This window comes from Mus musculus, chromosome 6 (assembly GCF_000001635.26).
Source record: "Mus musculus strain C57BL/6J chromosome 6, GRCm38.p6 C57BL/6J".
NCBI lineage: Eukaryota > Metazoa > Chordata > Mammalia > Rodentia > Muridae > Mus > Mus musculus.
This window is the reverse complement of record NC_000072.6, coordinates 115,762,937-116,012,015: the sequence shown is the minus strand read 5'-3', so window position 1 is coordinate 116,012,015 and position 249,079 is coordinate 115,762,937. Positions and strand designations below refer to the sequence as shown.

Below are 249,079 nucleotides of genomic sequence, written 5' to 3'. Positions count from 1 at the left end.
TCTGCCAAGTAAGAGTTCTGCTCTGCCTGCCTGCCTCCCATGACATGGGAGGCCCGAGGGCGTGGTTGGCAGTTTGACGCTCAGACTCTTGCATTTCTGCTGTTCCATCAGGCCAGGTAAGGAACCAGGATTTGTTATCAGACTGGGGAGATGGTTCGGTGGACCCACTTAAAGCTGGACTCTGTATCTTTGCCCCCTGTAATTCCAGGGATGCTGAGGTAGACACGGGAGCTCCATGGCACTCCCTGGTCAGTCAGCCATGGTCAGTCAGCCCAGCCATGGAGCTCCAGGTTCAGGAAACTATGTCTTTAAAAAAAAAAAGTGGAGAGCGATTAAAAAGAGACTCAACTGTGAGAATGGTCACAAAGCCTCTTGGCCCAGCAGCCTGACTCCCTGGGCACGGACGGGTACAGAGAGGCTTTGGCTACAGCAAGCCAGAAGCCTGCACTGAGCTTCTATACACAGAGAGAGAGAGAGAGAGAGAGAGAGAGAGAGAGAGAGAGAGAGAGAGAGAGAGCCTTACACCCTGGGCTCTACACACATACCCCACTCATACATGCACACCCTGCATGCACACACACATGCACATATGCACACGTGCACAAACAGTTCTAGGGCTTCAAAACCCATATTGACTTACCTGTAAATTTTGAGGTATGGTTTCACTCTGCCACACTCATAGTGGTCCTCCTGCCTCGGCCTCCCAAGTTCTGGGATTGTAGGTATGCAGAGAATCCAATGTGAAGGGAGAACACCAGGTCTTTCTTTCATGGACAAAGGCTCCTTTCCAAAATCCCAAAATGAGAGTAGCTGTCTCCAGGGTCTTGGTTGATGCTAAGTCATTGCCCTACCCCTGAGCTAAATCCCCAGACCCACCCCTTAAAATTCATATGTGCAATACTAAAGTTTGAATCAGCCCAAGAAAATTTAATAAGTTGAATTAAACCTGGAAAAAAAAAAAGACAACAACAAAAAAGGTAACATCTAAATGACAGTCTCAGAACCTCCCAACTGGGGCAAAACCACTATGAGACACGCGATGGGGACTCCTGGTTTTAGAGTAGGATTTGGTAAGTCTGATAGAAGTGTTGTCAAGCCATCTGCTACAGATCACCCATGCTACTTGCCTGTGTCAACTGGGGGAGGCTTGCATGTTGTTGGTGAGTGGGAGTGGCAGAACGTTAGAATATGATGGGTCTGATGTAAGGAGATCCTGGAGTTATAGGAATCACTCTCGAAAATTATTAAAAACAAAAGGCAAACCTGGTCTCCGTCGCCACCTTGTGGCTATGTTTGGGATTGCACCCTCTGAGACACTCCCAAGGATCCACCATCCACACTATCTTTAGCATGTTCACGACAACCCACTCCTACAGGGTTCCTTGATCCTGTGGGCCCTGCTAGGCACACTCTCCCATTTCTGCAACTGAACGTTTAATGAACATACCTGTAATCCCAGCACTTGGGAGGTAGAGACGGGAAGATCAGGGTCACGGGTCACCTTTGGCTACATTGGAAGTTCAAGGCCAGCCTGGGCTGCCTGCGACCCCCATCTCAAAACATCTTTATGACCACTGACCTGTTTCTATCCACCTCTTCCCACCATAGTGGAAAAACTATCTCAGTGATTCACCTGTGTCCCAAATGCCTGACACAGAGCCAAACATAGACCACACACACACACACACACACACACACACACACACACACGAGGCTTCACGTGAGTAAAATCAGGAGAGCACAAGAGTCTTGGTGTCCTGCCTGCTGGCTGGGAGCAGCGGCTCCCTCAGTCACCCCAACTAGAGAAGAAGCACTGTGGCTACAAACACTGCTGCCCAGGACCAGGAGGCCCCCTCCCTCCCTCCCTCCCTCCCTCCCTCACACAGGGAAACTAGGGTTAGGCCCAGGACTCTAGCCCCAGTCAGCAGACCTCAAGGCTGTCTTTACCAGTTGGCTCAATGGTCTGGTTGGTCTGCACCTCTTAAGTCCACCCTAGGGGGCTGGTGAGATGGCTCAGTGGGTAAGAGCACCCGACTGCTCTTCCGAAGGTCAGGAGTTCAAATCCCAGCAACCACATGGTGGCTCACAACCATCCGTAACAAGATCTGACTCCCTCTTCTGGAGAGTCTGAAGACAGCTACAGTGTACTTACATATAATCAATAAATAAATCTTAAAAAAAAAAAAAATGTCCACCCTAGGGCCTAGCTCAGCAGGGACAGTGGGTTGGGACAGTCCTGGAATTCAAGAACAGTGGTTGCAGGCCTTCTGACCAGCCACTTGCCTCGTTGCCTGACTCCCTGGGCATGAGTCACCAAGAGGGCTGGAAAGGCGTGGCCACGGTGTGCCTGGCTTGAAAGGTGTCCCTGCCGCCCTGCCGATGAGCAGTCGCTTCCTTTTCCTCCCATTGTGTGGCTCGCTTCCTTTGTCTGTCTGCTCACCGGCTCATTTCTCAGTTACCCTGTGACATTCGGGCTGACCTGGATTTCCAGGCCATTCCCACACATAGCTTTAAGGTTGCCGAGTTGTCTAAATCTGAATGAGCACGTGTGTGAATGTGAGCCTCTATGTTTGTGGCGATCAGAGGAAAACCCTTCCCCAGGCGCCTTTTCTTTGAGACGGTCTTGCACTGGCTTGGAACTTTCACCATGTAACTAGGCTAGCTAGCCATGAACTCCCAGGACACACCACCTCTGCCTGTCCTTCCCCGTCACTGGCCTCACAGACCTGTGCTACCACTCCCAGATTAGGGCCTTTTCTATCAGCCCTGGGTTTTGAACTCCATGTCCACACTTGTGTAGCGAGACTTTACCTTCTGAGTCATCTCTCCTGCCTGGTCCACTGTTATAAAAAGAAACTGCTAAACTTTTTGAGACGGAAGCCTGCAGCTGCGGTCCAAACATTGAGAGCCCTTACTGCTCCTCCGAGGACCTGGGTTCAGATCAACTCCCAGTAACTCTAGTTCCCATTCAATACTCCCTTCTGGTCTCCTTGGGCACCGGGCATTCATGTGATGCATGTACATACATGAAGACAAAGCACATACATAAAAGTAAATCCAAGGGGCTGGTGAGATGGCTCAGTGGGTAAGAGCACTGACTGCTCTTCCGAAGGTCCGGAGTTCAAATCCCAGCAACCACATGGTGGCTCACAACCATCTGTAACAAGATCTGGCACCCTCTTCTGGAGTGTCTGAAGACAGCTACAGTGTACTTACATATAAATAAATAAATCTTAAAAAAAAAAAAGTAAATCCAAAAGAGAGAGAGAGAGAGAGAGAAAGAGAGACAGATCCACAATGGTAGACCACATCACTCACCTAGCAGCAAACAGAGGTCCCACCATGTTTGACACAGGTTTGCTAGAACCTAGAGGTGACTCCCCCACGAACTGCCCCCTTATGTGTCTCTGTGTGTACACCCTATGCTTTCAGGTGCCTGCAGAAGCCAGAAAAATGCCTTGGATTTCCCTGGAGCTGGAGTGATAGGTGATTGTGAGCCACCTGCTGTGGGTGCTGGGATCTGAACTCTGGTCCTGTTCAGCTGGAGTGTAGATGTTAACTGCTGAGCCACCGTACCAGCTCTGCCACACCACACTTTGATTTGGTTTGAGTCAGGCAACAGGTTGTCCTGTGGCTGTCCTGAACCTGCTGTGTATTCAAGGATGACCCTGGCCGCCCGATGCTTTCTCGCCCTCACCTAAGTGCTAGGATAACGGGTGTGTACCAGGCCAGGCTTGCCAGAGTCCCGACTTCTCACAAACCCAGAGGCTCTCCCTCCTAGAAGCCCACTGATTTCCTGCGTGCTCCTTGCCAGCCAGGAGGGAATTCTCAGGCCAGCTCATGATGCAAGGATATGAGTTTCCATCAGCCCAGGAGGCCTGGTCTGGCCTGCCCCTGCCTGCTTTGTTTCCAGCCTCCCTCCTAGACAGGGGGTCTTTTGAAGAATTCCTAGGAGAGAGGCAGGAGAATAGCAGCGAACCACTAGGTGTGTTGGACAAGCCTGGCCAGCAGGGGGCCTCCTGGCTAAACTAGAATTCTAGCCCAGTTCTACCGCTGACACCTGGGGATTCCGCCCTGTGGATGGGAGGCAAATCTTGGCTGCACCTACTGTGTGCCAGGCCTAGGGGCACCATCCAGTAGGAAAAAAACCCCAGCGACACTTTGGTCAAGGAGGGCCTCTTTAAAGGGGACGTTTGAGCAGAGTCCAGAGCCAGGCAGCAGCCTGGGGAGGTCTGGAGTAAGTAGAGCAGAGTGATAGGGTAATGGGTCCTGGGTGGGGGCTGGAGGAGGGGCAGGTGTGCTGCCAGAGCGGAGAGCAAAGGGATGGTGTCAGAGGAGCTTAAGGCAGAGATGCCAGGGGGATGTGCGGGGGCCGGGGGGTGGGGTGGGGGGGAGTGACCTGCGGATGTGTGTGTGTGTGTGTGTGTGTGTGTGTGTGTGTGTGTGTGTGTCTTGTCATGGCTGCCTGGGTGGCTCTCCAGCAGTAATGCGTTGTTTCTTCAGTTCTAGAGGCAGAACTGAATGAAGCCCAAGGTCAAGGTGCCCCAGTTTTCTTTCCAAGCCCTCTCCCAGGCATGCAGAAGGCCACCTTCTCACAGCCCTAACCACCTCTGTAATGGCTTGTCCCCAGATGCAGTCACTCTCCAAGACGCTGAATTGCAATGTCACAATTGAGCCAGTCACACACTGCTTTGTCTGAGAGAGGCAGGGGCTTTGGCTAGGAGAGGGAGAAAGGGAGAGGTAGGGGGAAGGGGATGGGGGTAGAGCCCAAGAAAGAGTACCCCACTCTAGGGCCGCAAATGGCTGCTTGCAGGAGCTGTGAGCTGCGTGCTCAGCTGGACATGAGGGAGTGGCGCTGCGGGTCTTAGGCTCAACCCCAAGCTCTGCCTGAGGGAGATGCCAGCTTGCTAACTTGCATTCTGCATTCAGCAAGCGCCTACTGTGTGCAGTCTGCCTCCACGGGTGAGGGAGGCAAGGATAGGTCTAGTGTGCTGACTCGGCCAGTTCCTCCGGCCCTCCTTCTTCCTCCCTTGTGGGGAACCTGACTCCCACTTGGACAAACATCTTGTGGCTATTTCCACCTCGCCTGCCCGGAGCCCTGCCCGGCCTGAACAAACACTCAGGGCCTGTGTTTCCTGCCTCGGCTCTGGGAAAAGCCCAGCTGGGGCTGCTGAGGTCAGCCTTGGAGGGAAGGGAAAGGAGGGGGCAACTTCCAGGGCTGCCAGCACAGAACCCTGGGCGGCAGGGTCTTCTCTGAGCATGGATCTCTGTGGGAAGATACAGAACCCCTCTGCCACCAAGCAGGGCTGCTGGGTGTGGCAGGAAGAAGGCTCACAGCACCTTGGGACTCCGTGGCCAGTCCACTGGCTTCCCACCTGTACACTTGGCACTTGTTTTGGCTCTCCTAGTGCAATCCCTCGTGCCTGCTGGATAGTGGCAGGCCTCTGTCTCCCTGGAGTGACCTCAGATGGCTAGGCAGGTCCAGAACTGGTCCAGATGAACCAGCACCTGCTGAGGATTGAACAGAGGAGCTCACAGTGTGTGTGTGTGTGCGTGTGTGTTCACATGTGTGTGTACTGGTGCCATGGAACATGGTACCAAGCCCAAACAAGAGCTGGAGGCCACTTGAGGTGCCTAGAGCTGGTGGGGGGAGGGGGGTGTCAAATGTCCCTTGGGTTGTGCCTCCTGTTCTGTCCCCTGTCACTGTAGCACCTTCTGGTCTCCTTTGTCTTCCATTAGGAATGGCTGGAGTAGGAGATTTGAACATGCCTCACACTGGGAAATAAGGGAAAAGGGCTAGAAGACAGGCGTGGCAGCCCCCAAGTGAGCACTGTGCTAGACAGGGTGACCCTGCTTGAACCCCTTCTCTAGAGACCCAGGGATGTAGTTAGAGTCAGGCTACCTGGCAGGCCTGGAATGAGGGTACGGACTGGCCAGGATCTAGGGGCAACACTTGGTGCCCACTCGCCTCACCCAGGGTAAGCTGGCATGGCCACAGAGCCACCTCCTAGGCAAGCCTCGTCCTTTGCCAGAGAAAACCATCCCAGCTGCAGTTTGAGTTTGTTTTTGTTTTTCAAGCAGGATCTGGGAGCGGAGACAATGGGATTAATGTTATTTTTTTTTTTCCTTGCAAGCAGTTTCTCCTCATTTGGGAACTGTGGGGCTAGATTCCCACCTCAGCTTCCTTCCGGCCTGCGGAGGAGGTTAGGACAGACAAGGCAGGAGGGCGGTCCAGGCAGTGTGGGGCTGAAGGGTGAGGGGACTTGTGCTCTTCTCCCTCCCCTCGGCGTGGCACTTGCTAACTGCTTCCCTGAACAAATCCCTGAAGGAGCTCCTATGTGTTGAGACAGCCGGCCGCCTCTCCCAGGAAGCCCTCCCAAACTGCCCAACAGTTTACAGATAAATGGCAGCATCTTCCCACTGTCCAAAAGCTCTGCACTACCTTGCACCGTGGGCTGGCTTACTGACACCTAACTGTCCCCGTGTGAGACCAGATCCAGCACTGTGCTTAAAGATGGATCAGTGGGAAGCCCAGCATGGAGAGGGGCCCCAGTGGAGCGCCCCGGGCTTCGGAGTTCATGGTTGCCACAGCACACACATGACGTTCAGAGGACTAGTTGCGGCAGTTGGGTTTCTCCTTCCACTATATGGGTCCCAGGGATCAAGCTCAGGTCACCAGTTTTGGCGACAAGCACCGTATTATCCTCTGAGCCATCTTGCCAGCCCTGCCAGGTTTTTTTTTTTTTTTTAACACAAATAATGCATATTATTTGAAGGAAACAGAAAGCTCAGACACAACTGCTAAACTCCCCATTGAGAGGTCACAACATCCCAGTACCGTGTCGGGGCACTGGCCGAGATGCCTGACTGTCCAGGACTCCATGTCTAGGATGCCTGTCTTTGGGGACTAGGCCTCCTGACTGTCCAGGACTCCATGTCTAGGATGCCTGTCTTTGGGGACTAGGCCTCTGGGGGACAGCTGAATTTGCGTGACATCCAGCCTGGGACCACGGTTTCCTTTGGAACAAGGGTGGCAGCTCACAGCCAGGGGGAACTGAGACTCTAGGAGTAGGGGTGGGTGACATGGACCCAGTGGGGAAGTGAAAGTGTCCCAAGTCATTCCTAGGCTGCCACAGCTGATGCACACTGCCCACCATCTGAGCTGGGCTGCGGACAGTTAGCAACTCCCTTTACACCCAGCCGGAGCTACCCAGGGTGCCCCAGGCTGGTACAGGAAGAAAAGGTGGTCTTGGCCTCCGAAGTCCACTATAGGGGGGGGGGCGGGTTGCAGCTTCAGCTCTCTGACCTTGGCCCCAGACAAGCCAGTTAAGGCTCATGAGGGGGAAGGGGAAACTGAGGCCTGGCAGGGGAGCCTTTGACTGGCTGTTTCCAGACAGGCACTGAGTTAAAGCTAAAACAGCTCTTGCCTGGCCCCACACTCTGCTGTAGCCCCTGGAGCCTGGAGGATGCAATGCTTATCCATGTCGCTTGCTTGCAGGGACCAGTCTCCTCTTAGGTCTCTAAACCAGGGCCAGCAACACACGCTGCAATAAACCCAGCCTGCAGCAATTCCAGGCCAGAGTAAATTGGGTTGGAGGAAGGGGCTGGTAACCACCCTTGTCGTCCCCATGGGCCCCAGGTGTGGGCAGATGATAGAGCCAGTGGCACTTCTGGGAACTGCGGGGCCTCCTGTTTTGCCGGGGAGAGGGCCTCCTTCCTGCCTTCTGGATGGCCGGCTGACCTCCCGTCAAAGCACTTCCATTGCACCTGGGTGCCGGGCTACTGGCCTGCTCTGACCATGACTTATTTCCTGCTTCTGGGGGCTAAAAATAGCTCTCCTGGATGGCCAGGCCCTGTTGGGAGTTCCACATGAGACAGACCCGCTATACTGTGTTCTAATATAGCCACTGCCCACTTACAGACACAGGAATCCTCACAGTATCCCAGGTCTTGGGGTCTCTGCCCTCTGATGTCTCCAGACAATGGGATAATCCCCTAACCACGTGCAGAAGTTCGTGTTCAGCAGCTAGCAGGCGTGTGGCAGCACCCATGCAACACCATCCTATAGACCGGGCACCAGGGAGGCACGGGAAGGTGAGGGTCCACAGCCAAGCCCAGAGTCAAACCCATGACCAAGTGGTGCGGGAGCCACCACACAGAGCTGGGCCCAGCTTCACCCTAAATGCTTTCGAGGCCTGAAGGCCTCAAAGTTGGAGAAAAATAACAGGAACCGATCTGCAGATTGATCCTTCCGGAAGGGGGGTGGGGGTGGGGGTTGGGTGTGGGGGAATGACAGTGATGGGTGGAGCCAGGGAGGGTTTGCACAGATAGAGTTGTTCTAGGGCAGGAGGTGGCAGGCTGGTGGGACTGCCCAGCAGCAGACATTTGGGGAACATTGCAGGAGAAGTTTCAGGGGGACCTGGTGCCTTCCAGTTCTGCTACGGGCAGCAGGATAGGTGGTGAGGGAGGAAGTTGGGGATGGACCCTGATGTGGGAGATTTGAGCCTCAGGTTAGGACACCAGAGTTTAAGCTTCTGACCTGGCAATGCTCACATCTCCCCAGGGGGACACAGAACACTATTCATAAGCAGGAAATGGTCAGGGGATTAGGTATGTAACACATGCCTATAATCCCAGCACCCTGCCTCAGAAAGAAAGAAAGAGAGAGAGAGAGAGAGGGAGGGAGGGAGGGAGGGAGGGAGGGAGGAAGGAAGGAAGGAAGGAAGGAAGGAAGGAAGGAAGGAAGGAAGGAAGAAAGAAAGAAAGAAAGAAAGAAAGAAAGAAAGAAAGAAAGAAAGAAAGAAAGAGGGAGGGAGGAAGGAAGTTAGGAAGGAATGAAGGAAGGAAGGAAGAAAGAAAGAAAAAAGAAAAAAAAAACTGTTCAAGGAAGACAGATCCAGGAAGAACGGTGGCTCTAAACAGCCATTGCCACCAAGGCATGGAGACCAGGGGTTGCCCCTTAGACTCCTCTAGCCTACTGTTGCTGCCTCGGGGATCCCCTGCCTCCACTTCTCTGCTCAGTGCCTCCCACAGCTCCTGCCTCTGCTGCCCCTCAGGTCCCGCCACCTTCTTCTCCCCATGATGGATGCACCGGCAGATGCAGAGCGCCCTCCGGTCCAGTGCCTTGCAGATTCTGTACATGCCCTTCCCAGGCTGAGACCCTGTTCCCGTTCCCACAGGTCAAACTGGGTCCCTCCTGCTTTCTCCCTTCTCACCTACAGCCACGCCCTTCCCTCTCCCTCCCTCACACAGCCCCCACCCTCCAGCCTCCCAGAATATTTTATCTTCTGACTTCCAAATGTATCCAGTGAGCCCCTTGCGGGAGGAGATTTCTTTTGTTCACTGCTATATCTAGACCCCTGGCTCTCAGCAGGAACTCAGCAAGTGCATGTAGACTCTAGATACTAGAGGTTGAGGGAATACAGGGTGGGACCAGGCAGGGACTAGCCTGCTCTCTTGCCCATGCCCCGCAAACCCCTCATCTGTCCCAAGAGGTGGAAAGGGGTGAATGGCTTCCCTGAGTCCTAGAAGAGCAGCTCCCCCCCCCCCCCCCCGTGTGCAGTTGGGGAAGTAGAGCCTTGGAGAGACGCTCTGCCTTGATTCCCATGATGGGGACACACAGCTGGAGCTGAGCCCAGTGCCTCTGGCCTACACGACTGTACCTATCCCATGGCCTTCAGTGGGTTGAGGAGGGACTGCTACATCGCCAAGTCCTAGGCTGTATGGTACATGGTCCCTGCCTTGAGGATTGAACAGGAGGTGGGGGCAGTGCAGGAGGCTGAGGAGAGAGTCTAGGCTGCCTCCCCGTGTTAACCTTCCCCGGGGTCCCAGCAGCTGACCAGAGAACACACATCCATCTTTTATCCCCTGTGAGCCTGCTGAGAGTCTAGCTTAGTCCTGGTGTGAGGAACATGGGTATGCCTCGAAAGACCTTGTTCTTCAAATGCCTCAGGGTGGCATAGTAGCCCAAGGCAGGCAAGGCGCCTGTGATGAGCAGTGGAAGGAAAGGCCCACCCAGCTTAGGGGTCTAAGTGCAGGGGACCCAAAGGACAAGGGGAGGTGATGGGGACAGTTCAGAGCAAAGGGGACTAACAAGCCCTTGGGACTGACATTTTGGGAAGAGATGGAAAAGTTTTAGGGGGAAGTACAAGCAAAAAATAAAAATAAATAAACCTCTCCTCCTGAGACAGCTAGTTGCAGTCATACTTTTCTCAAATGAGAAGGGATGGTGTCACCCAAAAGTCCCTAAAGGCCTTCCGGAGTTCCTTTGCAGAGGTGACATTCAAGAAACATGCAGGGCCACTCAAAGCCCAAAGCTAGACCATTCAAGGCCAGTGGTTGGACTGTATAAGATCAGAGACTGTACCAATTAAGGTCAGAGCCTGGACCAACCAAGTTCAGAGGCTAGACTAGGTTTGTTGGTCATGACCTGTGTCTCATTGGGGACATGTCCTGACCTATTATGGAGCTGTATCCTGTTGTAAGGTTAGCAATCTTTGGGCAGATGTTTGAAGAGGGTGGAAGAGGTCCTAACCTTGCTTTAGGACACTAGAAAAATCTCAGAAGGGTCATTTAGAGAAGACCCTGAGGGATGTCTAGGAGTTCACAAGGACTTTTCAGAGGATGTAACATTTTGGCTGGTTCTTAAAGAATAAAGTTCACCAAGAAAGACAGAAAATATCTTCTGGGAACTGGGATCTCCTGAAGGACTCCCATAGGCCACTAGCGAGAGATCAAGGCATGGCCTGGGCCCAGGTCTTTCCTCTGCAGTGTGGGGTAAAGGGAATACATGGCTCAGCTGGTGTCCTGGCTAGGTGACTACTGCCCCAGCTGGTGTGTGAGCTCCCCGAGATCTTGGCATCTGGCTGTTAAGTCTGACTGTGTGCCTTGCTGGGGTCCCCTATGAAGAGTCCCTGGTAAGCACCCCCTTATTGGCAGCCCTTCTCTTGGCCGACTCAGCAGCTCCTGAAGATGTGCGGACCTGCAGGTTCCCAATGGTTGAGACAAAGTGGTTGAAGTTTGGAGCTGGTAGGGGAGGACCCAGTGACAAACAGCTGCTCACCTGCCTGACCTAAGTCACAGCCATGATATGGCAGTGTCCACCATATCCCATCCCCGTGGGAAGATTATGGGGTGCTAATGGGCTTCAAACCGAGTGTGTGACCTCAGGGTTTGGAGAAGCCTCTAGGGCCCTTGGCACGGGGGCCTTGGATATTCATGTTCATTAAGAACAAGGTTCCCCTAGCCAGGCAGTGGTGGTGTATATGTTTAATCCAAGCATTCAGGAGGCAGAGACAGGAGGATTTCTGTGAGTTCAAAGTCAGCCTAGTCTACAGAGTAAGTTCAAGGACAGCCAGGACTATACAAAGAAACCTTGTCAAGAAAGAAAGAAAGAAAGAAAGAAAGAAAGAAAGAAAGAAAGAAAGAAAGAAAGAAAGAAAGAAAGAAAGAAAGAAAAAAGAAAGAAAGAAAGAAAGAAAGGAGGTTCTCCATATACCAGCTGGATAACCACACACACACACACACACACACACACACACACACACACACACACACCCCAGCTTGTCCACCCACAAGTGGGCATGTCACCTTTTTTTTTTTAAGATTTATTTTATTTATATGAGTACACTGTAGCTGTCTTCAGACACTCCAGAGAGAGTATCAGACTCCATTACCGATGGTTGTGAGCCATCATGTGGTTGCTGGGACTTGAACTCAGGACCTTTGGAAGAGCAGTCAGTGCTCTTAACCGCTGAGCCATCTCTCCAGCCCATAATGTCACCCTCTTTGTGTGTTCTTGTAGGTTTAGTCAAGGTCAAGTCTTTAGCACCAGACCCACCCCAGAGAAGAGCTAGAGATGTGTCTGTACTTATTGTTTTGTTTAGAAACCAGTCTCATTCTATAGCCCAGGCCTGCCTCAAACTCAAAGCAATCATCGGCTCCCTCCAAAATACTGAGGTCCCAGTATGCACCACCATGTCTGACTTGACTTATCATTTAGGTTTCTGAGACAAGGTCTCACTATATAGCCCAGGCTGGCCAGGAACTTGAAGTGATCTGCTTGCCTCAGTATCCCTATGGCCAGCATGCCACACTATGGGGATCGAGGACACAGGACACTGAGGAGTTAGAGGAGTGGCTCTTTAGGCCCAGATTCCAAGGTCAGCTGGGCAGGCCGCCCATTGAGGATAATAATAATATTCTCCCCAGTTCAGAGGCTAACTGTGCACCCTGTAACTTACTCTGTTCCCACAGCCTGGGGATGGGGAGACTCTAAATGCCCATTTCACGATTGTGCCAACTGGGGCCAAGAGAAGTGGGGAATTCTGGGTTATACAGGCAGGAAGCGTGGGGTGACGGTTCCATGGCCTGGTGGGGATTCATCCCCACTCCCATGACCCTGGAGAAGGACTCACAGTATCCATGAGAGGTCCCAGCTCCACCTGGGATAGTCATGTGGCCCCATGCTGGCCACCTCCCCTCAGTGTCCCCTTCTGTAAACACACTTCCTACCCTTGCTTGGTGAGGATAAAGTTCCCACCATGGGAAGCCTACGTAAGGGCTCCCATTGGCCCAGCTGCCTGTCATCAACTGCTAAGCCTGCCCTTGGGGCGTGGTCACCACAGTGTCTCTGGTGTCCTTGTAGCAGTCCTAGAACAGGCACAGTCAGACAGACCAGCCCCTCACTTGAGCCTCAGTTTACATAGAGACTATGATTGCCTAGGATCCATTAGGCACACAGTGGGTGTTTAACCTGCAGGCTTGTGGCTTGTGTGGTGCCTGCCTGTCTACCAGCTGCCCAGCCCAGCCTAGGCAGCAGACACTTGGTAGTGGCCTGCAAATGTGGGTGGGGACCCCCGGGGCAGCCCTGCCCTCATGGCTGCCACTGGACAGAGGCCTCAGTGTAAGCAGACCGGGAACCTTTCACAAGCCTAGACCCATGACGGGGTGTCTGAGAATGCTGCCATTATCCGATTCATAGAACACAAAGGGGCCACGTGGGGGCTCATATAGGCAAGGCGCCTGCCATGAGCCCATAAGGGCTCAGGGTCTTCACCCTGCCCTGTAAGTCCCCTGACCACAGAGGTCAAGGACATGCCCAGAGTTAGCAGAGGGCACTGACACACAGGAATGAGAACTATTTCCTCCAGCCCCACTGGACAACAATGAAAGAGCAAGCCTCTACTGGATCCCTAGGGGTTGGGGCGCCTAGGTAGCAGGGGAGGGACCCTCCAGAGACCAAGGAAGCAGGGGCTGATACATGACAAGCCCCTGTAGGACATCAGCAGCAACAGTGAGGTATGCCTCCGAACAGCTTTATCCGTCGGTCCCTTCTGGGAACCCTAAGGGGTCACAGTGGCAGTGGCCTGAGGATAAGGAATTGTACTGCGTGACATCAGGAGGCCACGGGAGCCCTCTTGAGCCTTGGCATCCATGAATGGTAACTGACATCCAGGCCCCAGATGACATCTGGCACACATATCTGCTGGGGCCTAGAAGCTCTCCCGAGGGACCAGGAGGAGTAGGGAGATGAACCCCAGTTCCAGAGGTGGCAGGTGGGCAGACCCCAGGCTTACCGGAGGCCAGCGGCTCCAACATGTGGCCGGCTTCGTTCCTCACAGCAGTGCTGTGGTTTGGAGTCCATGCCTCTCTTCAGATTTGAAACTGAAGCTCCTATCCCTGTGGTCACCAGGAGGTTACAGGCAAGGCTGAGGTTGGAACTTAGGGGTGTGAACTCCAGGGTGAATGGCAGAGGACACAGTGGCTAAGAGCTGAGTTGGGACACTGAGCAGGCTGTGCAGCTTCAGGCTTATGTCCCCACCTCTCTGACCCTTCCCGTCCCCATGCAGGCTCATGGTGAGGAAGGACTGGAAGGGCAGAGCCCCAGGTGGCTACAGGGCCCCTCCCCTGTTTTTCCTCTACTCTGCCTCCTCCAGCACTTTCCTGCCCTCCACTTGTGTGTTAGGAGTACTTCCTGCAGGGGGAACCTTCTCCAGTCCCCAGGCTGAGCCCCTCTTCCCAGACAGCCTGAGCCCCCAGTGTTATTGTTTCCAATTGAAGAAGAAAAACATTTCCTCCCCTCTGCCTCTCACCCCCTCCCCTCCCCTCCTCCCTCCCTCCCTCTGCCCTGCATTGCCAGAGGAGATTTGCAGGAGGCTGTATGCAAGGAAGCCCTGACCTGAGGAACACACTCACCCTGAGTCCCCAGCAGCCAGGGAAAGCTTCCACCCCCCCCCAACCCCCCGTCCCGACCAATTCCAGATCTGCACACCTGGACAGTGGCCATGGCCAGAGCCTAGGGATCACTTTTCAAGGCCTTCCCACAGGAGTTGACCAGGGACAACACCACATGCCAAGCTGGAAACCAGCTCCCCTAGCTGGAAGCAGGCAGGAACTTAAACGACGACGGTTCTGAGTAAATTCTAGAAGGTGTAAGCTTGTGGTGCTGACCGAGCTTGAAACCCTCTTTCTATTCGGCAGGGACAGTGACAAATGCTAGATGCTAGAGAGTCATTAAAGACGCGTTAGCCCCAGACAGAGACTTCTTGATGGAATCAGGAACCAGGAGCAGGAGGGGAAGGGCCCAGTCATCAGTCGCTGGCAGCCGAATGGCTGGATGTGGGTATAACTACCTCCGTCAGTGTGCTGGGTGCCATCTACCTGTCTCCCAATGGATACCCAATTTTATTTATTTATCCTGGGAGGACCCCCAGAATCTCAGCAAGGACTTCCCTCCCCACTCCCTCCTCACATCTCTGCCCACCCAGGAGTAACCTTGGTCTTAGAGAGAAAACTGAGTTCCAGTCCTATTGCTGATGCCTCAGTTTCTCCGTCTGTGAAATGGGCTCAGTGACCCCTGTTTTGTCTTCTGGTGCAAAGAAGGTTGTGAGATAGTGGTGGCAGAACTGTGGGTGGTGTTTACCCCCAGATAACCCATTAACTACTATGGGATTCAAGACATAAAACAGGCAGGAGCCATGATCTATTGCCTCCTCCTGCCCTTCCTCCCGACTTTAGCAGGGGCTGTGGGGCCATGACTCAACCTAGCAGTAGTGTGCTATTATATGGTCCACAGGAAACAGGCTCAGAGAGGGCAAGCACCTTGCTGGAGGCCACACTATAATTCCTACTTCAGTTTATGTGAATATATTCAGACCCTAGAATTCAGGTCCCAAACGCTGAAGGTGGGGTGATGGCAGAAATCTACCAGCTTAGCAGGAAGTTTGTCCACAATACACAAAACAATCCATCTGGCCAGCTAAACCGAGATGTCATAAAGCATTATCCTCGAGGCTCAGTGGGGGGAGCTGCAGGATGCGGCAAGAAAGCAAGAGAGGGACAGGAAGGAAGCAAGGAGGGGGTGGGGAGAGGATGGAGAATGAGACCAGAGATACTGTGTGAAGACAGAGGGTAGAGAGAGGGAGAGAGACAGAGAGGGAGGGCAGAGGAAGACAAGCCTATAATCTGTGCTGGGGCTGTCCAGTGGAGTGGAGGGCCTGTGGCTCACAGGGAGAGCATGACTCGGGCCTTCCCCAAACAGAGGTAGAGGCAAGTCCCCTGGGTGCTCAGTTGGGGGTGGAGGCAGGACATAAGTCTCCAATTTCCTGCCAAGGAACACTCCTGACCATCAAAGCCAAGGCCATGAATGGGCTGGAACATGGCAGGCAAGCCGGCAGGCAGGCACAGGGACAGGAAGGTTGGGGTGGGGGCCAGGGAAATGGGGATGGCTGGGCTCTGAGCCCTTGCTGCTGACCCTTCAGGCACAGGGAAAGCCCCTCCCCATCCTTCCTTCCTATCTGGTGGGAGCAAGGTCACCCTCTGAGAGAGGGCCACTAGGCCTCAAGTGACAGCTGCAAGCTGCTAGGAGACCCTGACTGAGAACTTGTAGCTGGAACTGTGGCTTCAAACAATGGGTCTGTGTCCCACCTTCCCCCTTAGCGGTGTATTTTGGGCTTTACTTCTGGGGCCTCAGTTTCCATGCACGGAAAGTGGGTTGAGTCTTTGTAAGGAGGTTAGCATTTGGTGTGGTCCTATGTGGGCACTCCCATGCTATGGAGAGGATCACCTGGGTTTCTATGACCTTAGGAAAATGACTCCTTGCCTTTATCCCAGGGCCTACCTGTTCCTTTGAAGGTCAAAGGAGTCCGGTGCCCAGTGCCAGCTCATATGTGGAATGACTTTAGGTTTCTCAGAACCTTGGCCTAAGGGCAAGGTCCTGGGGGTCTGCGGGGTTTGGCTCTATCCAGAAAGTAAGGCCCTGTGTCTGGTGTTCTGCTCAGCCCAGCCTGCCCTTGCAAGAGGAATGAACTTCCTCTCAACACAGTTTCCTACTTTTGCTGTGGGATTGTCAAGTTTGTCCCCGGAGCCTGCTGCTTGCAAACTCCTTTTACAGAGCAGTTCGGGGAACAGACCATAGGTTAGCCAGGGGCCTGATGTCCCTGGTCTGGCTGGTCTTTAGAGTGAGGCTTGGAGAACATAGGGGGTGTGAGCGGGGGGGGGGGGGGGCGGGGGGGGCGGGGAGGGGGACTGTGGCCAGAAGGGGCAGGCGGTTGAGGGGAAATGGAGGGCTTTAGGGGCAAGGAGAGGAAAAGAGTAGAGAGGGAGAGCAGCGGGAACAGAAAGAAAAAAAAAAAAAAGGAAACGCAGATGAGGGAGAGGGAGTGACGCGGGAGAGACACGGGGCGGAGTTGACAGGATCGGAGTAGGGGAGTCCGAGAGATTGAAAGAGCGAAACTCTGAGAGGCGGTGGAAGGCAAACGGGAGCCCAGAAACAGAACAGAGAAGGTACTAGAGCGAGGAGAAAGAGAGGAAGGATAACAAACAAGCGAGAGGAAGACATTCCAGGAGCTGGCCAGGAACCAGGAAAGAGGCAGGCAACTTGCGACTGCCCGGGTATCGGCCACCAGTGACCTCGGACCGCGGGGCGTGGCCCAGAGGCGTGGCCGGGGGCGTGGCCCGGGGCGAAAGGGCGTGGGCCAAGCTGCTGGGGCGGGGAGATGGGCTGTGGGCGTGGTCTCCACGGAGCCGCCCCCGGGCTGAGCGCCTCGCCAGAGTCGGGCCGGGGCGCCGGGGCCGGGGGCGGCAGGCGCGGGCAGGAAGCGCCTCGCGGCCCGGGCCCCCCCCCCGCCTCTCGCCGCCTCCGAGCTCCCGGCTCCCGGCCGCGCCGCGCCCCATGCACTCGCCGCGCCGCGCAGCCCGCGCTCGCCTGGATGGCTCGTCGCGCCGCGGGCGGCGCACCCCCTAGCGCCCGGGCCGCCGCGGCCGTCCCCTTGCGTCCGCGCCCTCACTCGCGGGGCCCTGGTCTGCTGCCGCTGCCTCTGCTGCTGCTGCTCGGGGCGGCACGGGCCGGCGCCCTAGAGATCCAGCGCCGTTTCCCCTCGCCCACGCCCACCAACAACTTCGCCCTGGACGGCACGGCGGGCACCGTGTACTTGGCGGCAGTGAACCGCCTGTACCAACTGTCGAGTGCCAACTTGAGCCTGGAAGCCGAGGCGACCGTGGGTCCCGTGCCGGACAGCCCGCTGTGTCACGCCCCGCAGCTCCCGCAGGCCTCGTGCGAGCACCCGCGGCGCCTCACGGACAACTACAACAAAATCCTGCAGTTGGACCCGGGCCAGGGTCTGGTGGTCGCGTGCGGCTCCATCTACCAGGGTCTGTGCCAGCTGAGGCGCCGGGGCAACATCTCAGCCCTGGCCGTGAGCTTTCCGCCTGCCGCGCCGACCGCAGAACCGGTCACCGTGTTCCCCAGCATGCTCAACGTGGCCGCCAACCACCCCAACGCGTCCACTGTGGGACTGGTGCTGCCGCCTACCTCGGGCACCGGGGGCAGCCGTCTGCTCGTGGGCGCCACGTACACCGGCTTCGGCAGCGCTTTCTTCCCGCGCAACCGTAGCCTAGAAGACCACCGCTTCGAGAACACGCCCGAGATCGCTATCCGCTCCCTGGACGCGCGTGGAGACTTGGCCAAGCTCTTCACCTTCGACCTTAACCCGTCGGACGATAACATCCTGAAGATCAAGCAGGGCGCCAAGGAGCAGCACAAGCTGGGCTTCGTGCGTGCCTTCTTGCACCCGGCGGTGCCACCGCACAGCGCGCAGCCCTACGCGTACCTGGCGCTCAACAGCGAGGCGCGTGCGGGCGACAAGGACAGCCAGGCGCGCAGCCTGCTGGCGCGCATCTGCCTGCCCCGCGGCGCGGGTGGCGACGCCAAGAAGCTCACCGAGTCCTACATCCAACTGGGCTTGCAGTGCGCGGGCGGCGCGGGCCGCGGCGACCTCTACAGCCGCCTCGTGTCGGTTTTCCCCGCGCGCGAGCAGTTCTTCGCTGTCTTCGAGAGGCCCCAGGGCGCCCCAGGTGCCCGCAACGCCCCGGCCGCGCTTTGCGCCTTCCGCTTCGACGACGTGCAGGCTGCCATTCGTGCAGCGCGCACCGCCTGCTTCGTGGAGCCGGCGCCCGACGTGGTGGCGGTGTTGGACAGTGTGGTGCAGGGCACCGGGCCGGCCTGCGAGAGCAAGCGCAACATACAGGTAAGCCATAGACCTGAGGGGCGTGTGCGGGGATACAGTATGCACGCAGATATCCCAGAGGATTGGTTACTGCCAGCGGTGCTGGCCCGGGAGCGTACTGGGTCACAGGTGCGCACACCTAAGTGGGGAGGTCTAGGTTGTCAAGGTACCCAGGTGTTCCCCGAAGACAGCGCACCTACAAATCAGCTCTGCAGGTGGGGGCCACAGGTGTGTGCTGAACTGAGAGAGGGGAGTGACACCAGGAGAGTGTTTAGGGAGAGTGCAGGTGCCCTTAGGACATACCTCTGCACCCTGGCAGATGTGTGATGGGTGTGGCACCTGGCACTGAAGATAAAGGGCATGTGGGTCGGAAGGGCTGAGTATGTGACAGGGACACCCATCGGAGATCCCAAGAGTGTAGACCTGCAGGGATGTAAACTCCCAGTGGGAGCCCGTGCCAGGGGACACTGTTATTTGGGAAGTGATTGGTTCCCTAGTGAGGCCACCTGGTTGGCAAACAGGTGTGTGCTCAAGGCCACCTCAACAAATAGCAAATGAGCAGCTAGCAGGTGGTGTGGCAGACCTGTGATCACAAATGCTGTGGGTTTTTAACTTAAGCCAGCCATTCTCAACATGTGGGTTGTGTGTGACCCCTTTGGAGCCAGACAACCCTCTCACAGGGGCTGCATTATCCTGCATATCAGATATTTACTTTGTGATTCATAATGGTAGCAAAATTACAATTATGAAGTAGTAACAATGAATTCATTTTATGGTTGGGGGGTGGTGGTCTTACCCAGCCTTAGAAAGGTTGAGAACCACAGACCTAGTGTGTGGTGTGTCAAATGTCTTCAGCAAGTGTGTTCTCATCCCTTTGTACATACAGATGAAGAAATGGGTGTAAGTTTTAAGGGATGCACAAACAGCTGAAAAGGAGCAGAGGTGGGGCTTGCTTGAACACAAGTTGTTTGGCCCCCTCATGTGTTCATGGTGCTGGGGCTTTGCGGCCTTACAGATGTGGAATGGGGGCATCCAGGCAGTCTGGCCGGACAAATGGAAGATGGAAAAGGAGTGAATCTTTGGTGGAGAACTATAGGGCTGAGGGTGAGGCGGGGCCTCAGGGTGGGCAGTAGCAAGAGAGCCAGGCTAGGGGATCCCCAAGTGAATTGGCCTTGGGTACAGCCAGTCCCCTCTAAGAATTTCACAACAGAACTCATTTTCTTTCAACCCCAAAATGACACTGAGTTTACAAAGGGCTAAGCCCAGCCTTCTGGGCTCACTGAGGCTCCCTGCCTTGTCCCTCTCTCTCTGTGGTCCTCAGGGGTAGCAAGACTATACCGTGGGCGTGCCCAACACTGGGGCTTTGAGCAAGCACAGATTCCTTCTCTTGGCAAAGACTCCCTCAGCCGCCTACCACCCTGCCGACTGACCCCTCACAAGAAAGGTCATAGCGGGTGAGAGGCAGAAGGACTGTCTGAAGTTTGTGGCGCTGCTACCCAGCAGGGTCAGGCCCTGTGCAGTTCTGGGGTGAGGACAGCCACTGTTCTTCTCTCCGGAGCCTTGCCATGGCTGTGCCTTGGCTGCATCTGAAGGCTGAGAGAGTAGGAAGAGGGAAGCTCTGTGGGCAAGGGAGGCAGCCCTTCGTGGGCCCCTGGCTGATGAAGGGTTCTGTGGGATTCCTCAGGCCGCTTCTCCCCTCCCCCTCCAGTTAGATGTGTCCTGATTCCCACGGTCCTTGGTGCCCCCCTGGGCCGGCACAGTGACTCACCCAGCTGAAGGCAGCTGGATTGTCGTCCTCCCTATGGGGGCAGGGCCTCTACAGGGAAATTAGCCCCAGGGCAGTGTAGTTAAGGCCTGCCCCTCACTCCAAAGCCACACAGTCTCTCTGCTAGCGCTCTTCTAGGTTCGTCTGCTGTGTTCTCCCCAATGCCCAGCTGTGGACACAGGCTAGGGCCCCCTGGCAGGAGGACCTGCAGCAGGCCACGGTGCTTGCTGTCCTTTCCAAGCTGCTGCTGGCTCCCCTACACGGGCTTGAAGTCCCTCTCTTGGTGCCTGGCTAAGTGGCCTTGACGGGGCAACAGAATCTTCTGAAGTTCCCTAAAGCTAGGGTAATGCACAGTCGCCTTCCCACAGAGGCATTAGGACCACAAACACAGTCTTCCCACAGAGGACCAAATGAGCAAGGTAACCACAAAGGCAAATGCTCAGTGCCCAGCGCACAGCAGTCATTGGTTGGTTGAGCTGTTCTCACCCCTGGGGATGCAGTTAGCTCTTAGCTGGGCTCTAGGCTGTCCTGGAAACATGTCCTCATCAGGCCTGCTTTGCAGCTATAAGACCCCCACCACTTGCACTCGCAGCCTCCTGTGGGTCCCCTGAACATTTTACCAAACCCCTAATGTCATGAGACCTCTGCTTTCCGGGGACCCTCATGCGACTCCCTGGTTTCTGGCCTCCCGGACAATACAGAGACCTAAGGATGGACTGGGTCTCATGTAGCACGGGTCAGTTTTAGGCTCACTGAGTGGTGGGGTTAAGGACATGTGCCACCAAACTCAGTGTGTGTGTCCTTGAGTATTAAACCCAGGCTCTAGGTGAATGCTAGAGAAGTGTGGCACCAACTGAACTACATCCTGTCTCAAACAGAGTCCTCTTCGGAGCACCTAGGGTCAGGGTGGGCACTGCCACACACTGTCCACTGCCAAGCACAGGGGCTGGCAATTATGTGATCTAGAAAGCCCACGGTGGCTGGCAAGGAGGAGGGGCCCATAAGGAACAGCAGTCAAGATGCTCAGGGTAAGATATCCTCTGACGTCTGCCGTGCGTTGGCTCTGCACCCCTGTGCTGTCACCACAGGGCAATGGGCTGGACCTATGTGCCTCCACTGTGGCGTGTCCAGCAGCAGGTGGAAGGAAAAGAGGTGGGATTAGGTGGGGTTTCCTTCCTCACACCGCAGCGTGTTCAGAGGGAAAGTATGTTGGACCGTTATATGCTGTTGGTAGAGAAACTGAGGCAGGGAATGACAAGGTAGAGCTGGCTGGATGCGATTCCTTTCTCTGAATCTTTTGCCTGTAAATGACCATGATGTATGTGTGTGTGTGTGTGTGTGTGTGTGTGTGTGTGTGTGTACTTAAGTTGCAGGACAGCACAGCAAATGCCAGGTCTGCTTATTTTTTTTTCCCATGGTGTCTTTTTATAGTAATGGCAGGGGAAAAAAAAAAACCCAGGCAGTTTTTAAAGCAGGCGTACAGTGGGTGGCACACGGCTCAGGAAGGTATTTTCTACACCAATTTCAGGGCTGAGATGGCAGGTGGTGGCGGTGGAGGGAGAGAGCTTCCAAGACAGGCTTTAGGTTTGGGAAAGGATTTGAAGTCAGCACCCTGTGTCAAGGAGGCAAACAGAGACCCTTGTGGGATTGAGGAGAGAGGCTGGCTGGGATAGCCTCCCCTGGAAAGACAGCTGAGGGCCACGCTGACAATGTCTGGCTCCCGTGTACCCAGGGACAAAGTTGACAGAGCTCTGCCCTGCCCTGCCCATGTGCTGTGTAATCCAGGGCCAGTCAGTTACCCTCTCTGTGCCTCATGCGTTCTCATTCTAAGTCTGTGTTTCCTTTCAAAGATGTGGGTCAAAAAAAAAAAATCCCATATGCTGCACCCAGGAAATGGCAGGTGCAGGTACCAGGGAGAGAATCGGCATCTGAGCCCAGCGTGCTGGTGTGTGGAGCAGACAGCAGGTGCTCAGAAGAGGGTGGGCTGGGCCCTTACAGCTGATGAGCTCACACCAGGCTCTGAGGGAGGCAGGATGAAGCAGAGAACTATGGTGAGAGTGTGGGCAGGCCCTATCCCCACAGGAGCTCAGTGGGGCACGCAGACTGAAAGCTAGCCAGGCCAGTGCCTGCTGTGCACCAACTCTGGGAGGTTGGGGCAACCGAGGAAGCTGAGGCCTCTCAGTTGTTTGTTTGTTCGTTTGTTTTGTGGGGTGTGTTGGGCAGCCCCAGAACCTGCTGCCTACTGCTGGAGGGGTGCTTGCCACTGTCTTGTTCTGTCTACCCACACTCGGTCCTCACACAGTGAGGCTTACAGTGGGGGAAACTGAGAGAAACCCAGACAGGGCAAGGGACTTGCCCAGGGTCATACAGCTACCCTGTGGGTTCCAGGTCACCAGAGTGCGGGCTGATTGTGGCCTCCCTGTGACCAGCCTTCAATGAAGGATGGCTTGGCCAGCTGAGAGCTCTGGGCTCGGGGTGTCTAGGTTCTCCCATGACTGTAATGAGGTCATTTGGGCAATTCCCTGGTGGGGGCTGGGCACCACAGCTCCTGAGAGATAGATGGGTGGGGTGAAGCCACTGGGCATGTGCAGAAGGGCCGGGTGCTCAAGTCTCCTGGGCACAGAAGAGGCCTGAGAGCATCTGGCTGTACTTCCCTCTGAAAATGCAGCCTCTTAGCCAGGTGCGACCCCAGCACTTAGGAGGCCGAAACAGGAGGGCTGTCAGTTAGACGCCAGCCTGAACTGTGTAGGGAAACCTTGTCCCACACCAAAACCAAAAGTAAAGGAACAAGAACATCCCTTCTCTGGAAAGGGGTGAGGGCCCCAGCTCCTGGGAGTATGGAAATGCAGTTATCAGACAGTAGGAGCGCACACTAGGCAGGTTCCTTTTGTTTTTTCCAGTGGGGTCCTGAGTTACTTGTGTTGAGGTCGGAGTGGAGAGACTTCTCAGGGAAGTGCAGATGGATTTCATGGCCCAGGACACAGGCACAGTAGAGAACGTTTCTATTTGGCAGGCTGGGTAGCCTTGTTCATGAAGTTTAGGGGGCAAGTATGGGGTTCAAGTTCTGGTGGCTGCTGCGGGATCTGGGGATCTGATCTGAGCCAGACCATGTCTTGACAGAGTCCCTCATTCAGCCACCCAAACTGCAAATGTCCCTTTGTAATTAATGAGGTGCCTTGAGAGTTTGTCCTGTGCCAGACATTTGCAAAGCACCTTAGAGCCCAGCTCTCCTTGCCCAAAACAGTAAGATGGCGTTTATCTACATCTACATTGATGCACACGCTTGGAGAAGCCACAGCTCAGTGTCCCGAGTTGGCCTCTGTCACTCAAAGACAGGGTTTCTCATTGAACCAGGGGCTTATTTCCTAGACTGGCTGACAGTGAGCCCCAAGTATTCTCCTGCCTCAGCCTCCCAGTGCTGAGATTATAGGTTCAAGCAGCCAGACCCAGCTTTTCACGTGGCGCTGGGATCTGAACCCAGAGCCTTGTACTTGTGCACTGAGCACTTTAAAAAAAAATGAATCCATTTTAAAGGTGGGAAAACGGAGCCTAAGAATGGCCTAAGATGGCAGGCAGTGAGTGCTCCCAGAATTGTTCCAGTCTAGCGTGAGAACCTTTCAGCCACTCCCAGATGTGGGGCTTCTGCCCTTCCCCTGGGCTGCCATCTTCTGTGGTTTGTCATGTCCTGCATCTTAATTCCTAGGGGCATCCCTTAGGGAGGGGACTAGGCCTGTTGCATAGCCCAAAGAGAGAAGGTATAGACCCTGCCCCAGTATCCCAGAATCCCAGAAAACTCAGGACCTGTGCTGAGCCTCATCCAATAGGAGGGCTCCCTGGAGGTGGTGGCTCTGGACAGCACCTGGAGGATGGCTAGACAGGGAAGGAAGGAATCATGGCAGGGACAAGGTGGTGGCTGACTTAGCCAGCAGGGCTGAGACTGAGAACATAGAGTCCTGTCTGTGGACCAAGTTCTTAGATACCATCCTGCCGGTCCTGAGGAGCCAGTGTGGCCTGAGAGGCTGAGGACGCATGGCTCATTTGGCTCTGGAAAAGTCCGAGCTGCTACCAGTTGCTGGCTAGTTTCCCCTGTGATGGCTGCACCAGGTGATTCCCAAGGCCTTTCCAGCTCCTGACAATGGTGTGAGCATTGCCATGGAAACCAGCTGTCCCTGAGTGGGGACAGCCCCAAGAGTGTCTCGGAGTGCCAGAACAGGAACCAAGCTACCCCAGAACATAGCTTCCTCTTGTCAAAGTCCATGTTGGGGCCACCCAGGTGGGCATCTGGTGGCCCCACTGAAGTAGCTTCCTCTGGTGCTGACACGTGATGTCACCAAGCTCCCAGGCAGCCAGGCCTTTGCTCTCCCAATGCACTGTCCTCAGCTCCAAACCCCATAAATCACATAAGATGGAGGATGGATGGAGGAAGGAAGCCTGCGGCTCTAGTCCAAGGCCTGTGCAGCCCCAGAGGGCCGATCACAGCAGCACTTTAGGCTCAATCAGTAAATAACAGAACTGCAGGTAGTAACCTTGAGTGGAAGCCTCGGGCTGGAGCCATGCTGGGCGCTGGCTAGCTGCCCGAATGGGTCATCTCAGCCCTGTTTGCCTGCTGTGTTATGATGCAGCAGGCCTCAGTTTCTCCACCTGGCTTTTGAGGGCTTGCTAGCACCAAGTGGCTGTGATGGTGGCAGCCGTTGGGAGCCACAGACTGCAGAACCAGCTGACCTGCCTGGAGCCTCGGAAGCCCCAAGTGTGTCAGTACCCAAGGGACTGGGGACTACAGAAGGCCAGAGAGGAGGAAGGCTGCGCTGTAGAGGAGGTGTGAGACTCAGGCTGTTCCTAGCCCTCAAGGGACCGGTAGTGGCCAGCTCCGGAGACACAGCTGGTCCCCTGCAGTGAGGAAGAAGCAGAAAGCCATCTTGCTGGAGGAGGCCTGCCTACTGGAGCTAGCTGGGGGGCAGGGCCTTGGGCTGGGGAGAAACACAGTGCTGCTTATACTACACCACACTGTGTTCCTGGGGGACAAGTTGGGGGGGGGCGGGGAGGATGCTGGGGACTGGGCCAGGCCAGGGAATGAGAAACAGCCTGGAGAAGGGGGAGCTGGGTGCCTGGCTGGCTGTGGTCAGCTAGCCAAACAACCACCGTCTGAGTAAGCTCTGCGGGGTCCAGGCAGCAGCCGCTCAGGCCACCAAACCCGGACTGTGCAGGATGCTAAGAAACTCACGCAGACACCTGGCTGCTGTTGGTACCCAGCGGTCAGCTGGCAGGGCTTCTCCATTCTTGGGCACCCTGACTCTGCCGATGCCCCCAAAGCCACCTGGGAACATTTACTGAGCAGCTGTGAGCTTAGCACCTCTAGTAGTCCTGTGTGGCTGGTGCTGTTACCGTCCCAGCCTCACAGATAAGGAAGCCAGCCAAGGGCTGGGCTGTGTTGTGTGTCTTAAGGAAGGCCCTGCCTGCCTCTGTGCTAGGCAGCTCCTGGAGGTATCGTGATGGCCTTGGGAGGTGCATGGGCTCCTGGGCAGGAACAGTTTCCTCCGAGAGAACCTTCCAGAACTGAGGCTGTCATCTCGTCCCCTGGCCAGAGCTAATACATAGTAGGTTTTAAGGAATCTTTGTGCCTCGGTTTACCCTCAAGTGAGACATTGCGTCCGTGGAGCTGCCATGTCCCAAAGGGCAGCCTGTGCTGAAGCTGGGAGTGGGGCTTTAAGGCTGGATTTCTTAGAGGTGAAGTTCTGCTTCTGATCTCATATCTGTGCAGGCTCCAGACAATTTCTTTTATTCCTGAGACAAATATTAATGCCAAGGGCAGAGAGCCCCAAGCGGCTGGGCTCTGCAGGAAGCTGCTGCCTGCCGAGGTCGCCCTTTCTCCTGGGCCTGCCACCCCCACGTCCTCAGGAGAACCCTGCCCCATCCAGCCTGGATCCCTGTCCTTATCCTTCTGCAGAGATCAGGGCTTGGGAGTCTAGGAGGTGTGACTCCGCGTGGGGCAGAGATGAGGGAGGAGTTGCCCAGAACACAGATCTCAGACCAGCCACAGGTCAGGGTCGCTTTGAGCGAGCCCTTGATGGCTTATGTTCATACTGACGGAATGCTGTTGAACTGCAGAGAGGTCATGGTCTGCTCTGCAGCTGTGTGCGAATGTGTTTTAATAAGCATCATATTTGAATGACTTTCAACTTACAGGACTGTAAGTTATGAAGGCTGGAAGGGTAATCTTTCCCTGTGTCCCTCTCCCCAAGTCCTCTTTGCTAGCATTCCACACTACCACAATACCACACAGTATTGGGCCCCCTCCGACCCTCAGCTAAGCTGCAGAGGCTCCCAGTGGGATGGGGTGTGGCTCTCACAGAGCCCCTGTCTAACAGAGCAGTAGAGGAGAAACCCTCCCATTGGCTGCTGTCAGGGTCGTTAAGAGGGGAGTCTGGACATCTCAGTCGCCTCTGTCATCCCACAGTCAGCTATGTGACACTTCTGAGCAGTTGTGAGCCTTCCGTTCTGGGCCTCAGACAGGAAGGTGTCCCTAGGCCAGGGACAGCTGCACAGTAGTAGGCACCTGGGATGGAACCTGGAGACTACGGCTGCCGTGTCTCATCCTCCTCTGAGTGCCTGCTGCGGAGCTGTAGAGGTCTGGCAGGGTCTGTGGGAAGGCTATGGCGGGCATACTGTAAGCCCTCCTGGAGCTGGCTTCCTGGGAGAGAAGAGCTGTATTCAGCTGCAATTACTGAAGGAGTGAAATCAATAGGGCAGCCCTTTAATGGAGAGTGGGCAGCACTGAGCTTGGCCCCAGGAGGCAGCTGGCTCAACAGGGAGGGGCTGCATGCTCTCAAGGAAGAGCTGAAATCAGTGGCCATTACCTACTCCATTTCAGAGAGGGACAAACTGAGGCTCTTACAGGAAACAGAGCTAGCTGCTAGATTTCGTGCTGCCCCAAACACCTGCCTGCCCTGTGCTACCCACACAATAGGCAGGCCATGAACCTCCCTTGCTTTGCCGGCTCGCCATGGCTGAATTGCCTTTCATCACTGCTTAGAAAGGAAGCGGCTGGATGGGATGTTTACACCTTAGTCAAAATTAATTTCCCTTCTTTAGTAAGTATTCACTCATGAGCTCTCCAGAGGGACCTGTCATGCGCCTAATACACCCGAATAAAGAGAAGTGCTGGCCGTTACAGTATTGTCACACACACACACACACACACACACACACACACACACACACACACAGAATGAGAATGTGTCTGCACACACCTATGGGATGGATGTTCACATGCATGTGGAGGACAGAGAACCTTGGGTGTCGTCCTCACGGGCTTTCCAAAGTGGGCCAGGCTCGCTGGCCAGTGAGCTGCAAGGATCTGCCTGCCACCGCCCCCCCCCGCCCACCCCCCACCCCCCTACCTCCTGAGTTCTGGGAGTCCAAGCCTCTGCCACCAAACACAATTGTTTTTTGTTTGCTTTAATCATGGTTTCTGGGGATTAATCTCAGGTCCTTATGCCTTCAGAGCAAGCTCTTGTCCAACAGAGCCATCTTCTCCTCCCTGGGCTTGTCTTTTTAAGAGTCTCATATTGATTGACTAGAGCCTTGCAGGCTGGGTTACCTGGAGAGGAGGCATGGTGGAGCTGGGCCTAAGGGCCCAGACACTGGCTGCTAAGGGCAGGGCCAGTAGCGGGCTGTGGGACATGGGTGGGATGTTTCAAGAACTGCGGAGAAATGGAGTGGTTGGCCTTAAGTGTGGGTAATGGGCAGAATGGAGGGGAGCCCTGAGCATTCGGTGGGGTGAAATCCCTCTGCACACAGCGAGGACACTGCAGCTGTGTCATGGGGACGGTGTCATGGGGACGGTGGCCTGCTCTGTCCCATTGAGCTAGGAATAGGCTGGGGTTGTGTGGGCCACTTCAGTGAATGAGGTGCTAGGGGAGAAATTCCAGGCTGTGGGGCCCATGGCCCTGATCACCAAGTTCTGCAAGGCCACCCTCAGGGCCTCTGTGGGTGTCCCAGCCCTACTCCTGCAGGAGCCACTTGTAGTCTGAGGGTTTCTGGCCCAGGCAGGCAGCTTCCCTCCACATAGATCATTCCAGCCCCTGTTGCTCACTTCTCCTTTAAAAAAAAAAAAAAAAAGCTTTTTTTTTTTTTAGATTTTATTTTTAGGATAAGAGAAAGAGAGAAAAAAAAAGGTTGGGGGAAAGGCTTTTTCGAAAATTCCTTCGGCACAGAATTAATGGCTTGTGAACGTCAGGGCAGGCTGCGGGAGTCAGTTCCCAGCCTTTCCACAGCCTCCCCTCTCATGGCGGCCCACAAATCACTCCCAGCCCAGCAATGGCTCTGCCTTTCCCAGGACCCACACTCTGGCTGGACAGCCAGGCAGGGCTCAGCGAAGCACCCAGAGCCGACTCTGGGGGTCTCTCGGAGCTCATCTCCCACCACAGGGATTTACAATATTTTAATTTAAAAAGCAACTTATTTAATGACAAAAGTAAGTAATCTGTATTCAGCGAAAGTTATGTAAGTTGTGGGAGACCATGGTCTCAGTGGGACAGGACAGCTGTAGCCCTTGTGCTGCTCCGGGACAGCTGGGGAGGAGCCCCAGCCTGGGGGTCATCTCAGCTCACGTAAGTCCAGGACAAAGGCAAGTGGGTTGGGGCTGAAGCTCGCTCAGGTCAGGAGTCAGAGTGCACAGTGACTCTGTTTGCAGTCTCACTTACTCTCGGTCAGCCAAGGTCTAAGGGTATTAATGGAAAATTCCAGAAATAAACAATTCATGATCTTGAAATTGCTTGCTGTGCTGAGTACCACGGAGAAGTCTTGTGTTGTCCATCCCTACCCTGCCTCTGAGTCTGGGCTCTGTCCAGCGTTTCCACCCTGCCTAAGCTACCCACCTGGTAGCTGCTTAGTAGTCATGGTTCCTGATAGCCTGTCCCCAAATGCCAGAGCTTGGTTTGCATGGTCCTTACTTTTCTTAAAGTGCAAATGTACGGTGGTGGCAATTTGATACATCTCGGAAAGCCATGACGTGCCTGCCTTGGGAGAAGGGGTGGAAATTCTTGCTGCCGAGGTCTGTGGTGCAAGATTGTGAGCCAGAGCCCACACTTACTGTGCTCCATTGCAGTGTTCCTCGATTGTCCCACTATTGCCTCCCTTACAGAGACGACTGATAAACTCTCATTGGGAGAGACTATGGGACCAAACTGAGTATATAGGATTTGGTCCTTGTGTTTTCTGACATTCCCCAGAGGCCTTGGGATGTGTTCCTGTCAGGCGCTGCTGTGCAGGAACCTGATAGACAGGGACAGGAGCAGAGACAGTGGCCCTGAGGCAGGACCGGCGTGTGAGGCACAGATACAGGTTAGATGGTGGCATGAAGACCTGAGAGAGCTGAGCTGAGGGCTGGGGTCAGAGAAGCCCCCTTGAGGTGGCCACAAGCTTCAGAGTAGGCAGCTTCTGTGTGCAGGGCAAATATTCTGCCATCGAACTTATCCCAGCATCTCAGACTCCACCCATGTAGGAGCGTGTGTCTGGGGGTCAGAGGACAACTTTCAGGAGTCTGGTCTGGAGTTCTACTTTGAGGAAGTGGCTTTCTTGTTGCTCATGTGAAGTTGGGATGAGTCTCCTGTCTCTGTCTACCATCTCTCCATAAGAGTCCTGGGGTTAAGAGGTGACACACTCAGGTCATTAGGCCTGTGTGACAAGCACCCACCCGTACCCCTGCACCATCTCATTAGCCACCCCCCCATCCCATTCACCTTTCTTTTTTTTTTCTTTCAATTTTTGGTTTTTATTTTTAATTTTTTTATTTAAGTTAATTTCATACAAAATATTTTGATCCTATTCTTTCCCCTCCCACATTCCTCCCAGATCCTCCCAATCTCTCTACCCACCCGGGTCTTCTCTCTCACTAGCTTGGAACTCACCAAACATCCATGATGGTTGGCTAGTAGTTCCCAGGGAACCACCTGTCTGCCCCTGCAGCACTGGGATCCCACGAGTGCAACACTGTATCTGGCTTTCAAACTCTGTGTCATCACGCTTGTGTAGCAAATACTTTACAGACTGAGCCATTCCACAGCCTTCACATCCATTCCGTTATTGGATTAGCACCAGTCATAGCTGACAGCCAGTGGTACCTGCTTAAGTCTGACCCAGCACCAGCTGAAGACCTTGACCTCTGCAAACTCAGTCCACCACTGATCTTGTCTCAACTCCCAAAGGGGAAGTATGTGCACACGCCCATTTTATAGCTGAGTAAAGTGAGGCTCAGAAAAGCAAAGTAACATGCCAGGGTCAGCCATAGCAACCCTCAAGGACACAATTTACCCATGGGTTTTAGACCAGGGCACTTCAGCCCCAATCCATAGCTGTGTGTGTGTGGGGGGGGGGGGCGGGGCGGGCGGGCTGGCCTACTCCAAAATTGTCCCAAGAAACCTAGGGAATGGGAAGAGATGCTAGAACTGTGGGGGAAACACAGTGGAGATGGAAGGGACGCCTCTTGGGTGTCACTTCAGTAGTGAACTAAGGCAAGGATGACCTCAGTGACCAGATATGGGCTCTTCTGGCCTCTCTGCTGTGTGTGGCCAGGAGGAATGCTGTGGCCAGGTATGTGGCTGTGCCGTAATGCTCAGGCTGGGCTGAAATTCCCAGGGTCAGGGAAGTCTCCTGCCTCAGCTTCCCCAGTGTCTGGGACTGCAAGTAATGTACCCCTGTACCTTTGGTCACTTAAAAGGTCCAGTTTAAGACCAGTCTTGCCAGCTTGTCTTGCCTCCCTCCCTCCCTTCCCCACCCCCAGTCTATTCCCCACATATCTTAAACACCAGCCATCTCCTACGAGTAGCTGTGTCACCCAAGGTCAAGGCTAGACCTGGGTAGCATCTGGGGATCTATTTAACCGGGCCTCTGTTTGTGTCAAGCAGGGTCTGAGAGCTGGGGTCTGCCTGTGTGAACAAGCAGGGAGCCAGAGAAGGTTCCAGAGCTGAGTCTAACCTGCCTGTCTTCACAGCTGCAGCCGGAGCAACTGGATTGCGGAGCGGCCCACCTGCAGCACCCACTGACCATCCTGCAGCCGCTGAGGGCATCGCCCGTGTTCCGTGCTCCAGGGCTCACGGCCGTGGCTGTGGCCAGTGCCAACAACTACACGGCCGTCTTTCTGGGCACCGCCACAGGGAGGCTCCTCAAGGTAAGGGTGCTCCACGGGAGCTCCCTGGGAAGGGCCACAGAGGGCCAGAGTCCCCCTGCTTTCTTCAGTTTTCCCTCTGGGCCTCCACAGCGGCCTGTCAAGGAGGGAGGAACTGACCTGAGCGATGTCTGCACATTGTCTGCTTTCAGCATCTCCTAGCCTGGGGCCTGCTGCCTGCCCTGCCGCATCTTGACCTTTGCAGTGCACAGGCTCCCCCTGGGCCTCTGTTTCTCTACTGGCTGCAGTTGTTGGGAGACAACAGAGCTGCTGGCCACCCCTTCAGGGGTCCACTTTCTGGATTAACCATGAGGCCTTGCAAGTTCCAGAGCTAAGGGAGGGCAAGGAGCTGCTTTTCCTACCTGAGAGCCGACTGGACACCCCTGCTCGCCGCCTCTCCACCTCTCTGTCAGACTTGCAGCCAGGCCCAGCCTAATTGATTCAGAGTCCATAATCTAATTCCCTTTGGCAGCTGCCTGGGTGGGATGGGGTTGGGGCTTGGGCCTCACAGGCCTAGAACCACCTGTGGTGACCAGGGAGAAGGCAGGGCCCCGGTTACTCAGCCTTGACCCACCCGGGCTCAGCTTTGGTGGCCAGATGTGTAGCTTCTGCTTTTAACTGTTACTACTCGCTGTGTGACCTAAGGACATAGCTTATCTCCTCTGGACTCCGGGCTCTCCATCCATTGAGGAGGAATGAGACAGAGCAGGACTGTGGTCAGAGCCCTCTCCCGCTTCTACCCACAAAACTGCAGTCATTAGGCACCTGCTGTTTACCCTGTGCCTCAGGGTACTTCACAGGCACCGCGTCCTTTAGCTCTAACGTCGAGCCAAGGATTCTATTCCACAGAAGCAGGCCGCTGAGGTCCTTCAACAAAGTGACTAGAGATAGCTAGAGATGGGGTCGTTGCTTTTTCATTTTTAATTGATTTCTATGTGCCATGCTTGGGATGGGATACAGAGCCTCAGCTGGGCCCCCAGGACTCAGTGAACACTGAGGAAGTGGAAATGAGTTGGCTGTCTGTTTGGTGTCTAGGGTAGGCGGGCATGGTGTGAGCCACGGCCAAGGCCCTCCCAGCATCCCAAGAGGCTTCCTGGTAACATCTCAGAGGCCTAGCCCGAGCCTGGGGGGACCTGGGGAGGGCACAGTGTTGACCTGGCACACTCCAGAATAAAAAGGGTAGAGGGCTGTCGGGAAGGCGTGTGGCAAAGGTGAGGCAGGCCTGACTAGGCAAGGTGTATGATGTGTAACAGTGGAAGCAAAGTGGGAATGAGGAGGGGGTGTGGCTAGGGGTGTGGCTAGGAGGTGTGGCTAGGTGGATCCTCAAGCCATCAAATGCCACAGCCAGTTTCTTTCTGCAGGGAACCTCTGCAGGTTTTAGAAACCCAGAGAAAGGTGAGTGGGAGGCCCCATAGGTGTCCAGACTGCAGTAGCGTCTTGGAGCCTTGAGCACCCAGCCTGTGAGGATGAAAGGGGACACAGACAGCGGGGCTTTGCCAGTCCCTGGAGAACCATGCAGAGGGGCCTGGGACCTCGCCCAGGACTCTGCTTGTCTTATCTCCTGTATCCCCACAGCCCCGTGGAACGATGGCCATCCTGACTCTTATTCACTGGGGAAACTGAGGCTCAGGGAGGGAAACCAACTCATTTGGATTATAGTGCATGTCAGAAATAGAATTCAAGCCTTGCTATTAGCCATGACAACCAGCAGCCTCCCAGAGAATGGTTTGGGAACTACAGCCCACACATACCTGGGGGAGATGTTGGAGTCTAGCAGGACGGGAGTCCCTGATGGGGGCGCTGTTGAGTCAGTGAGAATGGCGCATGCGCACTCCACTTAGGAGCCCCCCCTTTCCCTTTCACCCTGGAACATCTGAGCAGGAGGGGAGAGGAGACTCCAACCCTGGGAAAGCCTGACCTCGTGGGTGGCAGTCCCCGGCACCAGTAGGTGATGGCCTTTCCTTCCACAGATCAGCCTGAACGAGAGCATGCAGGTAGTAAGCAGGCGAGTGCTGACTGTAGCCTATGGGGAGCCTGTGCATCACGTCATGCAGTTTGACCCCATGGATCCTGGTTACCTATACCTGATGACATCCCACCAGGTGAGGAACCATAGCCAGCCAGCTTTGGTGCCAGGCCTTTGCGCATGCTGACCCTCCTGTCGGGGACACCTCCTTCCCCACCTCCATCTTTGCCCACACGCTGCTTCAAAGAGGCTATATTTCCCCCACATACCCTCTACTAATACCTCCAGAGTTAGCTACCCTAGCCTCACGAGGGAGAGGTGGCTCCCTTGCTCAGCTGGGCCCCCTCTGCCTACAGATGGCCCGAGTGAAGGTGGCAGCGTGTGAGGTACACTCCACCTGCGGGGACTGCGTGGGTGCGGCCGATGCCTACTGTGGTTGGTGCACTCTGGAGACCCGGTGAGGCCCCTCAGCCGACGGCAGGGCAGGGAGGGCTGTAGGGGCGGTGGCCGTGGCCTAGGACCTGACCCCACGGTGCCTGCAGGTGCACACTCCAGCAGGATTGCACCAACTCCAGCCAGCCACATTTCTGGACCAGTGCCAGTGAGGGCCCCAGCCGCTGCCCTGCCATGACAGTACTGCCCTCGGAGATTGATGTGCACCGGGACTACACAGTGAGTGGAGCCACACCAGCCTAAAGCCCACGGGCACAACCAGCGGCAGCCAGGCTTTAGGAAGCTCACAGCAAGGGCCAGGCACCATCTCCGGCTGGGCCACCTCTTCAAGGTTCTGCCTTGGCCTCTTGCAAGACCTAGTCAACAGTTAGGACCATGCAACCTGAGTACATAGCAGTGCACAGGGCCACTGCTGGCGTTTAAATGGCAGTTTCTGAATATGCTGACTTGGGACACCCAGATAGAAAATTAACCCTTCTTGTCTTCTTCCGGGAGTGTTAGTGGCCATCACTTATCCCTGATATGGGACAGACAGGGCTGGTGGCTAGTTCATGCCTGCAGCAAGGTGGGTGGCCCAACAGCTAGGGCCCTCCCAGCCCCTCCTCACTGACTCCTCTAAGGACAGGGCCATCCTATGTCACCCCAAGGGGTTCCAGTGGTCCAACTGGTCTACTCCACCAGGTCACATGTCAGTCCTGCCCTGGCCTCATCCCTGGGCAGCCTGGGATAGGCACAGTCACTCATCCCCTTGTCCATTCACATTGTACTGAGCACTTACTGGGTGCCGTGTGAGTACATACTCTGGGGACCAACCCTTGGCCTGGGAGGAGCTGAAGTGCTCTTGAAGGGAGAGAATAGGACAGGTAAAATATAGAGGTGGGATTGCATGCAGAATAGAGTCAGGTGGGGCACAATGGTAGGCAAGAAAACGGTGCCCACCAGCCTTGCTCTGGGAGAGGGTGTGGAGTATGAGGAAGATAGCTTCATAGCAAACTACAGTCCAGGGGCCCTAAGGTGGGAGTGAGGTCCACGTGTCTGGGGTTGGAGAGTGGGGGCCTAGCAAGCGTGTGCTGCAGAGGCCTTCTGTTTTGAGATACCATAGCCCAGTCCAGCCTTGTACTTGTAGCAATCCTCCTGCCCCAGCTTCCCAAGTGCTGGGATTGCAAGCTGTGTCGCAACGCCTGGTTGACAGAGCCTGTGTGACCTCTGAGATGAGGAGCCTCAAGTGGAAACACTAAAGCCCCAGGGTGTCGTCCGAGTAGAGAGCCTTGGCTTCCCTCGAGACAAACCGTTGTGTTTTTTGTTTTGTTTTGTTTTTTTCGGAGAGACACTCAGGCAGGATCAGACAGATGCTCTGCGATAGGATCTGTAAGGGGCACAACCTGGGCCTCACCTGAGGGCATCTCTCCCCCAGGGTATGATCTTACAGATCTCAGGAAGCCTGCCCAGCCTCAGCGGCATGGAGATGGCTTGTGACTATGGAAATGGCGTTCGAACGGTGGCCCGGGTACCTGGCCCTGCCTATGATCATCAGATTGCCTACTGCAATCTCCTGCCCAGGGCCCAGTTTCCATCCTTTCCTGCTGGCCAGGGTGAGTGCCTGGCTGTGATGCCAGCCCAAGGGTGGGACCCTGCCAGCATCACCTGTGGATGACGACATTTGTATCTCTGATTACTTTCCAGACCACGTGACCGTTGAGATGTCTGTAAGGGTCAAAGGACACAACATTGTCTCAGCCAATTTCACCATCTACGACTGCAGCCGAATTGGACAAGTCTACCCCCATACAGCGTAAGTGGGCAGCGGGAGGGGGAACAGGCCCCACACAACTTGGAGAACAGCTTCAGACCCTGGAACACACAACAGACGGGATGCAGTACACACAACAGACAGGATCCCATACCTTTCCCTTGCATGTAGCAAGCTTTGACCAGCCAGGCCCTGCAAACTGACACCAGACTGGCAGAGGCAGACTAAAAGAGTCTACCTGTTTCTCCCTTGCATACCTCTCATTAGTGGAAAGCTCACTACCAAGCAAGATGGCCCATCTGCCCCCTTTCTCCAAGGCACTAGGGTCATCCTTTCTGAGGGACCCCTTGTCTTCCAGCTGTACCAGCTGCCTGTCCACACAGTGGCCTTGCTCCTGGTGCATCCAGCTGCATTCATGTGTCTCCAACCAGTCTCAGTGCCAGGACTCGCCAAACCCCACGGTAAGTCTTGTCTTGGGTCTACCCCACCCACGGCTTTAGTACCCACTTCTCTTGATTTTAAAGTTACCATAGTCCTGGCATTGCACTAACAGCCCGGGGTGGGGTGGGGCAGGGGACTGACTCATCACTGCGTGTTCAGCCAGTCCCTGTGGCTGGGCAAGCTGGTGGCCTTTTTTCCTCCCCTGCCCTTGAATCTCTCTGGGTAACTACTCCAGGAAAGCTGGTTCTTAGAGGCGACACTTCAGGGCTACAGTGTGACCTTCTGGAAAGTCCGAGCCAGGCTGAAGCTGTGCCCTTCATCCACAGCAGATACTAAGGGTGGAACATTGTCATCCCCTGTTTACGGTTTCTCAGACACTTCAATCTTTTGTCCCTATGGCTGTAAGAGGAGGTGGCTTATTCAAGACCACCTACCTGGGAGGCCTTGAACCCAAATCCCTCTGCCTTTCTTTGAAATATAGAGTTAGGTACTAAGACCCATGGCTCTGTTCCCATGGTATGTCACCTTCACCCTGGAAGGCTCCTCCCTCTTTCAGGGGTCACACGTGAAATTCCCAGACCTTAGCAGGGGAGTAGCGGTGCCTCGAGCTTAGACATACCTCCCCTTGCTTTATGTCAGGGCTGTGCACCCTGGGAGGGGCTGCCACAGCCTCAGCCGGACCCTCAGGCCAGCCTTCAGCAGCATGCAGAAACCACACCCAGCTCACAGAGTGCACACAGAACAGGGCTTCTCACTGACAGGCCCAGGAGTGGCCTATGGTCATACTGAGAGACGCTCTGGGTGTTGGGATATGGTTAGTCTAGGCCCATTATCCCTGTGGCTCTGGGGTTGGGGGGCATCCTAGTTATGACATGTCCTTACCTACAACCCTAAGCTGCATACACAGCAGGGACTTGGTGGCTGCTGAAGACCAGAAGTATCCATTGCATCTGCCTGGTACATGCCAACCCTGAAGGACCAGGGGCCCACCTTACAATCCACCAGCGCTCACTGAGTGCTGCTTGTATACTGAAGTCTGTGCTAAGCACTGGGGAAAAGCCAATTAGATGTAGTTCTGTCTTTCCTACCACAGGCTCAAAGCCTTAGCTCTGACCTGTGGCTGTGTGATCCCAGGCAAGCTGCTGACCCTTTCTGTGTCTTTCTCCCTCTGTAAAGTGAGGCCCACAGCAAGGGCTAAATTAGATATCTGGAATTACTCCAGGAGGCACCAGCCCTATACTTGGCACCTAGATGATTTTAGAATCTGTGGCTACTGTGCATGGGTGCCCAGCAGAGACATCTCCTAAAAGGATTTTGTGTGGGTCTTGACACCTGCATAGGAGCTCAGCAGCTGGGAGGTGTGTCTGATGCTGGCAGTCGGCTTGTTCTCCAGGTCTGCAGCTCTCCCTCAGGGCAGGAGTGGGCCAGCCCCAGAGGGGCTGTCGGAGAGCATTACTGTAATCTGGCAGGAGAAGAGGCAGCTTCACCAAGGCCTGTGCAAGGGTCTGAACCAGTGCTCGACTTGGCATTTAATTAAGTGCCAGTTAGCTGTGGAGGCGCCAGGCCTCCCAGGCAGACGGCAGGCAAGAGGGTCTGCATATCCTCCGGGACCCCTGGCTCCTGGAAAGGGGGCCCTGAAGGTTGTGCTTGCAGCCACGTGCACGTGGTCCCAGTGGCTCCCACGGGGAGGCTGCTAGGGTTGGCTCCGGGGTTGGGATGAGAAGAGGCAGGAAGGTGCCAGGTGTTCCGGGGCCAGTGTTGCCTCTCAGAGCCTAGTGCTCCCAGGGCAACATGATGTCAAGCTCTGGAAGCAGGATGGGAAGCGGTAGCTGGATCAGAGCCTGGTGTGTTCCAAACCACAGGGCGGCACAGTGCTGGAGCCAGTGGCTGAGTGGCTTGATGGGTATTGACAGCCATCACAGACTGCGGGCTGGACCACAGCAAGTGGCAGCAGGCCAGGAGGCCCTGGTCACTGGGTCTATTGATGCTTGTTGGCTGGCTTGGGATGCCAGCGCTTGCCCTCTTGAGCTTGGAGACACTGTAGGAGTCTGGGCACTCCTGCAGCTCCATCTTTCCAGGAGCACGTTTGGGATCCTAGCCACCTAGCATTGCGCCCTGGCAGTTCCAGCTAGGCGAGGAGAGATCTGTGCCAACCTGTGTGAACCAGAGCAGGCTCTGTGCACACCTGCACGATGGTAGCCGCTGACCTCTCCCCGTCTCCTGTGCACTCATCCCTGTCCTACGTGTAACCATACACAGCTTCCCGAGCCTGCAGGTCAGGTCGGCAAATGGGAAAAGCCGTCTGATGGCCTGGGTGGAAACAGGAAAGGGAACCCTGTAAGGGAAAAGCCCAGACTGGCTCTGGCCATGGAGTTAATCAGCTAATGCCTGTGAACAGTCACCTTCAGGCACCGCTGGATCCAGGAGCTCAACGGTGGTGTAAGGGGTTTCTCAATAGACTCTTCGCTGGTCTAGCTTGGTCAGTGTTCCCCTTAAGGGGAATGTCCCCTGTGTTATTAGGAAAGGAACTAGTAGTAACATGAAATATCCCATGACTACCTATCTGTAATGTCAGCACCAGGGAGGCTGAAGCAGGAAATGGCAAATTTGAGGTCAGCTTGGCCCCTGTGGCAAGCACATAGCGGGAGGAAGCTAGAGAGGCTGATGGGAGTGGCAGCCCGCATGTGGGACCCTAGTACTTGAGGCCAGCCTGTCTGAGCAACATACTGAGACGCTGTCTCCAAAGGGAGAGGGCAAAAGGGAGGACAGAGGAAAACCAGTACCCCAGGAGATGTGTCCTTGTCCCAGAGGGTGACCTCATATACACACAGGTGTCCTAGCACTAATTCTTGCCTTGACAGATGTGACCAAGAGACCCCTGGCTAGAGTAGCCTTGGGGTATGGGGTCCCTGTGACGTCTCGCCCCTGTAGGTCAGATATCGAGGTGGCAATAGGTAGAACTTCAAAGCCCCAGCACTGATATTTCCCCAGTATCCTGCTGAGGAATGTGGAGAGAACATAGCCACACCCTCACCTTCTCTGCCCCTCCCCTGTACAGTTTCCTCTGTACAGTGCGGTATGGTCTCTGAGAGCCTCAGAGGCAATTTTTAACCCAGGTCTGGCCTAGTGTTAGTGTCCTGCAAGGTTGAATCCCAAAGAACCCAGCCACGGAAGCGCTTACCTCTGCGCAGTTTCTAGGCACTCTGGGTCTAAGGAGCAGATCCAGGAGGAAGACTCTGCCTAGATGGAACATGTTATCTGTCTCCTTATCTAGAAAGTGGGGCTGCAGGCATTGCTATGGAGACTGTTGGCACCCTGGGGAGGCACGACTGTCTGGTGGGGGTGGAGGCTCTGAAACATCCTATTTGATCCCCATCCTGTGTTTGGTTTGCAGAGTCCTCAGGACTGTCCCCAGATCCTGCCCTCGCCCCTAGCGCCCGTGCCCACAGGTGGCTCCCAAGACATCCTGGTGCCCCTGACTAAAGCCACCTTCTTCCATGTAAGTAGAGGCTGAGCAGGGTCTTTGTGGGTTTCAGGCTATCCCAGCGCCCATAATGGTGGCCCAGCTTTTTTCTCTGAGCCCCATTCCAGCTGTGTAAGACTTGGAGCAGGCAAGCAAGGCTGATGGGGGACAGCAGGCAGCCAGCAGCTGCCAAGGGAACCCTGGCCCAGGCCCCAGTACTCCTACCCTGGAGGCTCCCTGACATAGTGGCTCAGCCCCCTGCCTAGTGCCACAGTCCACGGGTAGATGAGGTCCACATGGGCTCTGCCCGCCCTGCCCAGGCTGAGCAAGACCCTGGGTGCTCCAAGCTCTGTGGAACATACTGGCCCAGTTCAAGGCTCCCATGTCTTTCCCAGAGATGGCCAGAAGAGGCCATGCCCCTAATTCTCATGGTCTAGAGGGGACACTGATGGAGGAAGTGTTCTGGGTTAGGGGATGTGGCCATCTCTGCCGCACCCCCACCCCAGGAGGAGTGTGTACTGGGGGGGGGGGTTGATGAGTTTTGGAAGGATGCCAGCTCTCCTAATTCCTGGGACGTGCCATCTGTCACTGCCACTCGGGAGTTGAGGCCCGTAACGGTTGTCACACGTGGGGGCCACGTGCCAGGCATCTGGGATGTGTCAGGGAGCCTCTATAGGGTAGGGGCTCTTGAGAGCCAGGTTAGAGCTGCCTTCCAACAAAAAGCCTCCCCTGCCAAGGCCTGGTGGGCCACAGGAGCAGGGTGGGGAGGCCCTAGCCCCCAATTTGGCCCTGGCTGATTCTCTCCAGCTGTGTGGCACTCTTGGTGCATTCTCTGCTTTTGGCAGACACAGGAATCCCGCCCTCCTTGCTACCTGATCCCTGGTGCTATCCACCCACTTGCCTCACCCTGACCATGTTTCTAAATCACCGGGGGGTCAGGACTGGGGCCTGGACACTAGGCAGCCCTGCTACAGGCTGTTCTGCCATGTGCTAGGGAGGGGACCCACCTGCAGCTCCGCACACTGGGAACAGAACCAGCATTTGGCCTGTCAGCAGCCTCTTTCCTGTGTTAGCTTCCGGCTAGGACCCCAGGAAGGAGAGGTTGACCTGCTTTTTTTTCCTCAGGGTGTTACATCTGCCAACAGCAGGGGCATAAACAGGAAGTAATGGCGCACGGCTGCTAGGGCCTTGGTCTGTCTGACACATGAGACCCAAGTTTATCACTCAGTAAATATTTATGGATATGACTCTTGAGGGAGCAAGAGGAGACTGAGGAGTTAGGCCCAGCTTAACGTGTTAACATTTATTGAGCACTTCCTGCAAGCACACATTAGACACCTGTGCATGGAAGCCTCTAAAACCTAGGATGCTTTGCCCAGAAGACCTGTTTATATTCACATGCTTGCATGAGGCCACACAGTGGACGAGTAAAGGTGGGATTTAAAGCTAGGCCTATGTGAGGTTGAACCCAAGCTTCCCACCAACTTTTACTGCTCTTAGGGGTATAGAAAGGGATGGCAGGCAGCTAGGACCTTCACCAATGGGCGAAGAGAAAGGTGCAAACAGCCTAAGACAGCCAACAGGACATTTTGCTGGACAGGGCAGGCTTTGGGAGTAGAACAGGTCCCACAGCTCATCCCTTTGCTGCTGGGGCAGGATGGGGTATGAGGTATCCTGATCCAAGGGGGCCTTGGGGTCCCAGGGGCTCTGCAGCTGGGTTTGGACACTGTGGTGAGTCTCACTGGTGCTAAAAAGGAGACCGGCCCAGGCAGAGGCCTGGTACGTGCCATACAGGGATGCCTAGGGTTTACCTCTGCAGGGCAGAGGCCAGGAACTCAGCCCAAGGATCAGGCAAAGTCTCCTGGAGCTGGGGCATTAGGAAGTGGTTTAAGTCACTGGTGGGGTCTCAGATGCCTCTTAGATGACAGCCATCATTCCAAATACAGAGGGTCCTCACGGCCCAGGCACTGGGGAGAGTCAGGACTACCCATAGCACAGTTGTGGACACAGGATGGCGCGGTAAGCCTAAGGAGAGACAACTCTAGAGTCAGCATCCATAGGGTCATAGCCAGTTCCTACCTATGCTGCCAGTGTCCCCAGTATCTTTACAGTCCCTGGCATGATGGCCAGGAAGGAGATTCTGGCAGCAAAAGCCTGGTGGAGTCCCTAGCCCCCCTGTCAATGTAGAGGCTGCCTCTGTGTTCTGACACAGGTATGGGGGATGGGTTCTAAGAAGGCTCCTCTGTCCTGTGTCTGCAGGGTTCCTCCCTCGAGTGCAGCTTTGGGCTGGAAGAGAGCTTTGAGGCTGTATGGGCGAATAACTCACTGGTCCGCTGCAACCAAGTGGTGGTAAGTGGTAAGGCCCAGCAGGGCAGGAGAAACCCATTCGGCCTCCTTCCTCTCACCCTGCCTGCTTCTGCCTTTTGCTTCTACCCCCGTCCCCCCCCCCCCCGCACCCCTGCTCTCATCCATCTTGGTGACACCCTTGCCCCTGCAAGAGACAGGCCCCACCCACCCTTGCCCTTCCTCATTTTGCAGCTGCACACAACCCAGAAGAGCCAGGTATTTCCACTGAGTCTGAAGCTGAAGGGGCCGCCAGACCGATTCCTAGACAGCCCTAACCCCATGACAGGTGAGTGTCCCGTCTATCCCACAGGCCAGGAGGTAGGGCCCAGCCCTGGCAGCCACAAGCACCATATCCCATAGGTGGCCAGCACTCACTGAGACAGCCTTACACCAATGACCGTTGTAACCCCCCAGAACCTTACTTCCCTCTCTGAGCCCTCTTGTCCCCGAATTAAGTGAGGTCACAAGCCTTTACTGCAAGATTCGCCAGGACTCAGTGAGCCGATCCCTATAAATCGTGTCCATAAAATGGGGGAGTCAGTAATTCCTCCACATGGGGTCCCTCCCCATGAGAAGGACTGTTGATGAGGCTGGGGCCTGGACACAGGGCAGCATAGGTAGGAGCTGGCCATGAACCTTATGGCTGCCAACCCCAGAGTCGTCTCACCTCAGGCTCACCGTGCTGTCCTTTGTCCACAGTTGTGGTCTACAACTGTGCTATGGGCAGCCCTGACTGTTCCCAGTGCCTGGGCCGTGAGGACCTGGGTCACCTCTGTGTTTGGAATGATGGCTGTCGTCTAAGAGGGCCCCTGCAGCCACTCCCTGGCACCTGCCCAGCCCCTGAAATCCGAGCGGTAAGCACACAACACGCCAGGCACACACAACATTCCTGGCTCATAGGTTACCTCCCGTGGCTAATGTCTTAGTGGGGCACAGACACTGGGAGGTGGAAGTAGAGGAAGCTAGGCTTTGATCCATTGATATTTCACAGCCACCCAGGAAACCTCTGACCGGGTGACAGTTGAGGATTTCAGCAGCTCAGCAGCCTGATTTGGTTAGGGGGAAAAAAAATCTTAGGGGAGGATTTTGATTGGCTTAGCATGGGTCAAGTACCCACCCTTAGCCCAGTCAGCTTCTGGCTTAGATGCTGAATCAGGCATAGCCATCAGGAACCCCGTGGCATCATCAGCCTTGGGACCCATGCAGCCCAGCCATCTGTTGCCCCAGGCCTCTGCTAAGCAGAGGGTCTGTGTGGCCCCACCTCCTGTGGGCACACATGACAGTGAGAGAGACACCCAGGCCTCAGACCTTCCCTTGCCTTGCCCCCCATCGCCCCTGGCAGATTGAGCCTCTGAGTGGCCCCTTGGACGGTGGGACTTTGCTGACCATCCGTGGCAGGAACTTGGGCCGTCGGCTCAGTGATGTGGCACATGGTGTGTGGATTGGCAGTGTGGCCTGTGAACCCCTGGCTGACAGATACACCGTTTCAGAGGAGTGAGTGTCAGGCATTGCCAACCTAATCCTTCCCCCCAGCCCTGTCCCTCACCCAACAGGGCACACTGCTGTGCCTGGGCCTTTCTATTGTCTCTGCCTGGGCCACTCCTTTATCCTGCCAGCTCTCTGCTGCCTCCTCAGAGAAGCCCTCGGGGCTCTGCCTCCTGCCACATAAGCAGAGCTTTGATGAGAACCACTTTGCTACTAGTAAAGTTTGGAGGGGGGAGGGGCTGGCGGGGTATAAAGGTCAGGGTGCAACAGCTGCCCCAACAGGGGATGTCTGCAAGAAGGTAATTAGCTGGGCTTCCTGTTGGAAGGCTCTGGGCCAGGCTTGCAGATAAGGGCATCAGGTGGACAGCCAGGCTAGCTGGGCAAGCTGCCTGGTATCAGAGACCATCTGAGCCTTGTCTCAGAGCCACTGATCTGGAGGAAACAGCAGAAGTGGCGTGCCTCTCTTGGCCAAACCTACGGTGACCATCTACGGAGAACATTGTTGGTTCGGCATTATGGCCCCAGTGGGAATGGGAGGCAGAGGCCATGGGCAGATACTATTTGGCACTGGTTCACCTTCTGCCCATTTGCCTGCCCCACCTTCAGGATCGTGTGTGCCACAGGGCCTGCCGCAGGGGCCTTCTCAGACGTGGTAACGGTGAACGTCTCCAAAGAAGGCAGGTCTCGGGAACAGTTCTCCTATGTGGTAAGTAGGCCACCACCTCTCACCACCCAGCTCATTCCCCACAAGCCTGCAGCCAGAGCCCAATCCCTTTCCTTCTCCCCAGCTGCCCACAGTCCACTCACTGGAGCCTTCCATGGGCCCAAAGGCCGGGGGTACAAGGATCACCATTCACGGCAGTGACCTCAACGTGGGCTCTATGCTCCAGGTCCTGGTGAATGACACGGACCCCTGCACAGATCTTACGTAAGCTTTCCCCACAGCCTGTCAGCTAAGCATGCCTTGCTCTGTCCCTTCTTGGCTTGGGGTGGATCTGGGAAGGAAGGAGCTGGACGTAGCCCAAGCCAGCGCGTGGCAGTGGGAAGGAGAAACTGTTTAGAATGAGGAAACACAAGGCTGAGGGACCTGCAGTGGGTGAACAACAGGGAAGGGCCACACCCTGTCACCTGTTCATCACCCCCCCCAAACAGGCGCACAGCCACCAGCATCACCTGCACTGTGCCAGGGGGTACCCTGCCCTCTCCAGTGCCTGTGTGTGTGCGCTTCGAGAGCCGGGGCTGCGTGCACGGAAACCTCACCTTCTGGTACATGCAGAACCCAGTCATCACAGCCATCAGCCCAGGCCGCAGCCCTGTCAGGTGAGAGCCAGAGCCACCCCTGCCCACCCTGCCTCCCTGTCCAGGCTGCAGGGAGCCTGACAGGTCCTGATATTCCCTCAGTGGCGGCAGGACCATCACTGTGGCTGGCGAACGCTTCCACATGGTGCAGAATGTATCAATGGCTGTACACCACATTGGCCGGGAGCCCACGGTAAGGAGACAGGGTAGGTGTGGGTGTGGGTGTGTGTGGGGGGGCTTTGGAGGTGAGATGGTCCTATGCAGCCAGGGTCCTGAAGTCTCTGCCTGTCTACTCCACTTGCCTTCTCCATCTCTCTCTTCGTTACCCACTCCCTTCACTTCTCCACTCCCGTGGCCTCATCGTACCCTGCCTGTCCGTGCAGTTCTGCAAGGTTCTCAACTCCACACTCATCACCTGCCCATCTCCTGGAGCCCTGAGCAATGCTTCGGCGCCTGTAGACTTCTTCATCAATGGCCGGGCATATGCAGACGAGGCAGCCGAGGAGCTGCTGGACCCTGCAGAGGCACAGAGGGGCAGCCGGTTCCGCCTAGACTACCTCCCCAACCCACAGTTCTCCACAGCCAAGAGGGAGAAGTGGATCAAACATCACCCAGGAGAGCCGCTCACCCTCGTCATCCATGTGAGCACCCGACTGGGAGCACGGGTAGTGGGAGGAGGAGGCAGCTGACCTGGGAACCCCACCCGCATCCCACCATCCCATCTGCACGCACAGAAGGAGCAAGACAGCCTGGGGCTGGAGAGCCATGAGTACCACATCAAGATTGGCCAGGTGTCCTGCGACATCCAAATCATCTCAGACAGAGTCATCCACTGCTCAGTCAATGAGTCGCTGGGCACGGCTGAAGGACAGCTGCCCATCACAGTGAGTGGGCAGGGCTCTGGGGGTGGGCCCGGCTTCTGGGTACAGAAATCGCTGAGTCATCATTCAATAACGCTGGTCAGGAAAGTAGAGCTTCATATCCTTGACAGATGGAGAAACTGATGCCCAAGTCATTGGTTAGTGCCAGCTGCTATTACACAATTGGCTCCCATGTGTTTTGGTGTCCCACCTACAGTGAGGCCTGCTAGTCATTGTGTAGAATGATGGAGTAGAGCAGAGGCAGCCCAGAGGGCAGGGCCCCCACTGAGTTACCCCTCACCTGCTCTAGGACAGCATCTCTGAAGCCCCTCCAAGGCGGTCATTACCACATACAGGTCATTACCTGTACTGAGTTGGCCTCTGCACCAAACTCTGGATCACAGTCTGTCTGGCACTGCCTGGTTGACCAGGAGTCCCTGTGGTCGACTGTTGTCTGTGAGGCTCAGAGCACACAACAGTAAGAAGAGCTGAGACATTGCTCTAGCAAAGCATGATGTGCTGCCCCCTAACCCCCACTGTGCGCAGATCCAGGTGGGGAACTTCAACCAGACCATCGCCACACTGCAACTGGGGGGCAGCGAGACGGCCATTGTGGTGTCCATCGTCATCTGCAGTGTCCTGTTGCTGCTGTCTGTGGTTGGTAGGTAGCCTGCGCTAGGGAGAGTCGGGAGGCCATACCTGAATCCCTCTGAGAGTGGCAGTGGGTAAGGGGTGGACATGGTTAGGCACCCTGGGGTGGGACAGGTAGAAGGTGGCAGATATTGGTAGGATCCTCTGTGCTCGGGCCATTGGCTTTGGATGTGAGGCAGACGAATTTGGGAGCTACTAAAGAAGTTTGTCCAGGGGAAATGATCCTGTGTGTCTAATATACTCAATGTGGCATAAAGATCAGAGCCCCCCCTACAGTGCTGGGGGGGGGGGCAAAGGTACACTTGCCTCCGGAAATGGCCTGTCATTTCCTAAAAGCCCTTAGGTTAGGTATAGATGGCTCAGTAAATCTACACCTGGGTATCTACCCAAGAGAAAGAAAACACGTCCACATAAAATTTTTTTCACAGAGGTTTGTAGCAATATTACCTACATTAACCAAGAGGTCACAATAGCCCAATGGCCATCAAATGATAAGTGGGTAATTTGGGTATGGTATAGCCATACAATGATGTTTTCAGCCACAGAAAATAGTGAATTTCCAAAAGATCCCACAATCTAGATGGGCTTTGAAAACATGGAATATGAAAGAGATAGACACAAAAAAGATGCCCAACTGTTTTTATTTGAAGTTTACAGAATAGGCAAAGCCATAGAGACAAACCCATTAGTGGTCGTCTGGGTGAGGGAGGGAATGGGAACAACTGCCTACTGGGTAAGGCTCTCCCTTGGACCATAAGAACAGTCTAAAGTTCTGTGCTGCTGGTCACATGGTGTGTGAGTGAACTCAGACACCTGGCCTGTAAATGGATGGGCTCTACAGTGTGTGCATTTGGGGGCCAGAGGTGTCACTCCTCAGTGTCTGTCACCTGTTTTTTGAGACAGGATCTTGCACTGGGACCTGGAGCTCACCGATTTTATCTAGGCTTGCCGGCCAGCAAGCTCCAGGCAGCTACCTTTCTGTCTTGCCAGCACTCACATTACAGGCTCGTGCCACCATGCCCTGCTTCTTATGAGTCCTGGGGACCTCCAGGTCCTCACATGTGCAGGAGTGCTCCCTTGCTCCCATGTCTTGTTTTAACTTAAATTACTATGTTCAATATAAAAAAGCTATGAGAGAGAAAATAGGAGGAAGAGGAACACCCTGGATGTTTGTTCCTAAAAATACTACTACATAGATATCATATATATGTATGTATATATGTGTATATGTGTATATATATGGTGTATATTATAGAATACACACACACATATGTGTGTATATGTATATACATACATACATGTACACACACATATCAATGGATGCTACATCCCTGCCAAGAAAGGCAGGTACTATATACTGCCTTTGAAAAGTTTAACTCACAAACTACATCAGGGCAGAAGAAGCAAGTTACCCATAATTTGTCTACCCAGAGAAAGCCCCCAATGAGTGCTGCTTGACACATTTCTCTTTCTAAGAGACATCAGGGTTGTCCTGCTAGCTGGTGTTGTCAGGGAGGGACAGACGGCAGAAAGGCTAAGGACACCTGCTCCCCTCCTACCCAGAGGCACTGAGGCCAGTGAGTAGAGCCTGTCCCTCCAGGCCTGTAACCTGCACACAGCAGGTGTTCACTGATGCCTTCTCATGGGTCCTGGGGACCTGAGCCGCCCCTCTGCTGCCCACAGCTCTGTTCGTCTTCTGCACCAAGAGCCGCCGTGCCGAGCGCTACTGGCAGAAGACCCTGCTGCAGATGGAAGAGATGGAGTCTCAGATCCGAGAGGAGATCCGTAAAGGTAAGTGCCAGGGTCGGGTGGCGCTGCCCACAGCTGGGCAGGATCACTCACAGTCACTGGTCTGTCCCACAGGCTTTGCGGAGCTGCAGACAGACATGACGGATCTCACCAAGGAGCTGAACCGCAGCCAGGGCATCCCCTTCTTGGAGTACAAGCACTTCGTGACTCGAACCTTCTTCCCCAAGGTACACACCCTCCCTCCCGCATTTGCTGGTCACCACAGGGAGTTTGGGTCAAAGCACCTTTTGGGAGCCTGTCTGTCCACACCCATCCTGGTTCCCTCCCCCACTTTCCTTCTCTGCTGATTTGATGTTCAGCTTTCTGTATGGAGAACCGCTGTCCTGGCTCCATGTTGACCTGCCTCTCCCCTCACTGACGGAGCTGAGCAGAGGGGCAAGGACTCTCCCAGGTCCCTGCCAGACGTCCTGGTCTCCACATTGCTTTTTCCTCTTGGTGGCAGGATCAGTGGGATGACTGTCCCCCTTGTGCAGTAGCCCAAGGAAACACAGGCTCTACCATTTAAAGAGCCCCGCCCCTGCTTTTCTCAACCTCAGAACACAGCAGCTTGCCTGCCTCCATCTCCCCTGCCACACATTCAGTGGCCCTTGTTCACCCTTCAGGTCCCTTGCTAGGCTACACCATAGTCTATGCCCCTCTAGGGCCCTGCCACACTCCTCCACGTGTGGCGACTCTAGGTATCAAGCAATCTGTGGTGCTAAAGCAGTGGTTTCTCTCCGCAGTGCTCTTCCCTCTATGAAGAGCGGTATGTGCTGCCCTCGAAGACCCTCAACTCCCAGGGTGGCTCCCCGCCACAGGAAACCCACCCACTGCTGGGAGAGTGGAACGTGAGTATCCCGGCCCCAAGGGCCTCCACGCACCCTGTGATCTGAATCATTAGAAGGTAGTTACCTTCCCTTCTAGGAGGCATTCACTCAGCCGTTCAGGGTGCTGTTGTTCCCTCCCACCCCACCCCCCCGACCTGGCAGAGAGCACGGACACATGATCACATGATGTCATGCCACCGCTGGTTAGATAGAAACTGGCACAGAGTGGATATGGGGCTCCCTGCCACTGTCCTTGTGGCCTTTTGTCACCTTGCTGCTCCTCTGACTCTTCAGTAGGAGAGGTTAAGGGGGGACACTTTGTGGCAGGTAGTGAACGTCCTATTCCAGGAGGCAGCTACACAGCCAGCATGGGTACTGGGGCCTCCTGGGACACAAACCATAGGGCGTTTCCTTCCACTCCCACAGATCCCTGAACACTGTCGGCCCAGCATGGAGGAGGGGATCAGCCTGTTCTCCTCACTGCTCAACAACAAGCACTTCCTCATCGTCTTCGTCCATGCTCTGGAGCAGCAGAAGGACTTCGCAGTGCGTGACAGGTCAGGCTGAGACTCTGGACCCCACCCCCCTCCCCAGGCATTCCTCATTGGCCACACCGGCTCCCAGCGGAGGCAGAGTCCTCTGGCCGTCTGTAGGAGGCGCTGTGCACTCTGGTCCAGGGGGATGCTCAGCTTTGCTGACACTGTGCGTGCAGGTGCAGCCTGGCGTCCCTGCTGACCATCGCGCTGCACGGCAAGCTGGAGTACTATACGAGCATCATGAAGGAGCTGCTCGTGGACCTCATCGACGCCTCGGCGGCCAAGAACCCCAAGCTCATGTTGCGGCGCACGGAGTCTGTGGTGGAGAAGATGCTTACCAACTGGATGTCCATCTGCATGTACGGCTGCCTGAGGGTGAGTCCCCTCTCTGCCCAGAAGCCCCCACCTCCGCCGCCCCCCCCCCACCGCCAACTGGAAAACCTAGGGAGGGGGTCACATCTTGACAGTGGGGAAAACTGAAGCTTGGAGATCTGGCTAGCTGGCTCCAGAGGCACACAGCATCTCCAGGGCAAGTTGGAGGCTGAGTCTTGTCCTGTAGCCTTAGTCCTAAGCTTGGGGGGTCCGAGGCGGGGGAGATGCAAGCAGAGGGTCTTTGGACTTTGGAGGAGGGTCAGGTCCCTCAATCCTGAGCTTTCCTCTCCTTAGGGGAGGGGCACAGAAGCAAAACCTCAACAGAACAGAGGTTGGCCCAGCCTGGCTGATTGTTGGTTGGAAAAAGACAAGAGGTTTCCTGGAGCAGGTGACTCATCCTGCACCCCAGGGGAGCCGTGGAAAAAAGACAGGGCTTTGGGGCCAACAAGGCAGTCCAGATGTAGGCTACATTGTGGACAAAGATCAGGACTAGGAGACATCACAGAGTTTTCAGCAGCCAGGGCCTCTCTCTCTGAAGTTAGGCCAGTCAGGCCATCATGAAGCACAATTCAAGGGCCTGCTCAATGGTGGCAGAGGGCCCAGCACTCACCTCGGAATCCTGAGATAGGACCCAGAACCAGAGCCTTAACTGTTCTGGGTTTGTGTACTAGTCTTTGTGGCAACCTGGCTGTGTAGTTCTGGGCGAGTTATTACCCTCTCTGGTCCTTAGCTTCATTTTGTCAAATGAGGGTCAGTCAGAGAGTAGAAAAGAAATGGAGATCGTAGGAGAGAAGCCGCACTTTGAGCTCTCAGGGACCACCATAGACTCTGGACCTAGGTTTCTCAGCCACTGTGGGTGACCTCAGCCTGGCCTTTCCCCTGCCAGACATTGGGGTGCTGGGGACTCCAGGCCAGACCACTACAGCAGGAAGCTGGGCGGGCAGCTGCCCTGACGCTGCTGCCAAAGCAGCCTGATGTTATTACAAACTTAATTTTTCCTCCAGCCCAATTCACCACGGGTCGTTCCGTTCCCCCACCCACAGAACAGCTGGGCACTAGTCTAGGGGGACGAGGAGGGCTAGCTTGGGGCTGCAGTAATGGCAGTGGCCAGGGCAGGAGGTGGGGTGGGAAGCCTGATTGGGCCAACACTCGCCAGAGGCATCCATATGGGGTTCCCTGGGGGCTCCTCAGCCCCATTTCCACTCAGCTACACCCTGGAAGGCTCCAACATCTCAGGCATAGGAGTTCGTAGGTCAAGTCCCATGTTACCTGTTCTTGCTATGCATTGCTGTGCAGGGTGCCTGCCCTCTCTGAGCTTCAGCAACAAGGGCTGGTCTCTGGGTATGTGGCTGGGATGTAGTGGAGACACCCTGGAGTGGGTGTCAGCATCAGTAGAAGGGAGTGTGGGGGATACCAGCAGGCCAGAGCTTGGAAGCTGGAACACAGAGGGGGTCCTGACCCCTGACCCCTGACCCTCACAGGAGACAGTAGGTGAGCCGTTCTTCCTGCTGTTGTGTGCCATCAAGCAGCAGATCAACAAAGGCTCCATCGACGCCATCACAGGCAAAGCCCGCTACACACTCAACGAGGAGTGGCTGCTGAGGGAGAACATTGAGGCCAAGCCCCGGGTGAGCCGGGGGCAGGGCCCGGGGCCCGAAGCAGGAGGGCATTCTTAGCTGGGCTATCCTGAGCCTCCCCAGCCAGGTCACCAGGCCTTATCATGACAGTAGCCATCGGCTGACACCCCCCTCTCTTGCGCAGAACTTGAACGTGTCCTTCCAGGGCTGTGGGATGGACTCCCTCAGCGTGCGGGCCATGGACACCGACACGCTGACGCAGGTGAAGGAGAAGATCCTGGAAGCCTTCTGCAAGAACGTCCCCTACTCACAGTGGCCGCGGGCGGAGGACGTGGACCTTGGTGGGCAAGGGCGGGCACCATGCCTCGCAGCTGGCTGCTGCAGCCTCTTTCCTGTGTTAGTCAAGGCCCCAGGGCTCCCCTTGAGGAACAAACCCTTGTTCTGCAGCTGTGGGCAACAGCAAAAAGCAATCGAGAAACGCTTTCCAAAGAGGTCTTTCGGGTTGGGTTTTGAAGGATGCGTAGGAGTCGTGGTCAGACCGGTTACCAGAAACTGTTCCTAAAGTTCACCCTGAACTAGGCCCTGCCCTGTACTCTGGACAGTTAGGGTGAACAGCCGGGCTCCCAGGGGGCGTCGCTTGCTTCTGATTCTAGGAGAATGGGAAGTTTCTTTTACTGTGGTCCAGGCTAGTGGCTGCCCCTGGGGCCACCTCTTCTGTAGTCCTGATGCCCCTCTTCACCTCCAGAATGGTTTGCCTCGAGTACCCAGAGCTACGTCCTCCGGGACCTGGATGACACATCAGTGGTGGAGGACGGCCGTAAGAAACTGAACACACTGGCCCACTACAAGGTGCCTAAGCTGGCCCAGCCACCCTACCCCTCCCCTCTAACCTCATACGTCTAACCTCATCTCCTCTCCTCTGTCAGATACCTGAGGGCGCCTCCCTAGCCATGAGCCTCACAGACAAGAAGGACAGTACCCTGGGCAGAGGTATGGCTCATAGCTGGGGAGGTGACCCAAGCGTGATGTGAGGGCTCCCTTCTTGGGCCCTTTCAGAGCCGTGCTGGGTGGGGGGCAACTGAGTTTTGGAAAGGGGGTCCCCACCTCCATGCTGCTAGAGAAAAGCTGATTGCTTCCAGCAGCTACAGCAAGGCCCCAGGAGGGCACGTGCCCTTCCAAGAGGCCTGGGCCGTGGCCAGGTCTGAGCTGGTTACATGACCTGTGGGCTCTAGGCCACACCCCTGCCTCCAAATCTAGACCATGTCCTTACAGGCCCTAGGCCCAGATCCATGAGGGTCCCAGGGTCCATCCTGAAGTAGAACGCCAGATCTTGGCTCTCCCCCAGTCTTCCCCTCTCGCCATCCCCCTCGGGTTACCTTCCCAACCCCCCTCATTTGTTTATCCTGTGTTTCCCTTTTGCAGTGAAAGACTTGGACACAGAAAAGTATTTCCATTTGGTGAGTGCCCAGCCTCAGGCCCTGGGGAGCAGGCTTTGCTGGGCGGGGCTTTGGCTCTCTGACTCCCTGAGCCTCCAGGAAAGAGCTCCTAGGCCCTGGGAAAAGCCAGAGTGGGTGAGGGAGCAGGGATGGGCCGGGTGCTGGGTAACACAGGGCAGACTTCCGTGGGAGGATTGAGGAGGGTGCCGTTGGGGACCAACCCTGCCCACCTTGCAGGTGCTACCTACGGATGAGCTGGTAGAGCCTAAGAAATCTCACCGGCAGAGCCACCGCAAGAAAGTATTGCCAGAGATCTACCTGACCCGCCTGCTGTCCACCAAGGTGGGCCCAGCCTCCATGTCCACCCCGTAGGGGAATAAAGGGGTCCCCGTGCTCCAAGAAGAAGTCCGTGTTCTTCCTGCCACCCAGTAGGCAGCAGAGGACCCAGGGTTACTTCCGTGGCCTCAAGTCACAAGACTCAGACCTACACCCAGAGGCCACATTCTGAGCCCTACCTCCCTGCTACCCAGGTCCTCCTCTCCCCCGCTCCAAGAAAGCATCATTGACAACTCAGTCAGGAATCTTGAGGCTCAGAGATGTTCAGAGGCTGGGCTAATGATGTCCCACATCTTCCCTGCAGGGCACGCTGCAGAAGTTCCTAGATGACCTGTTCAAGGCTATCCTGAGCATCCGAGAGGACAAGCCCCCGCTGGCTGTCAAGTATTTCTTTGACTTCCTAGAGGAACAGGCGGAGAAGAGAGGCATCTCCGACCCTGACACCCTGCATATCTGGAAGACCAACAGGTGGTGGCCGAGGAATGGGGTTGCACGGGGGTGAGGGGGGGGGCGCCAATGGGGTTAGAGCACCAATGGTATCATGGCATCAGGGCAGCCAAAGCACCAGGGCAGATGAGGGCAGAGCCTGGCCTGAATGCTTCCTGTCTTGAATCAGCTTCTATTTGGCCATTTCCCCACTGTGTGGTCTCCGGTGAGAGACTTAGCTCTGGTGCTGCAGTGTCCCCTCTGTGAAACCAGAAAGCATCATATAAGCTTGCCTTTGCTCACCGCTAATGCCCCATCATACAGAGAGAAGCGAAGGCCCACAGAGCAGCAGTCACCCAGGCCCAAGGGCACACACTGGGAAGTGGCAGTGCACATTGGCTGTGACTCCCACACCTAATATGTAGCTTCCTTTGAGGCCCCTTCTTCGCTTTCTGGGGTCATATACTACCCCGCCAAGAAGGTCCCAGAACTCTTAGCCTGGCCCTCAGAGAAATGCCTGTGCAAATTCAGTTGCAGTTTCTCTCTGCTCGGGGTGGGGCTGGGCAGGCAGGCACCCCAGGCTCTGCAGGGCTGAGCAGGGGCTTGTCCCCAACCCTCTCTGGCCTCCCAAGGACAGTCAGCCCTGCCTTCTTCGTGCAAGGCCGGGTGGGGGAGGAGTGTGGATACAGGCAGCAGGGTGGGGGCTTCTAATGAGAACCAGGAGTCTCGTGTGCGTGCAAAGGAGAGGAAGGCTCTCTGGGGTGAGGGTTGGCCCCTAGCTGGCAGGGGAAGGACACCACATATCCAGAGGCTTCAGGGGCTGCGAGGACCAGCATTGTCTACCTCCCCAGCCCTCCACTGAGCTCCTGCATCCCCACTGTCCCTGCCCCCACAGCCTTCCCCTGCGCTTCTGGGTGAACATCTTAAAAAATCCCCAGTTTGTCTTCGACATAGAGAAGACGGACCACATCGACGCCTGCCTGTCTGTCATCGCACAGGCCTTCATCGATGCCTGCTCCATCTCTGACCTGCAGCTGGGCAAGGTTAACTAGTCTGGCTGCTCCTGAAGGGGGGGTGGGGGGCGGGTGCCTGAACTCTACCGGAGTCATTCAAGACAGGCAGAGAGCAGATGGCCAGCCAGAGCGAGCTCCACAGGCACGGCACCTGCCAAGGGCAGAGGATATGCCGGTTCAGTGGCTAGAAGCCATAAAGGCCTTCTGAGAAGAGAGGTGACCTAGGTAGCCCAGAACTCTGAGGCCATGAGTGCCCATGGGATCACAGAGCTAGGCTGGCTGGGGGGAGGGGGGTGAGGGCAGGGCTCAGGAGTCTCAGCCCACAAGGGAAATGAAATGTCACCACTTCACACATGCATTCCCGTGACAACAGAGAGCTGCCAGCATACGTCTTAGCACATGGTGCTTTTGAGGTGTTGGAAGTGCAGGGTGGGAACCATTCCCGCAGTCAGGAACCAGCTTCCAACCATCTCAGCCACCAAATACTATCACCCTAATAAGGGAGTAAACAAGACAGGCTGCGGGCTGCGTGCAGCGGAGTACTGCTGGCACACAGCCTAGGAGCTCTTCCCTTCAAATGAAAGTCCCCATGTGGTCACCACCCTGAAAGCCTGACAGCATCGTGGGGCAGGGCCTCCATGCAAGAGGGAAAGAGGGAGGGAGGGAGGGAGGGCCAGAAGAGACCAACTGACCCTGGTCCAAAGTCTGACTGAATGGGGGTTGTTTAGCCATGTCTGAGGAGCCACCAAGGCCCTCTAGGTGGCAGTGGGGACAAGTCCCATCTTTCAGCCACCCAAACTGCCCGGGTCTCCCTGCCCAGGACTCACCCACCAACAAGCTTCTGTACGCGAAGGAGATCCCTGAGTACCGGAAGACCGTACAGCGCTATTATAAACAGATCCAAGACATGACGCCGCTCAGCGAGCAGGAAATGAACGCACACCTGGCCGAGGAGTCTCGGGTAGGTGGCCTTTGGGATCTAGGCCAGGAGATAGTAACGATATCCTTGGCTTTGAGGAGTGGACAAAACCAGCACCATTAGGATGCAGCAGGGGGACAGTAGGAATTTGGGGGTAGTCTCTGTTTCCCATCTTTCCTGGCATCTTCATTGCAATGTATTTTCTAAAGTCCAAGGATGAGGTGGAGTGTTCTGAAGATATGAGAGGTTAGAATCCTGGTTCCAGAAAGCCAGTGTGTGCCCAGCTCGCAGGGGTCTAAATGTATTCTATCAGCAGGCTGTGGGAGTGAACAGGCTGGGTCCTCATCTGTAGGGTTAAACCTCTCCTTTTGCTAGTTGGTAGTGGCACACACCTTTAATCCCAGCACTTGGGAGGTAGAGGCGGGTGGATTTCTGAGTCCGGGGCCAGCCTAGTCTACAGAGCAAGTTTCAGGACAGCCAGGGGGCTATGCAGAGAAACCCTGCCTCAAGCAAACAAGTAAAAATACCTCCCCTTTCTTCTTGTGCCACCTTTATAGAAATACCAGAATGAGTTCAACACAAACGTGGCCATGGCTGAGATTTATAAATATGCTAAGAGGTATCGACCACAGGTGAGTTCCCCCTCCCAAGATTTGCCCATTTTAGCCCATAACAACGCTTTAGATTTGTCGGGGGTGTTGGCACTTTGATGAGGTCTCTGGCGGGTGGCCTCCCAGGCTCTCAGGCACGGCACATCTGACTCACTGCAACTCCCCTCAGATCATGGCTGCCCTGGAGGCCAACCCCACAGCCCGCAGGACCCAGCTACAGCACAAGTTTGAACAGGTGGTGGCTCTGATGGAAAACAATATCTATGAGTGTTACAGCGAGGCCTGATGCAGAAGAGTGACCAGGAGCTTCGGCCAGGGAGACGGCGTGCAGGCCACTTGGCCTCCACTTGGTTTCTTCCCCACATCTCTCACTTGGGCTGGGAACTGACAGAGGAGCCTGCTGGGCTAGGAGTGGGGGACACTGGCCTCTTAGTGCCCGGCTGCCGAGCTCTTGGCCTTGTCCCCTGGGGCATCTCTGTCCCCTCCACCTGCCCAAGACCCAACTCTAGGATGAAGGCCTTGAATATCGATCGCTGCCAGTCCCTAATAAGACTTTCCCTGCCAACCAGGACAGCCTGGACCATGCCTGCCTGTTCACTGTTTCAGGCTGCTCAGCACACATTGGGAGAGGTGGCCATATCCCAGAACACTACCTCATCCACCTGGCAGAGGGAATTTCTGCTTCAGCCACCAAGCAGTTGTCTGTGTCCCTCATCCAGAGGGGGCCTTGGCCACCAACAGTTCCAAACCAGGTCAGCTGTTAGCCGTCTCATTGGCCAGTGGCAGCATGGGCAGTGCCCATTGCCCACAGAACGGTGGAGAGAGGGGGACAGGCTGGGGGGTTCCTGGCCCCAGGAAAGGGAGGAAGGCGAGGATGCAGGGCTGTAGCTGGACTACTCAGTCTTCCTGGAAGTGTTTCTAAAGAGCACCACTTTTTTTTGATTTTTAAGAAAAAAAAACTTTTATATATTAAAACAAAAACTTATGCACCAACTGTGAATAGCTGCCGCTTGTGCAGATCCCCAGGGGCTCCCGGTGACACACTGGAAATGACTGTTCCAGGGGACAGAAAATACTCATCTGTCCCCAGCACAGCCCCCACCCCACCCCCCATAGCTGCTGAGACTGGCTCACAGCCCAAGGGGGCTGGGCTGGAGGGGAAGGCTGGGACTCTCTGGAACATTCTTTATAATAAAAGCCTGCCGGGAAAACCTACTATGGGCTTTAGCCTTTGTCCTGAGATGGCCGAGGAGGGGAGATGGGGCTGTTTCTTCGTCCTGTCTGTGCAGAGCCTGACCTGACACCCTGCCTCGGACACGGCCTAAGGGAAGACCTCTCCCTTAGGCCTGCCAGGAGTTTGCGGCTGCACCCTGTGGACACACATCTCCATGGACAGTCCTGACCCCTAGGAGGATATCGCCAGTGGGTGCCCCTCACATTTGTGCTGTGCAGAGCATGGAACCCAGAGCCCTGTGCTGTCTTAAGTGTACACTCTCCAGTGAGCCACATCCAGCCCCCACACCCTTGTCTTTATTCAAACCTAAGAGAAGCAGACATCTTGTTCCTCATTTTGCAGACAGTGTCAAGGGGCCTAAAGGGGCTCAAGAGGTCACAGCCAAGAAGGGCAAGATGGGGACCAGACATCTGGATCCCCTTCTCTCAGCCCAAGTTCCTCCAGGAGAGTCTCCACCTCCAAAGTGGAAGGGGTTCCAAACTGACCAGAGTCACACCCCCAAATCTTCCATCTACTCTTAGGACATACGCCTCATGTTTCAGACAAGGAAACTCAGTTTCTCTCCGAGGCCAGCCGTGGCCTGCACCTGACCACAGCACATCTGACCTGGGGTGACACCCACTGTCCCGACTGGGGCCCCAGTTTCTCAAGGCTGAGTCAGTGAGGTTCTCCCCAGAAGCAGGATGTGGCAGAGCCAGCCTGAATGATGGCCATTCACATGTGTCCCCTCAAGAAGGAAAGTCCCCATCGTACTGGCCAAAAGCAAGCCAGGACCAAAATTCCCAACAACAAAGTCCAAGACCCAGCCTAGAATTCACCAGCTAAAAAAAAAAAAGTGAACAACCTCTCTAAAAATAGCTTTCTCCTGTGCGGGCCGCGGGCGGAGAAACCATCTTTATCTCTCAGATCTCTGTTGCTGAGGCTTATTAAGGAGCAGATTTGCTAATTTCAATTATTGGCAGATTTGATGGTTTGAATTTTTTTCCTCGATGAGGTGTGACTCCAGAATGGATTCACAAAACCCTGAAAACTACAACTGCAGAAATAGCCCGAGAGAATAAAAGCCTCGCATGCTTGTGGGGACACTCGCACACGGCACCGGCCACACACAAGGCCAGGGCACCTTTGCTGTAGTGGATCCAGGAGTGAAGATGAATCAGTCCACACTCTGTTCTAAAACCTGACTTTTCCCTTGCACAACAATATGTCAGGAACATCTTTCTAAGTCATTAAGTATTCCACAGTCTGGCTACACGTCTCATTAACATACAGCGCCTGACATTCAGAAGGAGGTCTATGCGTAGATCTAGTTTCCAGGGTCACTAGCATTGCCAGGTAGGCAACCCCCATGAACTGCAGTCCTTGTGTGGGGCCCCAAAGACATGCCTGGCAGCCATGGGTACCCTGGCAAGGACCTGGCTGGAGCATCCTCAAGCTAAGATTGCAAAGTGGGAGAAACCAACGCAGCTGTTCTCCCAAGTCTCTAAGACGGTGCAAGGTCTATCCCCACCCTGTCACGGGGCAGGGCTGATGGGTCCCTAGCTCCTGGAGGCAAGAGGCTACAGGCTCTTCCCCAGCCTCACCATGCAGGAACAGAGGCAAAAATCGGAGCCTCTGCTTGAGAAATGCCAGCCTGCCATCTGTTGGGTGCCCCTCGGGGCCTGCTGACAAGCACATTATAGATACCCCAGGGAGCCAGAAGAACTAGACATGGCTTCCTATGGGACTCCAGAGAGAAGCCATGGACAGCATCGAAGCCTGAGCCCCATACTGGGCACTTGGTTTCCCTAGTGCTGTCTGTTCCCTTCCCAAGTGTCCCGTCTCCCCTATTGAGAATGCCCCTCAGATACACCCATTCCTTTGAACTACACTCTTGGCCTTGGCAGAGTACGCACCACACCAAGCAGACCCAGAACTATGGACATATCTTTGACCCCTTTCTCCGTTGGACTACCACCAAGCCTCACCTACCATATTGAAGGCCACCTCTTCCCTCATCTGTGCTCTGGAGATACGTCCATCTGCCATGCTCCTAGGGTCCCTCCTCCTATTCTTTGATCTTTCTTTACAACCGTGACAGTAAACCCACAGAGCCCATCCTTTGTGACACCCACCCTTCATGGTGCAGTGCCTGCCAGCAGCCCCATCCTGTGAGTCCGTTCACATCATTCCAATGTTCAGATGCCAAGAGCAGCACAAGCCATTTGCTTAGGCATTTGTCATGGGGACATTGTCCCTCTCTAGCCCGTGTCAGCAGAGAGAGTTGGAAGGTGGTGCATGACTATGGCAGTAGTGACCGGAAGCTCAGCAGGTGAACTGGGTGCCTTGGCTCTCCATGGGTAGTGTGAGCTTCCTTACAGCATGAGGGATGTCTATGAAAATACAAGAACCTCCAAAAGTGTGCATGTGTGCACGTATGTGCGCACACATGGGTGTGTGTATGTGTAGGTACACTTAACCTATTTGTGTATGTGTGGAGTCCAGAGGTTGACACAGGTGGCTTCCTTCCTTGATCACTTCTCTACCTTGTTTGCATCCCATTAGGCACACATGTGGGGGTTGCATGTGCAGGCCCAAGGTTGATGTTAAGAATCATCAATCGCTTTCTCCAAGGCAGTCTTTTTTGTTTGTTTTTGTTTTGTTTTGTTTTGTTTTTCGAGACAGGGTTTCTTTGTATAGCCCTGACTGTCCTGGAACTCACTTTGTAGACCAGGCTGGCCTCGAACTCAGAAATCTGCCTGCCTCTGCCTCCCGAGTGCTAGGATTAAAGGCGTGAACCACCATGCCCCGCTTCTCCAAGGTAGTCTTAATCAAATGCAGAGCTTCGGATAGTGGTCTTTTTAACCAGCCTGCTCTAAGGGTCCCATTGAAGTTAAGGTTTCTATTGTTGTGATGAAACACCATGACCAAAAGCAACTTGGGGAGAAAGGATGTATTTCAGCTCACAGCTTTACAGTTTATCACTGAAGGAAGTCAAGACAGGAACTCAAGGCAGGAACTGAAGCAGAAGCCATGGAGGGAACCTGCTTATCGCCTTGCTCAGGCTGCTTTCTTATACAACCTAGGAGCACTAGCCCAGGAGTGCTGTCCACAGAGACCTGGGCCCGCCCTCCCATATTAATCAGTCAAGAGAACTCCCCACAGGTAAATCTGGTAGGGATGTTCTCTCAACTGAGTTTTCTCCTCATGTGACTCCAGCTTGACCAAAGCTAAAAACAGTCCTACAAGCCAGGACACAATCTCCACCTACTGAGGCTGAAATTAATGGGGTGCACAACACTCACTTGGCACTCATGTGGTTCTGGGGGGACAAACTCTGGTCTCATACACAGCCAGTGCTTTGGCTATAACCATTGGACCACCTTTTTTTTTTGAGAGCTTTGACTCTTTCACCCGTAGTTTGCTGTTTTAGCCTAGGCTATCTGGGTAGTGAGCCCTGGGGGTTGATCCTCCTGCCTCCACCACCTGACACTGGGGTTATTTATACACATGCACTACCACACCCAGCTTTTTATGCGAGTGGTGGGGATTTGAACTCTAGCCCTCATGTTTATGTAGCCAACACTTTACCCACTGAGCCACCCTGCCTCCTCTGAAGTCTCAGATCTGTCCTGACATTGCCACTGCCCTCTGGTCAAGCAATGCAGAGCTCAGACTCAGGGTGAGGGAACTAACTCCACCTATCCATGGAAAAGTGTCTCTGATGATTTTAAAGCAGTGCAGAATTTGGCCCCATGACTTGTCTCACTCGTATCCCTGCCCTAGGGCCACTGGTGGATTACCAACTTGACCAGATTTGGAATTGCCTAGGGACACCCCACCAGTCATATCTATGAGGCCATTTCCTTCCAGAGATGTTTATGTGGGAAGACCAGAGTTTTGGTGGAACCATCTTGTGGGCTGGAGTCCCACATGGAGTCAAGAGGAGCAAGAGTTGAGCTTGCACTCCCGCTGCTGGGCCTTTTCTGCCGTGATGGACCACAAGCTAAAGTAAACCCTTCCCATGCTTAACTCTCTCCTGTCCGGGATTTTATCACAGCAACATGGACAGTAACCAATACAGGGCCTTTGTGCCCTTTCCTTCTCTTGCTGAATACGATTCCATCCAGACTTGGGGTCCCTGCTCAGCGGCCCTCCCCTATCAAAAATTGCACCAAGGGCTGGCAAGATGGTTCCCTGGACAAAGGTGCTTGATACCCCAAATTCCATCGGGATTCACAAAGTGGAAGGAGAGGACCCCTTCAAATTGTAGTCTGACCTCCATACACACACCATGACACAGGTACACGAATACATACTACAGTTGCAGCCAGCACTGTGTTCCTTGGCAGGCAATATCCTGCTCCCCCAAGCCGTAGTCTGTCTGCCTCTCTGGGCTGAGGCTTGATGGTTCGGCTCAGGAAGCTTACCCTCTCTGGCCCCTCACGTCCTCCATCCCTCCTGCAGGCAGGAGGCTCTTTGTAAAGACATCAACTAAACCACTGCTCCCTGGCTCCCAACTGCTCAAAACCCGCCTCTGCCTTCCTGTCTCACAGTCCAGTGTCCAATGTACCAGTGTGTGAATACAAAGTCTTTATTGATAAATTATGATTAAACATTGTGACAGCTTATTAGACAATAAAAGCTTCAGAATCGCCATCTCCCCAGCCCTGGCCCTAGCTACTAGCCTCAGCCTTCTTGCTGGGAGCCTTGGAGGAGGTCTTGGGAAGTAACTCAGGCCTGAGTGTTCTCAGGGGTCTTTGCCTTCCTGACCCTAGGTATGGGTTGTACTTTGTGTCCTATGTCCTGGGAAGGAGTGGGCACTTTGGTCTCCTGTACTGTCTCAGCCCCCTGAACAACTGTCACAGTGTGGGCCATGTCTGCCATCTTCCTTTTGGCGAGGGAAGCAACGCTATTCTGGACCTGTAAAAAAGCAAAAAGAGTGGTGGGGAGATAACTCAAGCCAGCAGAGCATTTACCTCACAAGCACAAAGGCACAGGCTTCCTTCCCAGAGCCCCCACACAAGCCTGGAAGGACTTGAGACACAGTGGGCAACAGACACCTACCTACCTTGCTGGCCAAGGGCTTCGATTTCTCACCTTTGGTTTTCCCATGGGCATTTGCTTCTGTAAGATGGAGGGAGTAGTAAGGGACAAAGGGTCTACAGGCTCTAGAGTTCTCAGTCTGCCTAGATCCCAAGTTGTCGCCTGAACAGGCACCTGAAGGCCATGTGACCTGGGTCAGCTGTTTTACCCCCAAATCTCAGGCCCCTGCAAATCAGACAAGATGTCTCTTTACACAACGTGGGAACATCAGCTTAGTTGCCTACCTGCCAATGGTAGTACTTTAATATGTGTACGTGTACGTGTATGTGTATATATACACACTTTTTTTTCAGGAGGGTAGAGTTGTTTGAGACTGAGTCTCACATGACCCAGACCAATTTCAAGCTCTATATAAATGTAAAGATGCTGCCTTGAACTTCTGGTCTTTCTGCCTCTCACCCCCAAGTGCTCAGGATTCTGGGTATGCACCAGCTTCCTTGATGGTCTTAAAACCATCACTCACTGCTCCCTGCCAGAGCCCTCTCATAGCTACTCACTGCTCTAGGATGAGCCCAGACTCCTTAGTGCAAAACCCCCTTGAATTTCTTCTGACCTCCCATACAGAGAGAGACACACCCCCTGGCAGCTCTTCAGCCTTTCTGCTCAGATGCAACGGAGATGCCTACTCCAAGAAGCCTTTCCTGATCCTGTCTCAAGGCTGCTACAGGCTCTCCATTCCTTTATCCAGGTCTAGCACTCAAGGCCCACTTCCTACGGAGGGAAACCCCTTCTATCCTGCATCCCTGGTGGCTGCTGGGGACCTCCTGTCCCTGCCACCCATGCACACACCTACCTTGCCTGCTCCCACTGCGTTTGACCTTCTGGCCTCCATTGGCAGTCAGAGGGGCCCCTGCTGCTTTGTCTTGTTTTAGGGGAGCCTTTCTGACCTCTTTCGGTTTCGCCTTGGCTTTCTTAGGTGCCATCTCCAGTGTGGCTGCCTTGCAAGGGTAAGCCCTCCTCTTCTGCCCTTTCTCCATCGTGGCCTTGCCAACTTGGTCTTTCTTCAGCAATCCAGATTTCTTGGAGCCTGTCTCCTTGGCACCTGCAGCTCCCCTGCCGGCTTTGGGGGCACAGGCTTTCTTTGTCTTGGGCTTTGGAACTAGCTAAAGACAGAGTATGGGGTTGGGGTGAGAACAGAAGCTCTGGATATCCCTATACCCCACACAGGACACCAAAGGGGCCATGCTCCCAACACCAGGGTTAAGAAGAGGAGAGGAGACACATCTACCCCTGTGGTCCTCATTGCATTTCACCTGGTGTTAGTCTCTTGTCTCCCTGAAGTGCCCTGCTGCTCACTTCTAAAGATCTGTATCTTCCTATCACCCACTTAGCCTCAAGCCTCACTCTGCCCCTGCTCCCTGAAGTCCCACCTCTTTCAATATCTCCAAGAATACAGACTGAGAGGAGAGAGGACTGATTTCCCAGCTTCCCTCAGGCTTGTAATTTGAGGCTCTATTGAGCCACTTGCCCCACACACACACACACACACACTCCAACTAGGTCCCAGTAGTGTCCCCTAGGCCCTAGCAGAGCTCCCCAGGATTGGGACTTCTTGAGATGGGCACCCCAGTAACCACAGGTACCACATGAGGCTAGTAGAGACTGCCCCAGTGCCCCTCCCCCAGAAGCTGTGGGTCTGTGGCTATGTGGTGGACACCGGCAAGAAGCCACATACACAGACCCTGATACTGTGCGGGCTCCCCACAGTGCACAGTAAGGGTCAGCAGAGGGCTGTGGAGGGAGATGTGGGCTGTGGCGAGAAGCAGCGTGTACTAAGGGTCTGAGGCCTCCCCCTCCTTCTCCGTAGCTCACTTTGAAGCTGCCAGTGGCACCCTTGGCCTTGGAGTGAGCAGGCCTGGTGAGGAGGCCTCGACGAACGCCAGTTTCCAGAGCTTGCTTCAACAGGTACTTGAAACGGGTGGTGTCCACTGTCGGGTACTTGTGTTGGATGTAGACCTTGATGGCTACAACTGATGTGCCCTGGCGTGCCTCCCGGGCCTTCAAAGCCTCTAGCACCATGTGCAGCATTGTTGGGTTCCTTTGGCCTGCTTGGATTCTGCGGCAACTTGGACCTGTGGGATAGACAGAGGGGCATCACCCAGACTGCCCTCTGCCCCGGTCAAGGCCTGCTTTGGTGGGGCAGAGCACACACACACTGAGAACCAGTGACATCACTAGCTGCTAGGCTGCAAGCCTTACACAGACCACTGTCCCTACAGGGCTCATCAGGGTCCCTCCTTTTGAAGAATATTCTCTCTCTCTCTCTTTTTTTTTTCTCGAGACAGGGTTTCTCTGTAGCCCTGGCTGTCCTGGAACTCACTCTGTAGACCAGGCTGGCCTCGAACTCAGAAATCCACCTGCCTCTGCCTCCCAAGTGCTGGGATTAAAGGCATGCGCCAATATTCTCTGGGAGAGGCAATCCCGGGTAGGTTAGCTGCCCAAGGGTATCTACAGCTGTAGCTGTATTGTACTCGAAGAAGTAAATCAGGAAGCATAGTGAGGCCCATGTTGGCTTCTCTTACATACACGTCACCTTGAAGAAGGCACCAAAGACCCTGGGGACAAAAACACTGAGAAAGCAACATCTCTGCCAAATGCCACAGGGCCCTGTTCAGACTCAGAAGGACTTGAAACCACCACCCTAGAAATCCAGGCATGGTGGAGACATACCTGTTACCCCAGGACTCCAGACACAGAGGTGGAAAGACTTATTTCCAGATGAGCCTGGGGCTACAGAACGAGGTGGTACCTCAAAAATAGGATATACACAAACTCAAAATCCAACTGGACAAAGAAATAACCAAATATTCACAGACACTGGGAGGAAGAGGTAACACTGAAGTCTTTGTTTGTTTGTTCTTTGTACTCCTCATGACCCAACCCAAGGCCTGGTGCATGCATTTCAGGCAAGTGTTCTAGCACTGAGCTGTACCCCGGCCTGACAGCCCTTTCTTAAAGGTTCAGCTCTTTGGAAATCAACCCTGGACTATTTCCAGCTGAGATGCTGGGCCTGGCACATGTCTGAGATAAGCCAGTGGGTAAGCAAAAGCAGCCACAGCTGAGGACGGCCGCGCCTGACGGGCACAGGGGAGGGACTCAGCTGCTCCCAGCCCGATTTCCTCTCAGTCTCAGAAGGTTTCCTAACAAGATATTAGCATCATCTGTGGGTCCTAGACTTTGTAAATATGAAGTCTGTGTCCACAGCTGGAAAGAAAGAAGAAGTGAAGCTCTCTGGGGAGCAAAGGAGTGAGGAGGGGGAGGGGAGGAGGATTGGGAGGGAGATGCTCACACTCACATTACATTATATGCTTGCTTGAAAAAGGCCTCATGTGCAGAGTTATAAAAGTGAAAATAAAGGGAGCCTTACTACGTAGCTCTCACTAGCCTGGAATTCACTCTGTAGACCAGGTTGACCCTGAACTCAAGCGATCCCCCTGTCTCTACCTCTCAAATGTGAGCTCAACATGTTTAAAAGAAAATTATTTGGGGAAAAGCAAAAGAAAGAACAGTCACATTCCTAGAGACACCCCCCGCCCCAAGTGAGAATGGAAGCAAAGACGTAAGGGGGTGAAGAAGCCTGGGCTCAGCGTGCCGACTGAGGCCCTGGGCTCCATCCCTAGCCCCACCAGCTGTGTGCCTGAGCCATTCTCCCCAACAGCCCAAATGCCTGTGACCACTCACACAATGGAATACTACTTGGCCATAAAGGACTGAGATTCGAGAGCTACCACACGAGTCTGAGATTTGAGAGCTACCACACGAGTGCTTCTAGGTATAAGCAGGCAAAAAAAAAAAAAAAAAAAGCCAGTCACAACGCCTTGTATGAAATGGCGAGGACCCACAGACACAGGTGGAGTGAAGTCGGGGAGTGACTGTTAATAGCACAAGTCAGCTTTTCTTCTCAGGAAATGACTCAATTCTGAAACAGATTGTGGCGCTGGGCACACATGATAACATACTAAAGGTCACTGCATGCTGAACTTGGGGGAGCGATGGGGTATTTTGAGATGGGCTGTTACTTTTGAAAAGCAGCAAGAAAAAGGAGGATTTGGGGGGGAGAAATGGGAGAACCTGTCGGCGTGACTTAAATTCAGGGTGATGCTGTCAGAATTATTTGCAAAATTCAGACTCAAAATTTAAGTTTAGAAGTAGAAAGAAAAAGCCATCGGCTGGAGAGATGGCTCAGTGGTTAAGAGCACTGGGTGCTTTTCCAGAGGACCAGGGTTCAATTCCCATGGCAGTTCACAGCTGTCTGAACTCCAGTTCTCTGAAATTCTAGTTCCATTGGGTCCAGTACCCCGACACAGACATATGTGCAGGCAAAACACCAATGCGTGTAAAAGAAAAAAGAAAGAAACATGAAACAACAGGCCACGGGCCTAAGGGAGTCCTGTAGCAGGGCCGAGGCAGCCTGCACCTGACTGAAGTCTTCACTGTGAGTCCCAGACCAGGAAATGGGACCATTCAGCTTCATTCCCCACCAGGACTAGGTCTCCTCTTCCAATCCGAGCGAGCGGTGGGAACCAGGCTTAAGCCGCATGCACCTTCTCAGCGGCTGTCTCCGGGCTGTCTCCCGGTTTCCAGGGACCTTGGCCTAAACTCAGAATTCCACTCCCTTGCTTACCTGGCTTGTCAGCTCCAGGGAGCCCACATGATCCAGAAGGGGATGTGTCCCTGGAGGGAAAAGAGGAGGAAGAAACACTGGAGACACTCCCAGGAGCCATGGCACAGGCAGCAGCAGGCCAGGCCAGTGCTCGCTCAGTTAGCTCAGTTAGCTCCAGACCTTCTGCCTTAAATACCTCCCAACAGAACTTAACCAATGACCAACATGCCTAGCACCTGAGCAGCCGAAAGCTGCCAATCAGGCCTCGAGGGTAAGACTCACTCTGAACACAGCATCCACCTTACCCTGTGGGACCTGAGGCCACGGGAAGAAGTAAGGAGGCAGTGTCACTGTGTCCTACCTACCTGACGAGCTGACATCTAACACTGTGAGTTGGGGGGTTGCTCACAAAGGCCCCCTAATCACACAAGGGTAGGAATCTGTCTACCCTGATCCAGACTACTGCTAGCCTCAGTTTTCCATAAAGCAGCAATTGTGCCCAAGGGAGGGAGTGTTTGGAAGCAGTGGCCTCTCCGGAGCGAGCCAGGCTGGCTCTCAGATCTCTTCCTTCTGTGTTATTTTGATGTTTTAGATTTTACTGCAGTTTGAGATGTAGGGGAAGGTGTGTCAGGGTCTTTATGTGACCTTGGCTGATGGTCACTGTCTTCAGTGTCCTTGGCATTCCAAGACACACTGGGACAGACCTAAGTCACTGTTTTCCATCATACTACCCAACACTGGAACTGGCTAGGGTGAGAGAACCAGCCAGCTGCCACCCCCCCACCCCCAACAGGGCTATGACTTGGGAAGGGATCTCCCGAGCCTGGTCATTCTGCCTGTTTCCTAGGAAGGGTTGAGTCATCAAGATGAAAGACAGAAGTGACTTCTCAGTGAAGCCACATGGGCATGAGTAAATGACTCCATCGCTGTAAAACATGCTACAGCATATATGACTGTGGCTTGTTCTTGTTCCCACACTGGGGAAACTGAGGCAGGAGGCTAGGGCGTTTGGGGCTAGCCTAGACTGCAAGCCCCTGACTCAAAAAAAGAGTCAAACCAAAAGGAAACAAAACCAGGATGGATTACAACAAGCTGAATCTCTCTCCTGGCTGAATGTCAATATTGCTTATGAAATATGAGATGAGCATTTCTCATAGTGACTGTACGGGAATCACACAGAAGCTGGGAGAGCTGACAGGCCAGCCACCTTAGAGGCAACTCAACATTTTATGGAGCAAAGATGAGCTTGCTTCACGGCTCAGCCATCCCTCCCTGGGGAAAAACAGGGGGACTAACAAATGGGAACTTTGCCCCAGTATCATCAGAAATTCAAGACAAACTAAAAACTTGTCAGGATAGGAACAGGCTCAGTCAATTGTTGCCTGTTGACAGGGAGATAGGACACAGCTGCGAGAATGGGGAGGCCAGCGCTGAAGAAGGCCTTCAGCTCCCTCCTGTAGATAAGGTCTGCTCATTACTGTAATGCACGGCCTTGCAGGGCCCTGACTCGAGCTCAGGTCTACCAGGACTCACACCAGTGTGGTAGCAGCAGCTGCTTTGGGAAAGGTGAAGGTTGAGGATGCCTTACTTGCAAGCTTCTCCCCTCTGTGTGTGTGATCCCTCTATTTTCTGGAATTTTCCCAGAGAACTCACCATCCATCATAAGTCTGGTTTGAGAAAGGCTGTGGCCCTCAAAGTTCTTTGCAGTGAAACAGACCTCACTCCATTTCTAGAATCTCCCATGGGTCCCTACTTCCTTTGAGGAAAAGTTTGAGATTTTCCATCAGGCTCATGGCGCTTTCCTCTCCCTTGAATTCCACAATTCAACCACACTGCAGGTAGGACTCGGGGTTGGGGCTCAGTGGTTGAATGAGGGCTTAGCATCTCTGAGATTCTGGGTTCAACCTTCAATAATAAACTAAAAAAAAAAACTCACACCATGTGACCTTTGAATGAACTATAGCTAAAACTAGGATGTCACACTTCTGTGCTTCTGTGTCAAATTAATGTGCAATGATCCAGAGTTCCTATCTCTGCCCATATCTATACACACATTCAATGAGGCTTCGTTGATCTCAGTCTTATATCTGTGGTAGCCCTGTGCTGTGAGCTACCACAGGAAGGGTGCTATCGTGATCCCATTGTCATGGGAGCAAGCCCTGGCTAGTGTGTTGGATGCTGAGACCCGTGGTCCAGTCACTCGTTACACAGCCAACATCCAGGCAACCAACTGGTCATCAGCTAGTCCTTCACTTGACCATGGATGCTTGAAGCAGCCTAGCAGAGATGGTCCAGGCTGGATCCCAGTCAGCAGCATCCCCTAGCTAGAAGACCATCCAACATCCCTGGAGCTGGGAGAAATGACATGTGGCTTGTTGTTTTAAACTGTAAATTCTAGGAATGTTTGTCACACAGCACAAGATTGCTACTACATCAGGCCTAGAAAGCCTTCTGTTCCTATCTCTCTCATGTAGGTAAGGTTTGCTCAGGAATGCCACAGCACTGCCTTACAGGTCCCTAACTCTTGCGCTGTGTGGTGGATCAAGGCTGTCTCTGGCACTCAGCCCAACACTAGCACACAGTAGGCCTTCCAGGCTTATTGCGGTGCTATGGCTCCAAGGAATGACCAGAGACCTGCAAATGCCCAGTGCTAGACGGAGAAGGCGCTCCGGGAGGCAAAGAGGCAAACGGGAGCTGGCACACACGGGGGGCCGCAATTTTGATCCATTTGTGGGGCATTTCCAAGAACTGAGAAACGCAGAGACTCTGTGGTGTAAACATTCCCACGAGCTTTGCTGAAACCCTGCTCCCAGGCTGTGCCAGGATGGAGTTTTGTGTTGGGAAGGGAGTTTGGGAAAAACTCAGAGATCTAAAAATTCTCCAAGGGGTTTGCCACTTGACAGGGAGATGATAGCAAGTTAGGGAGGTGCTGGCAGAAGCGTGCCCTCTGCCAGCCTCCTGACTTCTCTGTGGGACCAGGCGGGGGTGGGGGGATGCTGCCTTCCTTCTGGAACCTTCTCCTTCCACTCTAGGACATGCTCCATTTTCAGAGATAAATATGTCGAACTCTGAGATGGTCAGAGGATCCTGTGCCATCAGGACATTGGGACATCGATTTCCTAATCAGTGCATCAGGGTGGAGTGAAACTGCAGCCACTGGCATGTCTGTATAAACCGTATAATTGACATTATACAATTGTATAGATCAGCATCTTCGTCACTTTACACATGAAGAGGCTGAAGTCCAGAAGTTTGGCTCACCCCACACTCAGACCCTATCATCCTGGAAGTCCTCTGTACTAAGGATAAGTGTGGTAATCCCCAAACAGCCATTCTCTCTTGTCGCCAGCCTCCCCTTCAGAACTTCTTTAAGTCGCCCTGGCTGGTGAGGACCCAACTGTCGAGGTAGCCCTAGTGGAGCCAGACCCTGTCTCTTCTTTGACTTAGGGCCCATTTCATGATCCAACAAGACTGCTGCAGCGCCAGTCACTACGATCACATTCCAGCCAACAAGGAAAGCAGAGGAAAGTGCTGGGCCCTTCTGGTCTCTGAATTTCACAGCCCAGAGTTGTATGCTTCCAAGCCATCAGGAGGAGAAGGTGATAGTGGCATGGGGTCAGGCGCTCAGTTTAGAACTTCCTCCGCCCCGCCCCAGCCTCGCCTCCAACCCCCCCGCCCGCCCCCCCCCCCCTCGCTCGGGCCCCTCTTCCTCCTTTCCTGGGTCGTCATCAAGCTCATCTCTGCACCCGCCCCTCCCCCACCGGGGCTGCTGCTGAACCCTGGCCTCATCCCTGGGCAGGGAAGCCTCATGCATTGAACAGCTGCTGCCTGAAGTGCCATTCATACTGATGTCTTCTCGATCCTTCATATACTATTTCTTAGGTTCTAGGTCACAGGTCCACACAGGGCACTACCCCTGAATTGGGGGGAGGGGGGTAGAGGTGATAGAAACTTTGGGAACAGTAAGTTTCTGAACATACAAAGATCAAGAAGTAATTCAAGGGTAGGCAAGATGGCTCAGTGGGGAAAGGCATTTGCTGGCAACCGGATGACCCAAGTTCCATCCCCAGGACCCCTGTGGCAGAAGGGAGCTGACTTCCAAAAGCTGCCCTCTGATGTTCACATTCACACTGTGGCATGCCTGTGTTCCCTCTCCTCTGATAGTTGCAATAAACAAAATGTAATATACTTTTTTTTAACATCAACTCAAAATCAAACAATGGATCTGAGGTGTTTGGGGCAGTGCTCACCGGTGTTGAATCATGTGACTCCACAAAGCCTTGGCTCTGCTCATACTTGTGCACTTTGGACTGCCCATGCCTTCATAGCACACAGTGCCAACAAACTGTCTGAATGACAGCTCAGATTCCAGACTGTTGGATGTTGGAAACTACAGTATTTGGTTTGATTGGCTGATTTGGTTGTACATACAAAGTTTTCTGTGTTATTGGAACAATTAAGAGTTGAGTTGTAGAAAACAAAGACTTTCAACATTTTCTTACCATCACTCCTCGGCATGTAAGGATTAAATTAGTATATTTTGAGGTTGCATTGTGTTAGAATGTTTGATCTTTAAAACTGCTATTTGAATGGCTGACTTGAGTTTCAGATGGAAGTCATTTGCTTCGGAGCTGGGGTGATCTCTTAATTAGGGTCACTTGCTGTGAAGGATGAGGACCTGAGTCTGGGGCCCCAGCACTCATGGAAAAGCTGGGTGTGACCCCATCTGTAACCTCAACTTCTCCACTCTCATATACACAGGTGGTAGCACCTCTATATATACATGGACACACAGGCATATGCACACATGCATGCATACACACATACCACACACACACACTGTTCAGTGAATTTTGGATTAGGATAGTGAAACAATTTCCAGCAATTTCTGAAGTGGCCTAGACATACTTCTTAATGTTATACTATGTATTTATGCGAAGAGGCATTCTCAGCATCAATGATTATAAAATCAAAATATCAGCTCTAAAGAACGTCGTATATGCTGTGTCCTACATCATTAAATATTCAGCTAAGATCATTCCTTGTGAAAAAGCAAGCAGATCCATCTCATTAGAATGCAAATTTATTTTCATCTTTAATCAATTGTAAAATTGCATATATATATCAAAGACTTACTTCACATTAGGTTTCTTTATGATTATCAGTAGATATTTGACTTGTGTTCCTATTTAATTCCCTATATATCTGGGGTCACCCTCAATGTTTCTCAGAGGTAAAGTGACCGTGGGTGGAAACAAATACAGAAATAAAGCCTCCACCAGCTAAGGTGTCTCTCACTTTCAGCTCAGAGCTGTGGCCTGTGTAGTCTAGGGACTTACCCTGGGACTGGCACTGTGTTTCTCTGGGGCACCTCAGGTTACCTGGTAACCCAGGTGTCTCTTTATTGGGGTGACAGCCCTGTCTGACCTGTGATTGGCTGAGTGTGTTGTATGTTCCACAAAGGCTGCTTGCTTGGAGCCTGGCAGGTGACCCTGTGGGGACTCCAGGTCCCAGCTCATGGCAGGAGCTCTTCTGTCTACACTCACAGTGACTGTCGAGGGAGGCTGACAAGAGCATTCTGGTTCTAAAGGGTTATTTTTCCCGGGCAGGAGAAGGCAGGAGTAAAGATGACACCCCACAGGACAAGTGAACTGGGCATGGAGGAGTGAGGGAGGTCAAGGCCAGGCAGCTAAAGTAGCCTTCCAACAGGCACTCCTGGCCCATAAAGCATGAGAGACAACCAGAGGTGTGGCAGCCATGGAATCCCCTTCATCCATGACACCCCGGAGCCTTGTCTAGCACATCCCAGTCCCCACCCCTCAGGGCTGGTCCTGATCCTGTTCCCCTGTTTGCTTTTGGGGAACACATCCTACAGGCTCCTTAACTATGTGGAGTCAACTTTATCTTGTAGTGTGGGAACACATTACAAATGAGGGAGCCCTATATCAGACATAGTGGTTGGCTTAGAGGTGATCAGGTGACCCAGGTCTAGCTAATCAGAAGATGACTCTCCATCTCAGGCCTGTTGATTGACTTAGAGGTAAACAAGTGACTCAGCCCTGGCCAATCAAATGAATCTCTGTCTTAGACATGATGATTGGCTTAAGGATAATCAGGTAACTTAGGTCTGCCCAATAAGAATCTGACCTGTCACCACGATTATAAAGGGAAGGAAAGCCCCTTTCTGGAAGGGTGTCTGGCCCTGGGACTGCTACAGACACCTCTGAGGTTAGGCCTGTGAGTGAAGTCAACACAGAAGAGAGACACAAGGGGTCACAGGTCTGAGCTTTTAATCTAGCCAGCCTGAAGTGGAGGGGAGTGGGGTTTCATGCCTATAAGCCAATAGTCAGCCTCTGTTTCAGCAATTGGGGTGAATTTCTTGTGACCAAATGGAACCTCATCACTGATGGAGAGAGCAAGCAAATAACCCCTTGCTGGCACTCGCCCTTGCCCAACATAGCACCAAAGGGCTTTCATCCCAGACCCTGGCACCCTTTCCTTCTTGGAAGATGGTGTCACTCCACATCTGAGGCTCCATCCCATTCTTTTGCTAAGTGACAGTATCCTAGTAAAGGCAGCTCTGAGCCAAGGTCTAGAATACCAGAGTGTGCCAATGTCTTCAGCATGCCAGGAAGTAGGCTGGCCACATAAGTCCCTTAAATCTCATATAATCCCCTCAAGGGCAGGTCTAAGCTCCTCTTTGCAGATACAGAGGCTTATAGAGGTCACCATCTCTCTATACTGCCTCAAATTGGGTTTCTAAAAATGATGGAGCTGCTCTATCACATTCCCCGGGACTCTGGACTGTTTGTCCCCACACAGTCTAGTCTTTCATAACCAGGGGTCAGGGAAGCGTCCCAGTTTCCATCCATTTTGAAAGAGCTTGAGAGCAACAGACCACCACTGCCACCAAGTGTAGGAGCTGAGCTTTTAATGCCTCTGTCCCCATGCAGAGTTGGGCCTGCTGAGGGCCCAGCTGTGGTTCTATAGAGGAGGGATGCAGACTGAGGCTGCTCAATTCTGGTACCCCATAGTTCCTGTTGGCCTTAAAGCCAAAACCCTCTGGGATAAAGAAAAGACCAAAGGCCAAGGAAAACAGCATATCCAACAAGGGAGCTAAGAACTGGATCCATGAGCATCCTAAGGATGAGGCCTGGTCATGTCTTGCACTGTGTTTCTGAACTCTTCAGAACAAGGGTGGCATCAAGGACTCAGCTGCTCCCTGAAGGTGGGCATATTGGCATGGCTTCTAAAACTCCATACTGGCCTGGAACTGTTGCCACTTGGTTGCTGGTGTAGAAGAGCAAATGTATCCAGAAGCCAAGAGGAAGGGCTGGATCTCCACAGGCCAAGGAGGCTGAGAGACATGAGGCAAGGTTTCCATACTGAAGGGAGGACCTAGGCCTTGCCGGAGACCCCTGGTCTCGATGCTTTCTCAGTCCTAAGGGCTGCAGCTCACGTTGCTGTCACTGTCATTTATCTCTGTAATCCAGCTCTAGCCCTGCACAGGCCTGAAGGCCTGGGTCATTTGCAAAAGCCTACTGAGGCTGAGGGAAATACCTTATCTGAGTGCTTGGGCCCTGCCTAATTCCCAAGCAGTCACTAACAAGCAGAGACCATTAGGATGGTTAATTAATTATATTAGTCGGTGTTACTTGTAACATAACTACCAGCTGTACTCTTTATATACAAAGTGTTTACACACACACATACACACATACACACGCATCACACATATTCCCTCTCTGTGTCTCCCTCCCTCCCTCTCTCCCTCCCCCCTCCCTCCCCTCATCTCTCTGTCTTTGAAGCAGCCATATTCTATCAGGGCCCTGGATTTGGGAGATCCAACTGGGGTGGGGGTGGGGGCAGAGAAAACCAGGGCAGGTATGTAAAACTGCTTATAGATTCCAGCCAGACATGACTGGATCTGCCAGGTTGGGCACCTGAGGACATCCATGTTCCCTTCCATTAATCCCTTCACTCATATATCCACTCAGTCAGTCACTCATTCCTCCCTTCATCCAGCTAGCATTTATTAATCAGCTACTATGTGTTCCATTCTGTCCTAGACATTTAGCCCTAAGCCGGGACACTTGTCATGTTCCTGATAGACAAGCTGAGGGAGGGGTACAGATCCCGCTGGCCCCCCGGGAATTGGGGACTCCAGGTTGAGGATGGTCTTGGTGGATGGATGCCCTTTGTCAAGCTGTCCCCATTGAGTGGGGAGCCTCATTTTGCTTTCATGAATTCATTAAAAACAAAGAAAAGAACACTGAGGGAGCCTGCATGACCTCATCCCAACGGGTGCTGCTCCTGGTGGGGGCTGTGGCTGGGGTGTGTGGGGACAGGAGACTCCTACTTTCAGCCACAGTCTCTGGCCAGGCTTAGGCTGGAGCCACCTGGCTGGTCTCCGTCTTGGAAGCGGTGGCAGAGGCGTCGTCATCTCCCAGTGGATTCTTGCCGCAGCACAGCGTGGTGAGCATACAGTTCCGGAACTGGAAGGCAAGAGGCTCCAGTCAGGACAGGCCCTACCACCTGCCCAGCTTCAGCCTCACCTCCAGCATGTCCCCTCACTAAGCCTGGCTCCCTGGGGGAGCTTGCTAAATGTATGTTGCCCTTCAACCAGAGACGCCAGGTACACAGATAGCACAAGGGGTATTGTCAAGTGGCATTCCATGTGTCCTGTGGATGCGTAGGGCCTTCCGTGAGTGATCTCAATTGATTTGAGAGTTTATGATTTGGCCCTTCCTATAAATAGGAAAACCGAAGTCCACATGGGGAGATATCTGACTCACCCAAGGTCACACAGCTTAAATGGGACAGAACTAGAACTTGAACCCAGAGTCTAGGTTCCAGAGACCACATCCTTTTCTGCAGAGAGACTGTGGCGTTTGACAGTGGTGTAATCCCTGACTTCCTACAAGTAGCATTTCTAGCAATTTCTTCAGCTTTACAGTGAGACCATTCTATTCCCAGACTTGGAACTACTTGATATTTCTGGTTGCTTCTTGAGACAGATTCTCATTGTAGCCCAGGTTGGCTCCCAAATCACTGTATGGCCAAAGATAGCTTTGAATTTCTAATCGACCTACTTCAGTCTCCTGAATGCTGGGATATAGCAGTGTGCTTCACAGCCTGCTTTGGGGAGAGGGGGACACACATCCACTGTTTAGCCCAGGCTGACCTGGAGCTCAAGATCCTCCTGCCTCAGAATTAAGATTACAAATTTGCACTATTGCACCTGACTTCTAGCCTACTTCTAAAGCAGACTTCCAGAACCATTTGGTCGGCTGTATCTCACAGGAGTGGACGGCAGGTCACCCGGAAGACTTACTCCAAGAGCTTGGGGGTTCGCCAGCCTGAGAGCTCACGGGCTGCCAGCAGTCTGAGTGCAATGCCTCCCCTGTCCCATTCTCCCCCTCCCCTTCTCTCCCTCACTCTCCACACGCCCTGCCTCAGCCCAGGCACCTGCTTGTTCAACATGATGTAGATGACCGGGTTATAGATGGAAGAGCTCTTAGCAAAGAAAGCTGGCAGAGTCATGAAGATGGGGCCGAAGTTGGAGCCCTGGTGGGTGAAGATGTAGAAGGCCACACTGGCGTAGGGAAGCCAGCAGATCAGGAAGAAGATGACCATGATGATAACCATGCGGGTGACTTCCTTCTCTGCCTTCTGAGTGGTGGCTGACTCCTGCTGCTGGGCAGCCGCCTGCAGGGACACAGACCTGTGTCTAGCCCATGGCGTCTGTACGAACCCTGGCACCCAGCTCTGCCCACCTGGCTCTGCCCACCCACCCGGCACGAGGCTGGGGCGGCCCCCCTGCTCATACCTCCTTGACTGTGAAGACCAGCTGCCCATAGCAGAAGAAGATGACGATCATAGGAATGGTGAAGTGGACCACGAACATGTAGATGACAAAGGATTCGTTGTTGACCTCAGGCTTGAGTGTGTAGTAGTCAATCCCGCATGAACATTGCATGCCCTCAGGGATGTACCTGATGGTCAGCGCAAGGGATGATAAAACAGGAAGAGAACACACGCCCAGCTGGACATAAGCATGAATGGCTTTTACCTGCTGGCCCCATCACCTAATGAGACTTACTGGTCTCCGCCCTTGGACGATTCTTAAGCTCCCTGCCACTTGACCACGCAGCTCTGCTCCACTAGCCTGCTGCCCTGCCTTCGGTGGTTAAGGGAGTAGGCAGAGAATGCTGGAGAGAGGAGCATTCTCTGAGGCCTTCCCTGGGAATGCTGCACTTTGTGCATGGGATCTCCTAGTAACGGCAATGCTCTCTACAGTAAAGGTGGGCTCGCTGCTGGCATCAGGGCTGTGTGCAGCTTCTAGAAACAAGGATGTTGTGATGATATCTGAGGACGGTGACACTGGGCCACACTCAGAAACCCAAGTGTCCACTGAGTGTGTCTGTAGAGGCCTGCCAAGCCAGGTGGGTGAGGATGAGGAAAGAGGCCAGTGAGGAGTGAGGGGCTCTGACTCAGTGAGGGCCACTGGGTGGGCTCCCGGGGTGGGGAGGACATGAGGACAGAGAATGGAGAGTCTCTGAGGCTCTGTGTACCTCATAGCCTGTCTAGGTGTCCAAACCACTGTCCCAACCTTCTCTTGTCTCATTTAGATATGGTGGCCTGGAGGCTGGATGGGACCCAGTTCCTGGGGCTACAATGTCACCATGCATTTTGGGAAGGTTCAGCCTCTCCAGGGGCTAAGGTCCAAGGTGAGTGAGAGAGAGAGAGGAAGAGAGAGAGAGGCCCACGGCCAGAACTCAACCAAAGAGGATTGTGGTTTGGCCTTGGCTTAGCCGAGGATTAGGGACTCGGCCAAGGTGAAGGGTTGGAATGTCCAGGGTTCTCCTTGTTATGGGTCTCAGACATGGAATAAGACTGATTGGACCATTCAGTCCCTCTCTTCTCCCCTACCTTAGACCTTAGCCTGGGAAAGTCACCAGGATGGTTTTCGGGGGGCAATACCATGTTACATTATGCCTGGAACCAATCCGAGGGCTCTGTGTCCTCAAAGGGAATCCCACAAAGACCTTGCCAGACCCGATACTCAGTGCCATTACCTGGACCAGCCAACGAGTGGGGGAGCAGCACAGGCCAACGCCATGATCCAGGTGAAGACCACACCCATGATAGCGTGATTCTCCCCGAAGCGGAAGTTGCTCATCGGCTTGCAGACCACCACGTAGCGCTCAATGGCCAGGACCACCAGGGACCACAGGGCGATTTCACCTGTAAGGCAGTTAGTAGCCGTCAGTCCTCCAGCTCTAACCTCACCTCAGAGAGAGCAGGCTAGGATGCAAGCTTCTGGTTTGAGGCTTGATCCAAGCCTTAGCGACTGCAGTGAGTTTGGGCTGGCGAGGAGAAAGGGATGGGGTGAAGAACCCGTGTGCCAAAACAGAAGCTCTTCTGTTTGGTTAGAGCTTTAGGCTCATGAGAGACTGCCTCGGAGTGCCTGGAGCTGGGGCTTAGGGCCACACCCTGGCTAGTGTTTTAGCAGGGGAAGAAGATGGGTAAAGAGGGGGCTCCAGACATTAGTCCATATGTCAGCCTCAGAAGCCCAGTGTGGGGAAGGACCACGTAACAAACTTCTGAATAACAGGAGTGCTACCAACAAGAATCCTGGATGGTAGATGTGGCCTGGGTCTGACCCCACAGAGACAAGCTCACCGGCATGGTACCCCAGCTTCTATCCAGAACCTGGGTGTGTGTGTGTGTATGTGTGTGTGTGTGTGTGTGTGTGTGTGTGTGTGTGTGTGTGACCACAGAAGGTAACAGAGATGCCCAACAGTGCTACCAAGGCAGTACCCTGGACACGGGGAGATAAGCAAGCTCGACCCACCCATCACCCTGGCTTTGGGCTTTGCTACACCCACTTCTGTTTCCTCCTGTATCCACTGGAAACATCTCTAGGTCCCAGCCCGGAGACCCTGGCTCTGGTCCTGGCTCTCCCATATCTCTAGATGTGATTTTTGCCTGCTCCCTGCCTCAGTTTTCTCAGCTAAACAGGCTCTGTTGCTTCTCGAAAGAGCCTCATTGACCTTCCAGTTAAGGGAGAGAAAATGTTTGGAAACACCTGGCGTAGCATAGTGGTCCGTGCCTGTGATCACAGCACTTGAGAGGCTGGGGCAGGAGGATGACAAGTTTAAGTACATCCTCAGCTGCAGAATTTAAGGCCAGTCTGGACTGGACTACGTGAGACTGTGCCTCACTCCAAAGATAGGAAAGATAGGAATGAATCCTTTGAGATGCCGGGTGTGTAGTGCACGCACTCTGGTGGAAGCTGACAGGGCTGGCCAGGCAGTGAGATGTACAAGTTTACTGAACCAGTTCTTACCTGGACCAGGGACAGTCCTAAACCTATGTGTCTTTTAGAAAAGACACATAGAAAAAAAAAAGCTAGAGCTCACTCCTGGTGCTCAGTCTGTGTGTGCCCCAGCTCAGCTGCCTCAGAGGACACCCCCACACTCTGTGACTCCTCGGTGAGTCCTTGGCCTCTCTGAACCCATGTTTCTTGCATTGCTCAAGATGAGATAGATGAATGTTCCGTGCCTGCTCTCAACAGCAGCCTAGCTCAGGGTCACAGTGTTTGCCAATGAATAAGCTGGGCCTTTAGATGAGACCAATTAAAGAGACTCAAGTAAGCTGCAGACCCTCCCAGGCCCTTTCGTGGCCCCTTGGCTCCCATGCTACACCCCCCCGCCCCAGTCTCTCTGCTCATACCTCCAAGTGTGGCAAAGAAGCCCTCGAGATTACAGCCTGTGGGCCCAAAGACGAAGTAGCCATGGAGTGATGTGTAGAGGGTGGTGGTGAATCCTCCGAAGACCATGAAGAGGTCAGCCACGGCCAAGTTGAGCAGGATGTAGTTGAGGGGTGTGCGCAGCTTCTTGTGCTGTACGGTGACGTAGAGCGTGAGGAAGTTGATGGGGAAGCCCAGCACGATGAGCAGGAACATGTACGCTGCCAGCATGGAGAACTGCCATGGTTCCGCCAGGTAGTACTGCGGCTGCTCGAAGGGGCTCCGCACCACGCCTGTGACGTTGGAGAAGGGCACATAAAAATTGGGGCCCTCTGTGCCGTTCATGGCTGCGGCTCTCGAGGCTGCCCCACGGGCTCTTCGTAGACAGAGACCAAGGCTGCTTGGCGAGCTCAGCCACTGACGGCTCCCACAGCGCAACTCCAGGCACTGACCCCCCCCAGACCCTTATAAAGTGACCTTCTCTCCCTAAGCCAGAGGCTGATTCAGCATCCGCGAGATATCATACTAACGCTAATCCCACTGCTGCCACCGGGGCCTAATTGGCTTGCAGAGGGGCCAAGGTGACATCGGGTGGAGGCCCTTAGGTAAAGAAAGGAAAGGGTGTCTCATCTTGTCTGCCCCAGAGTCCTCTGGGAATTCCTCCCCATGTCAGTCTGGTGGCCTCAGGCTGCGACTGGAACCTTTGGGCCCTAAATTCACTTCTCCACATGGCTCCAGTTGACAATGTCTCCTCCTGAACTCACCTATCCCATCTCTTCCCAGGAGACCCCCTGACTTATCCAGTCCCCAAGCCCTGACAATGGCTCACTTGACAGATCTGAGCTGTGTGTGCCGTCAGCTCCGTCCATCGCCTCCAGTCTCACACCCCCCGCCCCCCGGCTCAGCGGCTCGATAACTATTTGTTGCGTTCAATTGGAATTTGTTCACTCACATGTACATTAAACATTCATAAGCCAGCCACTTGGGAGATGGAGGAGGCGCCCATAACCCTGTTCGGAGTGCTTCTAGCTTGAGCAAGACTCAGCCCGGGGAGGAGACACATTCCTGTCCAGGGAGGGATGACCATGGGCTATGGAGACGGGATGGCCTGCTGGGTGCAGCAGGACGTGGTCCCTGCATGAGGGAGCAGGCTGCCAGGTTATTCAGGTGAGCATGTGGGGCCTGGAGGCCACGAGGAGGGGCGTAAGAAGTTTTGCCTTACCTAGAAGGCATACAACTTGGAAAAATCTCAGGGGCAGAGAAGATGACCAGGGACCTGGGGCTCTGAGGCTTCAGAACTCTGTAGGCTAAAAGATGATCCTACTGGCCTGCTGGGGACGCCAGTCTGAGGAAGACCAGCACTAGGCCTGGTGTCTGAGGATGTGAGGCCAGCATTTCTGACATGCAGCTGTGATGGCCCCTGTGTAGGATGCTCCAGGATGACTGTCAGGCCGATACGTGTGTGAAACATCCACTGAGTCCCAGAGGAAGAATTTGATTCTGGGGGCCCGAGGGAGACAAAAAACTCTGGATGCAAGAAGCCAGTACCCTGTGAGAAAGATGCTTCTGAGTAGCAGTTACAGGGGTAGACAGGGGACAAAAGAAAAGTCTCTGCTGTGTTGTTACACTGCGCAGTCTTTCCGAGAAGATAAGGTTGAGCTAAGAGCTGATGGTGGGGGAAATGCTATGCCCCTTGCCACATAGGTATCCAGGCAGGACAAAGACCCTGGAGCCTAGGCACGAGGCTAACCAGGGAAGAAGTATTCCTCTCTGAGCCTTGAGGCCCTTAAAGTACTCCCTCGCCTAGTCTCCTCACACTGCACCCGGGATTCCTAGATGTTTGCTTAGAAAAGCAACCCCCTTCCTTCCATGCAGGTGTCTTGTTTGGGAACACAGGGCAGGTATGTGTGTCAGGGCCTGGGAGTTGGCCACTAGCAGTTTAAGGAGCTTGGCTTGGTGATTAAGACCAGCGTTAATGAGGTCAAGGTGGAGGTTCTGATTCTGACCCTGGTGGTCAGCCCCAGATCTACCCTGCCCCCATCCCCAGCTAGCAGTGCCTCAGCAGCCTCTGCAGCCAGCTTGTGCTTGAGACAGCTGGGAAGCTTCATCGTGGTCTCCGCGGGGACACTAGCCATCTCCTAGGCTCTGATGTGAGCCTGCAGGGTGGACTGGGTATACAACAGATAAACACTGGCTGACCCAGGGAGAGAATGGGCAAACAAGGTCACCTCTGGGAGCACTGGCCCTCTCTCACTTGGGTAACAGAGGCAGCCCCACAGGTTGAAAGCCGTCACTGAGCTGAGGGTACAGGGTGTTGGCTCAGTGAGACAAGCTCTGTGTGAGTTAAGAGTATTGTTAGAAGTCATCGGCTGATTGGCGCTGTGTATCTGCACTTACAGAGGCTGAGGCCTAGAGTCTGAAGTGGGTCACCAAGGTCACAGAACTAGCTAGTAACAGCCAGGGTTATAACCACACAGTCTACAGAATTTCATTGCCACCCCACCCCAACTCTGAGTCCCCCATCAAAACATAGTTCTTAGAAGAGGGCTGCCTGTCTCTACCTCATCAAAGCAACAGTCACTAGAGAACAGGGCCTGGGGACTGAGCCATGTGGACTCAGATAGGGCAGTGAGCACCCAAGGCAGATTCTACCCTGTGTCTCTGAGTCACCCCGATACCCTGGAAAGCTCCACTTCCCACTCTGGGCCTCTGTTTGCTGGGTCTGGGGACTCTGGGGCATCACAACCTGTCCCTGCCAGTGCAATCGAGGCTCCATGGCTCCTTGGCATGGCTTGATGTCCCACAGAGGTCCTGGGTCAGTACAGTGGCACTCCTTCCTGACCCCCTGCCTCTGCAGGCTGATAAACCTCATCATCTCGCTCCCTCTCCTTCTCCCTTCAGGTTTCCAAGGAGAGCCAACCCCACCTAGCTCCACATCAGGGCCCAGCCCCACTGCGTGCATTGTTTACTGACTGTGTTGACAACACCCAGACCATTTTGTTGCCCTCCTGCTCATCCACACTCATTTGTGGTTCCAGAATGCCGGCCAGCTGAGCCTGTTTGTCTGTGTGTTCAGCTCTTGGTCCATAGCAGCAGGTATTCAAGATACACTGTCCCCACAGGCTAGGAACCCCCAGCACAGGTGAAGTTTGCAGAGTCTAGTTGACCTGCAGTTTGAGTTCTCTTCAAGTCAGGGGCATTGAAAAGCCCAGTGCTGCACAGGAGTGTGGTCAGTGGAGAACTGTGAGATGCTTGGATGCTGGGGCCCTGAAAAGCTGTCTCTGGAGCTAGCTGTAGCCATGTTGGCCCTTCAGAAGCAGGGGCAGTCACAGGGCATTGAATGGAGGATTAGGGACTGAGTCACCTACGCTAATAGCTCTTAAGCCTCAGAAGGAAAGAGTGTTGCTGGGTCAGCAGACCCCCCCCCCCCTTTCTCCTCACCTGTGGCTTAGTCCTCTTGCTTGTGTCACCACAGCCTAGCTGAGGACGTCAAGGGACGTCACTCCTTTCCTTCCTTACAGGCCTAATGTTTGCTACACATAACATGCTCTTATTAGGTGCTGTGGCGTCTCAGGGCAGCAGACAAATGAACGAGAGAGAAGCAGCAGTTAGCTCCTCGCTGCGCCTGCCCTGCTCAGCCCTGCCTTCAATGTGGAAACGGAGCTAGCAAAGAGGCAGGGCTGAGGAAAGCTAACCCTGAGGCTTGGGGGCTCCTGCCCTCAGTAGTCTTTCAGGAAGAATCTATGGAAGTCTAAGTCTCACAGGAGCCTAGGTGGCCAGGAGGGCACCTGCAGGCCTCAGACAGATAGCCCCAAGGGCCTTGTGGGCAGGCCTATGAGTCTGGTTGGCCGGCATTGAGGAACCACTGTGGGTCCCAGACAGGGAGGGTACAAAATTGCACCTGTGCTCTAGGTAGGTGCTTGAAGTCTGGTGAAGGATGGGGGAGCAGATGGGTTACAGCCTTTCCTGGCGGTGCCTCAGTGCCCCATCACCTCAGCCATGGAAATCCCAGGCCAGGGAAGAGGCATAACAGAGCATGGGGTGTGTGTGTGTTTCAGCAGCTACAGAGGGGAAGGTTAGGAAACAAAGATGCACAAGGACATTCCACTCACTGGTTGTGGCCCAGCCAGTCATCTCCCATCTTCCACTTCCTTACTGTGGATATGACATGTAGCCTCAGGACGCAGGTCCTGACTAGTCTTACCAAGCTGTGTGCTCCAGCAGTCACCTGACCCTGGCCTCTTCCTGCCAAAACTCCAGAAAAAATCCCTGTCCTAACTTCCTCCAGTCAGGGTCACTGAGCTCCATTCATAGATGCTGGCTATAGCTGAGGACGCTGTATTCAAGCTGAAGAAGGGCCTTGTGTGCCGAGTGTGCTGGGCTGAGTCCAGGTAGGGAAGAGATCAGAACATGGCCCACGGCAGTCTGCAAATGAGTGTGGGTGGGTCCAACTTTGGCTCAGCAGTCACTGAGCCTCAGTTTTACTATCTGTAAAAGGGTACCTCTAGAGGCTGCTCAGCCCAGACATGATGATATCCAGCAGCTATTGGAGCTGTGGCCAGGCTCAGCCTCAGGGTCTTGGCTCCCAGCAGGAGTCACCTGAATTTCTGTGATATGCACTGAAAGGATGCATGCCGCCATCTCAGACAGCCCCCCTGCCTCCAGCCAGAAACCATCTGATCTGTCACTGTGATTGACGCCTGTTGGGGAGCTGGCACTGTTTCCTCCCTCACCCCACTTTTTCCCAGCCATATGCAAATGATTTCAGTTCAAGGCACGCGCTAATGGAAATCCTAACACATTAATAAATGTTTAGTGGGAGAGAGAGCATGCATGATCATAAGCAATTAGACACTCGACGGAGGAGTTGTGTTGGCACAACTGTCTGGCTCCCTTCTTCATTCCCCCTTCATCTCCATAGAGGCAGAGGGGGTGGGGAGGGCCTGGACCTTGCCTGGCTCCCTCTTTCATCTCCACAGTGGCAGAGGAAGCCTGGAAGGGCCTGGACCTGGCCTGGCCTCTGCCACTCACTTTGCCCCCATCTCTTCATCCCAGCAGTGGGCATGCTACCACCAGCCTCACATGGACATCTTCAGCATGCCTCCATCTCCCTGCTTCTGCCTGTTAAGAGAGTGGGGGAGGGGTGCTGTGTGCTGTCTGTCCCTGGGCAGTGGCATCAGGAGGACTCTAGGGATTACAAGTCTAGGTGCCCTCATGGCTGGAAGCCCCTGGGCCCTGGAACCTACTGCTCTCCCAGCCATAACCAACACAGGGGTATGCGAAATAGTTTCCCAATGCGTGTGAGTTCTCCTTCCAGATTCTGCCTGAGACCCACAGCGTTCTGTGGATCCCAACTGGAGCCCCCGCGCTTCGTGCCCTGGAGAAAAGGAAAGGGGCCACAAGGCCGAGCACCCGGTGGGAACGCTCCTGGGCTCCAAGCACAAGACTGTCAAGATGGATCCTCATTAAACCAAAATAAACAACAACAAAAACACCCCTGCCCTGCCCCTGCCCATGGTGCCATTTGATTAGATTACATTTTAAGAGCACGTAAAAGCAATGTTCCTTTCGGATCAAATTAGAAACAGGTGCACTTTTGCATAAGGAAATTAAGTTGCAGACAATATGAGGATTTGCTAAAACGCAGACACTGATGAAAACGAGTAGCCCTTTTATTTGTCGTTATTGAGGCAATCTGTTGGCAACGTGTGCACGGTAATGGTCTGACGGATCTACGGACTCCAGCAGGCTGCTATGAACACATGAGCCCTTCTAAAAGTAACAGATTTTTTTTTTTCTTAGAAAATATGTGTGTGTTCTCTTCCCCGTCTCCTGGTGCTATTTACAAGGAATGAAATGCCATAAATAGGAAATCTGTGGTTACACAAGGCAGCCCCCCCCCCCTTTGCAACATACAAACTTCATCTGGGCAGGAGACGTGTTCTGAGGGTTTAATTCCTTCTCCCAACAGTCTGGGGACAGCAAGGAGACCATGGGAGCCGTGGTCCCAGAGGCTGTCGCTGCTCACGGGCCAGTGTCGTCGATACGCCTTCGGCAGTAAGGGCAGCAGGCGTGCTGGAGCACAAGCAGTTCGTAGTCCTCTGAATGGAACATCTGAGGAGAGGCAGACAGCCCGTGATACAGGGAGGCAGGGCCAGCTCAAGCCCTGAGCCTGGCAGGGCTGGGACATGCTGCCCTGAGGCCTGGAGGGCTCTTTATCTGAATGAGGTTCACAGGTAGAGCATCCCTCACTCAGGGGAGTGCAGAGCAGGAACCAGCTAAGGTCCACTGCAGCCAGCTGGGCAGATGCAAGTGAGAGGGCAGGCTGTGGGCAGCTCACAATTCCCCCTATACGCCCAGCTTCCCAAAGGAGATAGGGAGAATGGAGGGGCAGAAGAGGCGACCTGAATGGAGGAGCTGTAGGCCGGGTACCTGAAAGCAGGAGGGGCACATGGTGATGGAGGCATCAGGCAACAGCGAGCGGAAATATTGCCATTGCAGCGGCGGGGGCCAGCGCTTGATGAGAACATCTCTTCGGCTCATGGAGCGTAGTACTGACCGGTTCACCACCACAGGCACAAACTCAGAGCTACCTTGCTGGGGGGTGGGGGGGATGGGGGAGGTGTACATGGGCGATATGCCCTTGGCCTGATCCCAGGGTCCTTGGTGGCCAAAGGGACACTACCACCTCTTACCTTCAGCCACCCCTAACAGTAACATGCTCCCTGCCAGCACTGGAGTGCTCTCAGAACCACAGTCATTAGAGAAAGCCATCTCGTTCTCTTTCTCACTGCCACACTAACTGAGGGTGGGTCCCTGTGTGCCTGGGGAAAGCACTGGCTGCACCATCTCACCTCAAAGCTCAGCTTGGCTGTAAATGGGTCATCTTCTCCTATGGAGTCCATGGTCTCGTCCAGCTTCAACGTCTGGGAATCTGGAGGGGTCTGGTCAAGGGTGGAGCCTGAAGCCCAGTAAGGTACAGGTACAACACCCTCCAGCCCACACAGCGACTCCCAGGAGCTCAGCTAGGTGCTGCCTCTCACAGACTTGGGGGGAGTGGTACAGTGGCTGGAAGAGACCTCCAGATGGAACAGGGGAAAGAGAGAGAAGGGGTCCTATCATCCAGTCACACCGTGGCTCACAGGAAGTGTCCATCCAGGAGTCCTGAGTGGGTGCAGCCATAGGCCTAGAGCTGCCACTTGAGGAACTCAGCAGTCACAGCCATGGAGGGAAGGGCAAGAACCATCACGGGACCCCATCCTATGAGCCTTCCCTCTGCCCAGTGGTGTTGGAGCTGGCTAAAGCACAAGTAGGAGGGCCTCACGTAGGAATGTGGTGGGTGTGGCCAACTGTCCTTCGAGGACCAGGGGTGTTGAAATACCTACCGCCTGTCCTAGAGCCTCAGCCATATTACTGGTGTTCCCCCTCTGTCACTGCTATGGAGGTGGGATGAAGTACCCAAGGAAAGCAGAACCAAGGGGTGCAGAGGCCTCCGGACAGTGGGATGGGCACCTGGGAGCCTCACACTCAATTCTCTCAGCTTGAGTACTGATTGCTACCACTGCATGAAAAAGCTACCTGAGGAGAAACCTAGGGATTCCCCCAAGTTTATATCCTACAGCTCCGCTTAGCTGTGGGCAGAAGCAGGAGCAGTGCCTTGAGGAACAGGGCAGGGCAGATGAAGATGAAGGGGACACTCTCCCTGTGCCTGCAGGCCCTGGCCGCTCTGCCCCCTCTGCTGTTGGTCCTCACTATGTGAGGACCTCCCCAGTCTTTCTTGATCTGATCCTTTTGTCCCTGCCTGCTGCCACAGTCCATGCTGCGTCCCCTCCCTGCCTCCCTACCCCTGCCTGGCCAGAGCCAAGAGCACAGGATACTGTTGCTTGAGGTCTCTCGCCACTTGCCCTCCCTCTTGTGTCTTGGTGCCTCCAGATCGATGAGGGCAACAGCTTCTTCGTCAGTGATCCCCTCTTCCAGGTAGAATTCCACCAGGTGCAGCACCTCTGGGGGGACAGGGAGGGGCTGGGGGATGGCTTCAGGAGAGCTTTGGGGCTGTCACTCACACCAGGTGAGCAGGTGGAACAGCCAGAGCATGTCCCCTTTCCCAAGCAGCCACTATGCAGGCAAGGGACACAGTGCATGTGGGGAGGGCCAGGTCTCCAGCAGCCCCTCCCCCACATAGCTGTTTTAAAAGAGGTGGACTGCTCCCTCAGCCTCTCAGACCCCAGCTGAGAGTGGGACTTCTGGCTGGGGACATGCTGGGCCTTGCCTCCGTGGATTCTGACAGCAATTCTGCATCTGAGGCATGGTGGCATCACCTTCTGCACAATGTCACGTGTCTGTAAAGCAGTGGGGAGCTCACCATAGGAAGAGGCGGAGAAGATGAAGGGCTGGCGGCAGTTGATGCAGACGTTGCCAAGGTTGTTCAGCAGCGGGTTGTTGGTAGAACAGCGGTAGCACAAGGGTACCAGCTCCTATAGAGCAAGGTCACGTCTGCCCAGGCTGAACCAGAAGTGTGCATACCTCCATCTCCTCCCAGGGTCAAAGATGGCATGCTGTGGAGAGGCTGGCCAACTAAGACTACACCTGAGGCTCACTAGCCCAGACACCTGCTCCAAGCCAGGCCTTAGCAGGACGCTATCTTCAAAGGAACAACTGTATCCACTGTCAACTCCTGCCACTTGCCAGGTCTAGGCACTGTGTCAGATACATCACTTATGCTGCACAAGTACCCCCTACCACCTGTGGGTAAGGGTTTATACATACCCACCTGACAGAGCAGGAAACTGAGGCACTGAAAGCCTAAGGCACAGCTAGGAAGAACCCAGTCTATCCCAGTGCACTGGCAGGGGAGCCAAGGCCACAGCAGCCATCTTCCAACAGAACCAGACTAGGTTCAAAGGCACGCAGGCCCTTACCTCACTGTCATGGAAGGGCTTGGAGCGGATGGTCAGGGTGCCCAGCTCAATGGACTTCTGGATCCTGGCGGGGATCTGCAGCCCCCGTAGCTTGTCATAGGCATGCCGGGCCAGCTTGTAAGCACCCAGAGCCTTGCTCTGCTTAGCCAGTGTGAAGAGTGTATTCCTGCCATTGGCAAGGTTAAGGACAAAAGAGGTGTGACCTGGAGCCAGCACTACCCACTACTGGGCTAGAAAGCATCTTGTGTCAGTAGTCACTTCTGTGTTTCTATTGGACAGCACCAGGGGAGGCTCAGAACCCAAGTTAACCATCCTGTAAATCAACCGAACTCCTGGGACAAGATAGTCTCGGGTACCCAGGGTAGCAGGGATAGCTATGATGGCTCCTTTGGTGAGCCTGGCCTGCCAGTGAAAGGCGTTATCACAGTGAAGGTCCTTGTCTGGGGTGTTTCCCCTGAAGAATAAATAATGGACCATCCAGGAAATGGGTTCTTAATGGTGAGCTGGGGGTGCTTTTCTGGGGCAGGCTCCTACAGGAGGCAGCCGGCCAGCTGGGTGAAGCAGGACATGAAGTTACTTTCAGGCCTGTGAAATGCTGGACTACAACCCCTCTGTGGCTCTCACTAGCAGAGAAGTAGACTCACAGGATTTGAAGTAACCCACATAGGAGCTGGGCTTGTCCACACCCATCTCATGGGGCCTTGCTATAGGCCCCACCCTATTTACAGTCTTCCCTGCTATAGCACCCGCCCTATCTACAGTCTTCCCTGCTATAGCCCCCGCCCTATCTACAGTCTTCCCTGCTATAGCCCCCACCCTATCTACAGTCTTCCCTGCTATAGCCCCCACCCTATCTACAGTCTTCCCTGCTATAGCCCCCGCCCTATCTACAGTCTTCCCTGATATAGCCCCCGCCCTATCTACAGTCTTCCCTGCTATAGCACCTGCCCTATCTACAGTCTTCCCTGCTATAGCACCTGCCCTATCTACAGTCTTCCCTGCTATAGCCCCCCGCCCTATCTACAGTCTTCCCTGCTATAGCCCCCCGCCCTATCTACAGTCTTCCCTGCTATAGCACCCGCCCTATCTACAGTCTTCCCTGCTATAGCCCTCACCCTATCTACAGTCTTCCCTGCTATAGAACCCACCCTATCTACAGTCTTCCCTGCTATAGCCCCACCCTATCTACAGTCTTTCCTGCTATAGCACCCGCCCTATCTACAGTCTTCCCTGCTATAGCCCCCACCCTATCTACAGTCTTCCCTGCTATAGCACCCGCCCTATCTACAGTCTTCCCTGCTATAGAACCTGCCCTATCTACAGTCTTCCCTGCTATAGCCCCCGCCCTATCTACAGTCTTCCCTGCTATAGCCCCCGCCCTATCTACAGTCTTCCCTGCTATAGCACCCGCCCTATCTACAGTCTTCCCTGCTATAGCCCCACCCTATCTACAGTCTTCCCTGCTATAGCACCAGCCTTATCTACAGTCTTCCCTGCTATAGCACCCGCCCTATCTACAGTCTTCCCTGCTATAGCCCCCACCCTATCTACAGTCTTCCCTGCTATAGCCCCCCGCCCTATCTACAGTCTTCCCTGCTATAGCCCCCCGCCCTATCTACAGTCTTCCCTGCTATAGCACCTGCCCTATCTACAGTCTTCCCTGCTATAGCCCTCACCCTATCTACAGTCTTCCCTGCTATAGCACCCGCCCTATCTACAGTCTTCCCTGCTATAGCCCCCGCCCTATCTACAGTCTTCCCTGCTATAGCCCCCACCCTATCTACAGTCTTCCCTGCTATAGCCCTCACCCTATCTACAGTCGTCCCTGCTATAGCCCCCGCCCTATCTACAGTCTTCCCTGCTATAGCACCCGCCCTATCTACAGTCTTCCCTGCTATAGCACCTGCCCTATCTACAGTCTTCCCTGCTATAGCACCTGCCCTATCTACAGTCTTCCCTGCTATAGCACCTGCCCTATCTACAGTCTTCCCTGCTATAGCCCCCACCCTATCTACAGTCTTCCCTGCTATAGCCCCCCGCCCTATCTACAGTCTTCCCTGCTATAGCCCCCCACCCTATCTACAGTCTTCCCTGCTATAGCACCTGCCCTATCTACAGTCTTCCCTGCTATAGCCCTCACCCTATCTACAGTCTTCCCTGCTATAGAACCCACCCTATCTACAGTCTTCCCTGCTATAGCCCCACCCTATCTACAGTCTTCCCTGCTATAGCACCCGCCCTATCTACAGTCTTCCCTGCTATAGCCCCCGCCCTATCTACAGTCTTCCCTGCTATAGCACCCGCCCTATCTACAGTCTTCCCTGCTATAGAACCTGCCCTATCTACAGTCTTCCCTGCTATAGCCCCCCGCCCTATCTACAGTCTTCCCTGCTATAGCACCTGCCCTATCTACAGTCTTCCCTGCTATAGCCCTCACCCTATCTACAGTCTTCCCTGCTATAGAACCCACCCTATCTACAGTCTTCCCTGCTATAGCCCCACCCTATCTACAGTCTTCCCTGCTATAGCCCCCGCCCTATCTACAGTCTTCCCTGCTATAGCCCCCGACCTATCTACAGTCTTTCTTGCTGCCCCTGACTAGACCCAGCCTTACCTCTGTCTTACTTTTGGGCACAGGGTACAAATCTCAGAAACAGTCTTGCCTCTTGTCACCCCTACTAGATGACAGCTTTGTCACCTTGACTGACATGGTCCAGATCCAGAAGGCTTCCAGTTCTCAGTCCCACCCTCCTTTGTGGGTTCTGGGAGGCCTGGGACAGGTGCTGATCAGGATTGCAGACTAGGCACAGCTAGACAACCCTGAAAGCCAAGCTCCCCTTGGCACTGGCTGCTCAGCTGCCCAGCCGAGCCTTTCCCCACTCCCCAGTGGCTGCTAAGAGAGGAGCTTCTGCCAGTAAAGTGCTCTGTGGAGCACTGGGGCCATTAGACAGCGGGCAGGGAGGGAGGTGGGGGAGGATACACTTTGGAGATACCCAAGGGGGTGGCCTTGGTCAGGCTGTGCAGCAAGAACTTGGAGATGTTGAAGAGGGTTTCAGGGAGGTCAAAGCTGAATGGCTCCTCCTGCAGCAAAAGAACAGGTATAACGATCCCCACTGGAATGAGTAGGGCACACTGACCACCTACCGCATGCCGGCCATCACCGCATGCCCGCCACCACAGCTGGCCCCACTAGCTTTCAACACAGGCTTGTGGGCCATTACTTTCAGTCACACTGTACCAGAGAGGAATGTGTCCTGATAAAGGACAGCCCATGTTACTCGAAGACTAGGGCAGAGTGGAGATTCGAACTCAGAGCTGACCCCTCAACCCTGAAGAATGTGCTTCTCTCAGCTCTGGTGTCCCTGGGGATGCTCTGCTTCCTGAGCTCAAGGCCTTTCTGGGAATGAGGACATGACCTAGTGGGGAGCTTAACTCCTTCCTGCAGGACACAGTAAGGCTCTTCTTTATTCTTCAACAGCTACCGAAGCAAAATGTGCCACCAAAGGCACACAGTGCCCAGGCTGGCCCAAGCTCTAACAGGTCTCCATGACCACTGGCCATGAACAGACCTGTACTCGGGGGCTGCCTGCAGTACAGCCCACCCCATCAGGGAAGGCCTGTGCATGAAGACCTGCTTTGAGGGAGCCTGACACTGCAATCTAGCTACAAGTGCAAACTTCAGATGTTCACAGGCTGGCCAGCTCCCGCCCACTGGAAGCTCTCCGTAAAGGTTTAGGACCTCTGTAACAGCCACCAGGACAGGCCCTCATGAGGCCCAAAGCTGAGAGAAGTGACTTTCTACTTTGGTTCAGAGCCCAGTGACTTCTCCTGAATTCCTAGTTACATTTCTTTCAGGGGTTGTTTGTTTGTTTTTTCCCCTTTCCTCCTTTTTGCTTTTGAGAAAAGGTCTTTATCTTAGGTTGGCCTGAATCTCCCTTAGGTAGCTAGGATGACCGTCCTGCCTCCATCTCCTGAGTGCTGGTTTGCCCATTTGCATTTCTACAGTTTCTGTTGGCTCCAGGAACTGAAAGAAACTCGTGCTCTCCTGGGTGTGAGCTGGAAGAGTCCAGGCCTAGGGAAGCAATAGTCTGGGTCACCAATGCTTCTCTAGGGAAGAAGCAATGAGCCGCAGGAAAAATCTGTGTCCCTCTCTGCCTTCTTTTTTCTTTAATTTTAATTTATTTATTTATTTTTTTTGTTGTTGTTTTTCTGAGACAGGGTTTCTCTGTGTAGCCCTGGCTGTCCTGGAACTCACTTTGTAGACCAGGCTGGCCTCGAACTCAGAAATCCGCCTGCCTCTGCCTCCCGAGTGCTGGGATTAAAGGCGTGCGCACCTCCTCTCTGCCTTCTTAGGAGCGGCTCCTGCTTGGCCCCAATGTCAACTCCTCCACTGTGCTGGCCACCAGGCCTTTGCCAGACCATAGTCTGCCTGCCACAAATCCTTTCCCCTCCCCTTCTTCACTTGTGCCCCTCTTTGGTGGAGGGATCACCTCCTCTCAAAGAAGCCACCTCAAAGCTTTTCCCATGAGGGGCTGTCCTGCTTACTATAGGGGGTGGGGGTGGGGTTTCTTGTGGCAGGGACTATGTCTTGCTTATCACTGTGTCCCAGGCCTCATCACAGGGACTGTCACACACAGGCACTGGTTGGGGGAATAGCCCAAAGCTTAGGCCTGGATGCCAGCCTGGGGCCCATGGGTGGCCCCTAGCTCAGTACCATGTGCATCAAGAACAGAGCTCAGCTGTTAGGTGAGAAGACCCCTGCACAGACACAGTGAGCAGGGAGAAGCCCGAGAGCTGGCAATCAGAAGACCAGGGCTAGGCACCCAAGGCAGCTCAGCACACCCAGCCTAGGCTGGACTGCCTCCAACACCAGCGCCCATCTTCATAGTTTCTCAGCTGTTTGAGACAAGGGGCCTAAATGAAAGACGGGTCTGCTTGAGCCCATAGATGCTGCTGGCAAAGAGATGGTCCCAGTGCAAAGAATAGGCCAAGTGGGACCCAATGTTTCCCTGAGACTTGGACAGTGCAGAGAGAACACAGACAAGGAGCGGGACTCTTGGGGAAAGCAGGGCCTCTGACACTGGACGGAGGTGAGCGGTCTCCTATAGAAGCTGCTCTGAAACCTGAGGTAGAAAGGGGACCAGAGTCACATTTCCAAAGTGAATGCACTGGGCCCTCTGAGCTACCCCAGCTACCATCTCCATTCCATAGAGATGGAGACTAAGCACAGATATGCAGGATTTCCCAAGTCACACATCAGAGTGGGACACCCAGGCATCCAGAGATAGCTTGTGAACCCACATCCTAGAAGCTGAGAGCACAGACTGCAATCAGCAGAGACTCAAGCCCAGGCTCTGCCACTTACTGATGGGCCCCATGGGTCAGGGGACACTATGGCTCTTCTCTGTGTGGCACCTGGCATTCCTCATCTGCAGAGGTACTTATCTCATAGTGTGGCTGAAGGATGATATCAGTCCATATGACAAAGCCTACAACACAGAGCAGGAACTTGCTAATGGGAGCCGGGGGACCCTGGTGGGGCCCAGCTTGTTGCCACAGGATAAGTTCAGAGTGGGTTAATCAAGACTGGAGGGCTGGGGCTGGTGAGATGGCTCAGTGGGTAAGAGCACCCGACTGCTCTTCCGAAGGTCAGGAGTTCAAATCCCAGCAACCACATGGTGGCTCACAACCATCCATAACAAGATCTGACTCCCTCTTCTGGAGTGTCTGAGGACAGCTACAGTGTACTTACATATAATAAATAAATATTTAAAAAAAATTAAGACTGGAGGGCTGTGGAGACACAGCATGAGGCAGATGGTACCAACAAGGCCTTATCAAAGGAATCATGGAATGGGGCTGGGTAGTAGTGGCACACACCTTCAATCTTAGCACTAGGGAGGCAGAGGCAGACAGATCTCTGTGAGTTTGAGGCTAGCCTGGTCTACAAAGCAAGTTCTAAAACAGCTAGGGTTGTTACACAGAAAAACCCTGTCTCAAAACAAATAACAACAACAACAACAACAAAAAAAAAAAACCAGAAACAAAACAAACATCAGGGAATGGTCTTAACTAATTGTGTGTCTTTGGGATCAGGCTAGCCCTCTTGTTTTACAGAGGAGACTGAGGGCCAAAGACAGAACTTGAGCCTTTGCTGATCTAGAGAGGCATCAAATAGTGAACTCGAAACTGGAAAGGCTCAGCCCTGTACTGTAATTCCGAGCCCCGTGGCAGGTGAGGGAGCAGCGCTTCCCTCCCGAGAAGGGCAGGGCTTCTGGGCAGCTCATCACATACCCCATCTCTCTGAGGCCCTTGCTGAGCATGTGACACCGAAGGTGCTACACCAGTCTCCTTGTCACCCTACCGTGTATCGGTGAATGGTTTGATAGCCATGGTACAGCTCAGCCAGGTGTTGGAAGTGGTGAAACTTGTCCAGCATCGCGTCCTTCTGGGCAGGATCTGCTGTGTGGGAGGAGCACGGGAGGGAAGGAGGGGAAATGTGTCAAGTGATATCTTTTCCTCCTATGCTGCTCCTTGGCTAGGGGCCAAGAGGGCAGCGATGGACAAGTGTCCTGCTTAAGAGTAGTCCATCCTGGATGACAGTAGGCCTTAGCTGGGCAGAGCTCCTGGCCAGGAAACACCTAAGCATAGATCCCTCCCAGCCCTGTCCACTGGGTCAGCACCTGTTATGCCCAGCAGTGGAAACACACCAAAGGATCCTGGTGGGATGGGCAGATGGCATCTTCCCTGGCTCTCTGTGCTCACGCTGCACCTGGGCTTGTCAGCCATTTATCTGAGATGCACATCAATGGCCAGGACAGAAAAACCCCACCTGGCACCTGGGCCTGGCAGCTGTGACTTCAGGGCACACTGTCGCCCTGCACACTCTGCATCCAGTGCCCTTCCACTACTGCACACAGCCTTGGGTACAGCTACCTCCTTCAGAACTTGCCAGGGGATCATGGGAAGCCACATGAATGAAAGCAAGTCTGAAACTGTCCTCCTGCCTGGGATGAGGGAGAGTCTGGAGTGAGTTATTGTAAAGTGATCTCTTCATCTTTTCATTTAATTAAAAAAAATTTTTTTTTTAAGCCAGGGCTCACTTGGGCCCAGCTCCAGGCTCCCAGGTAGCAAGAGAGGGAGATGCTCTGAATTAGCAATGCAGGGTGGGACCTCCTACCCAGAAGACAGACTGCCAGCAAGTCCTACTTACAGGCAAACTTGAAAGAGATGACAGGCCAGATTGTGCCATTGCAAGGCAGGCTCGGGGACAAAACACTCAATAAACAAGCCCAGTGCTTTAATGAAACAGCTCTGCTCTTCTGATTTTATCTGATGCTAAAGAGGGGCCAGGGAAGAGGCCAGCCGGCTGTTGCTCACTCACCTTGAGCCATGTCGAGGCACTGCATGGACAGCATCCAGTAATAATAGGCAGCGTCGTTAAACCTGCTCTCCACCACAGCATTGTGCGTGAGCTGCTCCAGCACCCGGACTGCTTCTCCCTGCCTCCCGGCCTTGTGGAAGGCTAAGGGCCATGAAAGCACACGCATGTCATAGGGAGTCAGCATGGAGCAGGGAGGCTGCAGGGCTTACACGAGACTGCTCAAGAGGGAGGCAGGCCACTCATCGGAGCATCTGGGATGCCTCGCTGCCGAGATGTGCCTCTCAGGCCGCAGGCTATAAATAACCAAGGCTACATCCTGAAATAAGCACGGGGAGATACACTCCTTTTGGCTGGGAAATGGCAACCTACTTTAGCAAGGCACAGCAGAGAGAAAACCTGAAGCACCGAAGCCTGGCACTGCACACAGGGAACTGGACGCCACTCCACTCCACTCCACTCCAGACTGAGACTTTTTCACTCCTGGGTAGCACTAGCAGGTCCCACTATGGAGCCTGGTGGTTCACAAAATCCCTTCACTATTAATTATACACCGAATCCTCAGGACAAAATTCTAAAGATGGAGAACAGCCCCACCCCCCTTACATGAGAATGATGGGCTTTTCCAGGTAGAGATAAAACATCATGCCCAAGGTCAAAGAACAGAAGCCAGCCCAGTACTGAACCCACCTTAAGCTGAGTGCTTTCAGATACCAACCTCGAAAGATCTGGCTCAGCTTGCAAAACCAGACATTTATAAAAACAAGCCTATGGCTAGCAGAAATTTCCTGCACCCCTCACCACCATGTGGCAAATTTCTGGGGACCCTGGGGCTGCCAGAAGACTAAGTCAGAGCTCTGACACCTGACCATGTGTGAGCATCCAAATGACCTACATCTTCAACCTGCAGAGAAGGAAAGGTCTGGCCTTGGTTCATTCTCATCTTCTATCTCTTGTCTGAGTACCAAGTTACTATGGCGATGGATTCTTGGAAGGGCGACAAAGACAGATGGATAGGTTGATGTGTTTTGCCCAAACATGCAGACACTTCAGCAACTGGGTGCTCTGTAAATGCTGAGGCGGTAGAGAACGCGCTGTCCTTCACAGGGGCTTTTAACCAAGGAGCTCCAACAGGGGACATTTGTTCTGCAGTGTGTCAGGAGGTGGTAACTGCTACCACACACAAGTGTAAATGAGATGCTATGGAATATGACCCACCCACTTCAATTAGGAGACTTTCTAAACAGGCGTAAGAATTAGGCTCCCAGTTGGACAGATCTGATTCAATTCCGGCTCTGCTGCTCGCTAGCTTCACACAGCACATGGAGCCTCTGCAACTCTGCAGGGCTGTTGGCAAGATTCAAGGTTATGCAGGTTAAGTGCCCAGCCAGCACCTGCCACAGCGAAGGCGGTCACATCGCTAACTGATGATGAACGCTGTCGGTTAATGTGCCATACTTGCCTTGGCTTCTATTTCAGATGCCGTCACACCCTGTGTACGGCTCATTTCACCAACAGAAGCACCAAGGGGCAGAGAGGCTGCTTGGCTTGCCTGAGTCAGAAACAAAGCCCATTTCATTCTCAGTAGAGGAAAATGAAGGTGAGACTCTGCTAGACAGCAAGGGCTGCCCTCTCACTTTGTCCTGACAATGTATACCTTGGCTCAATCAAGTAACATCGCTGCAGCTTCCCAGCCAGAGGACTACAGGCAAACTCCTTTATCTCCTTCAACATCAGTTTCCTCACTGGCAAATGTAAATAACCGAGGTGTCCATGCCAGAGAGCATCCCGAAGACCAAAGGGAAGGCACAGGTGCAGGTGCTTTGCAAGGTTAACAGGGACCTGCTAAAGAGCAAGGGCCTGTCTGGGGTCCTGGAAGAAGGTCATGCAATGGGCCCAGGGGGCGTGGCCTCAATGTTCCTGTCCTTATTCTAAAGTCTTTCACTAGCACACACATCATGAGCCAGGATGAAGGTACTTGTCCTGGGACCTGCTGAGGAAGGAAGGGGCCAGGCGGCCTCTATACCATGCCTCAGTAGCCTCCCCAGCCCTTTCACAGTGTGCTGTGTGGCCTACCTTTCTGGGCTTCCTCAAAGCGGTCGTTCTCCGCCAGCCACTGCGCGTAGGGCACGTAGACGTCATCCTTGAACTCCGGGTGCTTCTCACCTAACGCAAAGGCCTAGGAGGAGGAAGAGGCAGTCTTAATGAAGCGGGCCCCCTGCCACCCCTGACAATGTGGCACTTGGCTGAATCTGTTAGGGATGTCATATTTTGCCAGCCTGACAACTCAGAGGGGGAGAGCGTCTCCCCCTCCAACCACCCCCAGCAACACAAAAACAAACCAGCTCTTTGAAAACAAAAGGCAATTAACGGCAATATGCAACCGACTGGATTCAATAACAACACAGTCTGTTTCTGGACCACAGAAGCAGCACAAAATCGGAAACATTTTATTTTGAGGGTTTGCGTGGGCTCCTGTAGCGTGGCAAACAGATTTCTTTTAATTGTAGGCGACACCTAAGGAAACAGGATTGACAGCAGCGTCATCACTAGCTGTCAGAGAGGACTGAGGACAATGTTGCATGGGACTCAGTGACTGCTTCATTAAAGCCGCAGCCCACCTGCCTAGGCAGGAGAGCGGTAGACAGGGCATGGAGGGTCTAAGACATGCTAACTGCCACAGCTGGATAACCTGTGCCTTGAGGAGCTTCCAACCTGGCCTGTTTTTCTTGTCAGTGACCTGTCACCTCAGGAAGTTGAGCCACCAGGAGGGCAGACAGGAGCCAGGCTGCTTATACTTAGGTAGTGCCTTGCTATAGCTCTGTAAGAAGACTGTCATGGCGGGTGGATGGCACTAATTCTCTTCAGGTGACACTCTCTCCAAGGCACAGGCATGGACCCAGGCACAGAGGGGCTCTGCCCTAGCTGCCTAGCCAGCCTTGGCCCCAGGACAGCTGTCTCTCTGATTTGCCTGGCTGATTCTTCTCTCTGGTCCTCTCACACAGCAGTCAAGACTGGGAAGAGGACAGGGGCAGGGAGCAACTGCCCTAGAAATAGCTCTGGTAGCTTGTATCTGAAAAATACGGTTGGTATTTTCTGCCAAAATGCCACATAGGTTTTTAATGCCAGACTGGTTGCCCCTTCTTCAGAGGTGAGCCTGAGGCTGTGGTGCTGGCCAGAGGCAGCTCAGACCAGCAGCAGGTGCTGGGGCTGTCATGCTGACATATCCCTAGTGCCTGTCGTGGGGCTGGCCTAGAGCTGGCACCCTGTATCAGTTTTTCTGAATGAATGAATGAATGAATGAATGAGTGAAAAAAAATGGGAAGTTTAGTGGAAAAGGTCCTCTAGGATATTCTGGCTCAGAGACTTTGAGGCAATGACCTCCATCATGTGGACAGTTTCTCTCCATCTTAGCCCCTACCTGCCCAGCAAGTGTGCTCTCTCTCACCTCATCCCAGCGCTTGGTGTCCACATACAGCTGCACCAGAGACTTCAGGTCCCCGATCTTCAGGTAGGTCTCAGCAGCATAGCCAGGACTGTCCAGCTTCTTAAAGTAGCAAGCACACATGAGCAGGGGCTCCCGTTCAGCCTTGTCCAGCTTCCGAGCAATGTCTATCAACCTGGAGAGGTGGGGAGGACGGCTGTGAGGCCTCCGGTACCCTCAAGGGCAGGCTCTGTGCCAGTTCATTCTGCTCTGTCCAATGCTAATATGCTATGGCCCCTGGGAAGGGCTTCACAGGCAGATATGGAAAGAATGGATGCACCATCCAAAAGCAATGGCAGAGCCAAGAGTGACTGCAACTGGGGACACTGCCCATGCCGTACATCCCTGACCCCAGGAATAAAGCTATCAGGAAGCCCTGGGGTCCACTCCAGATACTGAGGTGGACTCATGAGACTCCGTATCATCTTTCTCACCCTCCCACCATCGCAAACAATGAGATGACTTGAGTTTGAATCTATGTAAGGGTGGCCCAAGACCCCACAGCAGGAAGGGCCGGGGTGCTTGTTCCAGCACTGTCAGGAATTCCCACAGGAAAGTAGAGGCTGGGGCATGAGGCTGCCTCAGCAACTGACACACTGGAGGAAGTGACAAATGTGAGCCCTGTCCTGACAAATGTGTCCTCACTCCAGGGGACGTCCCCAAGGCCCAGTCACTTCCCAATAGTGATCACCTTCCTACTGCTCGCCAGTACATGGCTGGATTCAATGTGGGTCTAGCCAGCCCAGGATTTGGGGTAAAGCAGCCCTCGCAAGGTGAGGAATCTACCCAGCCTGCTTTATGTGAGAACAGAAGAGGCTGTAACAGATCCGAATCTCAGACAGGCGGGCTCAGGAAGGCCTGTCAGTCTGCGCTTAGAATAATAATGGCACCTAAAAATAACACTGCTTAGCAGAAAAAGGACATGTTTTTAGGGGAAGGTAGCACAGGCAGCCCTCCAGAGCCTAAGAGCCCTACCCACCAAACTGACATTCCTAGGGGAGAGGTACCTGGAACTGCCAGGAGAGGGACAGAACAGACTTAATGTCTCTTCCTTCAACTTGTTAAGTGTCCCCAGGGGAACTTAATACATAGCACTTGCAAATGAAACTGAAATGAAAAACTAGTGGGAAAGGTAGAGACCATGCGCCTGCCTGGCTCCCTTAGCATCACCCCCTTTTTGAAGAGAATTCTTGGGGCACAATCTAAGATCTAAGCCTGTGTCTTTCTGATATGATTCCTAAACAAGGGAAGATTGGGGGTAGGGTAGCCACTCAGGTCCCTTGTTGTGGGGCCCACACTCCTGCCTCTCCTCTTCTCTAGGGCCTAACTATGTCATGGGCTAGTATCTGAGGACCACACTGTCACCTCCTAAACAACTAGTAGCCTTTATAAGCTCCCTCTCCTCAGGTGCCCCTTGCTCTGACTCACCTGCAGGATGGGTGCCAAGTCCTAAGATGGAACCATCACGTGGCCTGCCCCCTCCTCCATTCTTTTGTATCTAGCTCCCTCTCTGTTCCAGCTCCTCCATGCTCCCTTGGGACCGACCGCAAGTCATCACCATCCCTGCTGGCCTACTGTGTCTCCTGCCTATGCGCTTTCCCCTTCTACTTGTCTCTACCTGAAGGTTCAGCAAGGCCACTTCATGGAAGGACTCAAGAGAAGATGCCATGGTTCCTCCCAGAGAGCTGGCACCCCTGAGGGCTCTTCTTGTGCTACCTTGGTACCCTCACACTGTGTTAGGGGCTCTGAAACCACCCCTGCCAGCCTAAGGCTTAGCCCTACAGCTCTCCAGATGCTTGGTCCTTGAGGACACATTAATCCCTTGAGGCTTGATTTCCTCATTTGCCAGATGAATGTAGAGATACTGATCTGGAGGCACAAGGGATAATCTGAGGCCTGTAAGGTCAACACAGCTCCTGAGGGGCACCTATGTATGTTCCCTAGGTCCCTACGACCCCCTTCTGATACTCCTCAAAGGCAGTGCTATACCTTGTTCAAGTTCTTTATCTCCCAGAGAACCTAGTCATTTTCATGTTTGGTGCAGATATTGAGAGAAAGCATTCTTCTCTTGTTAGTTAAAAACTCAAGAGTTACCAGACTGCCGAGTGTTGCCAGGCAAGGGCTGGACCTACATGTCTGCCCAGCCATGGCTGCCACAGCTAGAGCTGAACCTACATGTCCACCCAGCCATGGCTGCCGCTGATCTCTATGGCCTTGGCGTGCTCCCCTGCTGAGATGTACATCTCCACTGCAGCTTTGGGCTCATTGATGTTTCTGGCCCAGTCGGCCTGCTTGGTGATGAGCATCTTCGTTTCTTTAGGGTCTCCAGATCCAAGGAAATCCTGAGGAAGCACAACAAACAAAACCGTTCCGGACTAGGACTTCCTGTGCCAGCATTACGTCAGCTCCAGCCAGTAGGGGAGGGAGGGCTTCACTTGGCTGTGCAAAGGAGCAGGATGCAGGAGAGCCCGGCTCTGTGTGATGACTGTGTGTGGGTTAGTCCCAGGTGTCCAGGAAGGGAGTGTGCTTCTGGGGCGCAGGGACATGTCAAGGACTGTGCCCTCCCTGTCTCCTTCCCTTCACACTTGTTCTAAACACCTCACTGACTCTGCGGGGAGGGGGCTGGGAGTGGTTAATTTGTGACCTCCACACAGTTGGGTAGAAACATGACTGTCTGGGAAATTACAAATACTAATCCTATAATCACTAGTCACACTGAGATGCCATCAGATGCCCCAGACTGGTGCTGCGCACATGGTTTAAACTTAAGCACACACAGTGATGCAGAGTTCTGCGCTTGGTCCCTTGTGCCTTCCTTTGCTGCCACACTGAAGTGCTTTTCTCATCTCTTTTCCTCAGATGTTCTGTGGCCTGAACTCGGCTTATTCTGTTGGCTTTGCCCCTAAGATATGTCTATGACAGAGCTGACAAAACACTCCTTGATTCATCCCCACCCCCTCTTTTTTTTTTGAAGCAGGGTCTTACTGTGTTGCTCTGGCTGGCCTGGAACTCAGAGAGATCTGCCTGCCTCTACCTCCCAGTGCTGCCCAGTGGTTCATTCTTAACTGAGTGACATCAGATCTTGCAGAAGGGATGACAGGAGCCACAGATGAAAGAAATAGTCCTTTCTGGGGATTCAGAGACTGGGCAGGGCCAGTCCTTTTACCCCAGTGACGGGGGTGTTGCTCAGGTCACGACCAGCTGTCTCTCTAAGTTCCCACCAAAGCGCACCAGACACAGCCTCAGAATGTTGCCTCCTTTCAGGACAGAGCTGCCACTGTTGAAGCTGCCTCAGTGCTGACACTTTTCAAGGTGGGGCTTTTCAAAATGGGGAACTGAGAGATAAAGAGCAGATCTGCATTGTGAGAAGTGGTTTGTCTTAGGAGAACATACCCTACAGAGAGTGCTCTGTGTCAACCTCACTAAGTATAAAAAAAGCATTCCTTTCCTTGAGATTAACACTCATTTGTCAGGAAAGTGCAGTCAATGCATGCAGAAACCCACTTGAACAATTAGCTCATTTCTTTTTCCGTTCGCTTTCAGGGTAATTATGTAGCCCCTAAAACCATATATTAGGTTGGTCTAAGACAACCAAATGATTCAGGAAGGGGAGGAAGGGCATCTTTTACCTGTTACAGAACAAATAAGGATAGGGTCACCTACAGCTGTCCTCTGCCTCCCCTTGGGGCAGAGAGAGAAGAGGCTGGAGCGGCCATGGAGGACACCTAGCTTGGGCTATTACAGACACACTTCCCTCTTGGCAGTTATGATGACATCAACTCTTCATGCACACAGAGCTTTCCCGCTCAGCTAGCTGCATAAGGTTAGCAACAGAGACGGGCATGATAAAAGCACAAAACTGTCCTTCAAAGGGACAAGTGAGTGCTCAGTGAGATAAAATAGGGAAAAGGTCAAAGGCCAGGGGCCACAATGGGAGGCACCTCCCCATGTGAACCATGTGGGCACACAGCTCACTGGGACAGGAGGCACACCTCCTCCACCCCAGCAGCCAACGGAGAGGCTGTGACTTAACTCAAGCTGAGTCTGAACAGTTCCTTCAAAGCTCAACCAAGTGGGGTTTCAAAGGCGTTTTGGTTCTATAAAGCCAATTTACACGTTATCTGGGGGCCACAGCAAAGACTCTGTCCTGGAGTGGACAGAAGGAGGCCGTGCAGAGTGATGAATGAGACTGAACAAGGTTCTCATACTCGGAGCTCCTGATAAGGACGCACTATGCAAGAGTTAAGAGCATTATAATCCCCTTATCACCACATAAACATGTCACTTGTCCGGAAAACATACAATTTATTTGTACGTGGGAATGTAATTTAAAATTTTTCCAAAAACCAGATTGAATCTTGGGAAGCAATTTCAAGTAAACAAAAACATGCCATGTTAATAAGCACTGTATCTCCCACCCCCAACATAATGTGTATGTGTGCACACATTTCCCAAATGCAGACTACCAAGCCAAGGTGGGATGTGTGTGTGTGTGTGTGTGTGTGTGTGTGTGTGTGTGTGTGTGTGTGTGTGTGCAGGCTTGAGTTGGAACCAACATGCTGGGAATTGTGGTCAAGAATTAAAATCAAAACAAGCCCAGAGTATTTAACTTCATGGAGACCCACACCAGATGGAGTGTATGAGCAGGCTGCACTGCTGGGTAGAAGGCCATGGGTTCAGGAAGTGCAGGTGAACGATGAAAGGAGCCAAGGGGCGGGGGTGGCCAGAGAGAGGTCTAAATGCATCCACCCTGGAGTCATGCCTGGCCCTCCACTTCCCTAGTATGTGCGTGTGTGCGTGTGTATGTGTATGTGCGCTGGAATTGAGCCCAGGGTACCTGTTCTACTACAAAGGAAGGCACATCCTTGGATGTGGATTTAATTCAGTCACACTCCTCATCTTTCTTTTTTCATATTTTATTTTATTTTATTTGACAGGGTCTCTCTATGTGCCCCTGACTGTCCTGGAACTCACTCTGTAGACAAGACTTTCCTTGAACTCACAGAGATCTGCCTGCCTCTGCCTTCTGCATACTGAGACTGAAGGCATGCACCATCATGCCTGGCTACTCCTCCCTACAGCATGGCATGTTGGGGTTTTATGCATTGTTCTGAACTATACCTCTGCTATGCTCTGTTAGTCTTCACACGCTGGTGAACTGTGGGTTCCACAATCATACTTCACTCTGGATGTCCGGCAGCATTTCGGCTGCACCACACCACAGTGGCCCACCAGCAGCTCTGAGGGCTTCGTCTCAAAGAGCAACCAGGGCTGGGGGCTGTGGTGCCTAAATTCTCCCCCTAGGATCTACACCTTTCAGTGGAAAGAGCATCTCATAGAGTGCTGGATGTGTTTGGGTGGGAGTGTGGAAGAGGCTACGGAAGAGGCTTCAGAAGCCTGGAGCCCAGATCTGAGGTATGAAGGGGAGGGACCAGGAGCAGCCCACGGGTTCATCCTTCTGTGAAGGAGTCACAGATCTAACAGATGGGTAGGAAAAAACCAACTGTGGTTAGGCACAAATAAGAATGGGGAAGCTGTTCTACTTGGGACTTGTGAGCTAGGTGATTAGCAGTAACAGCCACTGATTGGCTGTGGCTAGGACTTGAGGACTCCACAGAATTTTGAGGGCTTCCAAGCCCCTTTGTGGAAGGAAGAACCTCACTGTTTCACACCTAGGCTTTCAGCATTGTTGGAGGCTAAGCTGTTGACACCTGGAGAACTCTGGCTCTTTAGTGGGGCTCATGTGTCTAGGAAGCTCCTTCAAAAGTCTAGAGAACCCAGGGGCCACCTTCCAGATGCAAAAGGGGACCTTCCTGAATAACCCATCATAAGTGAGCCACTCCTCCCGCCAGGCTCAGTAAGCACTCTGCACTCAAGCAGCTTAGAGCAGGCTCTCTGGGGAGTGCTGGCTTCAGTGACTCAGCACTGCCTTGTAGGATCAGCTTGTCACTCAGGATACTAAACCTTGGTGGCTTCTGACCCAGGTCTGAGAGAATCTGTGGAGACTTCCCTCAGCTCTCAGTACCAGGTGACAGCATCATGCTGGCATGCTCAAAGCCCACACAGCTGTTGCTGACAGGTACTGCAAATGTGCTGTCACTCTAACATCCAGCTTAGGGCCTGTTTATTAATCTGCCCACCCTTTTCCTAGGTCACCCTCGTTTGATTTTATTTTATTAACTAATTTATTATTTACTTTTGGGTTTTAAAAACAGGGTTTCTTGCCGGGCGTGGTGGTGCACGCCTGTAATCCCAGCACTCGGGAGGCAGAGGCAGGCGGATTTCTGAGTTCGAGGCCAGCCTGGTCTACAAAGTGAGTTCCAGGACAGCCAGGGCTATACAGAGAAACCCTGTCTCAAAAACAAAAACAAAAATAAAAACAAAACAAAACAAAAACAAAAAACAGGGTTTCTTGTGTATTCCTAGCTATCCTGGAACTCACTCTGTAGACTGGTTGGGCCTCACACTCACAGAGATCCACCTGACTCTGCCTCCTGAGGCTGGGATTAGAGGTGTGCACCACCACCACCCAGACTCATCCCTATTTTCTGTCTGTGTCATTTTCTGCAGGTCAGAGTGTTGACGGCTAGTGGCAGGTTGGGCACATTACCTTGGCGTACTCAAACATGCAGAGGTCAGTATACATGTCGAGAGCGAGGTTCTCATGCCCGCTCCTCTTGTATAGTTTGGCGGCTTCATGAAACTTCCCCTGGTAGGAAAACACATCTGCCAGAAACAGGTCATTGTTGGTCTCTCCCCTCTTCTTCCTCTCCTGGAAAAATTAGAAGCACAGGAAATGGCCTCTACAGTCATGGCAGGAAGCAGCCTTTACAAAGGCTAGCTGCTGCTATTTCGAGTCTTCCTACTGGAGCCTACACTTGGCTCCTAGACTGCTATGTCTCTCACCTATGTCTCCATTGGGAATGCTCAACAACAAAAGCAGACATGTTCTTTTTTCAGACCACTGAAGATCAAACAAGAGGCAAACCTTTGTTTGCTCAGTGGAAATTCCACAGGAATTTTATCCTGTGTGCTTGCCCAAGGCAATCACTGGATTGTGCACTCTCAGAGTTGGGGACAGCCCCTGCATTCTCAAGAGCTCCAAAAGGCCCAGACACCTGGGTGGCAGAGCTGTGACCCACAGTGATAACAAGCAAGGACTAAGTCTGGGATTTTCAACCAAGATGGAAGCCATAAAACAGAATCACAAATCTGACTATGTTCCTGTTTCTAAGAGTTGTGGAGATATTCTGTGCACTGGCTGGTTTTATGTCAACTTGACACAGTTGAGAAAATGACCCCACTAGAATGGCCTGTGGGTAAGCCTGTGGCATGCTCTCTGACTGATGTGGGGAGGTCCAGCTCACTGTGGGTGGTGCTAACCCAGGCTGGTACTCCTGAGTGCTATAAGAAAGCAAGCTACGCAAGCCTAAGGAGCAAGCCATCGAGTAGCACTCCTTCACAGTCCTTGTTCCAGCTCCCAGCTCCAGATTCCTGCCCCCGACTTTCTTCATTGATGGGTTGTGATGTGGAAATTTAAGCTGAAGTAAACCCTTTCCTTTCCAAGTTGCTTTTGGTTAGGGTATTTTATCACAGCAATAAAAACTCTAAGACACTGTGTGCGCTAATGCCTACTTCATACAGGAGAATTCCACTGCTTTGTGACCCCAGCACCAGCAGTGTTGTAGAGAAGGAAGGTAAGATGCACAACAGGTAACGGTCAAGGTCACACAAAGCTCGCTCTTCATAACGTGTGACGCAGAGTTCCTAACACACACCTGGTGTGCACATACGTGTGTACATGCAAGCGCATGCACACTGGAGCCTCCCCACACCTTCCGCCTGTGTTAGTCTAAAGCTCCAGTATTTGTAAACACTTGCCAGCACTCAGCCCCTCAGCCCCAGCAGTTGCCGTTTGCTTGTTTCCTATCAAGTACATCACACTGGAGGGGGATGAGACATGGAATCAAACTTCTCGACAAGCTGGTACAAGTTTCCGCAGCTGGAGACAACATGCCTCAGCAGTGACAGGAATCATTTTTAAACCTTCACATAGTGCAGGCTAATCAACCAAATAAGCTGACATCTAAAACTTGTGAGTGAACTGAACTTTTGTAGTGAGATAGGTGTCAGTTGTGGGGAATGTGGGCCACAGAAGCGCATGTTTGTAAAGGACTGTCAATATGGAAGGATTATTCTGCCACCAGGATGCTATCATCCCAGGTATGCAACAGGAACCCACTGAGGCACACAGCTCCCTGGTTAATGCTGGCTCCCCAGAATCCAGAAGCTGAGGCCTCAGGACAGTCATAAGAGATCAATTGAGTGTTCTCTGCTTGTCCTCAGAGACAGTTCCTTAAGCACAATTCTCAGCTCACAGATCATAAGCAAAAGTGGACCTTTTGAACTAAGACATACAAATGGGAAGTCAGTGTCCTCTCTGGCCAGTTACTTCTGTGCAGGGAAAAGTGATGTTCTGTAAATCTGGATGAAGACCTCAATGGCTAACACCAAGCCCTGGTGAGCATCGTCCCTGAGAGCCAGCAGCATGAGGCAATGACAGCCAAGCAGCCCTTGCCCACCTGTGTGGGGAGAAGGGACAGGGAGGGCTCACAGGGCAAACGTGCCAAAGCTTAGGGAGAGCAAGGGAAGCGTCTGAGTTCCCCTGGGGTTTTGAACATGAAGATGCAGCCTATCCTCTCCTGCCTCTCCTCTCTCCCCCACTGGACAGGGCTGACACCACCACCTGGCTCACCACACTAAGGACCTTGTATGTGTCGCTCATACTTTGGTTGCACATGAACAGACTCAATGAACAATAGCTACCATATTGTAGTCTGCCCTAGCTCAGCTCCGCTTGCTACCCCCTCTCCTCCCCCACCCCACACAGGGCTGAGGCCCACGATAAGCGTTTACTCTGCTAAACTGAGTTAGAGGGGCAAGACATTTGCAATTTCTTCACTGCTTCCATCTGGGAGCTCCAATGTGTCTCACATTCCCTTAGCCTCACAATAAATCTGTTCAAGAGAAAGAAATATGTATGCCTTTTTTACAGACAGTCAGACAGCACCGAGATACACAGAAATTAAAAATAGTGTCTTCCATCACCCATAAATGGTGCAGTCAGACCAGATTCTTTAGCCTACCGCAGGCCTTCTGGGCAGGAGGATGCCTTAGTAGGCCATGCTGGGAACATTTGGGAAATGCTTTATTCACTGTCAGGAGGATGGCAACAGCTACTCATTCCAGAGGGGTATACCAGGTTCTAAGAGTCTGACTGTCTTACAGCAGTACCACAGGATAGACCCCCATCTTGGATTTTTGAGACAAGGTTTCTCTGTGTAGCCTGGCTGTCCTGGAACTCACTCTGTAGACCAGGCTGGCCTTGAACTCAGAGATCCACCTGCCTCTGCCTCCTGAGTGCTTGAATGAAAGGTGAGTATCACTGTTGCCTAGCGTATAGATCCCATCTTAGGACAAGGAACCAGAGCTTAGAGAGACCCAAACCTTCCGCCTTATTCAACTACCAAGTGGTTAATCGGGTGTTGCCTCTTGGGCCACTCTATCCCCAGAACAGACTACAGGGCCTTTGTCCTCGTGTCCTCAGTATTACAGGCCATTGCATCCTGTGACAGAAAATGCTTTCATCAGTTACCTCAATACTGCTGATCAGTTCTAGGTATCGAAGGTCCTGGACTCTGGTGAAGGCCTATGGGAAAGGAATAAGAATAGAGTCAGCTGCCTTCTTGTTCTCCACAGGCTGATGGGGGTGGGATACACCAAGCTCTAGAAAGAGAGCCAGCAAGCAGAGGAGGGAAGCTCGAGTCATCATTGTGTGCTTGGGAGGTGTGCCACCCAGAGAGGCTCATCCTGCCTTCATCTCAAGGATTAGTCCTTACAAAGAACTGTAAAGAAGTCCTGGGAGCATCAATCATTTTGGGATTAAGTAAAACAGAACTATGATCCTACAGTCTACAGTGGAACCCCTTGCCAGATACTGCTCATAAGGGAAAGGCAAGCCGTGCTGATTCCAGTCAATGGCATCTGCAGAGCAGGCAAGACACAGAGACAAGAGCCTGCACGCTTCTCCCTGTGATTTGGATGGGAAGCAGTAGACAGCTCTGCTCACTCACAGGGCACACAGGGAGAGGAGGAAAAGGCTCGGGAAAGAGCAGTTCTGAAAGAGGACGGTAGGGGATAATCTCCTGGTCTCTAGAAAGTAGACTTGCATGTTAATCCTGAATGCGCATCCCCTGCTTGCACTCCAGTAGGGGTACAAACTTCTGATGTATGGATTTCTAGAAGGTTGTGAGGGTCCGGCAGACTGGTGCCAGTGAAATGCTTTTTGCTGCTCTCGGGTACCATGAGAGACTTAAGGGAACTGAACCTCTGTGTGCTCTGATGGCAACATCTATACCCAGCTGTGCTTTCTGTGTTGTCCATGTGGAATGGACTGACACATGCCCAGAGCAGCAGCTTCTGAGCCATCATGGTTTAGGATGCACAACTGCCCTTGGCCACTGCTAGGCACCCTCTATGCTAGAAGAATGGGGGAAAATGATCATGTCATCCCGTTTCCGGCTGCCTCACAGATGGCCACAGGGTGATTTCATCTTTCTACTCTACAGGGCCAGGATCTATTCAAAGGCCGGGGACACAGGAATTTCACTTGGCCTCTGTCCCCTTCCCTAGTTCATGGGTTCACATTGGAAATGGGAAGTTTGGCCAATTAAACAGAGAGCTAAATCTCCCTGAGCCAACCGCACAAGTACGAGGCAGATTCCCTAGGGACGACTCTTCCTGTCTGAGCATGAGCAGTGGCAGACGGCAGGATTAGGCAAGCACTGCCCAGGAGAGGCCTGGCAAGTGGCTTTCTTTCTGAAACAGGGACTGACTATGTTACCTAGGCTGGCCTTGAATTTCTGCTGAAGAGCTGGGGTGACGAGCACATTGCACAGTACCCAGTATCCGCGAGGAACTGGTCAGTCAGGCAGTGTGGACAAAAGTAAAATCTGCCCTTCTGATTTGTGTTTTTTAAACCATGTATGGATGCAGGTCCCTGGTAATGGGCAGAGTAGGAAAAAAAGACTCTGGTCTCAGCCCAACAGGACCTTGAGCTATTTCCTTCCTATGGATGGGATCCAGCAGCCTTCTTTGTGGTCAGGCAAGCAAGTGACACCTCTTCAAGGGCCTGTCTGGTTCTGAGCACTGGATTTCTGAATTTGATAAGTCTGTCACTAGCATCCTTCAGCCTTGATATACCGCAGAGTCAGGGTGCTATTCGGAGTGGTCAGTCACAAGACTGTGAGTAACTTCCACAGAGGGAAGTGGGGAGCAGGGAACAGATGAGCTGGCAGCTAAGCAGCTCTCCTGTGCCATCTAGTGGGAGCACCCTTCTAGGCCAGGCCCCTCCTTCCACAAGTCTGAGTCCTGAAAAACCGACTGACACCCAGGGGAGAGAAAAGCCAAGGATTCAGGATTAAAACAAAACATCAGTCAAAGTCTATGCTCAAAGCTCTACGACTTTTCAAAATATCATGCTACCCACAAGAAATATACACACAATTTTCATTTGTCAAGTAAAATGACTAAAGAAATACCATTTTAACAAAGAACCCAGCGATCTGATATGCTCGTGTCTATTCTTGAGTGTTCTGGGATGCGAGGTGGGGTATGAAATGAAGAGAAGGATATATCCCAGCTCCAGTTCCCTTTATCTGGCCGCATGCTCTATAGCAGGGCAGTAATAATACGAGCTGGCTCTTAGGCTCTAGATGTGAAGGGTAACTGACTAGAGAATATAACTTTATTTCTAGCTATAGCCCGAAGACACCCTGAAAACCTATTGGTATTCTTTACAGGCTTGCATTTCTAGGTGGGGCAGGAGAAGGAACTTCCCCCCTCCTGAATTCCTAAAGCCCTAGTCTAATACTTCCCAATGCTTATCTGATCTAAAAATATGTAGGTAATTATTGGGTAGCTTGACTTTTCTTCATGCACTGTGTATTGAGACAGGGCCTTGTGCATGCTAGCCAGTGCTCTACCACTGAGCAGCGACACCTCCAACTCTGTGTGATATGGTTGGCATTTGCACAGCTATTCCAAACTCCTTTACCAGGCCTGGGGAGGCCTCAAGGTGAGTACAGAATAGAGGAAGAGTGCTATGCATTTTAGAAGCAGGGATAGAGAAGTCAGGCTGAGAGAACAGGCTGGGAAAAAGCCCAGCTCTGAAGTGTGCTCTGTTGTTAACAAGAGGCAGGTACCACATATGTCTGCAGGTACTTCAGTATCAGTAGCCTGGGCAAGAGGAGACTCTCCACTTGGCTATGGGAGAGAAAGCAGGGAAAGAGGACAGGAGAGGCTGGAAGCCATTCACTCTTCTCCCTTGATCTATCAGATGGGCACTCATAAGTCTAGGAAAGGTTAAATATTTTTGACCATTTCCTTAGCTTTTTTTGGCTAAACTAAAAGTAGCACTGTGAATCATGTCAAGAGGGTATGGGGACACTGCCACACTGCTGTGGGAATCAGAGAGCCTGACCATCTCCTCTGCACTAAGCCAGTGCTAAGAACAATGGTGGTGTGATAAATGGCTGGCGCTTAAGCCAGCCTGAGCTACCTCATTAATAAATGGCTGCCATGAGCAGGCTTTATCTAGGTTCTTTACATAAATGATTACTACCAAGACTGGCAGCCAGAATCAACCAGATGTTTTACTGGCATTATCTGCTTAGATCTTCCCAGCTTCCTGAGAACAGGTCCTTGTCTGCCAGAACCCTCCAGAAAAACAACCCCGGGAGGGTAGTTACCACCACTGTGAAAGGGGAGACTGAGGAGACTTCAGAGCCCATTAGAGTCACTTTCTGCCCCTTTGGTGTTACTGGCACCTTCTGCCTCAAGGGACCCTTTCAAGGACCAAATTCTGGCTCACACTACTAAGTGCATACCTTCCTTGCCGTCTCAAACTCTAGTCCTTCTAGAGCTTCCATGGCCAGTTCACGCCAATCAGCGTCTGTCACTCCCAAGCAAGCGATCTGATATGCTTCTTTGAACATCTTCCTATCGAGGTACTGGTACATTGGAGCGGACTGCAGGGTTTCAGGGAGAAAGAGAATAGTTCAGAGTAGTCAACGAGTCAGATTACAACCAGATGTTCACAGTGACATCACCAGAAACACCTACCTCAAGCTTCTGCCATCAATCAGCATCTTTGCAGCCTCGCCCTGGCCACCTGGGTACCTTCTTTTCTGCTACCCCTCCTGCTGAGCTCTCTGCACACACTTTTGGCTGTCATTTGCCTTCCTCTTTCCTAGGTCTACATAACCCTAATATATCATCTTCTCTGGGAAGGATTTACCCTGCCCACCCTCCCACCCCTCATGGAAAATGCCTACTTGGCTTTTTAAAGCTCTCTTAACAGGCCCCTCCTGGAAGCTCTCCTCATGCCCCAAGAGAAGGAGTCTCAGCTGTCCTTGGCCTCTGTGTAGATAAACCTTGTGCTGTACTCCATGTGGGTCTCTGGGGTGAAGCCCTGCTCAGCCTGTGGCAGCAGCGGGGCTCTAGTCACTCCCAGCAGTTCCTCCACCAGGCCAGAGGAACAAGTTCACTGACCAGAAGGGAGAGATCTGGGATGGCCTCTTCTCAAAGGCTATGTCTGAAAGGAGCACGGATATGGAGTTTGCTCCAGACAGCCCAGAAAACTCTGAGGACCAGTCTCTAGTGCTAAAGATCAAGATGCCTGGCTGAGAATATCTACAAGCATTCCCTAGTGACTTCTTTTTTAAGAGTATAAAGACTGTTGCAGTTGTCCAAAGAGTCCTGTGTAAGGAAGTGTGATTACCTTTGAGAACACCCCAGGAGAGGGAGACTCCTGGAGCAGACCTCACTTGTCGGAGGACACAGACCTATCAAACTAAGAACCTGAGGTTAAAGCAACAGGTGACCTGATGTTCTTGGTCCTGTGTTCCTTCTTGTCGTGTGTGTGTGTGTGTGTGTGTGTGTGTGTGTGTGTGTGAGAGAGAGAGAGAGAGAGAGAGAGAGAGAGAGAGAGAGAGAGAGAGAGAACACATGCATACACATCAGGCTAGAGCTGAGCTGGGCCTGGCATCTGTAGCAATAAAGGCCCTGTCTAGATTTGAGGCCAGTCAATACGCTTCAGGGACCCTTGTCTCCCTGCCGGATTCCTGGGCAGTAAAGATCAATCAGCCAGTACCCCTGTACTAATGGTTCTCAAATGTGAAACCGGAAGTGCTGTCTTCTCCATTTGGGGCCTTTATCTTTGACATTTCTGGTTCTTTTGCCCCCCTTCAGAATTAAAAGAAACCTTTTTCCTTTCAAGCTGATCTACCTCTGACAGCAAGGCACAGTTATTCCCAGGGGCTTGTTTTCCTGCGGTAACACACCATACACTTCCCCTCTTACTGTAGGGAGGCAGTGGGCCACGAGACTAGGAGCAGCTGAGACTCTGCCAGGCTAGGCTTCTGTGGGTTGAAGTGGCACTCTGAAAAGGGCAAAGGACCCATCTTCCTGGACACAGGCGTCCTCATCTCCTTACGCCTTCCCAAATCCCACCTACTCTGCCCTCACAATGAGCTCTCTTCTCTAGACTCCTCTGGTCCACTTTAGCTCTGTTTTGTGGCTTTTGATATTTCACGACTGTCTGTAATAAGGAGGAATAATAACAGGAATCTGGGCAGGCAAAACCTGAAAACGGGTGTAATTAACCCCATTTCACAGTGGCAAAGCCTGGAATCTTGGCTGCTCGGGGGGGGGGGGGGGGGGGATCACTTCAGCCCTGGAGTTCAAGACTAATGTGAGCAACATGGCAAAACAAAACCAAAACAAAACCCAATGATCCTATTGCACAGAAAAGAAATGAGGCCTCAAAGAGGAAGATACGGTGTTCAGGATGCAGCTGGATCAGGTTACAGAACCAGAATCCAAAACCAGGGCTCCAAACTACAGAACTTCCTGTGACAACCAACCTCCTCCATGACAAGGGAACATTAAAACGTTGCACAAGATCAGCTGATCGTACAGCAGAGAGGTACAACCTGAATGAGGATTTGAAAAGCATACTAATGAACCAGTCCCCTCTGAGCACACCCTTATCTGGCTGCTGTATTCCAAGCATGACATCATGGAGCACAACTCAGGTTTACTGCTCTACTTGGCAGCTCGGACACACCAGTTCTTGCACAAGATGATACAAATTTCGAAAGGAAACCAAAAATCCCAAGAGCAAAAATGGGGCTTTTTGCCTGGTCTGGAGGCCCAAACCACAAGAAGACTAGAGGCAAGGCGACAGATAAACAGCCTTTGTCTCCAGATCGCCTTTCCCAATGCTTGGCAGCTCTGGCCTGCTGCATCAGCAGGAAGGCTGCTGCAACCAACAGAGACTTTGGCTACTGACTCTTGGGGCTCTGGCAGAAGGAGCCCCAGCAGACCCTCTGGCTCCTCTTGGTTGGCTAGAATCAAGGAGCAGCAACTGCATTTATTTTTGAGGTTAGGATGGCAGTCTAGGGAGAAAACCTTTTAATAAGCAAAGCCTGTTTGGCAAGATGAGGAAGAGTGGGCTCCTAGCAGATGTGGTGCTTGGGTTTAGGATGCTACTGCGGAGCAGATAAGGACAGCACGGAGAGTCACACAGGCAGGCTGTCCTCAGCTGCCACCACACGTCCCATCTCTCACACTCTTTTTTCCCACTGTTCATTCCCATCAGACTTCACTGCCATTGCTTGAATACTCAGTAAGGAGCAGGAGCTGATGTGGACACTACTGCAGAAAAGCCCTGCAGCAACAAGTAGCAAGGGCTTCCATGGCTCCAAGGAAGAAGAAGACAGAGTCTGCAGGCCAGGTGTATGTAGGCAGGCAGACCAACAGCATTCTAGAGGAAAGGCAGTCTAGAACATATGAACATCTTTCTATGGACAAGGCCTCTGGCCCAGCAATTTCAGTTCTTGGAATTTGTACTATGTCAGGACATACACAAGGAAGATATCCACTATTTGCAAGAGTAAAAAGCTATGGGCAGCCAGGCCTGGTGACTCACACTTTTAATCCCAGCACTCTGAGGCAAAGACAGAGGAGACTGCTGTGGGATTGAGACCAGCCTGGTTCACACAGAGTTCCAGGGCAGCCTGGACCAATACTGAGACCCTGTTTCCAAAACACACAAAGAAAAACAAAAAGGCTGTAAGTAATATAAATGTAGGTGCCGGTGGAGTAAGCTATGGACTGTCATTGATAGAAGAGCTGCATTCATTACAAACAAAGCTGGGTACACAGCAGGGAGGGCATGGGGGCTTGCAGCAGGAAGGTACTCCAGACTGCACGGTGGAGCAAAGGAACAACTGCATTACAGTCTTGCACATTACTACCTAAGGGGAATTGAGCAACATATACAAGGAATCTCTTGTCCCTTCTCACACACAGATGTGAGCCTACAATTGTCTTCCTGTTTGAAAATCCTGGTAAGTGTATTCACTGACATGGCACAGCGTTTCCAGTAGACTGACTGCTGAGCAAAATGGCAGATTAGTAAGTGGGGTGCTTGGTTTGGGCAATTGTCTTTGTTGTTAGTGGGGTTTGTTTTGTTTTTTGTTTTAAGAAAAAGTACTGTGATGTATCCTAGGCTACCTTTAAACTTGAAATCCTCTTGCCCCATCCTCAAAGTGCTGAGATTATAGATAGGTGTCAACCACACTGCTAGGTCAGATTGCTAGTCAATAATTCGTCAAGGGGATGAGCCTGGAATAGCTAAATGTCATGTTAAAAGAAGATGGCACAGGAGCTGGCAAGATGGCTGAAAGGTAAAAGTACTTTGCTGCACAAGTGTGACAACCTAAGTCCAACCTTCAGAACCAACAACGGGAGAAACAATGCCAAAAGTTATTCTGGGACCTTCGATCATAGGTGCTCACACACACAAACTTTAACACATTTTAAAACAGATGATGGCACAAACTGATTAAAGGCTCCATTCTCTTGCTTTTGGTCCATAGTCAGTACAGTCAGTACAGTAACATGCCTGGGGTCTGGAGGGACGGTTCTGTGGCTAAGAGAGGACCCATATCACATTCTCAGCACCCATGTGAGGTGGATCACAACCCCCTGTGACTCCAGCTCTCTTCTGTCCTCATGTGCACCACACATATGCATATATGCACACATACACACACATTTAAAACAATAAAATATTCTCTTGAAGATAGGATGCTGTGGTTCAAGTTTCTCCTTAGTGTTTGCCTTGGTGAGAATGTCTCTCACTTTACGGACAAGCAGACAGGCAGCTATAACTAGCAGGGGTGCTGTCTGAGTTCTCCTGTCTGTTTTTCCCATCTGTCTCCTGTGGTTTCTAGCTGGTCTCCCCTCTCTTCAGGAGACTATGCTGGACCCCATGTGCCATCTCTGGGTCCCATCCCTCAGTCAGTGCCCACTGTACCTGTTCTCCTGTCCACACAGCGTTCCCACTTACGCACTGATGCTCTGTGGGCTTGCCACTAACACAATGCAAGGGGATCAGAAAGAAAAGAGGGCCAATGAACAGGTGTGCTGCCTAGGCTTATGTCAACTTGGCACAAAACTATAGTTACCTGAGAGGAGGAACCTCCATTGAAAAAGATGCCTCTATAAAATGAGGCTGAGGCCAACCTGGAGAACATTTTCTTACTTGATAATTGATGGGGGAGGGCATAGCCCATTGTGGGTGGGGCCAGTGCTAGGCTGGTATCCTGGGTTCTGTAAGAATTCGGGCTGAGCAAGCCCTGGGGAGCTAGGCTATAAGAAGCAGCCTTCCACAGCCTTGGCATCAGCCTCTGCCTCCAGGCTCCTGCCTGGTTTGAGCTCCTGTCCTGACTTCCTTCAGTGATGGACTACAATGTGGAACTATAAACTGAATAAGCCTCTCCTCCCCAGCTTGCTTTTTTGGTCATGGCTTTTCATCCCAGCAACAGAAACCCTAACTAAGACAATGGGGCCGATCTTCTTCTCCAGAAACACATGGATACACACAAACACCCAAGTCCACACCACGGACTCCACACCTCCCTCCTCCTCCTCCTTGCTGCTCCTAGTGCCAGTCTCAGGGTCTGACCATTCTGTTTTGTGTGCCCTAGAGCTGCAGAGGAGCGGCAGGCACAGGCTTACCTGTGGCACCTCCACGGCAGACATAGAGAAGACATGAAGGCAGAAGATCTTGGAGCCGTTGTAGCCAACCACAAAGCCCTGCAGCTTCTGCTGGTGCACTGGGAAGGTGCTGGCCTTGATGTTGAGGTAGCCTCCTCCAGAGAAGCAGAGCATGTCCTCACACTGCGTGTTCCAGGCCACGCTGTTAGCATTCGGTTCCTGAGGGATAAAGGCCTGTGAGGCTCTGACAACACTCGCACTTTTCACCCCAACCTGTTCTTAAAGCCTAGGTGGCCCTCAAGTACAGACAGCAGGATGAAGAGAAAGAGGGAAGGGGGTCAGAAAAGAAGGGACGAGCCAAACTCCTCTATGTACTGGTAGAGTGATAGAATTTTTGGATATGTGATATTTTCAAAATAAATTATCCCCTCCATATTATAATCACTCCACAGTAAGTGGAAATGGAGCATGGTAGGATCCCATTTCTGTTAAAGGAAGCAGGCGAGGTGCTGCTCTGTGGTAAGAGGCTGGGTTCCTTTCCCAGCAGGAGTGTATGTGTATGTGCACACACTTCCATACGTTCCTACCTACCTGCGAAGGAGGCGCAAAGGGCTCACCCTGAAGATCACCAGTGACTGCTTTGGGGTGAGCAGAACTGAGAAGAATTTCTATTTTCTTTTTTTTTTTTTTTTTCTTCTGGTTGCTAGTCTGGTTTCTTTGGTCATGAACTTCCATTGTTTTTTATAATAAGCAAAAGAATGGGGAGTTCTTTTCAAAATTAGAAAATAACACATTGTCTCTGCATGTATAACTCTTACACTAAAACCACAGTGACACCAGGAGGTATCCTCTCCACCAGGATTCTGCTCAACTCTAGAGGCCTGGGACCAACAGCGACTCAGTCCTCCCTGCCCTGAGTCTTCTACCCTCAGCAGAGACTATGTTTTAATGAGGAATATTGGTAATTCCCATGTGAAGGGGCAAACACAGTGGATGACAGACTAGGAAGGTTGTGCCTCCCGGTAAGTCCTGAGAGCCACCTTGGCTACCTCTCCAGAGAAGTTGCAGTAAGGGCCATGCACCTTTCAACCTCTCTCTACACAGGACACACTGAGGGGCTTCTAATCACCTCCAGGTCCAGGCAGTGTAGTGTTGAGGCTGGGGAGAAGGGCACCATTTAGGGCTAGTTATGCCTAGCACTGAGCACGCAGTAGCATCTTGTTTGCTCCTGGGTTGTTCCTGTGGCAAGTCTATGAGAATGTAACTTCTAGCTTCATGTTAGCATGGGGAAGGAATGTGGTTTAGTTAGCATGCAACAGGTCCTGGGTTTGATCTCAGCATAATATAACATCTCTAGCCCCAGTACTTAGGAAGTGGAGATAAGGGAGCATCCTAAAGTTCATCCTCACCTGGAGGCTAGCCTGAGCTACGGAAAGATCCTGTCTCAAAAGAAAAAAAAAAAAAAAAGGAGGAGGAAGAAGAGGAAGAGGAGGAAGAGGAGGAAGGAAGGAAGGAAGGAAGGAAGGAAGGAAGGAAGGAAGGAAGGAAAAGGTAGTTTCATGTTAGCCAGATTGAGACTCACAGGGGTCTGTGAATGCAGGTTCTTTTCCCTAAACCCTCTGCTTCCTCTGTGCCATGATGTGATAATAACTGAAGTCGTTTTGGGCTACTGGTAGACATGTAGCCCCGTCCAACTGACTGAGGAAAGCCAGACACTTCTACCCTGCTGGTTCTGTTGCCAAGGACAAGGAGGGCCTTGGAAGAGGACCCATGTCTATCTATGATGTCGGGAAACCGTGCAGGAGAAGCCAGAGAACAAAGGCTCCAATCTCAGGGGGTCCTCACTTCACATTAATTAGCTCTGACCTCTCACAATGCCCCAAAGAAGCCAAGAACAGCCCTAGTGTGGCAGAAAGCCAGCCAGGTGATGGGCACAGTCTTTGGACTGCTCAGTGACACACTTCTTTCAGCCACAGGACCAAAGACTGTGGAAACAATGCCCACTCCCAGTGATCCATGCAGCTATTGTGCTATAGTGTTCTGTGGAGTAAGCTTAGGTGAGCTTCTACATGTGTGTGCCTTAGGCCACTGGTAGCAACTAGCAGTCCTGGGTAAGGGACTCACAGACTTTATCAAAAAAGTCACCACCACACATTAACATAGCCATCAGACTTGTCACTGTCCACTCAAGTACTGCTATGGCTATGTGAAACTGAGGTTACTTGCCCATCTTCCTGAGAAGGAAACCAGTGCAAGAGGCTGGCCCAGCTACCCTGTCCCTGGGGCTTTTCAGAATCTATTCCTGTGCTGGGTCCCAGGCCCTTGTTCTTCCTCCCAGACAGGGCTTGCACAACTGGGAGACTCAAGACTGCTCCCTGTTCTGAGGACTGTGTCTCCATCCAGGACTCCACCTGGAAAAGCAGTTCCTTCGTGTGGATGTCGTACACCAGGCACGTGTCATTCTCATCCACCACAGCCAGCTTGTTCCGGGAGGCACTCATGTCCAGGCAGCGCACGGCTGTGGCCTGCTTCAGCAGGACAATAGCAAAAAGATTGTCCACAAAGATCTTCAGGATCTGGCGAAATTTCAGAGAAATAAGTGTGAGTTACCACGGCAACCAGACCCTGGACCACTGCCAGACTCTTGGCATCCCATGTGTTCTACAAGAACAACACCCACTAACTCCTCCAGAAGCTGTGTGCAGAGAAAAGACTCATTAAATAAAGGGGGGGGGGTAACCATCCTTAAGAGTCCAAAAGCATGGTTCATAGGAGGTCACTGAAGCAACAACAGGCCTGAGACATGCCAAACTGACTAATGTCTGTGTGAACTAGAGACATTTTTAATGATACTGCTTAAACTGCAGGGTAGAGGAGTCATACACTAACACAGGAAGGGCTACTGTAAACACAGGGGAGACATCTGGTATAAAGTAATAATGACGGTGCTGATGGTGACAGCTGCCATTCACTGACATCCCTGTTTCTGACAGCCCTGGGAAGAAACAGTATTGTCCTTATTTGGACAACTTGAGCTTCAGAGAGGCAAACTCATCTATCTGCCCAGGGCCATACAGCGCGTGAGAAGGAATGTGGTCCCAGGTTAACCTGACCCCAAAGCCATGCTCTCAGCCTCCCATGAGACCTGACAGCTGACTGAGGAAGCTGCAGACTATCCCGCACTGGGGTGCCGCTGCTTGTCAGCTCCTACTGAGCTCATGCTCCGCAACTTCCGTCCCCAGCAAAGACCTGACAAGCTTCAGCCACAGCCATCTGCCACACAGCTTGGCTCTCAGGCTAATGCAGTTATATTTTCACTTTCAAATTTCTATGTAGCCCACATAGAAGTTTCTTATTTTAAGCAAAGAATGTAGATGAACACACAGAGAATCTGTTCAACTTCTTGTAGCCTAGATTTCCTAATCGATTTGTCCAAACAGTCCAGTTTCCTTTTTGGTTCTAGTAACACCCTAAGGACTAGCAGCATCTAGGCCCCAGACAGGAATACTGATTAATCCAGGCACTGCCTAATAAGGCTCTGACCTCGTGCACAATCTCCGCCTGCCTCTCCAGCAATCCACTAAAGCTGTGTCTCCAACAAATCCCACCTTCGGGGTGACCTTAAGCACACTGATCCCTGCTACGTGCAGCTTGAAAGCCATGGCACCCACTCTGCCAGGGGTGAGCATGCTGTGAGTCTGAGGGCCACAGCCATTTGGCCTGGAGCTGTCTTTATGAAAGCAAACGCCAGGCTGTCTACAACCCATAGCACATCATCCCAGACAGGAAACCCGTGCCTGCCCGGACAGCAAGCTCGATGGTAGTGCAGGAAGACTCACCTGGCCGTTTTTCAGGCCTACCAACAGACCTTCTCTTCCAGCAGGGCCACCGATCACCTTGATGTAGCGGATGAGAGATTCCATCTGCCATTCCCTTTCCTTCACTCCACTGAAGGACAGGCACTGTAGCCGTTTCTCCTAGGAGACATCCCAAGCTCAGCGTGGAGGGTCAGAGAAAGAGTGCTTGCAGCCCTCCTGGGGAAACCGTCCTACACCAGCAGTGGTGATCTAACGCTGGCTCTTCCCCGACCCTGCCACCACCAATCCACCACAAGCCGCCTCAGGGGCCATCTTCAACATGGGCCTCCAGAGCCAGCAGCAGGCCACCAATCCCCCACAACTCTTCTCTATTGTGGCAGCCCTAAGTGGCAAGAGGCTTGGGACCCTCACACAGGTTTTGATACTAGTTTTACACTAGAATGGCTCCTAAACAAGGTCTTCCTTTTTATCTTTTCTAACAGGCCTGGAAAGATCAGGTGCACCCACAGTAGTCTTTCCAAAACTCCTCGTGGCACTGACCTAGGGACTTTTAGAGATCTATGACTGGGGGAAAACTTTCCTTTTGAAAAACCAAACCAAACCAAACCCCTCTTAGAGTAGTGGTTCTCAATGTGTGGGTCATGACCCCTTTGGTATGCATATCCTGCATATACCAGATACTCACAGTAGTAAAACTACAGTTATGAAGTAGCATAGAAATAATTTTATGGTTGGAGGTTACCACAACATGAGAAATGGTCTCAGAGGGTCACAGCATTAGGAAGGTTGAGAACCACTGCCTTAGAGACTTTTTTTTTTTTTTTTTGGTGGTACAGATCTATAGTTCCAAGTCCTCTGGAGGCTGGGGCAGGAGCATTGCAAGTTCAAGACTTGCCTGGGCTACAGAATGAGTTCAAGGACAACCTGGTAAACTTCGTAAAACCTAGTCTTAAAAAAGGTGGTGGGGAGAGAAGCTTGGAGATATGGTTCCACTGCAGAGGGCTGTCCTACTGTAGGCAAGGGCCTGGGTTCATTCCTAGTGCCTCAAGAGAAGGAAGGAAGGAAGGAAGGAAGGAAGGAAGGAAGAGAGAAAGAGAGAAAGAAAGAGAGAAAGAAAGAAAGAAAGAAAGAAAGAAAGAAAAGAAAAGAGAAGAGAAGAGAAGAGAAAGAGAGAGAGAGAGAGAGAGAGAGAGAGAGAGAGAGAGAAAGAAAGAAAGAAAGAAAGAGAGAAAGAAAGAAAGAAAGAGAAGAGAAAGAGAGAGAGAGAGAGAGAGAGAAAGAAAGAAAGAAAGAAAGAAAGAAAGAAAGAAAGAAAGAAAGAGAGAAAGAGAGAAAGAAAGAAGAGAATTCTCTTAGGAGGTAAAACTTGCACTTATGAAAATGTACCCTAGATGAGTGACAGGTATGACACACGCCTTCACCTCAGCTCAGGAGGTGAACTGGGGGTCGTGAGCTTGAGGCCAGCCTGAGCAACTTAGTAAAGCACTATCTCCAAGCAAAGCTGCAGCGTGAGACTCTTTACAACACACCTAATGCCAGTGCAGCCACATGCTCCAGAGTCCACAGTCATCCCATCCGCAGACCTCATCTCTCTAAAGACAAGATTCAGCTAGATGCCAAGGACCGGCCACTGAGTTGTGACCATCTTCTTTCCCTGAGGTAGAGCCCTGCCCTGGGGGAGGAGGGATGAGCTGCCCACCTGGCACAGGATGATGTGGTCAGCACACACCACCAGCAGGTTGCACTCAAACTTCTTGACAATTTTCTCCTTTACCCGGTAGTGCATGTCTGTCGAGTCTTCAGAGTACAGCTCGTAGATGAGGATCTTCTCTGGCAGCTGGATAGCTAATCGATTTTTGTAGATGGCAATTTTCTTGACAAGCTCTCTGCACTTAATCCTAACTGTCAACGGAGGAAAAGAGACTCTAGCAAAAGGTTGTTAAGTAAGGTGAAAGGCAGAGAAATTAAAAGCCATCATTTATTTATTTAATGCTCCTGACAATTAAAGTGACACACTCTCGTTACAAAAATCTTTAACGGGAGCCGGAGAGACAGCTCAGTGTTCAAGAGCACTGCTGCTCTCTGAAGACCTGGGTTTCATTCCCAGTATCCATCTTAACTCCAGTTCCTGAGGATCTGTTGCCCTCTTCTGGCCTCCTCAAGTACTGCACACACATGGCACACAGACATGCAGGCACTCAGACATACACTTAAGAGTAAAACTAGGTCAGTCTGCTAACAACTCTCCCCAGAGCACCTGCCACATGGAGGCCTCTGTGCTGAGTGGGGTGCAGAGCTACATATGCTACCATTTCAGGGAGAAACAGAGCGGTCAAGCAGTCAATGCTACCGACACTTGTCCTGCATGGCTGAGGACATCTAGACTCATTCTGCACAGCAAAGAAGGCCCCTAGTGATCGGGAGCCCACCAAAATGACACATCTCATAGCCAGCCACACCCCTGCAACCTTCCCGACCACAGGGACTTCTATGTGGCAAGCTCTGCCTCTCTACAGACCAAGTGGGGTAAACACCATGGAGGATGTGCTGAGCTGTCCCAGTGGCTACATTCCTGCCACCTAGATGGAATTTCCAAAATAGATCTACCCTGGCAGGGACAAAAGAAGCCATCCTGAATCTACAGGGTGGTCCCCAACTGGAACCCCTATGCAAAGCCACCTGGCTATATCTGGTCAGCAGCATACAAATAGCATATGTGCTCAGCACATCCAGGGATGGACACCGCTGAGTGGAACTTGACCTCTTTCAGCTGCAGAGCTATTTATGTGAACAGAAGGGAACTGTCACATTTAGACTGGGCGAGGTTGGATCCCAGATCCCCTGACAAAGCCTGAGCCTATCTACTGCCCCTACAAGTCTAGTAGAAGGACCACCAAGAAGTGAGTAGAGGCTGAGGGGAAAGTATGCCAAAGTGGCTCTGACAGATATGGGTAAATGTCCACAAAGCCTCATGCACATCAGCCATTACAACTCTGACTTGTCAGCCTCCATGTCTCATGGAGTCCATTTTACACCATGGAATTATTTGTAAAATGTAAAGAGTTGGTGCTTTTAAAAAACAAAACAGGTTTTACTGCTTTTGCTAGATCCTCAAAGAGATCTTCATCCTCCTTCTACTGCTAGAAGCTAAAGCAAGGCCAGGGGAGATATTTCCTATTATTTCGAATGTGCTGTCCCTAGCCCAGTCCTCACCCCTTTTGCTAGTGTCTATAAGCAAGGGCAAGCTTGCCTCTTACCTTTCTGCTCTGTGATGAGGTGCTGCACGATGACGTCTGTCATGCTGTCCCTGTAGGCATACCGATCTTTGTAGAGCCCATGGACTGTGCTGAAGATGAGCTGGTAGAAGGAGATGGTGCCATCCTGGCAGCCGACCACCTGTGTACAGGAGAGCTGTCAATCTAGGCTGAGGGGAGGAGCCATCTCCCTTCCACCTATTAGGAGCACTGGCTGCCTGGGGCCTCCTCTAGCAATGCTCTGCAGGGTGAACTTCCTCTTACTCACCACATAATTGGAGTCAGGTTTCACTCTACAGGTCCACACCCAGGAGTTCTGCTCCCCAACGGTCCCCAGTCGCACTCCATCCTTGGTGAAAAGAGATACCTGCTTGTCTGAACCTCCCACCAAAATGTACTCTCCTTTAGTGAAGTAGCTGATGCAACAGGGGTCAAAGTTCAGTGGCCGATCCTTCCCAATCTGAGGAAAGAGAACATACAGCAAGTGAGACCAGTCTACAACCACAACCAGGAAGGGCTTCCTCGCCAACATTAGCCGGGTAGGGAGACCGGTAGGAAGGCAAGGGGGTGGGGGCTGCCTCTCCTGAGCTATTCCATCTCCTACGCAGGCCTCTCCACCTCTGGAGCCCACTCTTCCCCTCAACCCTGCCGAACCCTTGGCCCCTAAAGTCTGCCATGCCTGACCTAAGTACTGGGAAGTTAGCCAGCCCTCCTCAGCCATCCTGGAGGCCGGGGAGTCTTTCCCTCGCTCACCCAGCACACATGGCCGTCAGCCTACCCCAGCCTCTTCTCTGTTTATGTTCTGAGCTTATTCACTTGAAAAGACTGCCCTTTATTCTTTATTCAATTTAAGAAAAATGACCCTAAAAACCTAGTTTTTGCTTTAAGGTTTAGGGTCAATTTACAAATGTTTTCCTATTTATAAATCTAGTAAAAGTGAGCAGTCAATTGATGCTGACAGTTTAATGAAGGCAATTTGAACACATAAAACCACTGAAGGAGTCAGCTCCAACTGCAACTTAGTTAATTCCCTTCAACTAATTTAAACTGCAATTATAAATTTAGTATGTTCACTTTTCTTTCCTTTTTAGGAATTTCCAATGCCTAACAACCGAAAGCTTCCCTCCTACCTCCCAACGCTACAAAGTCTAATAAGAAAACCCTGGCACCTGTCATGGCATTGAGGCTGAAGCTACTGGCTGAGGCCTCGGACTCCTCTTCCAAGTAACAACCATCAACTCTAGACCAACTACAAGGACCAGCTGAAGGGACAAGTGACCAAAGCAGGCAGAAACTGAGCGAGGGGAACAGCCTCAGGCAAGAGGCTCTCAACACAGCTCCTTTTTGGATGGGCATAGAGTCTGAGATAGGCTGTTGTAGGTGAGGTGGGCTGTTGTAAGTGAGGTGGGTTGTTGTAGGTGAGGTGGGCTGTTGTAGGTGAGGTGGGCTGTTGTAGGTGAGATGGGCTATTGTAGGTGAGGTGGGCTGTTGTAGGTGAGGTGGGCTGTTGTAGGTGAGGTGGGCTGTTGTAGAAAGGAAGGCTAGAAGGAAGCATTCACACCCAAGCTCTGCTCACCACTGGAAACCTTTAGCTATGACCCACATGACTCACAGGTGAAGCCAAAGACCTGTTCTAGGATCTCAGCTGCTGCTCATTGAAAATACATAGCAGAGCACAGCAAAGCTAACCACCTGACCTCTCGCCCTCACTCTCTCTCTCTTCTTCTCTCCCTTCCCCACCCTCCACACTTGCCTTTAGGGGAACCTGAGAGAAATTAGTTTCTATGGTATACAATTTACAATTCCCGGAATATAATTTTTTTTAAAAAGCAGGGCAATATGGAGTTGGAGGGATGGCTCAGAGGTTAAGAGCACTAGCTGCTCTTGCAGAAGACCTGGGTTTGGTTCTCAGGACCTACATGGTAGCTTACTGACTAACTTGACAGACTTCTAGTATCTGTCTGGTCAGGTCCCAAACTAGCTGTGGTCACATTCTAAACCTGTTCTTAAGACCAGTGGCCTCTCAAGACCTCCGTTTTCTTACACGTTCAGCAATGGTGGTAGCAGTTCCTCTGGAGTAATTGGGGACTAAAAGAGCCTGTCCTGTACACAGCAAAACAGTATCTGCACCAAGGAACGCCACGGCCTCGTCAAACTACAAATGTCTAAAAAGCCAAAGTTACACAAATGTTACCTAAGCCTGACAAAAACTTTGGCTTTGTTTTAGCAATCCTTGTGGAAAAAATACTTCAAAACCAAGAAATAACTTCACTGTCCCAAACAAATTGGAGTTATCATCTGTACCATGGTTTGGACTTTAAATAACTCTCAGAAACTCTGTCAAAGGCTTAGTCCCCAGCTAATGGCATTATGGAAAGAAGGATAAAGTTTAAGGAGTGAGGCCTAGTTGAAAGAAACATGTCCCTGGACATGTCCTCTTAAAAGCATATTGCAGGGACTGGAGAGACCTGTTAAGAGCACTGACTGCTCTTCCAGAGGTCCTGAGTTCAATTCCCAGCAACCACATGTTGGCTCACAACCATCTGTAATGGGATCTGATGCCCTCTTCTGGTGTGTCCTCACATACATAAAGTAAATAAATCTTAAAAAACAAGCAAACAAACAAACAAACAAACAAACAAAAAAAGGCATATTGGAAATTCTCAAAGAACTAGTGCTCCAATCTGGGCTTCAATCCCATGCTCCACCATTTTCCAACTGTGGTTCTTACTGCTCGGGTCTTGCTCTCCCACTTCTGAAAGTCCCTAAAGTCTCTTCTCACAGTGCTGAACAGCTGAGGAAGAAAAAGACAAAGTACTGGGCCCAGGACCTAAAGTCAAGCTCACTATGCAGCCACTAACAATGATTATGTGTAGTCACTGGTGACACTCTCAGAAGCACACATCAGAGTGTACCACAGCTGACGTGTGTGGCTGGGTTGGCATGGTGCTACATACCTGTTTTCCACTCAGCTGGTAGAAGGAAAGTTTCTGTCCCCAGTCAGCTACAGCCAGGATGTCATTATGTTCCTCTCTAATCAACAGAAGACAAAAGAGGTTATAAGGGGCACAGCCTGCTGATGACTGTGGCTAGGGGCTCAACAAACAACAGGAAAAAGAAAGCTCTGACCAGGCTGTCAGGGAGCCAAGTACTACACAGCCATACTGGGGCCAGTGTTACAATCAAACCAACCATCAATCAGCCCAAAGACAGGTTTGGCCCTCCTGGGATCTGCTATTGCACTGACTCCTAGCTGAGAATGGTCTGGGTTAGGACATGGCCTATACATCTGTCCCATGAAATGGAACTTCAGGACCAGAACCTAGGAGAAAGGCCTCAGGTGGGAAGCCAACAATTCAAAATGCAGACAGGGAGAGGTTTCCCAGCCTTAAGGCTGGAACAAAATTCTCCCCAAGTGGCTGAGCCTCTACTAATGCCTGCTTCCCTAAGCCCAGGGTCTGACAGTCACCTGGCAGCACCAGTAGCCATATAAGCATGCTCTGTGCAGCACGGTCTGTAAAACCCAGCCAGGACAACAGTGAGGAAAATGCCACAGACATTAATTCAGAATTCAGAAAAGGTGGAGAAGGTAAAGAGGATGCTAGCAGAAGGCTTACAGATGGACATACTGATGCTGAAGTCCAAACCCTGGCCACCAGGGAAGCCCCTGCAGAGAGGCTGCACGTGGCACTGGGTTAGGAGAAGCTGCCAGACACTACACCAGGAGTTTCCAATCAAGCCCAGAATGGTGGGCAGTGGGCTTTATCAAAATACCATGTTGATGATAAAATAGGGCTGAAGCTCAGATGGGAACCTGAGGGCCACCCTTCTTCCTTTCTTTGACCCCACTTCCCACCCCACAAACCTGAATTCCTCTAATCAGTCTTAGGTGTCAGGGGTACAGTGAGGAGGGGTCCCAAGCTAGAACATGATTGCCCAATCCCAACACTCTGCTTTAGCTTTTCCCACGCCACCGAAAGGATTTCCCTACAGACCGCATCAACTGAGAGGAGAGAGACTGCCCAGCAGTCAGGACCTTGGGTGTGTAAGGGGGTGAAGTTGCGGGCTTCCCCTTTGTATATGTCCTAGCCAGTGCAAGGCAGAGTAGAACGGGAATAGGCCGAGAAAACACATGTAGCAACAAAAGGCATCAGGTGAATGGTAGGCCTACAGGGCATTGTAAATCAAGCCTCCGGAGAAAGTCTAAGGTTGCTGGAAGGGGCTCGCTCAGACGCTAACCTGAGAAGCAGGCATGGAAATCAGAGGGACAGAGGTGCCAGGGGCCTATCCAGAGACGGCAGTTTACAGAGGTGTGTCCTCCTCTGTGCTACCCAGTTTCTCCTCCCTTCTCAGAGGATTGCTCTATCTGCCACCCACACACGCCTCTCAGGGGTGCGTCCCTTTGCTTGTGTGGGGGCACACCAACAATCCCCCAGCCCCTGCTCTGCTGCCCCTGGCCAAAGAGTTTCTCAGCAGCATTTGCTTCGGCAGGTCTGTGGGGGCCTGGGCCCTCCCGAGGGTCCTCACTCTGTGGGACACACTCACGAGTTGCCGTCCCTGGGACTGTCGTCCTCTTCCTCTTGCTCTTCCTCCTCTGCCTCACTACCCTGACTATTGTACACTGTTGACTTCAGAATGGAAGGGATTTCCTGAACATATTTGTTGACAATGACATCCTCAGCATCCTCGTTCTCTCTGCTCATCCAGATAGTCTCCCATCGGCTGTAGACAGTAAGGGGATGTTCACAATCACATCACCTAGGACTACACTGAAGCTATAATTTCAAAACCTGCCAAGGAGCCCCTGGACCCTGCCCGGAAGAGAACAGCCACCAGGTACACTGGGCATCCTGCTGCTCATGAATTAAAAATGGTAGCTTGAAGCCACAAAGTCATCTGCAGCCACAAAATCAAACAGCAGGAACTCTGGGGTAGGCTAATGGCCTTGGAAGGCCTTCTATACATAAGGAGGGCCTCCGCTGGACAGAATTATTCAGGAAGAATTATAATAACCTGTAGTAAGAAAGGCAACGGAATTAAACAGCCTCCTCAATCAAGTGGGCAACCACCTGTAAAATAACACTAGGACAGTAAACAATTGAGCCCTTTAATTTACCCTCAGAGAACTCCGTGGGGATAGGCTTAATAATATTATAGAATTACGCAAAGAGCCGCGAGAGCTTTTAGTCCACCATCAAAGTCACATGGCATAAAAGAAAAGTAAGTTTGAGGTTTGAGCAAGTAGTGCCAACTGTCTGCAGACCTTTAGGTTTTAGGGGCATTTGTAGGCTTAATTTTAACTTTTTGGCAAGGGAAATTAAAAAAAAAAATTACTCAAGAGAGTGCCATTCTGTTAACAGTGTAACAGGCGGGTGGGTGGGTGCATGCTCCTGGACATGAGGGAAGGGCCGATGAAGCAAGAAGAGAAGCACAGGGAGATCAGCACAATTAGTTCATGAAGAAGTCTCTCTTCTCTCTTCTCTCTTCTCTCTTCTCTCTCTCTCTCTCTCTCTCTCTCTCTCTCTCTCTCTCCTGGCCTAGATAGTTCATCTGCTTGGCTAAATCTCTGGGATTCATTCCAAATTTCAATATAGGCTCTTTTAAAACTTCATTTATAAAAACCAGGTTCCAAACAGACCAGGGAAGTGGGAGAGAGGACTTTAAACTACAGATGTCAGGAAAAGAAAAGGAACTCAGAAGGCTTCTTCTAATAGTGCCAGCCAGGAGAAACCCAGCCATGGGTACCTTGAAGGGTTCCAGCAGATGGACCATATTGGGGAGAGGGAGCCCCCAGGGCGCTCGATCTTCACTTTCTCTTCACCATTCTTGTTCCGTATACTGATGATGCCATTGGCCATGCCCAGAGCCAGGTACTGACCATCGTTTGTCCAGCTGCACACACAACCAACGGAGGGCATGGGAGGTGGGAAGGAGCACACAGAGGGTAGAAACTGTGAGGCAGCAGCCAGGCTGTGGTTTCATTGCTCCCGCGTATTCCTGACATAGACTCAGCTCAGACTGCCACTTACATCTGGAATCAGGGAGAACTTAAGGCAGGAATGTCTAATCCAGATGGCATCTATCCCCTGACTGTGCACACATCTCCACGGCAGTCTGCACTCATGACTAGGCCCTATTTTCTGCTTTACAGTTCAACTCCCTCCCAATCCATGGGCTCTCAGTAAACAGACTGTCTTATGCCTTTTTAGCCTTCAAACAGGGCTTGACATGTCATTCAATAAATGTTGAATCTCAGAGTGCCTTCAAAGGCTGCTCAGTTATAGAGCGCCTAGGCCTGCTGGTGCTTTGAGTGTTTCGGGAAATGGTATTGTTATCACCATTGCTCCATGATTTAGTAAGCACCCAAGGTCACCGGCCTATCAGTGGCAGGATGCAGATTCTGGTCTGAGTCTAGCACCAACGTCAGAGGTTCCTGTCTGACTTTCCCACCGCATACGCCCATGCCGTCTCCCATGAAGGTTATCAAAGGCACCAGCCTTTCCCATCAAGGAGACCAGAGAAGGAAAAAGGGAAACACGGGAAGCCTATCCCAGCTGGCCAACACCACAGTTTCTCTGTGGGTGAAATCAGAGGCTGTGGGAGTCTGCTGGGGAGAGAAAGGAGCACAATGCCTATTGTCAGAGCCTCCCTAACTTACCTGCAGCACGTGATCTTGCTGCTGGATTTGTGCTTGGACACAGACTTCTGCTCAGGAGACCATAACCCTTCAGTGTTAGACAATAGAAAAGAGAGCAAGACTATTCAGCAATAGAGAAAACTAAACTATCCATTCATACAAAACTCAAATCTCCAGGGTCTTATGCTGAGTTAAGAAAAAGAAAAAGCCAACTTCCAAAGGCTTGACACCATAGAAATCCATGAATACAACATACTGGATGGCAACCACACACCTGCAGAACACATCTGTGGCTCCTGGGATTGTGGGTATCAAGGGGCAGGCACTGGTATGGGAATGGGATCCTGTACTGCAGTAGTGGTACACTGCACATGTGACTGAAGGACAGAATTAAAACACACTGTGCCCCCCACCTCCCTGGTTCCTGGACTGCCCATTAGGTACCCACTGGGCGCCCAGTAGGAGAACTGGGTGAAGAATGCACAGCACTGCTCTGCAATGTACTGAGAATCTACAACTGTTTTTTGTTTTTTTGTTTTTGTTTTTGTTTTTGTTTTTTTTTAAAGAAAAAAGAAAAAAGGTAGATGGTGAAGTTCTCTAGCCAAGTTCTTCAGGGCTTAAATCCCAAAGAAAAGGACAACTTAGCTGCTCATAGCTAGGGCATGGCCGCCAGAGACCAACTCAGCATTAAAATATAAGTTAAGGAAGTGGAAAGTGCAGGAGGGAAGCTGTAAAGCTTCCCACTGATGACCCAATCTCAGACAGACAGACAGACACCATGTGCCCTCATGCCTAACCTCTAGTGTTTGTAAATAAAGGGTGTGACAGCGGGTACAGACAGTGAAGTTAGTAGGAAACTGTGAGAGGGAACAAGAGGCTTGGGGAGGAGAGGGCAACAGACACGAAGTGGGAGGACACCAGGAAGGGAGCGGGGATGAGGTCAAGAGGCTTGTTTGACAGTGCCACCATCGAACAACCTAACTCGTTGTTAAGCTAATAAAAGTAAAATGAGTAATGAGTGCGCTTTTGGAGAGTCCCCTTTCTAGGCCTCTGTCACTGCACATGACTGTATGTGAGCTGTGCACTGCGCATGGCACACTGGATCAGTTCAGGCTTGCTCCCTCCAATCCCCAGAGGTGGTCCAGTGCCCTCAAAACAGACAACAAAGCCAATTCTACCCTGCCTGGGCCGTGAAGTACGGCTACGTGAAATACAGAGCACATCCAAATTTACACAGCCAAGTGCATCCACAGAGAGCAGAGGAAGCCGTGAGTGGATGGAGTCCTGGGTGAATGTGTAATCTCGCATGGCTTCGTGTCAAGCAAGGATGCCACAGCTTCGAGTAAGACTGGGGGAGATGGTAGAGCCTTCCCTTTCTGCTCCATGGGTGGATATTGGCAATACATGCAGAAAATGTCCAAGACAACTTTCCTCCCAGATGTTTATGGCCTGAAGACTGTGCCCTGCTGAGACTGCTCTGACAGAGATTAGCTAAACCTGTCTCCTTGATCCAGCTTCTTCACTCAGCTGTAAGTAAGAATACTGCCTCTATATTCAACTTCATACAATAAACACACTGGGCTTCCGGAGAGTTGTGGTCCACACAATCCCAGTTTTCCCAACTGCGTCTTATCTTTCCTTCATTCCCAGTTTTCCCAACTGCGTCTTATCTTTCCTTCATTCCCAGCTGTCCCAGTCACATGAGTCCCCAGAGTCCCTGTAGCTAAGCAAGGTTGAAAAGGGAAATGTCTGTGAAATGCCAGTCTTCCCCTCCCTTTTTTCAAACATTTCCACCCCACCCATGCATTCTGTCTGTGCTCCACTGCAAGAGCAGGAAGCCTTCAGCACAGGAGCCTTCCTGCCAGCCTCCCTCGGGAATATTTGCACTCAAGCTCTGCACATAGTGGCCCTACTCCTTGGGTGCTGGCTAAGTGACTGCCAGTGACATCGGAACCATATTGAGCCCGTGTTTTCTCCTTCCCCGGGAGAGTAGGAATGAGAGAAACACTGCTTCAGGAGTTGGCGCAGAGCTCATGTTTGTTTATTTTTTTAGTGGCTCTCAAGCCATAGGAATTCTCTTTTTTGAAAAATTAATTGTAAACTATCAGCACAGTGCCATTAAGACACTGTGGGTCTGGCTGCATGTGTATGCATGGTGGTGTGTGTGGGGATGCTTGCTCTGGGAAGTAGAAGCTGATGGTGAGATGTCTTCCTCTATCCCTCTCTATTTTTTAGACAGGGTCTCTCATTGAACCTAGCGCTCTTCATCTTGGCTTGGCTGTCTGTCCAGCAAGCTCTGGGACCTGGGACCTGGCACTGGAGCTCAGACAAAGCATCACAGTAGGCTTGGACAGAGGTACTTGAGATCTGAACTCAAGCACTTACCCACTGAGCCATCTCCCCAGCTCAACTACTTTCACTTAATAAGATGCTTTTACAAATCCCACCTTCCTCTGTTATAAGCTTGAGAGCAGGAATATTTTATTCCCCACAAACAGGCACACAGATCAGCACAAGAAGATGTGCTAGGGTTTTTAGGCAAATGGCGGTGTTTCTAGAGAAAAATAGTCCCTGCTAGGGTGAGCCAGTCCTCTGTGCTCTCCCATCCAACACATCATTTCTTCCCTAGGACCCTACTGCTCATTTGTCTCAAATGGCTTACCACCCTCCAGATCATCACCTCTCACTGTCTCTCTGCAATTTCTTTTTAAGACAAGGGTTCTCTGTGTAGCTTCAGTTGTTCTGGAACTATGGAGTCCAGGCTGGCCTCAAATTCACAAAGATCTGCCTGTCTCTGCCTCCCAACCTCTAGGATTAAAAGCATGTGCCACCACTGCCCAGCTCTTTCTGCCAACTTAGAGGATTAGCCTCCCTTGGCTGCTGGAGGTGGAGAAGAGGCCTCACTTTCTTTCTTTTTTTTGGGGGGGGGTTGCTTTTTTGTTGTTGTTGTTTTTCGAGACAGGGTTTCTCTGTGTAGCCCTGGCTGTCCTGGAACTCACTCTGTAGACCAGGCTGGCCTCACCTCAGAAATCTACCTGCCTCTGCCTCCCGAGTGCTGGGATTAAAGGCGTGCGCCACCACGCCCAGCTGAGGCCTCACTTTCTAAGGACAGACTAGCAGCTTGTGTGTGTGTGTGTCTCTCAGCATTCTCCACTAGAGGGGCTGGAAATTTAAACTTACCAAAGTCACTGGAGGAACAAGATGCCAGCTGGTGGGTAACAGGATTGTAGGAGACACACTGTATAGAGTCGTTGTGCCTGGAAGTTGAGGAACTGAAGATTAGTCCACAACAAACCACAAATGTCTCAGTAGCTACAATTGGAGATTGCAGGCTTGAAGGGGCTGGAGAGATGGCTCACCAGATAAAAGCACTTACTACTCTTCCAGAGGACCAGAACTCAATCCCAGCACCCAAAAGACAGCTCACAGCTGTCTGTAACTCCAGTTCCAACGATCTGATGCCCTCTTCTAACCTCTATAGGCAAAATACCTATACACATAAAATAAGCTTTAAAAAATAAATTTAAAAATAAAAACAAAACAAACAAACAAAGAACAAACCTAAGACTGAAGCCTCTGGTGGCACACTGCACGCTCTTCTCTGGGGGACCAACAGCACAGGGCCTCACTTATAGGACTGCCCTCAACAACAGTGTCCACCCACCCAGCATCCCACCCAGCTCAAACTCTTTCTCCAGGGCTCTCCCCAGAGAGACCTCCAGTGTGTGTCAGAGACAAAGACAGAGAATGCAGCCTAGTGCGAGGTGCAGACAGTGTGCTTCACTTGTGGCTCCAATTGACAATTTCTGGTGTCCAGAAACATCCAGTGGCGTATGATGAACACCACAGTGCAGGCCAGGGTCTGGAAGCATGGTAAATGCTGAGGTGCACTGCCTGGCATCTCAGCCCAGGTCTAGCCCTTCACTTCTTGGTAACACTGTATGCATGGTCTCACTCACTGTTCATCTAAACTTTGCTTATGTTCAGAGCAGCATCGTTCACAGTAGGCAACAGGTGGGAACAATCCAGTGTTCATTAGCTGATGAGCATCCAAATGGAATATATACACAGTGGAGTATTACTCAGCCGTGAGGACATTACACGAAATAATGGTGGTGGTTTGAATATGTGTGGCCCAAAGACTGGCACTATTAATAGGTGTGAACTTGTTGGAGGAAGTGTATCACTGTGGGGGCGGGCTTAGAGACCCTCCTCCTAGCCACGTGGGAGCCAGTCTTCTCCTGGCTGCCTTCTGATCAAGATGTAGTAGACTCTCAGCTCCTCTAGCACCATGACACTGCCTGGACACTGCCATGCTTCCTGCCATGATGATAATGGACTGAACCTCTAAACCTGTAAGCCAGCTTCAATTAAATGTCATTCTTTTTAACAGCTGCTTTGGTCATGTGCTTCTTCACAGCAATGGAAACCCTAAGACAGAACTCAATCACAAAATGCCAAATACTATTATGATCCCACTTATATGAGACACCTAGAGGAGCCAAACTCCTCAGAAAGGACAATGACAGTTGCCAGGGCTGAGACGAGGCAGAACGGAAGATGTTAAGCACTGAGTTTAAATTTCAGGAAGATGAAAGGGTCTAAAGACTTTATTTGCCAAAATTTGGCTGCACCACCATGTTAATATACCTAACACCTGGTGGCGATGGCAGTTTACATTCAAGGTATTTCTCTATAACTGAAAATAACAAGTACTTCCTATGGACCAAGTATGCTGGTAGGTGCCAGAAATATAAGCATGTAAAAACAGGGATAGTGTCCACCTTCCAGAGCCCACAGGCCAGTGTGCGACATTAATCAATCAGAATACATAAGGCCACAGCTGTAAGAAATGTTCAGGAGAGGCATTCCTGGGTCTGGATGGTGGGAGTGGGCTGGCAGCGAAGGCAGCTACAGCAGAGACCTATAGATGGGGAGGGCCTGGCTATAGAGGGAGAGATGTGAGCATGGCCCCCTAAGGAGCAGGAAGCTTAAAGCACACTGCCCTGTCTAGCTTTTGACACTGGGTAGATGCAAAGCTATTCGAAGAGGCAGAGACACTGAAGGGGACAGGCTGGGTGAGGGGAATGACAGGAATCTGGGGTGTCTGATTAGCTGAGAGACATGACATGAAACACAGCTCAATGCTGGCCGAGCTGGTTGCTCATCATCTCCTCCTGACCCATGTCCATGCTCTATTCAAGCTCATTCTGGAGAGGAAAGCTCTTCCATGCATTCTTTCTACAAGGGTGTGGCTACAGTGAAGCAGAGTTGGGTGTGGTCAATGGGCAGCCCTTGTAAACCAGCTACCTGAGGCCGAAGCAGGAAGGTTATAAGCTTAAGGCCTGCCTTATAGAGGGAAATCTGTCCCAAGCAAACCAAACCGCTGTCATCCGTGGGGGCACTTACGTGTACTTCAGAATGCCTTCAAGTTTTGAGGTCCAGATAATGATGCTCTTGTCAGCAGATCCAGATGCAAAGCGCTTGCCTAAAGGGTTTTTTAAAAGAAAATCCTCATGTGTATTTTAAACCAGAATTTTCCAGGTAGAATGTTCAAGAAAACTCATTCTTCATACTCAGCTAGAAATGTAGGTCAGAGCTGGGCGTGGTGGTGCACACCTTTAATCTCAGCACTTGGGAGGCAGAGGCAGGCAGATTTCTGAGTTCGAGGCCAGCCTGGTCTACAAAGTGAGTTCCAGGACAGGACAGCCAGGGCTACACAGAGAAACCCTGTTTCGAAAAAAAAACAAACAAAAAAAAAAAAAAAAAAAAAGAAAGAAAGAAAGAAAAGAAATGTAGTTCAGTTTACAGAGTAGCTGTCTAGTATGTATGAGGCCCAGATTCAAATCCCAGCACTGTACAGAGTAGTAGTGTACTCCCATCACCCATCACATGTGGTGGCAAGAAGAGCAGAGACTTAGAGTCATCCTTGGCTACAGAATGAGTTGGAGGCCAGCCTGAACTACAAGAGACCCTGTCTGAAAAATACTTTTAAAGGGGAGTAAGTGGGCTGGAGAAATGGCTCAGTGGTTAAGAGTGCTGACTGCTCTTCCAGAGGTCCTGAGTTCAACTCCCAGCAACCATATGGTGGCTCACAACCATCCATAATGAGATCTGACGCCCTCTTCTGGTGTGCCTGAAGACAGTGATAGTGTACTCACATACATGAAATAAAATTAAGAGGAATGAGTGTCCCTTTATTCTCCAGCACTGTTTTTGGATGTGGTGTTAGGAACGGAAGTTGGACTGACACATGCTAAGTACACACCCCACAAAGAAGCTGCACCCCAGCCCTTCCACTGCTTCTCATCAACACTGGCAACGAGGAATCTGCAGTTTGGACTCTGAGTTTCCAACCTGCTCTCCCTGGCACTAAGTACGCCCAGACACACTGCGGGTCAGCTATGTCTGTGTGTCATGCTCTTTTAAGGGCTGGGCAGTGATTCAGACATTTAAGCTTCATTTCATGGTGTCTAGTCCAAGAAGCAGACATTAAGTTTATCCAACATAGATGCAATATGGGAGGGGGTGAGTCCTGTGAAAGAGAGTAACTGGGGGAACTAACATTAAAATTTTTATTTTTTAAAAGATTTTACTCATTTTTATTTTATGTATATGGGTGTTTGCTTACACGTCTGTGTAGCATGTACATACCTGGTGCCTGAACAGGCTAGATAAAGCGGATTCCCTGAAACTAGAGTTGTAGGTGGCTGTGAACCAGCATGTGGGTGCTGGGACTTGAACCTGACCTCCAGAAGGACAGGCAGTGCTTTTGACTGCTGTGGCACTTCTCCAGCTCCTCGTTATTTTTTAACTTTACAGTTGTATTATTTATCTACCCCTGTGTTTGTGTGGTGTGTGTGAGCGCACACGTGTGTTCACAGGAATGTGGGGTAAGGCTGACGTCAGGTACCTTACTCTGCTGCTCTCCTCTGCTGCACAAGCCCTGGAGCTCACAGACTTAGCTCAATCAGCTGTCCAGAGAGCTCATCCTGTCTCCACCTCCCTAACGCCGGGACAGCAGGCACACACCACCGTGCCCCAGTTTTTACGTGGCTGCTGGAGACACAAACCCAGGCCCTCATGCTTCTGCAGCAGGCTCTGAGCCATCCCCAGCCCCCAGGGTTGTATACATTCATGGAGTACATACAGTACAGTGTTCTGATATAGTTAGTCAAATAATTATATCAAGCAAATTAACATATTTATCACCTTAGATACTTATATTTTAACAGAGAATGTTAAAGTCTGTTCTTTTAGCAGTTTTAAATATATATTATTGTTAATTATGATTAGCATACTGTGCAACAGATCTCAAAACCCTACCCATCCTACCTGCCTTAAACTGCTCTTGGGGCAGCATCTCCTAGAGCAGTGGTTCTCAACTAGTGGGCTGAGACCACTTTGGGGGTCAAATGACACTTTCACAGGGGTCACCTAAGACCATCAGAAAACACAGATATTTACATTACAATTATAACAGTACCAAAGTTACGGTTATGAAGTAGAAGTTATGAAGTAGAATAAAAATAATTTTATGGTTGGGGAGTCATTACAACATGAGAAACGTCCTGACAAGGTGTAGCATTAGGAAGGGTGAGAACCACTGCCCTAGAGGACGGGATGTAGGTGAGATCCTTCAGGGCAGATCTGAAGGATAAGAGAGCTGACCAAGTACAAAGGAAGAGCAAGATGTATATATGGGTGAAATACGCGCAAAGGCCCTGAGGCAGCAAAGGCTGGCATGGCTGAGAGGCCAAGAAAGTCACAGCGTGGAACAGGTAGCAAGGAACGTAGCAGATGAGTGGAGGAGCTCTAGGGCCGTCAGGGCCACAGTGCAGATGACAAGCAGTGGGACCAGAGGAGGCCTAAAGGAAAGAGTGACACATGTGCCTTCCATTCCCACACTGCTTGGAATTTAAGAACGAATGTGCTAAAGAGGCAACATAAACCAAGCCATCCTGTATTTACTCCATGGAAAGCAACCTACATCAGGTCGGAGGAACCTTCATGACACAAGCATAGGACAGGATTTGCACACCCAGCTGAAGTTTTGTTACATTGTTATTAATTTGTGACTATATATACACACACTGGAGGCACAAAGACTCCACCGTGCACACTGGGACAACTTTTGAGAGTTCTCTCCTTCCACCATGTGGGTTCCACTGATCAAACTCAGGCTGTCAAGCTTGGGGGCAAAGTCAAGGGCCCTGGCCTGCTGAGCCATCTTGGCAGCCCAACCTGTTGATCTTTAGACTTTAATCTTAGGGCAAGGGGAAGGTGGCCTTCAGAAGCCACTGCTCCTAGAGCCTCAGTGTCCCCATTTGAAACAGAGAGGGAACAGAAGTCCTCACTCAGAGGCTATGCAAAGACAACATCTGCAAAGTACCTTTTGTAGCAGCTCAAACTAGCAGTTGCAGGTGTGCCACATGGTGCTGTAGCAAAACCTGACCAAAGAGAGACTACTGTTAGTGTACCCTCTCCATTGCCTGACCTGGTGAGCATTAAGGATGACAAGTATCGGCTCCAGGCCCAGAGTCTCTGAGTCAGAATCCCTAGTGATGTCACTGAGCAGCTGTGTGACCGGAACTAGTTCCTGGACACCTCCAGGGTTTCATTTCCGCATGTGAAAATGGACATTAATAGGATTTACCTCATAGTTGATGGGAAGAAAGAGCATGCATGTACACACATGCACATACACAAATAAAATATTCAGAACAATGCCTGGAATAGAATTTTACTAAAAAACATAGCTACTGTTACTCTCTTCCTACTGGCTTTTGCTGTTCTTGAAAAAAGGGACTCTACCTTTCACACCGTTAATTATGGTAGCTCATTAATTTACTTAGGGAACTTCAGAAATCAGAAACAAGCAGGCTTAAAGAGTAAAATCAACCACAATCTCTATGTCTCAGTTTTCAAATCTAAGGGTGTACACAAGCTTGGAGGAACTAAGACTTCCTAATCATTAAGTGTCACAAAAAAAGCATGATACACCTGGAAGACTCAGGCACAGTAGTCAGAGGACATCAGTCAGGCTCTGTAATTGCTCCAGGCCTGTTTGCCCCTCTGCCAGAGGAAGTAAGAGTGCCCTTGCTACGTGCTTCAAAGGGCTACAAGAAGGGTCCCATGGAATGACATGTGTGACAGAGTTCTTCAGAGTGCTGACAAATACCACTGTTCACAGGGCTCCAGGCCACAGGGCTTCTGTCACACTCAGGACCCAGCAGGCTCTGCACCTATGTACAGATAATTCAGCTGTCCAGGCAGCCTGCCACTGGTCTCCTTGGAACATGACTCTCAGCTTGAACTCAAACTGTCACAGCACAGACATTGACCATGAAGCAAGACACGGTGCTGTCTCACTAACTTGTCCCAGGACTTATCCATTAAGCGCTCTCCCAAAGTGAATCAAAGAGGCTGTCAGGCTAGAGCTGAAGACACTGCATAAACATGAAGTACATGCATTTAACTGCAGGGCAGCCCTTCTTAAAGAAGGCCCTCCATCCAAAGGAATTACACTCCTGTGTCTTAGGCTCTTCTGAGCTTTGTACCCGTGGATACAGAGACTCTAACCATAGTCAGAGCATCATCTCCAGCCCCACATCTGACACAGGAAGTAGCAGAGACAATAATGAGCTCAAAGTCAGGGCTTGGGCTACAAGTTGGCTCAGCAGGTAAAGGCACTTGCCACATAAGCTTGATAACCTGGGCTCAGTACCCAGAACCAAGTAAAGGTGGACAGAGAGAACGGTCTCCGTGAAGTTTTCCTCTAACTTCCACATGTGTGCCAAAAAACATACCCATATGTGTGCGCACACCCAATTATAATACATTTAGATATTTTAATATCTAATTTAGATATTTTACCTAAGATATTTTGTATATGAATGTGTACGTGTGTGGATTTATGCACGCCACAGTATATATTTGGAGGTTAAAGGACAACTTGCAAGAGTAGGTTCTCTTCCACCCTGTGGTTAGCAGGGATCAATCAGAATCATGGCACACTTCTCACTCTGGTGAGTCATCTCCAATAAACTGGAGACTGTTCCAATAAACTAACAAAAGAAAGACAGCTTTTGGGTTGGGCTAAGGTTAGAACTTCCATCTGTCTGTCTGTCTGTCTATATACCAACCTACCTACCTACCATCTGTTTTTCTTCATTTTGTTTCAATTATTGCAGCGCTGTGGAAGGAACTCAGGGCCTTGAGCATGAGAATGCTAGGCAAGTATTCTTATCACTCAGCTACGTTCCCAGTGCACATGAATTTATGTCACAATCTCAATTTCACACAGCAGTTCTCGGACCACCTCCTCTCTACTGGCCCTCTTCCCTTACAGCCCATCTCCACTCATTCTGAGGTCGCTTATGGCACAGCTTATGGACTGACACATGCTAAGTACACACCCCACAAAGAAGCTGCACCCCAGCCCTTCCACTGCTTCTCATCAACACTGGCAACGAGGAATCTGCAGTTTGGACTCTGAGTTTCCAACCTGCTCTCCCTGGCACTAAGTACGCCCAGACACACTGCGGGTCAGCTACGTCTGTGTGCCATGCTCTTTTAAGGGCTGGGCAGTGATTCAGACATTTAAGCTTCATTTCATGGTGTCTAGTCCAAGAAGCAGACATTAAGTTTATCCAACATAGATGCAATATGGGAGGGGGTGAGTCCTGTGAAAGAGAGTAACTGGGGGAACTAACATTAAAATTTTTATTTTTTAAAAGATTTTACTCATTTTTATTTTATGTATATGGGTGTTTGCTTACACGTCTGTGTAGCATGTACATACCTGGTGCCTGAACAGGCTAGATAAAGCGGATTCCCTGAAACTAGAGTTGTAGGTGGCTGTGAACCAGCATGTGGGTGCTGGGACTTGAACCTGACCTCCAGAAGGACAGGCAGTGCTTTTGACTGCTGTGGCACTTCTCCAGCTCCTCGTTATTTTTTAACTTTACAGTTGTATTATTTATCTACCCCTGTGTTTGTGTGGTGTGTGTGAGCGCACACGTGTGTTCACAGGAATGTGGGGTAAGGCTGACGTCAGGTACCTTACTCTGCTGCTCTCCTCTGCTGCACAAGCCCTGGAGCTCACAGACTTAGCTCAATCAGCTGTCCAGAGAGCTCATCCTGTCTCCACCTCCCTAACGCCGGGACAGCAGGCACACACCACCGTGCCCCAGTTTTTACGTGGCTGCTGGAGACACAAACCCAGGCCCTCATGCTTCTGCAGCAGGCTCTGAGCCATCCCCAGCCCCCAGGGTTGTATACATTCATGGAGTACATACAGTACAGTGTTCTGATATAGTTAGTCAAATAATTATATCAAGCAAATTAACATATTTATCACCTTAGATACTTATATTTTAACAGAGAATGTTAAAGTCTGTTCTTTTAGCAGTTTTAAATATATATTATTGTTAATTATGATTAGCATACTGTGCAACAGATCTCAAAACCCTACCCATCCTACCTGCCTTAAACTGCTCTTGGGGCAGCATCTCCTAGAGCAGTGGTTCTCAACTAGTGGGCTGAGACCACTTTGGGGGTCAAATGACACTTTCACAGGGGTCACCTAAGACCATCAGAAAACACAGATATTTACATTACAATTATAACAGTACCAAAGTTACGGTTATGAAGTAGAAGTTATGAAGTAGAATAAAAATAATTTTATGGTTGGGGAGTCATTACAACATGAGAAACGTCCTGACAAGGTGTAGCATTAGGAAGGGTGAGAACCACTGCCCTAGAGGACGGGATGTAGGTGAGATCCTTCAGGGCAGATCTGAAGGATAAGAGAGCTGACCAAGTACAAAGGAAGAGCAAGATGTATATATGGGTGAAATACGCGCAAAGGCCCTGAGGCAGCAAAGGCTGGCATGGCTGAGAGGCCAAGAAAGTCACAGCGTGGAACAGGTAGCAAGGAACGTAGCAGATGAGTGGAGGAGCTCTAGGGCCGTCAGGGCCACAGTGCAGATGACAAGCAGTGGGACCAGAGGAGGCCTAAAGGAAAGAGTGACACATGTGCCTTCCATTCCCACACTGCTTGGAATTTAAGAACGAATGTGCTAAAGAGGCAACATAAACCAAGCCATCCTGTATTTACTCCATGGAAAGCAACCTACATCAGGTCGGAGGAACCTTCATGACACAAGCATAGGACAGGATTTGCACACCCAGCTGAAGTTTTGTTACATTGTTATTAATTTGTGACTATATATACACACACTGGAGGCACAAAGACTCCACGGTGCACACTGGGACAACTTTTGAGAGTTCTCTCCTTCCACCATGTGGGTTCCACTGATCAAACTCAGGCTGTCAAGCTTGGGGGCAAAGTCAAGGGCCCTGGCCTGCTGAGCCATCTTGGCAGCCCAACCTGTTGATCTTTAGACTTTAATCTTAGGGCAAGGGGAAGGTGGCCTTCAGAAGCCACTGCTCCTAGAGCCTCAGTGTCCCCATTTGAAACAGAGAGGGAACAGAAGTCCTCACTCAGAGGCTATGCAAAGACAACATCTGCAAAGTACCTTTTGTAGCAGCTCAAACTAGCAGTTGCAGGTGTGCCACATGGTGCTGTAGCAAAACCTGACCAAAGAGAGACTACTGTTAGTGTACCCTCTCCATTGCCTGACCTGGTGAGCATCAAGGATGACAAGTATCGGCTCCAGGCCCAGAGTCTCTGAGTCAGAATCCCTAGTGATGTCACTGAGCAGCTGTGTGACCGGAACTAGTTCCTGGACACCTCCAGGGTTTCATTTCCGCATGTGAAAATGGACATTAATAGGATTTACCTCATAGTTGATGGGAAGAAAGAGCATGCATGTACACACATGCACATACACAAATAAAATATTCAGAACAATGCCTGGAATAGAATTTTACTAAAAAACATAGCTACTGTTACTCTCTTCCTACTGGCTTTTGCTGTTCTTGAAAAAAGGGACTCTACCTTTCACACCGTTAATTATGGTAGCTCATTAATTTACTTAGGGAACTTCAGAAATCAGAAACAAGCAGGCTTAAAGAGTAAAATCAACCACAATCTCTATGTCTCAGTTTTCAAATCTAAGGGTGTACACAAGCTTGGAGGAACTAAGACTTCCTAATCATTAAGTGTCACAAAAAAAGCATGATACACCTGGAAGACTCAGGCACAGTAGTCAGAGGACATCAGTCAGGCTCTGTAATTGCTCCAGGCCTGTTTGCCCCTCTGCCAGAGGAAGTAAGAGTGCCCTTGCTACGTGCTTCAAAGGGCTACAAGAAGGGTCCCATGGAATGACATGTGTGACAGAGTTCTTCAGAGTGCTGACAAATACCACTGTTCACAGGGCTCCAGGCCACAGGGCTTCTGTCACACTCAGGACCCAGCAGGCTCTGCACCTATGTACAGATAATTCAGCTGTCCAGGCAGCCTGCCACTGGTCTCCTTGGAACATGACTCTCAGCTTGAACTCAAACTGTCACAGCACAGACATTGACCATGAAGCAAGACACGGTGCTGTCTCACTAACTTGTCCCAGGACTTATCCATTAAGCGCTCTCCCAAAGTGAATCAAAGAGGCTGTCAGGCTAGAGCTGAAGACACTGCATAAACATGAAGTACATGCATTTAACTGCAGGGCAGCCCTTCTTAAAGAAGGCCCTCCATCCAAAGGAATTACACTCCTGTGTCTTAGGCTCTTCTGAGCTTTGTACCCGTGGATACAGAGACTCTAACCATAGTCAGAGCATCATCTCCAGCCCCACATCTGACACAGGAAGTAGCAGAGACAATAATGAGCTCAAAGTCAGGGCTTGGGCTACAAGTTGGCTCAGCAGGTAAAGGCACTTGCCACATAAGCTTGATAACCTGGGCTCAGTACCCAGAACCAAGTAAAGGTGGACAGAGAGAACGGTCTCCGTGAAGTTTTCCTCTAACTTCCACATGTGTGCCAAAAAACATACCCATATGTGTGCGCACACCCAATTATAATACATTTAGATATTTTAATATCTAATTTAGATATTTTACCTAAGATATTTTGTATATGAATGTGTACGTGTGTGGATTTATGCACGCCACAGTATATATTTGGAGGTTAAAGGACAACTTGCAAGAGTAGGTTCTCTTCCACCCTGTGGTTAGCAGGGATCAATCAGAATCATGGCACACTTCTCACTCTGGTGAGTCATCTCCAATAAACTGGAGACTGTTCCAATAAACTAACAAAAGAAAGACAGCTTTTGGGTTGGGCTAAGGTTAGAACTTCCATCTGTCTGTCTGTCTGTCTATATACCAACCTACCTACCTACCATCTGTTTTTCTTCATTTTGTTTCAATTATTGCAGCGCTGTGGAAGGAACTCAGGGCCTTGAGCATGAGAATGCTAGGCAAGTATTCTTATCACTCAGCTACGTTCCCAGTGCACATGAATTTATGTCACAATCTCAATTTCACACAGCAGTTCTCGGACCACCTCCTCTCTACTGGCCCTCTTCCCTTACAGCCCATCTCCACTCATTCTGAGGTCGCTTATGGCACAGCTTATGGCTGTGCATCCTCTCTGCTCTGCTCTCACTTTACCTTGCCTGTAAAACTGCTCCTCGGACTGAGCCCACCTCTTCTCCTCCCACCATGCAGCTCAGAGTGGCTGGAGAAAACAAGCCATAAAATGATGTCTCCTATAATTCCCGACCACCGGCTTTAAGTGCATCGTCTGGTCCCTGGAGGTCTCACTGCACCCCCAAGTCCATTCATTCTCCTGCTCTCTGAGGCTGCCATTTTTTCCCTTTCTCTCCAACTCTCAAGCACTTCCTTCTCAGTCGTCACTCTCAGTGCCGGCAGCTTCTCATTACACTAAAGCCAAGTAAGAAGCATCGAGAACCGGGCGTGGTGGCGCACGCCTTTAATCCCAGCACTCGGGAGGCAGAGGCAGGCGGATTTCTGAGTTCGAGGCCAGCCTGGTCTACAAAGTGAGCTCAAGGACAGCCAGGGCTATACAGAGAAACCCTGTCTCGAAAAAAACAAAGAAAAAACAAAAAAACAAAAAAAAAAAAACAAAAAAAAAAAAGAAGCATCGAGAAGGTCCTTTAGATCTGCCTTCACAGGCCCCGCCTGCCACTGCTCCTTTCTGAAGCAGAGCCCTACTGTGTCCTAGGTCCCACAGCCTTGCCACTCAATGCACTGCAGCAATTTTCTGCCCTCTTTCCTATATTAACCTTCCAAAGCAGAAATGTGCACACCTGAACTTTGGATCTTCCACTGCAACTGCCCCACTGGCAACACCACCCACATCAGTGGAGGGTAACGCCATCATTCAGTCCTTCAGGTCAAAAGTTGGGGCTGCCTGCAATGTTTACGCCCACATCCAAACTACCAGGAAATCCCGTCTGCTCCATACTCAAAGCACACCCAGAACATGACTGCTTCTTGCCATTTCTTTTGGCCACTGTCATCCATGTCATGAAAGATGCTTGTCACTTAGCTTCCTGAACCCCTTCATCTTTGGTAAGCTGTTCCCAAGGCAAATAAAAATAGGACCCAGATGAGCCCCGCTCTGCTCACACCCACCAGCAGTGCACTCTTTTCACTGCGGGTCAGAACCACTGTTCTGACGATGTTAACACCATCGGTCGCCCCAGACCTGTCTTTCTGTCTCCTCTCCCTCTGCTCCCCAGTTCTTTCTGCTCTGGCTCCCACCCCAGGGTTTCTACAACGGCTCCTCCATCTTTGAGAAGCTCTCTTTTCCCAAATGTCTGATGCCAAAAACCTCTCTCTCAGGCCAGCAAGTCTTTGTTCAGCTGCCCCATCTGAACGGGCCCATCTCACAATCAGACTGGATAATGCACCAGACCTGTCCTGCCCAGCACTCCCAATTCTGTTCATCTGCCTGCCTATCAGCCCAGTGCTTGGTTATCTGAGTGACTATCTTCATCTTACCTATTGCCTGCTCCCTCCCTCCCTCCCTCATCGAGCTTCCCAACAAGGCCTTCTCTCATTTTGTTCTCTGAGATAACCAAGCACTTAAGGCAGTGCCTGACACACAGACACCTGAGGACTAGAGTTGTAACTCAGTGACAGTACATTTATCTGCTGTGCCCAAGGCCCTGGGCTTAGTCCCTAGAACCACAAGAAACAAAGAGATTTGTTCCCGTGACTAGCTAAAGTCTAAGCTATTTCGTATCCTCTGAACATGCAGGTTCTATTTTAAAGATGATCACAGAGTTCCTAAGGAAAGCTGAGCAGCTACAAGGCCATCAGAGATCAGAACCCAGAGCAGCCTCTTACCATCCTTTGCATACGCCACACAGTACACGGTGTCTTTGTGTCCCTTCAGGGGCTGAAGTAAGGTGCCATCAGAGGTGTCATAAACCTGTCAAAAGGGGTAAAAATATCGATTATCTCTGTGACATCCATTATTCAGAATTCCTGCAGGGTGCCACTGCTGCTATTTTTGTTTTTATAACACAGCAGTTGTTGATTTGCTAAATTAGTATCAAGTAGAGACAGCACTGCATAACAAGAATGACTATGACTTAATGCAGGGCAAGCAGGAAGTGGAGGTCCAGCTTATGTTGTGTGTGGCCAGGAGCATACCATCAATACTGGAGAAGCAGCAGCTACACTGAGTCTCACTCTAGGGGAAGTTCTGCAAGCGTCACCCATTTTTCCCACCTCCTTGCCTCCCCACCCAGGACTGGAAACTGAATCTGGGGCACTGTACAATGCCAGACAAGCCCTCGACTTCTGAGCTATGTTCCCAGCCTTCTCTTTTAGTTTTTATTTTGAAACAGTGTTTGACTAAGTTGCTCAGGCTGGCTCTGAAGTCCTTCTGCAGCCCAGGCTGGCCTTGAACCTTTGATCTTCCTGCCTCCACCTCTCAAGTAGCTGAGATTATCAGCCTGCACGACCAGGCCCTGGTACATTTCACTCATTCTTACATGGGCTTGAATGAATGACCCATCAAGGCAGGCCCTCTTTAACAAAGTCAGCAACTACAAAGAGCTGGCGGACAACTGTCAGGGACAACACTGCCACCAGTGTCAGCACACACAAATGCGTCATACTTGCTACCACGGCCTGAAAGTCACAGATCTAACAAACGTGGGGTTTGCAAGTGGGAGGGAGTGTTATAAAACCCAGCTGCAATGTGCATTTAGAATAGTTTATAGTTGTGCAACATGGCCAAATATGTGGAGATGTAAAAAACACAGCATTTGAGAAATGAGGACAGAGCTCTCCCACACAGGCAGAAGCCTGGAGAAGGAAACCAGGACAGGGAGTGAAAGGATCGAAGTTGTTTACCCTGGGGAGAAGTCTGCAGAACAGCCCAACTACAGCTGTAAGACTAAGCAGTTAGTACAGAGAACATGGACATCAGTCAGTCTGCGTATCTAGACACAGCAGAGGGGAGGACCATGTCTTAGAGGAGGAAGAGCTATCACAGAGGTTTTGGGTCAATCAGAAAGGTGTCTCTGAAGATTACTCTTATGTACTAAGACAAGATCCAGAGGGCGCCTGTGGCCTTTGAAACTATGAATAGGACAGCATTCATATGGAATTGTTTAGGGGCAACAGAGCCCAGAAGTGGAGGTCAGCCCTTTTGACTTCTCATGGTTTCTAGCCTTGTTAATTCACATTGGTCCAACAAAATATGAACTGACACCCACTCAGTTTCAGAGGCATTTTGATTAATTGTCTGCAACCATTTCATGAGTGTCTCAAAGGGGAAAGACAAATGACTCCAAAGGAGGCATTGCTCATGGGTTCCTATCTGATAGACAGTTTACTTACCTATTTTAAATAGACCATTTCCTTCCTTATTAAAAAGTAATGGCTGGTTTTTCCGCCCTTGCCTTTTTTATCTCAAAAAAAGGGGTCAAATCTCAGAGTACTTACAAGAGGGAGGGAGGGAGGAAAAAAGCACTCAGAATGGAAACGCAGACAAAATCCTACCAGCAATCTGTTTCCTGCAGCCAGAATCAGTTGTGTTCCATCAGGCTTAAATGCGAGGTCGTAGATACTAACAGGAGACAAGACAAAAAGACAATTAGGAACCGAAATGATGAGGTCTGCTAATGGCCAAGAAAGCAAACTTTATTTCCATTATGAAATGCTATGTGTGTGCTGGGGAAAAAATAATGGCTAAAAATTGTCTCTGGTTGCAAATTCCACTCAACCACCACACCTTGGCAGGCCATTCAATCATGATCTGCTCAGCAGTCAGCTCAGCCCTGGTTTCCTTTCCTCCAGAAGCCAGAAATGATTCAAAGGGTCAGCAGCTGAGGGCACGGGCTCTTCCACTCATGCCATAGAAAGGCAGGACCGCTGCACAGATATTTACCAAGTACCTGTTAGGTGTGAGGCACCAACAGATATGGTAGGGGCGTGGGCTGGCAGAGTCTCTGCCTCTAGGAATTTCCACTTGAGTGGGAAACTATAAAGCAGACACATTGGCCAAGGACTCCCATGGCACCAAGTTTAAGGAATATCCTTTTCACCTTTTAATCTCTCTTGAGTTTTTGATGTTCTTCTACATGTCAGTGAAGGACGGCTGTGTTTTGTTTGCTTGCTTGCTTGCCTGCTTGCTCTCACACTGATGTGCGTGTAACAGTCTTTATGACCAAGGCCCTCTGAGTGTGGGTGACATGAGGAGGAATGCTGTGAGACTGCTGAGGGAGCTGCACGGGAACGGGGCTGCTTTGCTCAGTTCAAGGAAGGCCTGCATTCCGACCTGGGGAAGGGGAGAGGCTCCATGAAGAACAACACAGTATAGGAATGAGGGGCAACTCCCAGGCGTGCAGAAGAGTGGCAGGCACAGCTCTTAGGAAAAGGAATCAAGAAGGAGAGACAGATGGCTCAGAGGTTAAGAGCACTGACTGCTCTTCTGAAGGTCCTGAGTTCAATTCCTAGCAACCACATGGTGGCTCACAACCATCCGTAATGAGATCTGACTCCCTCTTCTGGAGTGTCTGAAGACAACTACAGTGTACTTACATATATAATAAATAAAATCTTTTAAAAAAGGAGAAGAAGAAGAAGTAGTAGTAGTGGTGGTGGTGGTGGAGACAGCAAAGAATGTAAATACTGAAACTAGACTGAACCCTCAGACTATGTCCAAGGTGGTGGTGTGGGGGCTCTCAAACCAACATCACTGGGATTCTTGGATGTCCCAGCCAGAAGAGTCACTATTAAAGAGAATAGTGACAAGGCAGTACGTGTCCACTGTGAAAATATGGCTGGAATAAACCACATGGACTTGTCAATACTCTGAAAACACACACTTTTCATACTATAATAGCCCTTAGTTCTTCAAACACAATTTTATTTCATCTTCACAATAAACCTAACAGGCAAGGACAATTAAAGTCAACCCTCTGTTCAGTGGACTCTACATCTATGAATTCAAATAACTGTTGATCAAAAATATCTTTTAAATTTTAAATATTTTTTTTAAAAATCCCAGCACTAGGGCTTGCAAGATGGCTGAGTGGGTAAGAGCACTGACTGCTCTTCCGAATGTCCTGAGTTCAAATCCCAGCAACCACATGATCGCTCACAACCACCCATAATGAGATCTGACACCCTCTTCTGATGCATCTGAAGTCAGCTACAGTGTACTTACGTATAATAATAAATAAATCTTTGGGCCAGAGTGATCAGGGACTGAGCAAGTGGAATTGACTAGAGCGAGCAGGGCCAACTGGAATGAGCAGAGGTCCTAAATTCAATTCTCAACAATCACATGAAGGCTCACAACTATACAGCTACAGTGTACTCATATACATAAAATAAATAAATAAATCTTAAAAAAAATTCTAGCACTCAGGAGGCAAAGGCAGATCTCTGTGATTTCAAGGACAACCTGGTCTACATAGTGAGCTCCAGGCCAGCCAGAGCTACACAATCAGACCCTGTGGGTGTATATATATACACACACTCACATATGTATGTACACATACATATATGCATGTACACAAGCATGCACTCATGCACACTCAAGGGAAAGCCATGTCTGTAGTGAGCACACGCACTTTCCTCTTATCATAATTCTGTAACCGCAGAGTATGAAAGTGATTTCTGCAGCTCTGCAATGCTATCCTGAGGTGATTTATAGCACAGCAGCAAGTCTAGGCTCTCTGCAAGTCTCTATACTGTCGTATGCTGTCTAAAACAGAGGACTTCAACATCTGTCAGTTTGGTGTCTTTGGGGTTTCTGAAACAACTCCACCATGGTCATGAAAGGACAAAGTGGGCTCTGCTTTATAGACAGTAGCATGGTTCAGGCTGGGACGAAGCCTCACACACCCAGCAAACAGAAGGACCTCAGAAGCCTGGGATCCTAACCACCCTACTGCACTGCCTCTACTCGCTTGGATTATTGCCAGGTATGTCGAATGTTTTTCTCGAATGCTTTTCCAGTGGCTGACATTTATTGAGTACATTTGTTACTGCGTACAGGATACAGTGTAAATGCTCTATTGTCTAAATTCTCTCAACCTCACAACTCTAAGCCTATCTTGCAGATAAGAAAACTGCAAAGTTAAACAACTTGCCTGGAAGTAAACTGCTGCAGAAAAGAGGTGATGCCAGGTCCCAGCAGCCTGGCCCCAAAGCCCACGTGTCAACCCTCAGGCTGTGTAGCCCTCCTTATTGCTACTGGTATATGTCACGGTTGATGAAGTAATTCATAATGGCTTTCTTGCCTTCTCAGAACCACCACCACCAAAAAAAAAGTATTATCATTTTTTATCATTTCTATCATTATCTACATGAATACTCAAGGCATTCCATGTAGAATTTGGAAAGTAACTGAAAAATAATAATTGTGTATATTTCTGGGGTACAACATGATGCTTATATAATATATAAATATATATTGCAGGAAGCTAATTAACTTGTTTATCACCTCATAGACATCATTTACTGCAATGAAATATTAAAAATCTATCCATTAGCCATTTTGAAATATATAACTGTGGCCCTCATGAGGCTGCTGAAATATATTCCTCCACTTTAACTGAAGCCCAGTGCCCTCTGGTCGCCACCTCCCTTCCCCCATCCTCCTTTCTGTAGTTTTAGTACTATGTTATTTACTTCCTGTGTCTTTGTATGTTGGTCATGTGGAGAGGCAGCAAAGACTCCTAGAAGGTTCCTTGAATAAAAACTCTTCACACTTGCAAACAGTTGAGAGCTGTGACAGGGAAAGTGTATGCTAACCCACGTGCACATACCTCCCTCGGCATAATGGAGTAGAGGGGGCGGGCCCACTGAGGAAAGGAAAGGGTACACAGCCTGGCTGACAGAAGCTGAACAAAGGTCGCCTCTCTGGCTTTCCAGCTCAGCATACCACTTTCTGTATCAAATCCTGCCCAAGTTCTGCACTGTCCTTCTTCACTGTTTTGTGGTAATAGACCTGGGCTTCCTTGACATGTTTCACATTCAAAACAGCAAGTGATAGGCTAAAAGGTAGAGGGGAGCTGGGGCCAGGAAAGCTGACCTATCTGAATTTCACCCTTACTATAAAACAAGGTAGAGAGCTGCCTCCTAAAGCCAGGGGTCATGGGCTAGCCTTGTGTAAAGTGCCTGGCATCTGTGAATCTTCATGCTGAGGCATTAGCTCGGAATGGCTTTGCACCCTTCATCTAGTCCTTGGTATGGAAGCTTCTTGCCTGTACACATCTGGATCAGTCATAATGATTCTTGGACCTCTTCTCCAAGAGTTGACAGTTACTGAGTTAGTTCTACTTATATCTGTTGGGGCCAGCTCTTACTCTGGCCCAGGCTAATCTAGGACTCTTTTGTAAACTAGGTTGGCCTTGAACTTATGGTACTCCTCCCAAATGCTGAAATTACAGATGTAAACCACTTCACCTGGCATTTTGCTGTTGTTGTTTTTTACACAGTCTCATGCATGTGTAACAGTCTGGTCTGGTCCCAGCCTCTCCGTTGATGTAGCTGAGGATGACCTTGAACCCCCTGCCTCCACCACTCAACTGCTGGGATGATAGGCAGGAGTTACTTTAGGAGGCAAAGGCATGCTGGGTGCATGTGTGATAGAGAACAACTAGCAGGGGTTGGTTCTTTCCGGAGTACTGTTGGTCCCAGGGATCAAACTCAGGTTGTCTGTCTTGGTAGGAAGGACCTTTACCTACTAAGTCATCTCCATGTTTGTTACTTTATTTGGGCTAAGCCTGAACAATCTTCCCAGATGTTAAAGTTCACATTCTGGATGTCCTGAAGTACTTACAACATACATATCTAACTTGTGATTATGCAATGTCCAACATGGGTGCTGGGAACCAAACTTGGAGCTCCAAAAAGAAGAGCAGCAAACAGTCTGATGCCCAAGTCACCTCTTGCTGTACTTAGAATCTAAACAACTCAGTCTCACTCTCAAGCACCTAGCCTTCTGTATTCGACTGTTTCATAACATGCCTCCTTAATACACTTGTCTTCAACCTGAAGGCAATAACCAAGTTTTATGTTATATGTTAGACCAGGGGCCTGACACACTGATCATAACTGGCAACTTGCCAGGATTTTATGTTTAAACCCCACTCCTGGGTTTTAATAATATTACAACATCACAGACCCCCCCAAATTAGTAAGGATGCAGACTTTATCATGGACTCGCACATTCCACCCAGGGCAAATGCTCTCTCCACATGACCATCTAGCCTCAGCCAGCATACTCTAGGGCTGGAGACTTACTGCCCTCCGTCAGTCTGTGCTACCATGGCAGGCTCTTTCCCAACTTGTCCTCTTTTATGAAAAAGAAAAACTGCATGCTCAGATTTCACTGCTGAGAGATGAGAGGTGAGCCCTGCCAACTGAAATCCTCTGCATACTGAAATCCCAAGGTGCCCTTGAAAGCCACTACAAGGCATACATGCTACCCTGCTTACTCTTTCTTGTCTTCCCCCGACAATCCCATATTGAGACCCAAGACTTCCCTCTACTTTTTTTGAGACGAGCTCTCTCCTAGGCTGAAGTTCTCCTAGTCTTAGCCTCCTGAGTAGCAGGGATTTGCAATCTCAGACAAATTATATCACTTCATTAAATTTTTAATGTGGTGCTAAGAATTCTGGGCCTCACACATGCTGGGCAAGCTCTCTGCCACTGAGCCACACCCCTAGCTTCCTCAATCAATCACAATATCTCTCAATTCTAGCTAGCCTGCCTGGAATAAGGTGGGCTAGCCTGCCTGGAATAAGGTGGGCTAGCCTACTAAGGCACTGTGGTTGAGATGAACCTAGAGCAGCATATTGAAGGAAGGAAGAAAGATAAAAGTTCAGAAAGAAAAAATTAAGAGAGAAAGCATTTAGAGGTCAGGAGATAGCTCACTGGGTAAAGTGCTTGCTCTGCAAGCAAGCATGAAGACCTGAGTTTAGATCCCCAGTATTCCAAGTAAAGCCTGAGCCAACAAGTCAAACCTGTAACCCCAGAGACTAAGATGGGCAAACAGGCAGGTCCCAGGGGCTTGATGGCTAACCAGTTTAGCTTAAATGGTGAATTCAAATTCACCGTTGAACCCTTATCTCAAAAAAATAAGATTTAAGAGTACTCTTTACTCTCGTAGAGGGTATGGGCTCCCAGCTCCTACATGGTGGCTCACAACTGTCTGTAACTCCAGTTTCAGGGGATCTGATTGCCTCTTTTGGCATCTGCTGATACCAGGCACTCAGGTGGTGCCCAGCATACATGCAGGCAGAACACCTACCTACATAACATAAAAAATAAGTAATAAAATAAGGTGGACAGAAATAGAGGAAGATACCAATGCCAACCTCTGACCTACCCATGCCCATGCACAGTCAAGTTCATCTGCATACATACATGCATGCACATTCCACACACACAAAGAAAGAACAAAAGAGGGGGAGGGGAAGTAAGAGGGAGAGAGGAGATGGAAAGAATAAGTTAAGAAGGATCTTTGGGTAGGAAAATGGAGTTTTTGGCTAAGCTCCAAGGCATAATCTAAATGTTAGCAAGCCTAGAGGCAAGAACGCCAGGGGACCACCCAGCAAAAGACATGGAAGGGGTCACTCTGGGTTTATGAGGAGCAGAGCAACAGAAGCACAGTATCAGGACCTGAGTGAGTTCTTTTGCTGGATGAAGAACAGACCAGAAGCACAAGCACAGAGCAGGAGCCTGTGACTGAGTCGGGGCGGGGCTAGTCAGGGCATCTGGGATGGCTGGATTCTATCTAGGTGTGAGTTTTGTTCTGTTTCCTTCCATTACGTCAGCTGGCATATGTAGCCATCATCAGGCTGCTGGCCTACAGAATCTCTGCACCTCCTGCTCTAATAGACTGCTTCAAATCTGTAACAGCCCTAAAAGCAGGTAGCCAGTCCTTACTGGTCTTTCATTCACTTATTCCTCCATGAACACACACACATCTACTCACTAAATACTAAAAGGCTCCAGAAACATTTGGAAACAAAATACAGCCATTGCTTTTACAAGGTTAAAAGACTTCTGGGATAAACAGATTAAAAAATAACTCTTACACCCAACAGACTCTTAAGCACAAGAGCAGAACGAACAAAATTCTGTGCCAGGGGTTGAGAACAGAGCAGAGCAGGCTGCATTTGACCAGCAAATGTTTTGCTTGGCTCACATGGTGTTTTACTTTGTTTTTTTTTTTTTTTTTTCTAATTAGGTGCCAACATTTAAAAAATCAGGACATTTCACACTTCAAACGCAGATTCCTAGCTTCTGGTAAAAATAGGAAGATCTGCACACACTAGGCCAAATTTCTACCCATGATAATTGGCAGGAGCAGAGCAGCAGCTGCCCCTTTCATGCAGAGTGGGAGCCTTCCAGTTTGCCACAGCCCTTGTTACTCCCTATTGCTCTGACATGGAAGCCAATGCTTGGTTGCCAGTGACTGCCACCTTGTGCACCGGTGCTCCTTTTTGTTTGTTTGATTGTCTCACTGTGTAGCCCTGGCTATGCTGGAACTCACTATGTAGACCAGGCTGGCCTCAAACTTAAAGAGCTCCAACTTCCTCTGCCTCCTGAGTGCTGGGATTAAAGACATGCATGGACCACCACCCCTGGCTGTGGGTAATCTTATACTAGAGTGAAGAGACAAGTAATAAACTCTGTTATTACCTCAGCACTGCTGAAGATGAGGCAGGAGAACTAGAAGCCTAAGGCCAGCTGGGCTACATGGGACCCTGTCTCAAAAAAGTATTATCAAAGCCTTCTTTAAGTGCTGAGCTATTTATTGAGGCATGTGTACCATGGAGCACTTTTGGAGGTCAAAGGGCAACTTGGTCCTCTCCTTTCACCATGTGAGCCCTAGGGATCGAACTCAGATCATTATCCTTGGCAGCAGATTCCTTCAACTGCTGAGCACCCTACTGCTAACCTCCTCAAAGGTGTTTATGAAAATGAAAGGCGCTGGCAAGGTGATGCGTTCCAAGTAGCAGGGTGTACAAAAATGTCCCGCAAGTAACAGAAATCCCTTCTATTTAATACAAGTAAGGGCCACCCATTCACGTGACTCACCTAACTGAAATCAGAGCCTGGGAGAACTGGCTTTGAAACAGGGTGGCCTGAGCTTGCAAGCTGGCTCCATCACACCCAGATATGTGTACCTATCTGCCCTCTCTATAAGTCAGTTTTCTCATCTGTAAAGTGGAGATAATGACAGTACCTACCTAGAGCTGCTGTGAAGAGACACTGAGGTAAAGGGCACAAGGTCTTAGCTAGTGTTGGAATCATGTCAGCACTAGCTGCTCTTTGTGCAAGTTCCTCCAAAGCCAGCCTTGAGGGACGTTCAGGATCTCAGGAAAGGTCTCACAAGGAAAAGTCTCAGGACAGACAGTGGTGGGGAACAGACCAGACCATCTAAGAAGACTCTGAGTCAAGCTGAGAATTAGTCAAGCCAGAATTTCCTGAAATGTGTTCCTGGCTGGTGGATTTTAATGACAAAATAGAATAGGATATCAAATCATACCAAATTAATTAAGATGACAGAGTCATTCTATTGTCATTCTCTCTTTTTAAAACACTTTTTGATTTTTTTTTAAAGATTTATTTATCATGTATACAGCATTCTTCCTGCATATACACCTGCTGGCCAGAAGAGGGCACCAGATGTCATTATAGATGGTTGTGAGCCATCATGTGGTTGCTGAGACTTGAACTCAGAACCGCTTGAAGAGCAGACAGTTCTCTCAACCTCTGAGCCATCTCTCCAGCCCAATATTTTTTTTTACTATATATTTTTTTCTTTTTCTTTTTTGTTCGTTTGTTTTTGTTTTTAAAGACAGGGTTTCTATGTGTAGACTTGACTGTCCTGGAACTTATCCAAAGTGCTCTTAAATACTAAGCCTTAATCCTCAGTATTTAAAATTAAGCTTTAAATTAAGCTCACTCTTAAGTACTAATTTTGAAAATACTCCTCAAACTTCCCAATCAAGAGATGTCTTGACTTGATCGCATCTTACATGTTTCTCTGACCGTACATGGAAATGTCCTGTTTCAGACACAGTAGATCTCAGCTCAGGTGGAAATGCTCAGAACCGAGATGCAAGTTACTCACACCGTTTTGTTTGTTCCTGCTCGAAAATTTTTAATCCCGGCACTGGGGAGCTAGAAGCATATGTATCTTTGTGAGTTCAACGCCAGCTTGGTCAACATAGTGCATTCCAGACCAACCAGAGCTTTAAAGTGAGGCTCTATCTCAAAAACAAACCAACAAAAACAGGAGAAATTTAAAGAATGTCAGATAAACAAAAGTGTGGGCACTTTGAGGATGGTTAGGAAGCTGAGAAAACACTGGTGGGTGAGGAATTTTGAGAAGAGAGAAGTGAAATTGGATGATGATGACGTATAAACTGCTCCAGCCTCCCTCAGATGATCCCTATGCCCCTCCAGGAATCTCAGCTTCTCTTCCATTGGGAAGTTGAAGGCACGGAATCAGAGTCCTCGGTCCAGGCCGCAGGCCCGTTGCCATGGCAATGCGCCGGTTCCTGCCGCCTCCCCGCCATCCCCGAAGTTCCCGCTCCTCACCACTGCTCCGCTTTGTCTCTCCACGTCAACACGGCCCTCATCGCCGTTTCCCTCACGCTTCGGGCCCCTCCTCCCAGCCTCGGCAGCAACAGGCTTCTTTCCACAAACCACTTCAGCTACCTGCGCTACCCTTAGCAACGCACATGCGCAATGAACCGCGCATGAGTTTCCCAAAGCTCCAAGTGCGCATGTACAAAAGGGAGCCCACCTCCTCCGCCGAAGCGCCGGGCGCGTAGGGACGCAGGAGGCGGAAGCGTAAGTATGACACGAGCGATTGGTCCGGAAAGGTGGGTGGGGCGGGGAGTCTTGACGACAGAGGGTTTGATTGGCGGGACCCTGGCTGTGGCATCTGTAGCTGAAGCGGTGGCGGGAAGGCTGCTGTGTGGGTTGATTGACTTTCACGTCGGTGTTTGGATTCGGCTCAGTGGTTTGAGTTGTGTTTTACTCCACCTCTCGGCCTGGAGCTGCAGCTGCGCCCCAGTGGACCAAAGCAGCAGGGATGGAGAGCCCAAACCTTGGGGACAACAGAGTCCGTGGAGAGAGCCTAGTTCCAGACCCGCCTTGGGATCGCTGGCAAGTTATTAAACCTCTCTCGGGCCTCAGAGGAGTCGCTCTTGTGTGGGTCTTCCTAACCTTTAACACAAGGTGGCACCTAGAGCTGTCGCCCTGTGGGAACAAGACTAGGGTGTACCCGATTCCTTGGCCGAACTGACTGGGGAGCTTGGAGGACAAGGGAGGTTTTGTGATGCAAGCAGGTTAGCCTGGGCCGGAAGGGACCCTCAGAAATAGCCCTATGACAAGTCACAGAGGAAGCTACTGTTGTGTCCGGGCTAAAATGATGCACGTATTTGCATGTCCCAAAACTTGGGCGCTCAAACACTTTTAAGGGCTGGGCATTTAACTAAGTTGGTAGTGTTTACGTAGTAAACACAAAGCCGAGGGTTCGAGCGACAGCACCGAATATCCGGGCTTGGCGGCGTCTGCCTGTGGAGGCAGGAGGATCAGAAGTTGAAGATGAGTCTCTGGTACGTCGTGGGTTCAAAGCTAGCCTATGGTACATAAGATTCCCGGCTCAAAAGCAAACAACAAAACTTTTTTTTTTTTAATGCTACTTCCTTTTTACAGATGGAGAACGGAGATTTTGAGCTCAAAGTGACTTTCTCTTTGGAAGATCAGCTAATAATAAGTAGCGAGCTGGGGTTTTGACCCATTTTGTTAACCTAACAGTTTTGTAGGGATTCCCTCAGGTTTCAGTTACCTTGTCTCCCTATAAGATCCTTCTAGCTGATACCTAACGCCAAATTCCATCTAAGAATGCCATGGTTCTAATTGTGGTTAGTCTCTAGGTCTTGCTTAGTGTCCCTATTTCCCTATTTGTAGAAAGTAGGTTGGGTTAGAAGGTCTCTCTAGAGACCCACTTTTTTTTCTTTATGTGTTTGTCTATATACGTAGGTGTTGGTGGAGACCAGAGGAGGTGTCAGGTTCACTGGCGCTGGAGTTGCAGGCAGGGTGTTATAAGCTGCCTGATGTGGGTACGGAGTCTCCTGGAATATGTGCTCTTAACCACTGAGCTATCTCTCCAACCCCTCACTTTTAAAATGTATAGTTTAGTGATTAAAATACACTGTACTAAACACTGGAGAGATAGTTCAATTGTTTAAAGCACTTACTGCTCTTCTGTAGGACCTGGGTTTGGTTCCCAGCACCCACAGCAGAGGCTCACATCCATCTATAACTTGGCTCCAGGGGATCTAAGTCCATTCAGGCCTCAGCACCTTCATGGTGCTCATAAATAAGAATAAATAAATTCTTTAAAGGGGGAAGAGATCCACTGCACTGGAGGTTTTGTGGGAACTATCCCCCCCCCATAACAGTATGGGAGAAGTATTAGGTGGGCCTAGGTTTCGGGGTCCACTCTGCAGGTGATTTGATTTTGTTATCACACAATTTGTCAATAAGAGTAAAATAATTCTTAGAGATTTATTTATTTATGTTATATATATGTTTTATATACATGGGGTGTGGGTGTGGGTGCTTTGTCTTGCATACCAGAAGAGAGCATCAGGTCCCATGTGATTACAGTTAGAAGATTGTGAGCCATCGTGTGGTTGCTGGGAATAGAACTCAGGACCTCTGCAAGAGTAGCTCGTGTTCTTAACAGCTAAGCCATCTCTTCACCACCCAATGAGAGTACATTTTAACCTCACAAAGTGATGAGAATCAAGACTGAAAGAGAGCTGGAAGTTCTTACCAGAAATTATGTAGCTTTTGGAGGGCCATGCTATTTTACAAAAGTGGTAGTTGTTGGTTCTCAAAAATGCACACATATGTGAAGTGTTCCCCTTACATGTTTGCAGGAAAGAGGGGGTGATTCATTTGAGCAGTTTGTCTGATCTCAGATGAAAAGTTCAGTTACTGGCTCATATCTCAGACTTCCAACAACTGTTATCAGAATCCTTTATTGAATCCCTATAGTGTGAATTAAGAAAAAGTTTAGCAGGTATACTGTGTGGAGAGTCCTAACATTTAAAAACCCATGTTGAGCTAGGCAGTGATGGTATATGCCTTTCTTCCCAACATCTGGGAGGCAGAAGCAAGCAAATTTCTGTGAGTTGGAGGCCAACCTGGTCTATGGAGTGAGTTCCAGGACAGCCAAGACTACACAGAGAAACCCTGTTTGAAAATCAAGGTGGAGGAGGACACTCATGTTGAAGGACAAGAAGTTGTTAGAGCTGGACAATCCTCATGGCACAAGACTAGCTCACTGACTTTAATTTGTATTTTATACAGTCTCATACTGCTGTGGGCAGAAACTGAGGAAGCAGGGTAAAAGCAATTTTAAGTTCATCACTTGGGTTTTGTTTTTCCAGCAAGGAAGATATTGCTGTTGGACTGGGAGGAGTGGGAGAAGATGGAAAGGACCTGGTGATAAGCAGTGAGCGCAGCTCCCTTCTCCAAGAGCCCACTGCTTCTACTCTGTCTAGTACTACAGCGACAGAAGGCCACAAGCCTGTCCCGTGTGGATGGGAAAGAGTTGTGAAGCAAAGGTTATCTGGGAAAACTGCAGGAAAATTTGATGTATACTTTATCAGGTAAGCATTTAGGAAGGAAAATAACAATACCGCCAAGTGATTTTTGTCCGTAATGGGAAAGGATAGCAAGAATCTGCGGTTGATAGGCTAAGGGAATGACTCAGGGAATAAAGCATTTGTCATTGTTCAGACCCCCAGAGTCCATCTGCAGAGCTGAGTGGGCACAGCAGCTGCCTGTGGCCCTGGCTCTCAGGAGCCTGAGATGGGATCCCCAGGGGAAGCTGGCAGCTAGACTAGCTGGATTTTGTGACTTCTGGGCTCAGTGAAAAACATTGTCTCAAGCAAAGTGAACAAGGACACCTGATTTTTAACTTGAAGCTTCCACATGCACAGGTACACATGAGAACACTCATATACACATGCATATACCACACACATACATTTTAAAAAATGTAGCTGGGCAGTGGTGGCGCATGCCTTTAATCCCAGCACTTGGGAGGCAGAGGCAGGCAGATTTCTGAGTTCGAGGCCAGCCTGGTTTACAGAGTGAGTTCCAGGACAGCCAGGGCTACACAGAGAAACCCTGTCTCAAAATAAATAAATAATTAAATAATTAAAAATAAATAAATAAATAAATAAATAATGTATTATAAGATCATTACTGTTCCTTCAGTGTCACTGGTTGTATCAAGTGATTTGGGGACAGTCACATATACACAGTGCTGATCCTGTTCTCAATGGTAATGAGACATTTGGATTTAAGCTACATTTGTATGCTGATTTTATACTATCATAGAAGAATCTATTGAAAAGCCATTTATTACTTTTTGTTGCTTTAAAATGCCAAACATCTTTGGTGACATTTTAAAACTATTAATTGGAATTCTGAAATGTGGTCCAGTTCTTTTTAAAAAGTCACTCTTTTTTTTTTTTTTTCCTTTTAAGCCCACAAGGATTGAAGTTCAGATCAAAACGTTCACTTGCTAATTATCTTCTCAAAAATGGGGAGACTTTTCTTAAGCCTGAAGATTTTGATTTTACTGTACTGCCGAAAGGGAGCATCAATCCCGGTTATAAACACCAAAGTTTGGCAGCTCTGACTTCCCTGCAGCCAAATGAAACTGACGTTTCAAAGCAGAACCTCAAGACACGAAGCAAGTGGAAAACAGATGTGTTGCCTCTGCCCAGTGGTACTTCAGAGTCGCCAGAAAGCAGCGGACTGTCTAACTCTAACTCGGCTTGCTTGCTATTGAGAGAACATAGGGACATTCAGGATGTTGACTCTGAGAAGAGGAGAAAGTCCAAAAGAAAGGTGACTGTTTTGAAAGGAACTGCAAGTCAGAAAACCAAACAAAAGTGCAGGAAGAGTCTCTTAGAGTCTACTCAAAGAAACAGAAAAAGAGCATCTGTGGTTCAGAAGGTGGGTGCTGATCGCGAGCTGGTGCCACAGGAAAGTCAACTCAACAGAACCCTCTGCCCTGCAGATGCCTGTGCAAGGGAGACTGTTGGCCTGGCTGGGGAAGAAAAATCACCAAGCCCAGGACTGGATCTTTGTTTCATACAAGTAACTTCTGGCACCACAAACAAATTCCATTCAACTGAAGCAGCAGGTGAAGCAAATCGTGAGCAGACTTTTTTAGAATCAGAGGAAATCAGATCGAAGGGAGACAGAAAGGGGGAGGCACATTTGCATACTGGTGTTTTACAGGATGGCTCTGAAATGCCCAGCTGCTCACAAGCCAAGAAACACTTTACTTCTGAGACATTTCAAGGTACTCAGTGCATGAAAATTCTGTTAGCTGTGTGGTGAACTGTCTACCCTCGCGGATCTTGTATTTCGTGCCGGGATGGGGTTGAGATAGAGAGTATAGTGAAGAAGAGTCAAGCGTCAGATATATTCTCCCAGTTGATCCCAATATCTGCCCTAAGTGATTTTTGAGAACAGGGTTTCATGTATCCCAGCCAGCCTGGGTCTCACTGTATAGCTGGAGAGACTTTCGAAATTGTATCCTTCTGACTCTGCTTCCTGGGTGCTGAAATTAAAGGCATGTGCCACTATGCAAGTTTATGTGGTGCTGGGCACAGAACCCAGGGCTTAATGCGTGGCAGCTAAGCACTCTATCAACTGAGTTACATCTCCATCCTGTAACTGATCTTTGAGCTTGGTCATCAGGCCCTTAATTATGGCAGAGAGGTAATCAGCTGGCTACAGCCAGGATGCTCAGCATTGGAAGACTGGTGTGTGATGGCTGCTACCACCTCTCCCTGGACAGCAGCTAAGAGGTGGGGCTTTCCACACTTGCTATCTTCTCTTTTGGCAGCAATTCTAAGACCGTAAGGGAGATTTTTCTGAGAAGAATGTAGATAAGACTCCTTTTATAAACTGACCAAGAATAGTCGGCACCTTCCTGCCCCTCCGGTGCTGCTGCTGTGTGACTCCCAATTTAATTTCATCTGTATTACATTCTTTTTCTTCTGTTGCAGCCTGATGCTTCTCTAAAAGGCCTTGGAGCTTTCAATAATTCAAAAGTATAATCGCTTAGTTCATGTATTATTTGTACTGTGCTCTTCACACAAGAGTCCTGGGCTTGGCAGACTTGTCTATACAATGCCTCAGTGAATAATAGATAAAAAGATCTGAGCAGCCCTGGGTTATTCATTATACTGTTACGGCATAATGAATAACTCTTAAAGAAGAATAGTAATTTTAATTTTACTTAGATTCCTTTGGGAACACAGCCTGCACAGATTGGTGGAACAAGGGTAACGCTTGAGTTCTGTCTCCAGTCCCATCCATAATTGTGTGTCTCCTCTGTGCCTGGGATTGATGCGTCTTTAACAGATGGCCACATATACCTAGGAAATGGATAAGAATTCCTCAATGTATGTCCTTTGAGCTTCTTAAAGCATTGGATTGTATAGATATACTGCAATTATAATGGGTAGGTTAAATATTAAAAGCTTCTTCTCTGGCCAATTTGGAAGTATCCAGCTTGTCCTATTCTGAATTCTGGTTCTCAGTGTAGGGGAGGTGCTGTTGGGTACTAGGTGCCCACTAGAATGAACATTGCTTGGCTAGAAAGTATCAAACCAACAGGTAATAAAGGAGGCTGGTTAGTTAGTGTGGGAAGCCATGGAAAACATCAAGTACCCATAAAATCATTTTCCTTTGTTCTGTTTCATGCTTTCTTCTGGACTTTCCCTTCCCAGACTAGAATAGCAAAAGCCACTGACATCATTATGTGGAGACCTGGATAATTCTTGCAGTGTTTAGTCAACTCTGGTATCATTTTCTGGCAACGCCTTTAAGCTTTAGTTTCTGAAAACTTAAGGAATACCCCAAATTAGTTCTGGTTTTCATATCAAGACAAAAGGCAGCTAGAGAGATGGCTCAGCAGTTCAGAGCACTTCCTGCTCTTCCAGAAAACCGAAATTCAGTTCCCCACACCCATGTCAGGTGGCTCAGAACTGCCTGTAACTCCAGCTCCAAGGGATCTAATGCCCTCTGCTGGCCCCCACAGGTATCACATGTAACAATGCATAAATTAAAATTAAACAATTTGGGGGCTGGTGAGATGGCTCAGCAGGTAAGAGCACCCGACTGCTCTTCCAAAGGTCCAGAGTTCAAATCCCAGCAACCACATGGTGGCTCACAACCATCCGTAACGAGATCTAGCGCCCTCTTCTGGAGTGTCTGAAGACAGCTACAGTGTACTTACATAGAATAAATAAATAAATCTTAAAAAAAATTAAAAAAAAAAAAAAATTAAACAATTTTATTATAAGGTAGCCGAGTATGGTGTTACATGTCTATAGTCCCAACATTTGGGAGTTAGGTATAGAAAGATGGTGAGTTGAAGGCCATCCTCAGCTACATGGTAAGTTTGAGGAGAGCCTGGACTACCCGAGGCATTGTCTCAAAACAATAACAAAATAATTGTGAGGTAAAAATAAGAAGTGAAAAAAGATGGTTTGAGGGTTTTTTTGTTTGTTTTGTTTTTTGTTTTCAAGACAAGGTTTCTCTGTGTAGCCCTGACTGTCCTGGATCTCACTCTGTAGACCAGGCTGGCCTCAAACTCAGAGATCCATCTGTTTCTGCCTCCCAGGGATTAAAGGAATGTGCCACCACTGCCCAGCTAAAAGATGGTTTTATAAAATACAAATGTAAGTAAGATATTAACTGATACTCACAGGGTGTAGCTAAAGGGAGTATTATGACCATTTCAACTTGAGAGATCGAAACTTGAGAGGTTTGATAATATCTTGGTTAAGATTTTTATTTTGTATATGTGGGTGACTGGGTGGGTGTGGGTGTCCACAGAAGGCAGAAAAGGGTATTAGATTCCCGAGAGCTGGAGTTACAGGCAGTTGTGAGCCACTCGGCATTGGTGTTGAGAACTGAACATAGGCCCTCTGGAAGAGCAGCAAGTACTCTGAGTGCTGAGCAGTCTCTCCAGAAGCTTATTGGGTAGCCCAGGCTGGCTCACGGCTCCTCCTCAGCTTCTCCTGTGTGCCTCCTTTTTGGTTAATACAACTGAAGAACCTTTCAAGTGTGGGGGGAAATTACAGAAGAAAAGAAAAATTACCACTTCTAACAACCACTGTACCATCGTGATTCTATTCTTAGTGTCTCTTTATGTGTGTGCATACGTACACTTACAAATTCATGTTTATAAAATTGAGATCATATGTAGAATCTTGCCTCTTTTTTCCTATTTGAAGTAAATAACAGTAGAAAATATTCATGATAGAGTCTCGACATTTTAATGACCACATTGTACAAATATACTAGAATATTCAGACTTGCAGTTTTCTATACTGTGAGCTGGCCATGTAAGGCCTGATCTTGAGCTGGTCTGCCTGCATTCCCACTGTAGCGCTCACACGAGCTGTATGACCTGGGACTCATTTAGCTTCTCTGTGCCTCAGTTTCCTTATGAATAAAGTGGAGATAAAATAATGCCTAACTGATATATTAGTGGACTTAGGGTAATTTATGTAGCCTAGGCTATCCTCAGCATTCCCTAAGGTGTAGACTATAAACTAATTTTGCTTCTCAGAAGACAGCATCCCACGGACACAAGTAGAAAAAAGGAAAACAAGCCTGTATTTTTCCAGCAAGTACAACAAAGAAGGTACCCACCTTTCCCTAAGCAGAATGGGGGGGGGGCAAGGGGGACATTCCAAGTCTTTTATGAGAACAACTTTGACAACCCTATATTTTTGTAGCTCTTAGCCCCCCAAGACGCAAATCCTTCAAGAAATGGACCCCTCCTCGGTCACCTTTTAATCTTGTTCAAGAAATACTTTTCCATGACCCATGGAAGCTCCTCATCGCGACTATATTTCTCAATCGGACCTCAGGTTTGTGGGTCATTGTCATCTTGTCCTGGTTAGAAGGGAGATACCTAAACTGGTTAAGAAGTCTAAGGTCAAGGTACATTTTGAGTTTGTGATGTCAGAACTCTTTACTTATGCAAACATTAGACTGGATAACAGCCAACATTCTTTTTAATACTGAGGGCCAGGTGGTCATTGATTTCCTACTAACAGGTTAGCTTTGGTTATCAGTGAAGGAGCAGTTAATATTTCTTCCTCTATCCTGCTTGGAACTTCCCTGTGTTCATTGGATGTTTATAGTGGTTATCTAGTGAGCTGATTATTTGAAAACTAGCCAGTTTCTGTATAATTTGTACTAATAACCAAGTAGATTAACAGTGTTGGTATTTGGTTCTGTAAATGGCTGCTGGTTTGGGTAGTGACTTGACAATAAGCAAGGCTAGGGATATAGCTCAGTGGTGGAGTCCTTGCCATCATGCAAAATACCCTAATTTCATTCCCAGCACCACAAACACAGTAACAGAAATGCCACGGCCTGAAGTTTATAGATGCAAAACTACCTAAATAAGAAGTTGGCCTTTCCCAAGACATGTGTCTGCCATTGTTTATGCTCCCCAGGCAAGATGGCCATCCCTGTGCTGTGGGAGTTTCTAGAGAAGTACCCTTCAGCTGAAGTGGCCCGAGCTGCCGACTGGAGGGACGTGTCGGAGCTTCTCAAGCCTCTTGGTCTCTACGATCTCCGTGCAAAAACCATTATCAAGTTCTCAGGTATGGTCCCCAGCCCAGTGGAAGGAGCAAACTGTGCCTATTGAAGGCAGCCACACCTTAAACTTTAATGCCCTGGGATGCTATATTAATTGAGGTCATTTAGCTCAAGCACCAAAGACATTTAAAACAGGCCGCTTGCCCCACACCACAGACTCCTACTGACCCAAACCATAAATCTTTGCCCAACACTGAGTAGCCCTGTACATAGAAGAGAAGCATTTCCTCTGTCTATTTATATTTCGCAAAGCACACAGGAGTGATGAGGAAGAGGTAGGTGATAAGGGCAAGGTGATCGAGGCTACAATCAGCACTGCTTCAGAGGGAGGGGTCATCTTGCCCCATTACAGGTATAAGGAAGGTGACTTTCTCAAGGCTGACCATGTGTTGGATGTGTATCCCTCAGATGAATATCTGACAAAGCAGTGGAGGTATCCGATTGAGCTTCATGGCATTGGTAAATATGGCAACGACTCCTACCGGATCTTTTGTGTCAATGAATGGAAGCAGGTAAGCCCACCACTGGCCATATCCAACATAAGCCAACATATTCAGCATATAAGTCCACCAGTGTGCCTGGATCTATGAGAAAGAAGTCCTGTTGTAGTCCCAACCAGATTTGCCCTCTGTTCAAAGAGCAGCAGGGGCGTGAGGCTATGAGTTGTAGTTATGGACTCTTGAGGTACTGCCCCAGGCCCTGCACTGTGGCCTACTACTGACTTGAGCTTCTGACCCTCCTACCTGTCTGTGTTCTGTTTAATACTGACAGGGTTCCTTCCTGTTAAAAAAGGAGCCCCTAGTGCTGAGAGGAGATGGCTTAGTTTGTAAAGTGCTTGCCATGAGGACTTGAGTTCAGATCCCTGGAACTCATGGAAGAGCCAGACATGGCATCGTTCACCTTCTATCTGATAGATAGAAGCACTGTGGGGGCAGGAACAGCAGGACGCCTGGAAGTTTCTGGATAGCCTCTCTGAGCTTGTATACCAGATATCCTACCCTATGTGGGTAAAGCTCCAGGCCAGTGAGAAACGCTTTTTCTTTTTTTTTTTAAAGATTTATTTATTATTGTATATGAGTACACTGTAGCTGTCTTCAGACGCACCAGAAGAGGGCATCAGATCTCATTACAGATGGTTGTGAGCCACCACGTGGTTGCTGGGATTTGACCTAAGGACCTTCGGAAGAGCAGTCAGTGCTTTTAACTACTGAGCCATCTCTCCAGCCCGAGAAATGCTTTTTCAAACAAAAAGTGAATTGTGAGCCAGAGAGATAGCTCAGGGTGTAAAGGGGCTTGCTGCGCAAGCCTGGTGACAAAAGTTCCATTCCTGGAACCCACAAAAAGGTAGAAGAAAAGAACTGACTCAAAAAATTGTACTTCATAGACATGCCTCAGTATATACACATACACAACTAATAAAATTTAATTGTTTTCTGAAAGTAGAAGGTACCTGAACCTTCTGGCTAATACAAGTACCTGTACATACACACACATCCACAAAACAGGATCCCTCGTAAAAGAGGAAATATTTGACTTAGAGTGTCTAGTTGTCAGATTTCTCCTCATATCTCAGACTGGAATGTGGCATCTGGGTCCTATTAAAACTACCCATTCCTTTGTTCCTGTCCCAACACTGGTACATTTTGATGGCAGTGTGACAGCTGGAGGGTAGCTTGGCACACTGCCTCCTCACAGTATGGCCCTGCGTTAAGTCAGTGATGTCTAGAGAAACCCAGACTGAAGGGCCACAGTTCTACCCCTTCACCACCAGAGCCATTGGTTAGCTTCACAGGGTCTCTAATCATCGCTGCCTTCTGCTCCAGGTCTGGGTTAGTTCTGAACTGGAGAGCACTTTGTAATCCATGTAGGATATCTGTTGTATAAGGTATAACTATATACAGTCTTGGATGCTGTGGGGTTCCATGTCCCGTTTATCTCAGGTATATTATCATGATGAACCCCCTCACTAAACCTTTAAACATGTCTATGGCTGAATGTTGCATTTCTTCCAGGTGCACCCTGAAGACCACAAGTTAAATAAATACCATGACTGGCTTTGGGAGAATCATGAAAAATTAAGTCTATCTTGAAGCTGCCTGTTTGAAGTTTCCCATGCGTCGCCTTGTGCTTCGGTTTCTAAGGGCCCTGTGGTGTGCAGTGAGCTCCCTTCCCGGCACGTGGATTTTTTTTTTCAGTTTGTTAGAAGCCAGTGTATGTCTTAAGCCTCTGCCAAAAAAAAAAAAAAATTGTTAGATAATGATCCTAAAAGTGTTCAGTTTAGGTTTTCCAATGATGAAATTCAACACGCCAATGCTCAAATCCAGTTACCAGCACTCCTGCTAAAGAAAGCCTAAACATGTATTCTCCTTCTGTATAAAGTGATATTGTCATGTGTGGAAAGCCTGCCATTCTTAATGGGTATTCCAGTGTTATAGCTTAAATAGTGAGGCATTTACTTTAGAAAGATATCACTAACTAAAAACCGAATTGACCTTACATGGTGGCACACCCCTGTAATCCCAGCACTCAGGAGGCTGAGGAAGAAGGATGGAAAGTTGAGGGCCTGCCTCTTCTGTGTAGAGAGAGACTCTGCCTCAAGCACAAACAGGGCAGGGCCAGCAAGTGGCCCAGTAAATGAAGTCACTTGCTGCCAGGCATGATGATCTGAATTCCATCCCTGGAACACACTCCTGAAGGTTGGCCTCTTACCTTCACTTGAGCTCATACATAACATGTTACAAAATACATAAAATTTTCAGAAATGGTCTGCAGAGAGATGGTTCAGTAGTTTAATATGCTTGCTGCTTTTATAGAGGTTACTTTTTAGCACCCACATCAGGCAGCTCACAACTGCTTATAACAGCTCCTGGGGATCTGTCACCTTCTTTTGGCTTCATTGGGTACCTTAGCACATGTGGCATATATAGATATAAAGATATACATAAACATAAAAAAAAAATTAAGTCCTAATTACTTAACACTTTTTTTTCTTTTTGGTTTTCCGAGACAGGGTTTCTCTGTGTAGCCCTGGCTGTCCTGGAACTCACTCTGTAGACCAGGCTGGCCTCAAACTCAGAAATCTGCCTGCCTCTGCCTCCCAAGTGCTGGGATTAAAGGCATGCGCCACCACTGCCTGGCTACTTAACACTATTTTAAAATGTAGTTTGAAAATTAAATTATATCTCCTCCTCAAGGCAATATTACTCAAAAATGCATAGTATTCCACCCCATTTTTCATTAATAAAATATATTTTTCATTAATAAAATATATTCACCCATGCCAGTCATCATGGTATACTACTATAATCCTAACACTTGGGAGTCTGGAGAGAATCATGATCAAGGCCAGCCTGGGCTATATGGTAAGACCCTATATCAAAAAAGAGCAAAAAAACAAACCAAAAGATCCACTAGTGGCACACACACAGACAATGAGCAGATGGGCCTTATAATGTATATGTGATGAAAATACATACACAGTACCTGGGATGCTGATGCAAGAGGACCTCTGAATTCAAGGCAGCCTGGCTTATGAGAGTGTGAAGGCAGCTTTGGTTACACAGCAAAACCCTGTACAAAAAATACAAACCAAGTTTGTTGGACTAAATAAGCTATGTCTGCAGAAGTGTCTGTCTGTCTTGTTTAATGGAATTCTTTTTTTTAAAGATTTATTTGTTTTATGTATATGAGTACACTGTAACTGTACAGATGGTTATGAGCCATAATGTGATTGTTGGGAATTGAACTCAGGACCTCTGCTTGCTTCTGGCCCTGCTCTGGCCCCGCTCGAGTATATGGAATTCTTAAGATCCTAATATACTTATGAAACCTATCACTTTGTATTAGGTAGTTAATAAAATATTTTTATTAAAAAGTAAGGTCCCTTTGGCATTGTGTTCTTGACCACTTGCATTGGCTCTGAGGAATTTTAGATTTGCCCTTAATATCCCTGTGCGAGTGTGGCTTATGGCTCCATTGCAACTCACCCTTTAACCCTGATCCTTTGTGAAACCTTCTCTCTCCCAATGTTTGGTGCCATTTCCATGGCAGGTGGTATACCATCATGGTTCTAGTTCCGACGATCAATTGTCATTCTAAGGTTTGGTTTGAAAATTAAATCGAATGAAGGCAAAGTAAACCAGCTGTCAGGAAGCTATTTGTCGTAGGATAGCGAGTGGGTATAGGCAGATGTGCTCTGTTGCAGGCTAATTGATTTTTCCTCTGGTGAACAGGTGGCAGCTGTGAGAGGGATGCTGGAGGTGGAGAGATCATTGGTCACAGAGTAGTCAGGTTCAGTTCCTAGCATGTCTATGGAGGGGATCTGTTGCCCTCCTCTGGGCACACAGGTCGTGTGTATACATGCATGTGAAATAAGTTCACATAAGTGTAAAGAGATGTGATGTGGCAGGAAAGCTGGCCATACCTCCCACTTCACAATAACCCTTAATATTTTCACAAACATCACAGGAACACACATAAGTGCAGAGCTCTGTGCTGGGGAGGGAAAAGGATGAGAAGGCTCTGTAGAGACCTCCCAGGAAGAGAACAGTGCTAACAGTATGGCAGAGAAGACAAAGTGAGGATGGAGATCCAGACACAAGCAGGTCAGAGTCCAGAGAAATCTTTGGATGCCTGGGCCATGGCCAAGGTTAGGTGGCAAAGCAAATTTCCCAAATGTCAGCTATGAGATGAGATAAGGCTGCAGGGCAGGGCCACTTAACCCCCCTCTCCCTGGTCGCCTTGAAGGGGAGCTCTGTCTGGCCAATTGCTGGGGTTCCAGGGCGACTCTTTCTTTTCAGGAGATAAGGTTGCCTGACCTCCGTGCCTTCCCTCGCATCTCAGTGAAACCATGGTGCCTTGTCATGGTTTTGTAAGTGTTCAGAGGCTGTGGCTCAGAAGGGCCAGTAGAAGCGAGTGCCTCGGGTTGTGGGGAGTCAGGAGGATGCTAAATCTAGTGAAGATGGTCCCCAGCACAGAGAACTTGTTCAAATGTTGATCTTTATTTTGTGACCTACAGTTTAAAATGTTAGAATCAGGTGGGTAGTTCAGCAGTTGAGTTTTCCTGGCATGCCCAAGGCTTAGAGCTCAGTGCCCAGCAGTACAAAACTTTTTCTTTTTTTCTTTTTTTTTTTTTTTTTTGGAGACAGGATTTTTCTATGTAGACCAGACTGGCCACCAATTCACAGAGCTCCTCCTGTGTACTACCATACCTGGCCAGACCACATTTTTGTAAGTGTTTAATTAAATGGTTTTGTTTTGTGTTTAACACATTTACAGCCACTAACACTAGCTAACTCAAAGACATTTCTGAGCCTGGCGTGGTGGCACATGCCTTTAATCCCAGCACTTGGGAGGCAGAGGCAGATGGATTTCTGAGTTCGAGTCCAGCCTGGTCTACAAAGTGAGTTCCAGGACAGCCAGGGCTATACAGAGAAACCCTGTCTCGAAGAAACAGGTGTAAGGCCTGAGCCTGAGTCTGGATTCTTCCGTTTACTAGACTCCTCCATGTAGTGTGGGTCATGTATCTTTCCATGCACACCCCATAGTTCACCTATTAGTGGAGATTTCAAAGGTTTATTATTAGGACTGGTTCTAACCTGTTTCTGGCTTTGATTAAAGATAGGCTCTCATTGAGTGGCTCTGGCTGGCCTGGGACTTATGTAACACAAGCTGGCCTCAAACTTAACGTCTATCTTCCCGCGCTGGGATACAAGTGGTTGCCACCAAAACTGTTGATTCCAGACCATAACACCCAGTCATAGCACCAAATACCTGTCTTTTATTTGACCTTGACTGACTAGGATTCTCAGAACCCAGGGTAGAGTTATGATACTTTTTTTAAATGAGAAAAGTGAAGCCTGAAGATAAGATCTGTGAAGGACCTGCAGCTTACAAGAAAATAGGACATTTTTTTTTTTCTTCAGAATAGGGGGCCATGGGAAGACTGGGACATATGTATGATTTCCCAAAGGAGGCACCAGCCAGAGCTAAGCAAATCGCCGAAGCTCCTGACTTCCGGGTTTGGGAGGTGGAAGGGAAGAAAGGTTCTCCCGCCTCCTTCTTGCAAGTGGAAGCGCTCAGCCAATCGGTGTAGGGCATCTATAGTCATGACAACAGAGGCTTACTCTCAGCAGGTTGAGCAGCCTTTTGCAAAACCTGAAGCTTATTTCCACCAAACGGCTAAACTGGGGGCGTACTTCATAACGCCATCTACAGGAATCCTCCGGCTCCGGGCGGCAGAGCTGTTGGAGAGCTCCAGGATAGGCTAGAAGCCTCATTGTGCCGTCTCCATTGTGGGATAGGGAGTTCCAGAAGGTCACAAACGGCCTGGATTCCTATGCCCGGACCGGACCTAGCTAGAGAACCCGGCTGAGTCACGTGACTTGGAATCAAAGCCAGGCTCTTGCGCCTGGGAACCTGCATTTTTCTCAGTTGGGCAACAATGCGTTCTATATTGAAAAAGAGACCTGGAGAGGAGACAGTCAGCTGTCTGCCCCCAAACAAGTGCTTGGCAAAGGTTTGCAATTTGAGAGGTGGAGGGTACAAACAAACAAGAAGAGTTGGATGCCAGAAGACCCATGCTCTCCGAAAACCTCCTCCCCACCCATCTAATGCTTCGCAGTGGGATGCTGGTCTCTCTAGCCACCTTTCCAAAGCACACAGTCAGAATGTGGCAGAAACCCTGGCCAAACATAGTGGGAAGCAAAAGAAATCATCCAGGTTATGGGAGGCCCAGAAAGCCGAGGAGAGAAAAAGTCGTGTGACTTTCGGCTTGACGATCACAGACGCTGGTAAGTGACAGTGCTCTTCATGGAGATGGAAAGTGTCTGCAGGACCTGGTTAGATGAGACTGGAACCAGGGGACACGTTTAATCTTAGTCGTGGACACCTAAGACCCTGTAAACTATAGAAGTGAGATGTTTTCAGAACAACTAAGATGGCATGGTTGTGCTGGGATGGGGGTGCTCAGCACGGAGGTGAGTGGGAGAAGCTGCCTGGTGTAGAGTGTTGACACTTAGAGGAGTGACCAGGACAACAGGATGAGCCCAGGATGACGGCCAGAAAGGAAGGCAGCAGCTGAGGTGTGAGTCAGGGAAGGAGAACAAGTGTGTTTTCTGAGGCGAAGTGAGGGCTCTAAGGCAGGTGCTCCTGGGAGACACACAAGGGTCAGTAAATGGGGTCTTATCCAGCATTCGAGGCCCACAGTGACGTTCTGGGAATGTACAAACAGAAGCAAAGTCAGCCAGTGACATCAGAAAGTGTACCTGTGCATGCAGGAGTGGAAATTCAGCGCTTTCTCTTCCAACTCCACCATCTCTTCTAATGACAGGATGGTAGCCTCAGCCTGTCACTGCTTGGTCATAGTCCTGAAGAGCACTAGAAAGAAGTGGTGTGAAAAGTGAGTGGGTGGTAAGCAGGCCACCTGTCTGCAAGAGGGTGGCTGGGATAACACCTGATAGGCTAATCACTGTTCTTTGCCGAGAAGAGAGACAAGGCTTCAAGGCAACTCTTATGAAAGAAAACATTTAATTGGGGGTCTTGCTTATAGTTCCAGAGGCTTAGTTCATTATCATCATGGCAGGGAGTATGGTAGCAGACAGGTATGGAAAAGTAGCTGAGATCCATACCCTGATACACAAGCTGAGAGAGAGAACACCTGATGGGGGCTTTTAAAACCTCAAAGCCACTAGGCACTGGTTGTTAGCCTTTAATCCCAGCACTCAAAAGACAGAAGCAAGAAGATCTCTGAGTTCAAGGCCAGCCTAGTCTACAGAGGTAGTTCTAGGACAGCTAGGGCCATACAAAGAAACCCTATCTCAAGAAAAACAAGACTCAACGCCCACCCCTTGTGACACATTTCCTACAACTAGCTCTCCCCTCCTCTTCCTCTTCCTCTTCCTCTTCCTCTCCCTCCCCCTCCTCCTCTTCTCCACCTTCTCATCTTTTCAAACAGTTCTATTTCCTGGTGACTAAAAGTATTCAAACAAATGAGCTTAAGGGAGCCATTCTTATTCAAATTATCACACCCTTACTATGAAACTCAGGATGGGTAAGGCTGGAAGAGAAACCTCAAGGAATACCATGCCCTTTAGAGCACACAGCAACTAGGTGAATGGAACCCAGGGGTCAGGGAAGGAGAAAGGAAATGTGACTGAGCAGAAGAAGCAATGTAGAAAAGAGGACAAGGTGGGTGTGACATCCTGGGAGAGAACAGGGGCCAAGAGCTTTAGGCCACAGCAGTAATGGGTTAACTCCTTGAGCACCAAAAAGCCAGCTGTCTTAGGGTTTTACTGCTGAGAACAAACACTATGGCCAAGGCATCTCTTATAAGGGCAACATTTAATTGGGGCTGGCTTACAGGTTCAGAGGTTCAGTCCATTATCATCAAGGCAGGAGGAGCTGAGAGTTCTACATCTTCATCTGAAGGCCACAAGGAGAAGACTGGCTCCCACATGATTAGGAGGAAGGTCTTAAAGCCCACACACACAAGTGACACACTTCCTCCAACAAGGCCACATCTCTTTTTTTTTTTTTTTAAAGATTTATTTATTATGTAAGTACACCGTAGCTGTCTTCAGACACTCCAGAAGAGGGTGACCCCTCTCCTCTTCTGGATCTCGTTATGGATGGTTGTGAGCCACCATGTGGTTGCTAGGATTTGAACTCAGGACCTTCGGAAGAGCAGTCAGTGCTCTTAACCACTGAGCCATCTCTCCAGCCCAAGGCCACATCTCTTAAGTAATGTCACTCCCTGGAAAAAATCTACTCAAACCACCATTCCACTCCCTGGCTGCCATAGGCTTGTTCAAATATATGAGTCTATGGAGGCCACACCTAAACATAGCATAGTGAAAAATGCATTTAGTTCAACTTCCAAAGTCTCCATAGTCTATAGGAGTCTCAACAATGTTAAAAGTCCAAAGTTCAAAGTCACTTCTAAGATTCATCCAGTCCTTAACTGTAATCCTCAAAGTGAGACTGGAAACCAATTAGGCAAACTCCAAACTCTGCATCTCTATGTCTGATGTCAAAGCAGTTTTCAGATCTCCAACTCCTTTTTCATCTTTGTTGACTGCAACAAATTTCTTTCTCCTGGGCAGCTTTCCTAACAGGTATCCCAGAGCTCTGGCATCTTTAACATTTTGGGGTTTCCAAGTCAACTTCAGCTTCACAGCTCCTATTCCAATGTCTGGGATCCACATGATCTTCCAGGCTCCTCCAAAGGGCACACCACATCTCCAGCTCTGCCCTCTGTAGAACTCTAGACTCTGGTTGACTCCACTCCATTGGTGCTGTTCTTGGTGGTCATCTCATGGCACTGGCATCTCCAGTATACTGAGGTCTTCTGCTGCAACTAGAATTCACCAATACCCTCTCATAAGCTCTCTTCATGGTGCCAAGCCTCAACTTCTTTGCATGACCCCCTTAGCCCTGGGCTGTCAACTGCAACTAAGGCTGCTCCTTCACCAATGGCCTTCCATGGTCCCTCACAGTGCCAAGGCTCAGCTGCTCTCCATGACCCCTTCATATCTTTCAAAACCAGTACCACCTGGGTGATTTTTACACATTACCAAGTCCAGCTGCAGCATGGGGTACAACTTTGGCTATCTCTAGAACATAGCTTCTTTGTGCTCTCAGAAAACACCAGAGGATTTCACCTCAATGATACCGGTCTCTTCCTAATTACCACTAATTTCTTAGCGACAGCTAACCAGCATCAGTTGTCCCAGTAGTCCCTTCTGTTCTTGACTCTAAAGCCAGAGCCACATGGCCAAAGCTGCTGAGTTCTGCTCCTTGCTAAGGCTGGAACATGCCCCCCTTGCTCTCTTTCTAGCTTTCTGTTTCCCAGTTGCCTCGCTGCCTAAGCTTGGCTGTCCTGGAACGCGCTCTGTAGGTTGATGTGCCTGACTCTGTCTCCTGGGATTAGAGGTGTGTACCATCACACCTGGACTTAAGCTTTTTTTTCACCTAGAACTTGCTCTGTCACAGGCTAGCCTTAAACTCAAGAGATATGCTTGGCTTTAATCTCCTGGGATTAAAATTGTGTATCACCACGCCTGAACCTAAATTTAGCTAGGTGGGATCTTGCCCCAAAGTCCCACTCCTTTAATCTGTTATCTCCTAGAACACAGGATTTGATTTCATTCTACTTCCTGGTGCCCCTTTAATACTTGAACTATATATTTTGTATTTTTCCTTTTTCAGCTTGCTCCTTTTCATTAAAACATTTTTCATAGGGGTGAACTTTAGGAACCATGCAACACAATTTATACCAGGCTGTTTTTTAGACTTCCTTTTTCAAAGCAATTAATCTAAATCTCTTCACCTTAGCCTCAGGCAGACTCTTAGGACAATGGCAAAAAGCAGTCACATTCTTCACCAAAATACCACAAAAAGAGTCTCTAGACCACTAAAATTCTTCTCCACTGAAACATCTTGGACAAGGTCTGCACAGTTCAAATCACTCTCAGCAACAAAGTCTTCTATATTTCTGCTAGGATAGCCCATTGAGCCTCAAATAAAGGCTCCCATTGCTTTCCAAACCAAAGTCCCCAAATCCACATTCTTCCAAACAAAAGCATGCTCAGGCCTAGCCCAGCAATACCCCACTCCTGGTGCCAACTTTTGTCTTAGAAGGGTTTTACTGCTGTGAACAGACACTATAATCAAGGCATCTCTTATAAGGACAACATTTCCTTCCTTCCTTCCTTCCTTTCTTTCTTTCTTTCTTTCTTTTTTCTTTCTTTCTTTCTTTTTTTTTTTTTTTTTTTCTCTGTATAGCCCTGGCTGTCCTGGAACTCTCTGTAGACCAAACTGGCCTTGAACTCAGAAATCCACCTGCCTCTGCCTCCCAAGTGCTGGGATCAAAGGCGTGTGCACCACTGCCTGGCATAAGGACAACATTTAATTGGGGCTGGCTTACAAGTGCAGATGTTCAGTCTATTATCAAGACAGAAGCATAGCGCAGGAGTAGCTGAGAGTTCTACATCTTCATCTGAAGGCCACTAGGAGAAGACTGGCTGCCACATGTTAAAAGAAGGGTCTTAAAGCCCACTACCACAGTGGCACACTTCCTCCAACAAGGCCGCACCTACTTCAACAAGACCACACCTCCAAATAGGGCCATTCCGTGGACCAAGCCTATTCAAACCACCATACCAGCCTTGGTGGTGAAAGTCTGTCATCCCATAATTTGGGAAAGAAAGGCATCCTGGACTACCTGGTGAGACCCTATCTCAAACCATGCTATGGTGGACCTAAATGTAGGGGCTGTAAGGGGACCCAGAGGGAGTAGAAAAAAAGAGCTGGGAAGATTTCAAGGGATGGTGGTACCTGATCTGGGTCTGAAAAGTAAGTTAGAGATAATTGGGTGAAGGAGCAGGAGGCAGTATATGTCAGCTAGGCTGCCTGTGCAGTACACCAGGCTGATCTATTGGTACAAATGCAGGTGAAGGGCCCGTTACATTGCTCTGTCCAATCCCCAGCACAAGCATGGGGGATTGATGGTGGCACAAAACCATTTAGAAATGAAAGCCTTGAGACATGAAGATCAAGTGACAGCTGAATAAGCAAATAGCTGAGATCTTGGCTCTGGGGGCTGGAGAGATGGCTCAGTGGTTAAGGTCACTGCTCTTGCAGAGGTCCCAGGTTCAGTTCCCAGCACCCACATGGAGGCTCACAACTCCGTCATCACTCCAGTTCCATGTAATTCAACACCTTCTGGCCTCTGTGGGTACTGTATACATGTGGTGCACATACATACATTCAGGCAAAACATTCATACACATAAATTAAAAAGAAATCCTAATACAAAAGGTCTTGTCTATGGGACTAATTAAGCTCTGCTAATAATCAACCCAGTGACTTTGGGCCTCTCTGAGCCTCAGTGCTCCTATCTGAAAAAGGTGCCCAGTCATAGCACCACCCCTATGTCTGCATCTGTCACTCATGAACTGTTTAGTGAGTTCCCATTACATGTAGGCACTATGGTGGAGCCAAGACTCCAGAAGAGAATAAGAGAGTCATAGGTGGGCTGGCTGTTTAAAAAAAAAAGAGAGAGAGAGAGTCATAGGCAAGGGTGTGGTCTTCATGGAGCTTTTACTAGAGAAACAAATAGGTATTGCACCAGGAGTCACAAACAAGGCAGTTATTAAATGAACCAAGTTTAGCTAGTAGAGAATGTGGGAAGGTACTGCAAGCAAGAGAGGCCACGCCCCAGGCTACAGTACTACAGCTGGAGACCTTTAAAGTGTCCCAACAGTGTGAGCGCTACCAGTGTGCAGCCCAGACTGCATGCAGTGGTGTCTTAGTCACTTTTCTATTACTGTGAGAAAACACCATGACCAAAAGCAACTTGGGAAGGAAAGGATTTATTTCATCTTACAGCTTGTATTCCATCATCCAGGGAAGTTGGGGCAGGAGCTGATGCAAAGGCCATGGAAAGAGTGCTGCTTACTGGCTTGTTCCTGGTAGCTTTATTATATCACCCAGGACAACCATCCCCATCCCATGAGTGGCCCCACCCACAGTGAACTGAGCCCTCCCACATCAATCACTAGTCAAGAAAACACAACACAGACTTTTCCACAGGCCAGTCTGGTGGGGACATGCTCTCAGTTGAGGCTCGCTCGCTCTCTCTCTCTCTCTCTCTCTCTCTCTCTCTCTCTCTCTCTCTCTCTTTCAAGACAGGGTTTCTCTGTATAGCCCTGGCTGTCCTGGAACTCACTTTGTAGACCAGGCTGGCCTCGAACTCAGAAATCTGCCTGCCTCTGCTTCCCAAGTGCCGGGGATTAAAGGCGTGTGCCACCACGCCCAGCAAGGCTCTCTCTCTCTCTCTCTCTCTCTCTCTCTTTTTTAAAAGGGCTCTAGCTTGTGTCAGGTTGACATAAAACTAGCCAGCACAGATGAAGGTGATGGTGGCATGGAGGAATATATGGGTCAAGGTATGCAGAGTTGCCATGGGGCTCCAACTATGAGCTGCGGCATGGTCTAAGGCTGAGAAGAGGAGGAGGAGGAATAGGAAGAAGAGGATAGAACATTCAGAGCAGAGGGAGCAGCAGGTAGCAAAACTTTAGACAGGATAGGGCTTCCTTCCATCACAGAGGGGACAGAGGGGCCTAAGTGAGCTTGGGCCACTGGAAGGAAAAACTGGATAGCCAGTAAGTCTGTGTGGGAGTAGATAAGGGACCTCTTGTACTGAGGACTGCAGCTGTCTGGGGAAAGGCTTCATGATGAGAAAGTAGATTTTGTCACCAGGTATTCAGGTCTGTAACCTGCTCCCTGAGCACCCCTGTATTCCAAAGCAAGTTAAGAAACAATCCAGCAGTAAGAAAAAAATGGGTTTGTTTACAAGTTAGTCAAACTGGAAAGAGGAAATTCTCTCTCTCTCTCTCTCTCTGTGGTTGTGTGTGCACGTGTGCGTGCGCACACGAGTGCACACATGTGTGCAGACTTACAAGTTCTAGAAAAGCATGAGACAAAAGACAAAAGGCAGGTTAGCTGTGAGACTAACCAGCCAGTCCTTTCTTGAGAGGAGAGTGGCTTGGCTCCAGGGTGCCTGTCTCCATTAGCAGAACAGAGAGTCTGCTATAGCCCTTATGCAGATGGGTGTTTTGCCAGCATGTATGTCTGTGAACAATGTGTGTGCAGTGCTTTTAGAGGGCAGAAGAGGGTAGCAGATTCTCAGTAACTGGAGTTGCAGGTGGTTTGTTCACTACTATGTAGACGCTTAAAATTGAACTCACATCCTCTGAAAGAACTGGGCCATCTCTACAACTCTTTTTAACATTTATTTATTTCAGCAGGTAGAGAAGGGCCTGTGCCATGATGCCTTTGCCATGTGGTCAAAGGACAATTTGTGGTAGCCTGTCCTCTTCTTCCACCATGTGGGTTACAAGGATTGAACACATATTGTCTAACTTGGCAGCAATCACCTTTATCCACGGAGCCATCTCACCCGCCTACCTGATATGTCATTACAAGTTGGGGCCCGAGGAACATAGTTCAGTGGCACAGTACTTCAGCAAGCATAAGGCCTTGGGTTCAAGTCTTAGCACCATGAAGAAGAGAACTTATATGTAGTGAATGTAGATGTGTATATGTATGTGTGTATGTGGATACATATATAACAGCACACTGACTACAAAGCAACTCTAATACCTCCATTGCCTGATAAATTAGGTAACTATTATCCCCATCTTATGGAAGAAACTGAAACATAGGCTAAGCAGGAAGCAGTGTTTAAGTTTGGCCTTTTGCTATGTATTGTAATGTCCAATGTAATGTAATATAATGTAATGTAATACTGCCCCCCAAGGCCTGGTTGCTCCCAGGGATAAGAGAATTCAAATGTTCAACATGACCTGGCTTCTTAATTTAAAACTATTGGTTAAATAAAGATGCTGATAGTCAATAGCGGAACAGAAGAGACATAGGCAGGGCTTGGGGTCCCCTGGCATAGTGTCAGAAGAGAACCATAGGGAGAGAAAGAGAAGAAGGTGGGGTTGGAGGGATGATGACTCAGTGGTTAAGAGCACTGACTGCTCTTCCAGAGGTCCTGAGTTCAAATCCCAGCAATCACATGGTGGCTCACAACTATCTATAATGAAGATCTGATGCCCTCTTCTGGTCTGTTGGAAGACAGCTACAGTGTACTTATATATAATAAACAAATAAATCTTAAAAAAAAAAAAAAAAGGAAGAAAGGAAGGAAGAAAGAGAAGAAGGTGGAGAGGGGAGGAAGCTGCCATGGGGTAAGTGAATCATAAAAACATAGCCATGAGTGTTGTGTCCGGCCAGCAGACCACAACCTGGGTTCTAGCCTGGAAAGGCATTTTGGAAACCTGGAAGAGAAGAGGGGCTAGGTGGCGAGAGAAAAGAATGTAGCCAAGACAGTTACTCTGATCAAGGCTCAAATTTTATTGTTGCGACACTAGTTATGAAGGAAGGGGGAGGGGACCCGATTCCCGCCGAATAATCTCGGGTCCAGTAGAAAGGTGCACGTGTGTGGCTCCTCAGGTTCCAGCAGTGGGCGTGGCAGAACGAATGAGCAGGAAGCTCCACCCCGAGCAAGCAGGTTTCAGGCTGGGGGAGGGGAGACTACATCTCCTCCCTTTTATTAACAAAATTTAAAAAAAGAAAAAGCTGGCCTGAGGGGGGAAAAATTTTCTATGCTCAATAGTTCTGCCTGGAATCTAGGGCTAAAGAAAAAACTTGCTTCACTGGGATTCTTTAACTTTTCTTATGGTAAACTGTATCTGGCTTAAGACTGTCCTTTCTTATCTTAGTGAACAACTAACTGAAAAGCCTGGAGCTGTAGGCTCTGACTTTATAATGCTAATTAGTACTTGGTAGGTAACTTTCTAGTTGAATTTTAAGTAGGGCGTTGGAACTTTGGCTAAGTTTGACTGAACAAATGTGAAATACACTATAATAACACTAAGTTGATATTTCTCCGCTTTTTTGGATGATAGGTGGGAAACAGGGAGAAGGAGTTCGACCGGCTCTTGTAGTACAAGGCCAATTGGCTTTTTTATTTGGGTGGGAGGCAGTGAAGGGCTTGCCCTTTCAATAGTATGTCTCCAATCTCTCTCCCCCCTATTGATTAAGTTAAATAAGGCAACGCTTAACTGAGGTGATCAAATGATTTTCTCATCCGTAGATGAGTGGGCTTTTAACCTTGGCTTGGGTGGACATGGACCCGATTCCTCCCGTGGGTACTGGTAAAACCCACACATGTGGCTCTCGGTATCTTTTGGGGAGGCGAGGTAGAGCCGGAAAATATTTTTTATTTTTAACCAAAATATGATACCAACCTCTTTTAAACCGGGTTTATCTCACAGGAAACTCAGAAATGGTCAAGCTGGACCTTCCCTTGCAGTAGTTCTGCACCAAGCGGTGCCCATACTGAATTTGTACAATCACAAACCAGTATGCACAGTTCTGAGTGCTGTGCAGCTCCTAAAGGAGAATTATCAACCTCAGGATTAGCAAAGCCTAAGCAAGAATTATGTCGTTAGTAACACCACGATTTGTGGCTAAAATAGGAGCTGGAAGTCGTTCCTCCTCATCCCTGTTTTTTCCACAGCCTATTGAGCTAAGGACACCTTGCAGTAACAGCAAGGGTGAAAAGCCAGAGGTCAGCTAAGGGGCTAAGCCTGTCTATCAAAATAAAAACCAATCTTTATTAATATAGAAATATCTACTCTTCTAGCCCTCTAGGTAAACCTAAATTTTTAACTCAGACTGAAAACCACGTGCTGGAAATGTCCTGAGACTGGGGGTAACAGCTGCCACCTGTGTGCTCTAGGGGGGCGGGGATGTACATCCACTGCTCCGCCTCGAGAATGTTGATTTACCTGCTTGAAAGACAAAATCTTGAAAGACAGTGAGAAAGTAGGAAAGCAGAACTTCTTTTGGGGAACTCTAGGTACTTTATTTAAATGCAAACTGTAAAGCTGAGGCTAGTCTCCGGCCTCCTGTTGGGGAGCTGGCTCAGAGAGTAGCTTTTTCGGAGCCTGAGTCCTCAAGCCGACTTTTAAGCAAAAGAGTAATTTTAGTCCTCAAGGTGATACTTTAGAAGATTTAGAATCTGTGTTCATCTAACAAATTAATTTATCTGGCAGCCACTGCGCTCTATCTTCATCTCGTGAAAAAACACAAACTGAGTCCCTACCCCAAATTAGAACTGGATCTGGACCCTTCTATTCATTAGTCAGGGGGTCCTTCCATTTTACTAATGTATTAAGTGAACAATTGCTCTTTAATAGCTTTTTCTACTAGCTGTAAGGCCAGCAATCCTTCTGAGGTTATGGATCTAGGGGAAGTGGGGGATGTGCTCTGAATTAACTTTGCTAGGTAATTTAGAATATAGGAATCTCTAACATTGGACTGAATATTAGACCAGTCTGAGATTGAGTTAGAATGGCTGGTCACACTGAAGAAAGGAGAAAAATCATTATGACTCTATTAAATGACTAATTTTACTAAGTCTGAATATACAGTCTCTGATGTACTATTGCCATAAAGTTAAAAGGCTAGAAGCTAGTCTAAACTGGAAAAATGACAAGTAAGGATGGATCTAAAACATGAATTTAATTTAGTTTTTTAGTCAATACAATCAGGACATGAGTCAACTTACCTACCAGCTCGTCACACGAATTAATATGTTTTTGAAGCGTTTTGTGGAGAAAACCTGTTTTTCCCTTTTCTAATAAGGTAGCTGTTTTAGGATCAATCTATAAGCCAATAAGTAGATCCCTTTAAGATACTATAAAGCATTTATTAAACTCTTTGACATTAAAATATTAGATTTTGAAAATAAAGGTAAGACTTAAATAGTGTGCATGGGAATGCACTAAATAGTATGCACGGAGATACAATTTCTCTCTTTTTTGTCTTTTAAGAAGTTAAAGTTTTAAAATTTTACAATACCTAAACCTTTGAATTAATAACTAGTTGACAAAACATTTTAAATACTTGGCTGTAAAGGGGCAGTGACTAATTGCACTTTTAATCAATTTTTTTAAGGAGCAGTTGTAACTAGAAGGCTTGTAAAGTTATTAAGAGTTACATGTGCATAATTTATTTATTAACTAGAAATATGCATAAGCAATTGTAAATTTGAGAATTAATAGTATCTGAGGGATGAACAATTTAAGCAATTGCGAGCTCAGAGATATGGCATTGACTATTAATATACAAATTAAGGTTTGATTGTTCAGCATTTTAAAACACCATCTACAGCACACAACTAGATCATCTGTGCTGGAACAGGGGAAACTGTGTCTTAAGACTCCGCCCCACAGAAGCTAGTTGGGCCCACGTGGGCCAACGATCGGCTGGGAGGATGAGAAAAATGACTTTACAATAATGTTTTCTTTTTGGCCAAAGAATTGTTTTGGGCACAACCAATTTTTAATTACCAATTAATAACAATTATAAAAGCTTTATTTTTTGTAGAAACTTTTGTAGTAAACTAAAACCCTAAGTAATAAAAGGATATTGTCTCTGAATCTTTTGGGTGAGAGCAAGGATTTAAGGTAAACTTCAAGAAGCATTAGTTAATAAAATACTTTTCACTTAGGAAACAATATACACTGAAAGATTAAAAATCTTGGCTTCTTGTATAGAAGCAGAAACAATAACAATTTTTTCTTACATAATGTAAAGTTACATTAGCCATACCTAGAGGCAAAATTTTCTAGTGATTACAGTTCACTAGAAGCAAAACTCTTTGAATTTAAGCATTATTTTAAACATCTGAATAGATCTGCAACACTGTTAAAAAGAATTTCTCTTGAACACCGGGAAAAATCTTTCTCAGGCACTGTTTGCAAAACAAAAGAAAGGCCACAAGCTGCTCTGGGGCTGCCCAGAGCCCTGCATTGACTCAAACGTAAAATACTTTTTAATCTGAGCATCCTGGCCCTCTTGTAATAAGGACCGATTCTAGAGAAACAATATAACTGTCTACGCCTCCAAATTTTGATACTCTTTCTTAAGATGACTTACAGTTAAAACGTTCTTCACAACTTTAGTGTTGTGAAAAAATTGCCCGTACTGCAGTTTCCTGCCAGGCAGCAACTATAACCAAACTGTTTGTCTAATCTATTTACAAAGACAAACATAACTAGATAACTCTGTCACAGTTTTGTACGAAGTGAGCTGTATGAGCGCTCTCATAAGATGATTACTCTTGTAATTATCTTAATTACAGTATACAGGTGAATTAAAGATCTTAAATTTGAAGTCAAACTGCAAGCTGCAGTCAATGGAACAATAGCAGTTTTAACCATAATTTTTAAGTTTTTTGTGCAAGGTTAGGATAATACCTGTAACCTTGGGAAAGCAAAACCCAAGTTTAAAACAATTTATTATCTTTAAAATCAATATTAGAAGCATTACTATCATATTACGAAGTTTGGATGTCAATTAATACCTATGAATACCTATTAAAGCAAGCTTTAATGCTTTAATAAAGAGACATTGCTTTAAATCTTATTTTAAATTTTACTATTTAGGATACGAACCACATTAATTATTACCTAAACTAGAAATATCTTTAGAGACCCAGCCTCTTGGGCTGCCTTATGCCATGTGTCGGAAGGACTCTAAACTTGAGTTATTAAATTTAACACTAACCATCTGTAGCAATGTAACAATTATTAATCTTAACCAACAACTTATGAGCTGATTGTGAAAACACTCAGAGCACATTATCAATAAAAAAGAACCAAATGAAGCAGTTACATTTAGACCAATCAGAGAATAATAATTTTTGTAGCTACAACCATAAAAATAAAAAACACTTTACCATTGTCAAACACATTAATCATGAACCATTTACTAGCTTTTTTACTCTGAAACTTAGAGGCTGTGCACTCGCCCTTATTTCCTAAAACGAACAGTTTTTCCAGCAGGGGCCCTCTCGCCACGTGTCTGATTCCTGGCTGAAACACGTGGCTCTCGGCTTTGCAGATAAAGTTTTTTATACCATCTTTATTATCCAACACAAAACATAGAACATTCATTCATACAGACTGGACACGAACATACATGAATTGAACACGAGAACAGATTGGTGCACCGGACATTAGACAAGACACAAAAGGGAACAGAGTACTCTTGCTATAAGGCCCAGAGAGAAATTTCTCTCTGCTTTTGGGGACACTTTCCTCCCTTATGATGCATTTTTTATTAACTGGGGCAATCCGCCTATTCCTTTTAATAAACCCTTTCTTTTCTCACACCTCATGTAGCTTCGGAGAGCTACGGCCTACCGCCTATTACCCAGCTCCTCACTGCTGAACCTAAGTGAACCAGCGCTCGGGTTTAACGCTGTCTCAGCTTAGCCCATACCTTCTCCGGTATGAATTTCCCTTATCCTTTATTTTATGGAGCTCCGAACCAGCAGCGTCTCTTCCAAAAATCCTTTGCCGTTTCTCAGTCCCGCGTTGGTTCGCCAATTGTTGTGTCCGGCCAGCAGACCACAACCTGGGTTCTAGCCTGGAAAGGCATTTTGGAAACCTGGAAGAGAAGAGGGGCTAGGTGGCGAGAGAAAAGAATGTAGCCAAGACAGTTACTCTGATCAAGGCTCAAATTTTATTGTTGCGACACTAGTTATGAAGGAAGGGGGAGGGGACCCGATTCCCGCCGAATAATCTCGGGTCCAGTAGAAAGGTGCACGTGTGTGGCTCCTCAGGTTCCAGCAGTGGGCGTGGCAGAACGAATGAGCAGGAAGCTCCACCCCGAGCAAGCAGGTTTCAGGCTGGGGGAGGGGAGACTACACATGAGGGCTAGCCAATTGGAGTTAAGAGCTACCCAGATGGAACATGGCAAATTATGACTTGGTTTACTGAAGGGAACATAGATTCTAATAGCATTGAGGGGATATCTACCCGGTTCTAGTGATGATTGAGGCATTATAAATATAAAGCTTGTGTTTCTTTTATCTGGGAACAGGATAATCAAAGACAGGGTAGAAGCCCCTGCTGGAGATTGAATACTTCCTACAACAGCAGACCAGCACTTAGACCCAAGCTCTCTGGCTCAGAGCCTTTGCCCCCACCAGAGGGTGCTGTGATACCTAGGATGGTCAGACAGAATGAGGTAGATTCTTTGGAGCACATGCAGAGTGTAATAGGAATCAGACTGTAGAAAAGCCCTTGGCTTCATGTCTTCTGTTGGTGTGTGCAGGTGATGTTAGCTAACACCGTTTTCCTTACCATTGTGATGCAGTGATGCAGCCAGGCCAGGGACCAGGCACCCTGATACACAACTAGTTCCTACAACAGCCCCTTCCCTCATTTCTTCTTAGTGCTCTTCCAAAAAGGAAGTCACCCTGTAACCTTCTTCTCCCAAGGGTCCCACCACTCTTTCACCTCCATAGAAGATGACCTCGATGAAACCACCAGCAAGGTTCCTGTCTTCAAACCTGAGCTAGTCACTGCCCATTGCTTCAGGCAGTTGAAGCAGAAAGACTTCCGCCTGCCAAAGAGCCGCCGGAGGATCATCATTGTGCCTGGCACAAAGGACCAAGTGCCAGCCCGGCCCACAGTTCCGCCTGAAGCTCCCCTCCCACTCATGCCTAGCTTCAGAGTTCTGGATACTAGCGACACCCAGGAGCTACCAGTGGACAAGAAGGTCTGGCTGAATCAGAGGGCAAAGCTTCGGAGGCAGCTGGAGACATTCGGTGATGTCAAGACATGGCTGGACAATAAGCCCAACATCACATCATCAGAGTTCAGGGTTCTGTCCATGATTCGCCAGGAGCAGAAAACCCCAAAACATACCTTGATTTCAATCAGGAGAGCCAAGGTGAGAAGTCCTAATGGCCAGAAGGTGCTGAAGGCGTCAGGGTAGTTGTTGTCATTTTGTTTCCTTGGATTAGACATGACAAAGTGGTTTACCCCCATTTTACAGAGGAGCAAAACCGAGTCCCCAAAGGAAAGTGTATGAGTGATCTATTGCTGCATAACAAATACTCCAGAGTGACTTTAAAAAGAAAAGAATCAAATGACTATCATTCTATACAGCTGTGTCTGTGATTCTGGAATCTAACTAAAAGGCTTTGTCTCCATCCATATTAAGAGACTGCAGTGCAATACAGAGGACAGCCTCTGCCTCCCAAGCTTGTTCAAATGGCTTCAGTGCCTACAATAAGAAGGCTTGCTGCCCACAAAGGAAGCCTTCCAGTATGGAGAGGAGGGGAGCCAGTGCTGGTTACACCCTCGGCTCTGGTCTTGTTACTGCGTCGTAACAGGATGAGCCGCTGAGTACTGGCCGCACCATGGGAATAGAAAGAGTCCATCTTGGCAGGGGGAAAGTCAAGGACCACGTGGATGTGATTTCAAAGCACCCCGGCTGGGGCACACTAGCAGTCTGTCTTGATGATGGACACCTGTCTGCTGGCGTGGGCAGGTGATAAACCAGTGCTTGTGGGCTGATTTGAAGATCAAGGCTATCGGGTTAGGGAGAGGAGGAAGGCCACCTGTGATGTCATTGCCTAACTTGGAACCATGGTTTGTACACTAAGAATTGAAGGTCAGCCCCCCATCCTCAATAAGCCAATGAAAGTACCCTAGTAAGAACAGGGGGTAAAAATGAGATTTATTCAGTATGGCCACATTGAGAACAGGGCAAATATATGCAGTGGATCCTGACCTCCAGACCATCTTTGGGCTTCAAAGTGAGATTGAACTTTAACAAGAGGGGTAGGGATATGCACATCTAAGCAGTCCTCCTCATCTGCCCCACTCTTGCCTCTTCTAGGACAGAGCTCTCAGACATGTCCGCCTAATTGCACCACAGCTGCGGCTGCCTAAGCCCCCTGTCCTGTCTGACATGTACGCCTACCTTCGTAGTCGAAAGATCAAGATCCTAGAGATATTTAGCAAGGGGGAGCGGGGCGAGAACCAGCGCATCTCCAGGGAGGAATTTCTCATGGCTCTGAAGGCGGTAAGTATGAGCTTCCCAACGGGGCTTGGTGTATGGTCCTCCCTCCCTTCCCCAGGCTCTGCACTCCTGAGGGGCAGCCTCCTATTTGCAGAACCACACTAGGAAACATGGCACAACCCACTGTCAGTTCACAGCCTTAAAACAACCAGGCTGACCTGGAGAGATGGCTCAGGGGTTATGAGCCTGGCTGCTCTCACAGAGGACCCACACGGCCACTACCAATCACCTCTAACTCCATCCGCAAAGGATCTAACGTCCTATTCTGGCTTCCAAGTGCCCTGCACGCACATGCTGCATAGATACACATGAGGGCAGAACATTCATATACACACCCAAGATAAGCTGCATACATTCTTAACTGCTGTCCCAGCCCTCTCGCCCATAGCTGTCTCTCCAGCAGGGGCTTCATACACCAGCAAGCTCTTTACTACTGAACTATATATATCCAGACTTATACTTTCAACTAATCAATTTCCAAACATTTTTATGAAATACAATTATGTGAACATCCAAAACATTTTTTTTTCAGAGCTGAGGACTGAACCCAGGGCCTTGTGCTTGCTAGGCAACTGCTCTACCACTGAGCTAAGTCCCCAACCCTCAAAACCTTTTTTAAAAGTTAATGTCTTCAACTAATAAAACAAACAAAACAAAAGTTTAAATATTAAATCCTGGGCCAGGAGAGGTGGCTTAGCAGTTAAGAGCACTTACTGTTCTTGCAAAGGACCGAAGTTCACAGCACCCAATGACAGCGCACAATCCCCTGTACGCCAGTTCCATGGTAGCTGTCACCTTCTTTGAAACTCTGTGGATACTAGGCATGTTTGTGGTTCACTTACAGACATACAGTCAAGACACTCATACACATAAAATAAAAATAAATCTTTTTTAAAATGCTTAACTATGAAGTTCTTTCGCACCAGGGCAGTTCCGAGCTGATCCAAGGACAGCTAAGTAAGCAGTGACTGTTGTCTAAAGAGAATGGAGAGACGACTATATTCATAATCACGTTTCCTTTCAAACTTGTCTTTATGAACATTCAATGTTTGTTTCCTTTCACACTTTTCTTTATGAACATTCACTGTTTCTGGGTAAGTACAGCATACCTCCAAAGATGTCTATTGTCCTTTGTATTAGTCAGCGTTCTCTAGAGAAACAGAACTGATTTAAAAAGTATGTATGTATTGTATGTATGTATGTATGTGTGTGTGTGTGTGTGTGTGTGTATGTATGTATGTATGTATGTATGTTCAGTATTTATTAGGGCAGCTTACAGGTTATGGTCCAACTAGTCCAACAGTGGTTGTATCCAGATGGAAGGTCCAACAATCCAGTAGTTGTTCGGTCTAGATGTCTCAGCTGGTCTTCAGTATATGTTGAAATCCCAAAGGAGAAGTAGCCTTTAATGCCAGTGAAGGGATGATTTGCCAGTGAGAGTGAGGGCAGGCAGAGAAAGAGCAAAGGCTTCCGCCATCCAGTCCTTCACGTCGATTTCCGGCGAGTATACCCAGCTACTTGGGGTTTAGTTAATTCCAGATGTAGTCAGGTTGACAACCAAGAATAGCCAACATATCCTTAAAATAAAAAAGTATGGATTTCTAATACTTTAGTCAAGGAGGGCATACTTGTTCCTCGTGTATAATGATGGATGTACGACTTTCTTCCTGACTGGAATGTTAATCAACTGAAAGAGACTGTAAAGATAGAGGCTTATCTGGCCTGAGTTTTTAAAGAGGGATAGGAGTTTTTCAGGCAGAAAGAGGGAGCTGCCTGTGCAAAAGCCAGGTGTGATAAATTCCAGAATGCATCAGGGGCCTGACAAGGGCTCTGCACTACGTAGCAGGGAGTTCAAGAGTGGAGCCCAGCCTGCTGGTGAGGAGGAGGTGGGCCTCAGTAACTTCTTGTGCCTCCTCAGGTAGGAGTTCCTCTGAAGAACCAAGAGCTGGAGGACATCATCATCTACCTCGGCTCTCTTGGCAAGCAGAACACCATCACCACAGAAGCCCTGGCCAGTACCTACAAGCAGTGGTCACTGGCCCAGCAGAAAAGCACCATACCTAGTGCCAAGGAGTGTGCGTGCCCCACCCCAAACCCCGCCCTGGGAACCAGCCTGGCTTTCTCCAGCACTACATCCTCTAGTGGCTCCTCCTTCTCTGACTTGCTATAGGTTTGCCAAGCTCTGGAGTTTCCAGACACAGAGACTAATGAGGAGATGGATATTTTCTCAAAGGCCCAGCTGCCCTTTTGTCTATTCAAAGATGAAGTCCAGCCCCTGTTCTTAGAGGGTCATAAACTATTGCTTTAAAACAAAATGGAGGGCTGGGCATGTAGAGAAGTTGGCAGAGTGTTTGTCTAGCATGTTGGAAGTCTATTCCCAGCACAGCATAAACTAAGCTTCGTGTTGCACATCTACAATTCTAGCAGTCGGGATGGAGGTGGGACATCCTTGGCTGTGTAGAGAGTTTGAGGTCAGTGTGGGATACAGAAGAGTTTATCAGAGAGAGGCGGGTGGAAGGCTAACTGAAATCTCTTGCTCAGAAACTGAACATGTTTGGTGTTAGCTGCTTTGGGCTTCCTGTCATCATGGATATTATAAGGCATGCTGTGAACAGCTGTGTAGGTTATACACAGCCCACATTATATTTGCCCTCATGTGCTTGGGCTACATCTGTCCAAACGCAGCAAGAAGAGGCAAACTAGAAAGGATGCTCTAATATGTGGGCTGCGGATTTACTGCACAAACCTGGATCTTTGTTTTGATTGTTTGAGACAGGGCCTCTCTACATAGCTCTTGCTGTCCTGGAACTCACTGCCTCAAACTCTCAGAGTTCCACCTGCCTCTGTCTCTGGAGTGCTGGGATTACAGGTGTAGGCCGCCATGCCTAGTTTTGGGTAGTGCTGACATTGAACTCTGGGTTCTGTGCATTAGGCAAGCATTCCACCAACTGAGCTATGCCCCCTCAGTCTTTGTCTTTTCTTTTTAAAATTTTATTATTATTATAAGAAGAAGAAAAAACAAACAAACAGTTGCAACACCCCCCATCCCAGCTCCCATTCAAATAGAGCAACATCATTATTCTTTAAGTGGAATGAATGGGTCTTGCTCTGCCCCTATCCACCAGGCTGGCTAGAAATTAACTTCAGACACATTTTAGGGACAAGTGGGGTTCTCTCTCTTTTGAGATGAAATAAAAGTTGCCAGGAAGTAGTGGTGGGGTTTTCTTGCAGGGGTGCCAAGCCCAAGCAGGGTTTCTAGGGTCAGGGTGAATGGCCACACCAAGAGTGTGTAATATCCTCCCTGGTATGTGTCTTAGGCAGCTCTTGCATGGTGTGTATTCCCCAGTTCTAGATGTCAGACTTCCTGTCTGTGGCTGTCCTACAGACACATTGGCACCCAAGCCCAGCCCACTCCCATGAGGGTCCCTGATACATCAGAACCCAGGAAACCCAATCACCCTCACAGTTCTGATGGCCCTGGGTCAGCACCTCGTAGATTGCACTTTCCCCCTCTGCTCCTCCCATAATCTTATGACTGTCCAGAACTGCCGTGATCTCACAGCTGGCTGGAGTCACTAAAGCACTTGATTTGAAGTCAGGTAGCAGTTATTTCAGCATCATCAGATGCCACCCTGGAGGGTGGCAGTTGCTAAGACAGGTGGACTTGGTAGTCTCTCTAGTTTGTCTAAAGGAGCAAGCATCTGGGCCCTGGAATCCGAGGAAAGGGGCACCATGTGGGCTGGCAGCATGAGCTGCTTGTCTGGTGTCTCAGGAGGAAAGGAGGCCAAGATTTCACCTCAGCATGAGGCTGCCACCAGGGCCATGGCAAGATGTCAGAATCCTTTCATTGGTCCCCATTTGGCAATGTCTTCCAAATAGGCCCACTTACGGGAACTGTGAGAGTGCAGTGGACTAGCCCAAGCCTGGCCTTCATCAGTTTACACATAAGATAATTGTCCACAGAGATGGTTGTCTTGGAGTCAATTGGCTAGAGTGCCAGGATGAGAGTCAGGCAGAGCCCCTGAGCCGACCCTTCAGTGACTGGTGCACAGTCAGGGTCTGGAAAGGGCATCCAAGGCAGGTAGAGCTGCCAAGGACTTTTGAGATACAGTAGATGAGGATGGCATGGATGAGGGTGACTAGGGGGTTGACAGCTGAAGCAGATTCCCACGGGTGCTTGTGGTCTAGGGAAAGGCGTCTGTTTCTGGTGTGTGTTCCCTGGGAAGTCAGGACTGCGTTGAGTTGATCTTGTTTACATTTGTTTGTTTGTTTGTTTGTTTTTGTTTTTCAAGACAGGGTTTCTCTGTGTAACAGCCCTGTCCGCCCTGGAACTCACTTTGTAGACCAGGCTGGCCCTGAACTCACAGAGATCTGCCTGCCTCTGCCTCCAGAGTACTAGGATTAAAGGTGTGCTCCACCATTCCTAGCTACCATTTTATAAGAGTTCTGTTTGCCGCTTGGTGGGAGCATGGTAACAGAGGATGGGAAAGGTGCAGGAAAGGTGTGTGGGGTGTGCAGATGTGGGGCTTCATAGCAATGGAGGAGACAAACTTACAATGCCCCTCAGACAGATACTGGCTGGACATGGGGGATAAGGAGCAGGAGAACGTCTGCCCACTGACATCGCGTGTTAAGTCCCACAGCTTGGTTGCCCTCTTAGTCCCTCCTTCATCTTTCCCTCCCACCCTAGATTACAAATTGTCTGCAAAGAGAACTCCCCTGAAGCACAGCCCTAAAGAGCAGCAAGCTACTTCATCCTCACAGCCTCGCAAGATGGACCTGCTGAAGGTGCCTGAGGTTGATACAAAGATGGAGGGGCGGCCCATGTCAGAGGAAGACATGGAGGATGTGGGCAGACGGTACCGAGAGAGGCGGAGGCAGTACAAGGTACCTCTCTAGCATAGGCTTGGGGGGTGGGCAAGCCAGGGTTTAGGACTTGACACTGACACCTGCTAGCTGAGGAGTCCTCAGGAAGGCCTCACCTCCCTCAGCCCTTGTCTGTCATCTGTACAGTCAGCTAGATGTGCTGAAACACCTCTATAATCCCATTACTCAGGAAGTTCAGGTAAAAGGATTGTCAGTTTGAGGGCTGGTGAGACGGCTCAGAGGTTAAGGGCACTGATTGTTCTTCCAGAGGTCCTGAGTTCAATTCCCAGCAACCACATGGTGGCTCACAACCATCTGCAACGGGGTCTAATGGTGTGTCTGAAGAGAACAATGGTGAATACATAAAATTTTTTAAAAATTAAAAAAAAAAGACTATGAGTTTGAGACCAGCCTGAGCTATATAGAAAGACTCTGTCTCAAATACCACAAATGAGGTACAGACCTTTAATCCCAGTACTTGGGATGCAGAGGCAGGTAGATCTTTGTGAGTTTGAAACCAGCCTGGTCTACATAGTTAGCTCCAAACAAACCATTAGAGCTACACGGTGAGAGTCTGTCTCAAAAGCAAGCAAACAAACAAAACCCCAAAATAACCCACATACACAAACAAACCAAACAACAACACAAAAACAAAAAACAAAACCCTCAACAGCCAGCGATGACACTGCTGCACTGGCAATATGACTCAGGGTTACACACAAATGTAATCTACCTGATTTAGAGTCCCCCTGCAGCCAAAGACTCAAATATCATTTTTCAACAGGACACCCCTGGGGCACTTACTGCTATGCTACTGTGCCTTTTTATAGATATTACACATTACAGAGCACATGGGCACACCCAGTATGAGCTTGTTCTGAGGATTCATGAGCCAAGTACTCAGCGCCCCTGAGGGGGTAACCTTGACCTCCATGCTGCTCCTCTAAGCTGATAGCTTTGGAACAGGAATTGAAGCCCCACTATGCACACATTATTTTTCATGGAGGCCTCTTTGAGGAGGTAGAGAAGGTGCGATGCTGCCTCCTGGCCAAAACAAATGTCACAAAGACACAAGATGGAGCATCTTCTGTTCTCTCTGCAGCTCTCTCTCCCCTCCATTCAATACATGGAGAACTGCCGCCTGGTTCGATCTGGGACGAAAGAGTTTGACAATCACTGCCTGCCGACTACCATCTCTGGGGAGATGGAGGAGCTGCTCAATGTGACCCGCAGGGATAACTTCCTGGTCTACCTGCAGTGCTGGGAACTCTGTGAGGCCTATGGGCTCCCGCTGACTGAAGAGATCCTCATGAGAGGTAGGGGCTTGCTTCAAGGGAGAGCCTTGGCTATTGTGGAGTTGGTCCTGATACTGGCTACCCTATCCATGTACCTAGCCAAGCCACTGTGGCCTTTGGTGGGAACACTGGGAAGGAAGAGGAAGAAAGGCAAACAGCCTGGCTGCTAGGCGGGCTTCCTAGAACACAGGCTCTGAGACACATGGGCTCCTTAGGTGAGAGTTGGGAGCTCTGCCTTCACACACATGTATTCACCTACCCATCTGTCCACCCCACATGTACACCCCCTCCACAGCTATGAGACAAACTCAAAACAATGAGAAAACCACCATCAAAATAGTCGAAGCAAGCCCCTACCCTCTCATCAAAGTAGCTCTAAGGGCTGGGAGCGGCGCTCCATGGGAAACTCTTGCTTATCAAGTATGATGTCTTGACTTCATACTTGGCTTATGAGAGTGTACAAATGCATGCACACACAGGCATGCACAAGAACACACACACACCTGCATTCATGCAGGCACACACACTAATTAACCTAGTGAAGTCTAGTTTGATTCTTCCCACCTCCAACCTCAGCTTGCTAAGTAGCTCCATCCTGATTTGCTGTTCCAAATTGGTCTCCCTGCTCTGTCCCCTGGTGAGCAGGGTCATCCGAGGTCCTTTTTGATACTGAGCTGCAGCTGTATGCCATGGTGCATTGTGAGGAACTGTGGGAGAGTTCAGGGGAACTATATATCCTAGTATATTTTGCAATTTCCAAGGAACCTACTACCAACTAAAAATAAGAAGTTGGGCTGGCAAGATGGCTCAGCAGACAAAGGCCGTTGATGCCAAGTTCAATCCCTGGGACTCATGTAGTAGAAAATGAAAACCCGCTCCTCCAGGAAGTCCTCTGAGCTCCACGTGTAGATGGGGGTGTTCTCTGCTGTCTCTCTGTCGAGTAGTAGCAGAGAGAGAGAGAGAGAGAGAGAGAGAGAGAGAGAGAGAGAGAGAGAATAATCAAACCAACCAGCCAACAAGCATATATTTACAGAGTTTGGAGTGAGCTGGTTCAGTGGAAAAAGGCCCTTGCCACCTAGCCTGATGACCTAATTTCAATACCCAGAATTCACAGAAATGTAGAGAGATAGCCGACTCCACAAAGTCCTATTCTAGCCCCCACATACGCACTTTGCCACTCTACCTGCCAAGCCATCTTGATAGCTCAGAGAAAAACAGAAGTGGGAATTGTTTTAAATAGTTTCCACATGGCCCTAGAGTAGGTAACTTTGGCTAATGGACTCTGCTGTCTTCCTTGCTGCCCACAGCACTGCTGTATCCAGGAGACAAGATCATTACTCTGAAAGAAGAAGTCCGCCCAATCCGGCAGCCTGGAGGCTATTATATAGACCAGAGGATTGTCTACAGCCTGGCTGCACGCAGGAGCCCCCGCAGGCATGGGGGAAAGAAGAGAGACAAGCTGAGTTTCAGGGTGTCCCTTCAGTTGCTGTGGCTGGGACATTGGCATGCATGTAGTGTCGTGTTACGCCAGTATCTGTGTCCCTACCTAGTCACTTCTGGCTGGCCAGTCCAAAATGTCACCCTCAGTGCATATCTTAGGTTCACACAGCTCCCCTCCTGACCACAGGCTTACATAATCATAAGGCCCGTGGGAAAGAGCCAAAGTGGATGTTATTCTGCCCTGTTATCAGAAGTTGAGGAACTCTGCAAAGGACAGGGACTAATCCCTTCTCTGTGCTGCCACCCTGTGGCAGGCACATTCATTTCCCAACAAGAGGCAGGCTGGTTGCCCCTGGGAAAACAAAATGTCGCCCTAACCATTAGACTATCCCCCTTTGAAGTGACCCAAAGTCAATCCCCCCTCCATTTCCACTGGATGTGGGCCAATCAGAAGGCAACCACTGAGAGTAGCATCAGTGGTGACTGCTGAGGGGAGGATGAGATAGCATCCCCGAAGGGGGTCGGGTGGAATGTGGTGTGGTGTGGTGTGGCAGAATGCCCAGGGCAGGCTGCAGTACAGTGCAGTGGATGTTGTCTGGTCAAGAGGCAGGTTACTGCATTCCAAACCTCAGCACTTTCATGTATAAAGTAGACACAGTACTCCTAACACACAACAGAGGGCTTGACAAGGGCCGCAGGTTGTCCTCAGCACCGCCAGTGTGGCTGTTGCTTTTCCTTGCATTTGTCCTGATGTTTCTGAGTACGGGGCCAGTCTAGGCCCGCAGCAGTCGTGGCTTGCAAAGTGCTGAGTATGACCCAGTCAAGTGGTAGCTTAGAGGGCCTCTGAAATATGCCTTCTAACCTGTGGCTGGCTGGTACCAATTACTAAGCCATGAACCCAGGAAGTGGGTTTGAGGACCAAGTTGTCAAATACATACGCCTATGGGGTACAAGGAAGAGAAGGGCCGGGCATGGTGGCACACTCCTTTAACCCCAGCACTTGGGAGGCAGAGGCAGGCGGGTTTCTGAGTTCGAGGTCAGCTTGGTCTACAAAGTGAGTTCCAGGACAGCCAGAGCTACAGAGAAACCCTGCCTGGAAAAGAAAAAGAAGGAGGAGGAGGAGGAGGAGGAAGAAGAAGAGGAGGAGGAGCACACTAGTGAATGAGCAGACAGCTCACTACTGCAGCTCCAGGGTTCACTGCTGGAAAACTGCCAGGAGAATTGGACTGGACCCTGTGCATGCCAGGTGCCCAGGAAAGAGATTTTTCCCTGTGTTTGACCAGTCACATCTGTAAAAGAGAAAGAAAGGTCCCTTAGCTAAAGGAGGCACATTGACTCTCTCTCACCTCTAGGAACTAAATTGTAAAAGATCCTGAGGCCAGGTGCTAGGAGTAGAGAGTGGACAGGCTCACAATTCAATCCTTTGTTTTCTGTTTTGTTTTTGTTTTGTTGTTCTTGGGTTTTTTTTTGTTTTTGTTTTTGTTTTTGTTTGAGACAGGGTTTCTCTGTGTAGCCCTGGCTGTTCTGGAGCTCACTCTGTAGATCAGGCTGGCCTCAAACTCAGAAATCCGCCTGCCTCTACCTCCCAAGTGCTGGGATTAAAGGTGTGTGCCACCACTGCCTGGCCCAATTCAATCCTTTGTATCAGAAGAAAAAACCCAGTATTCTGAGGCCAGATGTGGGTGGGCTTGGGAAGGAATCCAGTGGTCAGTTAGGGAAGTCTGCCTAGCAGGCCAGGGTATGGAGGGTGACTCTTTATCATGCTTGCCCCACAGAGTTTGGCCTCTGGCAAGGGAAGTGGAGTCAGGCTCCGCATCTAGCAGCTGCTGAACACATCTAACTGTTTCGGAGGCCTCCATCCCATGAAGGAAGGGAACCAATGTCAGGGTTTTCCTCACCCTACCAGCCAGAAGTAGGAGACACAGCTAGGGCCTCCACAAAAGGAAAACGTTCAGAGCTCTGCTCTGAGACTCAGAAATGCACCTCTTAATGCCCTCCACCTCTCTAAAGCCCACTTTTCCTGATGTTTCTTTTTTTGTTTGTTTGGTGTTTTTGTTTTGTTTTGTTTTGTTTTGTTTTGTTGACACAGGGTTTCTCTGTGTATATCTAGCTGCTCTGGAACTCTTTCTGTAGACCAGGCTGGCCTCCAACTCACAAGAGATCCATCTGCCTCTGCCTCCCAAGTGCTGAGATTAGAGGCATGTGCCACCACTGCCCGGTTCCTGGAGTTTCTCTTTCCTAACGATACCTCTCTCTACTCCCTGGTAGGAAGACATCAAAGAAAATGAAGAAAATGCACTTTGACGATTTCGAGGAATTAACTGGGTTTGTAGTGGTACTGCGTGTCTGCTGGGAGGGCAGGGGATGAGGACGGGAGGGCCGGCCTCTCCTCTACTCAGAGGCAGCTCTGGGACCTATGCATATTGAACAAAATCCCAGCATTGTCATGGGGCTCCTGCCCAGGGCCTAAGGGGCAACAGAAGAGTGTTCAGAGAGCGCCTGGCATGGCTGCTCTGGAGCCTCCCAGGAGCGAACTCAACTATATTGTCACCAACAAGCCTGAGCTACTCTAGACATATGGCTTATAGGAGACGACCCTGACACACAGTCCCACATTCTGAAGCATAGCTAAGTGAGGCTGGCCCCAGGAACTAGATACCAGACCCAAAATCCAAATGCCTCCGTGGGGCTGGGCTGTAGCTTAGCAGCTGGGTATTAGCCTAGAGCACGTGAGGCTCTGGATTCTATCCCCAGCACCAAAAGGACCAGGCCAAGTGGGGGTGGGGGAGGGACGGAACGAGTCCTCTAGAACAGTGGTTCTCAAATTGTGAGGCGTGACCCCTTTGAGAGTTGAACATCCTTTTCACAGGGGTCGCCTAAGATCATTGGAAAATAGATATTTACATACAATTCCTAACAGTAGCAAAATTACAGTTATGAATTGGGAACAAAAATAATTTTATGGTTGGGGAGTCACCACAACATCAACTGTCTTAAAGAGTCAAAGGGTTGCAGCGTTAGGAAGGTGGAGAGCCAGGACTCCAGAGCTAGGATGGCACACGTCTTAAGTTTGGGTTTAAGAAGCAGTGCCTAGGCACTTAGCCACTCATTCACTGTATGATCTCGATTTCTGGCTCTCCAGGTCCTCACTAGTGAGGAGACTGGAGGAGTTGAGTGCTTTTCACACTGGACAGAGTGGTCACGGCTTATGTTCTCTGCTGAGAAGGAGCCCTGGGCCTGGTCCCTCTGCCACAGCAACCTTCCCTATGCCTTTTCCTTTTCCAGGAAGCTGAAGTTGCAGAGGTTAAGCCCCTCAGACACCCATCCCAATCACTTCTGGCCCGGTCACCTTCTGGACAAGCTGAGGCTCTACCTGCCTACTGTGGCCAAGGACCAGAGCCTGGCGATCTTCAGCTGTGTGGAACACAAGCCCCCTGCTTACCCTGCCATTTACCACTCTAAGAACTACTGGCCCATGAAAGACTTTTCTTATATGACCCATGCCTATTATGATGCAAACAAGGTGTACTCCATCAACTAGAGTGGATTGCAGGATGCTGGACCAGAAGACAGTGCAGCCAGAAGCCCCCAGCTGCAGTCATGAGATATCAACGAGCTATACGGAAAAAAAAAAACAAAACATTCCCAGGGAAGGTCCGGGGATGTGTCCCCTGATGCCACAGTGGGGTGTGGATGTGTCCACACACACATGCTGCTTTCCTATCTGTCATGACCTCTGCCGTTTTGAAATAAACTAGGTTAGAGCTGAACTAACCTTCACTAAACTAGCCTTGCTCGTGTGATTTCCTGCTTACGGGCTGGAAAACTTGAAGTGTGAGTATGTAAGAGACAGATTCCCCAGGACACCTCCCACCTCTCATCCTGGGATATTAATGCCTACAGGGACACAACAGACAGCAAGAGAGTCCTCTGTTAAATGAAGTAGCATGTCCTCAGCTGGGGAGGACTGAGGCCCCCAACCCCTGTGAATCTTCAGAAATCAGAGCCATACTCTCTAGTTCATGGGCCTTCTGTATAATTCACTCACTCACCTTTCTCTTTATGTAATGTACTCTGTAAGGTGCCATTAGCCACACACTTCCATGTTCCATTGGCCTTTACATAGCCTGTAGGCCAAGCAGCATTTGGGAAGGGAGGGCAAGACACAGACACAGGAGAGCAACAGTCCTGCCCTGCTGTTTGTGACCCAGCCACTCCAGACAAGACACTCTACTTACCTGGGTCTCTACTCCCCTTTACAGCAAGCACAAGGGTTGGGGCAGCATACCCAATTCAGCATTTGTCCCCACCTCCTGGAGCCACTGTCAAGATCACCAGTGGCATCTCTTCTGTCTGAGTTTGTACAAAGTTTGAAAATTTTTTAATTTAGTCTGCTGGGCAGTGGTGACACCTTACATCTCAGCACTTGGGAGGCAGAGACAGGAAGATCTCCAGCCAGCCTGGTCTACAGAGTGAATTCGACCACAGTCAGGCTTACACAGAGAAACCCTGTCTTAAAACAAAACAAAACAAAACAAAGGGTGGGACTGGGGTGGGGCCTGGAGAGATGGCTCAGCAGTTAAGAACACTGATTGCTCTTCCAGAGGTCCTGGGTTCAATTCCTAACCACATGGTGACTCACAACCATCTGTAATGGGATCTGATGCCCTCTTCTGGTGTGTCTGAAGACAGCTACAGTGTGCTCATATACATAAATCTTTAAAAAATGAGATTTATTCTATGTGATTGAGTGTTTTGCCTGCATGTATGAGTATGTACCACATGCATGTAGCGCCTACAGAAAAGGGCATCTGATCCCCTAGGGCTGGTGTTAACAAGGTTGTGAAGCAACGCTTGGTTCCTGGGAACTAAATGCCAGTCCTCTGAAAGAGCAACAGTGCTCCACCAAGCCACCTCCCCAGCTCAGGTTTGGTTTTATTTCCTCCTAAGATTATAGAGTTTTCACAATGATCTGTAAAACAAAAGATAAGCAAAATAGACTAAACTCGACCTACCTCTGCTTCCCAAGTGCTGTTATTAAAAAATGTGCACCACCACACCCAGCCAATAGACTATTTTCTTAGCAATATTATCAACCTATCACTTTTTTTTTTCCGAAACAGGGTTTCTCTGTGTAGCTCTGGCTGTCCTGGAACCCTCTCTGTAGCTCAGGCTGGCCTCGAACTCAGAAACCCGCCTGCCTCTGCCTCCCAAGTGCGGGGATTAAAGGCATGAGCCACCACCGCCCGGCTAACCCATCACTTATTAATACATTAGGTACATACCATAAGTAGAGAAGATTTAAACATACAGAAGTCGCGAGGAGGCTCAGTAGCACTTCATAAGCAGGGGTTTGCACATCTGTATATTAGGAAGTTTTAGGACATTTGCTCAACCAACCGCCTAAGGATCTTCGAAGAGTCTCTGTTTTGCTACCTCCCAGCCTCAAGGAGGCACCCTCGGGAACCAACAATTTAAAAAGCTATTGGGCTTCCACTTAGGGCGGAAATAAATGCCCACCTAGCAGGTCTTAGCTCAAAAAAAAACAAAAAACCCAAATTTCTTAAGTAGTCCCAAGAGAAAAATAAATTTTAGTTCACTCTAAGATGTTAATGTCTACTACAGAACACTAGTCCACTAGGGTTTTTTTCAGTATCATTTCTCAGGCACATCTTAGTTTTCTTTAGAGGACCCAGAGCCGGAAGTGCTTCCCTTTTCTCTGCCAGGACCTAAGACTCCGTCCCATCATACCTTGCGCGCCGCCGCCGCCTCTTCCTTCTTCCTCGGCGCTGCCTACGAGGTGGCTGCCATCTGTTTTACGGTGAGTCTGTATCGGCGGCCATCCGCCGCCCGCGGCTTCGACGGGACCCCGTCTCCGGGTGGGGAGGCCTCGGCGGCGGCCTCCGCACCAGCGTGGTAGTGGCGAGCGCGCGCGGGCCTGGCCACTGGCGCTGCTCCGGAGTCTGCCCGGGGGCCGGCATCGGCCAGGGCGGGCTTGCTGCCATGCGGCCCGAGAGTTTCGGACGGCACCCGCCGCTTTCTGCTTAGCTTGTTAGCAGCCTTTTTCTGCGGCGAATCCGAAATCTTAAGTCAGGGAGCTGCCGCCGCTCGCCAGTGAGCAGAAATGCTTTCTGAAGCGCAAGCCCGGCGGAGCAGGTTGTCTGCGCGGGGAGCAGAGAAGGCACCCTTTGGTTGGTGCTCTGAGACGACCGGGAGGGACAGACGGACTGGTGGCGTGTTAGGAGTGCATGGTGGCTTTGCGTATTTAAGGGCGCAACACTTCAAACATAACGAAGCTTAGTGGAGCGGGATTTGCCGCTCCTTCGCCACCAGAGAGACCTGGCTGGGGTTCTGTAAGATCGGTTGCGGTTCTTTGAGGTTCGGAGTGGGTGAGATGAACCACTGACCTCTTGGGATCGCGTCTGGAGAGTAGCTAGTATTCTTCCAGCTTCGGAAGCAAGAGGGAGAGCAAGCCTAGCAGAGGTACCCATTCCATTCCCAGTTTGCTCGGTAGCTGGTGATTGGAAGACACTCTGCAACATTACTCACTGAAGGCCTGAGACGCAGCCCCACCTCCCAGTTTCTTTACTAACTTGGGTCTGACTTTTGTCAAAAGGCATCATGGCTGCCCTCCGGCCTCTGGTGAAGCCCAAGATCGTCAAAAAGAGGACCAAGAAGTTCATCAGGCACCAGTCAGACCGATATGTGAAAATTAAGGTATGTGGTTCTGGGGTGGGGGTTAAGACCTGAGCACACATTTCTCGTTATCGCTTGTCTCTGCATTTTAAAAAGTTCATTTTAAAGATGACACTTTGTTTTATATTTATGCGTTTGAAGGGCAGGGAGAATCACTTTAAGGAGTTGATTCTCTCCTTCCTGTCTTGTGGGTCCAGGTCAGATTTAGTTTGTCTGACAGCAGGCACTTTTAAGTCATCTCTGCACCCTGACCCTGTATTTTAAAGATCTTTGGGGTTTTGTCTGCACACCAGGCACATGCATGCATGGAATTGAACCTCTGGAAGAGCAGCCAGTGCTCTCAACTGCTAAGACCTCTCTCTGGGCCTGCAGATCACCTGTTGGCTGGATGGGCATGCACACCCAGCAGTTCAGCAGTTAACTGATCCCTCCTCCCTACTTAATTGCAATGGAAGATGATGTTGAAATTCCAGTGCAAGTGCTAGGGATGGAGCCCAGGGCCCTGTGCATGCCAGGCAGACACTGCTAACTGAGCTACACCTCGGCCTTTGGTGTGTGTTTTATGACATGACCCCCTTGAATTCTGTCCCCTTCCTGCACACACATACAAGAGCTGCCAGTTTGCACAGAGACTAACTTGCCTGTGTGTCTTCAGCGAAACTGGCGGAAACCCAGAGGCATTGACAACAGGGTGCGGAGAAGGTTCAAGGGCCAGATCCTGATGCCCAACATCGGTTATGGGAGCAACAAGAAAACCAAGCACATGCTGCCCAGCGGCTTCCGCAAGTTCCTGGTCCACAATGTCAAGGAGCTGGAGGTGCTGCTGATGTGCAACAAGTGAGTTGGGCCCCTGGCTGGGAGTGTGCCTGCCTCCTGTGAGACTGAGGCCACTGCAGTGGGCATGCTTATGAGGAAAGAGGACGTGTTCCCTTGGTTGAAGCCTGAGACTGGAGAAGAAGGTCTTTTTACAGTGGGTGTTCAGTGTCCTTTATGGTCCTGTGTGGAACACTGCTATAGTGTCATGAGACTGCAGGGGCCTGTGTCTAACCTGGGACCTAAGCTGTGCTTGGCTCTGCTCTGACGGGTGGATTTGCAGAGCAGCTCAGGTCTTTTGGGGCTGAGGTAGAGAAAAAGTCTCCAGGCACAGCTGTAGAGAGAAGGTTGTGGGGTATTCTGGGTACTTTGAGCAAGTTACAACCCTTGGTGACCTCTGAGATGCAAAACCAAGGCCTCTCAGGAAATACTCTTGACATTGGATATGAGGGTGTGATGGGAATAGTTTATTTTTCCCAAGTAAACTAGGACTGCAGAGAGTGTATGTGTTCGGGGTTATAAGGATTTGTTTTCTGAGGTGGTTGTCATGCAGATGGAGGAGTCCTATGGGGAGATTATGTTGTGCATTTAACCAGGCCTTGAAGTGCTACAAGTTCATTTGGAAGGATGGATGCAGGAGAGAGAATGTGTGTTGTACAGCAGCAGTCCATGAGGCAGTGTTGATGGTGCAGTGTTATGGGGGCTGCATTTCTAATGGGTACATCTGCCCCAGGAGAGCTGCTTGGCCTTGTCAGACCCTGCAGGTGCACCGCTCACTGAGTTCTGTCTCTGGGCATTTTCCTCTGTATAGCTGGGGAGCAGGGCAAGTTGGAGGGTAGTTACAGAAAAACCATTGGTTCCTGAGTGGTAAAGAGTCCTGGGGTGGGATATGGCAGCATGTGACTTGTGAATGGTGAGTGTGCTAGACAGCTATAAATGCATGTGGCCCGGGATGGGTGCTTCAGGTTAGAACGTGATGCACTCTGTCCCCAAATCTGTCAGGTGGTGTCTGTCTGTATTAGGTATTTGCCATTTGTATGCTTTCCATAGCTCTGCCATCCTGCTTCTCTAGGGGTTTTTCCTCAGCTCCCGGTCTATGGCTTCACGGTCATCTCCATGCTGGGAATGTGTTCATTAGGACAGATTGTCAACACTTTGAGGGAACACGGGCAGTGTTTGTTGTTCACGCTGCTTGAACTGTGTACCTTACAGTGGTTGCACTGGAAGCCTTTGGCTCCAGTGGAAGAATTCTGGGTTACTCAGTGTGAGGAAGAATTAAGCCATTTCCCTGGTGACCTTTCCTGGTTTGCTTCTCTTTCAGATCTTACTGTGCTGAGATTGCTCACAATGTGTCCTCTAAGAACCGAAAAGCCATTGTAGAAAGAGCAGCACAGCTGGCCATCAGAGTCACCAATCCCAACGCCAGGCTACGCAGCGAAGAAAATGAGTAGATGGCTTGTGTGCATGTTTTATGTTTAAATAAAATCACAAAACCTGCCGTCGTATTTTCTATGTTTTTGGTAACTGGAGATTGTTCTTTGCTGCTTGTTCTGGGGGAGACAGCAGGGTTCAGAATCCCATGCTAGTCTTGGTTGGCTGCAGGTGGAAGAGGGGAAAGGCCTTGACCCTCTACAGTGTAGGTACACTTGAGTCTGGGGACCAGACAAACCTCTGCTCTCAACCCTGTCCCAACTCTAGCATGGGCTCTAGCTTAAGGCACTTTTTTTTTTTTTTTTTTTTTTTGTTTTTCGAGACAGGGTTTCTCTGTATAGTCTTGCCTGTCCTGGAACTCACTTTGTAGACCAGGCTGGCCTCGAACTCAGAAATCTGCCTGTCTCTGCCTCCCAAGTGTTGGGATTAAAGGCGTGCGCCACCACTGCCCGGCTTAAGGCACTTTTTTGATGAAGCCTTTAGTTTCATGGAACTGGCCTGCTTGGCCTCAATCAGTCAGGATTGACAATCCTGTCTTTGGAGGATATTAGAACTTCATGAGACTGATAAATACTTCTGCCACGTGGGACACTACAAGGGCAGTGCCATCTGTATCTAGGCCAATCTCTGGCTCGCTGTTCTTTTGAAACAGTAATGGAGTTCAGAAGGGTTGACTGTCACGGGTGACACTTAAATGACTGGAGAGAAAGACATCCCAGCCTTTTTATTACTAAGCTTTTGTTCTCATTGTAGAAATGAGGTTTTATCATCTTGCTGTAGTGTTGGAGAGTGCTCTACAACTGAGCTATTTTAAACTTTGGTGTTTTGCCTGTATATATGTCTGCCCGAAGGCATAGGGTCCTTTAGGACAGGTTAGAAAGTTGTTGCTACCAGGAGGGCGTGGTACTGAGCTATCCTGCCCTGTTGCTTTTAGGTAGATCTTAAATTTGTTCACTACGACCTGAGTGTGTGGTCCAGCCTCAGCCTCCTAAGGAATTAGGATAACAGGTCTATGCCATCGGCCTTGTTATTTCCAGGACTGAATCAATATGGATAAGAATCCTGTGAGGAGAGCTTTGTATATGTTATTAACTCAGATAACTGGCCTCAGCTGGCTTTAATTCCAGGCAGGTGGATTTGAGTCTGGGCCATATGTGGCTACAAAGAGAAACAATGTCTTAAAAATCAAAACCTGTCATTTATACTTAAATTTTCAGTACTAACTACAAAGTCGGGAAGAGCACAAGCCGACTGTTACACTCCTGGGTGATGGGATTAGGGATGTTTGAGACAGTGGACCTACACCTGGCCAATGAGCCACACTATCTTCCCTGTAAACAGTTCTCACTCTGCTAACTAATGAGGCACTAAGTATAAATTGGTTCTCTTGTATGGGCTCTACATACCCTACCCATGGCTAGGTTCAGGGTGCTAACTGACATTTGGACTTCAGAGTAAGTGAAGTAGGAAGTCAACCCCCTGCTTGCCTTCTGGTCTTGGGCATAGGCCAATTCTGGCTCCTAAGTGAGTGGAGGGGTGCAGTGTAAAGGTGGTGGGACATGACGCTCGTGAATGAACGTCCTGAGTTGGTGGGCCCGGCTTTGGCACTGGGGCTGTGAGCAGGGGGCCCTAGCAAAGGCACTGAGGCTGACAGGGAAGGACAGAAGAGGCCAAGGCCTATTGGGATAAGAAGGGAGACTTGTGTTGGGGGCAGCTAGCTGAGTTCCATAGAGTCCGTGCTGGGGCCGGAGGCTGTGTCCTTTTGGATGCTCTCGAAGAGGGTGGTGAGTTCTGGGTTGGATCGGATCTGGGCGGAAAAGTCAGCTACAGTGGGGCTCTTGCGCACCTCAGGGTTGGTCAGCAGGGCGGCCACTGCCCGCATTGCTGAGCGCTTCAGCTCCTCCTGCTTCTCCAGCTCCTGCTTCACAGAACCAGCCTTGACCTGCAGAGGGAGACAGTGTCCTTACTGAGTCTCTGTTACCCATTCTAAACAGGTTTCTTTTTTTTTGTTGTTTTTTTTGTTTTTCGAGACAGGGTTTCTCTTTTAGCTCTGGCTGTCCTGGAACTCACTCTGTAGACCAAGCTGGCCTCGAACTCAGAAATCCGCCTGCCTCTGCCTCCCGAGTGCTGGGATTAAAGGCGTGCGCCACCACGCCCGCCTTAAACATAGGTTTCAAATAAAGGCCTAATTTCAATCTGATGCATAATCAGATTTCATTTTTTTTCTACTACTGTGCTGCTATTTGAAGATCACAACTTTGGGGCTGGGTATGTGGCTCAGTTGGTAGAGTATTTCACCTGGCACGCACAAAGTCCTGAGTTAGATATCCACATCTGAGTAGGGAAGAGGGGACCTGATCCAGCATCCACCAATCTGCTGTACTACACAGCTGGTATTCCCAACACTTGGGGGCAAGGGCATCAGGGCCAGAAATTCATGTCACCTTTGGCTGTATACTGAGTTTAAGGCCAGGCTGGGCTACCAGAGTGTCTGTGTTTTGTCGTCCCCGCCCCCCCCCCCCCCAATATCCCCTACATACACACAAAGAAAATGAAAAAATAACAATATGTGCCTCAAGACACAAGCTACATGGAAAGCAAGACAGGAGGAAGGACTCACTTAAGTTCAGGAATTTGATGCTAACCTGGAGAACAGTTTGTTTGTTTGTTTGTTTGTTTGTTTTTAAAAAAGGGTAACAAAACCACTATTCTGAGTCTTGCCTAAAGACTGAAATTCTTGGTCCTTTGAGTAAATCTTAAAACTCCAATCAGGGACTAGGGAGATGGTTCAGTGGTGAAGTACTTGCTGTACAAACCCAAGTTCAGATCCCACACAAGAGCTGGATGTGGAAGTTGGTGGGTGTTAGACACAGGCAGATCCCTGCAGCTCATGGTCACCCAGTTTAGCAATAGTGGGGCACACCTTTAATAGGCAGAGGCAGTCAGATGTCAGTTCTAGAGTTCCCAGACAGCCAGGGTTACACAGAGAAACCATGTCTGGGAAGGGGGAAGGAGAAGAAAGAAGGCAGAGAGAGATCAAGGAAGACCACTGAAGTCAACTTCTGGCCTCCACAGATACACAACACATAAACACCACACACACACACACACACACACACACAGAGTTCTTTCATTCAACAGGTCTCCACCAGGACCCTGAGTGTGCCATGCTATTTCCAATATTACAACTTTCCAGAAACACCACACACACACACACTCACACACATACAGAGTTCTTTCATTCAACAGGTCTCCACCAGGACCCTGAGTGTGCCAGGCTGTTCCCAATATTACAACTTTCCAGAAGACCTTGCACTCTGTGTTAGCAGTTGCTCTGTAGTAGCAGGAGTAGCTAGCCAATCAATCAACCATAGGAGGCAGGCCCTGCTCCCTACTGGGATCTGCATAGACTGTGTGGGGAAGCTAGTATGTGGAGTGTTATACCCTGGATCCCTCTCCCAGGCCAGCACCCAGGAAGTATTTAATGAAGGAATCTCACAGCCCAGCCCAGGAAGCTGTGTAGACTGGGGCAACAGCCAGCCCAGCACTGCAGTGCACATGGTCCAGTGAGTGATGACTAAAGTCAACAGGCACTCCAGGGTCCAGGCAGGGCAGGGCTTACCTTGGCAGTACAGGTGGCTCTGAGTGGCTCGATGAGCCGGTCCACCCTCTGCAGGACAGGTGCAGGACAAAGAGTGGCCAGTCGGGCCAACATGATGAAGGTCAGCATCTACCCAAGGAAGCAGATGGAGCTCATGGTGAAACAGCACCCAGACAGAGCAGCAGACCCAATGGAAGCTCTGGCTTGTACCCCACAAACCGACAACCAAGTCCCTCTAGGGCCCTGCCCAGGGCTCCCACCTCTCTGGGTCTCAGGTTCCTATTATAGATGCACACCATGATGCTGAATCTTGCCAGCTAACTTTAGTTGTGTGAGGATGGCTGGATAACAAAAGGCACGTGTTCACATGCCCCTGGCACAGGCTGGGAAGGAACCAAGCAGCTCCTCGGCTTGCACTGACACTGGCTTGGACATGCTGCAGTTGAGATACATCTTGAGTGTGTATCACAAAAGCCTGTGTATAGCAATGCTGAGGGGTGATGGAGTCTTCAGCAGGAGGTGGCTAGGTCACTGGAGGTGGTCCTGCTGGAAGGGGTTAGTTCAGGTCTCAGAGGACCTTAGTTCCCACAAAAGTGAATAATAAAATGAACATGCCTCCATCTTTAATCCCAGCACTTGGGAGGCAGAGGCAGGCAAATTTCTGTGAGTTCAGTTCCAGGCTGCCCTGATCTACAAAGCGAGTCCAGGATAGCCAGGGCTCTGTTAATACCAAGAAACCCTGTCTGGATAAAACAAAAACAAAAAACAACAATACAAGAACACGCCTCATGCCTGATTCTACCATGTGAACTTCTGCAGGTGCCGGCCATTGTGATGCCTCCAGAGCAAAAACAGATGCCAGCCAATACCAGATTCTGAGTCTCCAGAAAGATCTAAAACAGCCTTCTAAAGGAATACCCGGCCATAGATTTTTTTTTTTTTAATAGCAACAGAAAACAGGTCAGGTGAGAACACATACTTCTAGGACATACAGAGCTATATAAGAGAAACCTTGTCTTAAAAAAACAAAGCAAGGGGGGCTGGTGAGATGGCTCAGCAGTTAGGAGCGCTGACTGCTCTTCCAAAGGTCCTGAGTTCAAGTCCCAGCAACCACATGGTGGTTCACAACCATCCGTAACAAGATTTGATGCCCTCTTCTGGTGTACTTATATACAATAAATAAATAAATCTTTAAAAAAAAAAACAAAGCAAGGGCTGGACAGATGGCTCAGTGGTTAAGAGCACTGACTACTCTTCCAAAGGTCTTGAGTTCAATCCTCAGCAACCATATTGTGGCTCACAACCCTCTGTAATGGGATCTGATGCCCTCTTCTGGTGTGTCAGTGACAGTGTACTATGTGGGAATCCCAGATGTGGACATGCCCATAATAAATACATAAAAATAAAAAACAAAGCAAAATGAAATAATAGTAACCAGAAACAAACTAATATAATGGCAATGTGGGAATTTACCTAACATTATGGGTTGTTCTCAAAAGAAATACAATTTTTCATATACATTTTTAAAATTTTTTAAATGTTGGTAACACTTAAAACAAATTAATGCAAAGCAAAAAATGGCATAAGCCATTTCAACACTACAATAGACTTGGACCTATTGTGCCCAAAGTGCACACCCTAAGAAACATCCAAGATCTGGTTCCTCGTTCTTTTTTTTTTTTTTTGTTTTTTTGAGACAGGTCTCTTTATAGTCCTGGCTGTCCTAGAACTCACTTTGTAGACCAGGCTGGCCTTGAACTCAGAAATCCGCCTGCCTCTGCTTCCCGAGTGCTGGGATTAAAGGTGTGCGCTACCACCTGGCTGGTTCCTTGTCCTTGACAGAAAGCACAGCTGCTTTCATGGGGTGCCAGGAGACAGGGAGAACAGCAGGGGCCTAATGTTGCCTGGTCCCTTGCTCTGAGCTGGGCTTGCATCTGGCATGGTGCTACCTACCCGGATGTCATAATGGTCCTTCAGCCCATCCTCCACGTGGTTCAGAAACTCGCACATGTCCAGCTGGCCCAGGCAGCTCTCCAGCAGCGAGTACATGCACTCGAAGGCAGCCTTCCTCACATCCAGCCCATCATCCACAGTATGCTTGAAGGGCCCCATCTCCACCTGCAGGAAGGAAGGACATAACATAGAGGGTTTGGAATACTCACCTCACCTGCTCAGCACTGCATCCTGGTCCCAAGTCACACTCTATGCGCTCAAGTCTCAGGTCTCAACTCAGCCTGCAGCATCCTCTCTCTGGACTGTCACACCTGCTAAGCAGGAAGTGTCAGGTTCCGTGTGTGTGTGTGTGTGTGTGTGTGTGTGTGTGTGTGTGTGTGTGTAGGACCTCGTGCACACTGAGCACATGTTCTGTAACTGAGCTACTTTTTCCTGACAGACAACATCTTACTTGAGTACTAAAGACACCGTGGGAAGGTCTGGGCATATGGCTTAGACAGGAGAGTGCTTGCCTAGCACACACAAAGACCCAAGTTTGATCTCTGGCACTGAATAAACATCATGATGTCTGTAACCCAGCGCTCAGGAGGTGGAAGCAAGTCAGAGCATTCTTAACCTAGACTACACAAGATTCTGTCTCAGGAAAAAATGAAATCCTTAGGAATAAGGTGCTACTATCAATCCTATTCAACATCCCACTAAGGCTCAGAGAGGTAAACTGACATGCTGGAGGACACACAGCTGGTAAGTCGCAAAACCAGACTCAAAACACCAAGTCCTCTGAAGCTTGTAATCATGGAATCTGGCTTCTAACAGTAAAGTCTGAGCCTCAAAACCCAACTGAAGAGATTACACAGATTAAAAATAATGCCTTGTGGGTAGGCAGAGCTTCATGGAATGGCATCGCCTGCCAAGCAATGTTGGTGGCCACAGGAACTGCAAGAGGTCTGTAGACACCCTGGTTTCAGCTCAGGGGTACAGATATTAGATTTTTGGCCTCCAGAACTATATCTGATACCAGGTACAGTAGCTCACACCTTTAATCCCAGCACTCAAGAGGCAGAGGCAAGAGGATAAATCCCTGTGAGTTTGAGGGCCAGCCTAGTCTACATAGTGAGTTCCAGGATAGCCAGGACCACACAGAGAAACCCTGTCTCAAAAAGAAAAAACAAAAACAAAAAACCTTCAAATGTCCTTCTTTCAGAAAACTTTTTCAACCCCTCTCAAGAGCACTGCTTCCTCCTCAGACCTTCATGAGGTGCTGTAGGGCGACTTGGCTGTCAATCTCAGCCCCCTCTGCCCCTTCAGCTCTCTCTCCAACCTGACTCTCCCAACCACCGCTCTCCTGGAGGTCAGGCTGAGCATCTTAGTGGCAGAAGCCAAGTATGGTGTAGCTATGAGTCCTGGGACTTTAGACTCTGGCCAAGTGACAAGAGTTGCTGACACTGTAGTCCAATGCCACATGCCTGACACCTTGAGGTTCAGTGTTTGGACTGTGGATTTTAAAATGCTTGCATTATTCAAAGAGATGTATTGGGGAAGGAACCCAAGTCTAAATACAGAGTCCATGTATGTTGAATAAGCATTCCTTTTCATATGCCTGAAGGTAGTTTCAGGTAGTATTTGTAGGGTGCCTGCATTTTAAATAGAGCCTGTCAGAGGGGATGTCACATTTGGGGACTAGGATGCTCATGCTGAACATGAGTCACTAAGCATCAGGGCTGCCTCCCAGTGCTTAGGGCACAGCCTTGTGGTACAGGCACGGTGACTGTCCTCACTTAGCTCTAGGGAAAACTGAAGCTAATGGGGCACTGGATTGCCCAGTCTGGGCCTCCCACTGGGGAGTGGAGAGGCATGGCATGGCTAGGGCCATGTGACCCTGGTGCCTGTGTGGGCCTCACTCCTAGTTTTCAATGAGTCTTGACTGTGAGGCACAGAAGGCTCAACAAGGGCCAGCCATACTAGGTGTCCATGCTACCTCATACCTCTCGGATGAGGTCCCGGCGGATCTTGGTCTCCTGGTAGAGGAGGGGCAGGATGTCATCCAACAGGTCCCGGACCAGTGATGGTTTGTTGTGCACAGCTGAGTTGAAGAAGGTGAGTGTGGCCCGGCGCACGTTCAGGTCTGGGTCCTGCAGGCTTTCCATGAACTCCGCTGCAGAGTGACAAGACAAAGGACATAGAAGCAGGACATAAAGTCACCTCTATGCTGTTCCTGGTGACCTGGGCACCGAGAGTTATATAGAACGAAGGGCAGACATGACCCGAACATCTACCTTAAGCCAGACACAATGCCGTCACAGCCCAAATAAGAATGCCTAGCTTCCCACGGACTTTGGGTTCTGGCAGCCGTGACCTCCTCCAGTCTTTAGGAGTGAGACATGACAGCAGCTGTGAAGCCCAGGGCTGAGAGCTGGCACAGAGGATGGCTCTGCTCTCAGACAGGGCCTCGCTGACTACACCAGGTCTGGGCTCTTCCTGCCCTAGCCTCTTGTACGCAGGTTAACAAGTGAAGGCCACCCACAGCACCAGGTCTGAAACGCCAACCCAACATGGTTGCTCCAAGGATTAGTGCTGAGGACGGAACCCAGGGTCTCGCATATGCTGAGCATCCGTGCTACCACTGAGTAACGTCTTCAGCTAGAAGAGTAGGACACAGAAACTTGAGTCTCCACCGCAACCACATGACCAGAGTGGCCATCAGCACCACAGGGTATGCTACTGTCACATGATATCTATTTCTCTGCACTGGGAAGAACTGCAGTCTTCAAGCAGATCAGGACTCAACCACACTAGGACGTAGAGCCCTTCCCACAATGTATGCTGGCTCTTAGAGTCCTGCTTCTGTAAGGACATAACCTAGGAATAGGACGAGTCTGAACCCTCTCTTGGGACTCAGTTTCCCCATTTGTAAAATGGGACCAGTGTTCTTTACCAGGCTGGGACTATTAGAATTAACTGATGAGTTTTATCAAAGGGCATCTCATGGTATCCACCCTAGGGAGCTCAGAACTGAGGATCAAGCATGCTAAAGGTGGTAGTATAAGCCTATAATCCCAGTACTTGGGAGATAAAGGCAAGATCAGGAATTCAGAGTCATCCTCGGCTATATAGAGTTTGAGTCCAGCCTGGGCTACATAGATTCTATCTCTAAAAACAAACCAGCTTTGGGGACTGGAGAGATGGACCAGTAGTTAAGAGCACTGACTGCTCTTGCAGACGACCCGAGTTTGGTTCCCAGAACCCACGTGGTAGCTCAAAATCATCCATAACTCCAGTCCCAGGGGATTCAATGTCTTCTTCTGATCTCTATAGGCACCAGGAGCACATAGAGTGCACAAACATGTTCAAGTGAAACACTAACACACACATACACACACACACACCAACTAATAAAAAAAAAATCAAAGAACAAAAATACTAAACTCTGAAGTAAAACCAAGACACCACTGTTGAGCCCCTGGACATGCAACTACAACAACTCATCAAAGCTAGAAATCTGCCTATGGCCATCAGGGCCAGTCCAGACTGCGACAAGGATACAGTTTCCAATTCACTGCTCTTTGGTCTGGCACAGTGCCTTTGCATGCATCAGCACCCCATTTTATAGTTGAGATTGAAATGGCCTGCCCACACTTCTAAGTCAGTATTCAAAGCCAAAGGCTGGAGAAGTCCAGCCTCCCTCTACATCCGTAGGGCCGCCTTCGCTGAGAAGAGGGCTGAGATTCTGGTGTGGCCCCTGAGAAGATGCTGGCACTGGGCTTTGAAGGCAGGAAGTCTGGTCCTGCAGGAGGCTTGAAGGGAGGGCCTAGCCTACCCCATGAAGGCTCCTCCAGCTAAGACCCCCTCAGACTTGGTCAAGTTGGTGCTTGCCAGTTTGCTTTCATCCTCAGAGCCTGTACTTTTAAAGAGCATTTCCCACCCAATTAGCTGTTTCCAAGAGAACGTTCTCCAGAAGTGCCTCAAAACCATTTGACAGATAAGGAAGCAAAACTCATCAGTAAGGGGGCACGGGAAGCCCACCAGAGCCTTGGTGGTGACATAGGGGTTTGAAGGCACATCTCCTCACTCAAGAGTCTGACTCCCTTGGTTAATGTGTAAGATGTGCTAGCCATGCTTCAGACCCAGGGTGAGAGGTACTAGTTGCACCTACCAATGAAGCTCTTCAGGAGAGGGTCGATGGAGTGAGGCTGGTCTGAGATGAGGAACTTGACTGCAGTGATGACCGTGCTCCGGGTGTATGGCTGACCTGCAAGACAAGAGGCGATAGTGTGGGGCAGGGGACCACCCGTAGACCCAGCAAAACATAGTACACCCTCTCCCTACTTGAGAAACAACCCCCTCACAGGAAGTATTATTATAATTATGTGGTTATTTCCCATGGCAGCCTTGAATCTGCCCAGTTCTTCCTCCTGCTGCTAGAAGAGTTAAGTGGCTGGGTCTTGGCAGGTCCAAACAGAACACTAGGACCTCAGAGAAAGTTCTGCCACTACACTGCATTTTCAGACATCCTCTCCATTCAAACTCCATAATAACAAAATGTTAGTTAAAATAATGAAGCTGGTGTGGTAGTGCAACCCTGTCATCCCAAAGTCCCAGGAGTATCTTCAGGAGTTGGAAGTCAGCCTGGGCTACAGAGTGAGTACCTGTCTCAAAAACAAACAAAACTGTGAACGACTATTGGCCTGCACTTTACACAGGAAAGGGGGACTCAGCAAGGCCAGGTTCACATTTCAGGCCACAGAGAAGAGGCCAGGGGGGCTTTTGGCTGGCTGGCGGTCAATGGGATCCCCAGAACTCAGGTCCCCGAGCACGAGGTCATGAAGGACGCACTTCATTTCACCTTGTTACTGACTTTATAGAAGCTGGAGAAAGGGGGGGGGGGCTCACCCAGATCCCTAAGGATGGAGGGGTCATGCCAGGACATGGTCCTCACCTAGAAACTGGTTGTGCATCTTTGGGACTGGGGCCCAGCAGACAGAAGTAGGCTGCAGAAGGTGAGCCTTGATGGTTACGTTTGCCTTTGATTCCAGCCTGAACTGTGTCCTGATCCACCAAGGTGTGAACTAGCCGCTGCGCAGGTTGCTGCTGCCATGACTGCTCACACGAAGCCTTCCCATCTATGGCTGACTGCTCCCTCTAAGCAGGGTCCTCGTTAAAGTTGCTTCTATCGGGTATTTTGTCACAGCAGTCATGACCGTAGCAGATTATGAAAATGACATCATATGGCTTTATTTCTATGATAATGTTTTTAAAAGCAGGGTTTCTCTATGTTGCCATGGAACTCAATATGTAGCCCAGGTTGGTCTATTTCAGAGTTCCTCCTGAGTGCCGCGACTAAGATGTACACCACCACAGCCAGCTCTAGGTCACCTCTGATTTGTGTGAGACGGTAGGAATAGAACCCAGGGCCTCGTGTGTCAGAAGCAAACATTCTACCACCAAGCAACAGCCCCAGCCCCAGCCCCAGGCTCTTATCTACCTACCTACCCACCTACCTACCTACCTACCTACCTACCTACTTATCTATCTATCTATCTATCTATCTATCTATCTATCTATCTATCTATCTATCTATCTATCTATCTATCGTCTCACTAAATTGCACAGGAAGGCCTTCAATATCTCTAAGCAGGTAGACTTTGAAGTAATCCTTCTGCCTTCTGCCTCCTAGTTATAGATTTCTAATCCTGTATGCCTAATGCCATCTTTAAGTTGTATTTTTACCCCTTAGTATCTTCAGAGGACAGGATTCAGGAGCTCTTTGTATACTAAGCCCTTCCACAAAACAGCATGGTGTTTACACAGAACCTACACATGTATTTTCAATCTTCTTCATGTTATTTACATTAAACATGTCATCAGTAGTTACATCTATATTGTTTAGGGAGAAAAAGGCTTGCAAGATGGTTCTTGCTATAAAAGTAGCTATCACCAAGCCTGGTGACCTGAATGCAAGTCCTTGGAATCTACATGACAGAAGGAGAGACCTGACATCCCTAAGTTGTCTCTATATGCATGCCATGGCAAACACACAACAAAAGGAAATAAAGACAAGAAAAGTTTTCACATGTTAAGTACAGACACAATATTTTCTTGGGTTATTTTTGATCCAAGTGAGTCGAACCTATGATGCAGTCCCCTTCAGTGAAAGGTCTGATTGAAATAGGGACACATCAAAAACCCTGTCCTCTTGGATTGGAGAGATGGCTAAGCAATTAAAAGCACTGGCCACTCTTGCAGTAGACCTAGGCTTACTTACAAGTACCCACATGGCAGCTCACAGCTGTCTGTAACCCCAGTTCCAGGGCATCTGATGCCTTTTTCTGGCCTCCGAGGGCACTGTCTGTATACAGTACACATACATCTATGCAGGTAAAACACCAATATACATAAAATAAAGTAAAAATTGAAGAACCCCTCAAAAAACAAACAAACCAACAAAGCCAAAAAGACCTTGCCCCTCCACCCCAGAGACCACTAGAAGCCTGTACATCTGCGACGCGCCGTTCGTCTGATTGGCTTCTTCTTGACTAACACACACACACACTCTCTCACACACACACTCTCTCTCTCTCTCTCTCTCACACACACACACACACACTCACACACCTACACACACACACATACATACACACTGGCTTCTTCTCCTTGACTAACATGCACACACTCTCTCACACACACACAAACTCACATACATACACACTGGCTTCTTCTCCTTGACTAACACACACACACACACACACACACACACACACAACTCTCATCTCCAGTGATCTGCGTAAGTTGTGTGGATGCTTGGGGACCAAGTACCCGCCTTGTGCTTGGCCAGCCCGGGCCACTGTACTCTTACCTGCAGCGAGCTGCTTCCGGAATCGAGGCAGGAGGTAGGGAGGGTTCACAAACACTAGCTTCCCGATGCACTCCGCCACCACACACCGAGTGCCTTCCTCGGGGCTCTCACAGCGCTGGAAGAGCAGCGCCCACACATCCTCAACATAGGGCTTCAGATTGTCAGGCTGCGCAGCCCCCAGGGCCTCCCTGAGTGCATGTAGCAGCAGGTACTGTCGCCGGGGCTGGGCCTCAATTTGTGCCAGCAGGAAGGGCAGGAAGTCAGGCAGGTTGCCAGCACCCACACGGCCCAGGGCATATGCGGCTGCAGCCCTCACGTCCTCACTGGGAGACCCCAGGGCTTCCAGAAGCACGGTCTTCAGCTCCCTCTGGGGGCCTGGCCCTGCCACCTGGCCCACCTCAGCCAGTGACAGGAATGCCAAGACTTTGACCCCCGTGCTTGAGTGGGGCGACTTGGCATCACAAACCAGGCGGCTGGCAGTACCTGCGGCCTCCTGGGGGCAGGCAGCTGAGAGGGCAGCTACACACCGGGCCAGCGAGTGGAACACCTGCTTGTGCAGGCCGGGTCCCCCGTCCCCAACCTGGTTGTAAACAGGTGCAGTGAGCAGGCTAATGAGCTCCGAGTACTCCACACACGGAGGGCGGGTTCCCACCAGCGCCTGCAGGAAGCCTTCAGTGGCTGCCAACACCCCGGCAGGCAGCAAGGGTGAGTGCAGCAGCTGCAGCAGCTCCCCCAGAACGGGGCCACTGACCTCAACCAGAGAGCTGGGCTGCGTCTGGGTCACTGTGGTGAGGAAGTCGACAGCCAGCTGGGCCACATGCATGTCATTCTCGCTGACCAGAGCAGGCAGCTCGGTTAGCACAGTCCGCACGGCAGGCGGGGGCAGGCCGAGGCCCTGGCTCTGAGCCAGGGCATCCAGAGCAGCCAGTGTGGCCAGCCGCAGGGCCCGCTGATTCTTGCGCAGAAATGAAGCCAGGATGGGCAGGGCCTCAGCCAGGATGGGCTGCAGGTCAAGTCGCAATGGGGACATGGCCACCAGGGTCAGTGCCTTGACAGCAGGCAACCGGGTGATCTCATTCCGTAGGCGATCCAGGAGAAGCATAAGTGTGGGTTCTAGGTCGTCCCCAAGTCGATCACCAAGGTGACCCACAAGGTGGCCCACACAAGAGATGGCCCGTTCCTTCACCTCCTGGTCCAGGTCAGTGGCTCGGAGTCGTGCCAGGGTAGCTGTGGACATCTCTCCGACATATGGTTCAGGGTCCAGCAGCCGAGGCCTATCCAGTGGCCACAGGGTCCGCACCAGCTCCTGGAGCACCAGTAAGGCCTCAGCTGCCACCTTGTAGAAAGGGTCAGCCACACAGGCCATCACAGGTGGTAGGAGGGTAGGCAAGTGGGGATGGAAGGCCTCAGCCGGCTCTGTACCCAGAAGTCCCTGCAGGAAGGCCAGGGCATCCATCCGAATGGTGGAGGAGCTTGAGTAGTCGGCCAGTGAAAAGACAATGCCTGCAGGTGGGAACCAAGGTTAGGGGCTCTTCAGCCCGGCTCAGTCTGGGGCTGTAGTGACCAATGTGTCTGTCCTGAACCAAGCATCCAAAGCTCCTAGAAGCCACCAGAGCTGAGGAAAACAAGGCCAGAACTCATCTTAAGTTAAAAGCAGCCTTGTTCTCCCTGTGGCCAAGAGGTGGGGAGCACAATACACAACCACCATGAGCCATCTTCGCACAGGGCAAGCCCAGGAATATTGCTGGGCTCTCAAGAATTGAGGGCTCAATATAAGGTAGGGGTCTGTATTCTAGAAGAAGCCCAAAGAGAAGAGAGCCAGCCGAAGCCCAGCGTACCTGACACCAACACAGCCATGTGCTCTGCCAGGCTGCCAGGGAGGACGCCTGCCAGCTCGGTGAAGAGGTTGAAGCAGCCTTGGCGGGTCCGAACATTCCGGTCTTTAAGTTGTCGCTGCAGGGCCTTTATCACTAGGGGCACCTGTGAGCAGGCGGGGAGATCAGGAACCAGCAAGGAAGCCACCCCAGGGAGGGTTCCAACACAGACAGGTCGCCTTAGTGCCCATCAGTCCCTACTAGTCACCTGATTCAGACTCTGCAGACACAGTGACAGCTACCTCCATCTTATACATGTGCACAAGGAACTGGCTCAAGGTGACCCAGCAGCCTGGCTGTCACCTCTATCTCTATGAAGGGAAAGCAGAAGCTTAGTGTCTTCAGCGCATGGCCCCTTCTTTACCTATACTCTCCCCAGATGGTCCTGAATCCAGTGGCATGGGTTCCACCCTGATCTGTGTCTCTGATCCAGCTTGAGCATTTCCTGCCCACCCAAGTGGCTCAACCTAGGCATCTGCTACAGTCTACATAAAGTTTGTGTCCCACAAGAACTTACATATTGGAAGCTTGGTCCCCAGTGTGGTGGTGGAACTCAGAAGAGAGGGCCCTTTAAAAGGTGGCGTTATCTGGAAGTCACTAAAAAGCATGAACTGGTTCTATTGGACAGGTTAACTATAAAATGGGGGCCTAGTCCTCATAATTCTGGCTTTGTGTCATACCATGGGCTCTCTCTTTTGTATATTCATGCTATCTGCAAAGATGTCACACAGCTAGGGCAAGCCACATCAGGGCACAGACCATGATTTTTGGACTCTGTGTTTCAAACCTGAGCTAATTAAACCTCTTTTCTTAGTAGGGACCAGGCCTCTGGTGTTTTATTTATTTAGGTTTGTTTGGCTTTTTTTTTTCCAAGACAGGGTTTCTCTGTGTACTCCTGGTTGTCCTGGAACTCACTTTGTAGACCAGGCTGGCCTCAAACTCAGAAATCTGCCTGCCTCTGCCTCCCAAGTGCTGGGATTAAAGGTGTGTGCCACCACACCCAGTTTATTTATTATACTAACAGAAAATTCACTACTTACAGCCAATGAGGACTTCAACCATAAATGTACAAAGATGTAGATGTTCCCTCCTCCTCAGTGTCCCCTATCTCAGGAAGCCAAGAAGTCAACTGATCCCTGCCTCTCCCAGACACAAGCAACCTATTACCAGCAAGATCCCACAGTTCAATCCAGCCCACTTCTCAACGACTATCCCTTTCAATCCCTCTGCTTTCTCTGAGTCAAAGGTACCATCTCTTGTCACCTGACACAGATGCAATGTCCTCCTGTTGGTCCCCAGCCATGACTCTTGTCCTGTCACAATCCATTCCCCACCCACCAGCCAGAAGTGATTTAAACTAAGCAAGCAAGGTCTCCTCACTCCTGCAAGCCCGTGTTGCTGCTGCCCATGTCCGAACTTGCACCATGCAGACCAAGGAGAGGCAGGGCTCCATCTGAACACCCAGGCTGGGCACAGAGAGGTGCTCACACCACATCCCTCAGCAAGTGAAGAGATGGGGACAGAAAGGAAGAACGGAAGGAGGGAGTGGGTAAGGACACAGTCTACCTGTGCTCGCAGCATATTGAGGTTTCTGCCAGTCTGGGTGGGCTCCTCCACAGCCTCCAACCAGCCTTTAGGGGGCCGTGTATGTCGCAGCAACATGATGTAAGCCCCGAAGATGTCTGCCTTGACGTTCTCCTCCCGCTCCTTGAAGCGGCGGATGAGCGCAGGTGCCAGAGTGCAGTGGAAGTCGGGCAGGAGGTCGGGCCGAGAGCTGATGAGGGCTGCCATGCACTTGGCCGCAGCTCGGCGTACCTTCCAGCTCATGTCGTCATCATCACTGTACTCGTCCTCACTCTCTGGGGAAGAGGAAGACATACAGAGCTGTGTCTCTCCGCTCAGGAAAGGAGATAGTGGAAGCCCCGCCCTGGGCTTCACATCCTGATGATCAGTATTCAGCCCACTGGGTACGCCACCACCCTAGTGAACACCTGTGGCACGCGCAGGATGGTACCCACGGCTTTGATCCACACTCTCTCCTGTGGGCAAGGACCATTCCCTATCGCAGAGAAGAAAACTGGGACCAAGAGACAATAAGTGGCTTGATCCACTGTACAATTGTCTGCTATTGAGCCACAGCCTGTAGTCAGATCCTTGTCTGACTGCATCAAGGATGAAGTGGGCTGGTATGCTGACACAGGCCTGTAAATCCCAGTCCTGGAGAGGCCTGGAATACTTAATGAAACACTGCCCTCTTCCAAAATAGAATGACACGGCATTCAAGTTTGCAGTGGACACACGGAGCTTTCTGGGGCTCAGGCACATCCTCTGGGTCAGGTCTGGCCCTTTTATGTACTGGGATTTCCAAAGAGAAAGGCGGACTTCTTGTGCCCTCAGTGCTAACCCAGCCCCAGTCAGATCTCAAAGGTGTTCAGAGAGACAAACACCAAAGAAAAAAATAGGTGTGTGAGGCTCTCTGCTGACAGGCAGGAGAGTCAGCAGATAAACAACTCCACCAGAACAAAGGGACTACTGGCCCACTGTACAGATGTCGTCAAGGCCAAGGTTCAGAGAGCGTGAGAGACCGCCTCAGGGAACATAGTTAGGAAAATGCAATGCAGAGATTCACTCCATCTATCTTACTATGAGAGAACGTAAGAGCCAGAGGTGACAAGGAGCAAGCCAGAGGTGACAAGAAGCAGCTCTGCACTCTGTATCTGAGACCAGGTGTTCCTTCTGAACCACTCTGCTGACAACTAAGGCTTGAATGGCAAAGAGATCCGGACCAGCTACAACGGGCCATGGCCACTGGGCAGCTCAGTACACATCTCCTTTAATGGACCCTGTGCCACCCCTCCAGAAATATCCCTAGCTCTCTATCACTGGCAAGAAAATGACCTACTCTTAGCTCAGCATTCAAGGCCCCAGGATGCCTGTCTGATTTTGTTTCAGGTCCCTAGTCTCCATGTGCACCCCACTTGTAGGAATCTGAGTGATGGAGAGGCCCTCAAGCCACAAGGGAAGAAGCCACTGAGCCCCCGTCTGGACTTGTCTCCTCCAAGTGCCCACCATTCTCCCTCGAGCTTTGGTGCTGGGCTAGAAGCATTATCTTGAAAACCATTTATAAAAAAGGTAGCTTAGGGGCTGGAGAGATGGCTCAGCGGTTAAGAGCACTCACTGCTCTACTGAAGGTCCTGAGTTCAATTCCCAGCAACCACATGGTGGCTCACAACCATCTGTAATGAGGTCTGACTCCCTCTTCTGGAGTGTCTGAGGACAGCTACAATGTACTTACATATATAATAAATAAATCTTTTTTTTAAAAAAAAAAAAGGTAAGCTTGGGCATGGTGGCGCACGCCTTTAATCCCAGCACTCGGGAGGCAGAGGCAGAATTTCTGAGTTCAAGGCCAGCCTGGTCTACAGAGTGAGTTCCAGGATAGCCAGGACTATACAGAGAAACCCTGTCTCAAAAAAAACAAAACAGAAAACAACAACAACAACAAAGGTAGCTTAAAGGTGGTGTTTATCAGAGCTCACCCAAGTCCTAGCTAGGTCACTTCTGGGTGTTTCCTTGATTCCTTGTCTGAAATACGAGTATGATTCCCCCTAGGTCTTAGGGTCACTATGAGGAATATGAGGGAAGAGCTTAGAATACCAGTGGATAATCAGGAAGTGACAATTAAGAGTTGTCCCTTGGGACTTGTGGGAGCCTGGATGACAATATCTGAGAGTAGTCACATATACCCTACACACCCCACTCCCAGCCTTAAGTCACCACTAAATATTTATAACACCTGATACAGCACACACATCCCAACACCAGCTGTCACCTCACTGTCTATGTGAGGAATACAGACTAACTTCTTTCCCAGGTATTTTTGGTGTGGGCTGTTTAACAGGGCAGCAGGAGGATGACTGCACTGCCTTCCCTACAGCTAGAGAAGAGCAGCATCCAGCCAGGCAGGCCATGTAGCCCCTGCTTTGGCTGCTGTGCCCTGCTCTCCCTCAAACAGGCTGTCCACCTACCTTGCTCACTGAATTCACTGTCCTCGGTCTCCATCTGCTCTTCGTCATCACTGTCATGGTCATAGTTGGGGTCATGCTTCATGTACTGCAGGCAGAGGCTGGTCACATTGGGTACGTGAGGGTCCATCTCCTTGGGGCACCTGAGGGACAAGGAGGGGAGGCCTCACTGGAACTCAGCGTGGAAGAGCAGGGGTGGGGCCCCAAAACAAGTCAAGAGCTGTCACCCCATCCCCGCTAACTTCCCGTGGAGCTCCCCTGCCTTTTGTCTGGCGCAACTGCCACACTTACTTTCTTAGGAAGGCCTCAAAGGCCTGGAGGCAGGACTCTCTTAGCTCATCGTCATCCAGGTTGCAGAACTCCTCCACCATGGGCACCAGGCGGTCCAGGTGGGCCCCTGCAGAGCCAAAGAGTCACTGAAGCAGCCAGCCTTCCTCAGTCACCAGCTTCGCCTCAGCCCAGCCTTGCCTTTGCAGGGCAGGTTCAACTTAGAAGCTGGCTGGGGTGTAGCCTGGTTGCTATGTTATGGGGCTGTGGGCCACTTGCAAAGACGTCCTGACTCAGTCTACTGATGGTGATGGCATGGGAACCAATGAACAATGCAGGTAGAGCTAAGCTCTGGGCCCTGCAGGTTGGGCAAATGTGGTTGAGGCATAGTCAGGAATGTGCCTTATTCCTACACTAGGGTGTGAGCTGCAGATGTGAGAACAAGAGGGTCCTATGCCTGGTCCCCACCCACTACCTTGTAGTGACTGCCAGCCATACAATTATTTTCATTGCTACTTCATAACTGTAATCTTGCTAGATATGAATCATAATGTAAATATTTGTTTTCCAATGATCTTAGGTGACACCTATGAAAGAGTCATTTGATCCCCAAAGGGGTCTCAACCCCTTTAGCGCACACACACACACACACACACAAACACACACACACACACACGTTGCCTGCAGAGACCAAAAGAGGGTGTCAGATCTGTTGGAACTGAAATTACAGGCATTTGTTGGCAGCCTGATACTGGTGTTAGAATCTGAACTCTGGTCCTCATGTGCAGCAAATGCACTTAACCACTGACCCATCTCTCCAGCCCTAGACAGTCCTTTATAAACTTTTTTGGATCCTTGGGAACTCAGTTTCCTGCCCAACCAAACATGAACCCTAGAGGGTAGCCAGGAGTAGCTGCTAAAGACCACTGGCTCACCAGGATTTAGGAGGGCTGATTTATGCTACCTCCACGCACACTGTCTTGTTCTAATTTGCAACACCTAAGGTGTCTGTGGCTAACAGTTTACCTGATGAAGCCTGCGGTGGTGATCTGAGGAGAGGCAGAGATGGAAATGGGAATGGTGGGAATGCTGAGTGGGTTTCTTTTTCTTTCTTTTAAATTTTATGTCCATTGGTATTTTGCCTGCCTGTATGTCTGTGTGAGGGTGTCAGGTCCCCTGGAACTGAAATTACAGACAGCTGTGAGCTGCCATGTAGTTGCTGGAAATTGAACTTGGGTCCTCTGGAAGAACAGGCGATGTTCCCAACCACTGAGCCATCTCTCCAGCCTAATGATGAGTGTTTTGACTATGATGTGAGCTCACAACTGTATGCTGGTGTGTACTTTAAATAGTATGGCTTCTGTAGACCTATTATTTTCAATAAAAGATGAAAGATTCCAAACCTGGCTCCCAGGTTAAGGTGTGCCTGTCAAAGTAGAAGGCTGGAACACATTCTGAATAAGGGTTTCATATCATGACTTGCAAGGACTATCCCTAAGCCTCTAGGCCACAGAAGTCAGTCCCAGGAGACCACCCAAGAGGCAGAAGACTCAGAAAAGGAAAGCCAGTTTATGCTCCTGCTAGGAGCATATCCCCTACCTCCACCCATCAACGCTTTGGCCCTGCCCTCTCACCCAGGCGATGGCCTGCCTGACGGCCCACGCTGCCCAAGCACTGGATCAGGGTTCGAATGGCTGCAGGGCTGGCGGGTGCCCGTGGCCCAGGCAGCCGGTCCACCAGGTGGTCAGCAAGCTCCACGAAGAGGTCAGTGCTGCAGGCGGCTGCCAGATGACCAAGTGCGACAACAGTGCGCTTGCGCACAGCCAGGCGTGGGCTGCTCAGCTGGGGCAATAGGCAGTGCAGCAGGCTTGCATGGAAGGTGCCCAACGGGGCACCTAGCCTGGGGACAGGATGGGAGGGAATGTCAGGCCAGGCATTGCATTCAGGCAGTCAGGATCTGCATCCCCATCCTCTCTGTACCTCTTACCAATGATATTCAAAGACCCTTGGAAAGTGAAAAGGTACCTCTCCAACTGTGGGGGGTGACTCAACTGCTTATTATAGGGCAGCCAGTGGCACGAGACTGCCTTCTGAAGGCTCTGAAGTCAATAGTCTAAGTCCATGACCTGAGCCCAGGTGTCCATCCTCTCAGCTCAGGGAGGAGTGCAGTGGGCATGTGGGCTCCAGGGAGGATGCTCCGAACTCTTGGGAGCCTGAGGTTTGCCTCTATGCCCATCCCTGCAAGTCTATCCTCCTTACTGAGACTCGAGGGGAATAAAACCCAATAAACTTGATCACTAGGCTTAATCCTGCCATGGCTCCCCAGTGTCCTCTGGATAAACTGAGCTCTGAACGCAAGACAAGCGCCAGCCCTCATATAGTCTTCCCATGGGTGGAACCAGCTCTCGGTGGCCTCAGCTCCTCTCCCACAGTCAAATAGCTCTCAGTGACTCTGACCCCAGTGTCCTAAGGCTGTTCTCTTCCTGCTCTGCTGCCCTCCACGACCTCACTCTCCTGTGTCTGGCCCAGGTCACTCTGCTGCAGCCTTTACCTACTAATTCATCTGCCGTGTCACAGGTTCTATGCTAGAAGTCGGGCCATAAGGACAGACTCTGGCCCTTGAAGCCCGTGATTGAGGAGTGCCTTCCAAGCTCCACAAACTCAACACATAATCTCCTACTGCACCCTTCTGCTCCCGGAGCACCCCACCCCAATTCTCTCATCTCCTGGTTCCGGTCATCCTCTAGTCTCACCACCCCATCCTGCGGAGTCCACCTCTTCAGACAGCTCATGGAAGCCAAGCCAGGCTTAGGGGCACAGGCCTATAATCTCACCTGCTAGGAGGGCTAAGGTGGAAGGATTGCAGGTTTAAGGCCAATCTGGGTTACAGAGTGAGTTCAAGGCCTGCCTGAGCAACTCTGAGAGATGGAGTCTCAAAAATAAAATAGGACAAGGGCTAGAGACATAGATCAGTGGTAGAGTTCCTCCCCAGTATGAATAAAACCTAGGATTGTACAATCCTACCGCAAATGTAAAAACAAAGACACTCCTATCCAGCCCTGCTTGTCCAGACTACAGAAGGAAAGAGCAAAGGAAGACAGGGCTGTGTCCTGGGCCCTGCCCAGCCCTCCAGCCTCACTGCTGCACACCAGCTCCCACAATCAGCTCACCATGCACAAGCCTCGGCTCAAGTCTGTTAGGACCCAGAGCAGAGACTGCTTAGGTCACGATCACATGCTGCTGACACTGTATTAGGTCCCAGACTAACCCCTGAATGTTGCATACATATTCATCAATGGGCCCCTCTTCCCCTGAAGGTCACTCCTTCCTCCAAATACAAGAATCCTCCCCCCACCCCTGCCATCCTGGATCAGAGATGGCCTGATTACAAACACCAATTAAGGACAGCTGTCACCCACATGCCTCTCAACTCTGAAACCTTTAAGGGACCTCACTCTGCCATATAGGCCTAAACTCTGCTTAGAGCTCACCATGTTGGGTCCCCCCCACTCCCAAGATAGGGTCTCTTTGTGTAACAGCCCTGTCTGTCCTAGAACTTTCTTTGTTGAACAGGCTGGCCTTGAACTCATAGAGATCTGCCTGCCTCTGCCTCCGGAGTACTGGGACTAAAGATGTGCACCACCACACCTGGCCCTTTTAATCTTTTAATCAAAAAGGCAATCTGCATCAGTGTCCCCTTGACCCCCAAACCTGAACCCTTTCACAATCCTCTCCTGCCTCTGCCCTCTGTGATGACCTAGATCTGATGGGCCCATGAAGACTCAGCTCCAGTAAGATTCCCCTGCCTGGCAGCGGGGCTGGGCCTTTTCAGCTTGGGACCTATACCTGACCTAATCACTCTACTATAGTTGGCCAACCTGCCTGTGAATTCCTCCCCGGGAACAATGCAGTTGCACCAATATGCTAGCACCTAACCTTTCCTGCCCCTAGAACAAATGCACAAGTCACCGGAAACTTACTGACTGTGTGACCTTGGAGCTAATGACCTCCCAGAGCCAGTTCCATAGTATGACACTGCTTTCTTTGCAAGGCTGCTGGGTGACTAAGCACAGGACCTGGCATGCAGGCCACTCATCTCAATCTTGCCTGTCCCCATCTTTCTTGCCTAAAGTGGACTTGCTCACCTGCTCAGCATGTCAGAGAGGATGTCCAGGGCTTCCAGCTGCACAGCCACATCCTCCTGCTGGGCGATGGCACTGGTGAGTTGGCCTGTGATCTTTCGACACACATTGATAGCCAGCCCTGAGCCTATGCAGGGTGCAAGTAGAAGGGTAAGGCCCTGGGTTGGGAAAACAGCTCCCAACTCTGGCCTGCTTGTGCTTCTGGAGCCATATGCCCCATATATCTGTGGTTTAGGGAAGCCTGGGCTTCAGTGGTCCAAGGCTGACCCAAGTCTTAAAGAACAACTACAGGGATCAGCTCTAAGGAAGGTGACAAACCAATGGCTGAGCTGCTGGCTGGCTCACACACCAGGGAGGGAGATAAACACTTCTTTTCCCAGTCCCTTGCTACTAGCAATGGCCAGGTGCCCCGCTCTGGCCTGTGCAATCCACTGGGAAAATGCATCTTTTCTTACAAAGAGGAGAGAACATGGATGAAGAATGTGACCCTGTCAGACTGAGTTACGGAACCACTACCAGGATGGGCAGGAGTAGCTTGGCCTAGCCCACCTAAGCCCCTGCATTTAGTCTCCAGCACCACCAGAAAAAAAGGAGAGGGGAAGAGGAGGAAGAATGGGAGGATCGGTGGAGGAGAAGATCGGCAGCTGCAGTCATCCCTCCAGAGAGATCACAGCAGGTCTTTAAGCTGCCATGCCTTCGAGCTCTTTCCTTGTGGCTGGAAGCATTCCTGACAAACAGGCAGCCACAAATGTAAACTGATCCGTGTGTCTGAAATCTTTACTACCGAGGGACCCAAGTAGGTCTTTTTATTTTGCTGAGCCCTCTCTCTTTTTAAATTTGAGACAAGGTCTCACTATTTAGCCCTGGCTGTCCTGGATCAATGTAGATCAGGCTGACCTCAAACTCATACTGATGCATTGCCTCTACCTCCAGGATGCTACGCACTACTTACTAAAGATACTTAATATAGGCATAAGCACTGGGTGAGGGGAAACACACAGAAGGCACGCTGTGATGTGGTGTGGGCATCCCAGAGAGGAGTCGCCTGGCCTCAGTATCTGAGACGTCAGCGGGCTGAGGAGCAGCACCGGGCCTGGGTACCTGTGGCGGCGGGAGGCAGCTCTGAAAGCACGGTCTTCAGGCCAATGCCAGCGATGTCCCGGAGCTGCTCCTTGTCTGACCGCATGTTGGCACAGAGGGTGTCCACAATGTTCTCCACTTGGTACTCCTTCACCTTGCCCACCAGGGGACCCAGGCTGAGACAGACAGAGGAAGGGAAAAGGGTCCAAACACTGCGGGCATGCCTTAAGCCAGGCTACCTGCTTCGTTCCTCTCAATCTTTTGGGGACAAACATACTGAGGAAAGACCTCAGCTCAACAGGAAACCCTTTCTTGCTAGGAATGTGGTTCACCCCCAAGTCTATGAATTGCATCTTATCCTGGGGTCCCACAGAGCCCCAAAGCAAGGGTCCTCACACCCGAGCTGGTGTCACATCTCCCAGGGGACTACTAAACAGTTGCTGAGCCACCCCAGAGGGTCTAGGTGGGGCCTTCCAGTGCACTTTCTGATGCTGGTCATCAACCTGAGATCTGGAGCCTCCTTTCTCAAAGCCTGGTCCAGATCATTACTCAGGGACCTCTCAGGGTTACAGAACTAACTCCCTCCCATCTCCTCTTCCCTATTTCCCGTCCTATTCCCTAGATCATCTCCCACAGAACTTAGATTTGAACTCTTGGCATAGGGTCAACCTCTGAGGAATGATGCCTAAGGCACCATCTGACCCTGCTATGGGCCCAAGAACGGCCTGATGATTCTCACAGGCTGCATCCTAGGGGCAGTGGCCCTCCCCCAAGTCACCCCTGCTCCACTCACCACTTGACAGCCAGGTTCTGCACCTCACCACTCCTGTCCTCCAGGAGCCGCAGGAGCGTCCTCACCACCTTACGCTCGCTGTCCTCATCCAGCTGGATGGAGTCTTTCTGCAACTCTGACATCAGGTCACTGGTAGCCATGAACCTGGTGTAGGGGCAGGGGGAAAAGAGGGCTGTCCAGCAGCTTCAAGGCCCTGATAATTTGGTGTACTCTCTCAGATTCCCCAGAAGTAAATCTCAGTGCAAGGGTTCAAAGGCAGGTGGGTAATCAGTACTGTGGGCAAGGCTGAGCCACCTCAACTATGTCAGCTGCCACAAGGTGGGACACTGAAACAGGAGGACTGGCTAAATCAGTCTCTAACCTTCCTAGTGCTGCAACCCTTTAATATAATAGGTTCGTCAAGTTGTAGTGACCTTCCAACCATAAAACTATTTCATAACTTAATAACTGTAATGTTGCTACTATTATGAATCGTAATGTAATATCTGACATGCAGGATACCTGATAGTGACCCCCAAAGGGATCACGACCCACTTTGAGAACCACTGGGCTAGAAGCCCATGGTCTGGGGACTGGAGGCTCCTGCCACTGCCACTTCAAAAGCTGGAATTTGTGTAAGTCACTTGCTTTACTCTCCCTAATCCTTGGTTTACCTGTTTGAAAAATGGTAGTTCAGCATTTAAGAGCACTTGCCAGCCAGGCAGTGGTGGTGCACACCTTTAATCCCAGCATTTGGGAGGCAGAGGCAGGCAGATCTCCAGGTTCAAGGCCAGCCTGGTCTACACACTGAGTTCTAGGACAGCCAGGGCTACACAGAGGAATCCTATTTCAAAAGCCAAAACCAAACAGAAACCAGACACATAATGCTCTTGCAGAGAACCTGGGTTTGGTGCTCATCACCCGCAACCACCTGTAACTCTAGTTCCAGGGTCCCGACCTTCTCTTCTGGCCTCCAGGAACACTGGATGTACATTATAGGCACTACTACACAGAAAATAAAAATAAATAAATCTTCTTAAAATATCTTTTTAAATTGAGGGGGAAACTGAATTAGGCTTTGATTATAGGGTTGTGAGATCCACAACACATACCCAGTTATTGTCATGTGTCATTCACATTTCACAGTAACAGCTTCCTGGCAGAGTCAGATGTGGAGCAGAAGCACCTCTAGATGCAGAGATGCACCTTGTTCAGATACCTGCCCTTAGCAAGTATCTGAATTTGTGCCCCTCATCCAAGGGACTTGTTCATCACAACTAGGACCAGCCCAGCTTCTCAGACCACGAATAGAGGCTTTGATCTAGGAACACATATTTCCAAGTCCTTAGGTGGTGTTCAGGGACACAAATCTGGTTATTTATTTGTTTGAGTTTTCATTTGTTTTGTTTTTGAGACAGGTTTCATTATGTAGGCTGGCCTGGAACTCACTCTGCAAGCCAGGCTAGACTCAAACTCATAGAAAGCCCCTTGCCGCCGGGCAGTGGTGGCGCACGCCTTTAATCCCAGCACTTGGGAGGCAGAGGCAGGCGGATTTCTGAGTTCCAGGCCAGCCTGGTCTACAAAGTGAGGTCCAGGACAGCCAGGGCTACACAGAGAAACCCTGTCTCGAAAAACCAAAAAAAAAAAAAAAAAAGAAATCCCCTTGCCTCTGCCTCCGACGTGCTGGAATTAAGAGTCACAGGTCACTATGCCTGGCTGGTCATGAACACTTTTTAAAACATGCATATTTTGGAGACCAGAGCTAACAGTTGACCAATACTCTCTTAGTTATAGGACTGGGCTTCACCTATCCCAGGCAGATGAGGCCTCGAGGCCTTCTTAAAAAGGCCTGCTGCTGTCCTGAGCATCTGGCTTACCCTGGGAGTCCAAGTCAGAAGGCAACAGAGAATGGAATGAAAGGGCCTCATGAGGCATCATTCCTGCTGAAATGAAGAGGGCAGAGCAGAGGACCTAGCTGGCTGCCCTCAGCTGTGTGAGGCTTACAAACATGTTTTCCCCTGGGTAAATTACTCACCAATATCTGAAGAGCATTAAAGTATTCTTCTAACTCCCAGAAACAGAAGATCTAAATATGACTTGGGTCTCTACCTAGTGCACTAACTGCAGAAGACTTCTCGGGACACCTGCTCCCACAGGCCACCATGCTTGCTAGCTCCTGCTCACACAGGAACGGGGACTTGAGTGGAAATGAGCCAGAGCAGGAGAGATGCTACAAAGAGGAGTCCAGACAAAGCCTGCTTCCCGTCTGTCACCACTAGAGTGGGGTCCCAGCCCTTACATTGCTGGCCCAGGTCTGCTGTTTGATATCATGGCCGCCCACAGAACCTGGAGGGACCCTGTCCATGCCACCATTTCTTAATTTTAACAGCTGGATCAGCCTGAAGCTGCTGAGAAAAGGCAGGAAGCTGAGCTGATAGAGAGGAAGGTACTATTGCTATCCCATCTACCACCCAGGCACTTTAGGATAAAGTTTGTTTGCTTTTGGACCTTGCTGAACTTCTGCTGCATGTGGCCCCAATGGGCCTGCCAAACTCCCATGCTCTCACTGTCTCAGTTAAGGTTTCTTCTGCTATGATAAAGATCATGACCAAAGCAACTTAGGTAGGAAAGGGTTTATGTCAGCTTACACTTCCACATCACAGTCTGTACTGGCTAGTTTTGTGTCAACTTGACACAGGCTGGAGTTATTACAGAGAAAGGAGCTTCAGTTGAGGAAATGCCTCCATGAGATCCAACTGTAAGGCATTTTCTCAATTAGTGATCAAGGGGGAAAGGCCTCTTGTGGGTGGGACCATCTCTGGGCTGGTAGTCTTGGGTTCTATAAGAGAGGAGGCTGAGCAAGCCAGGGGAAGCAAGCCAGTAAGAATCATCCCTCCATGGCCTCTGCATCAGCTCCTGCTTCCTGACCTGCTTGAGTTCCAGTCCTGACTTCCTTGGTGATGAACAGCAATGTGGAAGTGTAAGCCGAATAAACCCTTTCCTCCCCAACTTGCTTTTTGGTCATGATGTTTATGCAGGAATAGAAACCCTGACTAAGACACTATCACTGAAAGCCTGGAACTGAGACAGAGGCCGTGGAGGTTTAAAAGCATGTGCCACTACGCCCAGAGAGGCCATAGAGGAGCGCTGCTTACTGACATACAGGCACGAATGACTCTTCCAACTTGCTTCCTTATATCCCCAAGTCTATCTGCCCAGGGCCCTCATCACTCACAACAGGATGCACCCTCCCCAGTCAATCACTAATTTTAAAAAATGGACCACAGTCTATCTCTAGATCAATCTTATGGAGGCATTTTCTCAATTATGGTTCCCTCTTCTTAGGTGACTCTAGCTTGTGTCAACCTGACTTGGAAAACCAACTAGCGCACCCATCAAGAGTTTGATGCAGGGCTGGTGAGATGGTTCAGTGGTTAAGAGCGCCGACTGCTCTTCCGAAGGTCCCGAGTTCAAGTCCCAGCAACCACATGGTGGCTCACAACCATCCCTAACGAAATCTGATGCCCTCTTCTGGAGTATCTGGGGACAGCTACAGTGTACTTACATATAATAAATAAATAAATTAAAAAAAAAAAGAGTTTGATGCAAATGTTCCTGCTTCAGGGGTGATCCTGATCACCCTGACCAACACACACCTAAGCATTACAGTCTCCCTAGATAGTCACTTCAGGACTTTGCACCCCTCCTTGACAGCACTTTTCTCCCATACAGCGAATGTATGAGAACACTTCATGCACACACACCCACACACACACACACAGAAAGACATATAATATCCCCACATATATACACATACACATAATAACCCCCATACCATGCACATACACACACATATATGAATACATATACTTTCACACATGTACACACAAACAAACATACATACATAAATATATGCACATATCTTGCACACACATAAACACATGTGCGTGCACACATACTCTTGCTCAGCAGGCTCACATCTAATACTCCAAGCTCAGCAAGGAACAGGTCTGACAAGGGAGCAGGGTGAGGGCAGGAGAGTTTGTGCTCAACAGACCTTGAGCAGAGGTGTGGATCGAGGCCCCTTTTTGGAGTGTGTGTGTGTGTGTGTGTGTGTGTGTGTGTGTGAGACATATTAGATATCCTGCATCAAGTATTTACATTACCATTCCGAACAATAGCAAAATTATAGTTATGAGTAGCAACCAATTCATATTATGGTTGGAGGTCACCACAACACAAGGAACTGTATTAAAGGTGTGCAGTGTTAGGAAGGTTGAGAACCACTGGCTTAGAGCCAAGCGGCCTCGTGGAAACCCGAACCCAGAAATCAACATTCACAAATATACCGCAGCATTTCAAACACCTCAGGTCTGCAGACATCACTCTCAGAGGAAATGTCATGGTGCTGGGGTGGTGGGGATAATAATTTGACAAGCAAGAGCTCCAAAGCAGAGCGAGGCTTTAAGTAAACATACTTGTCTTATCAGTGAGGTAAAATTTGGCCAGCTGCCTCCTTAACCCCAAGCCTCGGTTTTTCCATGAATAAAACGGAAATTGTCTTTGCCCCTCTCCCACAGCATCCTTGAGGGTTTTAATAGGTCAATCTGAGCAAGCAGGCTCAGAGAGGTTACGAAGCACCAGCGTGAGGTAGGTCACCTGAATCCTCAAACAGCACTGCCTCAGTGAAAAAGGATTTGGACATCCCTGTCAGACCTCTCAAGTTCTTGGTTTTCTCTGTCAAGAGTCTGATCCCCAAATAAAACTGAGAACCAAGGCTGGCTGTCCCTTGCCTGGAACCCCAGTCAGACATTCCCCGCTGGGAACCATAAGCCATGGTCTCCTGCCATGTTGAGAGGCAGCACCATAGGACACTGGGACACATGGTGCCTGGACAGCTGGTGGGGGGCGGGGGTTGGGAGGAGGCTCAGGCTCTTGGTATTCAGACTTTTAAAAATAGAAACCATTCTCATATGCTCAGGGTGGTTTTAGGTGTCCTCAACGCTGCTGGCAGGGACAGATTTAAAGGGCTTCTCAGGCCCTGAGTGATAGAGCCAACTCCCTGATAGGCCCAGGAGTCATTCCCTCAACTCTGGCAGGCCATGTGACTTTGAGTAAGTCAAAGCCCCCTCCAGACTTCTGGAGAACAGAAAGAACTTGGGCCCAAAGAACAAAGAACAGTCTACCAGGACCTGCCCCGTTTCCCTGCACAGAGTCAGGACAACCATTCACAAAGCACTTACCTGCTACCTAAAGCACAAACAGCTAAGCTAAGGCTCAGAGGGCATGGAGTACTTTGCCCATCACTTACAGATCTAGTTAGTGATGGTTGCCGAGATCTGAAGCCAGGGCAAAGGATCCCAAGCCCTACTACCACTGTGGGGCTTAGGGCTGCACAGAGATTTTTGAGGACTGTATTTACAGGACACGGAAAAGGTCAGACCACACAAATAGGCTTCTGGCCCCTCCGGACTGGCTAGATTGGGAATCCCACTGACACCTCCAACTCTGCTTGGCCCTACCGTTAGCATTGTATCCAGGCCCTTCATGTCCCTGAACCTAATTTTCCCTGTTTGTAATCGGAGGGATAACTACTGTGACAGAAGACTCAGAATGGTGCACTGTCCTGTTGACTTGAGGGTCCACAACTGACCAACAACCCCTTTTTATCACTGAACCTCAGTTTCCCCTGCAAGAGGGGCTGCATCAGATATTCCCATTCCTCTTGCCAACTCTGTTCCTGTGTTTCTGTGGTGTTTGGAGAGGAGGATAGGAGAAAAAGAATGGGGGAGAGAGATAGCCCTCACCCCAACCTTTGCTTCCTGCTCTAAACCATCTTGGGAGAGGAGGGGAATAAGGAAGATGGGGTGGTGATGAGGGGCCAGGGAGAAAAGGCACGGGATGAAAAGAAAGAGATGAAAGAAAAGTAAAGTTTGTTAGGGTTAGGAGACCCGGTAGGGGTACAGGGTGCGGGGGATGGGGTAACCTAGAGACCGGGCAGAAGTGTGGGTCTCGGAAGATAGCCTTGGATGGAGGTTGTGCAGGGAAGCGGCCTGTTTCAATGAGGGTCAGAAGAGGACTGCACTGGGTTCCAAAGAGAGGCCGACGGGGACTTCACTGGAGAGCCTGGGGGGCGCCCAGTGTTGGGGACTTGAGAGGCCAGCACAGCAAAGGCGGGAAGAGGCTGGGGGCGGGGCTGCAGGCCCAGCCAGGCCCAGGCGAAGAGGCCGGGGGCTCCCACAGGGGTCCGCAGGGGGGGGGCAGGGGAGCAGAGGGGCGGCCGGGACAGGCTGAGACCCCTGAAAACGAGTCCCGAGCCCCCACAGGGCGCACCTGAAGTCTTTGTCGCTGGACGTCATCTTCTCCAGCAGGCTGGAGATGTAGAAGGCACCGGTACTCATGCTGGCTGCGCCGCGGGGTTGCGGGTCGAATCGAATATGGCGGCGCGGCCTCCCCTCCCCTCCACCACGCCCCCTCCCCCACCGGCCACGCCCCTTCTCTCTCTCTCTCTCTCTCTCTCTCTCTCTCTCTCTCTCTCTCTCTCTCTCTCTCTCTCTCTCTCTCTCTCTCTCTCTCTCTCTCTCTCTCTCTCTCTCTCTCTCTCTCTCTCTCTCTCTCTCTCTCTCTCTCTCTCTCTCTCTCTCTCTCTCTCTCTCTCTCTCTCTCCCCTCCTGTCCCGAGCAGGACTGAAGTAACGGGCCTGGCCCCCTCTCCTGGACAGCTCTGCTCAGCATGGGCACCAGCAGCTCACCACCCGGCCCTGACCACGCCTTCTCCCGATTGTGCCTTGAAGACCCCTTGACTTTGCTCTCTCAATGGCACTCATGCAAACAGGGACATGGGATGGCAATTCCAGATTCTACCAGGTTCCACACAGCCAAAGAACCTGAGATGAATTAAGGACGGACTTCAGGTTCCCAAAGCCGAGAGCAATAGCTGTTCCCTAAAGTTGATCACAGTTTTCCCCAGTTAGGAGGTGTGTGTGTGTGTGTGTGTGTGTGTGTGCGCGCGCGCGCGCGTAGATCTTTAGGGGGACTCTTTAAACTGGAAAGGAAGTGTCGCTTCAAATCTCTGCTACCTAGCTTGGGGAGTCACACAACCTCTGCTGGCTATTTTTAGTTACTCAAAGGAATAAAAGAAACCTTTATCTTTCTTGCTTTGTTTTGTTTTTTCTTTTTTGTTTTTGTTTTTGTTTTTTGAGACAAGGTTTCTCTGTATAGTAATTGCTGCCCTGAAACTCACTTTGTAGACCAGGCTAGCCTCAAACTCAGAGACCTGCCTGCCTCTTTCTCCCAGGTATTGAGATTAAAGGCATGCACCAAGACCCTGGTTAAGAAAGTTTTATCTTAAATGTATTAAAATTTCTGTTTTGGTTCTTCTCTACCACAGAGCCACACCCTCAGGTTGGTAAAAGGAAATCTAGGGGGCTGGGGTGTCTCATACCTGCAATTCCAGAACTTGGCAGGTGAAGGCAGGAAGGCAGGAGGATCAAAATTTCAACCTTGGCTACATAGATCCTGTCTTTAGAAAAAAAGATAAAGAAAGGAAGGATTTAAATGAGACATCTGCTACATCTTTGATTTCCGACTCCTAATCCAACTTCTCTTCCTCTAGATGACTGAACAGTGGCTACAAAGTCCCAAGCCTTGGAGGCTAGGGACCTCTACATTTCTCCTAGTCTTCTTGCTCCTGTCTCGCTCACACCTATGTGGCCATCCCAGAAGAAAGTCATTGTTTCATGAATGAGAAGGGGAGACAGCCCTTCAGGGGACTGTGAATACTCCCAGGGAGAAATATAGCAATCACTTGGCACCTTAGGCAGTTATTTAGTAAATGACAGTGGAGACAAAATTGGAATTTTTTACATTTTATCATTATTATTTATTTGTATTTTGTATCTAGGAGTTTCTTGCTCACATACACATATGTATATGTGTGTGTATATATATATATATATATATATATATATATATATATATATATGTGTGTGTGTGTGTGTATGTATGTATGCGTATGTATATATGTATATATATGTGTGTATATATGTATGTGTGTATATGTATATGTATATATATGTGTGTGTATATATATATGTGTGTGTATATATATATATGTGTGTGTATATATATATATATATATATATATATATATATTGCAGTACCCATGAAGGACAGAAGAGGGCAATAGACTCCAAGAAACTGTAGTTACCCACTGTTGTGAGCTGTCACATGCATACTGGGACCCCAGGACCTGTGCAAGAGCAATAAATGGTTTTAACTACTGAGCCATCTCTCCAGCCCCCTTTTTCATTTTTTATAACAATAGACTGATTTGGGTAAAGGTTGCTATTTCACTCCTCTGGTAAACCCTGTTTACAGTTCAGAGTTTCAGATCTTACTCCTTGAGCACTTAGTGGGACTCTGGAAGCCTGCATGTGTTGAATGAAAGCATGCGTTTTCTAACTGTAGAGTGCATCATCTTACATTGGATTTGTATTCCAATCAAACTTTTTAAAGTAATTTAAAGGTTTGTCTTATTTTATGTATATGAATGTTTAGCTTGCATGTATGTCTGTGTACCATGTGAATGCAGTACCCGAAGAGGCCAGAGGAGGGCGTCAGATCCCCTGGAACTAGAGTTATAGACGGTTGTGAACCACCATGTGGGTGCTGAGAATTGAACCCAGGTCCTCTGCAAGAGTAACAAGTGCTCAGGGCTGGCGAGATGGCTCAGTGGGTAAGAGCACTGACTGTTCTTCTGAAGGTCCTGAGTTCAAATTCCAGTAACCACATGGTGGCTCACAACCACCCGTAATGAGATTTGATGCCCTCTTCTGGTGTGTTTGAAGTCAGCTACAGTGTACTTATGTAAAATAATAAATAAATCTCTGGGCCTGAGCAAGCAGGGTTGACCGGTGTGAGCAGAGGTCCTAAAATTCAATTCCCAACAACCACATAGAAGGCTCACAACCATCTGTACAGCTACAGTGTACTCTCATACATAAAATAAATTAATAAATAAATCTTTTTTTAAAAGAAGAATAACAAGTGCTCTAAACCACTGAGCCATCCTTCTACCCATAATTAATTAACTAGTTAATTTTGGTTTCTCAAGACAGGGTGGGCTGGAGAGATGGCTCAGCGGTTAAGAGCACTGACTGCCCTTCTGAAGGTCCTGAGTTCAAATCCCAGCAACCACATGGTGGCTCACAACCATCTGTAATGAGATCTGAGATCTGATGCCCTCTTATGGGGGTGTCTGAAGACATCTACTGTGTACTTACATATAATAAATAAATGAATCTTATAAAAAAACCAAAAGACAGAGTTTCTCTGTGTAGCCTTGGCTGTCCTGTACTCACTCTGTAGGCTAGGCTGGAGTCAAACTCAGAGATCTGCCTGCCTCTACCCCTGCCCCTGCCCCTGCCCCTGGCCCTGCCTCTGCTTCTTGAGTGCTGGGCTTAAAGGTGTGCAACACCACCGCCCAACAGTAAAATCTATTCATTTTATGTGTTACAAAATTTAAATTTCCATCATCATTCTTCCTTCGAGACTGTTTTTAATGGAACTTCTGGGTGTTCAATAGCCATGCTTAAAGATTGAAATCAATAGTATAAAGAGACAAAAAGGACAGCCAGTATTCTGCCCCTGCCCTCCAAAGTCTGTTAGGTCTCAAGACAAGAGAAGAGTTTGACACCTCAAAAAGGGTTCTAAATAAAACACCACTAAGTGTGCTGCTGTGAATAAGAAATGTCTCCCATGGCCTGAGGCATTAACACACTTGGTCCTCAGTTAGTAACCCGCTTGGGGAAGCTTAGGAGGTGCAGTCTTGATGGAGACAGTATGTCGGGAGGGGTGGACTTTGACAGAGCACAGTTTCTCTGAAAGATGTGACAGCTGAACTTCCTGCTCTTCTTGCCAGACCTGCTGTCACTTTCCAGCCAGGATGGACTCTTGTCCCTCTGGGACCGTAAAGCCAAACAAACCCTCACTTCTATTAGTTGCCTAGGTCATGGTGTTTTAACACAGCAACAGAGGCCTAGTTAAGATCGAGGTCACAGGGCTAAACCTACAGCTGGAGACTCTGGGGATCAAACTGTATCCAATAGCAGGTGACTGACTTTGACCTGTGGGAAAGTCAGAAACTCATCCTCCTGGAACTATTTTCCATTCTTTGTTGCCTATGTGGCGACACCATGATGAGTGCTGTAGAATTTGATGGTGACTAGGTGTGCTTCTACCCCTGATGTCTCAACCCTGAAGATTCCAAACTTCCTACTGGTAAAAGGCACATGCGGAGCCTAGAGTTTTGAGGCACAAGAAGGAGCTATTGAAAGAGGTCTGCTAGCCCAAGGACTGGGGGGAGGGGGGGTCCTCTGGAATCTGAACACAGTCCTCAGCCTGCTTCTAGCCCGGGCTGCACCTGAAGAAACTTGCTAGCCATTGAGGAATGTGTTCCAGAATGGTTACAGTCCATCATGCCAGCAGGAGCCTATCAGCCAGGAAGCAAAGAGACCACATTTCATATGCACAGGAAGCAGAGAGCCCTCCTCCTTCTCAATAACCAAGGTTCTATGGTGTATTCAAAGATGCTTTGGGCCGCCGCTCTCCAACGCCAGCGCCGCTTCTGGCTTGCCGAGCTCCAGCCAAAGGAGAAGGGGGGTAAGTAAGGAGGTGTCCATACCGTGGCTCGCACAAAGCAGACTGCTCGCAAATCCACCGGTGGTAAAGCACCCAGGAAACAACTGGCTACAAAAGCCGCTCGCAAGAGTGCGCCCTCTACTGGAGGGGTGAAGAAACCTCATCGTTACAGGCCTGGTACTGTGGTACTCCGTGAAATCAGATGCTATCAGAAGTCCCCTGAACTTCTGATCCGCAAGCTCCCCTTTCAGCGTCTGGTTCGAGAAATCGCTCAGGACTTCAAAACAGATCTGTGCTTCCAGAGTGCAGCTATTGGTGCTTTGCAGGAAGCAAGTCAGGCTTATCTGGTTGGCCTTTTTGAAGATACCAATCTGTGTGCTATCCATGCCAAAAGTGTAACAATTATGCCAAAAGATATCCAGCTAGCACTCCGCATACTCAGAGAACGTGCATAAGAGTCCACTATGAGGGGAAACATTTCATTGTCAAAAAAAAAATGGTTTTCCTCTTCTTCCTGTTATCAGTAGTTCTGAATGTTAGATATTTTTTCCATGGGGTCAAAGGTACCTAAGTATATGATTGCGAGTGGAAACATAGGGGACAGAATCAGGTATTGGCAGTTTCTCCACGTTCATTTGTGTGAGAATTTTTAATATAAATGCAAGATGTAAAGCGTTAATGCAAGCAAAATGTTTCAGTGAACACATTTCAACAGTTCAACTTTATAACAATTATAAATAAACTTGTTAAAATTTTCTGGACAGGCTGGCGAGATGGCTCAGTGGTTAAGAGCACTGACTGCTCTTCCAGAGGTCCTGAGTTCAAATCCCAGCAACCACATGGTGGCTCACAACCACCGGTAATGAGATCTGATGCCTTCTTCTGGTGCATCTGAAGACAGCTACAGTGTACTTATGTATAATAATAAATAAATCTTTAAAAAAAATTTCTGGACAATGCCAGCATTTGGATTTTTAAAAAATAAGTAAATTTCTTATTGGCGGCAACTAAATGGTGTTTGTAGCATTTTTATCACACCGTAAATTCCATCCATTCACTATACTTTTCTGAGTTGTCCTACATACAAGTACATGTTTTTAATGTTGTCAGTCTTTTGTGCTGTTCCTGTAAGTTTGCTATTAAAATAGATTAAACTATATTAAAAAAAAGATGCTTTGGATGTAATTATAATTATAATTATAAAGCCACTAGAGTTCCACAAGGGATTCAGGACCTGTCCCTTACTGTGGAAAAGGTTTCTGCTCTGATTCCTACAAAACTGTAGATTTATGAAAGGCCTCCTGAGGGGGCTTAAGGGACACACTGAGGTGGATTGTCCTCTTGGTTAAGAAGTTTGTTGAGCTGCACAGTGGTGGTGCACACCTTTAATCCCAGCACTTGGGAGGCAGAGGCAGGTGGATTTCTGCGTTCAAGGCCAGCCTAGTCTAGAGAGTGAGTTCCAGGACAGCCAGGGCTACACAGAGAAACCCTGTCTTGAAAAACCTAAATAAATAAATAAATAAATAAATAAATAAATAAATAAATAAATAAAAGAAGTTTGTTAGAAGAGTTATTTATGCTGTGGGAAGGTACACAGAGAGCATGGCAGAAACTCTGGTGAGAATTCTGGCTCTGGAGGCAGAGTGTGTGCTTCTTAAAGGTCTCAGGGGAAGAGGCCAGGTTTCACCCTGATTCCTACGCAGCAAGGGAAGGAAGGAATGTGCTGCTCTGAGGAGCTCGGGAGGAGGGGTACACCTAGGTGAGGTGTTTTCATCACATAGATGGTGATGTGCCAGGCCAGGGATGTGCGGTAGCTCTCTGATACCTCCGAGTCTGGCAACTTGAGGTCTGCGCTTACACTTCCTTGAGGAAGTGCAGTTGGTACCTGTCATTCTCCTGGAATCTGGGCAGCTGTGGAGTCTGTTTACAGCCTCACAGACAGGATCTTGGAGGAGGCCTTGTCATTTCCTGTATAGCAGCTACAAGAAAGGCTGCTGCTGCAAGTGGGCATAGCCTGATAAGGCCTAGCCTCAAGGCTCACAGTGTAGAAGAGCTTGCAAGATGGTTCCACTGGTAAAAGTTCTCGCTGTGCAAGCCAGCAACCTGAGTCCAACCCTGGAGCCCACATGTAGTTGTTTGAATGAGAAATGTCACCCATAGGCTCATGTATTTAAACACTTGGTCTCCTATTGGTGATCCTGTGTGGGGAAGTTATGGACATTTTTTTTTTTAAGATTTTAATTTATTAGCTGGGCGTGGTGGCTCACGCCTTTAATCCCAGAATTTGGGAGGCAGAAGCAGGCAGATTTCTGAGTTTGAGGCCAGCCTGGTCTACAAAGTGAGTTCCAGGACAGCCAGGTTTCTCATTCAGGGCTATACAGAGAAATCCTGTCTCGAAAAAAAAAAAAAAAGACTTTAATTTATTTTACTTTATGTGTTTGCTTGTGGTACCCGCATGTCTACCATCTGAATACCTGATGCCAAGGAGGTGAGAAGAAAGCACCAGATCCTTGGGGACCTGAGCTATGGATAGTTTCTGAGGCACCATATGAATGCTGGCAACTGAACCTGGGTCCCCGAAAGAGCAGCACATGCTCTTAACTGCTGAGCCGTCGCTCCAGGGCAGGTTAGGGACTTCTTAGCTTGGCTGGAGGAAGTGTGTCTGTCAATGGGGTCAGGCTTTGAGAGTTTCTGGTCTTGTGTTATTTCAGATTCATTCTCTTTGCTTCCTTTGTGCTACCTGGATGTCATCTGCCAGCTTCCTGCTCTGCCCACTTGCTACCGCGACTCCCCAGTCATTGTGATATAGATGCGGAGGTCAAAGGGCAACTTCCAGGAGGCAGTTCCCTTTTTATCTGACGCCAGCGGTCAGCCCGGCGAGCAAGTGCACTTACTAGCCGAATCATAACCACCAATCGGAATTCTATTTATTTGTTTGTTTATTTATTTATGTATCTTGAGACAGGGTTTCACCTTGTAGCCCTGGCTGTTCTGGAACTTACTCTGTAGACCAGGCTAACCTCAAACTTATAAAGATCTGCCTTCTTCTGCCTCCAAATGCTGGGATCAAAGGTATGTGCCATCATGCCCAGTGTCTTAATTTTCTATTCCTGTTAAGAGACACCATGGCCAAGGCAACTTATAAAAGAAAATATTTACTGAGGCTCACAGTTCCAGAGGACTAGAGTCCATGATCATCACCGCAGGGGAACAGGGCAGCAGGCAGCAGGCAGCAGGCAGCAGGCAGCAGGCAGCAGGCAGCAGGCAGCAGGCAGCAGGCAGGCAGGTAGGCATGAGGCTGGAACAGTATCTTAGAGCTTACATCCTGATCCACAGGCATGAGGCAGAGAGCACTAACTGGGCCAGACCCAGGCTTTTGAAATCTCAAAGCCACCCTCGGGGATCTATCTCATTCACAAGGCCATACTTCCGAATCTTTTCCAAACAGTCCCACCAACAAGGGACTGAGCATTCAAACACAGAACCCGCGGAGAGCGTTCTCATCCGATCCACCATATCCAGCTTGATTTTATTTTTTAGAATTACAGTTATTTAAGGTTGGAGAGATGTTCAAAAGTTAAGGATAGTATTGCTCTTGCAGAGGACCAGGGTTCAGTTCCCAGCACCATACGGTGGCTCACAATTCCAGTTCCAGGAGGTCAAACTCCTTCTGAACCTTGCAGGCTTCTGTGACACATATAAATAACGCATAAATGACGCATGCGCATGCCTGCACACAAAATTTTAAAACATTTTAAATCAATTAGCTTACTTATTGTGTGTGTTCTGGGGGCGTGCATGTGGGTACATGGGTACAAAGGCACTCCAGTGGAGATCAGAGGCCCACTTCCAGGGATCCCTTCTCTCTACCCTAGAGAACCTAGGGATGGAGTTATGTCATCAGGTTTGTGGCAGGTCCTCTCACCTGCTGCGCCATCTTACCAACCCTTCTATATTATTTTTTTAAATTTATTTATTATCACATGTAAGTACACTGTAGCTGTCTTCAGACACACCAGAAGAGGGCATCAGATCTCATTACAGGTGGTTGTGAACCACCATGTGGTTGCTGGGATTTGAACACAGGACCTTCGGAAGAGCAATCAATGCTCTTAACTGCTGAGCCATCTCTCCAGCCCCTATATTATTTTTTAAGAAAAGGTCTCTCACTGAACTTAAAGTTCAATGATTGGCTAAGCTAGCCGCCTAGTGAGCCCTAAGCAACTTCCTGTCTTAGCCTTACTCTTAAGCTTGTCCTGGCCTGTTTTCGTTTTGAGACAAACTCTCCCTCACTGGCTCAGAACTCTCTATGAGGACCAGACAGGCCTTGAACTCACTTGCGATTCTCCTAGCACGGACTCTCCAAGTGCTGGATTTAGAGGTATATACTGTTATACCTGGCTCAGGCTTTTTCTTTTTTTTAAGATTTACTTATTTATTATATATAAGTACACTATAGCTGTCTTCAGACACGTTCTCACTCCGGCTCTGCTTGCTCGTTGTAGCTGTCTAGAGACACCCCAAAAGAGGGCATCAGATCTCATTATGAATGGTTGTGAGCCATCATGTGGTTGCTGGGATTTGAACTCATGACCTTCAGAAGAGCAGTCAATACTCCTAACCGCTGAGTCATCTCTCCAACCCTCTGGCTTATTTTGAAGGCTACCATTAGGGGTCCAAACTCAAGTCCTCATGTTTGGACAGTAAGTGCTTCACCCCGCTCCACCCCCATCCCACCCATGTCCCCAGCATACACCTTGCTGTTTTTATTATACAATATCCTCTCTTCTGGCATCTTGAAATCAGAGAAGCTGTGAATATCCTCACAAGATCAGGTCTGATAACACAGGACAGATGTAGAATGCTAGACTCACTTGAGACCCCAGCCCCTTTCTCCCTCATGGTACACCAGCTGCAGTGTGTCTTGGGAGGCACTGTAGTGGATGGAAAAGTAGGTTAGCTGAGGAGAGAACTCAGTCCAGGCAGCTTCCGGGAGGTGCTCGCCCTGGCTGGAGTGGCTGCTGGTGGGAATGCAGCTGTCCCGGGATGATCACCATGCTTTTTGGTTGGTTGTTTGGTTGGTTGGTTTTGGTTTTGGTTTTTCAAGACAGGGTTTCTCTGTATAGCTCTGGCTGTCCTGGAACTCACTCTGTAGACCAGGCTGGCCTCGAACTCAGAAATCCGCCTGCTTCTGCCTCCTGAGTGCTGGGATTAAAGGTGTGTGCCACCACGCCTGGCTAAGGAGTTTTTTCCTGGCTGGTGGGACGGCCTAGCCAGTGCTTGCAGTCAAACCTGACCACCTGAGTTTGATCCCTGGAAGCCACATGGTAAAGGGGAGACCTGACTCCTGCAAGCTGTCGACCGACCTCCACACAGGCATTGTGGCCTTGCCCCAATAAATGAATGTAATGGAACTGTAAAATGGTCTTTTGATTCTCCTTCCTCCCTCCCTGCTTCCTTCCGTCTGTTGTAACTTTTTTCCTTCCTCCTCTCAATTGAGATTTTAAAAAAGCATTAATGTATGAATGTATGTATGTATGTATGTATGTATGTATGTATGTATGTATGTATGTATGTCATATGTGTCCTTGGAGGGCAGAAGATGGTGCCGGATCCCCTGGAGGTGGAGTCACCGTATCTGGGTTTTAGGAACTGAGCTGGGCTCCTCTGGAAGATCAAATAGGAGTTCCTAACCATTGAGCCATCTCTCCAGCCCCCGCTTTCTATTTGTCAGAAAAGGACCACTTACATTATGGGTGGAACTCGAGATCCCTCAATTTTCAGGCACAGGCTCAGGCTCAGGCTCTGCCACTAAACCCCAGTCCACTCCCAGCCAGTTCTTTATTCTAGTCAGGCATCTCCTAGAGATCAGAATTGTCCCAGCAGATTTCCCCTCCCCCAGCCTCATTGTTTCACTTCACTTCCTTCCTGCACAGGGAGGCAGAGCCCCTCTAATGTGCTGGCTCCAGACAGCCTCTGGCTGATGGCCACGTGATGCCTGCTGTTGGGCTCTGACTTTCACTTAGACACTATGTCTGGCTTTGCTTCCAGGGGCCGCTGTGAGGGCTGCAGAGACAAGAGCTGTGCCAGCCCCCTCTGTAAAGCCCAGCCCTGTAAGAGGCCCAGTGAGCTCACAGTCGACCTGCAGGAGGGAGCCAGCGCGCGCTGGTCAGTGGGATTCTTCCTCTGCGCTGCTTTTCTGTCTTCTGGAAGATCGGTGGCCTCTGCAGAACTGTAGGGTTCAGAAGAGTCCACGTTGCTTCCACATTGGGAGTGAAAGGGTTTCTATTGGCACCCAGTACCTAGGCAACGACATCTAACAGTCTCATAGGGATTTTTCTTCATTTCTTCACTCCAGTCTTTGCAAGATCTCATGTAGCCCAGGTTGGCCTCAAACTTGCTGTGTAGCAGAGGCATAGAACTTTCCTATCTCAAGCTCCTGAATGCTGGGATTACGAGCATGCACAGTTACAGCTGGTCTTTTCCATCTTTTACCTATAAGTTGAAGTCATAAAGACCTGAAGGCCCATAACCTGACCACTCCCTCCCCAGTTTAAAATAAAATTAAAACTTATGATTTGGGGATGGGAGCGGTGCCATGGTGCATGTATGGAGGCTAGAGGACCACTTTATGGAGTTGACTCTCTTTTTTGGCTTCACATGGGTTCTGGGGATTGAACTAAGGTCTCTAGACATTCCTGGCAAGTGCCTTCACCTGCTGAGCCACCTCAGTCAGCAGCCTTCCCTGCCCCTTTCTAGTGGTGCACTGGTCCCCAGGAAAGAGGGCCTCCGCATGGCTGTCCCTATTGTCTTCCCCCTTGCCTGAAACCCAAACATTGGTTCCTCCAGGATCTATTGGATATATCTGCCTCTCTCTGATCTTGGCTCCTCAGTCAGGTACATTTATTGCTCTCAATTTTCCTTCCCCTGTAGAAAGCCAGTGTTTGTGCCTGATGGAGGAGGAAGCCACAGTAAGTTTGGTTAACTGAAACCTCCAATTTGTTGTTGTTGTTGTTGTTGTTGTTTGAATTAAGACAAGGTCTTGATGTATTATCCAGGCTGGGTTCAAAGTCACCGTCCTCCTGCCTTAACCTCTTCCATGCTAACATTGGGGGCTTGCACCACCACATCTGTTTCTGAACCTCCAAAACTTACTGATAATGACTGTGTGACTTCAAATAAATTACTGAATCCGGGGCTTCAGGATCTCCCTAAAGTTCGTTTGCTCGGGGGTCTTACCCTTCCCTCTTCTGGAGGGAGGTGTTTCCTCAAATGGGTCCTTTTGGAAGTTGGCCCTTCCCAGCCACAGTGGCCTGTCTGCCTTCTCTTGCTTTGGCAATATGGGTTTGATATGGGGTTGCTCTGCAGTGCACACCTGTCTGAGGTGAGAGAGAAAAGCAAGGAACATGTCTCCTTCCACAGAGAGCCCAGGAGG

The 249,079-nt window shown here is 50.1% G+C and overlaps 9 protein-coding genes and 2 non-coding genes across 30 annotated transcripts, besides 2 other annotated features; 6 read left to right on the top strand and 5 right to left on the bottom strand.

Annotated features, from left to right (window-relative positions):
* The first annotated feature begins 16,676 nt into the window (after positions 1–16,676).
* Plxnd1 (plexin D1) lies at positions 16,677–57,205 on the top strand. Of its 2 annotated transcripts, none has more exons than XR_868877.2 (36): positions 16,677–18,527; positions 31,262–31,438; positions 33,406–33,537; positions 33,758–33,858; positions 33,944–34,073; positions 35,269–35,446; positions 35,538–35,646; positions 35,963–36,065; positions 39,440–39,544; positions 41,768–41,857; positions 42,047–42,140; positions 42,554–42,708; positions 43,197–43,348; positions 43,946–44,045; positions 44,128–44,267; positions 44,492–44,659; positions 44,741–44,831; positions 45,022–45,279; positions 45,373–45,522; positions 46,045–46,159; positions 47,833–47,940; positions 48,013–48,125; positions 48,681–48,785; positions 49,191–49,321; positions 49,477–49,675; positions 51,154–51,300; positions 51,434–51,645; positions 51,995–52,098; positions 52,176–52,239; positions 52,672–52,706; positions 52,923–53,027; positions 53,326–53,489; positions 54,343–54,490; positions 55,281–55,421; positions 55,937–56,011; positions 56,160–57,205. XR_868877.2 is itself a non-coding variant. In NM_026376.3 (36 exons), exons 1-36 carry the CDS (start codon positions 17,211–17,213, stop codon positions 56,274–56,276), a joined length of 5,778 nt encoding a protein of 1,925 aa, NP_080652.2. In that variant the 5' UTR covers positions 17,011–17,210; the 3' UTR covers positions 56,277–57,205. The 2 variants fall into 2 exon arrangements, 1 of the variants encoding a protein (NP_080652.2); NM_026376.3 differs by having other exon boundaries at positions 17,011–18,527; positions 51,434–51,590.
* A 4,568-nt stretch (positions 57,206–61,773) lies between these two features.
* On the bottom strand, positions 61,774–67,085 carry H1f8 (H1.8 linker histone). 2 transcript variants are annotated; one of them, NM_001346702.1, is made up of 5 exons: positions 66,934–67,085; positions 64,122–64,381; positions 63,103–63,412; positions 62,271–62,330; positions 61,774–62,126 (listed from the first exon to the last, which is right to left on the bottom strand). In NM_001346702.1, the coding sequence occupies exons 1-5, from the start codon at positions 67,031–67,033 to the stop codon at positions 62,116–62,118; spliced, it is 741 nt and encodes a 246-aa protein (NP_001333631.1). In that variant the 5' UTR covers positions 67,034–67,085; the 3' UTR covers positions 61,774–62,115. The 2 variants fall into 2 exon arrangements, with proteins under 2 accessions (NP_001333631.1, NP_612184.1); NM_138311.3 differs by having other exon boundaries at positions 62,275–62,330.
* Positions 67,086–71,977: 4,892 nt separating this feature from the next.
* On the bottom strand, positions 71,978–85,262 carry Rho (rhodopsin). Of its 4 annotated transcripts, none has more exons than XM_006505861.2 (6): positions 83,779–85,262; positions 79,651–79,959; positions 77,991–78,159; positions 76,742–76,907; positions 76,381–76,620; positions 71,980–75,407 (listed from the first exon to the last, which is right to left on the bottom strand). In XM_006505861.2, the coding sequence occupies exons 1-6, from the start codon at positions 83,798–83,800 to the stop codon at positions 75,297–75,299; spliced, it is 1,017 nt and encodes a 338-aa protein (XP_006505924.1). In that variant the 5' UTR covers positions 83,801–85,262; the 3' UTR covers positions 71,980–75,296. The 4 variants fall into 4 exon arrangements, with proteins under 4 accessions (NP_663358.1, XP_006505924.1, XP_017176982.1 ...); XM_017321493.1 differs by lacking the exon at positions 83,779–85,262 and adding an exon at positions 80,619–83,309; XM_006505860.2 differs by lacking the exon at positions 83,779–85,262 and adding an exon at positions 80,496–80,612.
* Positions 81,585–81,683: a conserved region, noted in NCBI's record as "conserved region; well-conserved RER sequence with enhancer function for the orthologous bovine sequence". NCBI's record gives the evidence for it as "EXISTENCE:sequence alignment evidence [ECO:0000200][PMID:8576239, PMID:24301678]".
* Positions 81,612–81,655: a conserved region, noted in NCBI's record as "conserved region; region of homology to the red/green opsin LCR 37 bp core". NCBI's record gives the evidence for it as "EXISTENCE:sequence alignment evidence [ECO:0000200][PMID:8576239]".
* Positions 85,263–85,316: 54 nt separating the features above from the next.
* Positions 85,317–158,637, bottom strand: Ift122 (intraflagellar transport 122). Of its 5 annotated transcripts, none has more exons than XM_006506797.2 (30): positions 158,307–158,541; positions 149,235–149,301; positions 147,567–147,651; positions 136,694–136,772; positions 134,465–134,541; positions 131,306–131,372; positions 130,393–130,539; positions 129,193–129,369; positions 127,605–127,680; positions 124,916–125,107; positions 124,651–124,789; positions 123,093–123,295; positions 121,415–121,552; positions 119,987–120,151; positions 117,597–117,794; positions 112,397–112,537; positions 109,105–109,158; positions 106,060–106,221; positions 101,625–101,791; positions 99,414–99,585; positions 98,042–98,144; positions 95,969–96,109; positions 94,949–95,046; positions 91,565–91,665; positions 88,585–88,750; positions 88,029–88,140; positions 87,544–87,669; positions 86,521–86,600; positions 86,099–86,263; positions 85,317–85,780 (listed from the first exon to the last, which is right to left on the bottom strand). In XM_006506797.2, the coding sequence occupies exons 1-30, from the start codon at positions 158,345–158,347 to the stop codon at positions 85,691–85,693; spliced, it is 3,729 nt and encodes a 1,242-aa protein (XP_006506860.1). In that variant the 5' UTR covers positions 158,348–158,541; the 3' UTR covers positions 85,317–85,690. The 5 variants fall into 5 exon arrangements, with proteins under 5 accessions (XP_006506860.1, XP_006506861.1, NP_112454.2 ...); XM_006506798.2 differs by having other exon boundaries at positions 94,949–95,043; XM_006506799.4 differs by having other exon boundaries at positions 85,318–85,780; positions 158,515–158,637.
* Positions 158,616–171,319, top strand: Mbd4 (methyl-CpG binding domain protein 4). 8 transcript variants are annotated; one of them, XR_003956166.1, is made up of 8 exons: positions 158,617–158,879; positions 161,177–161,398; positions 162,284–163,621; positions 166,399–166,473; positions 166,568–166,702; positions 167,297–167,446; positions 167,850–167,953; positions 169,454–171,319. XR_003956166.1 is itself a non-coding variant. In XM_006505679.4 (8 exons), the coding sequence occupies exons 1-8, from the start codon at positions 159,321–159,323 to the stop codon at positions 169,529–169,531; spliced, it is 1,602 nt and encodes a 533-aa protein (XP_006505742.1). In that variant the 5' UTR covers positions 158,639–159,320; the 3' UTR covers positions 169,532–171,319. The 8 variants fall into 8 exon arrangements, 5 of the variants coding, with proteins under 5 accessions (XP_006505744.1, XP_006505742.1, XP_006505743.1 ...); XM_006505679.4 differs by having other exon boundaries at positions 158,639–159,331; positions 162,284–163,110; NM_010774.2 differs by having other exon boundaries at positions 158,675–158,879; positions 162,284–163,110.
* A 2,119-nt stretch (positions 171,320–173,438) lies between these two features.
* On the top strand, positions 173,439–201,287 carry Efcab12 (EF-hand calcium binding domain 12). 3 transcript variants are annotated; one of them, NM_001110506.1, is made up of 9 exons: positions 173,604–174,232; positions 188,305–188,759; positions 189,714–189,899; positions 191,815–191,971; positions 194,587–194,783; positions 195,865–196,078; positions 197,365–197,515; positions 199,766–199,822; positions 200,783–201,287. In NM_001110506.1, exons 1-9 carry the CDS (start codon positions 173,884–173,886, stop codon positions 201,036–201,038), a joined length of 2,022 nt encoding a protein of 673 aa, NP_001103976.1. In that variant the 5' UTR covers positions 173,604–173,883; the 3' UTR covers positions 201,039–201,287. The 3 variants fall into 3 exon arrangements, 2 of the variants coding, with proteins under 2 accessions (NP_001103976.1, XP_006505921.1); XM_006505858.2 differs by lacking the exon at positions 188,305–188,759 and having other exon boundaries at positions 174,148–174,232; positions 200,783–201,285; XR_003956176.1 differs by lacking the exons at positions 191,815–191,971; positions 199,766–199,822; positions 200,783–201,287 and having other exon boundaries at positions 173,439–174,232; positions 197,365–197,402.
* A 1,985-nt stretch (positions 201,288–203,272) lies between these two features.
* Positions 203,273–206,502, top strand: Rpl32 (ribosomal protein L32). Its single transcript, NM_172086.2, has 4 exons — positions 203,273–203,318; positions 204,114–204,214; positions 204,849–205,030; positions 206,328–206,502. Exons 2-4 carry the CDS (start codon positions 204,119–204,121, stop codon positions 206,455–206,457), a joined length of 408 nt encoding a protein of 135 aa, NP_742083.1. The 5' UTR covers positions 203,273–203,318; positions 204,114–204,118; the 3' UTR covers positions 206,458–206,502.
* Positions 203,913–204,041, top strand: Snora7a (small nucleolar RNA, H/ACA box 7A). Its single transcript, NR_028546.1, has one exon. It is a non-coding gene; the product is annotated as a small nucleolar RNA, H/ACA box 7A (small nucleolar RNA).
* Positions 206,461–237,459, bottom strand: Cand2 (cullin-associated and neddylation-dissociated 2 (putative)). Of its 2 annotated transcripts, XM_030255552.1 has the most exons (16): positions 237,338–237,443; positions 231,026–231,169; positions 230,254–230,408; positions 229,156–229,279; positions 226,645–226,910; positions 225,035–225,140; positions 224,747–224,886; positions 222,285–222,577; positions 220,927–221,029; positions 220,683–220,824; positions 218,845–220,347; positions 216,145–216,240; positions 213,977–214,146; positions 211,992–212,156; positions 210,060–210,167; positions 207,519–208,379 (listed from the first exon to the last, which is right to left on the bottom strand). In XM_030255552.1, exons 10-16 carry the CDS (start codon positions 220,699–220,701, stop codon positions 208,152–208,154), a joined length of 2,289 nt encoding a protein of 762 aa, XP_030111412.1. In that variant the 5' UTR covers positions 220,702–220,824; positions 220,927–221,029; positions 222,285–222,577; positions 224,747–224,886; positions 225,035–225,140; positions 226,645–226,910; positions 229,156–229,279; positions 230,254–230,408; positions 231,026–231,169; positions 237,338–237,443; the 3' UTR covers positions 207,519–208,151. The 2 variants fall into 2 exon arrangements, with proteins under 2 accessions (NP_080234.2, XP_030111412.1); NM_025958.2 differs by lacking the exon at positions 220,927–221,029 and having other exon boundaries at positions 206,461–208,379; positions 237,338–237,459.
* Positions 236,297–236,359, bottom strand: Mir7660 (microRNA 7660). Its single transcript, NR_106120.1, has one exon. It is a non-coding gene; the product is annotated as a microRNA 7660 (primary transcript).
* A 3,740-nt stretch (positions 237,460–241,199) lies between the features above and the next one.
* Positions 241,200–242,102, top strand: Gm44180 (predicted gene, 44180). The gene is made up of 2 exons (XM_030255690.1): positions 241,200–241,224; positions 241,675–242,102. The coding sequence occupies exons 1-2, from the start codon at positions 241,200–241,202 to the stop codon at positions 242,097–242,099; spliced, it is 450 nt and encodes a 149-aa protein (XP_030111550.1). The 3' UTR covers positions 242,100–242,102.
* The last annotated feature ends 6,977 nt before the right edge of the window (positions 242,103–249,079 follow it).

Bases quoted from the DNA above. Each gene is read 5' to 3' on its own strand.
- Mbd4 (NM_010774.2), top strand. From the start codon at position 158,806: ATGGAGAGCCCAAACCTTGGGGACAACAGAGTCCGTGGAGAGAGCCTA. The intron at 163,111-166,398 runs GTACTCAGTGCA...TTTGCTTCTCAG, and splicing joins TACTTCTGAGACATTTCAAG to AAGACAGCATCCCACGGACA. The intron at 167,954-169,453 runs GTAAGCCCACCA...CATTTCTTCCAG, and splicing joins GTGTCAATGAATGGAAGCAG to GTGCACCCTGAAGACCACAA.
- Plxnd1 (NM_026376.3), top strand. From the start codon at position 17,211: ATGGCTCGTCGCGCCGCGGGCGGCGCACCCCCTAGCGCCCGGGCCGCC. The intron at 35,447-35,537 runs GTGAGTGCCTGG...ATTACTTTCCAG, and splicing joins ATCCTTTCCTGCTGGCCAGG to ACCACGTGACCGTTGAGATG. The intron at 44,832-45,021 runs GTAAGGAGACAG...CTGTCCGTGCAG, and splicing joins ACATTGGCCGGGAGCCCACG to TTCTGCAAGGTTCTCAACTC.
- Rpl32 (NM_172086.2), top strand. From the start codon at position 204,119: ATGGCTGCCCTCCGGCCTCTGGTGAAGCCCAAGATCGTCAAAAAGAGG. The intron at 204,215-204,848 runs GTATGTGGTTCT...GTGTGTCTTCAG, and splicing joins ACCGATATGTGAAAATTAAG to CGAAACTGGCGGAAACCCAG. The intron at 205,031-206,327 runs GTGAGTTGGGCC...CTTCTCTTTCAG, and splicing joins GTGCTGCTGATGTGCAACAA to ATCTTACTGTGCTGAGATTG.
- Gm44180 (XM_030255690.1), top strand. From the start codon at position 241,200: ATGATGAGTGCTGTAGAATTTGATG. The intron at 241,225-241,674 runs GTGACTAGGTGT...GGGGTAAGTAAG, and splicing joins GAGTGCTGTAGAATTTGATG to GAGGTGTCCATACCGTGGCT.
- H1f8 (NM_138311.3), bottom strand. From the start codon at position 67,033: ATGGCTCCTGGGAGTGTCTCCAGTGTTTCTTCCTCCTCTTTTCCCTCC. The intron at 64,382-66,933 runs GTAAGCAAGGGA...TCTATCCCACAG, and splicing joins CCCTGGAGCTGACAAGCCAG to GTCCAAGTTGCCGCAGAATC. The intron at 63,413-64,121 runs GTGAGCTACGGA...CTCTGTCTTTAG, and splicing joins GTGCCACTGGCAGCTTCAAA to CTAGTTCCAAAGCCCAAGAC.
- Cand2 (NM_025958.2), bottom strand. From the start codon at position 237,405: ATGAGTACCGGTGCCTTCTACATCTCCAGCCTGCTGGAGAAGATGACG. The intron at 225,141-226,644 runs GTGAGAGGGCAG...TTGGCTCTGCAG, and splicing joins TCAGGCAGGCCATCGCCTGG to GGGCCCACCTGGACCGCCTG. The intron at 220,825-222,284 runs GTAGACTGTGTC...GCCTGCTCACAG, and splicing joins TCAATATGCTGCGAGCACAG to GTGCCCCTAGTGATAAAGGC.
- Ift122 (XM_006506797.2), bottom strand. From the start codon at position 158,347: ATGAGGGCCGTGTTGACGTGGAGAGACAAAGCGGAGCAGTG. The intron at 99,586-101,624 runs GTAGGTTCAGCT...CCACCTCTCCAG, and splicing joins AGCCATGGCTGGGTGGACAT to GTTGATAGACATTGCTCGGA. The intron at 86,264-86,520 runs GTGAGATGGTGC...CCCACCCCCCAG, and splicing joins CAGCCAAGCTGAGCTTTGAG to CAAGGTAGCTCTGAGTTTGT.
- Efcab12 (NM_001110506.1), top strand. From the start codon at position 173,884: ATGCGTTCTATATTGAAAAAGAGACCTGGAGAGGAGACAGTCAGCTGT. The intron at 196,079-197,364 runs GTAGGGGCTTGC...TGCTGCCCACAG, and splicing joins TGAAGAGATCCTCATGAGAG to CACTGCTGTATCCAGGAGAC. The intron at 199,823-200,782 runs GTTTGTAGTGGT...TTCCTTTTCCAG, and splicing joins GATTTCGAGGAATTAACTGG to GAAGCTGAAGTTGCAGAGGT.
- Rho (NM_145383.2), bottom strand. From the start codon at position 80,011: ATGAACGGCACAGAGGGCCCCAATTTTTATGTGCCCTTCTCCAACGTC. The intron at 76,621-76,741 runs GTATGAGCAGGG...GTGTCCCTGCAG, and splicing joins TGGTCTTCACAGTCAAGGAG to GCGGCTGCCCAGCAGCAGGA. The intron at 75,408-76,380 runs GTGCCTGGGCTG...CTTGCCTTCCAG, and splicing joins ACATCATGTTGAACAAGCAG to TTCCGGAACTGTATGCTCAC.